The sequence below is a fragment of the Tamandua tetradactyla genome, chromosome 6, assembly GCF_023851605.1.
Source record: "Tamandua tetradactyla isolate mTamTet1 chromosome 6, mTamTet1.pri, whole genome shotgun sequence".
Classification (NCBI taxonomy): Eukaryota; Metazoa; Chordata; class Mammalia; order Pilosa; family Myrmecophagidae; genus Tamandua; species Tamandua tetradactyla.
The window spans coordinates 164,545,116-164,772,676 of NC_135332.1; the positions used below are offsets into that span (position 1 = coordinate 164,545,116).

Sequence of the window (227,561 nt, forward strand, 5' to 3'; positions counted from 1 at the left end):
GAAACAGGAAGACATGCAAAACTGAAAGCAGATCTCTAGCACAGGAAAGAAGTAACAAGCACCTCTGGAATGAAAATTGGTTTTCAGGAGTAAAGGAGAAGAGTTCAGATTGAAGCAACATGACTCAAGAGCCGGGCAAATTGAGTGCTGTCTTCACCACGCCTGATGCTGTTGAACCATCTTTGTAACCACAAGAATCCCCAGGAAAAGCTACTCTACCAAAACAAAGCAAAGAAGAAAACATGATATATGGAAACAGGGATTCTGATCCTGGAGAAAGGCAAAAGAATTCCAAATATGGTGGAAAAAAAAAGGCAGCTACAGCTGAGCAGTAGGCCTAAAGAAAAAACTTCCCCGGAAAAGGTAACAGAGTCCAGCAGGAGTTAGAAACAGGGTAAGATAATGGGTAATTGAAGCTGAAGACTGTGCAACAGGACTAGATACAAAAACTCAAAAATGGACAGCACAATAATACCTAATTGTAAAGTAATCATGTTAAAACACTGAATGAAGCTGCATCTGAGCTATAGGGTTTTTTTTTTTTTTTTACTATTATTACTACTTTTATTTCTTTTCTCTATATTAACATTTTATATCTTTTTCTGTTGTGTTGCTAGTTCCTCTATACTGATGCAAATGTACTAAGAAACGATGATCATGCATCTATGTGATGATGTTAAGAATTACTGAGTGTATATGTAAAATGGTATGATTTCTAAATGTTGTGTTAATTTCTTTTTTTTTTCCGTTAATAAAAAAAAAAAAAAAAGGTACCTGGTATAAGTGACCTTGTGGAAAATTGTACTGAGATGCAATTGGATGTAATAGAAAGATGCAATTGGAAATAACTGAAAGAGGTCTTCGAAAAGTGAAAAGAAAATTCAAAATCAAGGCAATTATTAACTTTGGGAAAAATTAAAAATAAGAAAAGGAACATAATCATAATACACTTTGTTCCTCTTATATGAATAATATTTGCATAGCAGATGAATGTAAGTGCCGAACAGGATTTAACAAAAAATTGCAGTCTAACCTTATTGGAAAGATAGAAGAAGAGAAGAGAAAATGACAGCATTAAGAGGGCTATATCCTCTTCCATGGTAATAGGGAATAGGTGATGTTTAAAATTGATTTAAAAGTCATAGCAAAAATAAAAAAATAAATAAAACAAAAATATAAAAACCCATAGCAGCACATGCATGTTATTTAGAAATATGGAGATTTTTAAATGCCAGGAGTTAAAAAAAAAAAAAAAAAACTGCTAAAAGAGTCACAGTGGGTACTTCTGGAGAACAAGGCAGTGTTTTATTAAACAAGTCTTTGGTATTATTTGATTTTTTTAATTTTATCTATGAATTACTTTAATAAAATGAAAATTTTAAATATTGAAATAACATTCAATATATAGTGAACTCTTCCAGTAGGGTTGGTATGTAAAAGGCTTTCAGTAAAGAATTTTTTTTGTCCTGATGGTATTAGTATTAAAGGAAAGAATCTTGGCTTATGGGTCAGATGATATTGAGTCTATTCATATCGGCCGCTAACACTTTCTGGGTATTTGGACAGGGTGTTTAATTCATTGAATCTCAGTTTCTTCATTTGGGAAGGGAAGGTATTGGTATCTATGTATATATAAATCCTTGGGCCGGCTCCCGCCCTCATATACTATGAATAGAACCTTTTATGCAGCATGCATCCACTGACAGGGAGCTGTCACACATGAAAAACTTGGCTGCTTTTAAAGTCATGACTTTGATCTGGGCCATGGAGTCAGGAAGATGAGGAATGTCTTAATCACTGGTTCAAGTACATGAAAGGGTATTGTGAGAAGGGGGGACTCCAGCACCACACAGGACAGAATACAACAACATGAGTTTAACCTCTGGAATGATCCTTACCTTGCAGAGCTGATATATTAATATAGGCTGATCCACTTGAATGCACTTTGTGAAGGGATCCTATAAAATGCCTGGGAGGAATTGCTAATACTGTTTAGAAAGGAAATGGCTCACTATGGTGGGTAAAGCTCTTAATTCTGGTGTTGATTTTGCTGTTAACAGTCTGGGTAATTTGGACAAGCTCTCTCACATCGTTTGTTCCAGCTTCAGGATTGGCAAATGAAGGTTGATTCTGTTGGGGTTCTTTGGTTAAGTGGGGAAAAAATCAGACCAGGCAAAAACGGAGTAGCTCATGGACCTGGGACAAAAGCTGAATAATCTGGCTTCCAGAAGAACAGGTGCCAGAGAAGATGTGGCTGTCCGGACAAGGTGGATACCCAAGAGATTGAACAACCAGAGTGGCAGAGGCACAGCCCAATGAGAATGGATGCCAGGAGCCTTACCTGAACCCTCGGGCAAGGGTGAATATGTTAGTATTAGATCAAAGGGAGATCTGTGATATGGTCCCAGGAAGGGGGTGGTAGGAATGGAATTTAAGGGGGCATGGGGTTGTAACTATACCAATCGGCATGGAAGCATTTCAATATTTTAACAACCAAAACAATATTTAACAACATTGTTAAATATTGGTGTGTCCTGCCGAGTGTTAGAGCTGGGTTTGTGTATAGGGAGCCTCATTGTTAAGATGAATCAAGATGAAAATTCAGCAAACATTCATTCTGCCCTTGTGTCCCACCACTTAAACTCACATTGGAAGGAGAAGGTAGCTGGTTGGCCTAGTTTAGAGCTTATGCCCATCCTTGGCAATGGAGTAGAGGTAATTTCCTAAAGGAACTCAGAGCTCTGTTATCCCAGGGTTAGATACAAGGCATTTAACAGGTGTTACGGCAGGAACAGCAACTGTTTAGAAGGGACAGTGGCCCTTGACTGTAGCGCAGAGTCCTGAAAGTTCCTTGCTATTGCTGAGAGTGAACTCTGTTAATAACTGGGCTGTTGCAAGGTCGTGGCAAATACTGAATACTGGGAGTCCCAGGAGGCACTGATGGGGTAGTCAGAATGGGGAAGGGGCATGGGGCAGGAAGCTTGGGCCCTGGTTATTGCCCACAAGTATTGCACATTGTTTCCAGCTGGTGTCTGCCTACTGGCTGAGTATGAATCCTCTGCTACTAAGAGAAGGAGAGATGGATGCTAGACTGGGGAAATGACAACCGGCTGTTACGGGGGTCTTGGAGGAGAACCATGAACAACACGTTAAGCTGAAAACCATGGCTTGCTACAGAGTGCATTAAAACATGTGCAATGGAACTTCTGGTTTTCTCCATGGTGAGGGGGTGGGTGGACACTACTGACATGGTCACTGGGGCCAGGAAAGGTAAATACTCTGTAATGTCAAGGCACTCAAGCACGATGAGGGACTGTCCCACCCCAAAGGCCAATAGCACTTCTGTTGAGAAATATTAAAATGAGAATTTTCCAGAAGGGGTAGCTGAAAAGAGCACAGCCACATGTAATGGGAAGAAGGGGGATAGTCCCAGTTGGGGTGGTACATGATTTTAAAACTATATATTTTTATTGACAAATCTTCATACACATGCATTCCATATATGGTGTACAATCATTGGCTCACAATATCATCACATAGTTGTGTATTCATCACCATGATCATTTTTAAGAACATTTGCATCGCTCCAGAAAAAGAAACAAAAAGAGAAAAGAAAAAATTCATACCATACCCCTTATCCCTCTTTCTCATTGACCCCTAGTATTTCCATCTACCCAGTTTATTTTACCCCTTGTCCTCTCTATTATTTATTTATTTTTTTAACTCATCTGTTCATACCCTGGATAAAAGGAGCATCAGACACAAGGTTTTCACAACCACACCGTCACATTGTGGAATTTATATCGTTATACAATCATCTTCAAGAAACAAGGCTACTAGAACACAGCTCAACAGTTTCAGGTACTTCCCTCCAGCCACTCCAATACACCATAAACTAAAAAGGGATATGTATATAATGCATAAAAATAACCTCCAGGATAACCACTGGACTCTGTTTGAAATCTCTAAGCCATTGAAACTTGATTTGATACAAGGAGTTTTAAAGTCTTCCAGGACTGTATCAAAGCACAAGGACTTGAAATAAAGGCTAATTGCGAGCTGTTGTTTATTAATTATTTGCCATGGGTCAGGTCCAGGAATACATTTTTCTCATTTAATCTGTATGACAGCCCTCTGAGATATTGCTAATTACCCCCTTCTTACATACGAGGATATAAATTCAGGGAAGTAAAAGTAATCTCCCCAAAGTTGGGCAGGGCCAGGGGTTCAGCTCGGGTTTATCTAATTACAGAGTCTCCACGTTTTCAGGGGACTGAGGGGAGAGGGAAGCAAAGGCGGGTGTGGTGTTCTTAGAAAGAGATGCTCAACATTGCAGTCCGGTCATTAACTCAGGATGAGATTGGGGGAAGAGCTGTTGAACCCTGGCATCAATTACTGAGGGAATGGAATTTTTGATTATCTTTGGCAAGGCCCCAGATATTCGTATGTTTAGATTGAGAGGAGAGGCCTTTCCTGGGGTCTTCTGGTCTTGTTTCTGTGATCCAGACTCCAAGGGACTGGCTTTAAGATAAATGTTGAATAAACACTCTCTTGGAAGGAATGGAAATTCACACGCAACTTCAATAAAATGGAAAACTGATTGAAACCAGCTATTCTGATTCACCATTTAAAATAAAATGCAGTTCCCGGACCATGCACCAACCGCGCCCCCCTTCCCCACCCCCCCAAAATGAAATGCAAGCGCTCAAAAAATTAAAAGAGATGAGGGAAGGATGAGTTTGACTTTTTCAAAGTAACATTTATTTTATATGATTACAAAAGCAATGTACATTTGTCCTATAAGATTTTTATTGAACAAATATTACGTCTGTCTATAGGCGATGTGTGGATTTTTGTACACATATTTCACATTTAAAAGTCTCTGGGCAAGTCCCCATCTCCGCTCTTCTATAATTCCATCATTAGTGCGTTTTCCTTCCCATGCCTCAAACTTCGTGCTAACGTTCAACTACCTCCCCTAAGGGAAATACAAGAAAAATTTACAGTAGACACCTGTATCATGGTATAAATGAAAGACATTAGAGCACGTTTTATTTCTGAAAACGGAGAGCAGAGTATGAGGACGTAGGAATTTGAATGGAGGACGTAAGGAAGGAGATTTAACCAAACGGTCGGTGTGTTCAGGAATAAACGCTGTATTTCAGGGCTTCTGGTCCCAGCGTGGCAACGTAGGTAGGACAGGGGATTTTTCCAGTTCCAGCCTTATCCCGGACCTCCCGGCGTAAACTCCAGGTGGCGCTCGCATCCTTTTCACTAACTGTCCTGCGATTGCAGCACCAGGGACTTGGGGTTTGTCTCCTAAAAAGCTGCGCTGGTCGCCAGACCCCAGAAAATTGCGCTCAGTGAAGCGGCAAAGCAAAACTCCGTCCTTGCTCCGGCCCTAGGGCTGAGGTGAGGCCAACCCCGAAGGAGACCAATGGACTCAGGATCGCGGTGCGGGGCTGGAGCCCGCGGTTCCCACCGCAGCCGCAGCACCAACCGGGAAGCTCGGTGTATGGGAAAGGAGATGCAAGCACCACGCCAATTGGGAGAAAGCAGAGGAGGTAGCTAACCCCAGTTTTGGACGGTTGCAATGTCGGAAGGACCCCCTTGGAAGCTTTCAAACGTCACGGCCCCTCTTTTTGGATTTTCAGCCGGGCACGATGGAAGCAGGTTCGGGGCCTTCTAAGAGTACCACTTGTCCTGTCCCTTTCCCCCAGTGCTCCTTTGTTGGTGGTGAAATGGCTCCTTCTAATTTATGTATTTTTTAACAGGCTACCCCGTATTTTCTCACAAAAATAGGATCTTGTAACCTCTTGCAAAGTCTGAGCATCGCCGCTTTGGCGTTTTTCAGACGTTGGTTGGGAAGAGATAGGGAGAGGAGGAGCGACCTAAGCAGACCGTTGCAGTGAGCGCCAGCCCGGGGAGCGCAGGGCCCTTGATGCGAGAAGACAAGACCAGCCCTCGGGGATGGGGCACAAGGCACCTGCCCCATCAACGCGGGAGGGCTCGAGACCTCCCCAAACCTGGTTTAGGAACCCCGCGCCAGCCTCGGTCGGAGTGGAGGGGTGAAAGCAGCTGTCTCCTGGCGCTGGACGCAAGGCGGCCGCGTGCACCTGGGGCGGCCGCCAGGTGTGGGAGGGCGCTTGGGCGGCGCCGGGCGGGCTCCTCAGCATCTCCCGTGGGCGGGGGTGGGGGAGAAGGGGAGGAGAGAAAGTGGGGGCCGTTAGAAACTTAGCCCTGCCTCTCAGGCCCCCCCACCCCACCCCCCGCGGCCACCTTCCGCTGTATAATTGGCGGCTCGCGCGCCTTCCTTTCCTCTTATCAGTTCCCGGGCGCTCAGCGGGAGGGAAGCGCTGGGCTGGGAGGCGGCTGCGGGCGGCAGGGAGAAGGAGCAGGAGCCGGAGCGCGGCAGCGGCTAATTAAAAAGGGCAGCTGTAGGGAAGCGTGCAGGAACGATAGGTCGCCAAGAGCCAACTCGCCGCGGAGCTTGGATCTTCCCAAGGCGCCGAGAGTTCCCCGACCTAGGCTGGAACCTGGCCCTGCACAGGTCAGTTCCAGTTTTTCTCTCCCCGGGCTGGGCTTTGTAAAGTCTGTTGGTGAGAAGGGAAAAGTGGAGAGGGTTAGCCACCTGCAGACGCAGTGCATTTCCTCTCACCTTCTCTGTACGGACGCCTGGGAGCGCCGGGGACAGTGGGGTGGGATGGGATGGCGCACCCGGCTGTCTCTTCGCGGAGGTCACCGGACAGGGAGGACGGAAGCGACGCGCGGTAAGAGCACAGGGATAGTGGAGGGCCTTGTGTGGCTCCCCGGCGCATGGGACCTCCCGTTTCCTCGGGGGGCTTGGGCGCTTTGGTCTTGTGGCCGGAAGGAACCGGGTTTAGTTGCGGGACAGTGGCGGCTCCAGCACTTCCAGGCAGAAGGGGCTTGGTAAAGGCGACGATCTGGTGGGAAAGCGGCTTCGGGATTGGTTTTGGTGGGCTGTATATGCATCGAAAACACACTGTTTTTATTCAGATTTTATTGGACTGACTCGCGAGAGCAGTTGATGGAGATCAAGGGGAACAGAATTCACCCAGCAACATCTTGGTACTACCACAGGTGTGGGGAGCTGGGGTCCAGGCCCTGGACGCACAGGGGAGCAACCAGGCAGAGCGCGTTGATGGAGGATGTTGGCCGCAGCCTCTCCTCCACGTCTCTAAGCCAGGAAACCGGGATGCTTGGCGCGTTTTGCTTTGGTATCTGATTTGCAAAGGGAGGTTACGGCCGTGAGCTGCACAATCAAGCTGCAATATTGGAGGGTCCTCTCCGCCCTGATTTTTCTACACCTCACATCCCCACACCGACCCCCTCCGTTATTCCTCTGGACCCTTCTCTGCCTCAAGCCTCCAGGAGCCGGGATGCATCTAGCCCAGCTGGACTTTGGCGCGCAGCGCGCAAAGGCGGGACAGGGTTAGGGCCCGGCCAAGAGGAACCCGCGTGGGGCCGCTGGAGTGGCCTCAATCCCAGGCCAGCGCCTGGACGCCGCCAGCGAGCCCGGGAACACAGGCGCTTGTATTTTGGCTCTGACTTCTTGGATCCTCTGTGGGAAGCGCTCCCCGTGACGTGCCAGCTCAGGGTTGCCTGTGGGTCGCCCCCTCTGATTAGATTTGGGGGGGCCTTGGACTTGTCCTTAGGGGAAACGTCCAAATAGAGCTTCTGCACTCTCTCAGGGGTCCCCGGAAAAATGGTTTCTGGAGCTGCTAGTAGAGAGTCGGGGTGCTGAGAGCCCCATTTCCTCCAGAAGTTTTGGAGAATCTGGTGCTGGCAGTACCTGGAGTGGGTGGGAGAGGGCAAGAAGGAGGAAATATGGCTGTAAGACTTTGGCAGCTCTGTGGGCAGCAGAAATGAAAATGAGTTTTCCTGAAAACTGCCTCTTAAGAACTCTGGAGCCCCTCACCTATTTGGGGAGGGGCACCCCCTGATAGCAGCATTTGATAAAGAGACTCTCTTCAAATCCAGTTGTGGACTCAGAGAACTCACTGGTAAATTTAGAGTGAGTGAATGAATGAACCAGTAGCATTGGAGTTCTTGGTTATTCACAGAGCAACTTGGGGGGATTTCCCCTGAACTTGGCCCCAGGGAGCTTGGTCCCAGGATGGACTTCAGGATACGTTGTTTTTTTTTTTTTTTTTTACTTTTCTAAAATAAAAAAAAATAAATAACAGCTTTATTGAAATATAACCCACGTACCCATTTAAAGTGTACAATTCAACTGGTTTTAGTATATTCAGAAAGTTGCGCAATCATCACTACAATCAAGTTTAGAATATTTTCATCACTCGGAACAGAAACTCTGTACATATTAGTAGTCACACCCTATCCTTCTCCCTAGCCCCAGCAGTCACTGATCTGCGTTCTGTCTCTAAGGGATTTGTCTGTTCTGGACATTTCCTAATTTCCTGTAAATGGAATCATACAGTATGTGGTCATTTGTGCCTGGCTTCTTTCACTTAGCATAATGTTTTCAAGGTTCATCCATGATGTACAAGATACCTTTTTTGTTTGTTTGTTTACCCTCTCGCTTAACACTGGGCATCCTCTCCTTCTGCCTGGGGAGTCCTGAGTCAGGATAAACCCCAACCTCCACTGCAGCCATGGCCTCCTGGGGGGCCCTCTGAGAGGAGGGAGGCATGCTGTGGTGAGGCCTCTTAGTAATTCCCTGGGCAGGATTCATTGGAATTAATCAGAATTCCTGGAGCAGCTTTGGCGAGGTCCCAGGCTTCAGGATTAATGGGAGGAGCCCTTTGGCCCTTCTCCTGCTGCTAAAGGTCCAGCTGAGGATTCCAGACAACTCTCAGGGCCTTCCACGCATGTCTTGGCTTCCAGAATCAGCCAGAGCTGGCCTTAAGAATGGGCCAAGCAAACTGGTGTGATTTCAGGGGCACTGGGGCAAGCCCTCAGCCTACCGAAAAGGACCCCTGGGGGGTGCTTCCTTTGGATCTTAAATACATCCGAGTGTCACCTAGTAAATCCTGAAGACCCTATGCCTATTTTTAGCTGACATTCTCCACAGTTAGTGATTCCAGAGCCACATTTGCAGTCACTTTTATCCCAACTCATCCGGATGACTGCTGCTTTCCTGGCCTGTCAGTGTAATTTAAGATTCCTTTAAAGGAAGAAGGGCCTTCCTGAATTGCTGCAGGCTAGAATGGTGTTGTTTGAGTATCACTGAACTAACAAATGATCTGGGGTTATGATACTTTGTTGAGGACAAGGTCCTTGGTAAATGAGACAGATATTTGGGGGTTGGGGGTTGGGGTAGAAGGAGGAGAACAGGAAGATTGGGCTGGGGGTGAGGGAAAAAGAAAGTTTAAAGAAAATTGACAAAAGCAAACTTCCTGGTTGGCAGAATTTGCCCTGGATGTCAGGAAAACAATCGTTCTCCTCTTGCTTCTTGTATAAGTCCATGAAAAGTGGCAGGGTTCCAGTTATTCTTCTATATACAGTAAGCTTTGATTGTGAACCCAGCCTCACCCTGTTCCGGTGGGAAGGATGGCTGTGGGTGGGTGTGGCAGGGGTGCTGCCATGTATTTTTTAGAACCTATGGGGGACCTGCCCTTTTTCATTTCAGAATCGCATTTAAGTCTCCCCATTTCTTGGGGAAGTAAATATTATTCCTTTTTTTAGACATAAAATCTCTAGGCTTCAGAAAAATAAATTATCTTGCTTGGAGTCACAAAGTCAGTGGGTGACAGATGCAGGATTAAGAAAAGTCTACAGTACACTGAGATTTGAGCCCAAATCTCACTGGACACTGTGACCCCCTGCTTCTTTGATGGTGGGGGAGGGGAGTTGATAACCAGGACAGGATGTTGTAAATTGAGGATATGTAATCTCATAGATGAAATAGAGGATGGTTGGCAGACAGATGGTGAAATCTCAGCATGCTTCTTCAGCACCCCGGGACATGTTCCTTAGCTTCTGCATCTCAGTTTTCTCATCTGGAAAATGGGTATGACAATACATATAGGATTGTTTTAAGGTCTAAGATGATTTAGCACATTTAATCATCTTTTATCACGCTGCATCTTCCTTTTTTCTACTTTTTTCTTCTTTCTACCATCCCTCTCCTCCTTTCCCCCTCCTCTTTCTCCCTTGCTCTTTGCTTTTTTAAAGGTGATTGTGTGAGTAGAAATGAAAGTCTAAGGGGAACTCTGACAGGAGTATATATTTAAGTTGGGACTAACTTCCCATCACCTCAAGGTGGTTTTTATATCAGTTGCACATGCCTTTCTGCCAATAGGTCTTTGGTGGTACTACACTGGCAGGAATCCCTAACTTTGAATTTTAGGAAGCAGTGTTTGTTCTCTCTCCTCCCAGCAATTACCTGGGTTGTTTATGAAAATTGGTCTAGAGGGAGGTTGGGCTTTGCTAGACCAGCCAAAATGTCTCAGATATGTCTGTAACTAAGGGCACTCAGGGGACTTCAACAAAGTCACTTCAAGTGTTGAAGGTCACTTCAACAAAGATGTGCATCTAGGTGGCCTCCTCTCTTGGCTTTTACAAAAGGAGGAGCAAACTGAGTGGATGTCTGTCTAAAACCAATATTCTGCTGCAGGTATTTTGCTTCCTTTCCTTCTCTACTCCACAGGCCCGTCCCCTGCCATGCACTGGCACTGAGCTAAGCACTGGGAATACAGAAGTAGGTATGTAGCTAGATAGAAATGCAAATAGCCAGTTACAACACAGTGGTAAGTGCTACAGAGTAGAAAATAAGGATTACTACTGTAGGAATCACAGGAGCATCTGACTCAGGCTTGGAAAATCAGGGAAGCCTTCCTGAAGGAAGAGATGTCTAAGCTGAGACATGCAGCTCCCTTTTTTATTGCTTGTAGATGCAGATTTTAGGTGAAAATAATCCTCCTGTTTTCTTCACAGAGAAGCGCTACATCAGTCCTTAAATGCCAGGTGATGGAACAGTCCTGAGTCAAGTTGCTGTCACCCCAATTTGCCATTTTTGTGAGACGGCAGTGCCTTCTAGCAAATCAAACTTAGAGCATCTAATTTAACACTGTTTGACCAGCTGCAATTCTGAGGCTGATTTCTAGTCACGCCCCTTGCATGTGAGTCATTCACAGGCCTGTCGTTAACCTACACAGGGTCTTTCTTGTGCATCAGAAAAAAAGACCCCCTGAGCCGGCCTTCAGTTTGGTGTATGGGTCATGCCACTGGGAGAGGAGAACAACACCCTTTCCTCTGGATGACACAGCTTTGCATTAGGGTGCACAACTTGGAGAGCAGTGTGCCCGCTGATTTCAAGCCTCACTCATCCCCTAGATAAGCGCAAATAGTGCAGTGCATTAACAGGGCAACTGGGCATCAGCCTCCATCGTTCAGCAGAATTAAATCAATGTATATTTGTTCATTGTCTCTTATACACATTGAACACTATTGATCATGGATTAAACCACCCATCTAGAGGTCTTTTGGTGTCAAGACCCAGAAGATAAAAATGCAGCGTTGTAATGGGATGAGCGGCAGGTGCGATTCTGTTGGAAGGCCTGTTTGCTGGTGGAACTAGGACAGTGCTATTCAAAGTGTGGTCCACTGACTGGTGCCCATCCACAAAATATTTATTACATGTCCCTGATGTTATAGATAAGAAAATTACACCAGGATGTAAATCAATGATGTTACTAAGATGCTCTAGTTTGCTAGCTGTCAGAATGCGATATACTAGAAATGGAATGGCTTTTAAAAGGGGGAATTTTATTAAGTTGCAAGTTCACAGTTCTAAGGCTGTGCAAATCGAGTGTCCAATCTAAGGTATCCAGGGAAAGATACCTTGGTTCAAGAAGACTGATGAACTTCAGGGCACATGGTGAACATGGCGACATCTGCTGGCTTTCTCTCCTGGCTTCTTCTTTCATAAAGCTCCCCTGTACGTTTTCCTTCTTCATCTTCAAAGGTCTCTGGCTGGTGGATTCTCGGTCTCGTGGCTCTGCTGTGGTTCTATGACTCTCTCCTTGTTCTCAAGCTTTCCCCAAAATGCTTCCTCTTCTAAAGGATTCCACTAAACGAATCAAGACCCATCTGGAATGGGCGAGGTCACATCTCTGTGGGGATAATCTAATCACGTTTCCAACATACAGTACTGAATAGGGTTTAAAGAAATGGTTGCTCCCACAAGATTGGATTAAGATTGAGCTATGACTTTTCTGCAGTGAATAAATCCTTTCAAACCAGCACATGTGGACATGGTAAATTCAGCTGCGATAGTTTTTCATAATACTCTTTCCTGATGAAGAAAGTCATGCAATACATTGATTTACATTTTGACATAAGCTCCTTGTCTCCTTGTAGACCAACAGCAAATGGTTCATTGACCAGCTACTTTGAATAGCACCAGTCTAGCAAATTGGCTCACAGCTTGCCAGGGAGGTGATTTTGGATCCTTTCGGCCTTTAATATACTACTTTCTTTTCTCTTTCCCTAATTTTCTATTCCCCTATTTTTTTTGTTTCCTCTGCTTTCTCATCCTTTTCTTTATTATTTTTACTTCTATTCTTGTCTTCTCACAATTTCATTTTTCTTCTTTTCTTTAATATTTATCTTTTGAACAAAAATCATGATGAATTGATGCAATTTTTATCTCTTAAAAAGCAAAATGGGGAGAGCCCAAATTTATATAATAAAAAGGATGGGAAACATTCACAAAAATTAGAGGAAATTAAAAGAATGTATTTATTTAGTACATTAAAATTAGTTTATTAAAAGGATGATGGGCACTTTAAAATACATTTTAAAAATAATTGAATTTGAGCGTGCACCAGTGGTTCAGTGATAGAATGCTCAGCTTCCATGTGGGAGACCTGGGTTTGATTCCCAGACTGTGCACCCAAAAGAAAAAACAATAATTGAATTTGAGAAGAGAAAGGAGAAAATAAATCTAAGCACAATTACTTATAGAAATGAACATCTTTCCATTACTTATTCATTCCATGAATATTTCTTCTATATGCACTATAAGCCAGGTACCAGGCTAGTTCTAGGGATATAAAGGTAAATAAAATCTAGTTTTTGCCTTCAGGGAACTTATAGTCTAGGGAGGAGATACATTTTAGACCTGGACCAGCCAGAGATTTTAATTTTATCAACAGCTCTTCTAGAGTATCCAGATTGGTCCTGCTGATCTTTCTGAAAACCTTAAGGATAATTAGAGATTTGGACTATTTCTGCATTACCTTTTCCATAGATATGTACGTACATGTATATGTGTTTTTCAAGGAATTTTCCCATTTAATCTAAACTGTTGGATTATTGGCATAAAGTTATTAATGGCCTTTTTTATCTTTTCATTTTAAGTCTGTGATTTTTACATTGATTTATTTTCTTTCATTCCTGGTGTGGGTAATTGTGCTTTCCCTTCTTTGTTACTTGATCACTCTTTCTAAGGGCTTTTCATGTTTATTAATACTTTCACAGAAACAAGCTATGGCTTGTTGTTGATTTTTACTCATTAGTTTTTTATTTCTTAGTGTTTTTTCTCTTATTTTTATTAATCCTTTTCTTCAACTTAATTTAGGTTTAATTTTCTTTTATTTTTCTAGCTTCTTTAGGTGGAAAATTGGATTATTGCTTTTAAATATTTTGTTTTTTTTATGTCAACGTTTAAGCCTAAAATTTTCTTTAATCCTTCAGCTGCATCCTGCAAATTATGATATAATGTCATTTTGTTTTCATTCCCTTCCAAGTATTTTCTAATTTCCATTGTGATTCCTTCTTTGACCCATGAATTATTTAGAAGCATGTTGTTTTATTTCCAAATACTTTGAGATTAAAAAGATATTTTGTTATTATTGATTGATAATTAATTTTGTTATTGTCAGAGAACATACTCTAAATTTTTAATCTTTTGAATTTATCTTATTTTATGGCCTATTTTGGTAAGTTTCCGTGCACCCTCAAAAATGTACATTCTGCAGTTGTTGGGTGTAGTGTTAAAAAAATATCAATTGCTTGATAGAGTTGCTTGCATCTTCTATATTCTTCTATCTTCTCTAGTTGTTTGATCAATTTCTAAGAGAGGAGTGTTAAAGATTGCCAACTTCGATTACAGATTTGTCTGTTTCTGCCTTTACTTTTACCAGTTTTCACTTCATGCATTTCGAAGCTCTGTTATTAGTTGCAAACACATAGATATGACTACTAAAATTTCCTCTTTAGTTGACCTTAACATTTTGAAATGTCTAAGATTTGAGGGGAGTTTATATGCAGATTTGGGGGCTGCTCCACGTGGCTGACTCTTGGCTGAGATTTCCCATCTCAATTTTCAGCCTCTCTGGCATCCCTCAGCTCTACCCTCTGACACTTTACACTAATAAGTTGTGACTTTCTGTTTGATTTCTAATCACCATCCCATGCATAGAAGGGAGTTTCCTGGGGGGAAAAAGGTGTGTAAACATGGTTCTCACTCACCTGGTGTGGTTTCCTCGTTTAAACTTTAATGCCTCTCTGGTTTATGCCTGCTGGGTCACTTTATAGTGCCATCAAAAGCTTTTTTTCATAGTATGGGCCTGAGTTTATTACTGTTACCTGTGCTAGGTGAATCCATCATTTCAAAGATGAAGAAACTGAAGGCCCCAGATTTAATGAGTTTTCAAATCTCACAAAGCTGATAGTAATGGAATCAGGATTATGTCTTTATTTTTAATTTAGGGTTGTTTTCTTCTATGCCATGATGCTAATAGACAAGTAATAATCCCCAGTTTCCTCAAGGGTGTGTTTTAAAGTGGATCTCATTAATTAATCTTAAATACCCTTTTTATGATTCTGGATATGAGGAGGGTGGTATTGGTTGTAGATAGAAAAAATAAGAACTATCAAAAATATCAGGTTCACTGGGCTGATATATGAGGCCTGTTTTGGGTCCTGGTTTTTTTGTCTACAAAGTCATATGACTTAGATGTTCAATTGACTCTAAAATTCTCCTTTTTAAATGAATATTAAAATATTAAAAACGTAGAATTGAAGGGATCTTTGAGGTAGTGATTTCAGATCCCCTTTGCCAAATTCAGGACTTCTTTCTATAACATCTCACATAGGTACATCTTGAGAGAGATTTTGTCCCCAAAATGCTATAAAAGAGAAACAGTTTTAATAGTTAGGGAATTCTGTACTCGAGTTCTGTTTTCAGAAGCTGCACTAAAATTAAAAAAAAAAAAATTGTCCTTCATGTGAAAGCTCCTCAAATATTTGAAGATGTGTAGTATGTCCTGATTCTTATTTTTCCTAGGCTAAAGATGGGTTTAAACATCCCCATTTCTTTCAAACTTTCTTTGCATGAACTTGTCAACTAGAATGGCTGAATCTTTTTCTTATGAATTGCTCATAAGTCAAGTTTCTCATGTCTTCATATGGTTATTTTGAACCTCAATAGAGCTATCATCTCGAGAATGATACAAATGGATAGGAATGTATTTTCAAATGTCTAAAGCAGTTCATCCACATACATAATTGTTGACTTTATTATTATCTGGGTTTTCAGTTGTTGCCTAAACCTTTTTCCAAGTTAATCTCACGCTTAAATACGATGGAGATAAAAAGTCTTGATTCTCCTTCCTCTTTTAGCATCTACCAAGTAAAAAATTAGTTCTTTTCATTCTGAAATCTAGTATTTTTTGAGCGCTATCTGTGTTCTAAATACTTTATCTATATAAACATCCTACCAGGTAGATATTATCTTGCCCATTTTATTGATAAAGAAACTGAGTCTTAAAGTCTTTAAGCCAGTTAGTCAAGGACCAAATTCACAGCTGAGCTGTTTTCTTGACTCAAAGTCTTCTATTCATGCCACCACCTGTGCTAACTCTGTTTTATTTTCTACCACATTGAGCTTGGCAATATAGTTGTTTGCAGGCTTCCTCTTCAACTAAATTGTAAGTAAGTGCACTGAGGCCAGGGATCACATGGTGTGAAGTTTGTATCTTTCTTAGTACCAAGAACAACTTTGTTATATTGTAGTATTCTTAAAAAGTGATTGTTGTGATGAAAGTTCCAGTAGTTTAAATACTCTCTCAGAGATGCTGGATATCTGGTATGCCAAATAACAACAATTTTGTTACTTGTTTAAATTTATGATTTTTTCAAAAGTCATCACTGATTGTATAAAACATTGTCCAAGTGTGTATTATCCAACTGCACAAATGTGTGTGTGTGTGTTTGTGTGTGTGTGTGGTTTAGAAAAACTTCAGGATAAACATTTCAAGGAATTTTGATAAACTAGCTGTATGTTAAGGTGGGATTTATGTGGGCACCTATAAGTGCAATTTGGTGCTTGTACTCAGGGCTGTTGTTCCCTGTTGGACTTAATTGTACAAATGAGAGTAAATAGAACAAACAACTGAAGTAGAGGGAGAAAAATTAGCACTCGTGGGGCAAGTTTTAAGTTACTGATTGCAAAATTATGATAGGGTTTTGAGAAAATCTTTACTAAGCATTACCAGCTTTCTCCAGATTTGGTTTATATCTTCTGAACTCAGAGTTAAGAAGCCATTTTTAACATGATGGTTTTCAACCAAAAAGCTGAGGCAGCTCAGCTTTGTTTTGTGCAGGCTTTTGGGCAAAGTTTCAACAAACTGGACTTTGACATTTTGGTAAATGTTAAAATATCTCATGGCACTTTAATTGAAATAAAGATTTTTCTTGCCCCTCTTTTACTGTCCAAAAATTTGGGGACTTGGCAGAAAACCTTGGGAAAACTCTAACTCTACTTCTCCCAAAATGGTATTACTCATTCCAATTTTAAAAAGACAACAAAAAGGAAGAATTAAAGATAGGCTATGGCTACAATTTCTTTTTTCTGAATAAGTCATAGTTTTCAAAAACAGTTGCTGAGACTAGTGTAGCACTGACTGTTTGATTTGAATTAATGTGCATGGAATACAGATTAACTTCTAATGTTATATGGGTTTATTATTGCTTCAAAACATCTAGACACAGGAACTCAGTGTCCTGATTAGAACTGAGAAAGGCTGCATAATTTAATTGTGGCTTATCAAAGAACACTCTTCTCCTTTGCTAAACTAGTATCATGTTATATCTGATGAATGTTTCCTGATCTTGAAGTGCACTCTGAAAAGACAAATGCAGCCTGTTTCCTTATCTCTTCTCCTCCTTGCCTTGTTCTGCTTGTGCTCTATGGTGTTAATATTTGGGAAAGAAAATCTTAGAAAGAATCTTTCATTTCAGGTGATAGAGTGATTCAGTTGCTATATTTTTTCTTTTAGTGTGGTAGACAGGTAACTGGGTGACAGATTTACTGATATCCTGGTTTGTCAGGGTTGAAGCCTGTTCATATCATTTCAAATCCCCTGCATTGTTCCTTTCTGTCCACGCAAAGGTTCCTCATACCTCTTTTGATAATTCACACAATCTTCTTTTACTTGCCTGTGTGGGGGTAGGGTCCTATATATATGCCCTTGGGCTTTTCCTCCTGTATTTCATCAAAATTTACCCACCTCTTGTCCCATTTTCTTTGGGTCCTGATAAATGGTTGGTGTGGTACTCTGTAATAAATTAATCCCCAGGCTAAAGAGCTACATCTAATAGTCACATAATGTATTGCCTGTTCTTTCAGAGAAAGCATTTAATTTTAAGGAGTTTACGGAAGGTGAATGTTGTAATTCAAAGCAAATATTCTGTAACAGTTAGGTTTTACAACTGTGGCAGTCTGGCAAGGGAAGATATTTTTTGTACCCCTAAGCACAGATGAGTACATTGTTTAATTTTTATTTTAGGATCTTAACTTGTTTATATGATTATCAAAGCATATTGATCTCCCCTTAATTCGCAACACAGAAGAGTTGTATTCTATACTGTCATCAGATATAAAAAACCTTGTTGCCAAATTTTTTTAATGAAAAATTGCTTGAAGGATATGCAATCTATTTATTCCTCTGAATATGTTATATTACTCTGGCTTTACAGAGTATCAGAGATTTATGTACATAGATCATATTGCTTGGAAGGCTCATAGAATTTGCTTTGTTATATTCTCAGAAATAATTGTTGGGTTAAAAAGGAAATATAAAACTTATATAATGCTGTCAAAGGATTATCTAAGGCAAATTAATGGCTTTGAATTAAGAATAAAATTACACTGACCTGGGGGTGCAAGGGTAGTTCAGAGGTAGAATTCTCGCCTGCCATGCACGGGGCCTGGGTTTGATTCCTGGCCCATGCACTTCCCACCCAAACAAATAAACAAACAGAAAACTAAAGAAACAGAAATTCAACAAATGGTGCTGCAATAACGGGATATGCACATGGAAAAAGAATGGAATGTGACCCCCGCCTTACAGCATACAAAAAAAAATTACATTGCCTAAGATTCAACAAAGCAAAACAGAAGAGAAAATGTAAGAGAGAAGTAGAAAAGCAAAAGAGAACAAATTCTAATAAGCCTAGACATAAACTAGAAAACAGAAAATAATATTGATAAACACAAAACCTTGTTCTTAAAGAAAGACCTCTACAAACTGGACAAATCTGTAATTCATCTAATCAGGAGGAAGGACAAAAGTTGGGAACATACCAATTTAATACTGATAATGGGGCTGGAACCAGAAAAGAGAAATTTTAAGTTGAGAGATCACTGATGACAACTCTGTGCTAAAATTTTTGAAAATCAAAATTAAATGAATATGGAAGAACATCCAAACTGGAACCAAGAAGGACAAAACCTAAGTAGGTCCATACGCAAGAAAAAAAATTGAACAAATTATACAGGAATTGGTTTCAAAAGGAGAAATAGGCTCATGTGAGTTTCCCACTGAAGTATTTCATAGACTTTCATAGAACAGGTCATTCTCATGCTACTTAAACTATTACAAAACAATGAAAAATATAGAAAGTTTTAAAATTTATTTTATGAATCTAGAATAATCCTGACAAAAACCCTTTAAACAAAACTGTAAGACAGTTTTGGTTATTAATAACTAAATTATTAGCTAATCAAATTCAACAGTATATAAAACAATAATATACCATAAATGTAGGATTTGTTCCTGTACTGCAAGGACTGATTAATACTAGAAACCATCAAACAATTAATTACATTAAAAAGTTAAGAGAGGAATTCTAGAAAGATGGCAGAATAGGATTGGTCAAGTTCACTCCTGCTCCAATGAACAGCTACAGAAGAGACAGGAAGGCCACCAGTATGGTGATTCCAGGGTGTTAAGTGACCTGAGAGGATTTTCTATACCACATAGGAAAGCCCTGCCTACAAAAGCTGAAAAATTAAGATGCAGAAAGCCAGAGACCGTCCAGTTGGTGCAAATAGCCTAATGCAGAGGCCTGGAGCCTCAGGAGTGGATGGATGAGAGACCCAGGACTAGGAAGTAAGCCAAGCCGCATTCCTTGAACGCACTTCCCTCACAGGGGCTGTCCCATGCCCTGCGCCCCGTGATTCTTCCCACACCCCACACACCTGAACCCTGTCACCTGCCCCCCACCATGCTCCCAGAGCCCCCCTCACCCCTCCCGCATATCTCCATGCCCCCACCCAACACATGCACACTCACACCTGCACACCTGTCCCAACCTGACCCACCTCTCCTGGAAAGCCCACAGTCTTGCCCTGCCACCCACAGACCCGGGTACCTACGGTCAACCCCTCAATCCTCATCTCCCCCTCCCTGCACTCTGCAGGCAAGTGCCTGCACATCCTGGCTGCTGGTGCTCCCTTCATGTAGGGCCACATCCGACCCCTGCCCATACAGTCGTGCAACCCTACCTGCCCCCACTGAGCTCTGTGCCGGCATACATCAGCGGCTGCCACCCCTCACCCCCAGATAGGCCATGGCACATGTGCAGCCCTGTTATGCCCCCCAAGCTGGATATGTATGCACATCCCGGCCACACATGCCCCCAGCCCATGCAGCCTCAACCCTGGCCCTCTGCCCCTGAGCTTTGTACACACGCACACCAGGGCCTTGCCCCCTCAAACCTGTGCAGCACTGGAGCCCCTCCCCCCAGACCCTCATATGGGCACAGCCACATCCTCCCTGCTGAGTGCCCACACATCCATGCAATGGCCTCTTGACTCCTGCACCCCATCCCCTACTCTGCACACATGCACACCCTTGCTCCACTCCCCGGCACAAGTGCCCTACTCCCACACCTGGCAGGTGCTCACAGACACTTCTGTGCCACATAGCCACTACCCGACACATATGTCACCCCTGCTCCCTCACCTGTGCACCCATACCAGGGCCCCATCCACCCAACAACACCTACCCTGACCCATGTCCTGCAACCCCCATGACCTGTGCCCTGTACCCCACATCCTGATATCCATGAAGCCCAAACTCCATGTGTCCACCCACATCCTGCCTGCACACCAGCTCCCATGCACTCTATCTCTGTGTCCCTGATGCTGCACCCTGCTCCTGTTCTCCAAGGTCTGCCTGAGCTGCATCTTGCCCCCATAGCCCTCACACTGCACCTACACAACCCTGCATACCACACCCCATGCACACAGGCACCAGCATAGCATCCCATCACCACACTGTGGTGCCCTGCCCCATGCCCTGCATCCTGCTGTACACCTATTCCACAAATACAAAGCTTTAGACTACTGAAGGAAATCAATTTCCAAAGTAACCCTAGCAAGATATTTATATGTTGTGAAGATAACAGAAGATTACAAAGCATATGAAGATGCAGATAGATATAGCCCAGCCTAATGACCAAATTAAAACACTGGAAGAGAAACAGACTTTGCAACAACTAATCAAAGATGTTTATATAACTCTACTAAATAAGGTCAGTGAATGGCTAATGGCATAAAGGAGATCAAGAATACACAAGAAGAGAATAAAGAGGAATTTGAAAGACTAAATAGAAAAACAGCAGATATCACAGAGATTAAAGATGAGGTAGAACAAATAAAAAATATACTAGAGACACACAACAGCATATTTGAAGAGGCAGAAGAAAGCATAAGTGAACTAGAGGACAGGACAACTGATATCGAACACACAGAAAAGCAAATGGAAAAAAAAGATGGAAACATTTGAATTAGATCTCAGGGAAATGATGGACAAAACAAAGTACACAAATAGAATCATCAGTGTCCCAGAAGGAGAAGAGAGAAGTAAAGGGCTAGGAAGATAAGTTGAGGGGATAATGGGGGAAAACTTCCCAACCCTTATAAAGGACATAAACATGCAAATCAACGAAGCCTGATGAACTCTAAATAGAATAAATCCAAATAAGCTTCCCCAAGACATATACTAATCAATCTGTCAAATATTGAAGAGAAGCAGAAAATCCTGAAAGAGACAAGAGAAAAACAATCTGCTACATACAAGGAAACCATATAAGACTGAGTTCAGACTACTCAGCTGACACTATAGTGGTGAGAAGGCAGTAGTATGATATCTTTAAGATCCTGAAAGAGAAAGACTTCCAGCCAAGAATTCTATACCCAGCAAAATTGTCCTTCAAAACTGAGAGAGAGAGATTAAAATTTTCACAGATAAACAAATGCTGAGAGAATTTGTCAACAAGAGACTGGCCCTGTAAGAAAGGAGTTCTGCTGACTGAAAAAAAAAAAAAGACAGGAGAGGGAGGACTGGAGGAAGGCACACAATTGAAGAGTACCGGTAAGGATTATTTAAAGGATAAAAAGAGAAAGAGGGAAAAGAATATATAGATCTGATAAATAAAATCCAAAGGGTAAGATGTTGGATTCAAGAAATGCCTTCACAGTAATAATTTTGAAATTTAGTGGACTACACTTATCAATTACAAGGTACAGATTGGCAGAATGGATTAAGAAATATAATCCAACTGTATACTGCTTACAAAAGACTCATCTTAGACACAAGGCTACATTTTCAAAATGAAAGGATGGAAAAAGATGTTCTATGCAAGCTGTAACCAAAAGAAAGCAGGAGTAGCTATACTGATACTAGACAAAATAGACTTTAAATGTAAAGACAGCATAAAAGACAAAGAAGGACACTATCTATTAATAAAATGTACAATTCACCAAGAAGAAATATCTTCGTGAATGTTTATGCTCCTAATCAAGGATCTCCAAAGTACATGAGACAAATATCAGTAAAACTGAAGGGAGTAATAGATGGTTCAATAATGATAGTAGGAGACTTCAAAACACCACTCTTCACTACAGATAGAACAACCAGACAAAAGATCAACAAGGAAATAGAGAACCTAAAAGTTTGATAAATGAATTAGGCCTAACAGACATACATAGGTCATTATACCCCCAAATACCAGGATATACATTCTTCTCAAGTGCTCATGGAACATTCTCCATGGTAGATCATATGCTGGGGCACAAAACAGGTTTTTATAAATTTAAAAACATTGAAATTATTTACAGCACTCTCTCTGATCACAATAGAATGAAGCTGGAAATCGATGGCCACCAAAAAACGAGTGCTTTCACAAATATATGGTGATTAAATAAAACACTCTTAAACTACTAGTGAGTCAAGAAGAAATTGCTAAAGAAAGCAGTAGCTTTCTGGAGACAAATGAAAATGCAAATACGACATATCAGAACTTATGGGATACCACAAAGGCTGTGCTGAGAGGGAAATGTATGGCCCTAAATGCCTATATTAAAAAACAAGAAAGAGCAAAAATTGAGAATGTGGCTGCTCACTTGGAGGAACTTGAGAAAGATTAGCAAACTAACCCCAAAACAAACAGAAGAAGAGAATTAACGAAGATTAAAGCAGAGTTAAATAAACGGGAGAACAAAGAACAATAAAAAGAATCAATAAAACCAAAAGTTGGTTCTTTGAGAAGATCAATAAAATCAGTGGGCCACTAGCAAGGCTAACAAAATAAAAAGAGAGAGCATGCAAATAAGCAAAATCAGAAATAAGAAGGGGTGTATTATTACAGACCCTGAAGAAATAAAAGAAATCATAAGATGATACTATGAACAACTATAGGCCAACAAAGTAGACAACTCAAGTGCAATGCACAAATTCATGGAAATACATGAACAATCTGCACTGACTCAAGAAGAAATAGAAGAGCTCAACAAACCAATCACAGGTAAAGAGATTCAAACAGTCATCAAAAACCTTCCTACAAAGAAAAGCCCAGGACCAGATGGCTTCACAGGAGAATTGTATCGATCATTCAAAAAAGAACCAACACCAATCCTCTTCAAAGTTTTCCAAAAAATTGAGGAAAAAGAAGTACCATATAACTCATTTTTATGAAGCTAACATCACTTCAGTACCCAAACCGGGTAAAGATGCTGTAAGAAAGGAAAACTATAGGCCAATCTCCCTAATGAACACAGATGCATAAATTCTCAACAAAAGACTAGCAAATCAAATTCAACAACACATTAAAAGAATTATACACTATGATCAAATGGAGTTCATACCAGGAATACAAGGGTGGTTCAACACAAGAAAATCAATTAATAAATACAGCACATTGACAAGTTGAAAGGGAAAAATCACATAATTATCTTGATTGATGCTGAAAAATCGTTTGACAAATTTCAGTATCTTTTCCTGATAAAAACACTTCAAAAATTAGAAATCAAAGCTAACTTCCTTGATATGATAAAGGGTATATATGAAAACCCATCACCAGTATCATACTCGATGGTGAGAGACTGAAAGCTTTCCTCCTAAGATTAGGAGTGAGACAAGTGCCCTCTGTCACCACTATTACTCAACATTGTACTAGAAGTTTCTGGCTAGAGCAGTCAGGCAGGAAAAAGAAATAAAAGGCATCCAAATTGGAAGGGAAGAAGTAAAACTTTCATTATCTGCAGATGACATGATTCTTTACTTGGAAAATATTGAGAGATCTACAACAAAGTTACTTGAGCAAATAAACAAATTCAGCAAGATGGCAGGAAATAAAATTAAAGTGCAAAATCAGTAATGTATCTATACACAAGAAATGACCTAAACGAGGAGTCAATTAAGAAAAAAATTCCATTCAAAATAGTAACTAAAAGAATCAAGTATCTACAAATGAACTTAACTAGGGACATAAAGGACTTGTACACAGAAAACTACATAACATTGCTTAAAGAAATAAAAAAAGATTTAAATAGGTGGAAAGACATTCCCTGCTCATGGATAGGAAGGATAGATGTAGTTAAGATGCCAATTCTATCAAAATTGGTTTACAGATTCAATGCAGTACCAATCAAAATTCCAACAACCTGCTTTGACGACTTGGAAAAGCTAATTACCAAATTCATCCGGAAGGGAAAAAGACCCTGAATAGCTAAAAGCATCCTAAAAAAGAAGATGGAAATGGGAGGATTGACACTTTCTGATTTTAAAGCTTATTTTAAAGCCACAGTGGTCAAAACAGCCTGGTTCTGGCACAAAGATAAAAATATTGACCAGTGGAATCAAATAAAGAGTGCAGAAATAGACCACCAAATCTATGGGCAATTGATCTTCAACAAGGCCCACATGTCCACTGAACTGGGACAAAATAGTCCTTTCAATAAATGGGCAAGGGAAAACTGGATATCAATCATCAAAGAATGAAAGAGGACCCTTATGTTATATCCTATCCAAAAATTAACTCCAAGTGGGTGAAGCACCTAAGTATAAGAACCAGTATCATAAAGCGCCTAGAATAAAATGTAGGGAAACATCTTCAAGACCTAGTAATAGGAGGTAGCTTCCAAACTTTACATCCAAAGCATAAACAGCAAAAGGAAAAATAGATAAAATGGAACTCCTCAAAATCAATTTTTTTTCTACCTCAAAAGACTTTGTCCAAAAGGTGAAAAGGCAGCCACCTCAAGGGGAGAAAATATTTGGAAATCATACATTGGATAAAAATTTGATATTCTTTTTGTATAAAGATGCCATACAACTCAAAAACAAAAGAACAAACAACCCAATTATAAAACAGGCTAAGCATATGACTAGGCATTTTTCTGAAGAGCAAATATAGATGGCTAAAAAGCACCTAAAGAGATGCTTATTTTCATTAGCTATAAGGGAAATACAGATCAAGACTACAATGAGATACCACCTCACACCTATAAGAATAGCTGCTATTAAACAGGAAGCTACAAATATTGGAGAGGATGTGGAGTAATTGAGACACTTATGCACTGCTGGTGGGAATGTATAATGTTATAGCCACTATGGAAGACAGTTTGGTGGTTCCTTAGTAAACCAAATATTGAATTGCCCTATGACCTAGCAATACCACTCCTCAGTATATACCCAGAAGAGCTTAAAGCAGTGTTGGAAACAGACGTTTGCATACCAGTGTTCACAGCAGCATTATTCACAATCGCCAAAAGATGGAAACAATCCAAGTGCCCATCAACGGACGATTAACAAAATGTGGTATATTGTACATATGATAGAATATCATGAAGCGGTAAGGAAATAATGCCCTAAAGCACATGATAGGATGGATGAGCCTTGAGGACTTAGTGCTGAGTGAAATAAGTCAGACACAAAAGGATAGAAACAATCTGATTCCACTTTTATGGCCATGGTAAAGGTAAAATCAGAGACTTGTAATAAAGAGTATAGGGGACCTAGAGATACACGGACAGTTGAGATGACTAATGAGATGGAACATAATTGTAAGGGAATTGATAGAAGTGAAGGCAGTTCGTTAGTAATATTACCATATTGAAGTCGAACATGATTGAAAGCAGCTATATGAACTCATGTGTCTCAACAATTGACACTACAAATGTAAATAAATTCTTGCAGAAACTACTGCAAAGGTATGAATCTTGTACAAAGAGTGTATAATTTGGGGGCACAGGGGAAAATGATATTCATGCTATGGGCTACATTTAACAGGAAAACATCAACAATACTGCAGCAATACCAGGGGTACATAACGGCGGGGGCGGGGAGGGACAAGAGTTAGGGGGAGGTTTGGATTTTCTATTTGGTGAGGGTGTGTTTATTGTTATCTTTCTCTTGGGAACAATGAAATTATCTAAAATTGAGAGTGTTGATGGACTGTTGACTTTGGACATTATACATCAGGACCAGTAGATGGAGGTGGCCGAAAGATACACTGACTGAGAAGTAGATTAGGAAACAATGGTATATAAATATGATTGAATATTGGCTGCTAGAAAAAGAATGAAGTTGTGAGGCATGCAATGATGTGAATGAACCTGTGGGACATTTGGTGAAGCAAAATAAAGTAGAAACAAAAGAGCAAATACTGTATCATCTCATTTAGAAAATACTTACAAGAAAACTGGTGCCTAGATTTGTAAGCTCTTATAGCAGTCACATGTAGTCTGGAGTGGTAGTTGTTATTTCTGGATTTTGTGAGGCTGTTTTATATATGTATAACCTGGCGTTTAGAGATAAGAATGAAGCTGGGGAGGGCCCTGGTGGCTCAGCAGGCAAGAATGCTCTCCTGCCATGCCAGAGGACCCGGGTTCGATTCCCGGTGCCTGCCCATGTATTAAAAAAAAAAAAAAAAAAAAAAAGAATGAAGCTGATCAGGTCGGGATTAAGGTAACACAGGGGTAAGAAAGACGTTGTCTATATTTTAGAACCTCATCTACTCTTTGAGACCAAAGGAAGAGAGGCTTATTTTGTCCAGAACCTGAATTTTATGTAGCATATAATCTAACTCAGCCTCTCTGGATAGACCATTTACACAGTCCAATGACAGGGAGCCCAGAATAAGAATGAGGGCCTTTAATCCTGTATGGCTTAATGTAATGCCTGGATAAATCCCAGGGTATGATAAGCAGATAATCAAAAAGTATTGGCAATGTCCTTTGAGGTATGGGACTCAATATCCCTTGAGGTATGGGAATATGGGACTATTAAACTTTATCACTGGAGAAACCCTGGTACTGTGGCAAACATTAGGGACACCCAAATCAATAGGCCAAGCCCTTGATCTTGAGGCCTGGTCTTGTGAAGCTTATTTGTGTAGCAGAGAAGCTTAGCTTATCTATAGTTATACCTAAGAGTTACTTCTGGAGGACCTCTTTTATTGCTCAGATGGAGCCTCTCTCTCTCTCTAAGCCCAACTCTACAAGTGAAGCTGTGGCTGTCCCCACTATCTGGGACATGACATCTAGGGGTGAAAGTCTCCCTAGGAGCATGAGAGATGACTCCCAGGGATGAGTCTGGTCCTGGCACCATGAGATCAGCAATGCCATCCTGATCAAAAGGGGGGAAAGAAGAGTAACAAATAAGGTATAATTGGTTGAGAGAGTTCAAATAAGTAGAGAGGCTACTCTGGAGACCACTCTTATGCAAGTTTCAGTTAGACATTGCTACCTATCATAGCTTGCCAAATCCCAACCAAAACCATTTCTGCCAATCCTAAAGGACACCTAGGGCAATATTTAAGATTCTATGAAGGTTCCATGCACTAGGGTAACTTTCCAGAAACCTACAGCCTCCAGATGGGTCCCAGGACAAGATAAGTCCTGAAATGCAGAGGGCCCAGCCTCTCCAAAACATCAACTAGTTCCATTCCCCTATTAAATATTATCAACAGCCCCCTTCAACATGAAAAGTTTAGAATGAATGTAGCCCAAATACCCCTAAAGAGTGGGAGAAAGATCAAAGGCGATGGTGGAGTTATATAGAGAAAGACAGGTTTAACAAATGAGTATGAATGCTGAATCATTATATTGATATTTCTTTTAGCACATATGTTTCAAAAACCTTAAAAACATGTATCTTGTTTTACCTAGCAGTTCCACATTTGTGACTTTACCTAAAGGGAATCAAGGTCATATACTCAAAGACATGCAAATAAGGATTAATTTTGGTATTATTTGTTTAGGGAAATTTGGAAGCCATCTAAATTTCAAAATAAGAATAGGAAATAAATTGTGATACTGTCAAACCTATTGAAATCTAAAGTCATATGAAAATGTTCACACTTCAGTAAGTGCAAAATAGATAAAGTTGTGTATATTCTTTGCCATGCTTTCTTGCATTTGTCTGTTTCCATTTTCCAATTAAAATTCATTATTTTTGCAATTAAAACAACAAAAAAGTGTATTTGAAAATGAGAAGAAACTAATAGGAAGTGTGATGTCATGGGACCATTTTTCTGCCAAGCTTGTCATGATGTTTGTAGGTTGCAGTCCTGACTCCTCAACTCTCTAGCTTTGTGACTTGGGCAACTTCTCCATGTCTCATTGTCCTTATTTGTAAATTGGTATATTAATCATGTCTTCTTCAAAGGGTTGATGTGAAGGTTAAATTAGTGTATATGTCAGAAGTTCTTTGAATAGCCTTAACAAATATTAAAGGTTCAATTAATTTTGTTATGAATAGAGTGAACTTTTTTTGGATGAACCATGGAAAAATTCTCCCTTCCACCTTCCTTTTCCTTCTTTCCTTCTCCTGTTTCCATTTCTCTTTCTCTCTTTTTCTTGTAACCCATCTTCATGGACATCTAAAATAAAAACTTGAGAGAGTTTTAGATTTACATATATTAGAAAAAAAGACCCAGGAGAAAAGGTTGAAAGATCAGAGATCATCCAGTCTAGTGAAGAGATAGCAAAGTGATTTAATAGCACAAAATGGTTTTTAAGTTCTCTTTGATCACTAGCAGAAAGGCTCTACATATCTGTACTTTGTAGGAAATATAAGGTAATAGTAGCACTTTTAACTTCATGTGATAAAAATGGAAGAAGATTACTGGCAAGGAAATTTTGATTGACTAATTAAAATGCTTGTTTTTTGGGTAAACTTTTGGAATTTTTGCATTTGGGAATTTATGCCCCAACAAAAGTGTCACAAAGTTTGTTCTGAACTTCTCTCCCAAATATTTCAGAGCATTCTCACTGTTTTCAAAAATCTTTCTTCTATCAGTTTGTATTTTCGAGAATTAATTATTTCCTGATGTTACTAGTACACGTTGGCTTATTTGCCTGTCTGGGTGACTATATACACTGCATTTTCGGCCTTCTGAAAATTTCTTGTGCTTTCTGTTTTCAGGCCTGCTGCTATACTCCATGTAAAAAACAGGAAATATAATCAAGATTTTTCAGTGCAAGATGCAGTACTGGCTGTTTCCAGCTCTTTTGGCCATTGTTTATTTCTGCACCACTGTCCAGGGTCAAGGTAATTGAAAACTTTAAGATAATCATTAGGATCTGGGACGTCAGCTGATGTATTGTTTCTAATTATTATTTTCATTTTATTTATCATAATATGGCTTTATTGGTCAACTGTGTTTCTAGCAAGATTATATATTGGATTTTACCCAGTTTTACTGACTGTTTTGTAGTGTCAAAATGTGCTGCAACTTTGATGTGGGTTACAGCCTCATCAGTGACTGAGTATAGTGATTTCGTGGCAATTGGGTAAATAGCTCTTTCATAACATGCTTCTGAAAAGGCTATGCAAGTTTAATCTGTGAAAATCAAATTTGCATGTTAAAAAATCAGTTCTAATAATAAAGAGCTGTAATACGTTTATGTGCGCATCCTAATCATGCTTTGTCTCTTAAATGTAGTGTCTACAAAATATTTCTGTTACTTCACACCTAGGCCTAATTTTTGCTCCTTTCCTTAAAAATTGAACACGTCGTCTAAAGGTTACTGAGGGTACAACAGAGGCTGGTAATATGCCGCTTTAAGCATTTCTAATGATTCCTAGCTTCATTTTAACTGAACTCAGCTTTTGAAACCTGCTCTTTGTATTTCTGGGATCTGTATACATGTATGTTTTGTAAATTTGTTCAAGTATTGCTTATTTGTTTAAGTATTGTCTGTGGCTGCTTTCCCTCAGCAGAGGCAGACTTCAGTAGCTGTGACAGGGACAGTTCAGTCCACAAAGCCTAAAATATTTATTATCTGCCCCCTTTCCAAAACAGTTCGGTAGTCTTTGGGGTTAGTGCACAGTGTACACATGTGCACAAAGTGACATTACTAGGAAAACAGTAGTCCTGCAGAGACTGAACTGTTGGAGCTGATATAGTCATTCATCAGCTGAGCATGGAATTCTACATGTGGTGAACAAGATGGGTTTAGGAGTGCAATGTCTAATGTTTGAAACTGAGGTTGTACAGAAGTCAACTGCATGAATGCACCAAACCCTGCTTCCTCCAAGTGAGGCACATGTGTTTGGAAAGGAATGTGACTGTCTCTTTTGCATTTTCAAATAGCCTGTATAAGACTTGAAGTTAATGACCATATTTCCAACTACTTCGTGCAACACATGGGGTAGTTTGGTAGACAAATACTGTTATATTTATGTGTCTGAGAGAATGCCATGACAATTAAAGGAGTGATAATGGGAATCCTAGATAGACCCCTCCAAATTCCCGGACATGAATACAGGTCCTTAGGACCAAAGAATAGGCACATTTCTAAACCCTCCAGTGTTGTCATTCATGGAGTAATGGATCATACAGAACTCTCCCAGGATACTTTCAGGGATGCTGGATGCCACCTACCAGATATACATTGTTAACCAATTCCATTTTAAAGTAACACTTACGGGACACACACTATATGTCAGTTCAGGATACAAACCTGAATAAGACTTAATCCTCTGTGTCCAAACAGCTTACCCTCCCCTAGGGAGATGGAACCATAAGCAGATGTATTGGAGGATTGTGGCAAAAAACACAGATGGAAAGATGCTTTGGGACCAGACTATGGAATATCAACTCTGGTTTTAAGAAAGACATGGATAAAAACAATGATGATACTCATATTTGTGATTCATAAGGGTTTGGGGAATAGGGATAAAGAGAAACCATAAAAAGACTATGGCTAAATAGTCCAGGAGATATTTATTGAGGGCCTGAGGAGACAATGGGAACAGAGAGAAGAGAATGAACACGAGAAACAAAAAAGAAGTGGAAGAGATAGGACTTGTTTTCTGATTAAATGCAAATGTGGGTGAAAGAAAAAGAAACTTAGACAGGGTCTGGGATGTCTTGCTGGAGATCTGAATAGATGGGGCCTTTAATTTCAATTCCTTCTCAAGACCTAGCTTCAATTTCACCTTCCAGAGATTTTCCCAACCCTCACCCCCAGCAAAGTTAGTGGCTTCCAAACACTCTGTGTTAACCTTGAATCCGCATCTTTGCATAGAAATAGAAAGCAATGGGTTTTCTATTTAGTGCCTGGGTTTCCAGGACAGAATGATGCCTCAGTCATAGTAGACTTTTAAAAATAGATTAATGAGCAAGACAATAAAGGATGAAGAAGACATTTGAAGCTGAAGAGAATGAGTTCAGTCCTAGAGAAATACATGGGCATCAAGGAGCTTGTGGGACATGCAGGGTCTTTGTCTGGTAAGCATTTGGTGGCCTTGAGCTTAGGAGAAAGATACCAGGGCAGGAGATTACACCTGAATTGTATTATCTTTGGGAATTTGTTTAAAGCAACTTTTGAAGCCGTAGAGGTATTAGGAAGTGAAACCCCCACAGAGAGAAGTGAGGATGAAATCTGGCAAAGCATCAACAGTTAAGAGGCTACTAGAAAGAAAAAGGACCAATTCAGTGTCCGTCAAGGAATTACAAGGAGAGTCAGGGTGTGTAGTGGCTTAGAGGGAAAGGCTGGAGAAACTCTCAAGAAGGAAATTGGTAGCCATATGCTGTAGGAAATCCTAATAAGAAAAGCCCTAAATGTTATTGGCTTTAGTGTTTAGGAAAGTACGTGAGACCTTTGAGAAACCTCATTTTATTTCCATCATGTCACCCCTGTTAGTCACCATTTATCTACATTTGATTTTGAACAAAGAAACAAGAAAGATTATGAATTGCTTTAGTTAACTTGTTTTCTGCTTGCGAAGTAAACATAATTGTTCCTGTGCATTGGCCAATTCTGACACTGATTTGTAAAGCCATGTATTCAGGTGTTTGATATGCAATGATGTTCTTTGCAAATGGCAGGTGTGTTGAATGTTGACTGACATTAATCACTCTCAAACCTTGTGTTCTTGTATATATATATTTAGAGTCATATTTATGAACAAAATGAAAAAAGCACAAAAGGCAGTATATTAGGCAGCATAATGAGCTGCAACGATGTCTACACCCTGACCCCCAGAATCTGATATTGTTAGGTGCCAAAGACGAATTAAGGAAACAGAACATAGGGAGCTTATGCTTGATTTTCTGGTGGGCCAGTGTCCCTAAATATGGAATAGGGAGGCCGAAGAGTCAGCATCAGTGTAATAAGGTGTAGGAAAGACTCACCTGGCCATGGATGCCTTTGGAGATGGAAGGGGGTCATGAGGCAAGGAAAGCAGGCAGCCTTAGAAGCTGGCAAAAGTAAGAAAGTGGATTCTCTTCTACAGCCTCCAGAAAGGAACATATCCCTGCCTCCTTATTTTAGCCCAGTGAGACCTGTGTCAAACTTCTGACCCACAGAACTATAAAATAATTAGTTTGGATTGTTTTAAGCCATTCTGTTTGTGGTGATTTCTTATAGTAGCCATAGGGAGCTAATACAGTAATTAGTAAAGTTCATACAGGTAATTAACTCCCCCCACCTTAAGCTGTTGATCAATTAGAACAAGTGCTTTGCCACTTAGTTTCTCCATGTAATTCTTGATGAAAAACTTTCCCTTGCCAGAGATTTTGAACCCACATTGGTTAAGTAATTGTTTTGTCTTGGATTATTCCAGCATCTTTGTTTCAAGACAAGTTGTTAAAGGAACTGGAACACAGAAAAAGTAATGTCGTGCTGGCTGTGGGGATGAAATGTGTATAGCAATGACAGAAAGATGGCACTAACACTTTCTCAGAATTTCACAGTAAAAATTTATTTGGTTCTAGCAATGCTTGCTTTGGAAGAGTGTAAGAAAGAATCACTGAAGGTAAAGTAACTGTCATTAAAAAACCTCCAAGTATATAAAATTGGAGACTACTTTCCTTGGGGTAGATTTAACTCTATAAAGGTTTCTGTGTGTACACTCTACACAACTTTGCTGTTGTTTTAATCAAACATATTTGGAAGTTGAGAGTATTTTCCTTACTGCTAATTTCAGTATCTCTAGGGTGAATCATGAAATTATAAGGTATTAGGTTCTAAGCGATATAAAAGTAAGTCTGTAGCATATCCGATAGTAAATTTCTCTTAAAGTGTCATTGCTCCTATTCATAGAACATTTGGAAATAGATTTACTAGAAAAATGACTGAGATGACAAGCTAAGTTTTTAAAAAGCATTGGGAAAAATAGGCCAAATGCTTCTCTATTATTTAAAGTTTTTTTTAATTTAATGAATATTATATAGCACTCTATGTTTTGAGCAATATAGTACTATAAACTATGTTTTGCATGACAAATACTCTCAGTATTTGTATCAGTCAGAAATTTGTGGTGCACTAAACAGAAGCTTTGTCAGGCCAACTTGCGCAAAAGAGAATTTAATGCAGTAGCTCAGCTAATCAAAGTAGAAATTAAATTATTAAGCTTTGAAATAGAGATCTGGGAACTCCCCTGGGATACAGTTTGTAGGAACTAATGACCGTTTTCTTCAGGGCATGTCATTGGAACAAGAGCATTGTAGCTATTTTCCATCCTTCCATCATTGGACTCAAATTTCAGATTCTTGGGAGAGTTTGCCTGACCCAGTTTGAGTCATTTTCCCACCTCTCAGCCAGGACGGATGGCTGATTGATTGTGCAGGCAAGCCTCCATGCAGTGAAGCAGGGGGTGTTTTATGGAAAAACAGAGTGAGTGCTGGTACAAATAGAAGGGGGTAGGGAAGAGCAGATATCCACTATAGTGTTCCTGTGTCGAAAGTATCATTTTCAGAAATTAATGAGAATATTTCACTAGAAGTAAATCCTTGCATTGATTGTCTTTGTCATGACAGCAAAATTTCAGTTGACTTGAGTTGAAGTGAAAGAGAGAAAAAGAAATATCTATTACTTTAATAAGTAGTCAGATTATAAAATAGAATTTCTGAAGTACTTGATAACGGTGACTCAATGAAATTACAACAAAATTTGTTTTCTACCTATGTGCTCCTACTGAATAACTGCAGTATAATTGTTTGGGTTTAGAGAAGATCCTCCCTGTAAAAAACACACAACACAGCACAACATAGCAAAATCCTATACTTTATGAAACAAGTTGAGCTCTGCAGTAGAGAAGAGAAAAATTAAACCCTTCTGTGTCTTCATCCTCAATCCCCCTTTGGTATGAAGTTCCTATATTCATAACTGTTATTCTGATTTCACCACGCGAAGGATGAGTATGTTGATTGTTCTGGGTTGTTGGTATGTGTGGAAAGCAAACTTTATGCTTGCATTTTGTCTTTTGGTAAAGATTAAGGTTTGAATAGACACAAATTAGCTTTTATAAACATTAAATGTTTTTTTCCTGAAAACAAGTTTTATTTGAATAAGAGTTTAAATATATTATATATCATTAAAAATGAAGGGAAGGGAAAACCCAAACCTGTTTTATTACTTCACGTGTCATTGGGCAGCTGTTGCAAATAAAATGCAAGCACTACAGCTAGCTCCCTGAATGATATCTCAGTTCGAAATTTGTTCCCTTGTCAAAAGTTCAACTCTGATAGAAGGTTGGCCTCACATTTTTGTGGCTCTTCATTTGGACAGCTCTTACCTAGGATATTATATCTGGTAAAAAAGAACAAAGACTTTGGTGGCAAGCCAGATGTGCTGTCCCCTCACTAGAGAGAAGGGGGCTTCCCTAGTCTGCCCACCTGGAAAGCTTGGAAACACCAGGTGGTCTTTCTTTTGCTTCTGAAAGTCTCTCTTCTTGGGGTACCACAGCTATGGCTCTCTTTCTCAGCTCCATCGAGGGATGGTTAGGTGGTGACATTCTCTCAGGGCAAGGAACTCTGCAGAAGGAGGGCCAAGGAGCTTCTGGCCAAACATAGCATTCTGTGATCTAGGGGCTCTGGGTGTGGCTGAAGCATCACGTTATTGCTTCGTTTCAGACTGGACACTACCAGGCGCCAACTGTTTGACCTCTGTTTCCATGAGGGACTTCAAGACCAGACAGCATGGCTCTTTTTAGTTTATTACACTAGTCCAAGTTTAATGTTGACCCTAAATGGTCATATATGAACTAGGAGGTTTTTAAACTTGTGACAAGGGACAGAAGGGAAATTTTCTACTCATTGTAAGGAAATCCTCCCTTAAGCTTTGGTGAGCCACAAGCACGTAAAGCCCATGAACCTACAGCTGGCCATCCTTGGCCAGTCCAGTCTCCACAAGGAACTGGCCTGAGTACCTTGCTGGTCACCTTGTAGCCGATTGTTTTCTCCATATTCTGGATGCCCAATTACAGCACCATTGCAGGTAAAGTTCTTCTTAAATGCCTTCACTGGTTTATTTTTCTTGTGGTCATGAGCAAACTCTTGGACAGTGATAAGGGTCTTCCTGCTATTCTTTTGTTGAATTCTTACACTGATGGAAGGAAGCAGGTTATCACCCTCACTTCCATCAGCAAAGGGGTCAAAGGAGTGAGTGCAGGTTCTGGATGGCGGACATAGGAATCGAGTCCTTTTCCTTGGTGGAATTGGCCTGGGGAAGGCAGTGGTGGAGGAAGGCGGGCGGGGAGTGGGGATGACAACGATGAGGACACCAGAGTGTCGGGAAGGGAGGGGTCTCCAGAGGGGACCGCCGAGTCCTCGGCGGGTGGCTCAGTGACTGTGGCTCACAAATTAACTTTTGAGTCAAGTTCATACAAGCATTTATGATTATGACTGCAACCTAAGTATATCTATAAAAGCACTTCCTTTGTGCTTGCAAAATGCAGAATCACAAAGTCTGGTAATAAATATACACAGATTTTTCTTCTGTGAGATAAGAACAATCATTTCTGCACTGCACTGAGAGCATTTCTGTCAGTCTTGCTGTCCTTGCTTTGGCACAAGTCCTAGAGTCTTTGGTTTGGGAGGAACTTTGAAGTTCACAACTGTGACCTCGTGCTTCTTTTGATCTTAACTAGCATGTCTTCTTTTCAGTGTTTTCTGTCTAAAGACAACAACCCAAAGGAGACACATCTTGTGTCTAACCAAGATATTCTTTTAACGATTATGAGAATGTTTGTGTTTATGTGGGCAATCGATGTGGTCCATTGATAGAAGGAAATGGTGATATTGCTTTTTGCCAGCAGTTGTAGTGGGGCTGCAGACATACCAATCATTTGTAAATTATTACCAGAATTGCATATTGATGGATTTGACTGTTATATTTCCTTCACTTTGTTTCCCTGAGTAATTCAATGGTAAGAAAGCAAATGCCTCTCTGGCTTCTAGAACATAGCCACTGTTGTCACTATTACTTTCCGCTGGAAGTTTAGAAAGTTAGATATTTACCAAAGAGATATTGACTCAGACAACATTTAAAGGACAGTAGCATGGGCAGGGAAAGCACTAAAGATTTCTAATCTTTAACTTAGGAATCTTGAATATTAATGTCTTTGCTCGTGTTGAGATGGCAACACACATGGGGTGCTAACAGAATTGTTGGATGTTCTTGGAACTGCCTAAACTGCAGCCTCCATCCTGCTGGTCTTACATTTACATTTGATGGTTCCCAGGCATGACAGCTTCCTTTCATCAGAGCACTCATGCCAAGCTCTACAAGCTTGATCAGTGATGTCTTCCAGGCCACTGACTTGGTTTGGCTTAGAAACTTGGACTTATTGTTTAAAAACGTTTAATCGTTATTTTAAATTTTCTCCCATAAGTACTGAGGCCCTGCCTAGAAGTAAAATTTCCTTCTGAGTTGCAGAATAAGCAAAATAGTAAGAAATCGTAGTTTCTCTGTTAATCCAAATGTTAGGTTTGGCCACCTTCCTCTTCTTTTTGAGAAAAGTTGTTCTTACCATAAATCTATATTTTTCCATCGAGTAGAGCAATTCATGTCAAATCGAGAATGGCAAGCTGATATTTTGTTTTGCAAGACTGGCATTTTCTACTGTAAAGAATAACTAGAAAGAGAGTACTACCCTTGAGACTCTGTCCTCCAGTGTTTACTAATTTCAGATAAATGGATAAATTGTAGAGGAGTAAATTAGTTTTTCATCTGCCTCCATGAAGGGTGACTTCTAATATGGATCTTTTCCTAAAGAAGTGGAAGGAAGACATTTCGTTTGGGGTTAGAGATTTGGAATCTGTGTATCTCACCAATATGTGATCTTGGGCACATCCCTTAGCTCTTCCTTGGCTCTATTATCTATAAAATTGGGTTAGTAATGCATTTTCTTGAGGATTGAATCAGCTTTTGCAACCAGTCATTTAATGAAATAAGAGAGAAGGAGCAAACATGCACTGATCCTGACTATAATGTTATATTCATTTTCCTATCTAAAGTTGTCCTCTATCCTGAGCAGAAAATATTGCTGTCATACTGTCAAAAAATAAGGAAGTCAGGCTTTGGGAGAAGCAGTAATTTTCTCCAAATTATTTATCTAATAAGTGGCAGAAATGGGAATCAAACTAATGCTCAAATCCCAGACTATGCTACCTACCTGATTAGGGGAATGTTTGTTCCCACCCCCCACAGTTTCCTGAAGTGAAGAAAGATAGGCATAAAAGTGAATTTTAAGTGTTAACTTTTCTGCTAAAAGCCTTAACTTTTCTGTTTTGATAAACTAATTTAGATATTATATAATAAAAACCTTTTGCTAAGTGTATTGTTTTAAAATTCTTAAGCATTTATTTATTCAAACTTCAAAACAAGAATGTGTTTTGAAGTTTGAATGACTTACAGAAAAGGGTATATGGTACTATCCAGTTTTCAGGAACTCCCAGAAAAGAGTCTGCAATTCTGGGCTGGTTCATGACCATATGTTCTGCATCTTTCTGCCAGGTAGAAATCAGCTAGATTTGAAGAATGGATCAAAGTTTATGAAACATTATTACTTTTTATTTGGTCCTGAATTCTTTTACAAGATCTCTCTTTATATGTTTTCAAATGAAGATCACATTATCATAAGATGTTCCTAATAGTCTTCTCAGATTATCATATCAAAAGATACCGGATCAGCAAAATGAAAAACCTTGAGGCATAAAATAGGTCCCAGTATAATGTAAAAGCTCACATATTAGTAGAAAAATTCGTGCTTGTAACATAAGAAAGTATTTTACAAAGATTGGCTTCAATTATTGAGCTAGAGTATTGAATTCTAACATTAAGTCTTGGTTCTTTGTATAAGGTCAGTACTATTTGATGAATATCTATTGGGTAAGAAACATGCCCTTCAGGTTTGTGTTATTTTGCAAACTTATTGATTTGTTAATGGAACTGTAGAAGTAATATAATTTGAGGCTGATGAGGTCTCCAGTATTTCATTTATAACACTTTGACTTCTTAATTTAAGAAATGTAAGCTTATACCTCAACATAAAAAAATTTGTATATATATATGTATATATTTTTTCCTTTTCAGTGGCTCCACCTACAAGATTAAGATATAATGTGTTATCTCATGACAGTATACAAATTTCATGGAAGGCTCCAAGAGGGAAATTTGGGGGATACAAACTTCTTGTGACTCCAGCTTCAGGTAAAAGCACTCTACTTGTTTCCTAGAGCATTAGCAACTTTTTACACATAGATCATTAAAAATGTGTAGTGTCCAGTATTGCTTTAAAATAAATAGATTTTTTTGTTTTATTTAATCTTTTGAGCTTGAAATCTTGCCCTCTAATCAAGGAAATAACGTTCTGCAAAGTGTGAAGAATAACTCTAGGGCTCGCCATAATTCTCCTCAGGCCACATTTCAAGATTATCAAAAACTCTCACCATCTCTCTTTTGATATAGGGTGAATATTTCTAGTCCATGGACACTTAAAAAATACAATACACCTGGATGTGCAACAGTTGTGATTGGTTAATTGTAAAAGACTGTAAATTATAATTAATTAATGTGATGGAATATTATTCAGTCATCAAACATTAAAATGTTAAAAATAAGTAGACATGGTGAAAATTTGTGATGAATTATTAAGGCTGGCGAAGCGAAAGTTGAACAACTATATTGATTAGGAGGATGAAATTGATATGTTAAAATTTTTAAAATTTATTATACAAGTAAATAAACTAACAATACTGAACATGCAGAGGAATTGCCATTTCTACGTGAGCATCTTGGAGATGAAGACGAGCTCAGCAACTGGACTGCTTGCCTTCAAAAGCTGATGCTGTCAGTCAGCTTTGTGTGACTCAGGCTAGTTATTTAATTGCTCAGGAACTCATTTTTCTCTCCTGTAACATGGAGAAATAATAGTTGTTATGAGTCTCGCAATTCACAGTGTGACCTGTAGACCAGCAGCATCAGCGTCACCTAAGATCTTGGTAGAAATGCAGAATATTCAGCCCTGCCCTGACCCACTGAATCAGCATCTGGATAGTAACAAGACCCCCTGGTGGTCTGTATGCATAGTAAATGTGAGAAACACTGGTTGTGAGGACAAAATGAATCAATGCATGCAAAGCACTTAGAACAGGAACTGCCACATGGTAAGTGTTAAGTACATCTTACCTATGAGTGTTATAAAGATGCTCTTTAGCTCAGGTCTCATTTCTTCTCCAAGGATCCATTTTCACATAGAAGATGGCAAGAAACTTAATAATTGCATATAATTTATAATTTTATAAATGTAATATTTTTCTCTCTGTTGGTAATGAAAATGGATTTATGGGGCTGGACTACTTTCTTCTGTTGGAGATTTTTTCCCAACTCATTTAATGAGGCAGACAGATGCTTTGTTGTCCATAAATGTGGACATTTTACCCAAAAGTGGATTTAAAGTCTCAGAGAAAACAATCTGATAAAACACCTAGCTTCTTGCTCAGTTGCTAAAAAGACATAAATACTTTTTTTTTATATTAACCAATTTAAACATGGTTTCATTAGAATGACATCCTGGTTGAGCAACACTATGCCAAAGTTTCTTGTGGTGTTGTAAGCTAATATGTCTTTATTGCAATAGCCCAAGACAATCGGACATTCTTGATACCTTGGTTTCTGCCTTATCAAATATAGTAAATTATGGGCATTTAACCATGAAATGCTTGTAGACACTCTGGCAATACGAGACATGGTCCAAGCACTGTTTATTCCTTTAATAAAATAATACACCCTATGCTTCTCCTGGAGGGGTTCTAATATACAGAGTTTTCTAAGGAACGTTTTTCTTTTTAGGGAATATAAAACGTATTTAAACGTATACATTTTATACGTCTTTAAATACGTCTCTTTAGAAACGCCACATTATGAAAGGTTTGTTTGCTGTATTTTGTAGTAGATGGGTTTTAAATTATAGGAGTTTGTGAAGCCAGATTTAATATCTTGGACATAAATGCATTTAAGAACAAGTTTTGGCGTGGAAAAGGCTGTTTTTGCCTTCTAGTAGCTGGTGACGAGGATAACAATAGCATCAAATTTCAGACAACATCATCAACTTTATTAGAATATTATGAAATACATTGTAATTGTTGCATTATGTTTAATTTAGTCCATTTCAGACCCTTTTACTGTTACTGCCAGAGGGCCAGAAGTTTTAAATGCATTTTCCTTTTCTCAGACACAGATATGGCTGCCAGAAATTAAAGAAAGATATGTCTGGAATTCTGCATAAAAGTAGAGTTATTTAATCAACAGAGTTTACAGGAAAGCCTTAGATGTCAATCTGATTTGAGGGAGAGATTTTGGGGTTTTGAAATCTTTTCATGAACCAAGCTAACTTTTAAGTAGCCAGGCGATGAATGGCTCCTTCAGCATCATGGTTATATGTAAGATACTTAAATTGCTCAGGTTCCAAAGATGCTTTAGCTCACTTCAGAGAGGCCATAGTTAAAAGTCCAACATGGATAATTATATTCAATCTACTCATATCTTCCACTTCACTTTTAAGTGGAATCCTTTCCTTCAAGGGTATATCCGGCGTCGGCAGCTCATGAATTTCAGTCTTGTACTATGGCTTTCCTTATTATATAAAAACAACAGTGTGTTTTGATGAGAGGTTTTTAATGAATGTGCTTTATTGAATTTTGACAGTTGTTTAAGTTTTCTTAAGTGAGAAGAATACAATTGAAAATGAGCATGAAAAGTATAGTGAAATGAATTGCTATGCTCTTGTGTACCATTATATGTATTTTTAAATGTTTCATCTTTAAAATCTTGATTACCAGTTGATAAAAGTTCTTAACATTTGCAGTTAAGTTAATTTCTTAGAACTAATTTATCTTTCTGTTTTATTATAGGTGGAAAAACCAACCAATTGAATCTCCAGAATACTGCAACTAAAGCCATTATTCAAGGTCTTATACCTGACCAGAATTACACAGTTCAAATTATTGCATACCATAAAGACAAAGAAAGCAAGCCAGCCCAAGGCCAGTTCAGAAGTATGTATTTGCACATCTTAAAGGGGTGTCATGGAACTCTGTCTCAGTATTACATTTGTTCTGCTGTATACATTGTTTAAGGGGCTAAAATCTGAAGACTCTTTAGATCTGAAGCGATCTTAAAAGACATTTGGTCCAACGTTTCATGGGTTTCCTCTATGCCGAATGCTCTCCTCCGCTTTCCCATTAAATTGGACTTCTACTTATCAAATGCTCTCCCTGACCCTGACTCCACACCTTACTCGGACACCTCTCCTAAGAGCCTGCTGAGCGTTAGAACTTTCCCTCTTTCTAACTTATGAAATTGTATTGTAATTGCCCGTTTACTTCTCTGTGTCCCCACAGCCCTCAAAGTTTTTCAGGACAGGGGCTTGTTTATTTAATTCCTTCCTCTCCTGATAATATTTTGTGACTTTTAAAAATTTTAATTAAAAAATCTTAACTTGCTACTTCTCAAAACTTCTGAACAAAGACATTTGGTAAATCCACCTGCCAGCAGAACACACAGATGTTTTAAATGTTACATTCTTTTGAGATTTGCACTGTCTGGAAGCTCTGGAAAAGGTTTCTTGATATTTTCAGTATAAATCAGCCTTCTCTGTCATTATTGTCTCAGTATTGGCTGCACTTCAGTTTCTGGCCTCACTCATTTCTATATGAGTGAGCAAAATAAACTTCTTCAAGTTGGCAAGAAGCAGTAAAAGGGATAAGGAGAAACGATTCATTTTACCTTAGGCTGAAGGTATTGCGGTTGATTATTCCACTGAATGAGAAACTTAAGGAAACAGAGATAGCCTTATAAAGCTTTCCCAATAGCTACTTACCCAAAGCCCTTAAAAGGAACTGCAGTTGTGTTTTGCTTGTTGAGCTCTGCTGAAAATAATCTTCGTGCAACAGTCTAACTGGTTAAATATATTGTATGTAAGCATATTATTTTATTTTTTAGCTATGCTGTTTTTATTGGCAAGATAGAAGGATTAGTTTTGCCCAAATAACTGCTTGTTAAGAATGAAATTAAAATAACTTTGGATGGCTTTCTTTTCCATTCTGCATTTCAGTTACATTTTTGCTCTGTGGGAAATGGAATGGAGCCTGAGCTCTCCTCCCCAGGAAACTTCCATGGTTAAATCCTGGAAAATGTTGATCAAAACAACCCCTGGGCCTATAGGTTTCCAATCAGTGCAGGGATCTAGATTCTCCATGAGCCCATCTTCTGACACTCAGGAGAGTGTAAGCAACAATCTTTGGATTTTGAAGACAGAATGCTATGTGTGGTCTGCTGGGTATGATTCCAGATCTGCCCCTGAGCTATGTGCTTTTGGGCAAACAACTCCACCGATTCCCACCTCAGTTTCCTCATTGATAAATGGCGGTGATGCTATGTGTCTATTATTGGGTGAATGAACTGACTTCAGCACATGGCTGGGGCATGGTAGTTACTATGATGAAAACCATTTCTGCTCCTGCCAGTCTGTTTTCCAACTGATTTTACCCCCTGTGTGATGGGGACAGCAACTTGGTGTAGCATAAGTCTCCTTATCTGAGACCTAAAAGCCCAATCTCTAAAATGACTGTCATTTTTAACCTTGTTTATCTTTACACTGGTGTTATGGTTTGCCTATTTGGGAAATCCTTTTTTTCAGCCATCATTTTTCCTCTTTGGAATGACATTTTATTAATCTCTAGCTGCAAAACCCCACCAATATTTCAAAGCCTGGCTCAGATGTCACCTTTCCAATGAGGTTTCCCCAAGTCCCAACCTCTGGAATTATTCTTTCTCACATCTGTTTCTATCTCTAGCACTGCTTGGCACAATTTTCCTCGCAGCAAAGTGGCAGACTTATCTTTTTTGCAGAATGTTAGCAATTTGAGGGCCACCCTATGTGTGGATGGGGTTGAAATTGTAGATTTTGGAATTATCCATAGAACGGTGAAAATTTAAATGTGGAATGATAAGGTTATAGGTGGGTGTACATAGATGCAAGTCAACTTTTAGTAGGTGATCTTATTTCAGGAGTGGAAGTAGATAAAAGATCCAAAGACTGAGAGTGTAAAGGAGTGGCTATGGGAATAGGAGAAAAAAACAGAATAATACCTTCATAAAAACTGAAAACAAGGAGCATTGAAAGGGAAGGGGGGGAGGGTAGTCCAAAGTGCCCAACACTTATAAAGAAGTTAGGAAATGAGGTCTGAAAAACATGAATTTAGAAAATTAGGAGACCAGTGGGAATAGCAGGATTGGGGCATCTTATATTATTCATGTATTTATTTTTTATCTTGGAATTTAATCTCTGAGTACCAGCAAGCTAAAGAAGGTTTCTCCGTAAAGGAAAATAATAAGATTAGAGGAACACAATCTTGGCAAATGGCAAGTCTCAAACTCTTTCAACAAAAGACTGAAGCCAGTGGAAAGAAAAAGAAAACAGGATGAATAGAGCAATATCCTGGGGAAGGCAAGTGGGTCAGTTCAGAGGGAATCATGGCTTCTCTCATACCCACCCTCCAATAAATTTGCTGATTTGCATGAAGTGGGTGTAACAATTAAATGAAATATGTTACCATAGAATCACTTCTGTATCTTCACAAGCTATTTTTTTTTTGTGCAGAAACCAATGCCAGTTGGCAGAGGTCTCCACTGCCTCAGACAACTGAAGGTGCCAAGCAATGGTAGGAAAAGTGCTGTAGAGTTTTCAGTGGAAAATGCAGTGGAAAGTTAAGCTAGCGGTGTAGGTTGATATGAGTGTATTTAAGGACCAAAGGTATTTTTGATCCGTGGATATTTCCTAATGAAAGTCACAAAGCAACAATATCATTTATTAAGAGAGAAAAATTTTTGGAAGTATGAAAGGAAATCATGATGGGATTCTCTGCCTTCTATCAAAGATATAGGAGATCCTAATAAGGACATTTATGGGCAAGATCTTTCTAAAACAGGATCAAACTCATAGGTTAGATCTGAGGGATATGAAGATCTGACTCAAAGCCTGTCCGAAATGTATTGGTTTTGTGATACAAGCTTTTGATACTCAACGTTCTGGTCCTTGATTCCCTCATATATGAATGCCAACTTTATAGCAGTTATGAAGGATTAAATCTGTGTGATGTGTGTGCCCACAGTGAGTACGGGACAAAGTAATTCCTTAAGTGCTTTCCATGCTTTCCCATAACAGGAATGAAAATAAAAGCAGTGCCAGTCTTTGGAAAAGAAACCCTACGACAGAGCTAATTTCTACTTAATACTTTCAGGACTTTCGAGGGTTTTATTGAAACTCATTGAATATTTTCTTTTAGACTTTAATGTATCATGTTGCTTTATTTCTATTTTTTCTTCCAGTTCAAGATTTAGAAAGAAGAAAGGATCCAAAGCCCAGAGTCAAGGTTGTGGACAGAGGAAATGGGAGTAAACCAACTTCACCAGAAGAAGGTCAGATTTTCTCACAGATCAGGTTTTTTCGGGAGGTTGGGTTGTTTTAATCACACAGGCAATACAGGCATACATGGCTTCCAGTCCTGTCATGACTGCAGAGCTGATGTGAAGGTCTCCTTCAGCCCCCTTTCCTTTCTTCCTTCCTCGCATGTGATAACTGTCAGCACTTCGGCATGTGACCTTCCAGGCATCTTCTTGTAAATATGCAGACATATATGCACAGCCTGCCGTACTATGTGAGAACTTCCCATGTCACCCGTATAGATAGGCTGGGGTAAATTGCATGAACTCTCCCATTTGCCTGCCTGAATTTGAAGGCTGCCTTTGCCATTTTCAAACTTGGGTGATCTTATACCAATTATCCAAATTTCTGTGTTTCTCTTTCCTCATCCATAAAATGTGGGTAATAGGATTCACTTCATAGAGATCTTTGGAATTAAATGTGTTGACATGTCAAGTACTTAGACTACCGGATACTATTCAGTAATGCTAACTATTGTTAGTCTACCTTATTCCTTCTTTTAATCCTCAGATAGCTAGAATCCTATGATAGAGACTATCATAATTTGTTAACTATTCCCCTGTTGATGCACATTTAGTTGTTTTCACTATTGTGAACATGCTGCAACAAATGTATTTATAAGGTGAAATTGCAGCATTTGAACATATGCAAATTTTATAGTTTTGATAGTCTGCCAAATTGGTTTAATTTTTTTCAATAATTATATTTCTGCCAACAATGTGTGACTGTGCTTGTTTCCAGACATTCTTTCCAATATTTGAAGTCCTCAATATCTTAAAAGTCACCCCAATAATATCTAATTACTTTAATTTACATTAGTCTGACTACCAGTGTGGTTGGGCGGTTTTTCATATTTTTGGTGGTCATTTGTATTTTTCCTGTCTTTGGTCCATTCCTTGTTTTTTTTTTCTTCTTTTTTTCTTCTTTTTTCAGTTTCTAAATGTTTCTAAACATTTAGAAACTTAAAATATCTTGGGTATTAAACCCTTTTTTATTTTGTTGTTATATTGTAATAATATAATAAAGATCTTTGGCCAGCTTAAGAAAACAAAATAGAGTTGAAGCTGTGTATGTATTCCCATATATTATCTTCCCTCCCTGCTAGAAGGCTGCCACTAACTTGAATTCAGTGTTTGTCATTCCAATATGCGTCTTTGTCATTTTACTTCAGATACAAAATATATTAATATTCATTTATGCATATATTTATATATGCATTATTAACCATGTATTTATGTATTCATACTTTTACATTTCATTTACATTTTATCACAACATATGTATACTTTTGTAGCTTGCCTTTTAAAATCAGTATTAGATTTTTTTAAATGAAAATGAGCAGCCACCTTTTTTTACCTTTCAGGTAATTGACTTTAGGTGTTCCAGAATTTTTGTTCAAAATTAGAGATGTTGGAGGTTTACAGAAAAAAATCATGCAGATAGCAGAGTTCCCGTATACCTACCATCACACACACAACACACAGTTTTCCCTATTATTAACACTTTGTAATTGCACTAGATGGTACCTTTGTTACAACTGATGAAATAATATTATTATAATTATATCATTAACCATATAGTCCATGGTTTACATTAGGGTTCACTGTTTCTGTTATACAGTTCTTAGTTTTGTTAAAATTTTTATTATATAATATATATAACAATATTAGATTTAAAAAAAAATTTTTATTATTTTTTTATTTTTTTATGTTATAATATTAGATTTTTTTGAGCTATTCATTTTTATTTATGTAGAGTCAATTTATTTCTCTTCTTTGCTGTGCAGAATAGCATTCCATTGGAAAAAATAGCCCAATGTATTTAACCCTTCTGCTCTCCATATTCCCAATATTTTGCTATTACAAATTTGCTCTAAATATCCTTGTTTATGTCTCCTTATGAGCATGTGGTAGCATTTCTCTAGGGCATTTACCAAGGAGCCATGTCTTCAGTTATATATCCATATCTTCAACCTTTGTTGTTGATCCTTTGCATCCTCAACATACGAAGAAGCAGTGAAGTCATTGTGTTCTATTACTTGTGATTTTTAACTGGAGTCATTTGATTAAGATGAAGCCTTTATTTCCCTTTGTAATGAATAAGTAGTTTGTGGGGAGATATTCTGAGACTAAATAAATATTCTATTCCTCATTAAAATTTCATCGCCTTGTTTTAGTATCCATTGATTCTTGTCTTAGTCAGTTACTACTATGATGGTAATTTTAGAGCTCTATCATTCATTCTAACATTTATTGGTTGACATTTTAACATAAGAAAGGTCTTTTCCTTTTGCCACATTTGTCTATTTATGTCAGTACACACTCATGGAGTTTGATTTAATTTGATGGATCATAATCCATTACTATTATTTATTTTGATGCCCAAACTGTCCAAAATTTTCTCAGTGGGAGCCATTTCAATCTGGTTCCTGTGTTCATTTTAATATATCTCATCACTCTTTAAGCCTATTCTTACTTTCTGGCATAAGTCGTACATTCCAGGTTTTGTACTTTTCCTTGCCCCACCCTGAAATCAACCATTTCTTCAAAGAGTCCTGGTTTCTTTATGTGGAGAATGGTATTTAGAAACCAAGCTGTGGATACCAAGTGTGCTTATTGCTATGGGGGGTGTCATTGCTTCTAGGCTCTCTCAACTGAGAGAGAGAGAGAGAGAGAGAGAGAGAGAGAGAGAGAGAGAGAGAGAGAGAGAGAGAGAGAGAGAGAGTGTACGCTAATTACATAATACTTAAATGATAGGGTTCATCCTAGCCTTCTATCTTTCCATTTTATTACTCTCTTTCAAGACAGTGAGAACCTTAGCTCCTAATATCCTCAATTTATCTATTTTTATGTTCAGACACAGAAAGTAGTTTCACAATTGCTTATTTATACAGACAAACTGCAAAAAACAAGTCTATTACCTAAAGTTCAATATTTGCCTTTACTCGGTGAATTTAATCAAGTATCTGTGTTCCAAAGGATCTTGGATTATTTCTTTTCTTCCATTCACTGTGGTCTTTTTATGCATTGAAATAAATTAGGTTAATCTAGGAGTATGTAATATTTGGGGGGTGGTATGTAAAATTTTAATGTGGTTCCAAATGTCAAGAAGTATACAGAAGAGTAATACTCAAAAGAAGGACCGCTTCTCCCCATTCCTTCCACCCAGTTTTACTCACAGTTTCACTGCTTTTAAGTAACCAAACTCACTTGTCTCTGACTTATTTTTCCTATGTTTCTTTCAGTAAAAACAAAGTTTGTTAGTATTTGATAATATTTTTATGGAGGATTTAACGCGTAAGTTCTCAGATGAGTTTGACGTGGCGTTCGTTGAGACGCAGTGCTTTGAGAACGGCGTGAAAGTCCAAATCTACCTTCCACCCATAGATTAGAATTTAGTTCTAGACATTGTGAGTCTTGCTGGCTATTCCTAAAATGTTCCAAAGCTCTTTTCTTTTCTGAGATACATCTCCCTCTTGTCCTCCCAAAACCTAGGATTAAGTGAGACAAATCAGAAAGGACCATGGAAATTTGAGGTTAACAATGCCTGTGTCCTGTTAAACACTAATGTACACATGTGAAGGAGGAACAGCCATTCGGCAAGCCATTTGCTTACTCCCTGAACAGCTTAGCAGAGGCTGGAGTTATCGGAAGGTGTTTCTTGTAGTGGTAAGGAGCTGGGTTAAGGTAACAACTTTCTGGAGGCTTTTGGAAAAAAGGTACAGCTCTCTTTTAGGTGAGGGCTCCCATGAGGTATGGCAGGAGCCATGAGGAGTCTGTGAAGGCAAGTGATTGTGTGGGAGGATTGTCTTAAGAATCAGGCTATAAACAATTGTGCCAATCCAGGCTTCAGTTAGGGTTCTTAGGAGGCTGGGGTGGGGGGTAGGCAATAGTGAAGGCTGCAGCCAAAGGAATTCTATTGTCATTGGGCTCTTTTTGTGACTGGAGACAAAGGGCCCTCCCCACCCAGGACTTAGTGCCTCTCTCCCATGATGTGGTCCCATGATGCACATTGAACTATGCTGCTCTTTGTTTTCCCTACAATCTATACTTTTTTTGTACAAGAGTCTACACTGATCATGGCTCAGCCACCATCAGACATATTTCTCATATTTTAGAATTTTTGTTGAAATACAAAGAGCTGAAATCCTTAACAGAGGCTGCTGTGCAGTTAAATAGTTACTAGTTTTCAATCCAGTGTACATGTTTCTTCAATAATCCAAAACAAACTTGCCAGCAAATGTGGTATTTGCCTTCGAGCATAATATTGGTACATTTGCATCAATGGCTATTTCTCCTTTGTGATCCAGCTTTCTCTAGTTATTTTTGGTGTTTTGCGCAAGAATGCAGAGCCTGATTAAGAAAGATTATGAGATAGAAAAAAGTTGTATTGGGTTTCCTATTTTCACTTAATGATTTTCTTTCAGTTAAGATCATTGACTCTCTTTGCTTTTTTTAAACACGGATTCTTTTTCAGTTTTCTGCAGTGAGCACGTAAGGGCAGGGTCTCAATGATCTCATTTTCTAGGGGTGGGTGGGGTGCAGCGTTGAGGGGAGGAGATGAGCTTAAGTTATTCTTTCCAGGGATTGGCAGACTATAGCCTGCAGACCAAGTCTAGTTCTGTATCTGCTTCTGGTGACAACCATATCATTTATAGTTGCTTTCCCACAATATCAGAGTTGAATGGATGCAACAGAGATTGTATAGTTCACAAAACTAACATATTTACTATCTTGACCTTTTCAGAAAAAGTTAGGCAATTCTTGCTTTAAACTGCTTAAAACTTTTGAATGTGTTGGAACAGGATCTCTCTCTGAACTGAGAACTGAATTGCTCTACTGAGGACAGTTAGTCTATCTTGCTATTTCCAGTGAGAATTGCATAGGGTGTGCTATGCACAGGATCTTACTTGTGTTCCCATATTTGGTTTATTTTTTTCCTAAACATGAGAGCTGCCGAAAAATTAGTTGTGAAGTTGAGTTAATAATATGTGTAAAGTGCTTAAAACATAGTAAGTGCTTCGTAAGTGTTGGCTATTAATATTAGAATATATCGTTTACAAGGTTTAGTATAATGATAGAATAATCTTGTATGCTTTTCATTGAAGAATGAAGGCATAGAAGAGGTTTGGTAATTACTCCCTAGTGCTGGGCCCTGATTTAGGCACTGGGGATTGAATGATGAGTATGGGGAGCAGGACTGTATCCTCTTGAACTCACATAGTCAAGCAGGTTCTTAAAATGTGTTCCCAATATCTTTTTTTGGAGAAGAGACAGTTCTGAATTATGCCTAGTCATTATGTCGAGTGTAGCCGGGAACATGTCTACCCTCAAAGTGGCGTTTCACTAACTGGCTTCACTTATTGCTCATTGGTCTTTTGATGCGCCTTAGTGCTCACATAGTTAAGAGATCAGTTTAGAATTTTACTACCTTTTTGATTAGCTATTCTGTCCTAGGATCATGTCCTAGTCCTAGGATCATATGTCTGGTTAGACAAGAGTGGGGCCAGCAGGGATTTTAATTGAGGCCAGAAGATCAGCTTAAGCGTGGGGGAGTCAGTAGGTATTGTGGTTAATGCTGGCTTGACCCTGACTGTGAGTGAGGGGCAAGGAGTGGGGTCCCCAAACTAGACATCGGGGTTAAGTTGTGGCTGGAACTCATGCCCCAAAGGACTTTTTGGAACGGTGCTTGGCCCCTAGTTAATCCTCTCTAAGTGTTTCCTCTTCTTCTCTTCTTGTTCCTCCTCCTCCTCCTTATTCATGTTATTATTATAATGATCATTTTCTGGACATTTAACATGATTACCCACAGCAACACCAAGCTGGACTAGAAAATCTCTTCCCGTCAGCCCAGGGAGAATACAAGGAAGCCCCTTTGTCAATGCTTGTGTGCTTAGCAGGGAAAAGGTTTCCTTGAGAATTCATGACCATGTGTCTGTGCCATTTGCAGGTTTAACCTTCGTATTTACACTCCTCATGTGCTCTGGGAAACTCCCGTTCAAAAAATTAATATAAAAATTGCTCAGAGCTTGAAGAGAAAGTAGAGTTCCTGGCAGAAAGAAATGTACAGTCACCTTTGAGGCAAACACACTCAGGTCAAATTGTAAGGACTGCCACAGACAAAACTGTGGCAAGGAGGAGCTTACAATCCAAAACTTCAAAACACAGAGGAAAACCATGTGCCATGAGTAAGAATCTGAATACACAATAAACGATGAGCTCAGAGTCCCATGGAGTTCAATTATTGAATGATTATGTAATGATTAAAACATAAACAATTATTATTAAAGTCTTAGAAACATTCAAAACAAGAGAAGTAAAGAAACACAAATAAAAGAATAGGTAGATCTGAAATGAGACCATAGAAGAGAAATAGTTCTCATGTGGCTACATAAAAAGAGCTCCACCCAGAGCATGCTAATGAAACTGTAGAACACCAAAGACTAATGTAAGATTTTAAAAGACAAAAGAGGAACACGCAGGAAGCAAAAGGCTGATAAGCCTGTTTCTAAATGCTGGGGATCTAACTACATGCTGTTGTCTTTTCTTTAATTCTTTAGAGGATTTATTTAAACCAGTTTTTAAAAATGATGTTAATTGACTTAGTTGAAGCATAAGCAGGTACCTTGATAGCAGAGAGAAAAGAAGACATGATTCTTTCCCACAGGGAATAATGCTAGTTCCTAACTTTTTTACATGTTTTCACTTAAATTTTAGAAGAGAATTGATATTTAAAAATTTGGCATTTGCACTGTTTACTTACATGTTCTCTTCAGAGCTAATTGAAATACTGTTTTTAATTCCTGGAATTTGAAAATTTTTTTCATCATTTCTTTTCTTCTGTTGCCTGAGTTTCCTTTAAGTGATCTACTTTTTCTAAAAATAAATTCTAAGGGTGGGCCATGGTGGCTCAGCAGGCAAGAATGCTTGCCTGCCATGCCAGAGGACTCGGGTTTGATTCCCGGTGCCTGCCCATGTAAAAAAAAATAATAATAAATAAATAAATAAATAAATAAATTCTAAGCAGCTTATTAATTAGGAATCTTTTGGCTTTGATTGAAAGAAAGACACTCTAAGTAGTTTAAGCATAAAAGAGAAAGTACTGTCTCATGCATTTACAGCATTGGTGGATCAGCGTCTCAATCCTGTACCAGTTATTCTCTCTCCCCCCTCCATCTCCGAGGTCTGCTTCCTTTGGGATACTGTATTTACAGGTAGGCCTTTCTATGGAAGTAATGAAATAGCCAAGAGGTCCAGAATTACAGGGTAGTAAGTACCCTTATCTCATATGCATAAAATGCTTTTTTAATGTCAATTTCAGAAAAAGCCTCAAAGGGAGTTTTTATTGGCCCAGTGTGATTTTTATGCCTGTTCTGAATCAACTGTTATAAGCAAGGGAATGCAATAATCTGATTGGCCACAACAGGGACTCCATGGGTGGAACTGGTCCTAACTGAAGTGCATGGATTGAGAATGGAATTGGGCAAACATATTAAATCAACTACAAAGAGTTATAAAGTGTTTGTCTGTAGGTTATGTCCAAAATGTGCGCTATTAAGATGGACTTGCTTCTGCCACTGCATGGCAGAATTAATCCAAAGTAAAGTTGCAACTACCTGTTGAACATAAAGTTCACCTTTATAATGATACATTAAGTTGTTCCAGGTTTCAAGAAAAAAAGCAATCTTTTTAAAAACAAAAAATACAATGATTTATCACATGTGTTCTCAGTGGGGCAATATTGTCCCCAAAGGGGCAAAAGTTGGTTCTTGGAGGGGAGGGGATGAGAAACCTTGCTCTTCTTATGTATAAAGCATAGATTTAAATACACCATGTAAAGAGATATATAATATTTCTCAGCATTAATATTTCACGGACTTCCGGAGAAGATGGCGGCTTAGTAAGATGCGCGGGTCTTAGTTCCTCCTCCAGAACAGCTACTAGGGAAGTAGAAACGATACAGAACAGCTCCCGGAGCCACGACAGAGACCAAGAAGACAGCATACCCCATTCTGGAACGGCTGACTGGCTGGGAGAACCCACTCCGGTGAGATCGCCGAGGGGCGCGGACTTCCCCGGGCCGGGGCGGCAGGCGGCCGGAGTCCCTCCCTCCCTCCTTCCCGGGCCGGCTGGGAGAATTGGACAGGCGGTTCCCTCAAGCCGTGGCGGCTGGCGTCTCCCTCCCCACTGTGGCCCCCAGACGAGCTGGGAGAATTGGATCGGAGATCCCCAAGCCGCGGAGAACAGCGACCGGGGTCCCTTCCAAACATGTGGCTTCCCGGTCTGGCTGGGAACGGTGGATAGGCACTCCCCCAAGCCGCGGCGGCTGGCGCCCCCCCCGCCACGCGTGGCGCCCCGGGCCGGCTGGGAAATTTGGACAGGCACTCCCCCAAGCCGCAGAGGCCAGCGCCCCCCCCCCCCACCACACTTGGCGCCCCGGGCCAGCTGGGAAATTTGGAGAGGCGCTCCCCCAAGCCACGGAGGCCAGTGACCATCCCCGTGCGCAGATCCCCGGGCCGGCTGGGAGATTCGGATTGGCAATCCCCCAAGCTGCTTCGGCTGGTGACCCCCCCCTACAGCGAGAATTTTCCAAAGTTAAAGGAGCCACAGCATCTTTTACTGGTGGGACCCGCAGACAGATGAGCGCCACGAGCACCACCTACTGGGCAGGATAAGAAAAACAGAGCCCAGAGATTTCACAGAAAAATCTTTCAACCTGATGGATCCAACACCCAGGGAAATCTGATTAAATGCCCAGACGCCAGCAGAAGATAACGGATCATGCTCAGAAAATTGAAGATATGGCCCAGTCAAAGGAACAAACCAATAGTTCAAATGAGATACAGGAGCTGAGACAACTAATGCTGAATATGCGAACAGAAATGGAAAACCTCTTCAAAAACCAAATCGATAAATTGAGGGAGGACTTGAAGAAGACATGGGCTGAACAAAAAGAAGAAATAGAAAAACTGAAAAAACAAATCACAGAACTTATGGGAGTGAAGGACAAAGTAGAAAAGATGGAAAAAACAATGGATACCTACAATGGTAGATTTAAAGAGACAGAAGCTAGAATTAGTGAATTGGAGGATGGAACATCTGAATTCCAAAAAGAAACAGAAACTATAGGGAAAAGAATGGAAAAATTTGAACAGGGGATCAGGGAACTGAATGACAATATGAAGCGCACAAATATACGTGTTGTGGGTGTCCCAGAAGGAGAAGAGAAGGGAAAAGGAGGAGAAAAACTAATGGAAGAAATTATCACTGAAAATTTCCCAACTCTTATGAAAGACCTAAATTTACAGATCCAAGAAGTGCAGCGCACCCCAAAGAGAATAGACCCAAATAGGCGTTCTCCAAGACACTTACTAGTTAGAATGTCAGAGGTCAAAGAGAAAGAGAGGATCTTGAAAGCAGCAAGAGAAAAACAATCTGTCACATACAAGGGAAACCCAATAAGACTATGTGTAGATTTCTCAGCAGAAACCATGGAAGCTAGAAGACAGTGGGATGATATATTTAAATTACTAAAAGAGAAAAACGGCCAACCAAGACTCCTATATCCAGCAAAATTGTCCTTCAAAAATGAAGGAGAAATTAAAACATTTATAGACAAAAAGTCACTGAAAGAATTTGTGACCAAGAGACCAGCTCTGCAAGAAATACTAAAGGGAGCACTAGAGTCAGATACGAAAAGACAGAAGAGAGAGGTATGGAGAAGAGTGTAGAACGAAGAAAAATCAGATATGATATATATAATACAAAAGGCAAAATGTTAGAGGAAAATATTATCCAAACAGTAATAACACTAAATGTTAATGGACTGAATTCCCCAATCAAAAGACATAGATTTGTAGAATGGATTAAAAAACAGGATCCTTCTATATGCTGTCTACAGGAAACACATCTTAGACCCAAAGATAAACATAGGTTGAAAGTGAAAGGTTGGGAAAAGATATTTCATGCAAATAACAACCAGAAAAGAGCAGGAGTGGCTACACTAATATCCAACAAATTAGACTTCAAATGTAAAGCAGTTAAAAGAGACAAAGAAGGACACTATCTACTAATAAAAGGAACAATTAAACAAGAAGATATAACAATCATAAATATTTATGCACCGAACCAGAATGCCCCAAAATATGTGAGGAATACACTGCAAACACTGAAAAGGGAAATAGACTCATATACTATAATAGTTGGAGACTTCAATTCACCACTCTCATCAATGGACAGAACATCTAGACAGAGGATCAATAAAGAAATAGAGAATCTGAATATTACTATATATGAGCTAGACTTAACAGACATTTATAGGACATTACATCCCACAACAGCAGGATACACCTTTTTCTCAAGTGCTCATGGATCATTCTCAAAGATAGACCATATGCTGGGTCACAAAGCAAGTCTTAACAAATTTAAAAAGATTGAAATCATACACAACACTTTCTCGGATCATAAAGGAATGAAATTGGAAATCAATAATAGGCGGAGTGCCAGAAAATTCACAAATACGTGGAGGCTCAACAACACACTCCTAAACAACGAGTGGGTCAAAGAAGAAATTGCTAGAGAAATTAACAAATACCTTGAGGCGAATGAAAATGAAAACACAACATATCAAAACTTATGGGACGCAGCAAAGGCAGTGCTAAGAGGAAAATTTATAGCCCTAAATGCCTTTATCAGAAAAGAAGAAAAGGCAAAAATTCAGGAATTAACTATCCATTTGGAAGAACTGGAGAAAGAACAGCAAACTAATCCCAAAGCAAGCAAAAGGAAAGAAATAACAAAGATTAGAGCAGAAATAAATGAAATTGAAAACAATAGAGAAAATCAATAAGGCCAGAAGTTGGTTCTGTGAGAAAATCAATAAGATTGATGGGCCCTTAGCAAGATTGACAAAAAGAAGAAGAGAGAGGATGCAAATAAATAAGATCAGAAATGGAAGAGGAGACATAACTACTGACCTCACAGAAATAAAGGAGGTAATAACAGGATACTATGAACAACTTTACGCTAATAAATACAATAATTTAGATGAAATGGACGGGTTCCTGGAAAGACATGAACAACGAACTTTGACTCAAGAAGAAATAGATGACCTCAGCAAACCAATCACAAGTAAAGAAATTGAATCAGTCATTCAAAAGCTTCCCAAAAAGAAAAGTCCAGGACCAGACGGCTTCACATTTGAATTCTATCAAACATTCCAGAAAGAATTAGTACAAACTCTCCTCAAACTCTTCAAAAAAATCGAAGCGGAGGGAAAACTACCTAATTCATTCTATGAAACCAACATCACCCTCATACCAAAACCAGGCAAAGATATTACAAAAAAAGGAAACTACAGGCCAATCTCTCTAATGAATATAGATGCAAAAATCCTCAACAAAATCCTAGCAAATCGAATCCAACAACACATTAAAAGAATTATACATCATGACCAAGTAGGATTCATCCCAGGTATGCAAGGATGGTTCAACACGGATGGTTCAACATAAGAAAATCAATTAATGTAATACACCATATCAACAAATCAAAGCAGAAAAATCACATGATCATCTCAATTGATGCAGAGAAGGCATTTGACAAGATTCAACATCCTTTCCTGTTGAAAACACTTCAAAAGATAGGAATACAAGGGAACTTCCTTAAAATGATAGAGGGAATATATGAAAAACCCACAGCTAATATCATCCTCAATGGGGAAAAATTGAAAACTTTCCCCCTAAGATCAGGAACAAGACAAGGATGTCCATTATCACCACTATTATTCAACATCGTGTTGGAGGTTCTAGCCAGAGCAATTAGACAAGAAAAAGAAATACAAGGCATCAAAATTGGAAAGGAAGAAGTAAAACTATCACTGTTTGCAGACGATATGATACTATATGTCGAAAACCCGGAAAAATCCACAACAAAACTACTAGAGCTAATAAATGAGTACAGCAAAGTAGCAGGTTACAAGATCAACATTCAAAAAATCTGTAGCATTTCTATACACTAGCAATGAACAAGCGGAGGGGGAAATCAAGAAACGAATCCCATTTACAATTGCAACTAAAAGAATAAAATACCTAGGAATAAATTTAACTAAAGAGATACAAAAACCTATATAAAGAAAACTACAAAAAACTGCTAAAAGAAATCACAGAAGACCTAAATAGATGGAAGGGCATACCATGTTCATGGATTGGAAGACTAAATATAGTTAAGATGTCAATCCTACCTAAATTGATTTACAGATTCAATGCAATACCAATCAAAATCTCAACAACTTATTTTTCAGAAATAGAAAAACCAATAAGCAAATTTATCTGGAAGGGCAGGGTGCCCCGAATTGCTGAAAGTATCTTGAGGGAAAAAAACGAAGCTGGAGGTCTCACGCTGCCTGACTTTAAGGCATATTATGAAGCCACAGTGGTCAAAACAGCATGGTATTGGCATAAAGATAGATATATCGACCAATGGAATCGAATAGAGTGCTCAGATATAGACCCTCTCAACTATGGACATTTGATCTTTGATAAGGCAGTCAAGCCAACTCACCTGGGACAGAACAGTCTCTTCAATAAATGGTGCCTAGAGAACTGGATATCCATATGCAAAAGAATGAAAGAGGACCCATATCTCACACCCTATACAAAGTTAACTCAAAATGGATCAAAGATCTAAACATTAGGTCTAAGACCATAAAACAGTTAGAGAAAAATGTAGGGAGATATCTTATGAATCTTACAACTGGAGGTGGTTTTATGGACCTTAAACCTAAAACAAGAGCACTGAAGAAAGAAATAAATAAATGGGAGCTCCTCAAAATTAAACACTTTTGTGCATCAAAGAATTTCATCAAGAAAGTAGAAAGACAGCCTACACAATGGGAGACAATATTTGGAAATGACAGATCAGATAAAGGTCTAGTATCCAGAATTTATAAAGAGATTGTCCAACTCAACAACAGAAAGACAGCCAACCCAATTACAAAATGGGAAAAAGACTTGAACAGACACCTCTCAGAAGAGGAAATACAAATGGCCAAAAGGCACATGAAGAGATGCTCAATGTCCCTGGCCATTAGAGAAATGCAAATCAAAACCACAATGAGATATCATCTCACACCCACCAGAATGGCCATTATCAACGAAACAGAAAATGACAAGTGCTGGAGAGGATGCGGAGAAAGAGGCACACTTATCCACTGTTGGTGGGAATGTCAAATGGTGCAACCATTGTGGAAGGCAGTTTGGTGGTTCCTCAAAAAACTGAATATAGAATTGCGATACGACCCAGCAATACCATTGCTAGGTATGTATTCAAAGGACTTAAGGGCAAAGACACAAACGGACATTTGCACACCAATGTGTATAGCAGCGTTATTTACAATTGCAAGAGATGGAAACAGCCAAAATGTCCATCAACAGAGGAGTGGCTAAACAAACTGTGGTATATACATACGATGGAATATTATGCAGCTTTAAGACAGACTAAACTTATGAAGCATGTAATAACATGGATGGACCTAGAGAACATTATGCTGAGTGAGTCTGCCAAAAACTAAAGGACAAATACTGTATGGTCCCACTGATGTGGACCGACATTTGAGAATAAACTTGGAATATGTCATTGGTAACAGAGACCATCAGGAGTTAGAAACAGGGTAAGATAATGGGTAATTGGAGCTGAAGGGATACAGACTGTGCAACAGGACTCGATACAAAAACTCAAAAATGGACAGCACAATAATACCTAATTGTAAAGTAATCATGTTAAAACACTGAATGAAGCTGCATCTGAGCTATAGGTTTTTTTTGTTGTTTGTCTGTTTGTGTCTTTTTTTTTCTTTTTCCTTTTCTTTTTTTTTTACTATTATTATTACTTTTATTTTTTTCTCTATATTAACATTCTATATCTTTTTCTGTTGTTTTGCTAGTTCTTTTCCTAAATCGATGCAAATGTACTAAGAAATGATGATCATGCATCTATGTGATGATGTTAAGAATTACTGATTGCATATGTAGAATGGAATTATTTCTAAAAAAAAAGAAAAAAGAAAAAAATTTCACGGAAAGGGTGATTAAGAAAAAATATCTAGAACAACTCCTTACTGGAGTGATAGAAAAAAAAAAAAAAGGTTGAAAAACACCAATCTAAAACAAGTGGCTAACGGAAAGAAAATGTGTAACGACAAATGTGCCTGATGTAGCATTAGCCCTCTTCCCCCTGCTTCAGTCTTCAGAGCAGCCCATAATACATCATAGCAACTGCAAGGATGGTCTATCAGGCACCAGGCATTACATCCATTTCAGCATCTCTGAGTAACCTTGCCAGGACGAGAAACCAGAAAATAATATGAATGACTTTCCCGACCAAGAATTGAGGATAAACAATAATATTTTAGGAGGATATTTTTGTCTTCCCATAATTTCTTTCTTTCTTTTTCATCTTAACTTATTGAGGTCAGTTTGTCTCGTATTCGGCACACAAGCTGTCAAATATCTCTAGGAATAAAATCTTCCTTTGCTTCCTAACTAGCTATGCAATCTCAGACGTATTAACCTCTCTCAGCCTCAGTTTCCTCATTTCCAAAATGGGCCTAAGAGTCGCAGTGACCATGCAGGACCGTTGCGAGAATTGAATTCTATAATGTATATACCACAACTGGTACAGAGCAGGCACTTAAGCAATATCAGTTTCATCCCTTTTCCCTTTCCTTTGTTTATGTTTTCTTTTCTAAGAGGAAGCATTAGCATACGGAACCTAGCAAAGTATCTTATATTATATATCCTTGATAGCTACTTGTTGAATATTTGGATTTGTTTGTCTTCAGACCTACAGAGAGAGGTTCAGTATCTCTTGGAGAAGATTAAGATTGCCCTTATTGAAGAATATGTATGTATATATTAAAAGGCACAAAGAAAGTTGATTTCTGTATTTTCCTTCATGACAAGCATTATAATTTATGTTTGCATAAACTGTTTTTGTTTTCAAAAGAAAGTGGACAGAATCAGACATTCAGAAAATAATCATTGAACACTTGCAAAGTAAAAATACCTTCACTTAAAACTATGAGGTTTCCTTTAGGGTAGGTGTAAGGGATTCTCCTAGCAATAAGCTCCTGTTTTTTTGCTAATCCCCTTCCCACCCTTGGTATGACATTTTTAAAGAATTCCAATACCTTTTCGTATGACTTTGAGCAAATTTTATCATTCTCAACTTGTGATTCCCCAGTGGTAAGAAATATGTGAAATGTTTTCAAGCATCCTTGGTTTGAAAATAATTTATAAGATTTTTCTTATATTGCTTTATATTTATGATCACCACTCTAGATTTTGGCCAAGTCTGTGTCTTGTGTCAAGTATTTGTTCGATTTGTATCTTCCTTCTTGTCTGCAGATTGCCTCTTAACAATTAATCTCTATGCCTGCAGAGCTGCCTATTGGTATCAAATTGAGCTGGGCTTTCTGTCTTAGAAGTTGCAAGATATCAGGATCTATTTATTATTGATGAGTTGAGGTAATGAGGAAGATTGAGTTGTTGCATTTTGCCAAAAATAATCTTGAACAACCAGAGTAAACATGTAGTCAAAGCATGTAGTACTGTATTCAGAACTAAAAAAAAAAATGTGAATGTGACTCATTGGGGTGGTCCTGAAGGTGAGCAAAATTTCTTTTTTAAATAGAGGTGATCAGGTCAAATCACCTTATTTTAGATGATTTTCAACTTCTGAAAATAAAGAAATAACCTGGTAATTATACAAATAGAATTTTAAAGCAAACCTTATCTGCAGTTATCTAAGAAGAACACTTACATTTTTAAAGCAAGTAAAGCCTGTTTTAAATATCTGGCACTGTGGTAAGTATAGTTTGGAGAGGATTGACAAGAGCAGAGAAGGGGGACAAAAATGAGTCTCAGAGATGGGAATGATGTTTCAAGAAGCAAGAATTGCTGGATTTGTGTTGGGAGGAAGTGAGGAATAAATACAGGCAGGTCAAACGGAGTTGAATTGTGGAGGACTTTGAAAAGCATAATGAATGGTTTAGGCTTAATTGGGGGTGCGGGGGGTGGGGGGGAGAACCTTAAAACCTAGAGTTGAAAGACATTTTGAAGGCTATACAATTCAGTCCCTTGAAAGGATGATTGAGTCACCTCGGCCATCCCATCAAGAGTTGACTAACATCTGCTTTCATGATGGAGATCTAACTACTTTCAAGGCAGCGGTCTCCAGACCACTGAAAGTGCTTTCTTAAAATGAGATTGAATCTGTCTCGTTGTACACTCTTCCCACCAGCTGGTTCTTGTGGGCAAACAGAACATTCCAAATCCCCCCTTCTGCATGGCAGCCCTTTAAATGTTGGAAGACAGCTGTCCTGTTTCCCCTAGTTCCTGATGGTTTATGAGAGGAACAGAAGTGTCATGAATGTGGTGTTTACAAGATTGTCGGTTACTGTTAAGATGCAGGACTCTGAGTGACAGCTGAACTGTACTTTTGGATATTGTGCAGGGATTAGGTTTCATGTGCCTGAAATTGCATTATTCATCCTAAGTTGAATATAGGACAAGTGAGTAAAATTTAAAATATGCTAACTATCTTTTTGCTAATTGTGAAAAATAACATATATACAAAAAAGCAATAAATTTCAAAGCACACTACAATTAGTTATAGAATAGATTTCAGAGTTTGTTTTGGGTTACAGTTCAACAGTTTTAGGTTTTCCCTTCTAGTTGCTCCAAGACACTGGAGACTAAAAGACATATCAATATACTGATTTAGCAGACATGCTCATTTGTTAAATCCTACCTTCTCTGTACAACTCCACCTTCTCCTTTGACCTTCCTCCCAATCTTTAGGGGCATCTGGGCTATGACCGTTCTAACTTTTTCATGTTGGAAGGGGCTGTCAATAATATGGGTTAGGTGGATGGAACTAGTTGATGTTCTGGAGAGGCTGGTCCCTCTGTGTTTCAGGACTTACCTGTCTTAGAAACTCACATAAAGCCCTAGGAGTTCTTTAGGGTTGGCAGGAGTGGTTTTGGTTGGGGTTTGGCAAACCATGATAAATAGCAACATCTAGCTGAAGCTTGGGGAAGAGTAGCCTCCAGAGTAGCTCTCAACTCTATTTGAACTCTCTCAGCCACTGATACCTTATTTGTTACAATTCTTCTCCCCTTTTTGGTCAGGAAGGCATTGTCAATCCCAGGATGCCAGGTTCAGGCTCATCCCTGGGAGTCATATCCCACTTTGCCGAGGAGATTTTACCCCTGGATGTCATGTCACATGTAGGGGTATGCCAACTATTCCAGCAGTTCCCTTCCCTTCCTGTCCTCTCTCCCTTCCTTTCTTCCTTCCTTCCTTTCTTCCTTCTTTCCTCCCTCCCTCCTTCCTTTTCTTCCTTACTTCCTTTTTTTGTTGGTGTTTTCCTTCGTCTCTTTGAGCATATTTAAGATCACTAAAAAAAATTCTTTGTCTGGTATGCCCCAGGTCTGATCCTCTTCACTGATTATTTCTAATGCATAAATCTTCTTTGCATAGGTGCTTCTTTTATGTTTTGCAATCTTTTGTTGCATAAAGGGCATTTTGGTATTTTAATGTGCTACCATTGGAATTTAGACTCTGAGGCATTTACTCCTTAAGCTTGTATCTAGCTCGTGTTTCTTGACACAGCTTTCCTTGAATGATAAGAACTTACTAAAAAAGAACAGAAAACACCTTTCCCAGTCTTTGCAGATCAGCCCATGGGCATGCTCTCCTTCAATATAGCCGCATCAGGAGATGAGAGAACACCCTGAGGCAAAATGTAGGGACTCTCAGGTCTTTTTGGCTCATGCCTCTCATCCCAGTCATGCAGGGGGCTCTAGGATACAAATTTCCTCAATTCCCAAGGAAACAGTGTTTCCTTGTGGTCCACACAGCACTGTATCTCCTACAGCTGGCCCACCATTGCCTAGGATGCTGCAATTTGACTATTCTACAGAATTCTCTGGAAGAGCTCTGTGAGCCACCTCCAGGCACAGGACAAGTTCTGAGAGGGCAAACCTGTGACAGCATGTCCCTGGTTCAGTCTTTCAAGCTACCCACAGACAGACTGACATAGACATACATGCTCCTAGTATGTACACTAATGTTACCCTGCTCCCTCCAGAACCCAGACCAGGGACCTGCCCTGGGAGTGTGGGCTAGCTCTGCGCAGAGGTGAGGGGGTGTGGGGAGGGGCCAGCAAGGGTGCAGGAGAGATGACTGTTTTTCAGGTTGCCCTTATTTTTGGCATTCGCCCTGTTACTGAGATCCTTTTCCTGTTTTCTGGAACTTTGAGACAGATGTTTCTGCCAGTTTTACTTGATGTTCAAAGCTTCTGTGGGAGGAGGGAACCCTAGAGTATTTTACCCCGCCATCTTGAATTGACTCTACCATCATGAAGAGGCAGGCTTCTTCCCTTCCTTTCTTGGTAACACACAAGCCAGTCTCTGCTTGGTAACACGTTCTTTCTCTTCTGTCAGGTCGAATAGCATAATAGAGGAACCACTCAGGCATTGGAGTCAGTCTTGGATTTGAGTTTCAGCTTTACCACTTGCTCAGTGTGAGATGCTGGACAAGTTATTTAGCCTTAAATAGACATTCTTTTTTTATGAAGTGAGAAGAATACCTACCTTATAGAATTGTTATTAAGCATAGAGGGAAAAGATATGTGCAAAGCATCTGAAGAAAGCAGTCACTAAGGGGTAGGTCTTTTTATTATTCTGAAAAGGAAGCAATGAAAAGTGTCTGCCACCAGCAGTGGAAAAATAACCATATAGTATATTGCTGAGAAATAAAAAGTTCTATGAAGAAAAATAAAGCAGATTAGGAAGAGAGAGTGATGGGGAGTTCTGTTTTAGATAGGGTGGTTAGTCATATGTCAGAGATGTTTTGGAAGTTGCATCTCCACCGATACTGGGCTAAATGAGAACTACACATTTTTAAACACTAAATTCTTTAGTTAATGTGAACTCCAAATGCAGCTGAAATTGAGGCCCTGCTCCACATCTGCTGGATTGACAGCTTCTGACATTGTCTCCGAGGACAGGAGACCAGGGACTGTCTGTGTGCTGTGTGAGAACATCTTTAGTAATATGATGATGATAGCACAGACAGGCACACTGGATCAGATGTTTAGAAGACCTGGCATCCAGTTCTGGCTCTGTCAATCACCACTAAGCCAGCCCCCTGCCCTCTCTGGACATCAATTTCATTTTCTGCAAAAAACAGGGATAATAATGGCACCTCAAGGGAATGTTGTGCGGATCAGAATATGCCAATATATTGAAAAATCCTTTTGGAACCATTGAGCTTTTGGTGAATGTAAGATGATGTTAACTGAAACAAAAAAATCTCTTCAGCCATGCAGTTAAAGCCAGTCTCTGCTTGATAGTAGCAAGTTTCTGAGCGTTCTACTGCACCAGATTTTTAGGAATTTTCTTTTGCTCTTGGTTTGGAAACTTGAACTTAACCTCACAGAAGACTTAAGTGAAAAATTGTTCTATGACCACAGTTTTCCTTCAAATGTCTTAGCTAGTGAATGACCTAGCTGGCTATTTTGCAAAAAATACTTCAAAGCCACTAGATAAATATTCAGCCAGTTGTGGTGAAAATATCATAGTGAGGTTTTCTGACTATATATAAAGACAGCATGGGAGTAGAAATAATACACGGTCCCCTTTCATTCAGCCTAGCCTACAGTGCTAAGAAAATATCAATGCAGACAGCCCTCTCCCTGATCCCTAAATGACTACAATTCTCTTTCCCAGAGTGGTTGTGTGGCCGGGTGGAGGGAGAGACTGCATCTAACTGAGCCATAATTGCTTATTGTTCTAATGCCCAGTTGGAGGTATCAATTGTGAAAAAAAAGAAATGTTTTTTTTAACAATATAATTTAATTTAGTCCACATTTATGGATGTACTGTATGCCAGGAGTTGAGCCAAAGAGGCTAAAACAGTAAGATATGAAATTCCCCACCCTTCAAGGAGCTCACAGTCTAGTTGGGAAGACAGAATAGAAGCGCATCATAATAGTCCAATATGATGAGTACAAAAAACCATGCATAAATGCAGAGGCAGTAAAGAGGGACCTGTAGTTCCCATCTGAGGGCTACAGGAAAAGTTTCGTGGAGTGGGGGAAGTATGACATGGGTTTTGAAGACTGACTAGGAGTTTACCTGTCAGAAAAAAGCTTCTTCTGTCTGTCCTCCCGTTTCCACTTGCATTAACTATGTTGGTGAACACCTTTCTCCATAAATACATTGTAAGCATTTGCACTTTTGCACAATGCATGAGTGACCCTATTCCTATGCTTCCTCGCCAGCATTTAGGGTTGTCATTTGTTATTTTAGCCATCCTGATAGATGTGTAGCGATATCACATCGTGGTTTTAAATTGTACTTCCTGATGGTTAATGATGTTGAACATCTTTTTATGTACTCATTTGCCATTCGTATATCCTCTTTGATGAAATGTCTATTCGTGTCTTTTGCCCATTTTCTGATTGTTAGTTATTTTTTTAGCTACTAAATTTTGAGTTCTTATGCATTCTACATATGAATCCTTTGTTAGATATATGGTTTGCAAATATTTTCTCCAAGTCTGTAGTTTGTCTTTTCAATCTCCTCATGTGAGCTTTGCCGAGCAAAAGCTTTAAATCTAATAAGGTACAATTTTTTGCTTTTCCTTTTATGGGTTGTACTAAGAACTCTTTGCCTAACTCTATATTCCAAAGATTTTCTCCTTTTATCCCTAAAGTTTTATATCGTATCATTTTACATTTAAGTCCCTGATCTATTTTAAATTGGTTTTGGTATAGGTAAGGTTTAGGTAAAGATTCATTTTTTGTTTTGGTCCATGTATGTACAATTGTTCCAGCAACACTTGTTGAAAAGTCCACCGTTCCTCCATTGAATTGCTTTTGGATATTTGTCTGAAATCAGTTGAGCATATTTGTGTGGGTCTATTTTTGGGTTTTCAGTTCTATTCCATCAGTCTATGTATCTATCCCTCCAACAGTACCACACTGTATTGATTACGGTAGCTCTATAGTAGTCCTTAATATCGGATAGGATGATTCCTCTCACTTCTGTTTGTCTTCGTTGTTTTAGCTATTCTAGGGTCTATACCTTTACATATAAATTTTAGATTAAGCTTGTTTTTTTTTTTTTTACAAAAAGCTCTTTCTTGGATTTTGATAGAGATTACATTAGACAATCAATTTGGGGATAATTAGCATCTTTACTATGTTGAATCTTCCAATATCATGAAAACTGTATGTCTTTCCATTTATTTAGGTCTTCTTTGATTTCTTTCATCCATATTGTAAGTTTTAGCACGCAGAACCTCTACATGTTTTGTTAATCTTATACCAATGTATTTCATTATCTTTGGGGCAATTGTAAATGGTTTTAGACATTAATTTTTGCCAATTGAATGAGTACAAATTGTTTATCTCATTGTTATTTTGATTTTTATTTCCATAATCACCAAGATATTAAATATTTCTTCATTCATTTGTTGACCAAATATATTTCCTCTTCTCTGAAATGTCTAGTCATGGTTCATTATATATTCTTGTTACTACTTTATTTTTAGTTTTTTTTGTATTGTGCATATCTTCCCTCAGTTGTGTTAACCTTTTATTTTCCTTAAGGGTGCCTTTTTTGATGATTAATTTAAAAATCTTAGTATCACTAAATTGATCAGTATTTTCATTTATAGTCAATTAATTTTGTATCTTACTTCAGGACTGTATAGAATTTATATGTCCAACTCCCAATGACTTGAATGTGCTAAATAAATAGAACATTTTTCTTTGGAAATCAATTTAAAAATGAAATATACTGGTTTCCATATTCCCCTTCTAACTAAGCAGAGAGAAATTGTTCCCATTCTAAGACCCTGTCTAATTGTGTTCAGATAATTAATTAAAAAGCAAAATATCCCCAACAATTTTGGAAGAGAAAGGAAACTACTCTCCCTTTGCAGTGTCTCCTGCAAACTCCCCCCCACCCCCCAAAAACCAAAACAACTGAGAAATGGGTTCTTGAAGCCATATGAGACTTCGCTTTGCCCTGGTTATGTCCAAAAAGCAAATTAAATTCTATTCCAGGCTCCTTGCAGTATTGTTTTAGAAATTTTTTAGTGTGGCTCAGTAGGACTGCCTCTTAAGTTGAAGCTGGCTTTGTGTTTGGTTATTAAAGAAAGACGGTTTAGTTTCCAAAAATATATAATATATAAACATTGAATTGAGCTGTACCATTTTGCTTCCATAACGAGGAGCTGAGTATTTCATTGGCAAATACATTTTTCCCCATCTGGTAAAAGGATCTAGGTGTTCCATGCATATTATGTCTGGAAAAAATCAAGATCCTTTAGGAAAATATGGCTTGGGAGGTGCAGAAACACATATATTAAATTGTCTATCTTAACCTTAGGATTAAATTGCCTACCTTAACCTTAGGAATTCAGCTATTTTTTTCAGACAAAATATTTTCAATTTACTTATACACCCTTCTGTATTTAGGTTTTCGTTACATGGAATATATTTCGGATATTGTTTTATTGTCATTTTAATATTAAAATAAACTAAACAGGTATATTCTGGGCCAGCAAGAAGTTGAAGTGGACACAAAGAAATGCACGCATGCACACACACACACAACACACGCACACACACACTTCATGATCTTCGGCCCTGCTATTAAAGCTCAGCAATGTTAACAGTCCTTTTGGAAGCTTGAACCAGAGGGTGAAGCAGTAATACTAAAAGTGCTGATAATACCATGTAAAATTTAAGAGTTCTTGAAACACTTCAAGAAGATTGCTATGTCTTGGCATTATGTGAATGGAAGTGGTGGTTTTTACCTGATCAGCCCAGAAGCTGTCCTATATCAGACAAGCCCCTACTTTCTTGCAGACTCTGCCAGTTGCCCTTTGCTTGTTTCTTAGCATCACTGTGAGTGCAGAAAGCTTAGGGCAGTTCCACTCTAGCCACTGGGCACCTTTTTTGGGTCCTCATCCTAAGACCTAAGCCAATCATTAAAAAAGTCAATTGCTGAAATGACTTTAAAGGAAATCCTATTGTTATATAGATGTGATATATAAAAAAACTTGAATTTGGAGAAACTCTTGGGCCCTTTTTCAATTTTCATGTTGCAAAGACCCTTCCTCCTTTAGCAAAGTTCTGTGTACCTTTCTTGATTAACTGCATGGATCTGACTTTTCCTTGATTTGGGAAGCACATATTTCTCTTCTTCAATCATTTTCTCCAGCATAGAGTTATCGGAAAATGAGAGGCACCTCTCTGCTTCGTGGAAATCTTTCTAACTCCACATCTAACCTCTATTGGTGCTGCAAAGACCTTCCCTGGAAAGAAACTGCAGGCTAAACCCGAAGATGGAGGATTTTGCAGTGAGACTACTTTGTAAACTACGCAGGTGGCTTGAGTTACCAGTATGATGCGGACCTGCCAGTATTTTGCTAACTATTTCCAGAACACTGGCTCTGTTACCCACTGTTACCACAATTTTCTCCCAGTAAAAATGTGTTCAGGGGAAGGGTTGTAAAAATATGGCTGCTTTAATGGGGACTTTATTGTATTCTTAGCACCAAGCTATCTGAAAGACATTAAATAGATTTACTTTTTTAAAAAATGCAAACAATAACTCTGCTTTTCGGGTTTGTGCTTTTGCAGAAGTGAAATTTGTCTGTAAAACTCCAGCGATTGCCGATATTGTAATCCTTGTCGATGGTTCATGGAGCATTGGAAGATTCAACTTCAGACTGGTTCGACTTTTCTTGGAAAATCTGGTGACAGCCTTCAATGTGGGCTCAGAGAAGACACGAATTGGTATGTATTCTGTTATTAATAACAGCCACCAGCTTTCAGTGGAGAACTGCTCAGAAGCTTTTAAAGAAATTTTTAAAACTTTTTACAAAATGACTTTTGGAACTGCAGAATCAACTGAACTTGATGGTCCCAAAAGCACATGCTTTGATCAATAAATATTTATTCCTACTAATTTTTGCTATGACAGTGTCATTTACTTAATTATTGGACAAATTTTAATTTTCTGAAGTCAAAATCTCCATTACCTAATATTAATAAACATTAGAACTTTTACAATTACAGTTGGTTTAAGAAATTATCCTTTGCTACATCCAGCAAAACGCTGAACTAGGAAAATTGGAAATAGGTTTGTAGTACAAAATAATCTTTCACAAATTAATTTTAGCCAAGATAAAAAGCAAAAAATGAGTTGTATCTTTCAGAAATGTATTCACTTTATTATATAACATCCATAGATTAACTTAAAAAAATTTCTCCCTTTAAAAAAATTATTGTAGTGCTATATTTTTATGTATATATACAATTCAAAATTTCCAATCTTAACCACTTTCAAGTGAATAATTCGGTGTTATTAATTACATTCACAATATTATGTTGCCGTCACCAACATCCAATACGCAAACTTTTCATCACCTGAGATAGAAGCTGTGCATCCATTAAGCAGTAAGTCCTCATTCCCCTCATCCCTGGGCCCCTGATAACCTATAATTAACTATGCCTGCGTGAATTTTCTTATAAGCTAGGTAAACAATATTTGTCGTTTTGTGTCTGGCTTGTGTCACTCAATATGATATCATCAAGGTTCAGCCATGCTGTAGCATGTATCAGAGCTTCATTCCTTCTTACAGCTGAATAATATGCCATTATGTATACACACTACATTTTATTTATCCATTCATCCACTGGTAGACACTTGAATTGCATCCACCTTTTGGTAATTGAGAAAATGCTGCCAAGAACATTGCTGTGCTACTATCTGTTCGAATCCCTGCTTTCAGTTCTTTTGAAATCCCACCTAGAAGTGGGATTGCTGCATCATATGGTAATTCTATGTACAGCTTTCTGAGGAACCGCCAAACTTTTATCCACAGTAACTGCACCCATTTTATAATCCCATCAACAATGCATAAGAGTTCCAATTTCTCTGCATCCTTCCCACCCCTTTGCTTGTTTTCTTTAGTAATAGCCATCCTAGTGGATGAGATGTGGTATCTCATTGCGATTTTAATTGTATTTCTCTGATGTTGCGCATCTTGTCATGTGTTTAGTCATAACTTAACCTTTAAGCAGCCATTAAGGAAAATAATTTCTTTGAGGAGTAAATGAATAAATCTGGATCTTTTATCTACAAGCACAATTAGTCTTTTATTTTAAATGCCAAATACCTAATTGAGTGTTCATTTGTAGATGGCTAGAAAACATGTATCTCTCCTGCCCCCACAAGTGTCCAAAGTAATTCCCTCTATTTGTGTCAGGAATTCTTTCTGAAAGCACATAGCCAGGCAGAGAAAAATATATTTTGAAGAAATATTCTCATGCGCTTCATGAGTCTGGTTTCTTGACTAGTTCTCTAGATTTCTGAGTAACCCATCACTTCTGGGTGGGTGCTCTTGTCTTTCTTTTCCAGGTCTTGCACAGTATAGTGGTGACCCCAGGATAGAGTGGCATTTGAATGCCTTTAGCACGAAAGCAGAGGTGATTGAAGCTGTCCGAAACTTACCGTACAAGGGGGGAAACACGCTAACAGGTATGCTCTGCTCAGTCCACATTCTTAACAATATATCTTGCTGGAGAATGTTTTTTATTATTTTTCTGTACTGTAATATAATATTTTAAAAATAAACTAGCACTTAAAAATTTTATATTTCTCTTTTCTCAAAACTCAGAATTAAAGTTAAAGCCAAATGTCTCTTTCCCTCTGTAATACGAGTGTAGTGTTCCAGGCAGAGCTTGGTTGGCTGAGAAGTCAATCCTTGAGGCTGCAACCTCCAGCAGCTGTCTTAACCTTTGTCAGTTCATTTTCCTCTCTTTTCTTCTCTAGCCATTCTGACCTTTAAATAAAAACAAATTTGTACCTTATTTTCAAAGAAAGGGTTTTCTATTATTCTGACTCATGAAAATATTTAAGGACGTTTGGCTAACCAGTTTTTTAATGAGCAAGGAGTGTGAGAACAGTTAGATTTTAACTTTCCAGGGCACACACCACAAAGGGGTTTAACCTTAGTAAATGCTATTTCCTTTCAAAAGCACACAGTGTTCAGGCTAAGTAATACAGATGCTGTCATTGATTTTTAAGAAAACCATTAAAATACTGATAACTGTGTTGCCAATTTGAGGCATAATCTAGTAGATATTTTTGGTAATATGGTAAAAATTTACTGAGCACAAAATGACAATATTTCTTATTTTTACTGGATAGAAACTGTTACACTTAAAAGGCAGGAGTTCAATTATCACTTTAGATCTTACCCCACTCACTCTAAAAAAAATAGGGAGAGAACATTGTTGCTTCTTTATCATGAACAAAGTTAAAATTGTAGTGATAATATTCTAGGACAGTATGGGCTATTCTAGCTTCATTCCAAATGATAAAGTTTTAGGCTTTCTTGTTCATAGTAAGTTCTATAATGTCTGTTGGATATGAATTCAATCTTATTTATAAATGCTAGTTTCTGAGATGATGTGATATTAAATCATTTTTTATTACTTCTATTATTTCATCAAATCTGTCAAGGAAAAACTCATAAAAAATGGAGGTTCACATCTAATGAAAGCTCTTTTAGCTCAAGAAGTTGCCCTTCTATGGTTACGTCTTACAGAACCTGGTAGGCTTTTATTAGAGATGATTGGCTTGTGTTTATTTTTCTTTTTTGCCTCTCAGGTCTTGCCTTGAACTACATTTTGGAAAATAGCTTTAAACCAGAAGCAGGAGCAAGGTCTGGAGTATCCAAAATTGGCATTTTAATCACAGATGGAAAATCCCAAGATGATATTATTCCACCATCCAGAAACCTTCGTGAGTCTGGCATCGAACTGTTTGCCATAGGTATGTGTCATTTATGGCCTTTTCTCAACAAGGGGCATAGATGTACAATCACTTAAAAGAGTACGTAATGCAAAGAGCACTTCACTGGAAACCAGGAGATACACGCACAGCGCTACCACCCTAGCCATGGGATCTTCCCTACATATAAAATGCAAGTGATCACAACTATTCCATCATGTGACACACTTACATAAAATGTTGTGAAAAGCATAAAGCGGCATGCAAAGGTTAAATATATGTTTTCTTAACTTTTAATTACTCAGAACTATTTCTTTAGGATCACCCTACAGCTGTCTAATATAAGCAGTTTAGAGAGTCTCTGGTATTTGTGAGAGAAACCAACTTAATATTTTCAATGAATTAACATCTTGCAGCTATTTAAAGAAAACACAAAGTTCTAGATATGCAGTACTGTTTCTTTGAAATAAACTCTTTGTAAGGTATCATTCCTGTGCAGAGGGATATATGTGGCATACATTCAGGATAACTGAAAAATATTCAGATGATGAGATTTTGTACTTGTTTAAATGTTTACATTTTCTTTGGCAGTAAGAAAGTCTTCTATGTAATAGAAGCCAACAGGCTTTCACAGTGGGAAAAAAACCTGATTCCCAAGCAACACTGAAATACAAATTAAAATGTCACAGCAAATTTTGCAAAAGACTTTTAAAATTGATGATTATTAATGGTCCATTTCATTATGCTATGCATATTTAACTCCCCATGTTATCAGTCTTCAATACTATTAAAATGCACCCCTCTCTATGAATTTACCAAAAATATGATTTTATCTTCTATTTGCAAACTGTCCTTGAGATGTTTCTTCTATCAGAAGAGAATATGCTCTACCATGGAGTTATGTACCAATTAGGAGACATATACCAGGTATCAATATAAAAAGATGCAGGTGTCAGAATCCACCTGCCATGCCTTGTTCTAGTTTCACTAAATTGTAATATCCTAAGAAGAGGAGCCTATGAATCTGTATATTAAAAATGTACCCAGATGACTTTGCAGTCCAGGTTGAAAACTACTGGTAAACCCACTGGAATATCTCCTCGTGTATGTTGTGCAAATTTCTCTCCTTATTAGAGAAAGTGCCCCCAAATTTTCCAGTTTGTGCATTTTATTTCATAAGAGCAAGTTTCAATCAGTCATTTTATTGGAATTTATTCTCTGCTGGTTTCTACCCAAGTACTGTATGAGAATAGCTACAGAAGCATGGAGAGGTGGCTGTAGAAATAATATTTTTCCCTCTCTTTCCTTTTCCTTACCCCTGCAGCATCTCTAGATAGTGGATTCTTGGATGGCAAGTGTGTGTCTTCATTTTTCATTCCCAGAATCTAACTCAGTGCTTGACACTTAATAAGTGTCCAATAGTTGGTTGTTTAATGAACATTTATTAAGGGTTATAATATATTTTTATTTTAAAAGGTTATGGAACACAGCATGAAAAATCAAAATGCTTATAAAAGATATACGTAAGAGAGAGATATTATTATTATTATTCAAATAAATGAAGTGTATTATGCTATAGTAAAAGCCATTTTAAAATACTGACTAGTAAAGGTTATTTGTTCTATTCACAGAGGAAAGAACAAAAGAAATTCAGGAAAAAAAAATTAAGAATATGTTGTCGTGTGGGTTGGGTGGTATATCTTGGACATATGCTGGAGCCTGCTCATACCAGTTCTCAAGAACCATTCTATGAAATCTCTTCCAAGCCCGTATTCTGTGACCTCACAATTGGTAGTTTGAAAACAGCCATAGTGGAGTTATTTATACCAAGGGAATTGGCAGACACTACAAATCAAAGCAGAAAGCTGATTGCTAAGCATTTACCAGCATATCACAGAAGACCTATAGGCAATAAAGTAAAGATTTTAACCATATGGCAACTTCAGTCCCAGAGATAAATGTCGAGGTGGTCCTAGGAACTGATTCAAATTTGCTTGGTATTACTATTTCTCACCCTGAAACTTAAAGAGAGAGAAAAGATCCTCTGAGCCACTCCTAGATTTGATACTCAGAATGTGCTTTATAGAAAGTCTCATTCTAGGAGCATTTCAGTATTTGCTGTGTGCCATGTATTGTGCTGGGACAGAAAAATGAGCAAGGCAAAATCTTTGTAAAACAAATACCTTCTAATTCACAGTGACTATTTTCTCTCTTTTTCATGCAGTTTGCAACAGTAAAATTATTTTATTTGGCAAGGAGGAGAGAGATTTGGCAAGGGGGAGAGAGACAGACTATTTCCTAGAATAGTCTCATGTGAATCCAAATTTATGACTGGTTTTAACCAGATGCTGTGAAAAGTATCATTGCTTCTAGCTTCAGCACACACTCAATGTTATATTGTTAGTGTGGGCACAGATCAAAATGAACACTTTAGAAGCTATTGTAAAAGTCCTTTAGGCAAGAAATGTCATAGGTACATAATGTCTTTGTCCAACAAAGGAAATCCCTGCAGAGGATTTAAACTGATGAAATAATTTACGTGTGCACTTTTTAAAAATGTGAACTAATTTATTTCAGTTTAGTTCTATTTATATTTCCAATTTCTTGATTTTGCTTTATGTAAGACATATATAAACATACATCTTTGTTGACTAAAAGACTAAGTTAAAAGAAAAAATGAGTTTTCTAAAGTATTTACTTGTTTTCTAAGCCTCTGATACATTTTATTCTTGCCTAAGATCAGTGCAGAAATTTATCATTTAGGTGCATATTTATTAAGCTTTAGTATAAAATTTAAGATATTAAATGATTAATTTATTGAAAACAGAATATGTCTTTCAGATGCCTGAACCACCTTCTTAATTTATGTGTTCACCCTTCATTCATTGGTCTTGTTAATAATTAATAGATAAGTTTTTATGAAAAACTTTGAAAGTGCACCTAGATGAGATCTGAACTTTTTCTGTAGAAATTACCTGAGAATCGGCAGGATTTCTGATTTTATAATCACATAATAACAAAGCCAGTGCTTTGTTATTCAGTATTTTGGAGGTTGGAAGATAAATTAATCCGCATAGCCAAGCATCTAAGAAGTAACTCTGCCCTAAGTAATTGCTTTTCCTTGCTTCAGTAGTTCATCTTTTAACACCCTTGGGTGATTGAAATGACAGGGATTAACAAAGAAATCCTCCTTATTTGGTGAAGCCTGGGAAAAGAAATCTAAATTCACACCTGTGTACCCCAGCCCTATGCTTCCCCTTTTGTATCTCTCATTTCCCTGATAAACGTTCACTCATTTTAGTGCCCTCCTTCTGAGAGGCAGTAAAAGCATAGGACTTTGGATAGGGTCCCAGGGTAGAATTCCATCTGTCAACTAACTGGCTGTGTATCCCTGAGCAAGTTAATTAACCTTCCTCTGCATCCATTTTCTCACCTGTAAAATGGGGGAAACATTACTGCAAACATATAAGATCTGTTGGGCAGAATAAGTATGCTAATACATGCAGAACACTGAGACTGGAGTGTTAGCTCCCCTGCTGTGAGAGTCATCAAGTTGCCTAGAGGGCCAAAGCTTTTCTGTCTTTATTCCCTACTATATTCCAGACACCCAATGTTGTCCTTGACCTGCAGTGCACTTCAATGAAGACTATGAAAACCAAGGAGCTTCCTTGTTTGTGTTAGCAAAATTGCAGTGGATACTTGCTGGGAAATTGTATTTGACTGTGTCCCCTAATTCTTTCCCCCTGTTTTTTCTTCGGCTTAATGCTAGAAACACACACACACTCACACACCTTCTCAGCTTATTTTTGTAGAAATTTAAATCTGAACCTTTGGCAATTTAGAACACTGGTTTAATTACTGTTGCTCCTGCAATACTCATGCAAGACAGAAATTAGTTTCATCAAGTCATCTTCCTCTCGAGAGGTACTGAACAAAATTAAGATCTTATCACTTTAAAGTGATTGTGATGGTGACTTTTAAAACTTAATCCAACCTGATGTTGCCTCTTTAGAGTAGGTGTTTTGATTTGCAGTGGAGGCTGACTGGTTCAGGTCAGGCTCGCTGCAGTTGCTCTTTTAAGTGGGGCATAAATGACACGGGATCCCTCCTGTTGTCCTCAACGCAAGGGGTGAAGAATGCGGATGTGAATGAGCTGCGGGAGATCGCGTCCGAGCCCGACAGCACTCACGTGTACAATGTCGCCGAATTTGACCTGATGCACACTGTTGTGGAGAGTCTGACAAGGACCGTCTGCTCCAGGGTGGAAGAACAGGACAAGGAAATCAAAGGTAAAACCAAAAACAGAGAGCAGTGGGTCTGTGGATGGTCACGTTACTGGACACAGAAGTCTGTCGTCGATTATGAAGATTCTTGGTGTTTGCATGTTGACTTCTAAATAGAGTCCTTTAACCCCAAGCCCTGTTATACCAAAGTAGAAAAGGGAGTATATTAGCAGGTTTTGTGGGGGCGAGGAGGGGATACATTGACCTTAGATGATTGTCTCCATGTTGTTACATTTAGCACATCATGGTCTGTTATCTCCGTGTTGCTCCAATTGGGTAATTGGGAATTTCTGTTGTTCTGTCTTCACCTTCACCAACTCTTTCCTCTGTCCTCTCCATTCTGCTTTTGAACCTATCAGATGATTTTTTAATTTCAATTATTGTATTTTTCATTTCTAAGATTTCCATTTGGCTCTCCTTTACAGGTTCTACTTCTTTTCTGAGACTTTTATTTCTTTCTGATACTGTCTATTTCTCTCTTTTGTCTTCAACTGTGTTTGCAATTGCTCATCGAAGCATTTTTATGATGGCTGTGCCTTCTGATTTAGCTGGCTTCCTTTGAAACCACTCTGTCAGGGGAAGGGGATATGATGCGTCATTACTGCCAGTTGGGGGCAGAAGTCCAATTTTCCCATTTGGTCTCCTTTGACACCCCTGGGTAGGGGATCCTCATTACTGCAGGGTGGAGGTGGGAGTTTGGATACTCAGTAAACCTCCAGTGATACCATCCTATTGGAAAGGCAGGAATGCCTCATTACTACTCCCTGTGCGGCCTCCACTGATGCTGCTTTGAGGAAGTGAAGGTCCTGACTCTCCACTAGGCCTCCTGTGACACTACATCAGGGGGAAGGGGAAAGGGTATCTCATTAATACTACTGAGATTGGAGATCCAGGCTGTTCATGAGGTCTCCACTGATATCATGGAGGGGGGAGGGGAAGAGGAGGGATTTATTACCATCTAGCAGGATTGAAAGTCTCTTCTCCCTATTTGGCCTTCTCTCATACCACTCTGGCCAAGGTGGGGAGATGGTGGGTGTTGAGGCACCTTGTTATAGTCAGACAAAGAGGAAAGTGTTGGCTCTCCATTCATCCTGTGGTGACATGGGTGGGGGTGGGGCCATAAGTTTTTCTGCAATGTTTTGCCAGAGTAGAACAGTTACTGCCTTTAAATTTTCTGTATTGCTAATTGCCCCTTTCCTGGTCCTTTTTGGCTAGAGAAAGCAGACATTTGCTGGGACTTCCTTTGTCTGCATTTGTTGGTGTTTCCAAGTTGCAGACTTCTTCAGCTCCACAGCTGGGATATATGAAGCAAAAAGAACACCCAAGGAACTCATCATCATTTTGTCCCTTGGGTCTTGATGTCCTTAGTCCATCTGCCTTCTTCTCTTCACTTTTTGGTATCTTTTAATATATATTCCAGAGTTTTTAGTTGCATATAGTGGTAGGGATAGGGAAAAATACATCTACTTCATCTTCCTGGAACTGGAAGCCATCATGGAATTTTAACCCTTCCTCACTTTGCCTCTCATTATACCATTGATCTCCAGATGGGTTGTGACTAATAGGAATGTAAACTGAGACCAAAGTAGTATCTCGGTGACCTCCTTTTAGAGTCTGATTTTATTACCTGCCTCTGTTGTATCCAGGAGCATTAAGTGGTTCTGTTTGCCTACATTTCCTTGTCTCTTCCATTGTTATCCTTTCCTTGAACCAGATCTCTTGGGATTGGGTTGACAGCCAAGCAGTAAATTCTTAAACAAGTTTTCCTGAGCTTTAGAGTTAGAAGTCTTTAGAACTTAGCTTTCTCCAGAGAAAACTTTGCATGTGGTTGATGGTAATGTACATCTGTCCCAAATCTTTATAGAATAATTTACTTCGACATGTATATAGTGCAATAAAGTGTTTAGTGTCTAACTCATAGTGAGCCTTCAGTATATGATCATTATTGTCCATCTTTTCTCACTTTTAGATACTGACTGTTGCATCAAAGTCCTCAGTATAGAGGTTGTGTCCTATGATGCTTAAAAATACTGGTTTTGGTGGCATTGTGCCTGAATATCAGCCTCAGCTTTACTACTTACTAATCATGAGACCCTGACCAACAAAGATATTAACTTCATTGTGTTTTGTTTTTTTCACGTATAAAATGGGAAAAGTAATAGTCATTACTGAGAATTAAATGAGGTAATATTCTCTAGAACTTGGAAGAGTACCTTTAGATACACACATGCTCAGTTAATGTTGGTTTTTTATTATAGCAATGTCTTTAACATAAGAAGTTCCTTGAAGTCAGGGTCTATGCCTTATTTACGTCTGTATCCTCAACTTAATGGAGTTCCTGGTAGCTAATAGATACTTAAATGTTTGAATGGACAGATTCAGGCATGAATAATTAAACCAACTTATCTAGAGATGGCAACCTTAGGAGCAGCACAATATCAATAGTTATTTCTGAATAATGAAATTTCCTAGATTCATAAGAAATATCTTAGGGAAAGAGGTTTATTTTGTGTTTCTTTAATTCAGCCTCAGCTCTTACCACCATTGGGCCACCTACTGAGTTGATTACTTCTGAAGTCACTGCCAGAAGCTTTATGGTTAACTGGACTCATGCTCCAGGGGAAGTGGAAAACTATAGAGTCGTGTTTTATCCTACCAGGGGTGGAAAACCAGACGAGGTAATAAGATTTTCAAACCATTCTTTAGGTTCTCTCAAGGCTCTAGAGTAGTGAGAACAAGACAGAAATCACACACACACACATATATATATATATAATAAAGACCTTATTCTTCCACAAATATTGTGATGATTTGATGGAAATACCTTTCCATGTGTCCTTATTGTTCTCCCATCTCTCTGGGCTAGGTTATTTACACCTCTTCTCACGCCTCCATCAAATGCCCTGAAACCTGGTCAGGGTCTCCGTTTCTAATACAACTTGTTTTGCCTTTTTTTTCCTTTTTACCATTAACGAGCTCTAAATTAAGGACATTTAGGCCAGAGTCCCCTTTTACTATTCATACATCCTTCTACTTTGGAAAAAAGGTTTGAACTTTCTACCTGAATGAAATCTGTATGTTCCAAGTTCTGGGGTCTTATAATTTAGTTCTCTAGGGCTTGGAGTTTTTCCTGGACATTTGTGGAGAAGAGTGCAATGGAGAAGTCATAGTAAAGCAGTTGTGGCCAGCCTTTTTCACAGCTTGGCCAATAGAGGAGAGAGCACCTACTGTCAGATGATTGGATCCCTCTCCTTTCCTACTTTGGCAAAGAGCTTCACAGAGACTGATAGAATGTGATGGAATATCCCTTTCTTTTTGTTCCTCTAACCTCTGATTGACCTCAGCATGCTTCACAGTTTTCTCCTGTATGAGTTAGAGAAGTGGTTAGAGTTTTGGTTAGAGAAGTAGATCATAGACTTTTATATCATCTGGACTTAAAAAAAAAAGAAAAAAATCAGAGTGCTTCCAATGGTTCTAACTTTTTCATGACTAGTAAGTCTTTAAAATGATTTCCAAAGCTTCATGAAAACATATTACATGCCTTCTATTATTAAAGGGGTAGAACTAGAATAATAATTAGCTCGGGGTTGACAAAGTTTCCATTAGCTATTAAGTAAGAGACGTTCGGACACATTCCATAACAGCACATAGCTTCAAGGAGAATTGATGCCATGGTGGAAAAGAGGTTGGGGCACAAGAAAATATTTGATGAAATATTCTTGCTTGAGATGTTTTTGCTTCTTGTTTTAAATTTTTCATATGTAATATTCCATACTGTCATTCCTTGAACTATTCTTTAAACAGGTGGTGGTGGATGGAAGTGTATCTTCTACAGTGCTGAAAAACTTGATGTCTTTAACTGAATATCAGATAGCAGTCTTTGCAATATATGCCCACACTGCTAGCGAAGGCCTCCGGGGAACCGAAACTACACGTATGTGTTTAATTCTACTCAATTCTGATGCTGTGCGGCCTTATCTAGAGGCCTTTCCTAAGTTGAGTTGTATGTAAGTTGCAGTGTTACACACATTGAATCACATTCAGAGGAAATAGTTGCCGTGCTGTGCGTAGTAGAGTTCCATGTTATCACTGGAGTTTTTCAGGTGCTATGTATGGGGAGAGATGTTATAGAATTCTGGTTTGCTTGGAAGAGAGCAGTCTCTATGGTAAAGAATGCAGAAAGCATTCATTTGTTTATTAAGCAAATAATTAGTGAATGCCTTTGATGAACCAAACCCTGAGCTTGTGTTTGTCCGCATAAGCAATGCAGTAGTTCCATAGGTCTTCTGCCCAGTAGAATACCAATTTGTGCAAAATATGTTTGATCTATCTTCAAGATTCACATCATTGTAGTTAAAACGAGTTTTTAAAATACAAATAATTCCGTAGAGAGACCCAGATTTATGATATTCTGGTTACAAAAGTAGGCAGGGTCAGATTACAGAGGACCTTGGATTATATCTAGAAAATGTAATGCTTTATGTTTTTCACTGGCATCCTTTAAGCCAGGAATTTACAATTTATCCTTAATCCCTTCCTCCCTACTATCTAAATCTGGCCAGTCTTATTTCCAGTCCACTCTCCCATGCCTTATTGCCACTGATTTAGTCATTTCTCACAAATGTCTCTGATTGACTGTGTCAATAAGCATTTGTTCATTCAGTCACCCATTCTCCCATTTATTAAATGACCCAACAACCATTTTTTAAATGGCTGCTACCTGCCAGACTCTGTGCTTAGCAGTGGACATAAAATGATGTATAGAATAGCCTCCTTGCCCTTGAACAGCTACCAGACAAATGTGTCTGTCTTTACAGTGGGATGTAAGAAAACTAGATGTTCTTTCTTACCAGACATGCACTGTGTCTGCCCTCCAGAAGGGGCTTACATGGTTCATGTACACAGATTTAAGGATACAAATTATCTGAAAAAATCCCATGTTCACTTTATAGCTACTAACGCATAGATACTCTGAAAGCTGTGAGCATGTTTATACATGGCTTAAAAAAATCTTCTTTTGCAGTTGCTTTACCCATAGCTTCCAACCTTGAACTTTATGATGTAACTGAGAACAGTCTGCGTGTCAAGTGGAATGCAGTGGCTGGGGCGTCGGGGTACCTGGTCCTCTATGCCCCTCTCACAGAAGGTCTGGCTGGGGACGAGAAAGAGGTAAGCTGCCCTCCCTGCCAGAGTCCTAGAACCCTGGACTTCCTTAAAATGTACTCCCTATAAATAATTATGGTATAAAATCGTCAACTTGAAAAGATATTGCAAACTCTTCCCCCAAGTGGCTATTCCAGTTTACATGCTTCCCAGTAGAATATGATTGATTCTTTCCCCACATGCTCATAATACGTGGTATTTTCAGACTTTTGAAACGTTTGGCTAGTCTGTTGGATGTGCTCCATCGTTTCTTTCTTTTTAAATTTTCTGTTTCTTAGTGAGATTGAGCGTCTTTCTAGCGTCATTTGGAAGTCTCTTTTTTTGCCAAACTAGTTCAGGTCAACAACAAAATCCAAATGGGCAAAAGCTGTTTTAATCTTGATTTTTTTTTCCTTTTTTGCTTTTCTGAACTTTAAAATTTTTAAACTAATTTGAGAGGCAGAAAAGTACATCTCATTGTTTTGACTTTTTTTTACATTTACTTAATTCAAACAATAAATCTTTGCCCTTTTAAGTGATTTGTTTTAGTTCTCAGTTTTTAATTTCTAGGGGCAATTGGTATAATGCAGACATCCTAGAAATAAATAGAAATGGCCCATAACTTGTGAATCCTGAGTTCCAAAGCAAACAAGGTGGAAGGGATATGTAAGGTAGTCCCAGCCGAGAATTCAGTTTTCCCATATTGTAAAAAACCTGCCTTTTAATGACAGAAATCTTTAGACCCCCAAATATGGTGAATCTGAGCGTTAAAACAGAGTGTTGGCAGTATGTGGTCCTTCTATTTCCAAGGTTAAAAAATTAATGTCAGTTCTGCCTTTGTGTATGAACATGGATAAATCTGGACATATAGCATTGAAAGAAAAATCAAATTGTAAAAAGTTTGCACTGATAAGGTCCATTTATATACAGTGCTAAAGCATATGGAGCATAACTTTATATTGTTTGCAGATACATCTATGTGTATGTACAAGTACAAAAAAATGGATCCACACTTATTAACATCAGAGTAGAAGTGGTGAACAGTAAGAATGAGAAAGAGCATTTGTAGTATCTGAATATATTACTTATTTTTAAAAAACTGATCTGAAGTCAATCAGGCAAAATGTTGCTATTTATTAAATCTGACTAGTGGATACACCAGGGTGTGTTAGATTCTTTTATATGCACTTGCATATGTTGAGCTATTTTAAAGGTAAACATTTTAAATTGAAATATGTCAACTGTGTGATTGGCAACTGTGGAGGTTTGTTACTTTCTTCCTAAAACGTAAATAGAACTAATCTGTGACTTGTCATGCAACTGAGAAGATGTTGGCTAGTTTGAGCGATTCCAAAGGTCAGAAAGTTATCCCAGAATAAAAAAAACACATTGCCAAGCTGGGCCTCAAATTGGTTTGTCTCTTCTGAATCCTGGAAGGGACTTGCCATCCAACTGGACAGACCTCCTTGTTGAATGGGACAGCAAAACTGGCTCAACTCCATCGGGCGTGCTGTGGCAACCGGGCGTCCGGCCAGGTGGCTGGCTAGAACCAGCCTAGTGTGACAGATGCACGTGTGGCCCTGCCTCCAGCCTCCTGCCCTGAAGCTGGCACCCCTTCTAGAATACATTTCTGATTTAGTTCCACCCCCACAGTTCTGGGGACCATATACTTGACACTGTTATTCTGGTGTCATTTGCTGTTTGTCCAGCTGTAAGGAGTTATCCTAAGATAGCGTGCAAGGGTTGATTCAGTTTTATACGGTTCCATGGTATCTGTTCTTAATATAAAATGACACGAGACAATGAAATTAATATGACTCAAGCCATTTGATGAAAGGGCCATGAGGGTACATGGTGTCTCACCTGCCACCTTTATTCAGTTCCACTCTGTGCAGCATCAGTCATACACCTTGGCAAATGATCTGACAACAGTGTGTTCTTTTCAGATGAAAATTGGAGATACCCACACAGATATTGAATTGGGTGGATTGTTACCCAATACGGAATACACAGTGACGGTTTATGCCATGTTTGGAGAAGAGGCCAGTGATCCAGTTACAGGACAAGAAACAACCTGTGAGCAGATGCCGTCACTCAGATGAAATGCTGTCATAATACAAATGTTGGGTTGTTTATTGGAAATACTGGTTTAGGTTGTAACTTAAGAAAATGTAAATTTTATTTAGGGGATATAAATGTACATCTTCTAGGCCTGAATTATGAGAGATAGGCAGTATAAGCAACTTCTGGATAATTCCATCAGTGTCTTTGCCTAAATCTAAATGGTAGGATGGACTGTAGAGGAAAGAGCATGGGCTTTGGAGTCAGAGCAGCCAAGATTGGAATCCCAGCTCAATCATATCTTCACTAAGTGATAATAGGTGAGTTATGTAACTTTAAAAAGTCAATAAAAGGAGAAACAGTAATCTTACATCATAGAGTGGGTGTAAGATTAAATGCAGTAGTACATGTGAAAGCACTTAGCACCTCATCAGTATTTGCTGCTTCCTACTTTTAATATCAACATTTACAAATTTTTAAAAAAATCTTTGCTGTCCTTCATATCAGAGGCCATTATTACTATAATTAGTTTTTTAAAAATTGAGTGAAAATTTTATTGGCAAGTCTATGTAGGAAATTCATACTATCTTTATGAAATATAAATGCTTTATCTATTTTTTTTTAATAAATGGGTACCATACCACCATGGCATACTAATAAGGCTTGCCATGTACCATTGCAAGTATGGCTCTACTTGTGGCTTTTTAAAATATAAAAAGGTGCAGGGAGACTTGGAGTTCTGCCTGGCCTCTTTACCACCCTAAGCCTTGTGGGGAGATGAGTAGTACAATTTCTGCAGTGTCTTTGCCTCTAAGACTACTTGGGAAATACACATAGAAGGTGAGAGATAAGGGAAAAGTTCTCCCCACGTCCACCTTTTATTACTCCAAGCTGTGTTACTATCACTGTTCAGAGAAAGACCAAGGTAATACAAACAACAAACAAACAAAAAACTGAGAAAGCCTCAGGCCAAAGAAGAAAATGCATAAATAATGCCTGTAAGCATGTAACATCCACTTGGCTTAGTGAACTGTGGGACCCTGTCAGTTTGAAAGAAGTCTTATTTTTCAACTTCTCATCTCTCTTTGACTGAGTTTGCTCACTGCTTTATTATTATTATTTTTAAATGTACATGACCTTTCCCCAGCATTAGCAGTTGATTAAAAAAAGATGTCCTGGGTACCTCTTCCCGAGGTTGGCATTTTTATGCATGGAGGAAACTCAACAATGTTCTTCCAACACTGCCAAATTTAAATTCAGAAAAGTCAGAGCTAAGTGTGTAGAAGACAAAAACAATTATTTTTCTTTTTTCTCTCTAGCCCTTTATATTAGGAGGGTCACGAAGTCCTACAGGCCCGTTGTTGTCAAGGAATTAGCGTATTTTGAACTAATGAAAAAATTGGCCTTTGGTTAATGACAAGAAGTGGCCATCGTGCTTTGTGGTTATGGCTGTCACCTGTAATGATTTAACTTCAAGATTTTTGCTCTTCTGGCTCTACCAGAACTACTTGAGTTCATGTTTTATGTATGGAGAGAGAGAGAGAAGGAGAGAGAGAGCAAAGGAGAGAAACAGGGACAGAGAGAGAAGACTCATACTAGTTACATCACAGACTCTGAAATAAATTGCCTGGGTTAAATTCTAACTGTTCTTCTGTTCCAACTAACTGTGTGACCTTGGCCAAGATACCTAATCTCTCTGAGCCTCAATTTCCTCATCTATATATTGGGAATAGTAATTTTAAACTCGAAGTCTGATGTAAGGATTTATTGAGTTAATGTATGTCAGACTCAGGGAAAGTACTCGATGTTAACAGATGTTATTACCCTTAATGTGCAAAAGCTTATGTTGCTTTTAGAGTATTGATAATTTTCAATCTGTTGAATCAGAAGGGGGTCCTTGAAGAATTGTTCAAAGACTCTAGTATTGATGGTTAGAAATCTGCAGAGATACCAATTCTTTGACTAAGTTTAAATCAGTGATAAAATGTTTATTTAATCTCACAAAACCATTATGATTTAAGTGACAAATATTTACTGAGTTCTCACTGTGTTGGGGATAAAGCTGGGAACAAAATTAACCCAAATTCCACCAATCCGCTGAGATTGTAATATGCTGGGGGAAAGAGTCAGTAAACCAATAAAGGTGCAATAAAAAAAAGCAAGGAAAAGAGATAGTTTTGGCATGGGAGAATTATTTTAAATTAGATGATCATGGAGAGCCTCACTAAGTAGATCATATATGTTTGGAAGTCTTAAAAAGGTGAGGAGACCAACCAATCAGATATCTGGGGGAAAGAGTATTCAAGGCTGGCGGGATAGCAAATGCAATGACCTTATATTTGAACATGCTTGGCCAGTTCCAGCACCAGAAAGGATGCCAGCAAATGACATGAGCAAAGAAGAAAGGGCTAGAAGATGGGGTTAGTGAGATGGCAGAGGACCAGGTATGTGGAGACTTGCACACTATTGTAAGACTGTGGGTTGACTCTGAGGGAGTCGGGAAGCCAGTTGGAGGGTTTTGCACAGAGGAGTGAAATGATCTGATGTACATTTTTAAAGGATCACTCTAACTGCTCACTTGAGAAGAGCTGTAGTGAGGGGGAAAGGGAAGCAGAGCTATCAGCTGGGAAATTATTGCAAAAATCCAGGCCAAGAGGTGATATGCCTTTTCCCAAAATGGTAGCAGTGGGGAGTGAAGAGAAGTGGGCAGATTCTGGATATATGGTGAAGGAATTGATGATAGATTGGAACTGGGCTGTGAGAGAAAAAGGAAGCCAGGTTGACTCCAAGTTTTTTGGTCTGATTGATGGAAAGAATAGAATTTCCATTTACTCAAAGGAAAAAGTGAAAGGAGAGAGGTTAAGAGGGAGATGGTTAACCTCTCTCCTTTGTAGGTGTCCTGGCTTTTGATCCAATGGTTTTGTTATTTACATCAGACTGTGATAATAGCACTTCTGAGAGAAAATAGACTTAGAGAATTAACCTACATCTTATTTATTTCAAAGCATGGGTAACATTACTATTTACACTCAAAAAGGGACTATTTTTTCTTAAATGAGAGCACATTATTGAATTTTTGTGAGACAATTCAATTCACTGGTTATTTTAGGGTTAGAAGTTATTTTCTGGATGATTATTTTTCATGTGTTAGTTCAGAAGTTAAGATATTGTTTCTTGACTTTTTACATTTATGTTATTTACATTTTTTTTCCTATTCCATTACTGCAAAGTGCCTTTAAGTCCACCAGAAAATCTGAGAATCTCCAATGTTGGCTCGAACAGTGCTCGATTAACCTGGGACCCGACTTCAATGAAGGTTGTTGGTTACCGAATTTTATATAACAGTGACGATGAGACCGAAATCAATGAGGCAAGTTGTGGAAAGTGAACTATATTATCTGGGTTGTTGTATATTAGTCATCTACTGCTACATCCCAAAACACAGTGGCTTAAAACTGTGATAATCCTTTGTTATCTCTCACAATTACTGTGCGTCAGGACTTGGGGACAGTGTTGGAAGAACAGTTCTGGCTTTGGGTCTCTCATAGGGTTGTAGCCAGATGGTGGCAAGAGCGGGAGCCATCTGTTCGGGTTTTTTTGGTAGCAGATATTTATTTTTTATTGTGAATAATAACATATATACAAGAAAAGCAATGAATTTCAAAGCACACTGCAACAATTAGTTATACAACAGATTTCAGAGTTTGCTATGGGTTAGAGTGTCACAGTTTTAGGCTTTTCCTTCTAATGGAGCCATCTTGAAGGGCGTTTTACTCACATATCCGGTGTCTGGTCTGGGAAGACTGAAATGGCTCGGAGCAGAAACCGCTTGTTGTATCCTTAGGAAGACTCTTTGTTTACATGATCTCTCCAGTATGGCAGCTTCAGGGAAGTTGAGCTTTTTACGTGTTGGCCCAGCAGTCCCAAAACATGTGTCCAAACAGAGAGAGCCACATGGAAGACATATCACCTCTAATGATCTAGAATCGGAAGCCACTGTGACCTTGACCATTGTCCATTGGTAGGGGAGGACAGGAGAGATTATAAGGTGGGGAGGAGCTTAGGTCCCTGCGTGCTGGGAGGCTTGTTAGTCATATTTTAAGAGGGGCATGTGGGATGGGAAATATATATATATATATATATATATTAATATGACTGTCTTTGGAAAATACAAGCTGCCACAGTGGTGGGAGGATGTATCTATAGAAATATTAAACTGAAGTAATGTCAGTGTTATCTAGATTGTATCTCTGTTTTGGGCAAGTTGGCATCTGAAAGACCTAAGTGAGCTAGTTGAGTTTAAACTGAGAAATATGTGGTTCCAGTTTTGTGTAGGAAAATATTTTCAAATCATAGAAATTATGAAAACCAATGAAGACATAGGACCTTGCACACAGTGACAGATATTTTTGATTCTATTTCCTTGGTAGTATGTTTTTGTAGGATAGATAGTAAAAATATTTTAATTTTTTATCTTATTTTGGTCCAAGAAGCTAGCACAGAGGGAAGTCTGCGGGATTACATCATTTCTATTTTCTGATCAAATGAAGTAAATATTTTCTTATACAAAGACATACTTTTTCCTACAACTACATTCAAGCTGTATTTTACTGGATACTCTCTCATACTGGACATTGGACAACAGGTGGACAATATCTGCATGTTTGCTAATGTCCCAGAAATACTGTTCAAATAGATACATCTTTCGTTAGCCTTTACAAATCCTGAGAGCAACTATTTTTGATGAGTGTGGGATAATTTTAGACTAGATGCTCTGTTTTTGAAGATAGGAGCCTGGAGTAGGAAAAGATTGAGATGAAAAAACAAACAATGAGCTATAGGTTTTTATTTGTCACTGTCTTGGTCTGCCAGAGCTGCGGCGACAAATAACCACTCACTAGTGTTGTTTAAGCAGATAGAATTTATTGGCACATGGTTTTAGAAGTCAGAGTCTTAAATCAAGAACTTGGCAAGACCATCTTTGTCTTGGAGTCTGTAGCATGCTGGTGATGGTTTGCCACCATCTTTGGGGTTCCCTGAATTTCACCTCTGCCTTCATCACACGGCAATGTCTTTGATTTCCTGTGGCTTTCTTTGACTTCTAGCTTCTGTGTCTTCTGACTTCTTCCAGTTTCTGGTTTCTACCGAGTGACTATTTCTGAATTTCCTCTCTTTATAAGGCCTTCAGTTGTATGGATTAAGACCCATCCTGATTCAATCTGGCCATAGCTTAACTCATAAAAACATCTTCAAAAGGTCCTGTTTACAAATGGGTTCGCACCCACAGGAATGATGATTAAGATTATGAACATGTCTTTTGTTGGATTACCTGAGTCATTCTACCACAGTCACCAACAATAGATTGACTGCTCTCCTAAGAGTTGCAAATCCAACTGGTGGATAATGTAAATGAGTGAGATGGGTTATTCCACATGTAGAAAAAGTCACATCTGCAAAGAAATACACTCTCTCCTGTTTTTCTTGAAGCATGAGTCTCATTTAAGCTATATTTTGTATTCTCACTTTTGGGACATGGATATAGAAGTTATCCTCTACTCTAAGACAGTCAACAATTCAAGACTGATAATGACAGTGGACACTTGTCTTCTGTGGCAGGCATGCTAAGGCATGGTGGGGACTGATGTGCTGGGGAGCGCATGTCCATCTGAAAGGCAGCCAGAATCAGTGCCTGCAGATGGCTGCCTTACAGAACTTAATGCTGTCAAAGCATAACTTGCCGAACTAAGGACAGGAGCCATCTCAGATAGCCTACACTGTGAGAGGGTCTGGAAGAAATGCGTAAACATGATGGCAAATTAACTGCTGCCATGTGAGCTTTATAAATGCAAAGACTGCAATTCTGAACTCCAAGACACAAGCCCAGTTCCTGACAGCGATGACTCAGCCACAGAGCTGAGAGCAGAGCCCAAGTCCCTCATTCCTCAGCAGGGACACTTTCCTTGCCCCCCCCAAATTATGCTGTAGTTTAGCTAGATGGTTTCAGTAATTATTCTCAAGATAGTTGCATAACCATGAGATCATGGTTATTTTTAATCATTTCCCCAAATTCCTCTCTTGTGTTAAAAATGCTACCAAACAAAATCAATTCCAGAACTATTTTTAAACATGATTATAATTTTGATATAAACATGTGATACCCAAAGGTTTTCATTTGATGAAATAAAATAATCAATGCTGAAATAATGTAAAATATAGTTTGATGAGTGCCAAATAGGAATGCTTTAATAAATAAACTGGATCGTGGGTTGAAGCACTATGTAGCCCTGAAAAACATGTTCTTAAATATAAGCCAATTCTGTATGTGTGACTCCATTGTAAGTAGGACCTTTTGATGAGGCTACTTCAGTTAAGGTGTGATCCGTGGCAGTGGGTCTTAATCCCATTACTAGAGGCCTTATAAGTGGAATGACATTCAGACACACAGAGAGAAAACCATAGAAAGCAAGCAGCTGAAACAGAGCCCAGAAGAGAAGGGAGAGACCAGAAGGCGCTACCATGTGCCTTGTCATGTGACAGAAGAGCCAGGGATCACCAGCAGCCAGCCCCAGAACAGCACAGTATTCTTGGAGGAAAACATCACCTTGATGATGTCTTGATTTATATATTTTCCTAGCTTCAAAACCATGAATGAATAAATTCCTATTGTTTAACCCAACCCATTGCATGATATTTGCTTGCACAGTCTAGAAAACTAAAACAGGTTATATAATAAATATATATATATATATATTTCCACTTTTAGTGTCTGGGCGTACCTACAAAATATTGATTTTAACAGTTTATGTATTAAAATTTTTACCTCTTTGCAAATTCTCATTTGTCACAGATTTGAGATTTAGAAATGAAGTCAAGGCCTAACTATATGTTGCAGGCTAATTAGTTAAGCTTTTGGGTCTCAGTTTCCTAATTTGTAAAATGGATTTAGGATGGGGTGGGGCACTAAATTAGGCAAGGTATATCAAGTCCCTGACATATTGTAGTGCTTAATAAATCTTAGCCCTTTTTTTTTTTTGCATGGGTAGGCACCAGGAACTGAACCTGGGTTTCTGGCATGGCAGGCAAAAACTCTGCCTGCTGAGCCACCGTCTCAGTACCCAATAAATCTTAGCTCTTACAACTCAACACAGATAGCAATATACAAATACAGTTTTGTAGAACATGTTTTGACATGTTCATATTGTATATTTCAAATATGAATTTGTCTTTTCTCTGAGTTTAAATAAAGAAGCTGTACAGTAAATAGTGTTTAAATTCTAGGTATTAAATGATTTTCCTTGGGTGAGTTCCTTAAGTTTTTGGAGTCTCATTATTTCTATCTTCAAATCGGGAGTTGTATTAGTTTCCTGGCTGCTAAAACAAATACCATACAATGGGTTGGCATAACAGCCAAAAGTTACTGGCTCGTAGTTTTAGAAGCTGGAAGGTTTGCTTTCTCCTGGGGTTGGTGTCTTCTGGCTGAATGGCAATCTTTAGGGTCCCTTGTCTTTTTCATCACATGGCAATGCAGATGATGGTGTTTTCTTTCTCCTATGGGTTAGTTGACTTCCTGCTTCAGGCTCCCTGGAGCTTCCTTTTCATGCCCAATTTCTTTTTTTTAAACTTTTTTTTATTAATTAAAAAAAATTAACAAACAAAATATTTAGATATCATTCCATTCTACATATACAATCAGTAATTCTTAATATCATCACATAGTTGCATATTGATCATTTCTTAGTACATTTGCATCGATTTAGAAAAAGAAATAAAAAGACAACAGAAAAAGAAATAAAATGATAATAGAGAAAAAAAAAGACTATGCATACCATATCCCTTATCCCTCACTTTCATTTACCACTATTCCAAACTGAATTTATTTTAACATTTGTTCCCCCTATTATTTATTTTTATTCCATATGTTCTACTCTTCTGTTGATATAGTAGCTAAAAGGAGCATCAGACATAAGGTTTTCACATTCACAGAGTCTCATTATGAAAGCTATATCATTGTTCAATCATCATCAAGAAACATGGCTACTGGAACACAGCACTACATTTTCAGGCAATTCCCTCCAGCCTCTCCACTACATCTTGAACAACAAGGTGATATCTACTTAATGTGTTAAGAATAACCTCCAGGATAACCTCTCGACTCTGGAATCTCTCAGCCATTGACACTTTGTCTCATTTTACTCTTCCCCCTTTTGGTCGAGAAATTTCTCTCAATCCCTTGATGTTAATTCTCAGTTCATTCTAGGGTTTTTCTCAGTCCCTTGATGCTGAATCTCAGCTCATTCCAGGATCTCTGTCCCACGTTGCCAAGAAGGTCCACACCCCTGGGAGTCATGTCCCACGCAGAGAGGGGGAGGATTGTGAGACTGCTTGTCATGTTGCACGCCCAATTTCTTTTGCTTCTAAGAACTTTGGCTATATTGGATTAAGGCCTGCCATCCCTCAGTTTGGGCACACCTTAGCTAATAACGTCTTTGAATGTCCTATTTACAAATGAATTTACACCCACAGGATCAGGGTTTGGGACCTTAACATGCCTTTTGTGGGGGACATGACTCAGTTCCCAACAGGGGTAGTATTAGCTGCACATACAGAACCATGGTAAAGAATGGATTAAGGCATGTAAAGCAATCATAGTGTCCCAGCCAGAGTAAACACTAAGTGCTAAGAATTATCTGTAAAATTGTTAGGCCCTGATTTCGAAAAAGATAATAAATTATTTCAGTGTAATCAACACCCCAAAACACAGTAGCTTAAAATAACGGTCCATGGTTATGCAACTTGGACAGGAGTTGGTGCAGATAATTCATCTCTGCTCTATGAGGTATCAGCTGCAGAGATGCTTGTAACCATCTGGGAGCTTGACTGGGCTGGAACTTCTTAGATGACTTCACATCCATGTCTGGCACCTTAGCTGGAGCCGCTGGAAAGGCTGTGCCTCTCTCTCCAGCAGTACCAGTCCGGGTGCCAAAGGGGTAAAAATGGAAGCTTCTCTGCAGGATTCGCACTTGCATTTTGACCGGCAATTGGACAGATTTATAAATGGTCCTGGGGCTGGCCCTTACTTTTTATTTATTATTATTATTTTTTTACATGGGCAGCCCTGGGAAACAAACCTGGGTCTCTGGCATGGAAAGTGAGAATTCTGCCACTGAGCCACTGTCTCACTGTCCTAGCCCTTATTTTATTTTTTTAAATTTTTTGTTTTAAACATAACAACATTAAAACACGAATATTTTTACCATATGATCATTCCATTCTTGGTATATAAACAATAGCTCACAATATTATCACATAGTTGTATATTCATCACCATGATCACCTCTCAGAACATTTGCATCAATCCAGAAAAAGAAATAAAAAGAAAAAAGAAAAAAATTTGTACATACTGTACCCCCTACCCCTTCCCCTCACCAATCACCAGCATTTCAATCTACTAAATTTATTTTAACATTTTTCCCCCTATTATTTATTTTTAACCCATATGTTTTACTTATCTGTCCATAAGGTAGATAAAAGGAGCATCAAACACAAAGTTCTCACAATCACACAATCACATTGTGAAAGCTGTGTCCTTATACAATTATCTTCAAGAAACATGGCTATTGGAACACAGCTCTACATTTTCAGGCAATTCCCTCCAGCCTCTCCATTATACCTTAACTAAAAAGATGATATCTATATTATGTGTAAGAATAATCTCCAGGATAACTTCTCAACTCTATTTGAAATCTCTAAGCCATTGACACTTTATTTTGTCTCATTTCACTCTTCCCCCTTTTGGTCGAGAAGATTTTCTCAGTCCCTTGATGCTGAGTCCCAGCTCATTATAGGATTTCTGTCCCACGTTGCCAAAATGGGTCCACACCCCTGGAAGTCATGTCCCACATAGACAGGGGGAGGGCAGTGAGTTTGCTTGTTGTGTTGGCTGAGAGAGAGATAGGCTACATCTAAGCAACAAAAGAGGTTCTCTTGGGGGTGACTCTTAGACCTAATTTTAAGTAGCTTTATCCTATCCTTTGTGAGGTTGTTTCATATGAATGAACCCCAAGATTGAAGGCTCAGCCTATTGCTTTGGTTGTCCCCACTGCTTGTGAGAATATCAAGAATTCTCCACTTGGGAAAGTTGAATTTCCCCCCTTTCTCACCATTCCCCCAAGGGGACTTTGTAAATACTCTTTTATTCACTGTTGAAATCATTCTGGGATTTATGTGGGCATCACTGTGGACAAACCTACACAATCTCATGCCCTAATCAAGGCTCTATGTACTTATGGTGTTCAATTAAGTTGTGCACATAGGTTATATTATGAAATGCACTAGTCAAAATATAAATTTTGTACCAAATAAACATTTTTTGCTTTAATCTCACACATAAATTAAAATTTTAAAATATGAATTACTATCTATTTTCAGCACCCTACAATATTGACATTTCTTTGTTCTACCTCATGCAAAAACATCTTTTAATTTGTACTTTAGTCACCATCCATATATACTCTAGGATTCCTAGATCATACCATCTCAGTCTTTATTGTCTATCTTTCCTTCTGACTTCATTTGTTTCCCCAGCAGTCCTCCCTCTATCATTCTCACATTCAGCTTCATTCAGTGTTCTAACATTATTGTATTACAGTTAGGTAGTATTGTGCTATCTATTTCTGAATTTTTACAGTCAATCCTGTTGTACAATCTGTATCCCTTCAGTTCCAATTACCCAGTATCTACCTTATTCCTATCTCTTGATGGCCTTTGTTCTTAACTGAAGTTCTCCAAGTTCATTCATTAATGTTATTTCATATCAGTGAAACCATACAGCATTTGTCCTTTTGTTTCTGGCTAATCTCACTCAGCATAATGTCCTCAAGGTCCATATATATTGTTACATACTTCATAACTTTATTCTGTCTTACAACTGCATAATATTCCATCTTATGTATATACCACAGCTTGTTTAGTCACTCGTCTGTTGATGGACATTTTGGCTGTTTCCATCTCTTCAAATTGTAAATAATGCATCTATAAACATAGATGTGCAAATGTCCTTTGTCCTCTGGGTAAATACCTAGCAATGGTATTGCTGGGTCATATGGCAAATCTATACTTAGCTTCCTAAGAAACCACCAAACTGCCTTCCACAGCGATTGCCCGTTTGACATTTCCACCAACAGTGGATAAGTGTGCCTCTTTCTCCACATCTTCTCCAGCACTTGTTGTCTTCTGTTTTATTGATAATGGCCATTCTGGTGGATGTGAGATAATATCTCATTGAGGTGTTGATTTGCATTTCCCGAATAGCCAGGGAAGTTGAACATCTTTTCATGTGCCTTTTGGCCATTTGTATTTCCTCTTCTGAGAAGTGTTTGTTCATGTCTTTTGCCCATTTTGTAATTGGGTTGTCTGTCTTTTTGTTGTTGAGTTGAACAATCTTTTTATATATTCTGGATACTAGACCTTTGTCTGATATATCATTTCCAAATATTGTCTCCTGTTGTGTAGGCTGTCTTTGTACTTTCTTGATGAAGTTCTTTGATGCACAAAAGTGTTTAATTTTGAGGAATTCCCACTTCTTTCTTTCTTCAATGCTCATGCTTTGGGTATAAGGTCTAGGAAGCTGCTTCCTATTTTAAGATTTATAAGATATTTCCCTACATTTTCTTCTAAAAGTTTATGATCTTCTAAAAGTTTTAATTTTTGGGTCTTTGATCCATTTTGAGTTATTTTTTTTTGTATGGGGTGTGAGATATGGATCCTCTTTCATTCTTTTGCATGTGGCTATCCAGTTCTCTAGGCACCATTTATTGAAGAGACTGTTTTGTCCCAGGTGAGTTGGCTTGACTGCCTTATCAAAGATCAATTGTCTATAGATGAGAGGGTCTATATCTGAACACTCTGTTTGATTCCATTGGTCACTGTATCTATCTTTATGCCTGGTCCTTATTTTAGATTGAGCCATTTCTTATTCCTTTTAAAATGGCTCTTCATTTTCATTTTCTTATTCTACTCACTTAAAAAAAATTACAATCCACCATACAGCATTGAATAAGCTAAAGGTTCTGCCCTTGAAGGGCTCTAGGCAGATGATAGACATTAAACAAGTACACAAAGAAATAAATAATTTCAGGCTGTGGTTGGTGCTAGGGAGGAAACGAACAAGGAGTATTTTGGAGGCATAACCCTATTAAACTTGGTGGAGAGAGAAAATTTCTCTGAGGTTTTGAAAAGAATTAGGGAATGAGAATCCTAGACAGAATGAATAGCATGTGCAAAGGCCCTGCAGTGGGAAAGATGTGGTCCTGATTGAAGCCAGCTTGTCTCAAGAATGGTGTGTCATTAAGAGTGACATGGAAGAGGGACAGTGTCCAGATTGTTCAAGTCTAAGGGATCATGGCAGGGAGCTTGTTTTTGATTTGGAGGGCAATGGCAAGCCAATGAAGATTTTAAGAAGGGAAGGGAGGCATTTTATATTTTATCAAGATTACCTTGACTGCCATGAGCAAACATGTAGAGTGGGCTTAGTCACCTTCCCTATAACCTCAGGTTTCATTGAGATTAGTCATCGCTAGTAATTGTAAGCTCATCTCATTGATATTGCTGCAAAATGTCCCTTGAAAACATTTCAAGCAGGACCCTTCATGGTGACCTTCTCTCAGGTAAACTCATTCACTTCTTCAGTTCCCCAGACTATCACTAGAGCTAGGTCCTAGTGTACCTACCACATAGGTTTTTGTGAAGACTAAAGGAGTGGATGTGTGCAAAATGTCTTAGGTGGGGATAGCATTTATTTAGACTACAATATGCTCCAACCCCAGACTATGCAGCCCCAAACTGGACTTCTCAATTATTTTCTAAGCTAACAAAGCTATGTCTAATCTTTCCCTGGCCCTGAGGATGACTTTGTCTTCTCAAAGCCTGCCCTCATTTATAGTTTCTTTCCCAAGATCTGTGGCTTAGTTGTCAAGTTCTTTTTCTTGTCTTTCCTCTTATCCTCAAGAGTTATCCCTTATGTGCCCTAAAGAGGTTAGTATGTATTTTTTCCCCAAAATGTCTTTCCATGGAAGATAAAGGGATATTTCAGATATTTTCTATATTCTGTAATACTCATATTTCCTGATTCTCCCCTTTCCTGCTTGCTCACCTGTTGGAGCGACTCTTATCAGAGTTATTAGCTTAGCAGTGAAGCTGCAAATTGGATGTTCCTAGAAGATCAGTCCAGAAACATTCTATTTATTTACATCAGCCCCATTACCTTCACTTAATTTGTCTGCACTTTAGTTTCTCTTTCTTTAAATGAGTGAAAATAATGTTGATTGCCAAATTCTCCTGAGAATTAACTAACAGCATATAAGATTAGAAACGTGTATATAGAAAGTCGGCTAGTTTCATAATTGGCTGATTTCTTTTTGCAGTATTTCTAACTCTGCTGCTTGCCAAGTGAGTTCTAGATGATAGTATAGTTATTTCTGTTTCCAGTATTTTGAACGTAGCTCTCACGCGTTCTCTGTTTGCAGGTTGAAGTCGATCCTATCACTACATTCCCTCTGAAGGGCTTGACCCCCCTCACAGAGTATAATGTTGCCATATTCTCTCTCTATGATGAAGGACAGTCGGAGCCTCTAACTGGAACGTTTATCACAGGTAAGCCTTAGCAAGGTTTTGAAAAGTTTTCAAGAACAACTGTATAGAAACCAGAACATGGAGCAGCTTCTTCAATTGTGATTTTGAAGAGATTGCATTTTAATTACTTTTTTATATTCTTATAATTAGAAAAGAAAAATTAGGTGACCAATATGGCTTATTATTTTCTATTAAAGCAAAGGAAAGAAAAAATACCATCTAAATTCAAAAGGTCTCAGTTAAAATTGAGCACTGTTTCCTTCTTAATCTCACATCTGTTTCTTTTATTCTATCTATATAAAATTTTCTCATACTTTTGCCATTTATTTGAGTGTGTATATTACATCAACCTTTCAAAATTGCCAGTACCCTATGGTTTTTGACTCATACAAATGATAATTTCATATTACTTAACCTATTATATCAGCCTGTAACCAATATTGATTTTAATGGAGATGGAAAAATTAATGAACAATATGGATTTTTAAAAATACTAAAATTTAATAGGAAGTTTGAATGCATTTATTGTCACTTTTTATGTACCTTATAGTGACCCAATAAATATAGTTTTTTTTGCCTCTTGGCGGCAACAATTCTGTGGTTGCTTGCTGAACTCATTTTGATGCCGTGTTGAGGAGAAGAGAAGGTAATTTGGAGAGAGACAAGAAAGAAGCTGGACTGAGAAATAATCTTCACAGTAAAAAAGTTCAGTAATTCAGATAATCTCCCAAAGGCTAACTCTAGTAGCAGTTCTCATGGAATCTTGTCAAAAAAATGTAAAACTGTTGATTTTAGAAAAAAAAAAGATCAAATGATGATTCTTTCTAGGTGTAGTTGGATGCTATATGCATGTCATCCTTCTTTTGTACATCTCAGAAGTGTGTCAACTGTGAAAGAGTAGAAGTTATGATAAATTATGTTCAACTTCTGATGGCAGCCATTTGCACAAATTAAAGGGACAAATGTTCTTTTCTAAGGCTTAATTTATTACCAGGGTGTCATTTAGACACTAAAACACATACAGCACAAAGGAAATATTTTGCAGGCTTCTAGGACATCATTTTGTTAATTTCATCAACATACCTGCAAGATTGTTTTTGAAAGGGAATGAATATAGTACACTTATTTTTCATGGTTAATGAAAAGAGTTAAATAGAGACTCTAAGGGCTCTGTAAAGTCCTGGAAAACTTTAAAAATCAGTTATTTCCACAGTTTTCCTAACGTGTGCAATTGGTGTCGATGCTGGAATCAGAAATGTAAGGTCACATTCCACTGAGTGGCCTTGCTTTCACTTCCTCCACGTGCTTTCCTAAAACAAACAGTTCCTGAGAGAGTCTTCTCTCCAGATGGCTCCCAGGGGCTGCTTGGGTTTTGGCTCCCTTGCCTTCTCATTTCCCTCACAAAATCCCCTTCGTTGGTTTGCAGAGGAAGTTCCAGCCCAGCAATACTTGGAAATTGATGAGGTGACGACAGAAAGTTTTAGAGTGACCTGGCATCCCCTCTCGGCTGATGATGGGCAACACAAGTTGATGTGGATTCCAGTCTATGGTGGGAAGACCGAAGAGGTGAGTTGCCTGAAACATCAGCATTTAATCCAGAGTATTTTATCTGGAGGTGAATATTGTGCTGCTACATTTGAGTTGGTCTTCACTTAAACATAGACTGAGAATCCTAACATTAATGAATGTTTTGCATAGCCTGGAGATTTTAGAAATGTCAAATCATGCTATTTTTTTCCAAGATTAAAATGTGTTACTGCTAGAACTTAAGTTATGTATCTTATATATTTTCAGATTCTTTGACTTTCATAGGTGACATTTAATAAAACTTCAAATTGCCACTTTGGCAAGTAAATGTCCCGTTTACTTTGGGAATTGAAGGGACAACGTCTCTGGTTTGACTTTAAACATGAACTCAACAGCTCTGGAGTTCTTCACTTGATCTTAGCCAAATGTGATCCCCCCTGGAGATGTTTATGTGTGGTTGTTTCTTGTTTACAGTCAGGATGACCTCTTTCTTTCTCTCTCTCTCTCTCTCTCTCTCTCTCTCTCTCTCTCTCTCTCTCTCTCTCCTTCCTTCCTGCTTTCTTTCCTTCTTTGTTTCCTTCTTTCTCTCTCTCTCTCTCTCTCTCTCTTTTCTCCCTCATTTCTTTCCTTCCTTCTTTCTTTCTTTTATTTTTTATTTATTTGTATCCCCTGTTATTCAAGAAAACCTAGTTACTAATCACCAAGTATTTTTCAGGTTTTCCTAAAAGAAGAGCAAGACTCATATGTTATTGAAGGCCTGGATCCCGGCACTGAGTATGAAGTTTCACTGCTGGCTGTACTTGATGATGGAAGTGAGACTGAGGTGGTTACTGCTGTCGGGAACACACGTAAGTTTTGTTCTGGCCAAAATCAACTTCAGTAGCTCCCACCATCCATTCTGACACCGTTTACTCTCCATCAGTTCTTTCCCCACCAATCTTATTCCTAGCTAAGGAGGCTTCAATTTCTCTTTGTCCCCCACCATAATTCCACCTTCAATAAACAGATCTATCAAGCACTTAAGCATCCTAGACTAGTAAGTCACATATGAAGGCAGGGACCACATCTGTCTTGTTCACCATTATGTCTTTAGCTCTTAGCACTGTACCTAGCACATTTTAACTGAATAATAAATACTTTGATGAATGGATGGCTAGATGGATGAAATAATTCATAAACAAATAAATGAGCACACCAAAATAAACCTAGGCTAACGTGTCCAAGAATTTCTGGAATGTGCTGAGTTGATTTTGGTTCCAAGAATCTTGTGCAAAATCCATTCACTGATTCATTCATCCCTTCATTTTTAAAATATGAGGTATTAACCACATATTCAGTTGTCTTAGATTGGGATCCCTGGAATCAGATTCTGAGACAGAAAATTGCATCCAGATGGTTTTTTGAAGAGTGCAGTCAGGAGATACATCTGTGAGGAAGTGAGAGCTGTGGGGAGGAGCAGGGAGAAGCTGACCCATGCTGGAACTGCAGCTGAGCCCTGAGCTAACCCTTTTAGGAGCTCTGTAGCTGGGAAGGCCCTTCTGAATTGTCCCAAATTTAGGCAGAGGGGCTGGACCATTGGTCGCCGCATTGGAAGTGGCTGATGCCCTGACAGAGCATGTGAGCTCAAGTGAGGGAAGTAGTTGGGAGGCATTGGCAGCCGAATTCAGGTACCTGGGGCATGGGTGTATCAGCCCCCACCTCAAGAACCCCCACCCACATCCATAAATGTTCAACATTCTGTTTGATGCCTGGAGTAGACACAAGGACTGGAAGATGGACTTCTTGCCTGAGCATGTGGCCCTCCTTGGCCACCTTGTTTGGCAGACCTTTTGAAAATTGGTCCAGAGCAACATTTCATTCTTGTTAATTATCATGGTAATATCCCCATTGCAAAGTAACTGGGAGGTTTCATGTTTTTGTGGTTGTAATTCACATGTTTTTATGAAGTCAGTGTCTGTGGACTAGAACTTGAACTTCTTTGGGTTTCAGTTTCCTTTCCTATAGAATAGAGTTTCCTTTACAACTTACCTCTTTGGTCTTCACACAGTGGAGATAAAAGTGAGATAATTTGGGTAAAATTTTCTTTGAAAACCACAAAATGCTATACATGAATGCATAGTGTTGTTATCATTACAGAATTTTAAGTAATGCCTATTTTTAGTTGACAGCATTTGGACAGAACCAGCCACAACCATAATCCCTACCACACCTGTGACTTCAGGTAAGGACAAATGGGAACCCTATTTACCTGTAAGAAATGTTTGATTGAAACAGAAGTGCTGTTTCAGTTTCATCTATTTTGCATTATTAATTAGGAAAAGAGATGTCCCTCCTTCCCATCTCTGGCATGCTGGCTTGAATTTTACTTCTCTCCCAACCTTCCAGCATGATCTTTAATCCTAAATGCCAATTAGTCTTCTAGTCCATTGATCTCATTTTGACAGGCTCTCTAGCTTTCTTCCATCTTCACCCTGGCTCCCATTGAACTCTTCTGAGTTATATTAGCACAGCAAACTCTCCTCTTTATCTCAGTGGTTTCTCCTGTTGAGAATTACTCATGCCATGGTTTCCTTGCATTTCTGTGGGTTGCTGAGATTTGGCTGCTATGTTGTTTCTTCCTCTATCTGCTATATTCTCTTTCAGCTTCTCTCTCCTCTCCACTGTAATACACATCCGAATTTGCAGTCAGATTCAACTAGGTGGATAAATCTCACAATATCATTTAAAATCCTTCAGTGGTTCTCTACTACCCATTCATTCATTCACTCACTCACCCACTACTCAGTTAATCTTTATTGACCTCTTCTTTGTGCCCCAAATCTTTTTATCATAACAACCAAGACCCTTCTTGGTTGGGCTGTAGCTTGCCTCCTGGCCTCACTGTATTTCCTATGCTTCTCTCACTCCCTCTTGCCATCTAGAACTCCTAGCTCTGAATGTGAGTAGTTCCCTCTTGTTCACACTGCCTGTATCTCTCCCAGTTTGCCTGGTGAATGTCAGTCTCCTACCTCTTCTGTGACAATGGCTTTTTTGTCAAGTGTTAGTCAAGCCATAGTTCTAAGGCCTAAAGTACACTGACATACACTAAAATCTCAATGAATGTTTGCTGAATGAATGGATGAACAGATGAAGAGAAGGAAGAGCCAGTAGAGATGACAGAATGAAAGACAGTCAGGGCAGCAGAGAGAGAGAGAGAGAGAGAGAGAGAGAAGGAAATGGGACAAAAGAAGGAGCAGGCACCTTAGGAAATGAGGTGAAGGAGTTTGAATAGGTAGCAGAGAACACAGGTGAAGGGGTTTGGATGGATAGTAGAGGAAGGATGAGGCTGTGTGGGCTGAATGGATAGAGGCAGCCATGGTGAGAGATTAGTTTTGAAAGATAAGTATTAAACAGAAATGGGGTGACAAGCGGATGGCATGTGTGTTGGATTCTAGATTGCAAACTCAGGCTGACCACTCTGGTCTTCTGTGTCCACTACTCCAACAGAACGCCAGCGTGAAGTTCTCTTGAGCTTCACATGCTCCCCTTTGGGTGCAATTGCCTGGTTTCCCATATCCAGCGGTTTCTCCCCAGTTCTCTTCTGCGGCCTATACACAGAGGTGATGACTTTGAGAGGTCCATGGTCTCACTTTATAAGAATCTCTTAACCCCTTTCTGTCTGTCACTAGTCAGCATCAAAGCTCCCCATTAACTACTCAAACTGAGTTGTTCTTGTTTCATGTGGTCCTACACAATAGACAAAAGGCCATTGAATGATTCATGTTGCCATGGCTACATATAGTCTCTTTGGCTCATTTTGGAACGTGATGGGTGAAGATTCTTTAATCCTTGTTTATTCCAGTTTTCCGGACAGGAATCAGAAATCTGGTTGTAAATGATGAAACCACTTCTAGCCTGCGGGTAAAATGGGACATTTCAGACAGCAATGTGCAGCAGTTCAGGGTGACCTATCTGACTGCTCCAGGGGAGACTGCGGAAGAAGTGGTAGCAACGGTCTGTATAAACATGGCTGACTGGAAATTCTGCGGGTTCATGACTAACAGAGCTAACTAACAAGGCTATCTCCAAATGCAAGCTATACTGCTGCTTTCTTGGTGACTACCAGAAACTTATGTTCTTGGTTAATTCAAACTTTGCTACTGGTCTCCTGGTGACCTTTCTATGTCCCAAACTTTTTCCATAACTTGCTACTTCCAGTTGATGAAGCTCCTGTACCTGGTACCCTACCTTGCCTCCGTGGCTTTGCTTGCCTGTCAGAGCCCCAAAGATGGGTCTTAAAAAGTGTGTTATATACTTGTATTGGTATAAATGAATATAAATATATAAGTATATGTAAAAATCCCTTTTTGCTCTTGGGAATCTGATAAAGGTTTTTCAGAAAAAGCACATATGAAAGGTCTTCTTTATGTAGTTGAAAAGTTCCTAATAAAATGCCATCCATTGACAAGTAGTTATGTATTTTACTGACAAGTTTATAATAATTATGGATGTCTCCCCCAGGGGTTTAGATTTTAATAGGTTGAGTTTTCTTTAAGTTATTTATCTATATTTATTTTTCTAAATGGTAAACCTAAGTAAACTTTTAATCATGACCTTTCTATGTCATCTTAATTTTTACCATATCACTTTTCAGTCTGGACCTGAAAATTGTTTTCTTATACATACTTCCAGTCAGACCAGTTAACTCCAGTTTGCATCCACAAGGCATTTTTTCTTCTTGCCTGGGAACATGCATTTTTAGCCTCACTGATTGCATCTTTCTGCCCTTGGCTGCATTATTTTTGAAGACACGCTAGGGAAAAAAGTCTCCAAAATTCATTAAGAATAATGGGAAATCCTTTGGTGGGAAATTATTTTTATTTATCTGTTTACAATGAATGTTTGATCTCAATATTCTTTCAGGAAAGTACTTTATGTAAAACTGATAGAGGAAATCATTATAGAACCTAGTGTAAGCCACACCCACTGTGGATAGCCACACCCACTGAGAATAGCCACACCCACTGTGAATATCTTAAAAGGGCCATGAATTTGGTTTGGGAGTACTTTAGAAAATTAATGGACATCTATTAAATTATAAACTCACTTGAGCCATACATTTCAAATAATTCATGATTGGTGAATTTAAAAACATTGAAATCATGTCTAAGCATGGTAGTTAAAGATATAATTTGGATGTCCCATTTTCCTTATGTTCTTTATATTGTAACTTTGTTTCTAAAAATGAGGTTCCTGAACACTCCCCAGAGTGAAAATTTTTTTTCTGTTTTTACTCTTTCCAAGAAACACATTGAGCTTCTTGGTGAATTATTCCTGCTAATTTGGAAAGAAAGTAACAATTTAATCTCATGCATGCACTTGTAAACTATGCAAGGAAAAATAATAATAATATTTACTTTGGGTTGTCTCTAGATAATTTTCCCTTTGCTAGTTGCTTTCATTTCACACTGTTGAGTTTTGAAGTACTTGGGCACCTAGATGAAGGAAAAAAAGATCAAAAGTCTTAACTACACATGTGTCCAAATTAAACCCTTAACTAAATTTTAAAATATTGATAAATTTGATTGTTATTATTTCAGTACAGAGTGGGTTTTTTTCTATATATAAGAAAATACTGTAGAATTCCTTTAATATCAAGCTCCTTTAATGTTTTCAATTAAATTGAATTTGAACACACTGTAATTATAGGCATCTTTCAGGAGCTCACCTGAGGATTAGATGGGAATTTTATGTCTCAGTGTTTTCATGAAGTATTATTGCCATACACATTTAATATATTATTATTAGAGATGTAAAGTGGGGTGCATCTAAATTTAGGCTAGAAAACCAAGTTAAGGGCAGTTGAAGACTTAAAGTCCATCAGTCTTGAAATCCAGCTGATCAAATGGATATCTTGAAGATGGATGGTAAAGAGAGACAGCTAAAACTTTTTTTTTTTTTTTGCATGGGCAAGCACTGGGAATCGAACCTGGGTCTCCACTGGCAGGCGAGAATTCTCCCTGCTGCGCCACCATGGCCTGCCCCTAAAACATTTTTAGAATGTGAGAAAAGAAAAATATCTGAATAAGAGAAATGCCTCCCTTACTAACTTTCCAATTTTTCCTTAACCATAAAAGCTGATAAATTTATATGATGAAATGATAAAATAGAGTCTTAAAATTGTAGAATAGTGTATGTTTAACATTGTACCCAAAGTTTGGCTTTAATAAATGTAAACCAAGCAGAACTGAATTTACTTTTCTCATTGAGGTAGGTGAAGTATATATGCATTTTAACTACAATCAGAATCTACCAAATATTTCCAATAAAAAAACCTTTTGAACTTTTAGAAAGGAAAACCACACGTCAGATATTTCATAAGGATTGACTGTCATCTCTGCTCTGAAATAGGCAGGCCAGGCAACGACATTGCCCTGAATTTTGTCCCCAGAGTAAAAAGGTTTTGCACAAAGATTCCAGACTTTTCTAGAGTATAGATGTCAAAATTCATAACCATGGTTTGAATTCTACATTGCCAGAAACTTTCTAGAACAGTACTACTCAAAGTATGACTCAGTTTACCAAAAGATAAGTACAGATAATAAGAAATTTTAAAAGTATTTATAGCAGTTTGACATTGCTGCACTATCCAAGCACATAATCATTTCTCTAGAAATTTATTTTTCATTGTATTTTATAAAAATATTGGTCTGCAATGGATTAGAACACCACCTGGTCTTTTACCACAAATAGTTTGAGAAGCCCTGCCTAGTAAACAGAACTTTATGAGATGGGAACCCAATGAAATGCAGGGAATCCTCTTTTTGCCTCAAGAAACAGCTTGCTTGCTGGCTATGGTCCAGGCTGCTTTGAAGAGCTTTGGGCGGTAATGGAGCCAGACATGAAGTTACAGTTCTGAAAAAATTAAAAACTTAAATTGAGCTGGTTAGATTTTCATCCCACTTGGCTATGAGTATATTATATAGAATTGTTTTGTAAACAAAACCACCATCTGCTGTTAAGCAGGAACCAGTCTTTCCTCTGTATTGTTCAAACAAGAAGAGGGCAAGCAGGAAGAATTTGGAGAACCCATAAGAGGAGATTTATGCTTTACTCTGGGGAATGAGCACCATTAGGGTAAAAATATGTGAGCAATGCAGTCATGTAGGGTAGGGCATAGTGGTTACAACAATGCCCAGAGCCAGATTTCAGTCTTGGCTCCTTCACTCATCAGCTCTCAGTTTCCCCATCTGTAAAGTGAGTGTCAGTATCCCCATCTGTTAAATGAGGGAAATGATACTCCTTACCTTAAAGGGATGCTGTGAAGATTAATTGAATTACTATATTAAGCTATTTAGAGAAGCACCTACCACCTAATAATAATTACTTAAGTGATGGCGATTGTTACAGACCTTAGCAACCACTGCCTAGAAAACTAAAACTAAATGCGCCTTCCAGAATACTCGTCCTGCTCTCCTGGGCTCTGGGCACTAACCCTGATGGCCTCCACGGCCATGCCCTTCTCAGGCTGAGAGATGACCATGTTTGAGGAACATTAACATGGGTGGCTGGCTAGACAGACTGCTTGGGATGAACGCCTAGGCTCTGTGTGCTCCAGAGGAGTCATATTTAAGGCAAACACCCTGAAGGAAGGGGCGTCAGTGCAGTCCTCCAAGTCAGAGCAACCGCAGTTCCTCCTTTGCATGCCCTCCAAGCCCAGGCTGTCTAACTCATTCCAATGCCTTTCGGTAAATCTCCCTCCCAGGCCCCTGAGCCCACCTGTTATTGCAATCCTGTACATTTCAGTGCCCTTTTACTATGAAGAGCAAAAAATCATATTTATCTAATATAAAATCACCCAACTCAGATTTTCTTTTTTCGTATTAAAATAGCACATTACTTTAAGGGTTTAACAATGTCTTAGCCACAGCTGCTGCTGGGTTCAACTGGAGGCTTTCTCTGGCTTATTCCATGAGTGATTGGTTCCTGTCTCAGCCAGAGTAGAGTGCAGCTCTTTGCCCGCTGGCATTTTATCCTGAAAAGCACCTCCAGCTGTCCTGGTCTTGTGATTCCTTTAAACCTGCTTGGGTCAGTTCTTACTCTTAGCATTTGTTTAGCCTTAAGTTCCTAAATGACCCAGACATGTGCCAGTATCTAACTGCTGGAGCACAGGCAGAACATTCTGTGGTTCCAAAATTGAGAACATGTGGCTGTCCTGGTCCGTTCTTTCAGGGATGTCAGAGTTTGCACTGCTGTGCCACACGGCATGTTGCACTCACCCTTGTGCAATGTTGACCCTACAGCTACATTGCATTTTTTGTAATCTTTTGAAGACAGTGATGGTAATTTTTTTTTCAATTGAAATTTTTGAAATTAAGGAAGACATCTTTTTTTTTCGGGAATAAAAAGCTGCAACCTGTTTTAGTGCTACTGATAACTTTGTTCCAACTGAAATCTTGGATTTAATATGTAGTTCTTTGCTCTTGGTTAACGTCCATTCTTCTTCAAGTGAAAGGAAGAAATGCTGGGGTCAGATTATCTCTGAAGGAATAGAGAATGGAGGACTAAATTTTCAAGGTGATTAGTAGAATAAAAAATGATAAGCAGGCTGGGTTATAGAATGAATACTCCTAAGTGATCAACACCTGCTTTCCAAACAGATCATTATTCTCTTCTTCTGGATACTTTAGAAATGGTGAGAAAATGTTGAGAGATCAATATTCTTCAGAGCCTCAGACCTTCAAATTTAAGCGCTCTGTATTGGTGCTTATAAACTAAGGGTTACTGCGAGGGAGGATTTCAGAGCGACATGGTTTTGCATGGATCCCCTTACTTTTCTTTCACTCTCAAAGCGCATCTCCTTGCTTCTGATTATTTCAAAGTGCCCGAAGTCCTGCTTATCAGTGGATTAATAGGAACAGAAGTTTTACTAAGACTATGGGTTCTTTGTTTTTCTGCTCAGGTTATGGTGCCTGGAGGCCAGAATGATCTCCTTCTGAAGCCTCTGCTTCCTGATACCGAATACAAAGTCACAGTGACTCCTATCTACACTGATGGAGAAGGCGTCAGTGTCTCTGCTCCTGGAAAAACCTGTGAGTGAAATGTTCTCCTTTTGGTTACTACCTGACTAATCGGAAACTGTCATGCCTATAATATGCACTAAAAGAGACAATAATGGAGTGAGAAGAGCAAAAGAGAAATGGAGACAGAAAATCTGTGTTTGAATCTAGTCTTTACACATAGAAGCTGTGTGACTTTAGGCAAGTTGCTTGACTACTCTGGGCTTTAGTTTTCTCATCTGTAAATGTGAAGACTGAAAAAAAAAAGGTCTTTCTCCTAAAAATCTATTTTACTACAAGTTTTGTTGATTATCCAAAATGCATTCTGAATGTCTGCTCACTGCTTTCCATGGAATGCCTCCATCCCAATTCAAGCCACCATCCCCTATCACTGAGGTTTATGCACTAACTTCCTACTTCCACTCTTGCCATCCTTTATGTACATCACAGGAGCCTGAAGATCTCTTTAAATATAAATAATCTCAAGTCTCTTTTCTAGCTTTAAGCCTCTCAATGGCTTCCCACTAACTCAGGAGAGCTCCCAACTCCCTTCTCATAGCCTACGAGGGCCATATGGCCTGTTCCTGCCCACCTCTTCGATCTCACCTCCTAACAATTCTCACAGCCACACCTCCCTTTCCTGCTCTTCACTGGACACATTAAGCTTATTCCTGCCTTAGTGACTTTGTGCAAGTTATCCCTTCCACATGGATTATGGATGTTTGCTTGTCTGACTTTTTCTTTTCATTTTGTCTTACCCGCTCAGTAGCTGCAATGTAACTCCACTCTCTATGATATCATCCTGCTTTGTTTCTTTGTCATGTCATGGCCCTGTTTACTATCTGAGCGTTTCCTTCCTGTTTAATCATATATGTGTTCATTGTCTCCCACCACTTGGAAAGTAAACATCATGTGAGCCAGAGGCCTCATCTGTACTGTTCACTGCAGTGCATGTAGGGGATATCAATAAATGTTTGTTTAAAATTAATCAGCCAAAATGATCAGTGAGGGAGTATGCATGAAAATTCTTGGTTACATATCTACACAAGCTTTCGTTGTCTTCATTACTGTTATAATTATCTGTATTGCATGGAAAACTGCCCCCAGATAGCAGTGTAGGTCATAGAGATGAAAAGCACACTGAACTCCTGTTTTTCCTTTCCCTTCCTGCTCAGTGCCACTGTCTGGTCCCCAAAACTTACGGGTCTCAGAGGAGTGGTATAACCGATTGCGCATTACGTGGGATCCCCCATCTTCCCCTGTGAAAGGCTACAGGATTGTCTACAAACCCGTTAGCCGTAAGTAATGATTTAAAGATATATTGTAGGCCGGGCAATGGTGGTGCAGTGGCAGAGTTCTCACCTGCCATGCCGGAGACTCGGGTTCGATTCCCGGTGGCTGCACATGCAAAAAAAAAAAAAATATATATATATATATATATATGGTAACCATGATAAGGGATCTAAAATGCAAATTAGCACAGTCTGAGGCCTAAAGCAAAGAAGCTGAAAATTAGTGGTGGGGGAGGGAGAAGGAGTAAATCTTGAGCAGACTAGTGGATCCCTAAGGCTACTCCTGCTGTTTCATTTTCATGGTTCAGTGGGATTTTTGTTTAGAGAAGTTGGAGATGGAGGTCTTTTAGTTGCATCAGCCTAGAGACGTAAGTGCCCAGATTATTGGACACAACAGAAATGGCTGAAAATGATTATAGAGGCAAGAGCAACATCTCAGATTACAGATTGAGACCAATGAAGTTTTTGCAGGCAGAGCACATTTTTTTTAAATGGTGCAAAGAACATTTTTAAAACTTTCCTGCCAACTTAACAGAAAGAATTTCACAACTTCTTCCTGCTGAACCACCAGAGTGTCAGAGGCCTGGGTCTAGAAAACTGAGAAGACTGTTATAATATCTATTTCTAGTCTCCTGTTTGAATTTCATGAAGGTGCTAAGGGTAAGAGATGATACTCCAGTAGCTGCTGGGTGCACACGGCCTCCTCTCCACGGGCATATGGATGAAGGCTACAACTGGCCTCCTATGTGAATCATTCCCTGCATTCAAGATACAGCGATGTGGGCAGGTGGAAGAGAAAGGGGTCTCCTTATGAAGCTGGCCAAAATGCTGATAAAAGCCTTTCATTACCACAACCTGAGGGCTGTGATGAGTTGTATGCCCCATCATAGTTTCCAAAATGAGGAGAGGTTTGTAAGTGGAATTTTCCACCTAATCCAAGAAGTAAGAGAAAAAGAATGAGAAGTTGCAGATTCCCAATGTTTAGAGCTTTCATCTCCATCTAGCCACAAAGCTTCCTATTCCTGTAAAGTCAAGGTGTCCTTAGGTCACTTGTATGACAGGGTGGGTCAAGTACATGCCAATTATATATTCTGCTCGTTCATTTACCCATAGGTTTTCTACGTGAGATAATAAATTCATCACCCTGACAATGTATATCCTAACTGATAATATTAGATAGACTTGCTGAATTTGCTCTTTGGGCCATTTTGCAAATATTTATTGGGTCTTCTGGAAGCAGAAAGCTTTGTTTTAGGCCAGTAGTTGTCAAGTGAGCAATTTTGCCCCCCAACGGACATTTGGCAATGTCTGGAGATACTTTTAATTGTAAAGTCTTTGGTGGGGGTTGCTACTGGCATCTGGTGGGAGCCACTAAACATCCTCCAATTCACAGGATAGCCCCCAAACCAAGAATTATCCAGTCCAAATTGTCACCAGTGCCAAGGTTGAGGAACCCTGTTCAAGGCCAAATGGGAGGCTCATATGTGGTCATTTGCCACACATTAACGGTCTGTGTTGGGTCCCAGGAAACTTGCTATTGAGATAATACATGAGTAAAATATATATATATATATATATATATAAATGGACTGTTGGAAAGGGGTTCCTGGTATAGTCCTTGAAGAATGAAGGACTGTGTATGGAAAGTAGGAGGAGGTAGATAAATTTGTATAGGATCTGGCAAGGATTGTTTTTAATGCTTTATCGAAGACCCCACTTAGCTGAAGCAGAGGTGGCTATGCAAAGGCACAAAAAGCCAGCTAGCTGGTCAAGTGCCTTGGAACAAAAATTTCATCTGTCTGGTATTAGACATCATAAGAAGAGTGGATAGAACTATAGTGGTAACAGGCATGCTGGCTCCCGTGTGACAAGGTATGGCATGGTGTCATGACAAATTTGGATGCTTGCCTACTGGGGACCAAGCAGGGTATCTAATTAGGGGCAACTGGAGAATGATTTCTTCAATGTGACAAGTTTTCCAGCTGCCTCTAACAACAGAGCATTTATACTCTGAAGGCCTCACAATATAGTAGATGGGTAGATTGTAAGATGGACCAGCATCTTTGAAAACATCCCAGGAAAGGAGCTTTTGGGAAGAGGACTAGGTTCCTAAAAAACCCTGTGCCCTGTGGCCAGTTTGTAGGTTTGAGAGCTAGATAAGAGTGGTTTCAAGTGCTGCTGTTTGCTTGCTGTGTCATCCTGGGAAACCTAAAACCAGTTGAGAATGCTTTCATTTTTGCACATTCTGTTGTAACTGAAATATACTCTTTGCCCCTTTTAAGTTCCCGGCCCGACCCTGGAAACTTTTGTGGGCGCTGACATCAATACCATTCTTATCACAAACCTCCTCAGCGGGATGGACTACAACGTGAAAATATTTGCCTCCCAGGGTTCCAGCTATAGCGATGCTCTGACAGGCGTGGTGCAAACATGTAAGATCCACGTCCCGCCCCCTTGGTCCCTGCATGTGGTTTTGCTGCTTTGTTTTCACTGTAACTCAGCCGCTGCTGCAATTTGGCAGTTGGTTTTCCTTTTCCTCAGCATCGTATTGTCTGGATGTTGTTTCATGGAAAGCGAGGTGTGTTCTTTATTCAGGGCTGTAGGTCAGATTCCTGGTTGGCAGGTGGAATGTCAGCACCTGGCATTTTGATATTCTTGATGGTTGTGGTTAGGATTTCCTTCTGGAGAGTCTTTGCTGGAATCTTCCAAGTTAGGTGAAATTTTCCAACCATCCTGTGGCCTGACGCAGCCAAACTCCCCCCCTTGACCAAGGAGGGCAGTTTGCCTTCTCACCAAGCCTTCGCCCCACCCCTTACACACCCGTTCACATACACACATACACTCATCCTCCATAAAAAGTACCTGCAACACTCTAAGGAAACCCCCTCTCCTCTTTCGTGTGTTTTCATGCAGTCTGTCCACCAGCTGGGATTTCTCACTGGCATACACCATTCCCAGATGCCACAGCACAATGCAGTGTTTTCCAAACTCCAGCCTGTGTGTTCCATATCCCTGATGTTGATCACACTTCCCACACACCTATTTATTTCTTTAAATCGACTTAATTTTTTTAATTAAATATTTTATATAACCTATATAATTACCTGTGTTAGTTTGCTTGCTGCTAGAATGTGATACACCAGAACTGAAACGGCTATAAAAAAGGAAAATTTAATAAGTGACAAGTTTACAGTTCCAAGGAAGTAAAAGTGTCCAAATTAAGGCACCAACAAGAGGTTACCTTTGCTCAAGAAAGGCCGATGGGTCTAGAACCCCTCTGTCAGCTGGGTAGTCACGTGACTGACATCTGCTGGTCCCTTGCTCCTGGGCTCCATTGCCTTCAGCCTGTGGGGGTCCCTCACTTTGCTTCTCCAGGGCTGGCTTTCATCTCTTGGCTTCCTTTGGCTCTTTCCAGGTTCTGACTTGCTTAACATCTCATGGCAATGTCTGTTGGGCTCCAAGCATCTCCAAACATCCATGTTTCTGTTCTCCACATGTCCACATCTGTGTCAGCTCCACTGTGAAGTTTCTGTCAACTCTGAGGCTTCTGTAGTTTCTGTTGGCTCCTGTAGTTTCTGTGAGCTCTGAATCTCTCCAAAATGTTTCCTCTTTTAAAGGATTCCAGTAAACTAATCAATACCCACATGGAATGGGTGGAGTCACATCTTCATGTAATCAAAAGGCCACACCCACAGTTGGGCATGCCACATCACTATGGAGAGAATATAATCAAAAGTTTCCAACCTACAGTGTTGAATCAGGATTAAAAGAAGCAGTCGCTCCCATAAGATTAGATCAGGATTAAAACATGGCTTTTCTAGGGTACATAATATTTTCAAACCAGCATATTACCTTCAACAGAAAATCACTCCTTTAATACACATTAAAAATAATGCATAAATTACCAAAATAACGTTTCAGCCATGTATCTGTTCAGATCATCCTAAGTGCTATCAAAAATGTTTGCCCCAAACTGGACAATGGTAGACATGGTGATAGTAAGAGAATAAGCCTTAAAAAAAAAAGTTAAAAAAAGAAAAAGAATAAGGCTTGAATCTGCTACTTATTAGGTATGATTTTGAGCAAATTACTTCTTTGAGCCCCAATTTTTTAAACTCTAAAATAAAGAGAATACTGACCAGTTTATGGCTGATTGTGAGGAATAAAGACATAATATTTGTAGACTGACTATTGTATAGCAAGCACTTAATCAATAACCACTATTATTATTGTAATAGTTATTCTTTATGTACTTGGTCCCACATTTCACCCTCACCCCTAACCACATAATTAATCTGATAAATATTTTCAGACAAGAATGGGGGCATCTCTTATACTTGACACCAAAAACAGCCTGGATTTCATAGAGGGCCAATCCCTTTCTTTAGAAGTAGCTTCCTGAATTTCTCTTTCATGGAATCCCTTGAGACCTTAAAGCCAGACACTTGAAAAAAAAATTAATCTCAAAGGACATAGTCTGTGACTTCAACAGATCTTGGAAACCTTCAGCCTGTGGCTCTGACCTGGCTGTTGAAGTTTGGGGTACCAACGTATCCTCGAAGGACCTTCTCCTTGCTGTGTTATCATAGCAGTCCTCCAGTGCTCCTTACCAACACCGTAGAGTGCTCTGTGCAGTTCTCCCGTTCTCTTCTTCTCTCTCCTGCTCTATTTCATTTTATTTTCCACTCTATATTACCCTTTCTGTCTGTACCGCTTTTTCTGCCTGTTGGATTCTTTATTGGTCTCTTTTTCCCCTGTAACTTCTTTTTTTTTTTTTGCCTGGGCAGGCGCTGGGAATTGAACCCGGGTCTCTAGCATGGCAGGTGAGAACTCTGCCACTGAACCACCATGGCCTGCCCTCCCCTATAACTTCTTAATTCATCCTTTCTATCCTCTTTTCTCTGCTTCCCTCTTCTTCCTTTCCCATCCTTTTCTCTCCCTTAGTAAATATGTGGAGTATTGCAAACATATTTTAAAAGAATTGAATTCTTGAATTCTTTTATATTCTTTTATTCTATTTTATTATATTTAAAAGAATATAAATTATTTTATATTCTTGTCCTTAAAGTAAACTAGATGAGTTTCTTATTTGTGATTTTTTTCTCCCAAGCAATAACCCCCACAGATACCACCATCTCAAATAAGTTAAACGAAGGTTTGTTTCTTTTTAAATTTATTATGGTCATATTAGTCGTTATGAGGAATTAATTGGACACAGTAAAAAAGGTCTTCCTTTCCAATCTAAGAATGCAACAGTGTAAAGGTATATGTTGAGATCAGACAAGATCATTTTGCCATCTTGAAAAAATAATTTTAAGCAATTTTTATTTTATGAGGTAGCTAAGAGAGAGATGGAGAACTAAGAAAAAATTATATGGAAGGAAGTCAGATATCGTTAGGAAAAGTGAATGTTAATTTTCTCCTTTTTCTGCTTGGATCTAAAATAGTAAACACCCCATGGTTACTTCTCTTTTGTATTGGAGAAATAGTATATTTACCATTTCCCAAAATAAACATTTTGTGAGTCATTCTTGCATGTCACAATGTTCTAAGCTAAATAAGCACATATGTATATATTTTTAGTTATGTATGTAAACTTTTTCAATCTTATGTGTCTAAATTTTTTCGTTCTCATCCGATCATGTTTTGAAGGCCAGCCCCTGCAAAGCTGCTCCCCAGTCCCACTTCCATGCTGTCTACTCTGCTCTTCCCTTTTGCTTCAGCCATGGCTCTCTTTCAATAGCTAATATGTACATATTATATTTCATTTTTACTAAAAAATTATATATTCATTATGAAGTTGTAGAAAACACAAATAAAGAAGATTACAAATCACCCAGAGTTTCCCTATCCAGTGTACCTGATATTTTTCTTGCTAATATCTGTTTCTTTTTCCTTTACAAATATCAGTCCATACCATATATCATATTTTTGAACCTGCTTTTTTAAAATCACAAAATAATGTCTTTAATATACTAATCTGTTGTGAGTTGATGAAGTTCCCATCTCTAAGTCTGGAGCATTGAATGGGAATTTTGTCATGTTTTAGTTCATGCCAGACTTGGGGACATGAGGTGGCATCATCTGATGTGTGATGTAATTATATCTGCATTTCATTACAGTGTTCTTGGGCGTGACCAATCTCCAGGCAGACAACATTCAGATGACCAGCCTGTGTGCTCGGTGGCAGGTGCAGCGTCATGCCTCTGCCTACAGGATAGTCATAGAATCCCTCCAGGGTAAGTGCAATCCATAAAGCACCAGCCTCTTTAGTTCTCTGCAAATCACTGTGGAGAATGCATGAGCAACGTCAGACGAGAGCCCTCTTCCTGGGGTAACAATATGGCTTAATGGCTAATCATGTAGGACTTGGAATCAGACGGGCTGTTTAAGCCAATTATTTAATCTCTCCAAACCTCCGTTTACCCATCTGTTGACGGGTATGACCGTAGTATCTGGTACCCCCACAGTACACATAGTATAACCCTGTAAATTTCTGGAATATTTAATGGAAATAATTGTATACGTCACTTGCAACAATGTTTTGCACACAGTAAACACGATCGGCTGCTTTTGTAGTTGGAGCAGAATAGCCAGAACTAACATACACTAAAAAAATGATGATACCCTAATGTTGGCATTCACTTGTGGGGATGAAAGTTTAAAGGTAAAGTTTTCCTTAGTGTTTCTTTTATTCTTGTGATGATGGTTGGAGAAGAACAAATTCTCATTCAGGAGATAGAATAATATATTTCTGTGAGGCTCTTCAGCATTACAGTTCTTGAGTACATCTAAGATTTGGGACTTTGTTGCAAAATTGAAACACAAAAAATGTCTTCTTATTGTCATTAATAATATCAGGAATAACAAAATACTGATAGCAGGAAAGGGAGTTTCTAGGCCCTATTAACCCCCCTTTCACATTATCAGCGTGAATAATATTCCAAAGATGAGATCAAATAATGAAAATGATTTTAATGGGATTTGTATGCACAGTAGAAAAAATATGTCATATTTGTGGGGGAGGGGATTTAAAAATTTTTTTTCAAATTTGGTAGTTACAATGTTTGTTACTTTCTGGACAAATGATCGTTGGTTTCCTCATTTAAAAAAGCAGAAAGAGCTGCCATTTTGGGTTCGGATTGGACTGGATTTAGTACCTCCCATCCTAGCTATAACTACATTCAAAATCCATAAATACCACTTTTGCACTAATCCCTAAAGTAGAATGCACAGTTTAGTAGAGTGCTGAGAGCAAATATGAATATGAAGTCAGAATATGAGCTGATGTAGGAACGTCCGCTCATCCCAGCTGATGCGTTGTTTTGATAGTCACACTAAGCCGCAACTTCCTTCCCTGATTCCCTGTATTTAATGCATGGGTCCCTTCAGCATGACATTGACTAAACATAAGGGAGTGGCTTTAATCCAGAATAAATATTTAGGAAGAGAAAGTTAGGTCAAGTCATGTGGATTTTGTGATTGTATGAGTATGATTTATGGGATACTTTAGTGGAAGTAGATGAAAGAAATGCAACTATTCAAGAAACAAATAGAAAATCTTAAAGAATTATACTTCATTTATCTTTATAAGAATGGCTAAATCATACTTTTTCATAGTTTGCCTTTAATACAAAACTTAATATAAGTAGCACAGTCCTAAATTACCCCACAATAATTTTTATCCTTTTATATGATTTAAGAAGTTGCAATGTAAGGACAGAAGGCCCTGTGAATATCTATTGTCTTTCACAAAAATTATTATTATATAGAATGACATAAAGATGTTTCAAAACTGGTTTTATCATTGGAATTAGTGAAAACCATAAGTGTTTTTAAACTAACATGCTTTTAATTTAGCATATATGTGAAACAGCATTTGAATTCTTAACATAGGATATTGTTGATGTGCCTGAAAACATTGGTCTGGTAATCTAAAATCTCAATGTACTCTCTTTGGAGCCAATACCTGTGCTGGCAAAAATGAGTCCACATTTTCTTATCTTCAAGTTAAGCTCACTTTTACTCCCTCAGTTTTACATGCAGGCTACCAGAAACCTCTTTGACTGAGCTGCAATAGTCTCAATTAAACACGAATGAACAGAAGTGCCATTCAGTTTATTCTCACTGACATTTATAGCTAAGGAAGTTATGAGCCTAATTAGCCTCTATCTCATTCACTCACTTGTCTCACTTAATATTATTAATCACTGGACATCAACAGATTCTAGCTGATAAAAAGGAGTGTTTAGGGGGAGGAGTATAGAGGTGAAAGTGGAGAAGGTTAGATATTTTTTGAGTTATAGAACTTGGATCATGGAAGAGTCTACCATTGAGTGGAGAAAGTTGAGTTGTTTTATCTTGAAAAGAAATGTGGTCACCATCCTTTGCAGGACTTGTGGTGAGATGACCACTCCTCCACGGTCAGGTAGTCCCACAGCCCAACTGTTTACACTGGGCAGTATTTTCCATTAGTTACCTGGGCTGCCTCTGCAGAAATTTCAGTCCTTCCATCCCAATCAGAAGAGGTAGTAAGGATGAATGGAATCCAATTTCTCCATGTTTGGGAAAAAGCTTTACTCTGGAGTGGCCTATTTTTGCCTGCCTCTGCCAAATTCCTACCGTAGGTTGTTTTTTCCGTTTTTTAAAAACATTTCCAACCGTAGGTTGTTTTTTCCGTTTTTTAAAAACATTTCCATGGCCTTGTTATGTGCACCTTTGAGATGAAAGAGTTACTCTGAGATGAAGTCAGTGAAGAGACCTTTGTTATAACCACAATTGCTGGTCTGCTTTCTTCTCTGAGCTTCAGTTTCTCTAAAATAACTTCTTTTGAGGCTATTAACTGAGGTAATATCTACAAATTTCCAAAGATCTTGTGAATAAAGTAGCCAGGGTCTATCACTCAGGATTTTTGGTTTATTAGTGAATGGCTGAAACCCAGTTGAAGATGAGTTAAGCAATGGGTCAATCAATTGACTGATATGTTAAGAAGTCCAGGAGTACTGTGTGGTTTCAGGCACATCAGGATTGAGGTGTTTAATATCATCCAGATTAAGTCTTGCTCCATTGCTCTGCTTTGGCACTATGAGCTGGCCCCAGAACTGCATCCTCCAACCTTAACAGTCTTCATGAAAAGACAGCTTCTTTCTCAATAGTCCCAACTAAAGTCCAGGAACTGAGTGACATTGGTCTGGATCGGGTCATATGCCCCTAAACCTGTCATTGAGTCCCAGGTCATGCAATAAACCAACGGGTCAGACTTTGTTGCCTCCTACACATGAATCTGGCGGGAGGATATTTAGTCCTCTCCAAACCTTAAAGATCAAGAATGGGGGGAGAAATGGGTCTAAAAAAGAGGGACTAGATACAGGCCAAAACAACAGATGTCCTCTACCCATGTAAATATTATGGCATTTTTATAGCCAAGAAAGAAAAAGAAATAAAGATTGCCAGAAGAACAAGATCATCTCAGGAGAGACAGAAATAGAATCTGCTTTTGAGTCAGTCATCCGCACTTGCCAAATTAAATTGTAGATTTTTGGTTAATTCCAGGACAGTCCAAAGTGAGAGACTTTTGGTTGGTCTTGAGTAACTCAGTGCTATAACAGCTTCCATTAGTTCTGAGGATGCTCTGAATCCTCAGATGTTCCTCTTTCCAGCATTTTTTAAATTGATTCAGCAACTGAGGTTAGGCAAATAGTTTTCCTTTAAGTTCAAGTATTTACGTGACCCATGGCCCCAAATACTGTATTCCCTCTCTAATTCTCATAAATTGATGAATTTCTTTCTAGCATCCTAGAAAAGGGTTCAAAGTATGCTACACATGTCTTCAATCTGTAAATGTTGAAATGTCAATTTTGTGGTATCAGTCATTCCCTAGGACAGAGAATTGCACCATAGTGGTGCAGTTCCCCTTACTGGGGACCAGAATCTGGAAAAAAAAGATGATATGAAGGGAAATCTATTCTCAAGATTAAGAAATTGGAGATCAGAGTATTTGAGAGACCTATATTTATGTCAAAAAATTCCAGCAGAGTAGTTTCCTGGATCTTGAGTATCCTTCACTTATGGATCTCATTATTCATAGGACACCTTGTGAGTCAAGTTGGTGGCATGATTATTACTCTGATAATAATCTAGAGAAAATATTTAGCCTTGCTTCATGACAGCAAATGCATAAATAAAGACAGAAGTTCCTACCCCCCCCCCTTCCAAAAAAATAAACTAACTGCTTTTGGCACAAGGAGTTGAGGAAATTAGTCATCATTTGACTAGTTCAGATGTTTTCCTTTAAGGCCAAACCATTAGACCTGACTCATACATGCCAAAAGCAACATGGGTGCACCCCCAAATCATGGAACCCCTCTTTGTTGGTATTGGTAACCAAACCGATACTGCTTCCCATTAATTTTACTGTCTGTTCCAGTTTTCCAATGGTTTAGTAGATTTTCCACTTATATTCTACTTACAAGGGTGTGTAAAGTGCATGAGCATCCACGAAAAATAGAGGAAGTAAGAGAAAACCACATTTCTAGAATTGATTCCTGGAGAGTCCTTGAAAACTTTTGTGATGATACACAACTATAATCCATGTATAGGGTTTAGGAAATGTTTGTATTGCACGGGGCTCACAGAAGCTTCCAGGAGACTGCTGAGGTGGTTAGGGACCAGAAAGAAGCAGTTTTAACCACAGACTGAACTTGAACATCAGCAAAGCAGAGCACAGGGTCTAACCAACTTTATTTTTCTTTTCTTTTAAGATTTTTAGTTTGAAATAATTTCAAGCTTACAGGGCAGTTGCAAAAATAATACTAACCTCATAGGGAGAACTCTAATAACCCATTTACCCAGATCCACCAATTTTAACATTTTGCCACCTTTCACTCTATCATCTCCCCCCCACCCCACCTCTCTCTCTCTCTCTATCTACCTGTCATCTATCTATCGTTTTCTGAACATTTGAGAGCAGGTTGCATGTATTGTATTCCTACAACACATAATACGCCCATATACATTTCATGTGGACAAGAAATTCACTTATGTAATCACCTTAAGTGCAGTTTTCAAGCTCATGAAATTTGACATAGATCTAAAGCTTGAATTTTATATTCCATTTTTTCCTCGTGGTCCAGCAATGCTCTTTGGAGCCTTTGCTCCTCCATTCTTAGATCCCATCCAGTATCACATTTTACATTTAATTGTTATTGTATCTTTAGCTTCCCTTTCTTTTCTTATTTTTTAATTGAGGAAACATAGATAAAACATAAATATTCCCATCCCAATCTCCCCCAAGTATCCCAATCATTGGGATGATTCACATTCAGTGTTGCAGTGCCCTATGGTCACCCATTACTAGAATTTTCCTTTCACACCAACAGAAACACTATACTCATCATGCATGAACTCCCCATGGCCTCTTCTCCCCACTCCTGCTTGTACTCCACTTTCTGAGTCTGTAAGTTTGCATATTCTCTGATATTTTCTTTGTGGTTACCACGGGGCTTAAATTGAACATCTTAAAACTATAATAATGCCGTTTGATTTGATACCAGCTTAACTTCAATAGCACACATAAATTATGTTCCTATACAGCCCCCAAGCCCAAACCTTTATGGAGTTCTTTGCCGCAAAGTACAGTTTTATACCATATGAGTCCAAAACCATTGGTTTTTCATTACGTGTTGTGCATTTTCCTTTTAGATGCTGTAGGACGTCAAAAGTGAGTTACACACCATAAGTACATGGAACCTTGGGTAGGACATGAGATTTTGTTGGTTTGTCCAGGTTGATGCCCCGATGAATCCCAGAGTGATTTGATCAGTGAGTGGAAAAGTATTTGCAAAGTCCTCTTCAGGGAATGGTGAGAACAGGGGAAAATTCAACCTCCCCAAGTTGAATTCTTGATATTCTCACAAGCAGTGTGGACAACCAAAGCTATAGGCTGAGCCCACAATCTTGGGGTTTGTTCATATGAAACGTAACTGCACAAAGGATAGGTCAAGCCTACTTAAAATTAGGCCTAAGAGTCACCCCCAAGAGAGCCTCTTTTGTTGCTCAGATGTGGCCTCTCTGTCCAGCCAACACAACAAGCAAACTCACCACCCTCCCCCTGTCTACATGGGACATGACTCCCAAGGGTGTGGACCTTCCTGGCAACATGGGACAGAAGTCCTAGAATGAGCTGAGACTCAGCATCAAGGGATTGGAAAAGACCCTAGAGTGAGCTGAGACTCAGCATCAAGGGATTGAGAAAACCTTCTTGACCAAAAGGGGAAAGAGTGAAATGAGACAATGTGTCAATGGCTGAGAGATTCCAAACAGAGTCGAGAGGTTATCCTGGAGGTTATTCTTACGCATTAAGTAGATATCACCTTGTTATTCAAGATGTAATGGAAAGGCTGGAGGGAACTGCCTAAAAGTGTAGAGCTGTGTTCCAATGGCCATGTTTTTTGATGATGATTATATAAGGATATAGCTTTCACAATGTGACTGTGTGATTGTGAAAACCTTGTGTCTGATGCTCCTTTTATCCACCTTGTCAACAGACAAGTAGAACATATGGAATAAAAATAAATAATAGGGGGAACAAAAGTTAAAATAAATTTAGTTTGAAATGCTACTGATCAATGAAAGAGAGGGGTAAGGGGTATGGGATGTACAAATTTTTTTCCTGTTTTTGTTTTATTTCTTTTCCTGAATAGATGCAAATGTTCCAAGAAATGATCATGATGATGAATATGCAACTATGTGATGATATTGTGAATTACTGATTATATTTGTAGAACGGAATGATCAAAAGAGGAATGTTTGCGTTTGTTACATGTTTTTTGGTATTTAAAAAAATAAAATTAAAACAATTTTTAAAAAAGGTGAGTTACAAATAAAAAGGTATAATAGTACTAATTATTTTAGTTTGAAAGCTGCTGGAACGTGATACACCAGAAACAGAGCAGCTTCTAAAAAGCCAGAATTTATTAAGTTGCAAGTTTACAGTTCTAAGGCCATGAAAATGTCCAAATTAAGGCACCGAAAGAGGTTATCTTCACTCAAGAAAGGCAAATGAAGTTCGGGATTTCTCTGTCAGCTGGAGGGCACATGGAGATGTCTTCTAGCTTTCTCTCCTGGCTTTTTGTTTCATGAAGCTCCCTAGGGGGTGTTTTCCTTCTTCATATTCAAAGGTCTCTGGTTGCATGGGCAATGTTGGTTCTGGTGGCTCTAAAGCTTTTTCCAAAATGATTCCCTCTTTAAGGGTTCCTGTGAGCAACCCCACCTTGAATACGTGGAGACATATCTTCAGGAAAACCGTCTAATCAAAAGTTATCACCCACATTGAGTGGGTCACATCTCCATGGAAATGATAAAAAAGGTTTCACCCAGCAGTATTGAATGAGGGTTAAAGGACATGACTTTTCTTGGGTACATAATAGTTTCAAATGGGTACATTCCACCCTTTGGACCCCCAAAAGACATGTTCATTCCAAATGTAAAGTACATTCATTCCATCACAATATCACAAAGCCTTGAACCATTTCAGTAACAATACAAATACAGTACAAAATCAGAAACACTACATAATCTTATCAAAGTCAACTATCAGCATGATCTATCTTAATGCAAAATTCTCCTCTGGCTCTGGACCTGTAAAACTCATAGCAAGTTATCTGCTGCTAATATACAAAGAAGGTGCAATCATGGGATACATATCCTCATTTCCATAGAGAAGAATTGGAAGGAACACAGGAGTCACTGGACCCATACAGTTCTGGAGACCTGCAGGGCAAACTCCATTAGATTTTAAAGTCTGAGAGTTATTATCTTCAGGGCTTTAGAAAACAACAGTCCCACCCTTTCCAAGGGCCAGTGCAGTGGCCTACCTCTCTCCGAACGCAACCTTGGGGAACATTGGGGAGACAGCTTTTTTCTTGACTCTACCCTCTCCAAGCATTGGGACCACACCCAGGCTCTCTGCCGTCTCTGGGGCACAGGTTCACCCACTGCAGAACGATGGGATAGCAACCAGGCTCTCCCCAATCCCTAAGGAATGTGCTCCACCCTCTCCAAGCCTTGAGGTGGCACAACTCTTCTACTACAGCGAGATGGAAGGCCTACCCTCTGCCTTCAGGGCAAACTCACTCTCTCCAAGTGCTTGGGTGGGTCCACTGTCCTGGCCAGTGTTTTCTTGACTTCAGACCTTAGCTTCCATAATTCTGTCTCTGATGTTATTTTTCCTTCAGAGTGTCCCTTTTTTGCCTCTCTTAGTCCAGGCTGACAGTGGTTATGTTTATATAGATCCCACCATACTCTTGTTGGTTTCCCATGCAATAGGCTGGTATTATGCCTATCAGACAAAAGGACTTTCCACAAATCCTTCCTGGATAACTCCATCTCCAATCCTGGCTTTTTCAGAAATGGCTGACTGGTTCCATGTTTGGTTAAATCCTCATGTGGGGCACTATTCTCTAAGGTCTCCATTTCTGGAAGCCTAGAATTTTCCAGACCATCAATTTCTGGTTTCTTTATACCCAAGAGTTCAATTTTCAGCTTATCTCTTTCCTGTCACATTTCACTATAAGCTGCAGGGAGAAGCCAGGCTGCACTTTCCACATTGGTTTGGACATTTCTTCTGCTAACTATCCAAGTTCTTGGCTTTTAATATCTGCTTTTCAGCCAAAACCACTTGCCACTTTAAAGCAAGAATCACTTTCCTTCCAGTTTGCAATAACACATGCCGCATTTCTGTCTAGAGCCATGTCAGAGATATCTTTCAAGTCCACATTTCTACCAACAGTCTCTTTAAAGCATTCTAGGCATTCTCTATCAGGCTCCTCATCACTCTTCCAGAATCTTCCCTTTATCCATTTAAGAAACCATTCCATTTCTGGTATATTGCATTTTGGCATCTTACTAACTAGAACACTAGTATTCATATTTATCCGTGTGATTATCTTTACCAGAGATCTTTATTTATTCAGGTGGCTTTAGTCCATTGTCTAATATCCTTTCCTTTCAAGCTACAGAACTCTATTTAGCATTTCCTACAGGGCTGGTTGTGGTGCTGTTGTACCTCAGCTTTTGCTTATCTGGGAATGTCTTAACCCTTCTGTCATTTTTAAGGAACAATTTGTCAAGATATAGAATACCTGGTTGGGAATATTTTGCTTTCAACACTTTAAATATATCTTCCCAATGTTTTCTTGGCTCCATGGTTTCCAGTAAAAATAGGTACTTAATTTTATTAAGTCTCCCTTGGATGTGACACATTGCTTTTCTCTTGCAGCTTTTAGAATTCTCTATCTTTGGCATTTGATAGTTTGATTATAACAAGGTATTACGTGGGTCTACTTAGGACTATCCTGTTAAGAGTTTGTGGGGCATCTTGGATATTTATATTCATGTCTTTCATTAAATTTGGCAAGTTTTTAGCCATAATTTCTTTGACTAGTCTCTCTGCCCCATTCTCTCCTCCCCATTTGTGACTTCCACAATGCATATATGGGGATATTTGATGGTGTCCCACACACCAGGCCCTGTTCATTTTTCTTCCTTCTTTTTTCTTTCTGCTCCTCAGACTGGATGATTTCAGTGGTCTTAGCTTCAAATTCACTGATTCATTCTTCTGCAGCTTCAATCTGATGTTGAACCTCAGTAGGGAATTATTAATTTCTGTTCCTATGGTCTTCAGCTCCATTTGGTTTATTTTCATAATTCCCATATGTCTATTGATAGTCTCTTTGTGTTCACCTCTTATTTTCCGGATTTTCTTTAGTTCTTTGTCCATGTTTTCCTTTAACTCTTCATTTTTTTAAACATCTCTATCTGGAATCCCAATTCTCATCCTCCTCATTGATTGTGTCTAATGCTTTAATTTTCTCCTTTGCCTGGGTCATCAGTTTGTTTCTTTATATGTTATGTAATCTTTTGTTGAAAGCTGTTCATTTTTGTATTTTAATGTATCATCACTGAAATTTAGACTCTAAGGTATCTGTTCTTTGAGCTTTTATCCAGCTAGCTTTATGACAGAGATTTTCTTGAATGCCTGGAGTTAAAAAAAAGAAAAAGAAGAAGGGAAAAAAAAGCTTTCCTTAGTCTTTGCTGATTAACTTGGGTGAATGACAAGTCAGAGCTTATTTCAGTGGGTTTAGAGCATGTCTTGGGGCCAAAGCTTAGAGACCTCTCTGATTCTTTCTGTGAATGCATCTTGTCTTGGGACTATTTATATTGTCTAAGAATTCCTGTGTTTACATGTATACAGATGGCCCCTCTTCCCTAGAAAATAGTTTCCTATGTCTTATAGTCAACAGTCCCTTGCCTGTTAGCATGACTTGACTGATCTCCCAGAGCATTCTATTGGAGAGCTCTCTGTGTTCTTTGAGCTGTCTTCTACATGCAGAACAAGTTCTGGGGTGCTGAATTCCTCAGGCCACCACCAGAAAGATTGGGACAGATATATATGTTCCCTATATGTACACAAAAGTTACTCTGCTCCCCCTGTAACCGAGACCAGGGGTCCATGCACAGTTGGCGCAGATTGACTGGTGAGTGTTGGAGGAGAGGACAACCAAGGTGTCACAAGATCCTACTGCTTTTACTTGGTTTGATGTGCTCCGTATTATGCATTTCTTTTAATTGTTCTCTGATGCTTTGAGAAAGATGTTTCTGTCAGTTCTTACTGGTTGTTTAAATTCCGTGGGTGGATGGGAATGGACCTTGAAGCTTCTCACCCTGCCATCTTGATCAGGCCAGGGCCTTAACCAAACTCTTTTTACTGGACGACTCTTTCACTGTAATATATAATTTCCCAATAACTTAAAACTTTTATTTCATCATTTTTGCGTGGTATATGACAGAGAAATTCAAAATAGTATTTTGTTCTTGACAAATATATTTTAAAGATTATGAAGTTCACTCTTGAAACTCTTTAATAATAATCACAATATGTAAAAATATATTTCACATTCCATATAACAAATGGCTTTAACTTAATTATGCTTTTTTTAAATTAATTAACGGAAAAAAAGAAATTAACCCAACATTTAGAAATCATACCATTCTACATATGCAATCAGTAATTCTTAACATCATCACATAGATGCATGATCATCGTTTCTTAGTACATTTGCATCGGTTTAGAAGAACTAGCAACACAACCGAAAAAGATATAGAATGTTAATATAGAGAAAAAAATAAAAGTAATAATAGTAAAAACAAAACAAAACAAAAACCTATAGCTCGGATGCAGCTTCATTCAGTGTTTTAACATGATTACTTTACAATTAGTTATTATTGTGCTGTCCATTTTTGAGTTTTTGTATCTAGTCCTGTTGCACAGTCTGTATCCCATCAGCTCCAATTACCCATTATCTTACCCTGTTTCTAACTCCTGCTGGACTCTGTTACCAATGACATATTCCAAGTTTATTCTCGAATGTCGATTCACATCATTGGGACCATACAGTATTTGTCTTTTAGTTTTTGGCTAGACTCACTCAGCATAATGTTCTCTAGGTCCATCCATGTTATTACATGCTTCATAAGTTTATCCTGTCTTAAAGCTGCATAATATTCCATTGTATGTATATACCACAGTTTGTTTAGCCACTCGTCTGTTGATGGACATTTTGGCTGTTTTCATCTCTTTGCAATTGTAAATAACGCTGCTATAAACATTGTGTGCAAATGTCCGTTTGAGTTTTTGCCCTTAATTCCTTTGAGTAGATTCCCAGCAATGGTATTGCTGGGTCGTATGGCAATTCTATATTCAGCTTTTTGAGGAACTGCCAAACTGCCTTCCACAGTGGTTGCACCATTTGACATTCCCACCAACAGTGGATAAGTGTGCCTCTTTCACCGCATCCTCTCCAGCACTTGTCATTTTCTGTTTTGTTGATAATGGCCATTCTAGTGGGTGTGAGATGATATCTCATTGTGGTTTTGATTTGCATTTCTCTAATGGCCAGGGACATTGAGCATCTCTTCATGTGCCTTTTGGCCATTTGTATTTCCTCTTCTGATAGGTGTCTGTTCAAGTCTTTTTCCCATTTTGTAATTGGGTTGGCTGTCTTTTTGTTGTTGAGTTGGACAATCTCTTTATAAATTCTGGATACTGGACCTTTATCTGATGTGTCGTTTCCAAATATTGTCTCCCATTGTGTAGGCTGTCTTTCTACTTTCTTGATGAAGTTCTTTGATGCAAATTATGCTTTTTTAATAATTAGGATTTTTCCATAAACAAAATTTAGCATGACATATATCACTTTTATTCTGATGTTTGACAGACATATATTATGTTCTGACATGTGCATATTAAGATATATATTGAAATTTAACCAAGTGTTGTAGTTTCTAAATGGGCAAAAAATGGTACTTGATTTTTACATTTTGCCCTGAAAAATCATCTAGTCTGTTTTTATATTTTATTTATTTTTAAAAAGCTCAGCGAGTGACATTTTGCAGGAGTAGATAGTACTTTTTAACCAATAAAATCTGTGTTTAAAGTATTAACCAATGCAATGTTTAACATTTGTTTTTAAATTCCTAAAATGAAGGCTTTATAAGACTTTGGTCCAATGGATGCAATTTATGGATCAAATCAATCTTGACTCAAATTTGCCTAATTGGTCTTTTCAAGGTAGCAGTGATTCTTCCTTTTAACCTACTATCCAATGTGGTAAAAAATAAACTCTACAACCTATGAAGGAAGACCTATTTGAAAATGTCCAGTAATTGTAGCTACCAAAGTAGACAGCTCTGTGTCCAGTGGAGACTAAAACACCAAGTCAGCAGGAATTCTCAGCTGATCTCCTCTAGTCCACATGTTTGCTATTGTAATAGGCACTTAGCAGATCTCAAATTGTTTCATTTTGAAAGGCTATGTATTTCATTTACTTTATTTCAATATTTTAATGCAAACTAAAACAACATATTCTGAGACTTGGGATTTAGAGTTCTCCATTTAATTCTTAGTTCTTCTACTTACTGTTATGAACTTGGGCAAATTACTAATTTTTCTGGCCCTCGGATTCTTGGCTTTAGATTGGAGATGATTATAAATGTTATGAGGAGCAAATGGTTATTACATATAAAATCCTTAGAGTAGTGTCTGACACATAGTACATACTCATTAAATGTTGGCTATTATTATCACTGTTCTTGCTTTTTATTGTTAAGTATCAAGCATAGGATCCGGTAAATAGTAATCCCTAAGGAAATGATTAATATAATGAATCTAGCTTCCCAGGCTCCAGACCCAAGGGCCAGCACTAATACCTCTAGGAGGGACAGAGCAATTTTGCTATGGATGTGAGAATGAATAAAGGCAGCAGTTTCACAGGCCTCCAAAGTTCTTTGTGCCTTCTGCCATGATGGAGAAGACAGAGAAGATGCCACCTGGATTTCTCTCTATGTAAGATGGCTCCTGAGTAGAACAGAAAGAACGTGGAACTAAGAAGTCTGGAATCTGTATCCCATGGCATATATGGTGTTAGCACCCTGATTATTTCCTCCTTTGTGCATCATGTCAAGTTGCACATAGTGGTTGAAACTTGCTCCCTCTTTCAAGTGAAAATAACATGTGAATGGACATATATAGGAAAATGTTTCTCTATGAAAGTAATGTTCTGTTATTTCAAATTGCACTTGAAAAACATGGTGACTGCAGAAAGCCAGAAATTCTACCCTTAGCTTTGTCAGGAGTTATGATTTTAAGAGAAAAAGGATTACCAAAGTAGATCCAGGGAATTTGGGGTGACTCCTCAGAGGTCCCTAAGGATCTCCTTTGCAGTTGCAATTGAAAGAAATTGTGGTGTCAGTTAAAAGTCACAACTGGCAGAGAGGAAATCAGGCAGTCTGTCGGCTCCCTGGCTTCTTGGCTGCCAGTCCTGCTCCAAGTTCTTGTCTGAATTTGTAGGAGCTTTTTAAATCATCCTGGATATATAGGATGAAGCTTCTGAGCTTCTAAAAGCCTACCTCCTGTCCACAAGACATGGGGATTACCTAGACTCTATAATTTCTAACTCCATGCTTGGTCTTTAGAAATTGTCTAGAAAAGAATCCCCTGAGCTTCCTGTAGAGTGGTAATAGGTTGTACAGAGGCTAAAGGCTGTTTCCTTTTTTGACAATTGTTAATCATTTGGTTAGAAACATGGAGACTCAGGTTGAATAAAAGGCATTTCTGATTTTAAAAAAATAAATACAATCATGTCCTTATCTGTCCAACATATCAGTTAAAATCTATGCATTTAGTTATGTACATTAATAATTCTCCATTCAATAGAGCAATGACTCAGTTATTTTTTAATAGTAAGTTTCTTTTATTGTACCTTTAAAAATGTGATTTTCAATGTTAAAAAATCAGTGGATATATTAACTCTTTAGAAACAGATACATTACCTCAAACAAATATAATTCTTTCTGGACTTATCTGATATAGGCCATGCATATTAAGCATTTTAGAAGCAAATCATTTAGTGTTGGCTATTCTTTAAAAACTATCATACATGTGCGTTTTATTTTGTATTCGATGCAGATACGAAGAATCAAGAAGCCACTGTGGGTGGAGGAACAAACAGGCATTGCTTTTATGGACTTCAGCCTGATTCAGAATATAAAATCAGTGTCTATACAAAGCACCAAGAGATTGAGGGACCCGCTGTGAGCATAATGGAGAAAACACGTAAGTGAAGCATATTCTCTCCTGGCCCCATGAACAAACAGTATTTTAGGGAACCTGTTGGTTTTGAGAACCTTATTCATTTAGAGAATTATAAGCTATTTGCTGCCCAGGACTAGATGTAATACAAGTTTTCCTCTTCTTATCCAGCCTCAGAATTCATAGCATGTGTCCATTGATGTCATTGGCATGCTTTTTTCCGTCCTCCATGTATGTTTCACAGTGGATTCTAAGGCCATAGGATGCAAAGTGCTGGAAACAATGACTTATATTATGATCTATATTCACAAAGAGCATTTGTGGTGTGTGGAGTGTAAAATGGAGTTTAAGGACTAGGTCCTGACATTAAAACAATGGCACATTACCATGGCACTGAGGGTGGGAATGGAGCCAAGAGGTTTGGACTCGCTGACCCTAGAGTTATCGCCTGCTTAAGAGAGTCTTATGCTTCTTCCAAATTGGCTGCAGATCTGATGCACGGAAGGGAAAGGCAAAATATAAAATTAAAACAGAGCACTTTTTACATGTTTTAAAGAGCAAGGAGGGTGCCAACCTCTTGGAATGGCTTTTAATCAGGTGTTCCTGACCTAAAGGTCACAAACATTAGAATGGTTTGCACTGTTGTGAATTCTTGGAGACATTTGTGTGTGGAACTAAGGATCTTGAACTTAAACTTGAAAACCTTGAGGATTCACATCTGAATAGGTGGTGCGTGGTGAGCCTCCTAGTAGCCCCCCTTTATTTTGTATATAACATTTGGAAAGTTCGATCTGGCTCTGGATAGGACTTTTAGCCTCTCTTCCTCATGCAGAGAGAAGTCATCATTGATGTGTGACCTTCGAAAGCAGAGTCTGAAAGCTTAATAAGTTGAATCATGTAATTTTTCCAATATAAAAGTTTTATTTCATAACACTGGGCTAATCATCATTTCATGTTAGACATGTCTCTCTGAGCTATAGTTTTACTGAGGTAGAATTTACATACCATAAGATTCATCTAAGTGTATAAGTCAGTGATTTTTTAGTAAATTAAGAGTTTGGCTACCATCACTACAATCCAGTTTTAAACATTTCCGTCACCCCCGATAGCTCCTTTGTGTCCATTTGTAGTCAATCCCTAGTCCCATCTCCAGCTCCAGGCAATCTGTGCTCTCTCACCATACATTTGCCTTTTCTGGACATTTTGTATAAATGGAAGTTTGCAATAGTAGTCTTTTGTAACTGGCATCTCCCCCTTAGCATGTTTTTGTGGTTCATCCATGTTGTAGAGTGTATCAGTTGTTTGTTCCTCTCTATTGCTAATTAAAATTCCATCTATTCCATGGATATAGGACCTTTCATTTTGATTAAGAATATGGTAGGGCAGAAGATTTGTAGTCAAACAAACTAGGTTGGGGCTTTTGTTGTGCCATTTACTAGCATTGTGGTTTCTTTTGGCTCATTGGTAAAATTAACTATTTACCTTCTTAACCCCAATGATGGTGGTAAAGATTCATAAAAGAATGCCTGATAAAGAACTTTCCAACCTGTATCTCACTGAACAAGCTTGTCATCACCATTATTATTTTTCTTGGAAGTCACACAGTCATAGCCGTGAGACTAGATCTCACCAGCAGACATATTTTCTTTGGGCCATGCTCTGTTTTGTTTTGTCTTAAATGTTAAATTTTTTTTTTTTTTTTTTGAAATTAAGAAGATCTGGCAACACAGGGCCCACATATTTCCATGGTGCCAATCAGCTGGAACCAAGTAACTGCTGCCTCTTTAGACACTGCATGTGATTCTCAAATTTGCTGTCATTCCTTTCAGATTTGCTCATATTCGTTCCTTGCCTGACGTCTGCAAGCATATACATTTGGGATCCCTAGTCTGCCTTTACTCCCTTCAACTCTAACCCCACAACCGTTTGTTACCCAGGGCTGTCCAATATGAAGCAAATGTTTTCCTTATGTTGGGAACATCTGTCTTCTTGTAGCTTCTACCCATTGGCATTACCCCAACCTTCTGAAGCAATGCGGATTAAGACCCTTGTGTGGCCTACGTGACAGCCCTAACATATTTAAAGACCGCCACCATCTGTATGCCACGTGCAGAATATAAACATTCATCACCGCTTCCCTGTGGCTCTTCTTTCCTAAGAGATTCTTTGACCGGATATTTCATTCAATTGTATTGATCTGGCTGTCCTAGACTCTCATTGGTTTGCTTCTTGATTTATTGACCGACTTGGTATATGCCTTAATTTTAAAGAAGGTGCACAATCATAAAAAGGACCCATTATTCCCACATATTTTAAGATAAATAAATCCAGCCTGAGCCGTGTTTGAAGAAATTTGCACAATCCTGACTTTAGTGCTAGAATTTCTCAGATTTTCCTACTTTTAAAACTTTTTAAGTTCAAAACGTTCCCTTAAAAAAGTAATACATGTCTATAATAATGTAATAGAAAAGTATGAAGTAGAATGTCAACTTTCCTCCTTTCTGGAAATACCCATTTTTACCATTTTGGTCTCATTCAAGAAATTTTATCTGTGGTATGTAAATATATATATTTATAGAGAGAGACGATACATATCTTCTATTTTTTGTCAAATGGAAGCATACCATGGCATACTGTCACTTGCTTTAGTACTCAGTAGTGCGTCTTAGAAATATTTCCATATCAGTAATAGAGAGTTACTTCATTCTTTTAAATGTTGAATCATTTTAGTCAAATCACTTTCTTTTATTGGATCTTAGAATTGGAAGAGACCTGAAAATTTCTCTCTTCTGACCTCCCTGCCAATGAAGGAATTCCCTTTACCACATTCCAAGAAATTGGTCAGTCTGCCTGAGATCAAATCCTTCCAGCTCTTTGGTACTTACCATCTCCTCAGGCTGAACATCCCCTTGTGGATAGCTGTGGTTAGTGAAGGGTTGCCCCATATATTAAACTGAAATATACCCTCCTTAATTTCATGCACTGGTCCTAATTCTGTTCTCTATGGTGGCCCTTAATTTTCTTTTACTTGATGCAATAATTCTCAACCTATGCTGTAGGTATTTATTATTAAAGAAAACCAAAGTAAAAATATTTTCTCACTTTGCAGGGAGCAAAATGGGATAATGAAACTTTTCTTACTTTTTTTCTTAAATCTTTAGTGTCAGATAGGAAAAAGAAATGAATATCTCATAAAATAATATGTTATGATGTTTACCTAATGATACCATAACTTCTTAGGGCTTTGTCACATGAACTGTTATGAGAAACACTGCTGTGAGCTAATAATTCCCAGATCCTTTAATCAAACCATCTTCTACATACCGCATGGATTCCAGGTTGACCCAACTGGACCCACTTGCCAATGTTTTCATTTGGTTCTCAGAACTGAAAGAAATTTTCCAGATACAATCTGAGCTGCATTGAGAGTGAATAAAATTCCACTGGTGAACAACTTTAAATCATCCTGGAGATGCAGGATGCGAAGGGGGAAAGTGCTACTGAACAAGGATTAATGGTCAATCTTTGGTTAGACAGAATGGAAATGAAGTTTATTGTATGTGTGAAAGCAGCCAGAGAAGAGATCTGAAAAAGGCTGGCAGGATTTCTGCCTTAAATCAACATTAGAGCCACTTTGCAGTTGACAGTTTGATTGCACTGACTCCTGCTGGGTGAATGGAATTGTGGCAAAATGGCATTTCAAGCCTGAGGATGAGGGGATAGAAACAGCTGTTTTCGCAGGCAGTGTCTGATTTATAGTAGTCACTAAATTCTTGAAAAGGTCAGTTGTCAAAATCATTGACTCCTCCGAGGAGTTACTGCACCATGACCGTCCTCTCTTCCCTGCAGATGAGGTGGCTAATTGACGTTCTTTCTCCCTCTCCTGTACAGAACCTCCACCTACACAACCACCAACTTTCCCGCCAACCATTCCACCAGCAAAAGAAGGTAAAAGAATAATACAGCAATGAAATGATTTTACGTTTAGAGTTTGTGCTGGTTTTGTTTGTTCATTTTTAAACCCAGGTATTAATATTTAGTGTGCTACTTCTTTTTCCCTTTGATAGGAATGCTTATCAAACTCTGAAAATATCCATTTGGTAATAGACTCTGTACACAGAGAATAGATTTTCTAACAGAATGGCTTTATATTTAGTTCGTTGAAAATATCAGAGTAGTAAATGTGCATCAAGGAAGAACAGTTAGCTAATTTGTGAGTGGGAACCCAATTTATAATTCTATAGACAAAGGTTTAGGTTCCCTAGCTTTTATCTAAACTATCTCCTCCAGTTGTCTCTTTCTGTCCTCAACACAACCATTCCTCACCACCTCTTATCTGTGCAATTGGAGTAACTTTCTTACCAGCCTGCCAACAGAGACCTGATCGTTGTTTTTTTTTTAATTCAAGTAATGAACATTTATCAATTCTACTATTGTTCTCAAAGCCACTATACTAGACTCTGGAATGCCATAGTACATGATTTCTGCTCTCTGCTTGCTCTCAGTATTGCAAAAGAGATGGTGCTTGCCTAGATAATTACCAATCAAGGATATGAATTATAGCATGGATATTGTACAAATACTGTGGCAGCCCAGAAATGAGACAGTTAATGCCACTGTAGGTTAATTGTTCATGAAGTAGAAAGGAGAATTTGATCTGCATTTTGAAGAGTGTGTCTTACAGCTTTACAGGTAAATAACGGGAAAGACTAGAAGTGCCTTAGTGTGGCACAGGGAAAAAGGTGGTGATAGATTTCTGAAGTTGTTTGTGTAGCAGATTAAGGAGTTTTCGCTTTATCCTGTAAGAAGTGGCATGTCATGGAAAGTTTGAAAGAAAGGAGGGGGAGCAACTGAAATCTATGTTGGAGAAAGGTAACTTCGGTAGAGTGGGGAGGATGGATTAAGGAAGGGTGTATTGGAAGAAGAGTTTGTCCATTCATCTTTTTTTGTCTGGGCAGGCACCGGGAATCGAACCCGGGTCTCTGGCTTGGCAGGTGAGAACTCTGCCTGCTGAGCCACCGTGGCCTGCCCCCATCACGCATTTTTAAGTGGCTGTTTCATATCACAGCTGCAAAAAAAATTAAGTTGTTCCTACCATATAGGGGCATAAAGTCGATGGGATTAGCTACTGCCAAGAATGGAAGGGTCAAGGAAAAGAAGAGGCAGTAAGGAATTCTAATAAAATTAAACCTTCTTCCTAGTCTAGCATGTGAAGTCTTCAGTGATCAACTACTTGCCAACAGCCTTTCCCAGACCATCTTACACAACAGCAACACTGTACAACTCAGTATGCATGTACAACCCCATGCATACCTTATGTGATCTGCATTTTTTTTTATTGCTGTTCACTCTACTTGGAATGCTAAACTCTTTGATCTTTCAACCATGCATTTTGCCTTCCTCATCCTCAATAGCTGTCATTATTCTCACCAATGGAACTGAAAATTTAATCCTAATCGATGAATTTACTAATCAGGCTTTTCTGATGCAGGTACTATAGAATACTTTCAGGTTAGAATATTTTTATTTACAGCTGAACAGTGAAGACTCACCTATGCTCGTGGAAGAAAACTTACATGATTTGGAAGGGTCTATGAGAGTAAGGATCGACAAAGTAAAATATCGGCCCTGAGGTCTTCTTCATGATAGCTTTTTGGAGTGTGGTGCATTTGTAACTTGAATGCTTGTTCATTTTAGGTTCTATTTGTCCTAGATGTATTTTAAATTTTCATCTATAAATTTTTATTATTAAAGTAATTCCTAATAGTTGTTATACAAATATTGAAAAATAAAGTACAAGAAGAAAATTTAAAACACTCATGATTTCACATCCTAGAGGTAATTCCTTCATGTATGTTTATGTATTATCTTCTTTTTCTTTTATTTATTAGGTACATTTTCCTAGTATATTTTTAAATAGCTTTTGCTATCATTTTGAAGGTAGAACCTAAACTTCACTTTATCTTTTCTTGGAAACAGAAGTCAGAGTTTTCTTTGATAAGCTAATTAATAGATCTTGTGATCTTTTTCAAGTTTGAATTCAACCATAAATTTGTAAAATTTTATAAATCACAGATTTCATGAAAATAAGCGTACCAGAGTTTGAGGTGCCTAGAGTATTATCTCACTTGAAGATTGCTTATTTCGCATTATAAATAGATTCCAGAAAATGAAAGTACACTTAATAAAATAAAAACCAAGTGAGTTTTTTCTTATTAGAGAAGTTATAGGTTTACAGAAAAAAAATGCATAAAATACAGAGTTCCCATATACCACTCTGCATTAGTGTGGTACATTTGTTTTAATTCATGAATGTTTTACTAATTCTACTATTAGCTATTGTCTATTGGGTACAATAGGGTTCACTGTCTGTACTGCACAGTCCCACTTCTGTATTTTTAAATTTGTATTTAGTAACATATACACAACCTGAAATTTTCCCTTTTAACCACATTCAAATATATAATTCAGTGCTGATAAAGTGAGCTCTTTGTTGTGTTTTTTAAAGAAAGGAGAAAGGCACGTTATCTCATGGAACATTTGCAAGCAATTGCCCTAAGATGAAACGATTCAGATTATTGAAGAGTAAATTGTTTGCTTCATCATAAAACAGAGTTAACTGCAGTGATCTACACTAAAGAAGAAAAAGAGAGGCATGGTAATCTGAAACAGCTCAGGATGTGAAAAAAAAAAGACTTTAAAATGCTTTTTATGGAGTAGGGTTTTGTGGGTGTGGTCTTTGTTTTTTGTTTGAGATCAGTAATACCTATTAATGATAGTTTTTCTGGACTAACAGTGCACGTTTCTTGAACACAGATCAGTGGGTGGCAGAAGGACATAGATACAATTATTGGGCAAGGCTGGAGTTAAAGATTGCTTATGGCTTCAGCTTCTTATTCATGAACAGAATCTTGGGTCTAGGAGAGAAAAGATGGTCAAGAAGTATCATGAGCAAGAGCTTGGAATATAAAACTTATGATTTTACCTTCTCTTTGGGAAAGAGTTTTAGTTACCAGAGGAAATCACCATCTCTGATTCTCTGTTGGTTCAATAACTATCATAGTTTTCCCTTTTATCTCTGATTCTTAATTTATTCTTGGTCTTCAGTGTGTAAAGCTGCCAAGGCAGACCTGGTGTTCATGGTGGATGGATCCTGGAGTATTGGAGACGACAATTTCAATAAGATCATTAACTTTCTATACAGCACTGTTGGAGCCCTGGACAGGATTGGTGCAGATGGAACTCAAGTAAGGCTACTAGATCCATCATTCATTCATTCATTCCATACATTAACAAATATTTATTTATTAATTGTATTTTATTTTGTTCTTAAACTCTTATACTGGCTGCTTGTTAAGGGAGATGGGTAAACAACTATTATGATTAGATCCAACCTCATATGAGGGAGTAGACAAATCTAGATTTGGAAATAACTTCCTAGTTCTTGGTAGAACTTGAAAGGATGTTAACCCCTAGCAGCAGTCCAGTTCAGCAAACTAAGGATAAAATGGCCATGTCAGCTGATGTGTCTTTTATGTACTTTTATATACTTATCTTCCTTTAAAGATAAAATATTTTCCCTGCCCTCAAGGATACTACAATCTTAAAAGTAAGAGAGTTATGGCCACAAGTTATTAAAGTTCAAGTAGAATATGAAACAAATGTATTTATTCAACAAATATTTACTGAGACTCTCTTGTAGCCAGACATCATACTAGGTCGGGATATACACATGACAGGCAGTATCTTCTGATTTCATGAACCTGACATTCTTAAAGGCAAGTGGAGGGAAAAAGAGGGAGACATGTATAAACAAGCAAACAAATAAATTCACAAGATAGGGACATGGACTATGAAAGAAGAGTGATGTGGCTTAATGTCACACTTTCTAAGGAGGTATGTTTTGCACCATTATGTGAATGATGCACGTAAGATCTGAGAGGAGAACTTCCAGGTAGAAAATAGTACATTCCAAGGACCTAAGACGAGCATGAGCTTGGAAGGTTCAGAACCAACACTTATTTTAGAGTATAGTAGGCAAGAGGGTGGGGGTAGGAAAAGAGGTAGAGGGAGTAAGCAAATGCCAAGTTATCTTTGGTCCTGTGGACCACTGAAGGTGTTGGAATGTCATGGGAAGCCGCTGGAAAGTTTTAAGGAGAGGAAAGATAAGATCTAATTTCCTTTTTTAAACACTCTTTCTGACTGCTCTGAAAAGTATGGATAATAGGGCTAAGAGTAGAAGTGGAGAGACCAGTTAGGAGGCTGTTCTGGTCTGGTCAGGTGGGTGGCTTGGACTAAGGTGATAGTTATAAAAGAGCTGAAGTACTGAGACATGGTACAGTGTAGATGAGCTTCACATTAGGCTGAATAAAGGAAGTCAGACACAAAAGGTCATGTGTTGTTGTTCCGCTGATATGAAATATCCTGAGTAGGTAAATCCATAAAGACAGAATACAGATTAACAGTTGTATGGGGGTGGGGGAAAGAGGGTTTCTTATAGGAGCAATGAAAGTATTTTGAAACTAGATTAAGGTGGTGGCGGCATATTGTTGTGAAAGTAGTAAATGCCAATGAATTGTTCACTTAAAAATGGTTACTTTGATGTTATGTGAATCTCACCTCAATTAAGAAACAAAAGCAAAAACAAAAAAAACCTAACATACCTTCTCTCTCCAGGTGGCAATGGTTCAGTTCACTGATGACCCCAGAACAGAATTTAAACTAGATGCTTACAAAACCAAAGAGTCTCTTCTTAATGCAATTAAACATATTTCATACAAAGGAGGAAATACAAAAACGGGTAAGATCAAAAAGAGTTTCCTAGCAAAAGCCTAAAGTAATTAATTATTAGTGATTACTGAAATGACCTCTTTTTGAGTAAATAGTAATTTCTGTTTTTCATTTTTTAGATTTTTTACTGATTTTAGAACCATATTCCTAATCTCCCCTTCCCAGCAAAGCAACCAAGAAGGGAGTAAAATTGAACCACTGATTTCCTTTATTTCAGGAAAAGCAATTACATATGTTCGAGACGCCTTGTTTACTGTAGACTCAGGTACAAGAAGAGGCATCCCAAAGGTTATAGTGGTTATAACGGATGGGCGGTCACAAGATGATGTGACCAAAATTTCCAAGGAGATGCAATTAGATGGTAAGTTTTACAGATAGAAACAATAGTGGTGGACAGTGCAACAGTGGCTCAGTGGCAGAACTCTTGCCTGCCATGCTGGAGACCCCGGTTCGATTCCCAGTGCCTGCCCATGCAAAACAAAAAAAGCAGGAAAAAAACAATAGCACTAACCAATAATAATGTTAGCACTGGTGTTTTCTAAATCCAAATTTGTGGGCTGCATAAGGCATACTTAAGTGTTTCTAAATCATTCTCAATATTAAATGGGTAATGTGATTTTTAGACTGCCTTCCAGTTTACAGATCTATCATTTTACTGTATTTCCTCTAATATGTCTGTTTTGCATCAGAAGCCCTGTATAAGGACTATGAAAAGGTCCATAATGCAGGCCCAGGAGGAGGACCTGAAACATAGAAACTTCTCATCCCTCTTACCTGTAAAAGGGAGAGTCTCCTAAGACTATTGTGAAAATCAAATTATATAAGACAAGACGTGTGTGGCAAATAGTAGTTTCCTATTGATCACCAGCGTTGAATGGTAATCTACCTCAGGGTGTTAAGCCCACTAGTATCTCAGTTTCCATTTCTGAGTAAAACAGCATAACTGAGTTAAACTCAATTTCTTTGTTTCAACGACACTTCATCCCATAAGTCTTAATATAACTATTAAAATACACAAACATAAAGATGTCATTCAAGTGGAAACTATTTTGTCCCCAGCGCTAATTGGGGCATTGAGCTTCTTGAGTTTCTTTAAAATGGAAAACTTCTTTGGGCAGTTGATGGACTACTTATCATATAGTGAAATATGTGCTTGCAGAATTCTGATGAATTGTAAAGAATTAATTTTCCACTCCCACCAATGCTGCTAAACATTTGGACTTGACGTACATTGCATTATTTGTATTTGTGCGATTTAAAGTAATCAGAAATCTTCTCCCCTTCTGCCACAGGTTTCAGCATTTTCGCAATCGGAGTGGCAGATGCAGATTACTCAGAGTTGGTTAGCATTGGCAGTAAGCCCAGCGCCCGCCATGTCTTCTTTGTGGATGACTTTGACGCCTTTAAGAAAATTGAAGATGAGTTGATTACTTTTGTCTGTGAAACTGCATCAGCAAGTTAGTTCTTTGTACTTACTCATGTTACTTAAAGGTTGAATGGTTAATTCTGGTCGAATAATGAGCCCCATCATGATCTGAGGAAGGGATATTGAATTGCAGAGTTGCTTGTTTTGCAGACATTAAGTTTTATAGTTTTGAGCATATGGAAATGATGTAATCCTCCCTCCCCCGACTTTAGAGTTTTAGGTTGGTAAAGAATTTCCCTAGTGAAATGAGTGTCTAAAAGCAACTGTGCTTGGCTAGATGAAACAAATAGCTTTCAGAAATGAATTAAGAGTGGTCATCATGGCAACACACTAGAAGTGAGACTTCTCCCAACACAGATGCTCAAGAAATTGATTGCCGGCAATTTTAATGGACCCAGAAGATGAGAGAGGTTTTGTGGCCCTTTGGTTTTAATAGAGGCAGTTCGAGCATTTCAATCTTTGGGAAACCACAGAAAACCATTGCCCCATTTGGTATGGATTCCCTCAGCAATTGATGTCCAGAAAGATTATGTTATCTACCTGTTCTCAGACTGGGAAAAGAGATGTTTGGAAACATGTCTGAATTAGGGCTGTGTTTTGTTTTGTTTTCTAGCTTGCCCACCAGTGCACAAGGATGGCATTGATCTTGCAGGTATATAGTTTCACAATTTTTCCAGATATAAATATAGTAAATCCATTTGGGGTGCAGTGTTTTTTTATCCTTAATAGAATAAACTTGATATTAAAAATCCTAAAATGAACGTATATTCTTTTTCTGTACTTTCTGTTTACTTAGGATTTAAGATGATGGAAATGTTTGGTTTGGTTGAAAAGGATTTTTCATCCGTGCAAGGGGTTTCTATGGAGCCTGGTACATTCAATGTGTATCCATGTTACCAACTTCATAAAGATGCCTTGGTTTCCCAGCCAACCAGGTATGTTTCCTTTGTACAATTTTAAAGCCAATCATTTGTTTATTATATCTCAACATGGAAATTATGTCAACTCAGAGTGTGCTGTTTAGTTCTTGGTGGGATTTTCCATCATGTTTAGAGCAGATGATGTCTAGATTCCTTGCCTTAAAAACATCAGCCTCACGGATAATATAGGTTGAACTGGGGTTTTCCAGAGACACAGACCCACAGAACCAACAGAATATATGAGATTTATTATAGAAATTGGCTCATGTGACCATGGGGATGAGCAAGTTCAAATTCCATAGGGCAGGCCACAAGTTGGAGACTCTGATGGAAGGTGAGGTTGAATTCTCCAGGAGAAGCTGGCTGGCTGAAGTAGAGGCAGGAATTCTTGTTTCTGACATCTGAAATCCTCAGTTCTGGTTTTAAGACCTCTACCTGCCTCATTGCTGAAGGCAGTCTCCTTTGTTGATTTCTGTTGCAATCTGCCATAGATGCGGTCAACTGACTATAGATCCATCTACGAAATAGCTTTACAGTAGTAGTCCAGTGCTTGCCTGACCAAACAACTGGACACCATAACCTAGCCAAGTTGACACATGAAATTAACCATCATGCTGTTGATTGGAGAAAATATATAATTATAAGTTAATATGTATACAATACTGTTATATGCCAGGCATTGTTCTAAGTGTTTTCTGTATATGAACTCACTCCGACCTCCAGACAACTCTATGAAGTAGATTCAGTTATCATCTCAATTTTATCAACAATGAAACTGAAGCACAAAGGAGTTAAAGGATTTGAGTGAGATCACCTGGTTTGTTCAGTGGCAGTGCTGGGATTTGCTCCCCTGCAATGAGGCTCCAGAGCCCACACCCTGAACTGACACTAGTGTCATGAATGCAAATGTTTTTTTTTTTTAATCTGTGAGAAGTCACAACAGCATCTCCATATAGTTAAAGAGTAGTAGCAGGTTTATATAAAAATTGCGTTAGCTGGTTTACTGACAGTCTGGTGAATTTAGAGACTCATGAGGCCATTTGGAGTCATTCTGTAAACTCTGGGTTTCTTGAGATTGCAGGTAGATAATTCCTAGGTTACAGTGTGATCTTTCAAGATGTCATCTGCTACTTTATGTTCCAATTCAATGTTTGTTTTTGTCTCCAAATGCCTTGAGTGTTTTATGTGACTCATCTCAGAGTGTTCAAATTTTGATGTGCTATAAGCATGGACGGGAAAAGTTGGGAGAGATCATATGTGTATTAAATTCATCTTTCCAGTGTATAGCAAGTTACTTTTCTATTTTCTTCCAAAATTTTGTTTATTAAATTCTAACAGACTACAGTACTATCCTCTTCTTTTGTTTTGCTGTATTATGGGGAAACATATTTAAAATAAATAGACCTTTTCTAATAATCTAAAATATTTGTTGTTTAAGTCAAGCTTAATTTTCTAGAAAACTGTAATAAATGCCTCTGACCTTCAGAATAGATGTGGTTTTAGTTTAAAACCAAAATCTGATGTTCCTTTTTGGCAGTTTTTTTCCTCTCTGTCTATTTAAATGTATTAAAATGTTTATTTGGATAATCATTCCTGGATGCCTAGCCCAAAAGAAGAGTTGCCAAAGGGAAAATCCTCTACTGTTCCACTGATATTCCATCAGGTCTGTAATGCCCGCTATTATGGAACCTATGTGTCCATTCCCAGCCTTCACTTGACTTGACCTACACCAGCACTTGAAACAGCTGATTGCTCTTTCCTCTTGGGTTCGCTTTCCTCAGTTGGCCTCTGGGACAGCACACTCTCCAGAGTTTCTTCCTGCATTTCTGGCTGTTCCTTTGCAGTGCTGGTTCCTTTTCTCCTTCACTTCTTCTTGTGAGAGCCAATCTCTTTGCTCTTCAATCTGTTTGCTTTTATCTACACCTACTTCTTAGTGATCTTTTCAGTCTTGTGGCTCTAAGCAGCCTCTAGATGCTGATGTATGTCTAGTCCATACCTATTTACCAAAGCCTATACCTGCATATACAACTGCCTACGAGGCATCTCTTCTTTTTTTTTTTTTTTATTATTTTTTTAGAAATATTTTTATTGACAAATCTGCACATCATATATTCCATGCATGGTGTACAATCGGTGGCTCACAATATGATCACATAGTTGTGTATTCATCACCATAATCATTTTTAGAACATTTGCATCACTCCAGAGAAAGAAATTTAAAAAAAGAAAAAAAATCATACATCCCATACCCTTTACCCCTTCCTCTCACTGACCACTAGTATTTCAATCTACCAATTTATTTTACCCTTTTTCCTCCCTATTATTTATTTATTTATTATCCATGTTTTATTTTTTTTACCTCATCGTCCATACCCTGGATAAAAAGAGCATCAGACACAAGGTTTTCACAATTACGTCGTCACATTGTAAAAGTTATATCATTATACAATCATCTTCAAGAATCAAGGTCACTGGAACACAGCTCAACAATTTCAGGTACTTCCCTCCAGCCACTCCAATACACCATTAACTAAAAAGGAATATCTATATAATGCATAAGAATAACCTCCAAGATAACCTCTCCACTCTGTTTGAAATCTCTTAGCCACTGACACTTTATTTTGTCTCATTTCTCTCTTCTCCATTTTGGTCAAGAAGCCTTTTTCAATCCCATGATAGACATTTCTTTTTGAATGGCTGGTGGGCATTTCAAAACTTCATATGTTCAAAACCATATCCCAGATTCTCCCTCCAGAACCAGCTTCACCCGTAACTTTTCTGTCTCAGTTAATGATAACTATATCATACATCTGACTTCTCTTCTCTTGCCCCACATCCAGTCTATCACAAAATGCTATTGTGTGTACCTTCTCACCACCTCCACTGCCAACACCCCTATCTGGGCCACCATCATTTTTTCCCAAGACCGTTTCAACAGTCTCCTAATCGACCTTACTGCTCTGCCCTTACCCTCTTAGAGTCAATTTTCCATATGTCATCAGAGTCATTCTTTTAAAATATCAAGCCAGATGATGTCGTTCCAGAAACTACAATTCCCTATTTCCCTCAGAATAAGTCAAAGTTCTCAGAATGGCCTCCAGGGCCCTTTATTACCTGAATACCTGTTACCTTTCTTCACCTCCTGTCTCTTTCCATCTGCTCCAGCCACAATGGCCTCCTGGCCATTCCCAAACACACCAGCTTTATGCTGCCTTGGTGTCTTTACACTGGATATCCCCTCAGCTTGACATACTCTTTTCTCTAACACCCTTCAATCAAAAGGCTTATTTCTTTGCCTCCTTCAAGTTTTTGGTCAAATGTGAACTTCTCAAAGAACCTTTGCTCATGCGGAAGTTTCTCAATGCACCTTCTAATCGAAGCCAACCCTGGTGACTTCAAGTAAAATTGCAGCGCGATCCCCTCTAACCATCCAGGTCCTCATCATGCTGTTTGACTGTTTTTGCCTTTCCTGGCTAACATACCTTTTAACATGATGTATAATTTACCCTGCTAGAATTTAAGGGTCAGGGATCTTTGTCAGGGTCAGGGATCCTTGTCAGTTTTATTCACTGATGGATCTTAAATGCCAATAACAATGTCTGTCACTTTTATTAGGCACTTAAATATTTGTTGGATGAAGGAATGAATTAACTGATAAATGAATGAATGAAAGTTATCTTATCTATGGAAATAAAACAGTTCATTTTCAAATTCATGCCAAGTTCTCACATTCACAAATGTATTCATTTAATTAATAATTATTTATGAAGTTCCTACCATATGTAAAGGGATCTCTATTTGTTGCTTGAAAGAAGATTTAAAAAGTAAACAAGGGATTGGCTTCGTTGTTAGAAAGAGAGATAGGGTGGTCTAGCAGGTTGGGTCCCCCGGGCAGCAGATATGGAGGTGGAGATTCAAGTACAGGAGCTTGAGGAAGGATGCCTTTGTGGAAAAGAAGAGAAGGAAGCAGGATAGGGCAAAGGGGAGAAGTCGGGCTGTGATGCAGTGAAATGAAAGCTTCAGCTGACCATACAGGGAGTTCTGAAAATAACCCTGAATAACTGGTTTGTCCCCTATTGGGATGAGAGATCCTGGTCCTTATACCCCCTAAAAGGTAAGTCATTAGAAGGAGGTGCCCTAGAAAGGTGGTGTGATCTTGAAAGAGGCAATTTTCTCAGCTGGGACAGTTTCTGAAGGGGGCAGGTAGCTGAGAGCTTTGTGTGGACAGCACTGCCAGCAGTGGGGTGATATGTTTTTAATTCTTGAGGGATGATCTGAACAGTACATCTGGCGCCCTCAAAACAGGAATGCAATTAGTTACAATGTGGGGTAGAAAGTGACAATGTCATACATTTTCAAAAAAGGTTACAACTAAGCATGATTTATAACATTAAATAATTTGAAACTACTTAAATGTGCCACGAGAAGGGACTGGTTGGATGGCTTATGGAATAGCCAAACAAGAGAAGAATGTGCAGCCATTAAAGATACTCTTAAAAATATCTTAAGATTCATTTCCCAGTGCCTGCCCATGAAAACAAAAATCTTAAGAAAATGAGAAATGCTTATAATGTTCCTAAGAAAAGTTAGAGACAAGATGACATAAATTGTACAAACACACGCCTTTAAAGATTAGAGGGAGATGTGTTACAGCAGAAGAAGAAAACTTTTGATGGCATTAATATTTTTCCTTGTTTTCTGTGCTTCTAAATCTTATGAAATGAACATGTATTTGTTTTATAGTCATATAAATAACTTTTTGAGGAGGGATACAATAAAATCTGATTTTCTTTCCACCTGCAGGTATTTGCATCCAGACGGATTGCCCTCTGACTACACAATCAGCTTTCTCTTCCGGATTCTTTCTGATACTCCTGAGGAACCATTTGCTCTTTGGGAAATTTTAAATAAAAATTCGGACCCATTGGTTGGGGTCATTTTGGATAGTAAGTATATTCATTTACATAACATTTTTCGTTTTCTCTTTGTCGTAAATACATTTCAAAACACTGAATGTGTCATTTTCAGTCTTGAGAAGTTGAATCTTAGAAAAATTACTTACCAATTTTAATTCCTTCTACAATGTTTTTATTTTTCTTTGTTTGAACAGATGGTGGGAAAACCCTGACATATTTCAACTATGACCACAGAGGAGATTTTCAAACTGTTACTTTTGAAGGACCTGAAATTAGGAAAATTTTCTATGGAAGTTTCCATAAGGTTAGTAGTGCCTTCTATAAATATGTTTATAATACTTTATTCTGTTTACTATTGGGTAAAGAAAAATAGGAGTTTGTTTGTGTCAGTGCTCAAACTTTGATGTAAAAATATTCCATAGAGCTTTGGATCTCAAATGCCAGGAGGATAAGAATTACCTGTGGGGTTTAACAGTGCTCAGAGATCCTGATTTGGTAATTCTGGAATGGGACCTTACAAGGTTCCCACTTTGAGAAACAGCACAGTGGAGAGTGCTATATTATTAAGAAGACAAATGTAACTGCATTGCATTTGCTGCGTTGTGTCTGATGTAGAAAAAATTATTGGTCTACCTGGTCGCAGCTGCAGCCACAAATGAACGTACAATAGGCAGTATCATTTTAAAATATAAGTGTAAAATGAATCATCTTTAAATGATTACATTTGTGCAAGTCTACCCTATTACTGCCCTAATAAAAGAGTTATTCTGCAGGAAAATATATAAAATCTGACTTCAGTTCTTCTCATTTTAATAACTTAACACTTGTGATTCCACATTTCAAAAATGTGCCCTGGTGACTGGGGTGGAAATGCTTTCTTCCAACATTTACTGTTTCCTTCGTGCTCAGTTAGTATCCCCATCTTGATCTCTGAAATGTTGAGGTCTATGGCACCAAGACTGTCCAGCATTTGCTAGGTGGTGCTAGAAAAAGCCTTGCCTCTTCACCAGGCCCTTCCCACCATGTTAGAATGGAAAAAAGGGATATTACATAGCTTTCTTCATCCTGGCTTCTGTCTGCTCTCCTCCAAGGTGATGAGAGCGATCTCATTTTCACAATTTTGCTCCTTTTGGAATCTTGAATACCATAATTGCATAACAGAAACGTTATTAATTTATTTTTGGTTTAGTAATACTCTACTACGAGAAGTACAAGGTATTTGAAAAGCACTTTTGAGACACATGCAGATTTATTAGTTTGTGGTTCAAAATGGTCCAGTTAGCAGACCTTTGGACTTACTGTCATTTATTCACCGTGTTCCTTTTTTTTTTAATTGTATTTTTTAAATGCTACAAACAAGTCCTTTCCCTTTCCACATCCTTCTGTCCCTAGCTGCTTTCCATGTCTTCAAATTTGTTATTCCTAGTTTTCTCTTACAGATGATATCATACAATATTTGGGTTTATGTACCTTGCTTATTTGAGCACAGTGTTTTCAAAGTTCTTCCATGCTGCACCATCCCTCATAACTTCGTCCTTTATTATGGCCAAATAATATTCCATCATGTATATTTACCACATCTGTTGATCCATTCCTTTATTGGTGGCTACTTGGGTTGTTTCCCCCTTTTGGTTATTGTAAACAGTGCTATGTAAACATTGTGTACATGTTTCTGTTTGTATCCCTGTTTTCATTCTTTTGGGGTATATACCTAGAAGTGGGATGGCAGGGCCAAATGGTAATCTTATCATTTAACTTTTGGAGAAACTGCAATATCACATCCCCCAATGATTGCACCATTTTATATTCCCCGCAACAAGGTACAACTGCTCCAATTTCTCCCCATATTCTCCAACAATGCTATTTTATCCACTTTTAAAATAATAGCTATCTTTGTGGACATGAAATAGTAGCTTATTATTGTTTTGATTTGCATTTCTCTAATGGCTAATGATGCTGAGCATCTTTTCATGTGCTTATTGGCCATTTGTATATTTTCTTTGGAGAAATGCCTATTCAAGTCCTTTGCCCATTTTTAAATTGGGTTGTCTGTCTTTTTTTGTCATTGGATTGTAAATATTTTTTCTATATTCTGGATATTAATCCTTTATCCAACATATGATTTGAAATGATTTTCTCCAGTTCTGTAAGTTGTTTTTTTTTCACTTTCTTGATAATTTCCTTCAATGCAAAGAAGTTTTTTAATTTTGATGAAATAAAATTTATCTGTTGTTTTGGGTTGGTTTTTGTTTTCATTTTGCTTATGTGTTTGGTGCCATGTCTAAGAATCCATTGCCAGTTCTCAGTTCATGAAAATTTGTCCCTATATTATTTTCTAAGAGTTTTATAGTTTTAGCTCTTTTTTTTTTTAGGACTTTAATCCATTTTGAGTTGATTTTTGTATATGGTATGAGGTGGAGCTCTGACTTCATTCTTCTGCCTGTGTATATCCAGTTTCCCCAGCACCATTTGTTGGAGACACTATCCTTTTTCCACTGCATGTACTTAGCATCCTTATAAAAAATCAGTTGGTCATAGTTATGCCAAGTTCCTCTTGATATGATTCTTTTTTTGGTTCTCAGAGTATATTGCAAAGAAATCAAGAAAAATTATAGGGAAGATGCAAAATATTTGATATTTTATGAGTATTAAAAAAATATTGCCTTCTTACAAGTGGTATAGGTATGAACTTGTCTTTCTCATTCCCAAGAATCCTTTATGAGTTTTAGGTCAATGTTAACCTTCAACTCACCTTACCAGAAGTGTTCAAAGACGGAGGAGGAAAATTCACTAAAAATTCATTTCAAATTTATAAACCTCCCAAGTATTTTTTTGAAGTTATATGAAGAAAACTTTCCTCCACCTGCTTAAGTATTAATAAAACCAAAAGCCAGAAGAAAAGACTTATCATGTAACAAACTACATGAAATGGATCTCTTAATGGAAAATTTCAGTACAAGTTCCGTTTATAGAGATGAAGTTCTCTTTGTTCATAGACTCTTATTATCATTTATTAAATACTTTACCTTAATTTCTCATGGATTTTCAGTAGGCTTTATATTTTACGTTTTGGATATGAAGTGTGGCCTCAAGGTCTATTTCAAAAAGTTAATAATTATAAAAATGGACCAAAGAGGCAAAATGTTTTTGAAAATTTTTCAATATTTCCTTTTGTAAAGGGAAAGTTTTCTTTTAATATGAATAATCATGTCACAAGTTAAGTTCTTAAAGTATGGTTGTTACACGTGAGATTTTCTTAGCGCTCAACATGACAATTTCTGTAATGTTAATAATTAAAAGTATTTCAAGGCTGAAACACACACAAAAGTTAAGTTATACCTTTCTAAATGACCATAAAAGTTTTTAATAGAAAGTGAAGAATGTGGGGGCATTTGCTCCAGGAGTGTTTCTTTTCTTGGCTATTAAAAATAACTCCTTTTGAAGAAAAAGAAATGCTCAAGAGCCCCCACATTTGATTTAAATTATTTTAATCATGATGTAACAAATAAATAAAGCATTAAATAAAAAATCAGTATAAATGCATGCTTTCTGCTCTTATGCAACAATGAAACAAATATAAGGATTGAGCAAAACCAATAAAATTAAAAGCAACATTTGAATGGCACATGACAGTATTCCACTGAAATTCAATCTCTGCTCACAATGTGAATATAGTACTTCCTGCTGTAACTCTCCTATAGTGATTCATATAGTCCAGTACTTTTCTCTTTGAATTACCTTAGACAGCTATTTATAATTTCTCTTGGCAAGTAATGGGAAAACATTATTTAACTATTAATTACACCTCTTTTAGCTCACTAGCCTGACACAAAAATGTAGTACTCATGGGAAAAACCCAGTAATAAACCAACATGCATAAGCATTGAAATTTCATGGTGGAACTTGGTCACTATATGACTACCCAGCATCTGGAAAATACTTATCTTTGATTATCATGTAAATAACACAAATTTTTACAAATTTTCAATAAGAATGTGAAGACTTCTGAAAATATGGCCATGGACATCCAGATTCTAAAGATATTACTTTGAGAAAACAGCATTATGCATTAAGCCAAAGTTCTCTGTTTCATTTAGGCCTGGAACCTCTAGAAAACATTCTCTTTCCCCTCTGATTCTAGATCTTGTTGTCTCACACTGAGCAAGTATTACCAAAGTGTGGTTTGCCAATAATGGGGGCGACCTTAAGATGATTTTTGGTGTTAACTTGATGTGCATTTTAAAAATTTAATTTATTTGGTGTTATCAAACCAAATCAACATACAAACATGAACATTCTTAACATACAAACATTCTGTGTATGGTGTACAATCAATGGCTCACAATGTCATCACATAGTAGTATATTCATCATGTACATTTTTTAGAACATTTGCATCACTCCAGAAAAAGAAATAAAAAGAAAAAAGAAAAACTCACACATACCATACTCCTTACCCTCCATCTCATTAACCACTAGTATTTCCATCTACTCAATAGATTCTAACCTTTGTTCCCCTATTTTTTTTCTATACCCCTTACCAGTCTCTTTCTTTGTTCACTGGTATTTCAATCTACTCAATTTATTTTAACATTTGTTCCCCTATTATTTATTTATTTTTAATCCATATTTTTTACTCATCTGTCAATATTGTAGATAAAAGGAGCATCAGACACAAAGTTTTCACAATCACATAGTCACATTGCAGAAGCTATATCTTTATACATTCATCTTTGAGAAACATGGCTACTGGAACACAGCTCTACAGTTTCAGGTACTTCCCTCTAGCCTCTCTAATACACCTTAAACAGAAAAGGAGACATGTATAAAATGCATAAGAATAACCTCCAGGATAACCTCTTGACTCTGAAATCTCTCAGCCACTGACACTTTATTTTGTCTCATTTCTCTCTTCCCCCTTTTTGTTGAGAAGGTTTTCTCAATCCTTTCATGCTGAGTCACAGCTCATTCTAGGATTTCTGTCCCACGTTGCCAGGGAGGTTTACACCCCTGGGAGTCATGTCCCACATGGAGAGAGGGAGGGCAGTGAGTTTGCTTGCCATGTTGGCTGAGAGAGAGATAGGCCACATCTGAGCAACGAAAGAGGTTCTCTGGAGGGTGACTCTTAGGCCTAATTTTAAGTAAGCTTAGCCTATCCTTTGTGGGATTAAGTTTCATATGAACAAACCCCAAGACTGGAAGCTTGGCCTATTGCTTTGGCTGTCCCCACTGCCTGTGAGAATATCAATAATTCTCCACTTGGGGAAGTTGAATTTTCCCCTTTTCTCACCATTCCCCCTAGGGAACTCTGCAAATACTTCCCTATTCACTGTTCAAATCACTCTGGGATTTATCTGGGCATCACTCTGGACAAACCTACAAAATCTCATGCCCTATGCAAGGTTCCAAGTACTATGGTGTTTGATTAAACTGCCTGTATAAGTTATATTAGGAAATGTACTAGTCAAAATATAAATTTTGTACCATATAAACATTTTTTTGCTTTAGTCTCACACATAAAGTTTTAAAATATGATTCACCATCTATTTTCAACACAATGCAATATTGACATTCCTTTGTTCTTCCTCATACAAAAACATTTTTTAATTTGTACATTTAATCACTATCATTTTACATTCCAGGGATTCCTAGGTCATACCATCTCAGTCTTTATTGTCTATCTTTCCTTCTGACTTCATTTGTGCCCCCTGGCCTCCTCCCTCTATCATTCTCACATTCAGCTTCATTTAGTATACTAACATTATTGTGCTACAATTAGGTAGTATTGTGCTATCTACTTCTGAATTTTTACAATCAGTCCTCTTGTACAATCTGTATCCCTTCAGCTCCAATTACCCCAAATCTACCCTATTTCTATCTCTTGATGGCCTCTGTTCTTAACTGAAGTTCTCTAGTTCATTCATTAATGTTAGTTCATACCAGTGAGACCATGCAGTATTTATCCTTTTGTTTCTGGCTAATTTCACTCAGCATAATGAATGGTCCTCAAGGTCCATCCATGTTGTTACATGTTTCATGACTATATTCAATCTTACATCTGTGTAGTATTCCATCATATATATACACCACAGCTTTTTTAGCCACTCATCTATTGATGGACATTTGGGCTGTTTCCATCTCTTGGCAATTGTAAATAATGCTGCTATAAACATTGATGTGAAAATGTCCATTTGTGTCCTTGCCCTCATGTCCTCTGAGTAGATACCTAGCAATGATATTGCTGGATCCTATGGCAATTCTATACTTAGCTTCCTGAGGAATGGCCAAACTGCGTTCCACAGTGGTTGTACCATTTGACATTCCCACCAACAGTGGATAAGTGTGCCTCTTTCTCCACATCCTTTCCAGCACTTGTCATTTTCTGTTTTATTGATAATGACCATTCTGGTGGGTGTGAGATGATATCTCATTGTGGTTTTGATTTGCACTGCCCTAGTAGCCAGGGAAGTTGAGCATCTTTTTCATGTGCCTTTTAGCCATTTGTATTTCTTCTTCTAAGAAGTGTCTGTTCATGTCTTTTGCCCATTTTGTAATTGGGTTGTCTTTTTGTTGTTGAGTTGAACAATCTCTTTATATATTCTGGATACTAGACCCTTATCTGATATATTGTTTCCAAATATTGTCTCCCATTGTGTAGGCTGCCTTTTTACTTTCTTGACTAAGTTCTTTGATGCACCAAAGTGTTTAATTTTGAGGAGTTCCCATTTATCTATTTCTTCAGTGCTCATGCTTTGGGTGTAAGATCTAGGAATCTGCCTCCTATTATGAGATTTGTAAGATATTTCCCTACATTTTCTTCTAAAAGTTTTATGGTCTCAGATCTATGTTTAGGTCTTTGACCCACTTGAGTTAAATTTTGTATAAGGTGTGAAATATGGATCCTCTTTCATTCTTTTGCATGTGGCTATCCAGTTCCCTAGGCACCATTTATTGAAGAGACTGGTTCTGTCGCAGGTGAATTGGCTTGACTGCCTTATCAAAGATAATTGTCCATAGATGAGAGGGTCTGTATCTGAACACGCTATTCGATTCCATTGGTCAGTATATCTATCTTTATGCCAGTATCATGCTGTTTTGACCACTGTAGCTTTGTAATATGCCTTAAAGTAGTGTGAGACCTCTGATTTCATTTTTTTTCCTCAGGATATTTTTAGCTATTTAGCACACACTACCCTCCCAGATAAATTTGGTTATTGATTTTTCTATTTCTGAAAACTAAGTTTTGGGGATTTTAATTGGTATTGCATTGAATCTATGAATCAATTTAGGTAGAATTGACATCTTAACTATACTTAGTCTTTTAATCCATGAACAAGGTATGCCCTTCCATTTATTTAGTCTTCTGTGATTTCTTTTAGCGATTTCTTGTGGTTTTCTTTGTATAGGTCTTTTGTATCCTTAGTTAAGTTTATTCCTAAATATTTTATTCTTTTAGTTGCAATTATAAATGGATTTTTTTCTTGATTTCTCCCTCAGATTGCTCATTACTAGTGTATAGAAACACTACAGATTTTTGAGTGTTCACCTTGTAACCTGCCACTTTGCTTCACTCATTTATTAGCTCTAGTGGTTTTGCTGTGGATTTTTTGGGGTTTTCAACATATAGTATCATATCATCTGCAAACAGTGGGAGTTTTATTTCTTCCTTTTCAATTTTGATGCCTTCTATTTCTTTTTCTCATCCAATTACTCTGGCTAGAACTTCCAACACAATGTTGAATAATAATGGGACAGTGGACATCCTTGTCTTGTTCCTGATCTTAGTGGGAAAGTTTTCAGTTTTTCCCCATTGAAGATGATGTTAGCTGTGGGTTTTTCATATATTCCCTTTATCATGTTGAGGAATTCCCCTTCTATTCCTATCCTTTGAAGTGTTTTCAACAAGAAACTATGTTGAATTTTGTCAGATGCTTTTTCTGCATCAATAGAGATGATCATGTGATGTTTCTGCTTTGTTTCATTGATATGGTGTATTACATTAATTGATTTTCTTATGTTGAACCATCCTTGCATACCTGGGATGAATCCTACTTGGTCATGGTGTATAATTCCTCCAATGTGCTGCTGAATTCGATTTGCAAGAATTTTGTTGAGGATTTTTTATCTATATTCATTAGAGAGATTGGTCTGTAATTTTCTTCTCTTGTAGTATCTTTGTCTTAGCTTTGTTATGAGGATGATGTTGGCGTCATAGAATGAGTTAGATAGCCTTCCCTCCACTTCAGTTTTTTTGAAGAGTTTGAGCTGGATTGGTACTAATTCTTTCCTGAATGTTTGGTAGAATTCACATATGAAACCATCTGGTCCTGGACTTTTCTTTTTTGGGAGCCTCTGAATGGCTAATTCAGTTTCTTTTCTTGTGATTGGTTTGTTGAGGTCATCTATTTCTACTTGAGTCAGTATTGGTTATTCATGCCTTTCTAGGAAGTTGTCCATTTCATCTACATTGTCTAGTTTATTAGCATAAAGTTGTTCATAGTGTCCTCTCATTACCTCTTTTATTTCTGTGGAGTCAGTGGTTATGTCTTTTTTTCCATTTTTTATTTAATTTATTTGCATCCTCTCTCTTCTTTATGTCAACCTTGCTAAGGGTCCATCAAGCTGATTGATTTTCTCATAGAACCAACTTCTGGTTTTGCTGATTTTCTTGATTTCATGTTCTCAATTTCGTTTATTTCTGCTCAAATCTTCATTATTTCTTGACTTTTTTTTGTTTTGGAGTTAGTTTGCTATTCTTTCTCTAGTTCTTCTAAGTGAACAGTTAATTCCTTGACTTTTGCTCTTTCTTCTTTTTTGATATAGACATTTAGCACAATAAATTTCCCTCTTAGCATTGCCTTTGCTGCATCCAGTAAATTTTGATATGTTGTGTTTTCATTTTCATTTGCCTTGAGATATTTACTGATTTCTCTTGTAATTTCTTCCTTGACCCACTGGTTGTTTAAGAGTGTGTTGTTAAGCCTCCATATATTTGTGAATTTTCTGGCCCTCTACCTATTATTGATTTCCAACTTCATTCCTTTATGATCTGGGACAGTGTTTTGTATGATTTCAGTCTTTTTAAATTTATTGAGACTTGCTTTGTGACCCAGCATATGGTCTATCCTTGAGAATGATCCATGAGCACTTGAGAAAAAGGTATATCCTGCTGTTGTGGGGTGTCATGTTCTGTAAATGCCTGTTAAGTCTAGTTCATTTATTATTTATTCAAATTTTCTTTTTCTTTATTGATCCTCCATCTAGATGTTCTGTCCATTGATGAGAATGGGGAATTGAAGTCTCCAACTATTATGGTAGAAGTGTCTATTTCTCTTTTCAGTGTTTGCCTCATGTATTTTGGAGCACTCTAGCTTGGTGCATAAATATATATGATTGTTATGTCCTCTTGTTGAATTGTTCCTTTTATTAACACACAGTGTTCTTCTTTGTCTCTTTTAATTGTTTTACATTTGAGGTCTAATTTGTTGGATATTAGTATATCTAATCCTACTCTTTTCTGATTGTTGTTTGCATGAAATATCTTTTCCCAACCTTTCACTTTCAATCTATGTTTAACCTTGGGTCTAAAATTAATCTCCTGTAGACAACATATAGATGGGTCCTGTTTTTTAATCCATTCTGCCAGTCTATGTCTTTTGATTGGGGAGTTTAATCCATTAACATTTAGTGTTATTACTGTAAAGGCAGTATTTTCTTCTCTCATTTTGCCTTTTGGATTTTATATATCATATCTAATTTTTCTTCTTTTTACCTTTATGATAGTTTTCATTTCTCACTCTTCTTCACACCTCTCTCTGCTGTCTTTTCCTATCTGTCTCTAGTGCTCCCTTCAATATTTCTTGCAGAGTCAGTCTCTTGGTTACAAATAATCTCAGTGATTTTTTGTCTGAAAATGTTTGAAGTTCCCCCTCATTTCTGGAGAACAGTTTTGCTGGATGTAGGATTCTTGGTTGGCAGTTTTTCTCTTTTAGGATCTTAAATATATCATACCACTGTCTTCTCACCTCCATGGTTTCTTCTGAGAAATCTATGCATAGTCTTGTTGGGCTTACCTTGAATGTAATAGATTGCTTTTCTCTTGCTGCTTTCAAAATTCTCTCTTTCTGTTTGACATCTGATATTCTGATTAGTAAGTGTCTTGGAGTACATCTATTTGGATCTAGTCTGTTTGGGGTATGCTGCACTTCTTGGATCTATAATTTTAAGTCTTTCATAAGAGTTGGGAAATTTTCAGTGATAGCTTCCTTCATTACTTTTTTGCCTCCTTTTCCCTTTTCTTCTCCTTCCTGGACATCCACAACATGTGTATTCCTACACTTATGTTGTCATTCAGTTCCCTGAATCCCTGCTCATATTTTTCCATTCTTTTCCCTATATTTTCTTTTGCTTGTTGGATTTCAGATGTCCTGTCCCCCAGTTCACTAATCCTATCTTCTGCCCCTTGAAATCTAACATTGTAGGTTACAGTTGTTTTTTCATCTCTTCTACTTTGCCTTTCATTCCCATAAGTTCTGTGATTTTTTTTTCAGACTTTCGATTTCTCCTTTTTCTTCATGCCTTGCCTTCTTTCCATCATTCCTGAATTCATTGATTTGATTTTTGATGAGATTTTCCATGTCTGTCTGAACATCCTGAATTAATTGTTTCAACTCCTGTATCTCATTTGAATTGTTGGTTTATTCCTTTGAGTGGGCCATATCTTCAATTTTCCTAGTACGACTCATTATTTTTTGCTGGCATCTAGACATTTAATTTCCTTAATTAGTTTATTCTGGAGATTTTTTTCAGTTTTTTACCTACAATTTTCTTGCTAGATGACTTTGTTATCTATCTGTTCTTTGACATTCAGTTCAACTTATTCTTTGACCTCTACCTTGGGTTTTGTTTAACACATCAGAATTTTTCAGTTCTTGTTTCTTGTTTCTTGCCCTTCCTGTATGGTCCCTTTTTCTCCCCCGTAGGAAGGTCTGTTTAGGTATTATAGACCCCAGTCAGATTTTCCCAGACCAGACTGTCCTCTCAGGAGGAAACAGTCACCTACCTCAGTTTTCCCTGAGGGTAAGACCAGGCAGGTTGACAGACTTTCCTATGAAACCTCTGGACTCTGCGTTTTACCTGCCCAGTACGTGGTGCTTGTCTGCCTGCAGGTCCCCCCAGCATAAAGTGATGCGGAACCTTTAACTTCAGCAGACTCTCCCTTCTAGGGCCATGGTTGAGTCAGAGGAAAGGTTGTAAGCTTTCTTTAATTGCTTCAGTTTTCCAGACCCTGGGGACTGAATTCCTTGAGGGAAAAATTCCACCTGAGCTGAGCCCCATCCTTCTCCTGCGGAAGGCACAGCCTCCAGGGAATTAATTCCTTTTATCTGACCAGCTTCTTTGTCTCTCAGACAAGCTTAATTCTGCCTCTGCCTGGGGCAGCTGGAGCCTGAGAAGCCTTGCAGTTGTATGCAAAGAACAGTCAAGCCATTTAAACACAGCCACAGAACAGAAAAGAAAAAAAGTCCTTTTCAGTGCAGGACCCTGGTTCCTTGGGTTTGTCAATCAAGAGCTTAAGTTGATATGTTGCTCTGTGTATCTCCAGGTCCTAGGTGCCCCTTCCTTTCTTTCAGGGACCAGACTTTTTCAAGTATTTTGTGCTGTCCAATCCTTTTTTTTTTTTTTTAATTTTTCTGTCAGCCCTGCACCCTCTTGATGTGCATTTTTTCCCAATATTTTTTGTTTGTTTTAATGTGCATTAAGAAAAGACATAACTAGCACATCAACCCTCTCATTTCACAGATATCGTTACTTGAGTGTACAACTAGATTTTAAGAAGTGAATCCTTTTAAAGTTGTTTAAATGAAAATCTTAAGTAAATGAAAATAGTGATGGTACTTGAAAATGGGAAATTCATGGAGTTGTAAGAGTGGAGCCCTTCTCTTCTAGCAAAATATATGGCGACAGAATTCCTTCTCTCTTTCATTCTTTATAGTGATGTCACACAATTATTCCAATCTGGCTATTTCCTCCTGCTTCTTACTCCTCAAACATCTTTACTTGTACCCAGCTACACATTGTCGTCAGCAAGACTTTGGCTAAACTGGTTATTGACTGCAAGCAAGTGGACGAGAAGGCAGTCAATGCATCAGCTAACGTCACATCAGATGGTGTAGAAGTTCTGGGAAGAATGGTTCGATCAAGGGGACCAAATGGAAACTCTGCACCGGTAAGTGGATAAATAGGTGAAACTCTACTAACATTACAGAAAAAATCATTTAAAACTATATTTAGCTATTTTTTGAGGGAAACATTTGGTACAGAGATGAAGGGATAGATTATTGGATGGATGGGTGGATGGGTGCATAAATAGATAATGTCCTCTTTAAATGCACTAAAACACGTGGTTCAAAGCTCTTGGCAGTATGCTTCTGCTTTATTATTAGGAGGAAGCTTCAGGAATTGGGCTAGTTTATTTCCTAAACACATTTCTAAATTAAAATAGTAATGTATTAATCACATGATGGTTTGTGACATAAATGGTTTGTAAATGAGCATCAAAAACTGTAAACTAATCTCAATACATAAACCAATAAAATACATGCAAAATATGTGGCTATTATACATTGGAAATTGAAATAAGTCATTCGAGTTAGAGTTGGGTATTTTAATACTAACTTCTTGATTTTTCTGAAGTGAAGCTCACTGTTCAATCATTGGTATAAAGTAACAAATTATTGTAGGATAATATATTTTTCATCATACAAACTGAGCTGTAAGTCTGGGCAACTTCCATTTGGCCAAAGAATCACATTCCTCTTACTCACTACCCAGAGAAAAGAATACTGTACACAGGTTTCTGTTCTAACACCATGCATTCATAGCTAATGAGCAACATTTCCTAATATGAGTCATTCTCTAATTAGAACCAATTAGTCCTCAAGGCATTTTATTCTTGTAAACAATTCCAACTGTTCTAATTTACATTTCCCTTCTACAGAACAGAATCCAGTTAATTATGAATCACTACTGCTTTTATCCACTTTGATAAATCTAGAATTGACCATATGGAACTTTAGAAAGATAGGTGGTTCTCAAATTTTTTAAAGTGAAAAATCCCTTTGTACAAATGAAATCTCATACTACGTCAAATAACTAAATAGATAAATAGATAAGATTAAGACAAACTTATGGTGATTGAATGGGGAAGGGAACATGGGTGGTAGGTACCCCCACTCTTTGTGGCCCCGAAGGCATCTTCAAGGAGCATTAGTCTAATAATTCCTCTGTTCTGGTCTAACCTGTTCACTTCACACTCCAGAAAACAGTCTCAGAGAGGTAAAATGACTTACCTTGGGGCATGTTGCTTTTCAGTGCCATTTCTCTCTGTAGTAGAAATAGAAGTGAAACCTTTGTGTATATAGGGGACACTGATGCTTTCAGACCTTGAGAGAGGTGGGCTATTTACTTTAAGCTTTGGTGTGTGTATATATATATTTATTTATTTATTTAACATTGGCAGGCACCAGGAATTGAACCCGGGTCTCTGGCATGGCAAGCGAGAATTCTGCCTGCTGAGCCACTGTGGCCTGCCCTTTTTTTTTTTTTCTTTCTCTTTTTTTTTTTTTTTGATGTATATTTAAAAGTATTTTGTTTCTTCTTTGGTTTGAAAATCTATGGATTAGATGTTTGAAAAAAGAATATGAAAAGTTGTGGAAAACTCTCTTTTACGATACTAAGAAGCTCTGAAGAATATTACGTGATATTAAGGAGTTGTCTTCCCTTGATATGTAGCATTTTATGGTGATTAAGAAACATCTGCCTAATGGAAGATAATTCTGGGATAGCACACTCAGGAACCTATAAGAATCCAGAATTAGTAAACTAAGGATAATCTTGTATGGATAAATGGATTAATTGATGGATACTTGGATGGATAAATTAATGGACTCTAATTTAGGAAAGAAAAATAATTCTAGGTGTATGAGATTCTGAGCCCCAATCATTTGGTACTGTTATTCTTTTTACCTTAGAAATACTGCATATAAAATGCCTGATACTTAGTAGGCATTCAGTAAATAGCAGTTCTTATTGAAGGAGGTCAATAATAACTTCTCCAATCCCCTTTTGCTCTTTACCTTCTCTACAACCCTAGCACTGTTAAAACTCTTAATTTTTGGCTTCAGATATTATTTTCTTACTCTTTCAGACATTTACATCTCACCTCTCTAGCCAGAGTATAAATTCCTCCCAAATAGAAACCATGTCATAGTCATTATTTGCAGCCACTGCCTTCTGTCCCACACTTCAGTGTCTAATTAATTTCACATGAAACACTTGATAGAAATTAAATAGGATATTGCCCATTTAAATTGCATTCTCTTTTCTTAAAATTTTGTTTTACACGTATTGTATTCCATATATGATATTGACAACATTCTTGTAAAATATCACACCCTCTCCTAATTGCAATTTATACTTCAAAATTATACTTTTATAATTACATTTTAATTGAATAAAATTTTATAATTTTATTCAAAATTACAGAGTGTATGTAAAAATTATACTCTAAATAGCTGACCAATTAAATATCAAATAATTTATTTCCAAAAGCCTAACTGCCTGTATGTTTCATGCCTACCGGCAACAAATCTTCACTTCTGGCCATGAAAGAAAAGCAATTAAACAGAGCACCCTCTGTGGTAAGTTCCAACCAATAGTAGACAAAGGAGAATTTATAGAAGTCAATAATTAAGGAGTTCTTTGTAAAGCTAGCAGGGGAAAAGTGGTGCCTTTTGTCAGAATCTAGAAGTCAACAAAGTATTATTAAATAGACATTCAGTCTGCCCACTTATAGAAGAATTCGATTATGTTGAAATGGATAATAATAGTTTAGACCTCAAGAATGGAATTGGAAACTCAGATGTGCCCTTTGAGTTACTGCTAATTGTTTCAATATAAGGCAAAAGAGAACAGTCTTCCATTTTCAATTTAGAAATCAGATTGCTGACACAGTCTTAATATACACCTGCATGCCAATTCCCCACTCAAGCAGCAAAAGGAGCTCGGTAACGTACAAAGGTAAGATTATTTCAGGAGGAGCAGTTATATAAAAGGGATTAGTACTTTATAGACCAGTAGTCACTGGCAAATTCAGAAATGACTCAAAAAAAATGCCAGATGACAGAAGACGCTAAAGATTCAGACTTTCAATGAAATATATTCTTTTTAAATCAAAGTTGAGTGGAGGATAGATGAATGGCTTTAGGAATATAGACTCTACTTACTGAAATTGCTGGTATTTGAAATAAAAACGACTTGTGCAATGCAAGATTTTATGGTAACAACAGTCTCTAGTGGGACTAAACTAATAAGCAGACATCATTTAGCTGTCTAAACACATAAGGGAAGAAACTTAACAACTGTGCTTCTCTTTTCCGATCTTTTATTCCCCAAAGAAGTTTCTTCTATCTTATTCTGATCCCTAATAAAATTATATTGCTTCCAGTCGGGAATGATTCTAGAACATTTTTTAGTTTCTGGCATAGGATCTTGTTCCTTAGTGTGTTTCTTACATCTTTTCAAATCTAACACTTGTCTAATTATCCCATTGATATTTATTTAGACCTCTGCTGTGCAAAACAAAACAAAATATAAGTTATTCCCTGGAGTTGGTCTATAGTCTCATTGACCCTAATGGAGTTTTATGTAAGAATCAACAGTAGACTGGTTCTGATACTATATAAGTAAGTGCTGTTAAATTACAAGGTAATGATTGTGTTGTTTCACATGAAGTATCTCTTTTAATTCTTAAACTAATAATAGTCACTAATATTTATTGAGTGCTTACCATCAGCAGGCAGGGTGCAGTTTTCTGAGATGATATAATCTGATCCTCTTGGAGGAAAGACATATTAATCTCACTTTACTGAGAGAGAAACTGAGAACAAAGAAGTTAGGGAGGGACTCTCCCCCTCCCCGCTTCAAAGAATGAGGAAAATGAGATAGGAGTCTGATCTGACTTACCGAACGCTACCCACCTTCTATTCCAGTACTTTCTTCTACTGCTTCAGGCTCCGATTACTGTATGAGTTAAAGCAGAGGAGGGAGTCTCCTATGTTCTAGTCACCTTCTGCCCTGAGTCGTCATTGATGGACTCAGAGACTCACTATTATGTGAATTACGGCCTTGAAAGTATATGATGAAATCTTTCCACCCAAAGTCTGTCTATATGTAAATATCCTAATTGCTACCAACAAGTACAACAGCTCTTGATGTTCATTTCCTAATCCTAATGGTGTCTTCATAGTTTTCCTTAAATTCACTAAACTGATGGAGAACATGTGGAATGCCTTAGTTCAATACCTGGCAAGTGGTGTTTACTCAATAAATCTTGATTTTGAGACAGAGTCAATAAAAGTTAAGCACCACGTGACAGGCAGAGCGTGGCCTAATTCCCCTGTCTACTGATACTGACTCTTAAGTCCAATACTCTTTCTACAGTATTCTTGTGCAGTATATGGCTCTCTAAATATTTGTATAAGTTCAGGTATGGCTTGATTTCAAATAAAAAACTTAATTGTGTTATGCTAGAAAAAAATTCAAACAATATAATCTTGTCCTAAGTGGAAATTGGAGCCAAGGAGAAGTTTTAATTCTCATTCACAGACCATAGTGACTCAGCATAGTGACTTGACTCAACTGCCGAGAAATATTTTCATGCTAACATTTGACCTCAAATGACTTGTATTTTGTGCTACACCAAGACAAAAATGTTCAATAATGAAAAAAGTGAGCATTTGTAATTTGCTGAATATTCCCTTTAAAGATATAAAAAGTAAAAGTAGAAGGCTATTTTCTACTTTTCTTTTTTGCACAGATGTCTTTTATAATGTTCAGTTAGTTGCAAAGGAAAAAAGTTGCAAAAATAAAAAGGAGTTCCTTTTTGCATTAGTTGCCTAAAGTGCAATTTATTTTGAGCTACACTGTCTTATAACTTAAGGCACCCAGATAAAAGATCTTTTGACAGTACAAAAAAATTTGTATCATCTCCTACATAATTTGTATAAATATGTGTGTGATTTTGGAGGGGGGGAATAAAAGCTGGAGGCAATTTGGTTTTGTTTTGAATCAGTCCCTGGAAATGAAACTTGGTAAAGAAATTCCTAAATAAAGGCTGAGGAATCCAAATGGAAACAGCAATGAATAAATATGTTGTACTCAGAAAAAAGGCTGCTGACTTCATCTAACTTGAAAAAGAAAAGACAGCCCACGTAGCATTCCTCAAATGATAGCACTGCCTCATTAAGCACTTAGTAGGCATTCAGCCCCTTGAATAGATGAAATAAGCTCATAAGAATTCCAGTAATTCAACAGAGCAGAAGTCTAGCCAATGTCTTGAATGTAGACATTATAGTGTTATAGGTTATTAGTTGGTGAATGTTTAAATGAAAAAGTTTGAGAAAGCCTGGTAGATATTGTGGCCAGTGAAAGGCCTTGCTTTAAGTAAATCTTTCCATTCACAAAAATGTTTTTTACATTGAGGGCTATATTCAGAAATGGAAAATTTCCTAGTGGATGAATAGTTCACATACTTAACTGAATCTGTCTAATGCTGTCATAATGGACCTCATTTACTAGATGTCTCCAGAAAAAAGACATCATAAGGTTAGGCTAGCTTCCTACATTTCAAACATTAGACTAAAGATTCCTTTATTGAAAAATAAACCCGAGAAAATGGGATGTGCTTTTCAAATCTCAACCACAGTTAAGCTTTCAGCATGTGGCTAAATTCTTAAACTCTGTCATCCCATGTCATTTACAGAATGGAATTGGTAAGGCTATTATCATACCTTATAGAGGTTGTCTGAGGATGAAATGATACAAGCAAAGTGTTTAGGATAACACTTGCACAAAGTAGGTTTTCAACAAATGTTGGCTGCTATTTGTTATTTGCTAAGATTTTCTCAACCAAAATTTTAAACAGATGCTATGATTTTTGTGGGAACAAACTGCTGTTACATTTCTGCCCCCAATACTGTAATATTTTCCCTTGAATTCCACTTTTTTTGCCTCTGTATTATGTACTCTTGTACCTTGAAGAATTCAACTATGAAAGGGCTGTGCATAGAATTTTAAGATAATATTTATTTGTAATAACTATGTCCAAGGTACTCTAAGTATTTTCCAATATTAATTAATTTCATCTTCATAATAACCGTATGAATAACTACTGCTATTATATTAACTCTACAAATGAGGAAACTGAGACTCCAAGACCTGAAATAATTTGTTTAAAATAATTCAGCTTGTAAGTAAAGGAGTCAGGTCTTACAACCAGGCAGAACAGCTCCATGGCCCTTCCAAGCCCTGTGCATCTTGAAATATTTTTATTGCTATTGTGGTTCATGGAAATCAAGCACAGTGATCTTTTAGTAAGTGTTTTAATTTTAAAAAACTAACTTTTTAAAGGTCATCATTTTGTTGTGTGGCTGTCTTACATAGGCTCAGATATGACAGCCTTTGGGGGAAAAAACATTTAAATGATCTAGGAAAAAAAGATCAGCAAGCTGTACACCTATTCTCTCAATGATCACAGTAGATGTACAGTATATAGAAGCAAGAAAGCATGATGCTTTGACTCACAGATCTGCTTCGAAAACTCAAGGGTTATTTTATTGATCTTGCAAAACTCAGTTGGCATGGACATTTTCAGCAAGGCACAATTCTTCTTGAGTATAACAAGAGAAAACCCAATTTCATTCCCTTTATTGTCAGATAGGACAGGCTCTTTTGTGATACTGTGTGCATTTTTAGTGACATATGTCAGTAGGACTAACTATGTGGGAACTCTCATTTCTATCCAGAGGGCCCTCTAGTTTGACAGGGGATGAATAGTATTTGTTGGGAAGAAAGAAGGCACCCAGGATTTCCAGCCCTTGCTGAAAGTAATGCAAAAGAAAGCCTGCAGACCTAAAAGAAAAGGACGCATTCCTTTCCCCAGATCTGTAACTGATCACACTTCTAAAATTTCAAAATAACACAGGAAGAAATGGATTAGAAATAGTTGGCTCATTAAACTAGTTTTAGCCCTTAATGATATTTTTGTATATGTCGAGCTGTACTTGAAGTTGTTGCCAATATGCAAGAGTGGAGCAAAACTCTAAATATTTGGCAGGAACAATGACGTAAGTAAAAATATGCTTAGCATGAGTTCTCACGACACCTTATGTGAATCTGTCATGACATTTGTTTACAGTAAGTTTAGGTGTCTCTCTCTCCAAAATGTGTGAGTTCCTCCAAGGCAGGACTGTTGTTTTTGTTTTCACATCCTAGCATCCTCATAGTATCTGCCTTACATTCTGCCCAGAAGAAAAATGTGCTGAATGTATGCATAAATGAATGAAGTCAGAATTAATTCAACAAGATTTCGTGAATGCCTGTTGTATGCCCCCTATCATGACAGGGAACACACAGATGAATAAATGGTTCCCTGTCCCTTGAAGAGTTCACATAAAAGGAAATAATATACATAATTTTATTGTCTGGTGGGGGTGTACTAGAAAAGAGAATATGCAGCACTGTTTGATTATAGAAGCAGCACGGTTGTGCATTCTTAATGGAGGAGCTAAGCTTATGCTTTAGGTAGAGATGGAAGAGAGTGAGTTGTGATAAGAGGGTTTGGATGGTAGACAGTGTAATTATAGACAAAAATCTTAGATCACTGTGTCTGAGGAATGATATTAGTTTGGTGTTGTTGGAATTACTTTTTTACTTAATTACTGTAATGTTATAAAGTTATCGGTATTCCATTTTGTAATCTATAATATAAAAGCAATGTAATCATAAACACAGTCTAGTCATATGTTCAATGGGAGTTTTCTTTTTAAATTACAGTTCCAGTTACAGATGTTTGACATTGTTTGTTCCACGTCATGGGCTAATCAAGACAAATGCTGTGAACTTCCAGGCCTGGTAAGAATTGTTCTTTCAGTATTTGGTCTGTTCATTATTGAAATTTTCTAAAATTGTTTAATTTTCTCTGAAGATGGAATTCTATTTCTCAACACTCATTTGATAATTCATTGTCATGAGAGTTAAAATTAGCAAGAGGCTAAGAAGGAGGCATGCCTGAAATCATCAGGACCAATGCAAATAATCACACATGGTGTGAACTGCAGAAATCCAGGGAGCACCATTAATAAAAGGCCCAGGTGTTCCCAAATTTCTGGGTTCACAAAGCCCTTCATGTCTCAATACTTTTTTCATGCTACCCCCAATCGAAAGAAATACATAGTAGTTCTATTTATTAAGTAATGAGGTCTAACCAACAACAATATGTATTTATTTCCTAACAATGTAGTAGCCTTATGAAAAAATAATACACATAAATTAAAGAAAAAACATTTTAATTTTATTCTTAAATGACCACAGTTATTTATTGAGAGGATTGTGTGCCTATTGGGTCCTCTAAAATTCCTCATATCTTGGAATCATATTGGACGTCACCACCCTTACTTCTTGTTCCGCAGTGATTTTTCCCATGATACTTGCTTTTCATCACTGCAACAGCTGAGAAACCAGCTTTGCAGAGACATGACATGACTGAAAAGAGGTAATCAAATATTGCTGTTTCCCTTAATATTTTAAAACATACCATAGTACTCCTGTGAGTTTGCTATAGCGACCTAAGGCATTTTGGCACACAGTTTTGGAATCTTAGTCAAAATCTATATAACTTATGCAAAGCTACTAGGACATTAAACTTTTTCTCATCATTAACACCAAGTGGAATTTGCGGCATATAGCTGAATATGTAAAACCAGAAAAACAGATTCATATCTTAGGAATCTTAGAAGCTAGTAAGCTGAAATGGATGAAAATGTCATAGTGGACAGTGTTCATATCCTAATAACTAAAACCCAGAGAACGAGCACGGAGAAGCGTTCATTAAGTCTTAAGAGATTTGACTTTTTAAGACCTTATATCAGAATCAGAATATCTATTGCAGGTACTAAATTTATGGTGATTGCTTCAGAAGGAAGTAACTTACTCTTCCTTTATCAAAATAAGTTTCTAGTAAACTCTAGCGAGGTATTAAATCATAGACACTGCGATGCCATTTTTCCATGCAGGTAAATTGGAAATTGGAAGGGGGGTGGGGAGGACACAGAATCCTATGTTGTGTCAAGCAAAAGGTGACCATGACTTCTCCTAGGAAATTGCTGAGCCCTTCCCAATGCTTTTCTTTTCATTTCTACCACTGAGATGTATAAATTCCATGATAAGAAGACATGGGTGAGGATGTAGTTGTTAGCAATGGTAAAAAACATTACTGAAGCCATTCAGCAGGTAGCCTGCTGGTTGTCACAGATCCCCTTACTTTGGGAACCTTTCAGGATGCTTAAGTTTGTATTTCACTTTAGCTGGCCAGAAACCAGACCATATGTATTAGCAGAGAATTTCCCTATAACATGTCGTGTCCTTTGACTGTTGTCCAAACTTAGACACAAATTTCTGTAAAGCAGACCATTTGCTCAATATTTGGGGGTTTCTATTGTAGATATTTCAGAGACTTAGATAATTTTGAACTTGGTAATTTAGTGATCATTTGTACTCTTATGAGTTCTAACCTTACTTTTCCCCCAAAGTCTTCAGTAATAAAGCTCATGTTCTCTCTGTCCAAAGGGAACTGATGAACCTTATGAAGTTCTATAGTTCTTAACCCAATGCTGAGTTATTTCTGGCTGCTGTTCCATATGAGATATTTCCAAATTGTTCACTAGCTTTTTTTTTTTTTTGGCATGGACAGGCTCCAGGAATTGAACCCGGGTAAACCAAGACTCAATTTGTGTGTGTGTGTCTGTGTTCACTAGCTTTGAACAGGTGTTCTGACTTCCTCTACAATCCAGTAACTCTATTCAGATAGAGTCTGACATTCTTAATCTGTCTTGCAATGTCACATGAAAACAAAATTCTCCAAGAGAGGAGAAAAATGGCCTCCTATCTCAAAGTTTTGTATTGCTGCTGTGATACTTTCCTATTTTAAACTATAGAGTGTGAGCAGTTACTGAAATTGTTACAGGAAATTGATGATGTGTTGAACTACTGGTTTTGGTTTAGTATAGATGCAATTGTTCTGTTTGGCCTTTCCAACAAGTTTTCTTTTAACCTTTGAAAATGAAAACTATTATAAAGACATTTTTCAGAACCTTTAGTTCATAGTATACTATTACTCCAAGTGGATTAAAATGTAACTAGGATTTTTTTTTTTTGCATCCACTCCTAACTTTCTGTTCTTACCTGAATACCCAAGTTGGCTTTATCCCTATCTTTTCCATGTGGTGAATATCAGTGATTCATTGGACACCCATCCATTTTTCTTTAAAATTAAGATTTCATAATTAGGAAAGGGTACTCGCTGACTTTCCACATTAATTCTCACTAAGAGTTTTTGTTTTTTTAAAAGTCTTAAATCAAAGTGCTTTATTTGAATAGGAAATTCTTTTGTATAGGTCTTCTCGTTAACAGTTGTGCTTTTTTTTTTTTCTTTTCAGAGGAATGACGAGACCTGCCCAGAACTTCCTCATTCCTGCTCCTGTTCTGAAACCATGAAAGGGGCTCTGGGACCAGCAGGCCCACCAGTAAGTCTTGCCTGGTTTGGACTCCTACAGGTCAAATGTTCTTTAATAGTGTTAATATCTATTGTGTGTCTGTTATATGCTGGCCACTATGCTAAATACTATGCCTCTTACTTGGTCCTTTGAATAAACTGAGCATAGAGATATGAAGTAAGTTGCCTAAAGAACACAGCTCTATGGAGCTGGCATTCAAACCCAGGCTTCCTGACTCTTACAGATGATACTTTTAACCTCAATGCCATGCTCTCTCTCATATGGCTGTGTATTCAAAATCTTCCCTTTAAACTACTATTACTTATTTTCAGTTTGGCTATTACCCACCTTGGCTTTCTACTTTTTTACCTGTAAGATTTTCATACCCTCTATTTTCCCATTTTGTATCAAAATTAACATGGTGGAGGGAACATTTTGAATTCATTAGGAAAAGTGCTCCATCTGAGCCTGAAGTTCTCCACAACTGGCTGGGGTTTCCTAAGGAAAAAGAGAAAGAAGGGAAAGGAAGAAAGGCGCATAATAGGAAGGAATACATGGAAGGAAAGGAGGGAGGGAGGGAGGAAAGGAAGGAGGGAGAAAGAAGGAAGGAAAGTAATTACATCATCCGGGTCTTTGAATTTACCATGAAAAAAAATTCCGTTATATGTTCAAATGTTCTTTTTATGTTATTTCTAACCTGCTAAGCTGGAATTATAAGTGTTTCTTTGAGTTAAATATGATTGAAGTAGCTGATCTGGGAGTGGGAAAAAATATCAAGGCAGAAAGACAAAACAGGGAGAGGATGCACAAACAAGCAAAGAAAACTGAACTTCACAGGAGGAGTATTTTCCTGCCCCCATACTTAAACGGGGACTTACCAGCTGCAACTCAACACAGCCAGCACTCAAGTATCAGTAAGCCACACGGGCAGCTGGCTTGTTTCATGAACAGTCACTCCAGGTTGACCCCACAACCGTAATTTTCTTTTATTTATCTACCGTATTTCTTCAACTGAACAAAAAAAGGAAGAGGACCTGCTGAATATATCTGAAATATATCCCAGCAGTTTTTCCTTTATCTCTGGAAAATAGAATATTCTGTCGAACTCTGGTATAAAATGCTAATCCTTGAAATTGAAAACAAAGATTTATTGCCAACTATGTGCCAAATTTTCCTTTTGGGCTGCAGAATAATAAAATGCAATGTTATGGGCTGCAGTTCATCAAACTGTATTAGAATCACCTGGGATACTTATTAAACATTCAATATCCCAAATCTCTGTATCTCTGAGATGTTGGAGTAAGAATCAACAATTATTAGCCACTCAGAGATGTAAAAAGTGCTAGTGATTTTCCTTGGAGAATGTTAGTAGTTCTCTCATTTCTGGCCAGAATTTACTCACTACCATATAAATGTATATGTCAGTGAAATCACATGTATTATCAAGAAAAAGCCTTCCAGCCTAGTGGAGGGCAATAATTATTTCTTGGATTCTGGAGATGCTCACAAGGGTCTTTTTTTTTTTAACTTCAGGATGTGGAGTTTTCTTTTTTTTTTTAAATGCAATTTTATTGAGATACTTTCACTTACCATACAGTCATCCAAAGGTACGATCAATGGTTCATTGTATCATTGTATAATTGTGCATTCATCATCATAATCAATTTTTTAACATTTTCATTACCCAAAACAATACTTACAAAAATAAAAATGAAAATGAAAAAGAACACCCAAAGCTTTCCATATTCCTTATCCCCCTATTATTTATTTATTTATTTATTTATTATCCTTATGTTTTAACTCATCTATCCATACACTGATAATAGGGAGTGTCAGCCACAAGGTTTTCACAATCACATGGTCACACTGTAAAAACTATACAAATATACAATCTTCTTCAAGAATCAAGACTCCTGGAATACAATTCAGCAGTTTCAGGACTTTCTTTCTAGCTCTTCTAATACACCAAAAATAAAAAGAGTTATCTGTATACTGCCTAAGTATAACCTCCAGAATGACTTCTCAACTCTATTTGAAATCTCTTAGCCACTGATACTTTATTTTGTTTCATTTATCTTTCCCCTTTTGGTCAAGAAGTTTTTCCTAATCTGACAGTGTCAGGGCCAGGCTCATCCCTGGGAGTCATGTCCCATGTTGCCAGGGAGATTTATACCTCTGGGAATCATGTCGCATGTAGGGAGGAGGGCAGTGAGTTCACCTGTGAAGTTGGCTTAGAGAGAGGGGCCGCATCTGAGCAACAAAAGAGGTTCTCTGGGGATTATGATATCTGTCATGATAATAAGTAGGCTTAGCTTCTCCTCTGCAGGAATAGATTTCATAAGGGTAAGCCCCAGGATCAAGGGTTTGGTTTAAAATTGGTAGTCCCCAATGCTTGCAAATATACCTGGAATCGTCTAGGTGGGGAAGTTTAATATTTCAACATCTTTCCCCATGTCTTGAAGGGGGCTTTGCAAATGCTTTTTATCTCTGCCCAGATTACTCTGGGATATATTGGGGCATCACAGTGACCTGTACAAACCAACAAGATCTCATTCCCTGTTCAGGGTTCTGTGTAATTCACAATGGTCTTTTTGAGGAGGTTTTGGGAGTAGAGCTGAGCTGAACTCTTTTATTCACAGATTATTTTATTTCACTAGATTTTTTTTTTTTTGCTAAAATCAAAGCTGCATGCATTTTGTGTATAATTTATACAATGAACTTTCTTTTATAATATTTTAAATACATTTTGGGGGGTGTGTGCATGGGCCAGGAATTGAACCCGGGTCTCTTGCATGGAAGGCAGGTGTTCTAACCACTGAACTACCCACTCACCCTAATACATTTATTTTTAATTATGAAACATCTAAAACATAGAAAAGATTACAAAAGATAGTATAATAGCCTTTTTTATTTTTTTAACATGGGCAGGCACCAGGAATCGAACCCGGGTCCCCTGGCATCTCAGGCAAGCATTCCTGCCTGCTGAGCCACCATGGCCCGCCCTATAATAGCCATTTTTTGCCCACCATCAAGATTGACCATTTCACTTTATTTATTCAGATTACTCTTTTGTTTTAAGTAATACTAAGTTACTGATACATCTAAACACTCAGTTCCCGTCTCTTCTTCTCTTTTCCCTTTTCCTCTCCTCCCTTGAAGTTGATATGTATCATTACTGTGTATATTCTTTGTACTTCTGCTATATATGTATGCATTCCTAAACAATATAATATACTATGGTATTACGGGTTTGGTATTTACATAAATGCCACCGTGGTGTAAGTATTTTTTGCCACTTACTTTTTCTCATCCCAAAGTATGTCTTTGAATTTATCTAGGTTAATGCACCTTGTTTAGCTCATTTGTTGTAACTTTTGTAAGGCATTTGATTATAGAAACTGTACTCTATTGAACCATTGTTGAAGAATATTTTCCTACTAGAAATATTGCTACAATGGACATCATTTTGGTGTCTCCTTGCAAGTGTGTGTGAGTGCTCTAGGAAGGACACTTAGAATCAGACTTGTAGAAAGAGGAAGTTGCATATTCAATGTCATGAAGACCAAATCTCGTTATTTCAATATTTCTTCCCCTTGTTACTAGTGAGGTTGAGCTATTTGGGGTCTTCCTACACAAATACCACTTTAAAAACTTTGTTTTTCTAGGGTATTGCTTGTCTTTTCCTCATTTATTTGTAGACATTTTTATGTATTGTAGACTCTTATCCTTTAATGATGACATGATTTGCAAATATCTTTTCTATAGTTTGCTTGTTTGTTATTTATAAAAATTTATATTATCTCGATATTTTCATTCTAATTTACCTAAATGTAATAATTTTTCCGTAATCTATTTTGTGTTGTATTGTACTGTTCTAGTTTGCTAGCTGCCAGAATGCAACACACCAGAGATGGATTGGCTTTTAATAAAAGGGATTTATTTTGTTAGTTCTTCAGAGGAAAGGCAGATAACTTTCATCTGAGGTTCTTTCTTACATGGGAAGGCTCAGGGTAATCTCTGCTGGCCTTCTCTCCAGACCTCTGGGTTCCAACTACTTTCCCCAAGGTGATTCCTTTCTGCATCTCCAAAGGCCTGGCTGAGCTGTGAGTGCTGAGATGAGGTATGCCGAGCTGCTTGGGCTGTGCTACGTTGCGCTCTCTCATTTAAGCACCAGCCAATTAAGTCAAATGTCATTCATTGCAGTAGGCACACCTACTAGCCGACTGCAGATGTAATCAGCAACAGATGAGTTTCACATACCATTGGCTCATGTCCACAGCAACAGAACTAAGTGCCTTCACCTGGCCATGTTGATCATTGACTCTAACTACCACATGTACCTTATCCTTTCCCTTACCCATGATTTATTTAGAAGTGTCTTCATATTTCCAGTCAAATGTGGGATTTTTATCTTTTTCTTATTGCCTTATTAATTCTGATCAGTGATGATATTGTGCGTTATACTAATTCTCCTTCGTTGCTTTCAAGATCTCCTTGTTTGTTTTTTCCCCATGTAGGGAAAAAAAAGATCTACTTCTCTTTGGTGTTCTGAAGTTTCACTAAAATGTGTCTTGGTATAGATTTTTGTTGTTGTTGTTTTACCTATTTGGAATTTGGGGGTGCTTTATGAATTTGAGTCTCAATGTTTCTCATTAAATCTGGAGTATTCCCTATTATTATTTCTTTGTTTATTGCTTCTCTCCTAAAATTTCTATTCTGGAACTCTTACTAGATGTATATTATAACTTCTAATTTTTTCCTCCATGTCTCTGTTGTTTTCTACTTGTCTCTCTGGATTTTGTTCTGTGTAATTTCTTCAAATTTATCTTCCAGTATTCTCTCTTTAGCTATGTTTAATATGTTGTTTAAACTATCCATTGGGTTTCTGTTTTCAATTATTTTATTTTACCTATCTAGCAGTTATGTTTGGTTCCTTTTCTTATCTTCCTAGTTATTTGTATAGTGTCTTTTTCTTATACCTTCAGTACCATTTTCCCTTTAAATATATAACATTTATATTCTTTATCAGAAAATCTCAATATTTACAGTGTATGTGGTTCTGATTCTACCATTTTGTTTTTTCTGTTGATTTTATTCATGGTATCTTTTTCAACATGAATTTTGTGATATTTTGGTGTGTATTTGGATTCATATTAATTGACACTTCACCTCTTGGAATACTTTGAAGTTGAGTTTGAACCATATTCCTTCAGAGACAGGTATATCTGCATTTATTTCTGCTAAAGCCCATAATGTACAACCAACTAAACACCACTTTAAAAGTTTAACTTTGAAATTTTGCTTTGATCTTCATAGGAAGAGTGGGTTCTGGTCCCTTGATTGTATGAGAATCACTTGTAGGTAATATTTATTAGGGGTTATATTTTCTCCTCCTCCCATAGCTGAAGTGGAGACATTTTTTTCCTAGCTCACTGAGAAGCAACCTTTCCAGTTTCTCAGCTTTAAAGAATGTTTCAGATTCAACCCTTTCCCCATCTATTATAGGTACAAGTTCATATTTTTTTGCCTTTTGTGGGCTCTAAATTGCAAGCTTTCCGGCAAGTCTACCACCATAATCCCCAAGGGCAGGTTCAGTGCACATGTTTGTTACTCTAGTTTTTTGTTCCTTCTTCATTCCTGATACTTAAGTATTCAGCTCTTATTACAATAATGTTTATTTTCTTTTATCTGGCATTAATGTGCCGGTAGCTGGAAGGTTATGCACTGGTAGTCACACTGAGATAAAATGAAAATGGACAAAAATTATGAAAAGATACTCAGTCTTAGTAGTTTACAGGGAAATGAAAATTAAAAAAAGAATAAAGTAGTTTTTACCTATCAGGTTGATAATAAAGTAAAATTTGATGATATCAAGTATTGACTAAATTTTAGGGAAATGGGGACCATCTTAAACTATTGGTAGATTATAAAAAAACCTTGGAGTGCAGTTGACAATAAAGCTCTATATCCATCAGATTTCATTCATAATTCTACCTTCTTCTTAGTCTTCTTCTGATAAATATTTAGCACTTAAGGGATGCATAAGGATGTTAATTGCAATATTGTTTAAACAGCAAAATAACTGTAGAAAAAACCCTAAATGCCTAATAATACTAGAATGGTATTATTGTTATACCATTGTAACCATTGTTAACAATGGTATAATTGTTAAACAAACAATTATATAATTGAGATTTGGTCTACTAGGCAGCAATAACGAAGAATGAGTTAAATCAATATGCAATAGCATAAGAAAACATCTGGAACATGATAAGTTAATTTCAGAACTATATTAAAAAAGTAATGTCATATTGTAAACTTTGCATATAAAATAATACCACAAAAATACTGTAGGTAATATTTCCTATATGCAATTTTATAATTGTATTTAAAAGATCTGGAGATAAGCAACCAAATGATATTGCCAGTATTGGGTCAATTTAAATGGCTAAAATAAAAAAGCTGGAAGAAGCCTTTAAGAGTGCCTGTATCAGGGTTCTCTAGGGAAAGAGAACCAACAAGAGATATCTGTAAATATGAGATTTTACAAAAGTGTCTCACACAATGGTTGGGATGTACAAGTCCAAATTCTATAGGGCAGGCTGCAAGCTGACAGCTCCAATGAAGGTCTTCAATGAATGCCCCAGAAGAGGCTGGTTGACTGGAGTGGAAAGTGAGATTCTTTCTTCTAACTTCTCCTTTAAAGCCTTCGGCTGATTAGATTAAATATCACCAATTGTGGTGGACACTCCCCTTGGCCAACATAGATGTAGTCATCCATAGATGCAATCAATATACTGATGATATAATAACCAGCCTTCTGGTTTATTTAACCAGCCACATAATGTCCTTGTAGTAACAGGCCAGTACTTTCTTGACCAGACAACTGGGCACCATCTGCTGGCCAAGTTGACACATGAACCTAACCACAACATTGCCTGATCCAGTACTTTCCCAAGTTGTGTAAGTATCTTGCTGTTGGTGTACAAAATGATTTTCAGTAGTCATGGTCCTAGTGTGAAATAAATTGCAATCATGTAAGGAGAAACTTACTCCAGTTTCAATGGTCTTTCCATCCTTCTGATCAGGTGAGAGAGCAATCCTTAGTCTGATGCACAAATGGCCCTCCTAACACCTGTTTATTTCCCTTTATAATAAAGAGCAAACTTTTGGCCCACAGCTTTCAATAGAAACAAAATCTAGCTAAATGTAATATTATTACTCACAGCATTTTTAAGTTTACCTTCTATTTTTAACAACTGATACTTTCCATTTACTCTAGTGCTATAAAATAGGTTTATTCGGCCGGCCACAGTGGCTCAGCAGGCAGAGTTCTCGCCTGCCATGCCGGAGACCCAAGTTCAATTCCTGGTGCCTGTCCATGCGGGGGGGAGGAAAAAAAAGGTTTATTTAAGCAAACTAGAGGCTCAATTAAAAAATGCAAAAAGTATATATGCACACATATATACAAATGATACACATATATCCAAATATACCTATTATATATATACAATAATGGAAAAGGCTGTAAATGATAGTTTAGTTGGTGTATTGATATGGCAAAAATCTTGAGGAAAATACGAATGACTAAAGTTTCAGAAACACTAATCTAGTTAAGTTCTTTACTGTGTAAGTATAGAAAATTAAATGGTTACTATTCTCATGAATTTTTACAATTGAATAACTTCATCTTTAAATTATGATATATGATGCATAATTTCAGATTAACAGTATATTTTAATATTTTCATCCATTAGGAGAAGTAGTTTTAGATCATCAGTAAACAAATAAATCCTTTAATGTTTAAAATTTTAAAGGGTTTGACATAGAAATCTTTCTCAAACCGTGGAAATCATCTGCAAGGAAAGCTAGGTCTTTGTGGCAAATTTCCAGCTCAGGATCATCTGGAATGAAAACTATTGCACAATGTGCTGGCCTTTATGCAAAATAAGAATGATATAATCCATATCATTAAGTAAAATGTTTTAAGATGGTCTTTGAGCTGATACTTAACATCTGTTTGCCAGGGTGGTCCAGGAGTCCGGGGACCAAAGGGTCAACATGGAGAACCGGGTCCAAAGGTAATGTCTTTCTCTCTCTTTCTCATAATTAGCCATCGTTTTAAAGTTAAGTGCTATTTACTCTTTTCAATGTAAAGCCCCTTATAATTTTATATTTTATGAAAGTTGTGCTAAGCCTTCTTCTTTATTCTTAAAGATGTGCTTTTTAACCAAAAAAGAATATTTAATAAGTTTTCTGGGTCAGAAATAAGAGTGTTAATACTCAAGAAGGTTTAGTCTCCAGAGTAGTATATCCTCTCTCTCTCGTGCACTCTTCTCTTCCTCTCTCTACCACAAAGCTATACCTTTGGGAGAACACTGAATCACAACTGGGCAGCAGCCTCTTCAAGGTGATTTATCAGGTTTTGGACTTCTCCTTCTCTCTTGCCACGATATATAGTCAAACACACAGTTCTGTTTTCATTCCCAGTGTCCAAGACCACCGAGTATGGGGGTTCAGGTTGTACACTATACAAAGGCAGTAGCAAAGGACAAAGCTGCGCCAAGCCATGTCAAGGCTCACATTTTCTTACTTTCCATGAAGGTACCCTGTGGGCTGGCAGGATCCCTGCCACTAATTGAGTCCAGGCCTCACCATCTTGTACACTCAGCCTTCGGCAAATCTTCTAACTGTTCCCATGGTTCCAGTGCCTTGACTTTCCAGTTGATTCTTCACATCTGCCCCAAAATTCATTTCCTTAAAGTCTATGCTAGGTCACATCATCCTCTTCAAAACCCTGCAGTCACATACTGTTATTGCTTTGAGAATTAAAATTATGGTCCTTGGCATGGCATTCAAGGCATAATTTGGCTCTCTGTCTCTTCTTTCACCATGTAGCGCTGCATTATCTCAGCTCCACCCATCTTGCTTTACTTACTGCTTCAATATAGGTACTTATTAAGTTTACATAGTATTTATTCATGAAACAAAGATCATTGCAAGATTTTTTACCATAAAGTTGGAAACAGGAGAAACAAGGCAGAATAAAATGTGAAAAAAATGAGTAAATGAATGGAGGCTGAAGATAATTAGCCCACTCAGAACTCACCTATTTTGTTCTGTATTTTGAGAGTGTGATGTATTCCCTCAGTACAGACTTGATGTATCTCAGTTGGCTCCATTTCTTATTGTACAACAAGAAAGACCAGTAGTTTGGAGGCTTCTTCTTAGGCAGTGTGAAGCACTGGGACGTCCTTGGACCCACCCAATGGCAGTGCTCAATAGCTCCTGTGGATTCTGGCTCCCATCTTCCAACATCTCTATCAGCGTAATCCCATTTATCTTTCTAACATTCTTACTGAATAATGAGTCATACATGAAGCCAAGTTAGAAGTTCAGGTTCCACCCCTTTCCTCCAATTTTCCATTTCCACAGGACTGCTACTGATGTGGTTATTTCTGTCTGATGGTTTTGAAGAATCACAGATACAAGCATGCCATGGTTCAGGAAAAAAGTCTTATTGAATAAACAATGCTCACATGGTCACCAATGTGGACAATTTAGGAATAGATAAAATATCCTTCCGGAAGGAAGACCTTGGGATGTAACTGACAGAGGACAGAAAAAACAGTATGCATTATCTTTTATGTCTGCCCATTTGAATAGCAGGAAATAGATAAGAATTTAAAAGCTCTAAGCAACCCTGTTGCTTCTCTTTCTAGTATTTTTTAAGTGGAACTGCATCCTTTCTGCACTTACTAATACTCCATTCTCAAGTCCACAATAATATGTCATGTATTATTGAACTCCTATAATAGAAATATTAAGTAATATTTATATATTGCCTCCTTGTCTCTTCCATCTTATTTTTAAAATCTAGCTTCTTTCTCTCTTCCCATCTTACACCATGCTTCTTGTAAGAATAGTTTTCATTCAATGCACATCTCTATCTCCCAAATAATTCTAAATATGCATGTTTTCTGTTCCCCTAAAAGTCCAGTGAAAATGTACTCCAATTACTTCCTTGTTACCAAAAATCCATGAGACATGGTTTAATTCTTATCACACTTGCCATCACCATGGCATTTGACATGATTAAACACTCATTTATTTGACATTTTCTCCTCTTGTGCCCTTTCCTACACCACTCCCTCTTCATTATCTTCCTAATTCTTAGGTTTTTCCATTTTGGATTATTTTCAGGCTCTACTTCCTCACCATTCTACCTGATTTTCATCTCATCTTTATCCATTTCTTCTTTCATCTCATCTGTACATTCTTCTGATAATCTCACCCAAAAGCATGGCTTCAGAATTAGACTCCTCCTGATCCCCAGACTACTGGACATTTCTACATGGTTATCCCACACATACCTAAAATTAACAGGTCCCAGGATGAACTCATTATTTATCTGCATTTGACTCTACTGTTTCTTCTGTATTCCTTGCCCTGAAATGATTTCACTAACCACACATTTAAGATGATATCCAGGTGTTGGGTGTCTTAATATGATTTTTAAAAAGTAGCTTAGATGGAGTCGCAGATTGAGAGAAGAAGAAGAAGAAGAGATTGAGTGCAAGGAGGTTTTCTGAGTCTAAGCACGCAGAGGTGGTGTAGTTCTGGCCAAATTATAACAAGGTCCACACTTTCGCTGTAAAAATAAGAGTTCCTACAGTGAAGTGGATGCTTGATCTTATGAAGAGAGGAAATCAAACTTCAAGCCTATGGATGTCATGCAGTGGACACTGAAGAAGCTTAGAAGGATGGCAGGGGTCAAGATGAGGAAACTAAAAAGGACTAGAAGCAAAGGCTCAAAAAATGGAGGAGAGCGTCCCTGGGGTAGGTTGTAGACAGCAGGGAAAATAGAGAATGTTGTTCAACTGGATGGTGTGAACTTTCACAGACCAGGAGGGTGGTCTTTCAGCAGTTGTGCCTTTTGGATTAATTGTGAAATGTGGGGGGTCTAGTTACTTAATTGGCACGGCAGTCTTATTTATGGAAGCTAAAAAAAATGGTTGCAGCAAATTTTATATGTTTACTCTTATGGTTTACTGATGACATTTTGCCTGGGAGGTGAATTATTTGAGGCTTGGTGGCTTGTTATACTATGAGTGTTTCATGTCTTAGGAAATATTATTTGAAGAAATAAATTTTATGTGCCCAAAGCAGACAAATCTTCTGGATGTCAGAGGGACTCACTTCTGGAATGACTATTCTCTCTTGTCTTCCAGGGACCAGAAGGCCCTCGTGGTGAAATAGGTCCTGCAGGACCTCAGGGTCCTCCTGGACCCCAAGGACCAAGTGGTCTGTCCATTCAAGGAATGCCTGTGAGTTACGTACATACATTCAGATGGGTTTTAGTGTTGCCACTTCTCCAGGAGGCTGCAGAGGTTGAAATTCTGTCTTTTGTGCCTTCATAATGAGTCCTAGCCCTTTCCTACCCCTAAACATGTTAATTAAGAAATGAATTTCATAATCCTTATGTAATGATTGACAGTCCATTCATTAGCTGTGTCCTTAGTCAATTTTTTGTCCAATGATGGGGGTCTTTTAACATGCGTGGGCAGTAGGTACACCCACAAGTATTTTCTCTCTAGAAGAAAAACAGGACTTAACCTGTATAATCCATTTTATTGTTGACTAAGTCCTTCATGCATGTGATAAAACCTAGAAAGTAAAAAATGCTATACAAGGGCAGACCACGGTGGCTCAGCAGGCTGAGTTTTTGCCTGCCATGCCAGAGACCTGGGTATGATTCCCCATGCCTGCCCATGCAAAAAAAAAAGAACTATACAAATTTGTTATTCATTATTTATTTGAATATTTATGGTATTTGTGATGCAGATTAATGAATACCATTTATCCATGATTCTTATCTCAATTAGCATCAAAGTGCAGTCCATTGAGTGAGTTTTAAGTTTGCATGGTATATGTTTATACAGCTGCATTTCTCTGTAAAAGCTTCTTGTCCCATTGAAAAGAAATGGAAAACTCACTGGTTTTCATTACTCTTGCTATAGGAATCTGTATTCAAAAGGAAAAAAATACAGTCTTTACAATTATTTGAAATAAGCAGATCCTGTTAAGCACACATTTTAGCCATCTTTTTTGCCTATGATTGTGACTCCCTAGCTGAGAAGTTTTTCTCTATAGGTTTTTCCAAATTATAGAAAACATGCCAATTTGTATAATTGCTACTGCTAATAATGAATATTTTTGAGGTCTTAATCCCTGCCAAGTTCTGTGTTTACTTTTCCATTCTTACATATTTCTAGCCAAAGGAAAAAAAATCTATATTGATACATGATTTGAAAGTGTAAACTCTACATAATATTGAAATATTCAAGTCTTCCCCTCTATATATTTATACTACAGGCTTAGCCATATTGGGCTCTATGTTCTGTGTTTAAACTAATCTGGGTATAAACATTCAGCTCCTTAGGAATGCTTACATAAATAGCATAGCATATGTGAGACGTGAAATTCACTGTATTTGGATGTTCGCTTAAAAGCAATTTAATGCTGAACATGTTAGAACAGTCAGTGGGAGATGAAAAAGACGATGAATTTACCTATGTGAACTTAACCTCGTGCACTTTTGGCTATTCAGGGAACACCCGGTGGAAAAGGAGAGAAAGGAGATACTGGCCTTCCTGGCCCACAGGTAGTATTTTTGTTTTTTAGACCCCTGCTTTCAGCTCTAGAGAGTTGCCAAGGGGGAAAGCAAAAAGGGCTGTGGCTTCTAAAGTCTGCTATAATCTTGGCGACAGTGGTTTCCATGCTCAAGTCTGTTCGTCTTCATTCATTTACCTTAACCCCTTCTGAGAGTCACTGATGTTTCCCCTGGGGGTCCTGGTTGTGGGGAGGGCATTCCTTTCCCATGAATAACTTTAAGGTTTTGAATTTGAAGTCACAAAGGCCAATAGGTTTGTTTGGAGGTCTCAGGGAAGTTGGGTGTGAGAGAGGTTATTCATTTCCGTAAATCTTGCTTTTTTGGTCTTTGTTCTACCTAGGGTGTCCCTGGGGCCATTGGTTCACCAGGACGGGATGGCTCACCAGGCCAGAGGGTAAGAACTTCTCCAAAGGCTGTTAGCGAAGTAGACTTCTCACTAAATTGAGAGTCACCCAGAAAGTCAAGCTGTTTTTAATTTTTTTCTCCTATCTACTTACATTTTATTTTACGATCCTGCCTCTATTTCATTTTACAATTGGTTTCTATTGTCCATTACTTTCATCAAATTGGAAATTTACACCAAACCTTCCCAAATTAGTACCACCCCTTTCTGAACATTCCTATAATCTGAATACAGTTTGTGTTGCTTTGTATGCATGGGTTTAATAGATTTTCCCAGTTCTACAAAATTCTCAAGGCACAGACCTAAAGAAAATCAAGAATCATATAAGTTGAAATTGAAGTTATTATCCTGACTATCTGTAGTATGATTTACATAGAACTCTCTATTCAATATATGTCAATTATCTGTTCTTTTAATTTGTCCAAGTGGAAGGCAGTAAAATAAAGTAGAATGATGGCTAGAGAGTGGTAAGTTCACATCTGGTGTTTGTTTAGTTCTACAAGTCTTTACTGAGCCAAGCATTGAGGTCTTTTCCTCAAAGAGTTTATAGTTTATTGAGTGGAAATATAAAAAAGAAACCATAACATGCTATAATGCGGGCATTTACAGAAACCTACTGGAGCACAAAGAATGGATAGTCAAGTCAGATGTGGCGAGTCAGGGAAGACTTCCCAGAGAAGGTACCATCTAAATTGAGTCTGCATTGAAAGCTAGGAATTAGTCAGGCAAAGGAGGAATGGAAAGCTTTCCAGGCAGAGCTAGTGACACATACAAAGGAGTGAAGAAAGCCTGGGGCATTTCCAATGCTGCATGCAATTCAGTATGGCTGGAGATTAGAGTGGTGTGTGGTGTGTGGTATGTGGGTGTGGATGGCAGGGCGTGGGGAGATTGTTAAAAGATGAAGCTGGAAATGTAAATACAAACCCACTTGAGAATCATTTAACTTTTCAGGATAAGGATTTTAAACTTCAACCAGAAGAAAATGCAACGCCATTATATTTTCAGCAAGGAGAGAGGCCATTCTTTACATTATCACTGATTTAGACATGTGGGCAGCTTCACAGTTTCTCTCAAAGTTGAGTTATATGCAGTAGCAGTCACTTAGACCCAATCCATTGAAGAACAAAACACTTGGCATTCAGTGAAATTGTGAGTGCACCTTACCCATTGGGTTAGCAAATGACTGGCTGGAAGACTCACTTCACTCCCCCAGCAAGGCCTGCCCTTAGCTCAAGGTGAAGAATAGGGCCGTATCTTTTTTCATGAGTGAGGAACCTTAAGTCCCTTCCACTTTTTTTTTTTATTTAACGCCAAACTTTCATTTGCTTAAAATCTCAGTTTAGTCTCTATTCATCAAACGGAATTGCACAGTTTGTAAAACATGTCCAGGTGCATGTATCTGAAGAGGGTTTTCTGTAAAAGTGAGATTTACGTAGGTTTCTTGTTCATGTGGAAGGAGTGTCTAGAAGTATTTATATGTTTTGGCAAAAACCTTAGGCTAGGATCCTGTGTGGTTACACACCTAGATTCCTCTGTGATTCCTGAAGTTCTGAAAATCGCAATTCTAAAGATTCAGTTCAGTGAGTTTATTTGATTTATCTATGAATACAGTTCAGTCCTGGCAAAAAAAAAAGCAAATCAAGCATATTAGATTAGTGTTTAGATCATTTGATTGTGGAATTCTTTCTTTTAAAGTGAGTATACTCACTCAAAATTTTTATAAATACTTTAATGTCCATCCAAGCATATTTCCCCCCTATAGGATTAAAAGTTATAGCACTGTAATAAAGTGATAAGATATCTGTGCTTAGATTTTCTTTTCCTTTTTCCCTCAAAAGAAGCCAAGGTGGAAGTAAAAGGTTCAGGTCATGTCTGATTCCTACTTTGAAAACTTTTTGGATTTTTTTTTTTATTGATTTCCAGGGGATAGTCATTCGTTATAGGACCAATTTAAAAGATTGTTTGAATCCTGTGACAGTTGTTTTAGAAAAAAATATTTAAGGGCAATACTATTGCGGGGGTGTCATTCACGCAGAATCAAACATTGATGGTGGCCCCTAGAATTGAGTAACATGGCAGCCCTGCTTGAGGAAAGGACCATGTATCTTTTTCTAGTCAACCAAATCTCAATTGGGCATATATTGTGTGCCAGGAGAGTGTTGTCCATGACTGTCTCTAGAGGGGAAGGAAACAGAAGAGGAGAGACTTTCCATAGTGAAAGGAGATAATTTGTAAACTGTGTGCCTAGAGCAGATGGAAGAATGAGGTGGGACTAAAAGCACAGGTGTCCCCTTGGGTCAGGAAAATGGAATGGTCTTCTTCAGGGACAGAAGAGAAAGAAGAAAGGATAGGTGAAGACAGAAGTATTGATATGAAGAGGAAAGAAAACAGAGGAGCTCTCTTTAGGTGGCCCTCTCCTGTTTGGTCAAATTGAGCTTTATTCTTAAGGAGAATAAAGGTCTGAAACAATTGGTCAGTTACATGGCAGGGTTATGAAGGAAGGAAGTTGAGGATCAGCTCTGGCAGTGTAGGGACAGATGTAGTACATGAAGTGTTCCAGACAGTGGGGTTTGCTGAAAAGATACTAAGGACACATCACACAATTACCAGATAATAATCATGACAACAGTAAAAACAGTGGCATAGAACAGAAAATGAGAACAAAAACACTAGATGATGAGACTTACTGCCGAAATGACCCAAAGCCACTTTTAGAAAACTACCCAGTTTGGCCTGACTGTGCAGGGAATCAGGAAGGCAGAGTCATTTTTTCCCTCTTTACTTTGGGCACTTATGTCACTTAATGTTACTGTGCCCTCATTTCCCCTCATCCTGAGTGAGTAAAGCCTACTCTGGACCAGGAAAGAAGAAGCTGGAATGAATATTTATGACATCCAGTCAGTGCTTCGAGCTACTTGGAGAAAGTCTTAATGAGTAATGGGTGAGGTGTGCTGAAGGGGGACTGTCCCTCATTGCTCCCCCTTTTTCTCTTCTCTTACTGACAGCCAAGAACTAACAGCTCCAAACCAACACCAGCACCTTGCCTATTGGCCTACAGAAAGGCTAGCACCTTTCCTGGAGCTGGTGCCAATGGTTACCACCTAATTTAGGAAAGAGGGAGTTATCAAATAATAAGAAGAAAATGAAACATCTCCTCTTTAAATAGAGAGCATGTTTTCTAATGTTTCTAGCTTGTTCTGGCTTTCCCAAGGGGAATCTGACTTTTGGAGGCAGCTCGGACTTAACTCTGGGCCTGAGGCCATAAGCAAGTCCAGTGCAAGCTGGACTTCTTCGATGAAAGAGCTTTGGGCTCTGGCTGGGAAGCCAACAGAACACAGTGCAGGACCACATGTAAAAAGCAACAGTGCAAGTTCAGATTGGACGGCTAAATGCATGTGGGCATCCAGTTTTCACAGGGAGCCATCCCAACTGAAAATATTCTGGTCCGGTCTTTTCTCATCTTTCTTTTCAACTGTAAATTTTGCTACCTCCCCATGCCTTTCTTTCTCTTCTTTCCTCTTGCGCATGTGATCCCAGATTCTGTCCTGTGGTCTTTAAGCTCCTCTGATGTGTGCAGGGTTTCTAAGGTCTCACCCTGAATATACTTTAGAGAAACTAGAAAGAGCAGACATAGATGAGTGCTGAATGTAAGAAGTGAGAGAAAGAACTGAAAAAGCCTCCCTTTCCTCATCTGCAAAGTAGAAAAAACAATATTTGACTCCATAGAGTTGTTAAGGGGATTAGTGCATATAAGCCTCTTCTATATAAAATTCCATTTTAGCTAATATTTTTATTATTCACTATTTTCACTGTAAACCTAATGAGCATTATTCACTATTTTCAATGTAAACCTAATGAGCAAGAACCCTATAATATTTTATAATGCCTGTACTTTTAAAGTTTAAAATACACACCAAAAAAAAAGCCTCAAGAAAAAGAAAGTGTATCCTTTTTAAAAAAATTAATAGTTTTAGATTTCGTCTTGCAAGGACACTTGAAGCAGGTTTCCTTATTGTGTGGGTGTGGCATATACATAGGCCATATTTGTGATGAACTTCCTATTTCATCAAAAGTGAGTTGCTCAACAGTTTCAGGCACTTCCCTCTAGCCTCTCTAATATACCTTAGACTAAAAAGGGGATTGCTATATAATGTGTAAGAAAAACCTCCAGGATAACCTCTCTACTCTGAAATCTATAGAGCTGTGTTCCAGTAGCCATATTTCTTGAAGATGATTGTATAATGATATACCTTTTGCAATGTGACTGTGTGATTGTGAAAACCTCGTGTCTGATGCTCCTTTTATCTGTAGTATGGACAGATCAGTGAAAAATATAGATAATAAATAAATAATAGGTGGAACATATGTTAAAATAAATTGGGTAGAGGGGAATGCTAGTGGTCAATGAAAGGGAAGGGTAAGGGGTATGGTATATATAGGTTTCTTCCTTTTTCTTTTTATTTCTTTTTCTGGATTGATGCAAATGTTCTAAGAAATGATCACGGTGATGAATATAGAACTATGTGATGATATTGTGAGTCATTGATTGCACACCAAGTATGGAATGTTCATTTGTTAAGAATGTTCATGTTTGTATGTTGTTTTGTTTTATCAATAAAAATTTTTTGAAAAAAATGAGTTGTACTTAAAATGTACTCTAGAAATTATAACTTGAGTCAACTATCTGGACTTAATTCCTGTCATAAATGATGAGCAGTGATAAGAGATTCATTTAAAGGATATTTTATTAAATGCTAAGTTTCATAATTATCCCCTTGAGATCTTCATCCTTCAGAAGAGGAAATGTAAAATATCATCACAACGCTAATGGAATGATCAGATTTTCTTCTTTGTGGGTCCAGGAAAAATATTCCCATAGCCATGGAGATGATAATATAAATAATGAGACCTGTCCAATTATTTTAATAAAATAGCAGCGTCAGTTACTGAATATGTGGAAATGCTTTACCAATGTTATGTTCTCTAATCCTCAGAATATCCCACCAGTGCTGGGCACTGTTATCCCCATTTTATGGACAAAAAACTTGAGCTCAGAAAGTTGAAGTTAACTCAAACGCTGCAGAGCTAGTAAGTGGTGGAGTCAGGATTTTAACCCACCTTTCTCTGGCTCTGACACCGCACTCTTCCCACAAAATTATGTTCATAGAGGTCACTGTGGGATTTTGGTAATGTGAGAAAGTCTTCCACTAGAGAAGATGTTGAGTAAATAGATTCCATTACTGAAGATGTTTCATCCCATATTCTGGGGCAGTAGGAACACAGTATGTGTTACTTTTGTGGTAAAATAGATATTACTATGTTATGCGTAAGAATAAGGATCCTTATTCACTTTACACCTTTGCTTGGCTAGTACCACATCTGGATGTACCTGGGAAGAGAACAGTTACTGGTGAATTTAGCTTTGTGACATCATTGGCTTTTAAGATACTCCTATTGAGGTCCAGGAATGGTACAAACAGTAACATTTACTCTGCACTCTCCTTCTAATTCTGTCCTTCAGGACCAGGTCAGACATCTTTCTGTTCATAAGCCAGTAGTTCCACACCTAAGAGAGCAGGTTGTTGCTTTCTATTTTGTTTTATTTTTAATATGCAGATCCCTGGGCTCAACCTTAGAGACTCAGATACAAAAGGCCTTAGACATGATGTACGAATGCATAATCTCTTCGAAACCTTTATTATTCTGATGGTCAGCCAGGTTTTGTCATTATTGAGTAGTGTATTGAATTAAGGCTATTTCATGTGAAAGTAATTTTTTAGGTAGAATATTGCTGATATATTTTTGTTTTGATTCACTGCAGTCAACGCTGCAGATTACTATAAATGCACACATGTGTATTTATATAGAGGGACATTAAATATAATGCTATATCCATATGCATACATCTGTATAAATCTATACGTATTAAAATGTATGCACGTCTTTATATACATGCACCCACAACCACGTGCACACACATACATACATTTTTACGTATATGTGTGTGTGTCCTTGAAAATTCCCAGCGAGACCCAACAATCTTTACCACATGGTATCACACCTACAGATTAATCCTGAATCTCTGACCTGAGCCAGTGTTTGCAGGGTCTGTGGCTTTTTGCCGCTTGGCCTCTTAATCTGGTGGTTAGTCTTAATCCTTTGCTCCAAGTAGCGGCCTTATTTCTTGTGGCTGATTGCCACACTGGTCTGTGGCTCCCAGCAGTCCAGAGCCATGCCACAGGGTTTTTCATTGCACATCGGGGGATTCCTCAAGCATTTATTCAGCCCTCACTGTTTGAGTTTGGCTTGTTTCAACGAACTCACCAGATGCCAGCTGCTTACAGATCCCACTATACCTGAGGGTGTAACCTTAGTCGAGGGGCCTTAGCTATTTTCTAGAATCTTATGGTTGAGAGCCATGGCACATCACTGTAGGCTGCAAAGAAGGCACAGGTGATGAAAATTATAATTGAGTCCCTGGTAGTGGGTGCCATTTATGATGGCTGCAAAAATGTAACTATTCTAGCTTCTGGCTTTAATTTCAGTTGCAGCACTATTTGTGAGCACCATCAGGCAAAACAGACACTGGAAACTAGAAACTTTTAAGAACCTACAAAAGATGATTGAGAGCTGAAAAACCATTGTTTTTTCACTAAAATATGAAAACTGCAAAATGGAAATTAATAAATGTATAATTAAGTGTCTATAAAACAATACATTTTCCTGATTTCAGCAATGAGTTCAGTATCCATTCAAATATTGGTGATTTTGAAAGCAGATTTTGGGTTAGAATTTCTTTTGTTGGTAAGTTGAAGCTAATCGTAACTTAGCTCATAGCCAAATGTCTTAAAAAACAAATTATAAAAGTCCTTTCAAGTTTTTTATAGCAAAAATTATTTTTAATGTGGGCTATAAAATACCACATTAAATATAAATACATATGCATGTTAATATTTTGATGGAAATGTCTGGAGCTACTCATGTTATAAAGCATCCCTGTTTGCGAGTGGTTGATTTCATGCACTTTAAAACAATATTTGTAGGCTTAAATGAATTCCTGTATTATGTTTATTGTTTAACCCTCTTTTCTCCATTATTTGATCTTCATTGGGCCTCGCACATAGTAGCCCTGCAAATACTTTTGAATGAAGTGACAAATTCAAAAGTGAATTTACAAGCATGGTTCAAAATTTTCAGAAATAAAATGATTGTCCTAAAAGAAACATATGAACATCTTTTATTTTCTTGGGGTTAAGAAGAAATTATGGAAAAATGACTTTGATTGTGTTTCTAAAATGTTAAGCTGTGCATCTTTTTTACTTATAATAATTTATAACAAGTAAATAACTTGGGATGGTAAAAAAGTGAACTCATGGTAGCCTTAAGGAAACTTTTTGTCTTGAGCTGTTATATCTAAAAATGCTCCGTTGTTTATGACGGTACATGAAAGAAAGTGCTGGAGTAAAATGCGCTGTGGAGGATGTTACTGGTGGCCAGCTCAGATCCCCTTTACCCGGCAGGTGCAGCCACGCCCGCAGCTGCTGTGGATGTTGACTGCTAACAACTCTCAATTGTCACCTTCTCTAGAAAATTACTCTTGGAACTGCCACTTTGGACTTTGGTTAATAACTGCATTAAGGTGTCTAAACTTTTACCATGGGTCATCTCTGAGGTACAGTTCATACTCCAGAGTTCTCAGTGGGATCAGGCTGAGACCAGACTCCAGCTAAACCCAATTCTTCCACTTCCCCCTGCTTTATTCCTACTTCCTCATTACCTCGCAGACTTTTCCCTTGAATATTCCCTCAGTGAAACAATTGCACAAGAATCCTGGTCTACTTCTAGGAAATCATTCCTGAAGCTTCCGGGAATGCCCTTTAGGTCAGACAGGAGTGAGCAAGCCTCCTACCCAGCCTCTTCTTCTGACCTGAGCATCCTAAGGCACTAGCCTCTCCCCTGGACTAAGAGCATATGTAAGAACAATTAAAGGTCTTCCCTTCCAGATGAAACCCATGTGGTGTCTACAAATCAGGTGAATCCAGGACAGTTCGCCAGGTTATCCTAGAAGTACCACGAGAGCTGGGGCCACTGAGAGGTGGTTGGTTTTTTAATCTCCTTTCCACATAATTGGGAGAGGAGAACAGCTATATTTATGTGCTGCTGCTCTTTCTTGGAACAATATAACTTTCACAGTTTTCTTTTGAGGAAATATGCCATGGCTTGCTTCTCTCTGTGAATAAGTTTACCCTGTTGTTTTTGAATTTTATTTTCTCACTGGGCATAGCAGGTAGAAGAACCAGGGAGGACTTCTGCAGCCAGGCTGCAGTTTTGATGTCTGGGCAGGTGTGTTGGTGTGCGTCCCATGTGGGTTTACACATGGGAGAGCTTTGCTTCCCACTCAGTGCTGAGAGAGTTTTAAGGAAGCAAAACATGGCCCTTTTAAAATGTCTTCTTAAATGATTTACTACATGCCCAGAACCCATTTTTTTCTTATGAGAACTTCATCCAGAAAATTTAAGTAGACTAACAAATGTGTTATTATTTTTTAAATGAGAAAGTCTCCTAACCTCTCTTGGCCCCGAGTTTTTTTTACTTATGATTTGAGGGAGTTGGCCGGCTGGAGATCCAAGGCTCCCGTTCATTTCTCACATATTCTGGTCTTGTATGCCCTTCTCCCTAGACGGGCTGTATCTCACGTCCACGGAAAAGAATTTTTTTCAATCTATGTCATTATTAATTTTTGTTGTTTAATTAGCAGCTTCAAGAAGGATGTGTGTGGGTATGTGTGTGTGTGTGTGTGTGTGTGAGAGAGAGAGAGAGAGAGAGAGAGAGAGAGAGTTAATCTGGGCCGAGCCCTATCACTGCAGCTTTCTCAGACTTGATAATATGTTTGATTAGATAACTAAAGGGAGAGAATGTAGATGCGATAAAAGAAACCATGAACTTTGTATACTAGGATAGGTTAATCGCCCTAACAAACAACCCTGGAATCTCCATTATTTAGCACAATAAGAGTTTATGGCTTGTTCACAAGCCTGTGCTGTCAGTAAGGAGAGGGGGAGGGATGGGCAACCTGGTCTCTGCTCCACATGGTTGCCTAGAAACCTCAGGTCCTTTGCCACAGAGGGGAAAATGGAGTGGAAAATCACCCATGGGAAAGTTTTATGAGCCGTGACTGGAAGAGGCTACTTTCCATTGGCTGGAACCCAGGCATGTGGCTCTAGGGTAATTGCAAGTCTCTGGGAAGCATAGCCTAGCAGTATGCATGGGGGGAAGACAGACTGGACTCCTGGTGAGCCCAGCATCCTCTGCTCATCCCCTCTGATCACTTGCAAGCAGTCTGACCTTGAAGTCTGCATGAAAGGCTCTTGCTCACCGAGTGCTTCCTTACACTCTTCCCACACCCTCTGCATCCTCCCTCCCAACTCACAAGCCATTCATTCCCTTTTGTCCTGCTTTTCTTAGCTTTCTCTTGCATTTGATGCTTTGAGATGAGCCAGAATAATGCAAACACGGATGGAAAACCCTGAAAAGATAGGTTTTTATGAGCCAAGCAGGAAGAAATGACAGCTTACCAGAAAAGGGGCATGAGGGTTAGAAGGAAGCTGCGGCAGGCAGCGAAGAAGCTGGGAGAGGTTGGCTTGGGTTGGCTTGAGATGGGAATGGACAGATTCAATAGGAGACACATCCCAACGTGAAAAGTCCACCCCTCCGTGTATTGGAGATGGCATTTTGAATGAAATTTTATGAAGCTATTATACAATTTAGATTGAAGATCCTCTGTCAGGTTTTGAACAGCATTCAGAGGAGCAGCATCCACACATGAGAACTATAACCATTTAGCAGACAGTCATTCCAGCTGTTGTACTTCTTTATCCACTCACCTAAAAATAACACACACATATTCAGTAATTTAAAAAGATATACAGTAATTTAAAAAGATACACTCTTCCAGCACAGAAAACATGAACTCATTTGCAAGCTCATAATGACACACATTCAACAGACATGCCCAGCAGTGAAGACTGAGTCATTGCAGCAGAAAGTTCCTCGTCTCCTTCACCAGGCTGCTCCTGAAGAAGTGCAGAGTTTCAGATTTAGCAGAACTTCTTTGTAGTACAGATCCCTGGAGTAGGGGTTCTCTGCTGGAGATTCTCCTTGGTATGAAAGATGCTAATTCATCTTTCTGTCTGGTCACTAATGACCCAGAACTGGTCCCCTCCTCATTTGTTATGCTTAGTTAATAACACTCTCTGGAAATGAGCTCTTGTGTAAATTTGTAAGTGGCATTTCTTACACCTCAAATTCTTTCAGTGGACAATTTCATGGAGCCAAGGGACACAGAAGTCTTGCCAAGAACAATTCCCTGAAGAGCTTGAAAGCATTGATTCTTTGGGAGTACAGAGCAAGCAGCAGGACTTGCCTTTATTGACCCCAGATATTAAAGAGGATTAGGTGAACCTATTTGCAAGCCATACAAGGCATCTGTGTGACTGATGTACTGTGTTTCTTTTCCCCAGGGCTTTCCTGGGAAGGATGGGTCCTCAGGCCCTCCAGGACCACCGGGGCCAATTGTAAGTATTTTCAGTAACTCCTGGAATGTGCTCTGCTTAAAAGCTTTTAATTTCTCCCGGGAGGGTTTCTTTTGACAGCCCTTCACCTTGGCAGTCACCTTGGTGAAACAGCTTATCCCTTGGTACACATCTCTCCCACATTCTTTAGAAATAATGTATCCCTGTGGCTTGATTTTTCTACCTCTGAGCCACTTGCAGTAACATCACCTCTACTAATACAGTTGTTTATCAGACATTTGAAACTTGGATTCAGAAGAACCACACCTGACCAATCGTGTGGAAGCTTTAAAAAAAAATGTTTTCCCTGCTCTTTTGGAAGGTGGGAACAAGAATGAGCAATGAATGAAGTCTTGGTGCTGAGGGGAGGGAAGCTATCCCTGTGTGTATTTATTACTCCTGCCTCACTGTCAGCTGCCTTTGATGACAATGTGGGGAATCTTCACATTTGCCCCATTTCCTATCTCTCTATTAGGGCATTCCTGGAGCCCCTGGAGTCCCGGGAATCACAGGAAGCATGGGGCCTCAAGGCGCCCTGGGACCACCTGTGAGTATGCGGCAGCAGCCGGTCAGGACATGCCATCACATTTATTTCTGTTTTTACATTTGCCAGCATTCCTGTCAGTCCAAAACAGTTATTCAGCATTGGACTCTGGGAATCCATAAAGGAAATCAGAGCAGCTCCTAAGAGCAAGATTAAACCAGACTGTGAATTTGTTGTGGCTAAAGAATAATGTTGCCAACAGGGAATAATCACTTATGCTTCTGCTTATGTACGTTTCCTTTGTTTGTTATTCTGTATTTGGCTAAGTAAACCCTTCTTACAGGGAATGGATACTATATCTATGTACTAACCAAGTCGGGTTCTCAAGTGTAAACAATCCCAGGCCTGAGAAATTCAAGTTTTAATGAAAGTGGGAACAGATTTTACTTTTCTAAGTTCTACTAGAAAGGCAGACCCTCCCATTATACACACACACACACACACAACACGTTAGCAGATATCGGTGTAAATGAAAGCACGATGAATGGAATTAATCACTTCCCACTTTAGTGCATCTAATCTCTTCGGTTGGTGTTTATATGTGATAGGTGGGAGGGAATTAGGGGTAGGCTGGGGGAAACAAATGAGCTCATCTGGGCCTATTTCCTAATCTTTAAAATGAAGTAATTACATTAAATGGCCTCCAAAGTCACATTTGGCATCTTCTGTGATTTGTGAGTTGCTCCTTCTGTGTGTAGCTATTAGTCACCATTCTGATATTATAAGCAATATACTAGGCCACATAGATTCATAAATTCATGAATTCATGTGATGATGGGGTGGGAGAGGTGAATGAATTATATTCTTTTGGTTTCTGTTAACAAATTGCCACAGTCTTTGCAGCTTAAAACTGCACAGATTTATTGTCTTACGGTCCTTTAGGTCAGAAGCCTGACCCAAGTCTTGCTGGATTAAAATCAAGATGTTGGTATTTCTTTTCTGGAGGGTCTTGGAGAGAATCCGTTTCCTAGCCTTTTCCAGCTTCTAAGAAGCTGCTGCATTCCTTGGTTATGGTCCTCTTCTCGGTTTTCAAGGTCAATAATGTTGGCTCTCTCCGACCTTTTCTCCATTGTCACAGTGCTTTCTGACACAGCTGGGAATGTTCTCTGGGGGGACCCATGTGATTAGATTTGTGTCGTCAGGATAATCCTACACTATATCACATTTGCAAAGTCCCTCTTGCCAGGTAAGGTAACATATTCATAGATTCCAAGGACCAGCGCGTGAACATTTTGGGGAGCTCTGTTCCTGCCTTCCTCTGTGACCAGGACATAACGGAGCCTATTGGCTCTCATTCGGAGAGACACCTGTCTTCTCTCGCTACCCAAATAATCTTATCTTTATTCCTGAAATCATTTCAATAAAATTTTTCATGCTCAGCATTCTTTTCCTAGGCTGTGATTCACACAGGGCAGATATGCAGTTACACAAACCTGCCTAAGGTATTAACACAAATATTTTAGTGAACACTTCCTAATTTACACATCCAAAAGGTTGTGTATGCTAAATCCAGCTACACTGTCATTGTCCAAAACACCTTTAAATCCTCTCTTTTCAGGTCAAACTACTGAAAATTTAATTGCTTTACTTTCATACAGCTTATTGTTGAGCCAAAATGATGATGCTCACATGTGTGAGCACATGCATACTCATGCACATATGCACACACAATACACACTCACACATATACACCATCCACACAAATATGTGCATCTACTCACATGCATGCGTGTGCGTGCACAGTCACACAATTTCACTGTCTTCATTGTAAACTCTGTCCATTCAATTCCAAGCAATTCCTCACTAGCAGAGAGACAGGGAAACACATTCTCTCGGCAATTAGGTTTCAGGCTGTTTCCCAAAATGTGCTCATGGGAACGAGAGTTCCAGAATATACTCAGAGAGTAGGAGGGTGGGGTTTCTAGTCAAAGAAGTGGCAGAGACAGTACATGCTAAATGCGTTTCCCAGAAAGTCATGGGAGATGTTAGGACATTAAACACTTTGAGACATCCTAAGGTAAAACTAAACAAAATGAAAAACTCATTTAATTTGGTTAGACAATAAAGGCATTTGTGCGTGAGGTGATCTTTTTGTTCTTTGCACTCTTGCTAATGCCTCCTCGAACTAGTTTCCCTTCACCTCCGCTTGGAAAGAACAAGCCATGGGTGGATCCTCATCCAAGAGCAGTGGAATGGGAAAGACTTAAGGAAAGGGCAGGTTCTGGGGGCCTTGGGAGAGGAAGATGAATGTGGGAGCAGTTGAGTGAGTGCATCAAGTAAGTAGAACCCTCCCACTCCCCTTTGATCAAACTGGTCTTTTGCAGTTCTGGATTAGACTCTAAATATAGGGTATTCAGAAACCAATCCATTTATTGCCAGAAATAAAACATATTTTAAACATAATATTTTTGATCATTAGAGAGCAGCTTAAAAGGGCCCTTGGGGGTGGCATAAGAAATAAGTTCAGCACGCAGAGGCCGCCGAACCATGGGCTCTTTTATCAGAGGCAGAAGCCATGTGGTCCATAGGCAGTGGGGGCAATGCCACAGCAGCTTTGGGTGTTCCTCCTCTCAAGCCTGTCGAGCCAAGATTTCTCCTGTACTTTGGGCCATGAGCTGCCAGGTGCCTGCTGGCGGCCAGACGGGTGTGATCGGTAAAGCAGGCTCATTGTCATGGCATTAGGGCCTTGATTTATTTCCCATGGATGCCTGTCTAGGAAGGCAGGAGGGAAAGAAACCAAGAAAGACAGACTGCCCCGCTGAAAATAGCAACATATTTCCTATAGCAGGTGCCAGAAACCCTTGCATTCATGCGCTCTGCCTTCAGCCCCTGACTTTCCAGGGCGAATGTCCATTGCTGCTGCTATGGTCATGGTTTCTACTGAGTTTGAAGGCTTGGCTTAAATATGGTGCCTCCCCTCATTTGGGCAGATAGTGGTGAAGCACAGGAAGGAAGGGGCTGCTTACTGCTGGGGAAAATGTGCTCGGCTTGAAATCAATATAGATAGGTCCAGGGTGCTGTCATGTAAAGAGCCCTGCATTGGAGATCAGGACACCTGGGTCGTAGGTCTGGTCCTGACAAGGCCCTGGCTTTGCTTATGCAATTCATTTAATCTTTCTGGACACCAGCTTCCTATTTAAAAATATTTACTGAGCAGCTGCAGCGTGTACCAGGTTACACAGGGGATGTGGTGAGGTGTACAAAGATGATCAAGATGTTTTCCCACATTCTAGAGAAATCCGCAGGAATGATGCTTTTATATAAGTAGGAATAATAAAAGGAAGAAAGTAAAAATGCGTTAAGGCAATGCCAAAGAAGTTGCTATGAAAGTACCAAGGACAAAGATAAAAAAAGAGCTCCCACTGAGCTGGGTGAGAAAAATTCCTAAAGGTGGCAGTGTTTCAGTTCCATCTTGAAAGATGGTTGGAATTCCCACCCATAAAGAGAAGAAGATGGCATTTCAGTGGTACTAAAAAATAGGGCTCTTTCTCTTATTCCATTGCAATGGTCACCATTTTATTTCAGGCCCTCCTTGTGTCTCAAGACCATTACAAGAAGCTCTAATATACCCCCTCCCTTCTGTTCTAGCCCTAGTCTAATCCATTCCCAGCTGCCCAGAAGAACTGTCTAGTACAATCTAGATGTCTCATTCTCTGGCCTGCATCTCCTCATGGCTCATTGTCACTAGAAGATAGGTCCCAAATGTCCTGTGAGGCATACTTGTCCCTTCATGACATGGCCCTTGTTTTCCTCTCCAACCTAATTGTGCACCATACCTTCACTTGGAGATCAGGTTATTTACAGCTCCCTGAATGTACACCATACTGGCTCAGTCTTTTTTTTTTTAACCTTTGAGATGCAGTTCCATCTGTCTGGGCTCCTTTCTCCTCCTGTTCTCACCTGGTGTGCTCCTGGCTAGTCTTTCTTAAGATGGTACACCTTACCCTGCAGGCTGGTTTAGGTGCCTCATTTTGACTGTTGATGTCCATCTCTGTACTAAAATGATAGTTCCTTGGGGGCAGAATTTTTTTCATGCTGATGTTTACATTCCTAGACCCAACTCAGTAACTGACCCATAGAAGATACTTGATAAATATTTGTGGGGAGAAGGAAAGAATGATGATGTTTGCATTCTAATTAGGCTGATGGTCTGAGGAGTATTTGGAAATCATTCTTATAGATTGGGGGCTAGTTCATGGAAGACCTTTTTGCCAGGCTAGGATGTTTGATTTTGTTTAACAGGCATTTTAATATGTGGGATTTGGACCACAAGACCATTCCTCTTCCTTTCAGCACTAAAGTTCTGTGAATCTATGAATGTAACTACTGTATTTTCTTTTCCTTACATTTCAAGTGTTCCTGAAGGTTAAAGGAAAATGTGCCACTTTTTCCTGCGTGCATCTACAGGGACTAAGTGTTTTCCCTCAAAGCATACTTTGGTGGAGTTATGTGCCTTAACTTACTCAGGAATTTTTATTTTGTTTTACTTTTCAGAAATCAAAGAAAAGATGTCAGAGAAGGTGGAATAAAAATTAATGCCTTGCTATTCAGATATTTCACTGAATAGATCGTTCATTAGCCTTGTCCCTTAGCTACTTCATAACAAGCATCACAAGCCTGAGTTTGAGGAATTTCAGGCCCAATTAAACACATCCATCTCTACATACCAGAAGGTGCCAACAGCTAATGCTCTCCAATTAGTGTATCAATCCAGTTTGCGCTGTAATTACTTTCTAAATTTCAAACATTTCAAATGAGCTAGTTTAGCACACAGCAGCAATGGAATTGTTAAAAAAAAAAAAAAAGTATATTTACCCAGAAATTAAAATACTCAAGATAAATGGATTTTTTAAAAGTAACTCAAGTTAAAATCTAACCTCAAATTACTAGAGTTAGGCTTTGAGGATGTATGTTGGTTTGTTTTGCTTTATTTTAATTAGGAAAAATGTTATCTTCACTGGAATAGAAGATACTGGTAGCAAGTTTGCTAAGCAGTGCTCTCTGTCAAAGGGAATGGCAGAGTGTAGGGGAGAAGTCCAGGATTCTGGAACCCGACTGTTTGGGTTCAGGTCCCAGCTTTGCCCTTCAGTGATTGTATGATCGTGAGCAAATTATTTAGCCTCTAGTGCCTCCATACAATGGAAACAATATCTCATAGAGATATTGGATTAAAGGATTAAATGAGTTAATCTTATTGGCCTGTTAGAAGGATTAAATGAATGCTAGAAACTGGAATAAGAGCCTGGGACGTGGTAAAAGTTGTGCAAGTGTTAAGTGCTAATAGTTTCTCAATGTATTAAAAATGTGGAATATTTACTTCTGTTTTCATTTTGCAGCTAATGCTTGTAAAGCTGCTTCCCTGAAGGATTTATAGAGTGGTAACATAAATAGTTCTTTTCTCCACTTGGACAGACCAGTGGCCACTGCTGCTTCATTAGGGACTTGACCATTTACATAGCCTAAGGAATCAGGGAGGAGGACATGACCGGCACTTTTATTTCCAAGAAGCAGGGGGATGAGAGAGTGTTTTGTGAATCTTACTTTTGCAAAAAGTTTCTAACCTGGAAATTGGTTATCTTTTAATTGGAATCAATTATGTTACTAATGCTCTAGAAGCCTACTGCCTGAGGATGTTTTAAATATTTTTCTTCTTTTCTTTTTTTTTTCAATCAAGACAGTTACAATGAAGCACAAATTGACTTGTCATTCAGAGTTGAAGTGGAATTCATTCATTCATTCAGATATACATATGTATTGAGCAAAGGAGCAGGGCATACAGCAATCCACAAGCTAGGTACAGACCCTGCCTTGGAGCCTACATGCTGAGAGATGTCACACATTGTGAGAATCTGCTGTCTGTGTAGGATTTGGGATCCTCCCCTTACAGGATCCCAAATCTTTGCATTTTTCCCCTAAGTATGTTTCATCGGGCTCTGTCCCTTGTTCTCCCTAGTTCTAAATAATGACCAAATCATGAGATTTTAGAAGGTTAACCTTGTATGGGGACCCAGAGATCATTTCATTTAATGGCCTCCTTTGAAAACAAATGGAGAGCTTATGTGGCTTGTAGATCCCATGTCTTATATATTTTTCCCCTAAAATTTTAGTATGAAAATTTTCAGAAACACAAAAAAATGGAAAGAGTTTGAACATGAAATCCACATACCCATCTCCAGGATTCTACCATTGTGTGTGTGTATGTATTAAATATGGTTGTGCTTAGTTGATTGCTGATCTCAACTTGCAATCTTGAAAAAGGATAGCACACTAAAGGGTGGACTTATACTTTTAATTAAAGTTGGTTTCTGTTCATTTTCTTAACAAAAGTAAAGGAAAGTCAAGGTCAGAAAAAAATAGACAACAGTCCTAGATTTATAATAAACCTTTCAATTTAACATTGGGCCTAGTTGAATGTTTGAGTCACTTTTTAATGCAAGAAACTGGCTAGGTGGTTTTGGAAATATAAAGTAATATTGGAATGGTCCTTAGTCTTAGAGATCTTATCATCTACACAGAGAGAAGAGAAATCCATGCATTAACTTGTAGTTAAATATATACAATATTAAATACTTAGTGTCAAGTAACTGAAACTCAAACTAAGTAATGCATTAGAATTTGTTCCTACTGGGATACTTATTTTATGCAATTTATGTTTAATCCATTTCTAAGTTTGATTATTTACATACATGAGTAGACTGGGTCTGTGGGAATGAGAAATTGTAATTTTGAGAAGTAGGAGATAGTGAGGTTGGGGCTAAATTACAAAACACTTTGAATTTCAGGAGTTTCCACTTTGTCACATCTGGGAAATACTGAGTGATCCTGAGCAAAGAAAAAGCTGCCATCAACCAATAGTCTCTGAGTTTTCTAGCTTGTATACAGGTGGTATCTGAACTAGAAGGAAGATCTTTAGTTAGGGAAGTCAGAGAGAAAGATATTGAAAATGTTATGGCATGAGATGGTAAGGGTACCACCTAGGTGATGGAATAGAAGGGATGGATATGAAAGGAGTTGCAATTCAAAAATGCATTTACCTATATGAATAGATTGATGAATAAATGGATATAAAAAGGTATAGTTAGATACAGGTAGAGATAGAGATAGGTAATAAATTAGATGGATAGATAAGTAGGTAGTTAGGTAGGTGGATGGATGGATGGATGGATGGATGGATGGATGGATGGATGGATGGATGGATGGGTGGATGGATGGGTGGATAGATGGATGGATGAATAGATAGATGGATAGATAGATGCATAGATAGATAGACAGACTGAATAGTCATGGGAAGGACAAGAGCAAAGAGGGAAAAAAGTAGAACCAGTGATGGACTCCAGCTGACCTGCATCTTCTCTGGACAGCCATCTGTGCATTTCCTTTTCCAAGTCCATCATCAGTGACAGGGCATTTGTGGCTTGAAATTAGCCATGGTAGAAGTATTTATACCACAGATATCAGTAAACACTACAACTTAGTGCATTCTACTTTTCCAGAGAGCCATTTTAGTTGCACACTATGGGATGATCCAGAATTTAGAGTATGGATTATAGTTAACTGAGTAGAGACTTTGGAGAAGATACTGAGATTTGTTTGGGAACTGTGGAGTTTGAAATAACTGCTGGGAACAGTTCTGACATGACAAATACCATCTAGAAAAGGCATTCACTATCCTTTTAGTAAAATCTATAAAAACGGTTTTCAATGAACCCATCACATTGCTTCAGAGTTGAAAGGAAAATATGAAGCCCTTCTAAAGACACGTGTTTTGCATTATAAGTCTCATGTTATTGCAGAAACACTGAAAACACAATTTTTTTTTCATTAAAATTCTTTACAGTAATTGTAAAGTTCCTTCTGAGTCAGAAAAAGTTAAGCCATGAAACAAAATTTAATTCAGCTGAGAGTTTGTATTAGTATGAGCTCCTGTCCTGTATTGACAGGAGGATGTATCAGGAATAATTGTGTGCTATCACACTCGACTGAAAGCAGAGTGAGGCTATGGTACTTTACACATCTCATCTCTGCTTGAACTCTTAGGTGGGAGATCTTTTCCTTTCATTTAGAGATGTTCCTAAGAATATTGAAACAACTATTTTTTCAGCAGAAATGTGTGGAATAAATTATGAAGCATCAGTGGAGTACAGTACATAGAGTGGCATTTAACATGGAAAGATGTGCATGATGTATTTATTCAGTGAAAATCTGTCTTATAAAACAGTATTGCCAAACAAAAAAAAAACAGTACTGCTGTGATCAGATCCTAAGTTTTCACCCCAAAGTGTTATACCCATGCATTAAAAGGCTGGAGGAGTAAAATATTTAAAAGGGCTATTTTTGCTAGGTGGGATTACAGATTGCTGTTTGTCTTATTGTTCCTGTTGTGTACCTATTTTTTTGGGCAGAATTACTACAGCTAAGAAAAAAGTCTTAAATAAGAAATGAGACACTACCGCAATGCTCAGCTGAGCACAGTGTTACAAGTAACGTGACATTTTAAAAATTTTTACAGGGTGTCCCTGGAGCAAAGGGAGAACGAGGAGAACGAGTAAGTATTGTCTGGCTCTGTTTACTGGATCCTTCTCTGGATAAGCATCCTCAAAGATTATGGGCATTTACTACCCTGTTTTTTCAGTGCTTTTATATCATTCCCTCTTTCTTTCCCAGCTTAATATTTTCAAGGAAGAAACCCTGTGGACTAGAAGTCAGGTGGCCTAGTTTCTAGTTGTATATCTGGTGCTATCCACCTAAATGACCTTGGGCCCATTTCTTTAAGGATAAGATTTGGAGACTCAAACTCATCTGACTCACAAAGTGGATTTGATGAGGAAATTATATAAAGGATGTGAAAGGGCTTCAGAAAAATGAAAGTTCTATACAAAAGCCAAAGTCCCCCAAACTTAAATTGGTTTACTTCAGGGGTCTTCTCTCTCCTTTCAGAAATAGTGCAGCTGCTAATCTGATTATGCTATGGGCAACAGTAGAAAAAGCATTGGCCTTGGAATCCAAAGACCCCGGTCCCAGCTCATCTAATTCCCTCTGTGAAACTTTGGGCAAGTTATTTGTCTCCGTTCAGCTGTGAAGTAGATTTACCATCTTTCCTCTGAGCTGTTATTGGTATTAAATGAGCCACTGCTAGAGAAAGTGTGGTATTTTATAAGCTCTAAGGAGCTATAAACAAAACATTAAATATATAGAGATTTATTTCAAACCTATACATTTGTTTTTTTTTAGGAGCTGGGACTAGAAATACTTACTTGCACTTTTCACTTTAATAAAGGCTCTCTGGAACCTTTAACCAAGAGTGTGAAATTTCTTAGTGCTTCTCTGCAGGCGCTATGTTGGTCAGTCCCACCTGCTATGTCACCCCTGATAGGGATGATGGGTCAAGGCAGAGCCACATTCTAGCAGTCCTGGTCGGGGGCTGTGGCTGGAAGTCAAGAGTTTGCTTTGCTTCATCCCCGCCCCATCCCCTGCAGGGTGACCTGCAGTCTCAAGCCATGGTGAGGACAGTGGCACGGCAGGTGTGCGAACAGCTCATCCAGAGTAAGTGTTCTCACAGCGAGGATGCTGGTGTCTATTTCCCTTACACGTGTGGGTTGACCTTTCTCCTGAGCGTAATGACTAAGCAAAACTCTAAAGCGTCGTCTTGCTGCAGACACATAAGTTTTACAGATGTTCCTCATTGTTCCCTGTGAGAGAACATCACAGAGGACCCTAGAATCCTCCATCCATAGCACGTGGTCGAGTTCCTCTGTGTCACCAGCCCAGGAACTGTCTGTTTTGCCTTTGTAGATTTAATTGGACCACTCAGATCAAATCCACTAGTCCTTCCTCATCTCTCCAAATGGATAGTTTTGTTTTTAACTTTTTATTTCTCTAGTGCTCAGCATTTGAAAGCTGCCAGGCTACATCATCAGAAACTACTTCCAAAAGATGATTCATGGTGTTTATTTCCACTAACTCGCTAGATTTAAATCAGTACCTCCTTACAAATTTCACATGTTATCTTTCCCATAGCCTGTGGGGAAAAACCCTGATTCCATAGGCTTTATGATGAATGCACACACACACTCACACACACACACACACACAGAACGCATACTAGGACAGCCTGGATGTGACATTTGATTTGATACTTGGACTTCGTACCAAAAATCACACCAGGAAACATTTAATATGACATATATCCCTTTCTAGTTTCCCTAATTTATACCTGAACCTTCCCTCAGCACAGTATTTTGATCACTGAGTCCTGCCTGTTTGTTTATTTACTCACCCATTTTGCATTCCGCCCCCGCCCCGCTCACCGACGATGGACTTTGTTTTCATGATCTCTCCAGATTGTCCCTTCTCTGTGCCAGTAATCTTCTTCTGTTCCAGAAACATCTCAGGCCAAGAAGAGATGAAATATTCCTCTCAAACTCACCCGGTTCTGGCCTAACCCTGCGGTCAAGGCCCCCATCCGACTGTGCCCTCTGCTTCCAGGGTCAATATGACCTTATTGGCTTTGGGGTTATTTTACTTTAGCCGAGGGAAGTTTGGAAGTTATACCCGGGGAGGCCTGCAAGTCTCTAAGAATGCCGGTTGGCCTGGTGAAGAATTCCACCTGCAGTTCAGAGAGAAACACAAAGCTTATCCCAGAGGAGGCGTGGACTGAGGGTCTGTGTGGGCTAAGAAAGGTTTTCAGTGAAAACAAGCATCTCAGGGCAAACCGAGCACGAAGCTACTGTCTTCAGACTTAATAGTAACACTTCCTACATCTTGCTTTCGTTTATATCACATTGCCCAGCAGTATGGGTGTTTGTGAGTGTGTGTCTTTAGGTGCGTGTGAGATAGAGAGAATTCACTCATTAAATGAAAGTATCCAAATGTAATGCTAAAATAGGATCTTTAAAAACATAAACTATAAAAGGTAAATTGAACATTAGTCACTTTTGAGTAGAATACTTGCAAGGCTAACTGGTTATTTTGTAGGTGTCTCATTTTGAGGATAAATGTAAATGAGTAGTTAATTATTTTAAGGAAACCTGAGGGTTAAATCCTAATATGACTCATTGCCCACAAATATGAGGAAGATTTCACAATATTTAATGTCTTATTCCACTGCAGAATAAAATTTTGCATAAGTGTATCATTATGAAAAACATGCTCTAAAAATTGAGGGTTCAAAATTGAATATTTCCCCTTGGGATTTCTCAAATTCTTGTGAATGATTTGTAGGAAGGAATTAGACAAGAAAGCGGAGACAAGTCTGTAAAATAGTGAGGTCCTGCCTGTTGATGCAATTGTGAGGGAAAGCAACAGGAGAGCTGCTATCCAAACTTTATAAGTGATACCCAACCTACTCAGAGGCTGTATTTCTGACATCTCAACCATTTTCCCAAACTCTACTTCACGTTTCTCTGGCTCCTTATTTTATACCTTAGATTCCCGTTCAGAATTTGATTTGTGGCTTAACATCTACTTCCTAACCAACTCAATGATCTGGTTTTTAGCCCACAACCGATCAGAATAATTATGCTAGCAAGGGTTACAGGGGAGATCTGCAAGGCCAACATGAAGACATCTGGAGAAGTGATAACAGTCAGCCAGGGATGAAGCCTAAAAAGCAGATGCAGAAATGTCTTACCCTGCCCAGACAATAATGGACATGCGCAGTCATAGCGCTTGGATCATCAGAAGGCCATGCCTCGTTGCAGTCACAGTCAGATCCTGAAGGAAAGAATGTGTCAAATGTATCTTTAAAATAATTCCTTTTAAAAACATGACTACTTTTTTATTTAGGCTTGAATGTTTGACAAGGGAAAATGAAAAGTCATCTAGAAAATGCACTTATGTGGGAAAATCTCATTCTCTGATGCTAGAAAAATGAGGCATATGGTATCAAGTATTTTATAAATCTTTACTTATACTTATTAAACTGATTATTTCAGATATAACTGAGTTAAGGAGTTAGAGGAGAGGGAGCCAGCTTCTTTTTTTAAAAGCTAGTGGGAGTTTCTGCAGCTTTTAAGTGAGACCCAAGGAAAGGTTGCTGCAGAAAGGCTTGGCAGTGGAGGGATGAGTTGAGACAGACCAGTTGCTTGGGGATTTGTGAGCAAGAGGGTGGAGCAGTCTTTGCGGGTTGGATAAAAACACAAATAACTTGGAGGGAACTTTCTGAGAAAAAGGCAGCTGAAGAAAGGTTTCGGGGTCAGATAAATGTTGGGGATAAAGATAAAATTTATGACTTCTACTCCGTTGACGTTTATTGAGATGCTGATGTGAGAGAGGGAATTACAGATACACGAGGTAGGACTTGAATGGAACCCAAACGTTAATATTACCCAAACTAAAAGATAAAATTTTTTAAGTTGGAAATCAGCATATTTCAGAGGGGTGCTATTTTTCTTGGTGGGTGTTTAACAGAATCTTTAGAAGCCTTAATGAATAATGCTCCTGTCCTCCCTTCCTTTGTTGTGACACTCCACTCCACTGAAGAATGTCTTTGTGCTATCTGGTCTCAGGTCACATGGCCAGGTACACGGCCATTCTCAACCAGATTCCCAGCCACTCGTCATCAATCCGGACCATCCAGGGGCCTCCTGGAGAGCCTGGGAGACCAGGTTCTCCTGGAACCCCTGGTGAACAAGGACCTCCAGGTACACCAGGCTTCCCAGGAAATGCAGGCGAGCCAGGGGCCCCAGGAGAACGAGGTAAGCTGGACCACTCCCTCTCGGGAACTCCTCTAGAAGGGTGCGACGAAGCAGACTACAGCAGTGTCTATACGATGATAAAACCTGAAATAATGGACCTGAATTGATTCTGCCCTATCTCTCCTTCAGCCCCTTGTTTGTTTGTCCTAGAGATTGACAAAATCAAGCAATCTACAAAGTATTTATCAAGAGCCACATCTGCTTATGTGAAAGAGGAAAGTTAGGGTCCCTAATTCATCAATAAGAGGACTTACAGTGAATGAGAGAAAGGAGCCCTCTCTAGCTGAATGAGTTAAGAAAAGGTGCCCTTTACAGGTAGAAGAATTAGAAAATAACATCCCCCTCTGGGCAGATGCAGCATCAGACACGTGGCTTGCAAACAGGCAGCCTAACCCTTGTTTCTGGTGTGTGTGTGTGTGTGTGTGTGTGTGTGTGTGTGTGTACAGTGCACAGACTGGGCAACAGTCAGTGGCAGTCCTAAGAAGAGACGTGTCATATCGACATATGGTCCAAATATGTGTATGTAGACTGTGCCAGCTCTAAACTTCAAAATAAAGTACTGTTCGTAGAACATTTCCTAAAATATGAGGCAACACTCTATTTAATAGTTTCACATGCCTGTGTTTGTCTTTCCTACTAAAGCTTCTTTAAAATAGAGATCTTACTTAGCCTCTTCTTCTACCCACTACAGATCTTAGAAATTCTGTGTATATACAATAAGACCCCTTTGATTGAATTTTACCCAGTTTCTATAATTGGCCAAGGTCTTCCACTCCAGAAGCAGATAAAAGAGATGTGGAAAATTGGGATTTGTATATTAACTACAAAGAAAGTGATAGGAAAAGGAGACAACTGAACAAAAGTATTTTCTGGGCACAATTTTTAGAATGTTGATCTGGGAAAGCTAGCTATTATCTATCTGCTTAATGAGTCATACTACTTTTCTTTTTTTGCATGGGCAGGCACCGGGAAACGAACCCGGGTCTCTGGCATGGCAGGCTAAACTCTGCCACTGAGCCACTGTGGCCCGCCTGAGTCATATTACTTTTTGAGATGGGCGGGATATTTCTCCTTTACAAAGTTTGGGCTATAAAGTACAGATTGCAAAGCTAGTGTTTCATATTCCTTCTCGATCCATGCCAATAGGCCATGTGCTTTTTTCACCTCTGCATTTCTGTACACACTGACCTTCCCTGTTTGAAATGTCCTTTCCTTCCTGTCTTACATGCATTTTAATCTTCTCTCAAAGCCCATTTTAACCCCAGTCTCATTCCTGAAATTTTGTTGCTCACCCGAGAATACAAATGTCTCCAGCCCCTTGACATTGGATGCATTTACTGCCTGCCACACGCCTTTTAGTACTCATCACATGTTAGCAGGATTGCCAAGAGTCTGAATCGCTTTGCGCTGTGCTTTACATATAATGAGTACTTACTAACTAGTTATTCTCTGATGGTGACCCACCTCTGGTTTTCATTTCTGAAGGATGTGCCCTGTGCCAGGGTGCTGGATCAGGCATAGAGAAGGGTTTATTTCCTTAGCAGTACACTGAACATCTGGCAGCCGGGAAGGAGGCCAGTCTTCACCTATCTTCTCTTCCCACCCTCTCATTTTATATGAAAGGAAGCACATGCTGATACTGAGGCCCAGAGAAGCTCGAAGTTAGACAACATCAGACCTGGAACGAAGATCCAGCAACTGTTCTTTCTGCTGAATAAAATATGATTATCATTATGCTTTATAAAAAATACAGAAAAGATGCTAAAAAGCAACAAATAAAAATAAGCAAGAGGGCAGGCAATGGTTGCTCAGTGGCAGAATTCTCTCCTGCCATGCCAAAGACCCGGGTTCATTTCCCAGTGCCTGCCCATGCAAAAAAATAAATAAATAAAATAAACAAGAATTATTACTAGGCAGTGAATTTAAACAAATTAATTTTTAATGAAGATTAAAAGAAAAATGGCTATTGAGTACTCTGGCATAACACTTAAATGAACCCACTTTCTGCAGAGGCTTCACAAGCCTCATATGACTCTTCTTAAAAAAAATAATAAAACCTGTGACCGCATTGACTTTGGTTAACTTTGCATCCATGATTCTCCATCTGATTTCTCTATTGTAGTAATTGTTCAGGCTTCTTTGAACATGATCCACAGTAGGAAATACATTTTATAGCATGACCCAGTACGCATATGCATATACATGTGTGCACATCACTTAGGTGAGGCAAAAGAAATAATACTTTCCCTTAACATCATTTTCTGTTGCTCTTTGTTAAAAATTGAGGAACAACCTATTAAACTGACTTCATGACCTCAGTTTGCAATATACCATTTCAGGGCGTGCAAGGGTAGTTCAGTGACAGAATTCTCGCCTGCCACGGGGAGACCTGGGTTCAATTCCTGGTCTATGCACTTCCCAAAACACAAACAAACAAGCAAAAACAAACAAACAAAAATTCAACAAATGGTGCTGCAAAAAGGGGTTACTCACATGGAAAAAGAATGAAATATGATCCTCGCTATACAGCATACAAAAAGAAAAAAAATTTCTAATGGCAAATAATGCAAAATCTTTAATTAACCCCTTTGTTACCAGAGAGATAGCAATGAAGATGCATTTTTAGAGCGTGGGAAATAATTACAAATATTCCCTCTGAAGTTGCTAAGTATTTCTGGGTCTGGGACTGCTGGCTGCACATGCTCTAGCCCCTGTCTTCTTGAATAAACTTTGTCTAGCATCTCCATATTAGCAGTGTGATGTACATGACTTTTTGTGATGTTTCTCTCATTACCTAATTGAAGATTATATTTTTGCTCCATTTGGTGTCTGCTTTCTTTCCTCATTAACCCTTTGTCTCCTTTAACTTAAACCAAGTCTTTTTCATATGTTTGTAACAGTCATCTTTTAGCTATCATCTCACATGGATTGTAATTATATAGAAAATCTCTTAGAATTTGAGGATTTAAAGCAATCCTAGAGCTCTTGAGGTTTCAGTCTTCCATCTAAGGCTTGGACCCCAACTTAGATACGTCTAACTGTTGACTCCCAGAGGTGAAGGGGTTCTGTCATCATAGCATCGTGCTTATGTTACATTGTTAGGTTATATCGCTTTTTTTTTTTTTTCTGGGTGGGGGATCATTTACTCTACGCTGTCAGTTTATGGCAAAGAAAAAAGCTGTTCTTGAATGAGCTATTATTTGGTGACCTCTCCCCCATTAAATCCTGCAACTGTCTGCTGGCTGCTCACTATTCCAAAATTCAGAAAAGAGGATCAGCTCTAGCATTCTTCCTCTGTTCCTTTTGCTGTGACTGTGAAGTGCTGCCTATTCTGACCTTAATTCGCTCCCCAGTCATGGCCTTGTGTGATTCCATCTAGATCCCCTTAGTAAGAGACCCATTTCCAATTCTGATTTCTGTGTATCATTCCAGGATGACTAATCTTTTTATTTCCTTACTCCATTCAAATCTTCACTGTCTACACTAGTATCTTGAATTATATATTAACCCAGTTAGCAGCAAATTTGTTGGTTCATAGTTGACAAGATTAAATTTCCTTGTTCAATTAAAAAAGAACTGGGGAATTTGCCTGATTTCAGTCTTCAGGCAACTCCTTCCAGTTCCGTGCTTATCTGAAAATTATTGGATCAGAGGAACCATCCTACTAAAATTTCCATGTTTAAGTTATATATCCATAACAGCTGGAGTTCATATCTGGTATTTTTTGTACAATAAATCAACAAATATTTTGAATGCAGGGTTTATGTAAGGCTTTTGGCCTGGCTGTGTGTGAGATAATCCTGTTATTTATGACTTTCACTTATTAGCCACCAAATGCATCTGCAAATTATTATGCTCGATCCTATACACGCACCATCTCATTGGGATAAAATAGGAGGTGTGGTTTGGATAGGAAAGGGATATGAACACATTACTGAATGTACAAGCTGGCAACTGTTAAATGCTGATTGATTGATGTAGAAAGTAAATTATGTTGGAATATAGAGGAAGACCTCACTTTGGTCTTTGATAAGAAAGAGTGCAAGTGTTTATTAAGTCACTACTATGTATCAGTTGCTAAACATGTTATTTAATGCTCCTAAAAATCTTGCAAGATCAGTATTAGTTCCATTTTTTTTTTTTTGGTAAGGAAACTAAAGCTCAGCGAAATTGTCACTTGCCCAAGTTTACACAGATGAACAATAAGAGGATCAGAATTCAAATCCAGATCTGTATGATACCCAAATATCTGTGTTTGTCCCACTCTACCTTGTTGCCTTGGATTGTTTGCTAGGAATAGGCACAGAGGGGAGGCCAGGAAGGAGCGGGATCTGGCAAACCCTGTTCCATGATGACTCCAAATAGATTTATAGCATGTGAACTGCTGTATTGGCCAGAATTCCTGGGTGTACTCTGGTTGTATTATTCGCAGGCTCCTTGTGCACTATGTTTTGTTTTATTTGGCTAGGTTTGGGACATCCATGTCACAGCAGATTATCAGCTTTGATATAAAGCTGGGTATCTCATTAAGTAAATTTGAGTGTGATAACAACATTTTCTCATGCCTATACATTTTGGCACCTGACAATTCTAGAATATTAGCATGTACCCCAGAATTAATAGTCCAGGTGGGGGAATTACCTATAGGGAAACTGCTCACGGATCTGGCCATTTAGGGTGCAGACAGAAGTTATACATACCTTACAGTATCTCACCGGGAGGCAGATAAGTTCTAGTACAGCCCAACATCTCACCTGGGACAGAAACCCAAAACAATACAATTCAGTCCTGTTTTATTTCTGATGTTTAGAAGGAAAATCATTTTCACCTCCAAGATTGGCGTATAATAGTGGGTAAACAGATATTAATCTAAAAATTATATGAATAGTTTAATATCAGTTGTGTTAAAAGCTATGAAAAAATACAGTATACTATGTATGCACAGAAGAAGAGAATCTGACTTAGTCTAGAGAGTCAGTGACATTTTAGCCAAGATCTGAAAATTGAGAAGGAGTTTGGCATATCACTAAGAGGGTGAGAGTAGGGCATTCTAGACAGAGCAAGTAACACCATGTACAAAGGTCCTGGTGTGAGAAGGTGTTTCAAGCCTTTAAAGCAGCAATTTTCAAGACTGGCAGAGACATATCACCCTCATTTTTTTTTTTTACCACCCTCTTTTTATAACAAATAATTTGTGACACTTCTTTTTCTGTCCTAAAATGAAATTCATAGATAATAAATATAGCCTATCTTCACACATAGTTTTTAAATAAACAAGAGCTAAATGGAATGCCCTCTTGTTTTAATATAAATGAGAGCTAAAAGAAAAGGAATTAATAGTCAAATAATTTTTATTCAAATGTGCAAATTCTCACAAAAAACACTAAAAATATGATGAAGTCAATATGTAAGAATCACTGAGAATGCAACATGTTCAAATGCAGACTGATGTAGTTGAGCTTCATTCTACAAGGGATATTGTCATCAGTGATGTAATTTGCCAAAATCGAGCCATTTTTGATTAGGGTCAGAAGAACATATGCTTTCTTTCATTTGCATGGGAGTTGTACTTCTAGAAAATTCCCTATATATTAAAACTTTACAGAGCTGGATTTCTAGTGTGAATGAAATTCTGTTCTAGGCTGAGATAAGCAGGTGGAAATCCAGCAGGGCTTAGGACAATTCCTTGTTTTCCAGGACAGTTGGCATCCCTGGTCCTGCCCGCTACGTGCCAGGACACTCCCTAATCATTTCAGCAACCAAAAATCCCCCTACAGATATCTAGAACACCTCCTAGGCACAGTAATGTCCCTATTGAGAGCCACTGCTTTGAACAGCAGGAAAAAAGAGCATAGGAAGAATGCCGAAGAGAACCACAAGCTGGAGGAGAGAGGGGTAGGCAGAGGCCTTGTGATGCATGACTTTGTGGGTTAGGATTTGAGCTTAAACCTAAGAGCAGTGAAAACTGAGGACAATTTTGACCTCAGGATGTCATTATAAAGACCTATGTCAGTCTGCACAGTCTCTATTGGGGTAACAGTGAAGATCTCTTCAGATAGCAGATATGTGATTGGTATTATGCAAATGTAAATACCTTTTCCGTGTTTTAGTTTTCCATGTCCTTCTTTTCACTTCTAAGGCCTTCTCTAGGGGAATCTTAAAATACTGGTTACCCTCTCCCATCCACCGGTGGTGACAACGTCCTTCCCCACACTAGTGGCTGGAAAAGGTTGAGTGGAAATGACTGTGAATTAACCTTCTGAAGGATTTCCCTACTGATTTCTGTACATTTCATTCTATATTATAAATGTGGGATCTTTCAAACATTTTGGATGCTAGCAGCTCTAGTTACTTCAATATTATCACCAAGGACCAAAGACTAATTTTAATGTTGGCATGATATATTCTGGTCAGAAGAAAATATGTTTTTCTTTAAGAGCTTGGTACAAAGTCAGTCTCCCCTCTTTGCTACCCAGATTCCAGGTGCCCAATTTAAAACCCTTGCCCTTTAACTACATATCTGCACCTGGGAAGAGGGAACCCTCAAAGGACTGCAGCGGGTTGATATGTATGGATGCGTTGTCTGCCTCATCGTCTTTCTTCCTCTCTCCTGCCTTTTCAACTTCTAACCCCTCCTTCACTCACCTCCCCTCTGCTCCACTTCTTCCTTTCTCTCACTGCCCAAATTTAAGTTTGTCTCATTTAAAAGTCTGTGGTCAAAAGACCAAAGAACCTCCTGGCTCAATTGCCTTGTCTCTTAGTAACTGATTAAAAGAAACCTGAGATGCTGAATATGCCGTCTTAATCTTGATCCAGTTCGTGGGTTTCTGGCCTCTGGCTGGCCCGATGTGATGGTTCAACATGTTCCTCTATGTGGCCCTTGCCCAGTGTTTATTGGTGGGTTGAGATCTGCAGGGCTCCTGTATGCCTCGATTAATCCAGGTACAGGGGGACCTGTCGGTTAAACGGTGCAGGGTCCTTCTTTAAGAAAAGAAGTACAGAATTAAAAACACAAAATTAGGTGGCAGGATATAGAAAGAGGCCTGTGCAAGTGAGGGACCACATCCAAATGCCTTGGCAAGCAAAACTGGTCATGACCTGGCCGAGACTAGCCTCACACTTTCCTGCTTTCCACCCTCAGCCTCCCAGCGTCAGAACAAACCACTTCTGGTCCCCAAGGCACGCTCTGTTCTCTCTTGATCCAAGCCTTTGCCCACGGACTTCCCTCTGCTCGCATGCCTGACTGCCTCTTCTCTTTGTGGCTAATGCCTGCCCTTTAAGAGTTAACTTCAGGGGGTTGGTTGGATTGGAAATTGTTCTGAGATTCCCCACAGATGCCTCAATTTTGTGCTGTCTGTCATGTTCTGTCATAGCTGTTCTTACACTGCATTGTAACTATTGGTTTGTTCGTCTATTTTCTTTACTGTCCAGTGACCCACTCCAAGGTAGGAAGTGCGTTTTTGCTTTGGGATTCTCAGTACCTGGTCTTGGGACTGGTCTAGTCTGCTTGCTCTCGGATCCCAAACCTGGACTCACCCAGTTACAGGGATCTAAGTTTGAAGGCTCCTATGCCCTCTGCTTCCTGAACAGATTCAGCCCGTGGCGGGTAGGGGTGGGCACTGGAAAAGAATGGAGGGTAGGAAGAGGGGAGAAGCCAAGGTATTTGTCTCCTTATTTCATCCTGTCTCCTCTGGTAACTCTGGTTGTAGCGGCAACCCCTCTATGGCTCCAGCATCCACTGGATAACTTCTCTTCTGCTTCTAGATCCTTCTGGTTCTAATCACATCATTTCTTCCCACTGTACCTATACTCCTGAGGGTGACAGTGGCTTCCTTCTGTTGCTAATTTATGATCTGCCTCATCATCTTTTACTTCTCAGCCCTTGCATCAGCTGTAAAACCAAGGTCCCATATTAAATTTCCTCTGCCTGAAATATCCGGAGTAGTTTATCTTTCCCTGGCTGAGCCCTGTATTACAGGCATAGTGGATGCCCAATTGTTATAGGAAAGAAGGCAATAGGAAGAAAAACCCTTAGCAATTGTCTGCAAAGTCTTGTTTTGTTTTTTACTTTTAAAACAACCATCTATTTCCAACTTTGGCTACCTAAGCCCAAGGCATGGATTTCCATTTGCTGGTACTAGACCCACAGGCCCACCATACAGAAGCTGCAGAGCCTGGCAGAGTATACACATTGCTTGTTGAATTGAGTTCAATTAACATACCACCCTGTGGCTGCCCGTTACCTTGTACCTAGAAGGCAGTCAAGCAAGTTGAATGAAAAACAGATCTTAGTTGCAATTCATCGCCAGCATTTCCCAGGAAACCGACAATACAATAACACAGCTGAAGACTTCCCTTGCAGTCTCTGTGACTTTTTGGTAAGATTTTGATGAAAGCATTACCTAGGCTTGTGTTTCCGCCCGGGCATGGATCCTGGGAGTTCCTCAGAATGTCTTAGATCAAGGAGTGACCCGGCTCCATGGAGTAGCATTAGAGTCCGGCCAGCAATGCTGACTGTGGTGAAGGAGCCGTAGACAGGAATAAAGTATCCCCGCTTAGAGGCTCACAGTGAGGAATAAAGAAAATAGGAAACAGACAGCCACCATTGTTGGTGGACACAAACAATGCGAGCAGGATAAATCCTTTTAAACATCAACCCCGTTGATATGAGCCAGTGTGCAAACCAAGGGAAGGGAGCTGAGGACATGTGACGATGTCCGCAGGGCTGACTGCTCAGTGCGAAAGAATGTGAGAGACCCTGCAGGATAATTTTGCAGGCAGGTTAGGGCATCAGTGACTATAGCAAACAAGGCAAAATAAATAAATAAAAACAGTTTAGGATGGAGAGGCAGGGAGCGCAGAGGTTTAAGTATATGGCTTCAGTGCCAACCTGCTCAGGTTCAAACCTTGGCTCTGCTATTTACTCATGTGGGACAAGTTACTTAACCTCACTCTATAACAGACCTCTCTTAGGATTCGTAGAGGTACCTGCCTCCTCAGTACTTGCAAAGACTAGGTGAGCTTCTAGCCATTAAGTATCTGGCATTTAAACCTAGTGAGGTAATAGTAGGCATAGCTGATGTGCTACAAGACGCACTTGAGGTATGTCCTTTGTCAAAGTCTGCAATCTGATTTGGACTTTCATTCATTCATCGATTTGTTTGACAGGCATTTCTTGAGTTCTTTTTTTTTTTTTTTTTTTTTTTTTTTTTTTTTTTTTAAAGGAAAGACAGAGAGAAGGAAGGAAGGATAGAAGGAAGAAAGGGAAACATTTTTAAACATTTTCTTGTTTTATTGTATTCTGTTTCTCCGTTTTTTGTTACATGGGCTGGGGCCGGGAATCGAACCGAGGTCCTCCGGCATAGCAGGCAAGCACTTTGCCCGCTGAGCCACCGCGGCCTGCCCATTTCTTGAGTTCTTAATATGCTCCTGGCACTGGGAAAATCACTGAAGAACTAAAACAGACATACCCCTGCCTTTGTGGCCCAGAAAAAGAAACTATTGGCTGGTCAGTGTTAGATCAGCAGTGAAGCTTACGCAAGTTTGTACAACTACGTAGGCTTGGAAGGACTGTCTTCTGTTCTTTGAGCTGAGTGCTCCATTTGATACTTCTCACTGACAGCTTTATTTATATCTAACTTATTCCCATCCTATCTCTCACTGGACTGTATATTCCTAGGAAAGTGGATCTCAAGCTTTGACCATCATAGATTAAAAACTGTTCCCAAGCTGAGCTGATTCCCTACAGGCTCCCGATAGGATGCAAAAAATTTGTATCTACTTGAGACTGACTAACACACTGCCCACTTTCTGTTCCAACCTTTGTTTCCTGCTGCCTCTGGCCTCTTTGTAGTCCTTACATTGCTCAGCACAGCAGCTTTCACATGGTCCAATTCGGTATGTGTGGTGGGAAACAAAGACAAAGCTTTGGAGCTGCACCTGATTCAGATGTCAGCTCCATCTCTCACTAGATGCATGATAGTTGGGCAAAGTATGGAATCTGAGACGTGATTTCTTGATCTGTCAAACAGGAGCAATATTTTCCCTACCTTCGTTGTGAGGATAAAATTATATAGACCTCACCTTCGGTCCTCACAAAAAGGATTTATGAAAACCAAAGATTTGTTTTATTTTCATAAGCAGAATTGAGAAAAAATGTCTTATTTTCAGAAGCACTTCATTAAAGGCTTAGGTTTCAACAGATGTTCAGATAATCACTGAAGAACTAGTTCCTACTAGTGAAAAATCTGGGAAATAAAATACTTAGAAATACTTTATTGACATGAATTTTGCTAGTGAATGCAAATACATTGCTTCAAATAAGGTCATGTATGAATGAACTTGAAAGGAATTTATAATTATATTTTGCATACATGCAAATCAGTTCCAAAGTTCTTAAAAATAATTTGGGGACTCCCTGAAGTTTTATTTAGTACTTTCCTGACTTTTATCTTCATTCTGTTTCTAAAGGTACATTGGCTAGCCCATGTTTAGTTATCAAATTTCTAATCAGTGGATCCTGATCAATAGTTTTTGTTCTGAATTATCTTAGTTATTTTAGACACTGCTTCCATTTGGTTTTTAATTATTAATTTAATTATAAATTGAATATGGTTTGTTGGTTGTTGCTTTTTAAATGATTGTTATTTTTACTATGTCCCATCTTAACATTTTGGGTTATAAATAAAATAATATACATAGTGTACTATTTATGTAAAGAAAAAGAGTTTTATGAAGGAAAGCATCAAGAAGCCCTTATTATGGGTGGTGTTTTACCTGTAGAGAAGACTTTATGCTCAGGTTCCACTGCCCTCTGGCCTCTCATGGAAAGTTAAGAATGATATTTTAGGACACCTGGATTTTCCCCCTTTTAATCAGGTTTATCAAAAATACACCCAATCTGTTGAACTGTGTTCCAGTAACCTTGATTCTTGAAGAAGACTGTATAACTATATAGCTTTTACAGCATGACTGTGTGATTGTGAACACCTTGTGGCTGAGGCTCCTTTTATCCAGAGTATGGACAGATGAGTTAAAAAAAAAAAAGAGGGATAAAAATAAATAGGGGGAGAGAAGGGGTAAAAATTGAGTAACTTTAAATACTCTAGGCTGTGGGCCAATGAAAGGGACGGGTAAGGGGTATGCGATGTATGAGTTTTTTTTTTTTTCTTTTTATTTCTTTATCTGGAGTGATGCAAATAATCACAGAATGATCATGGTGAAGCATAAACAACTATATGATGATATTGTGAGCCATTGATTGTATAATATGGTTAGACTGCATATGGGTGGATATTTCTCAATAAAAGTACATCCAGATCTATTTTTAGAGGTCTTACATCTCTAGGCTTACCCTCGAATTCCAACCTTCATCTTAGGTACTTAAATACTGGTTTTTAACTTGATTTTTCCATTCATTCTGAAAAAAAAATCTGTAACAGAATTCCATTGACACAGCCATGAATATGCCTTCAGTCTGAGAACAGGAGCACAGGAACAAATATTTATTACTATATTAATAGCTTACATATAGTTTAGAACATATAATAACTTAAAGGATAATACAATCTAAAATATCCTATTGATATAAATTGTATCTTTAAAATTTTTCTCTTCTTTCCTCCTTAGATATTTTGAAGAGGCTGGAATATTTTTATTAGAACCTAACTCTCTAACCTTGACTTTTCCCTCTACATAACTAGAAAATTTAAACAACCAGATTCTGTACTGCCCCCTCCAATCTTTTCCATTCTGCTCTCTTTATGAATAAACAAAAGTTAAGTAAAGAAATGATTACCAGGGGGGTGATTCCAGAATATACATTCCTGGAAGTGGTGTTCAGCCTGAAGTCCTGCATCGCTGCTGGTGGAGACTCACACCCAGGTTGTAGGGTCCTTGGTCCTGTGTGGTCCTGAGGGCCTCTGGGACCACACAGTTAATCATGAGCAGCCTGGTTTAGTCACCAGGGTATTTTATTGTGTAATAACTGTTTAAAAATTAGTGGTTCCCAATAGGGAAAGTGACTCCAATCCTAGCTGGAGAGAAGACATTTTCCATTAAATTTGCAGACCCACGCTAAGGCACAAGCATCAGCAAGTGAGGCTTTGATCAGCTAAATAGCACTGACTCCCAGCTACTTAACTGGAACCCAATAAATAGAATTTCTCATGCTAAGTCTCTGTACCCTGGTTTTCTATATTAACCCCTTGGTGAACAATTGAGCGTTAAATGTCAAGTCCTCTGAGTTAGTCACATGCTTTAACACAAAAGGGATGATTCTATTTTTACTTTTGAGAACTCCCTGTCTTCAGTTCCTAGAAGAAGAGTAGAGCCCTAAACAGGCAGTCATGGGCACCCCTGTGCCTTCTAGTCGTGGTACTGGCCATTGGTGAGCTCATATAGTAGTACCATGTCCACGGAGATAGGCATGGGTGTTTGGAAGCATAGCAGTGGGCAGGCCAGCCTGGAGGTCCTCTATCCTTGTAGCCCTCGCCAATTCATACGTAATTTCTCAGTAGCTGTAATTAAACAGAGATACAGTTCTGTGTTCTATTTTAAAGCATTGTTGCACATGAAAAATGAAGAGACCTGCTATTATGTGAGTCATGGTAACCCAGGCCCCAGGCTGATACAATTCTGTCTCAGAGTGAATGGGTCCCCAAATAGCATGCTCCCACCTGTCAAGTCATCTTGTGATAGGACCTGTTTGGACAATGAGGTGTCAGAGTATGCGTTCCTTTGTTTTTTTGGCCCATGGAAATGTATAGTTTGCTAATAGCACTGTAAATTACTTGGAATAAGAGGTCTGCTCAATGGAAAAGAAACATGAATAGGTTTGAATTTTTATGGGACTGAATCAGCCAAATCAAACACAGGCTTTCCTGAAGCATCCAAGTTTTTAATGGAAACTCATGCTCTTCAGAACATTGCTGCCTAATTATAATTCATGCCTTTTGCAGATACATTACAGGGTGGACCAAAAGGAAAATGTTAGACGTGTTCACTTGTGATTTCTATTGTGTTACGCGTGGAGTGCCAACTGCATACGTTGAACAGCCTGGTGCATGCAAAGACACAAGCTGTAACCTGGCAGGCTGAACGACTTCAGTAGAAAAGAGAAAGGAAAACTTGCAATATAGCAAGTACAGATTACATTCTCAATTATACAACCAGTCTTCTACACATGATTTTGCATAATCCACCAGTGTCTGAATTTAATTTAAAAGTCCCATGGTAACCATAACCCTACACCAACCCACTTCATTGTCTTCATAAGAGGGGGACTCTTGAACCAAGAAAAATGGCACTATTCAAATTTCATTCTAAAGGTAGCTTCACTATTACTCTCTTAAACAGGTCTAACCGGTGTCAAGGGAGAAAAAGGAAACCCAGGGGTTGGAACCCAAGGTCCAAGAGGTCCCCCTGGACCAGCAGGTAAATTATCCTACCTTACAAAAGAACTGTAAGATGTAAATCCTAAATCTTTACATTTGCTGACATTTCAGGTAAGAAAAATGGCCATATTTTTGCATCTTCTGGAATGATCGTTTTTTTTCTCATTCATTTTGTTGGGAAGCCAATTTGTTAGTAACAATCCTCTCAAAATACAACTCAAAAGGTTGCAGCACACCCCGGGGTCTTATTCATTGTATGATTTAGGATCAGATGGGCAATGCTCTAGTAAGATATCAGTCTAGACTTCTTAGTGAGTTGATGCAATGAAGGTTTATTTGGCACTCACGTGGAGGTGGTGTGGGTAAAGCAGCTCTCCTCCATTTTGGAACATGTGGCCTCTAAGAGGAAGGTGAAAGAGGCACATCAATTCTTCACTTCCTCAACCCCTACTGATGTACATCGCTTCCACTCACATTTCTCTGGCTGGAACTAGTTACACAGCCCCAACTGCACTACAGAGAGGTTGGGAAATCTAGGGGACACATGGACATTTGGTAACACAAATAGTTCTTGCCCAGTGGTCTTACTGAGTGAGTTCTGTATAAGTTTGGGGCTTTTTGGTTTTACTTTATTATGCTTTCAGAATGGTCTCCAAATGATCAGACTTGTCACTCGAATTGTTAAGTTTGCAATTCTGTTATTTGATCTACAATTCCAACCTTAGCCTCACTGAATCAAATGTTTCCCACACTTTTTTTCCCAACTTACTAAAAGTTTTGGGAACTATTTCTTAAAGAAGATACTCCTAGTGCAATAAACTGGGGAGATTCATTTTTGAATGCAAATGCTCTTGTTATTAGAGAAAAAAGGAACTGATCTGACATCATGTATTAAGTAGAATAGGTAGTTGGTGAGTGTTGTTTGAGTGGAAGTGAATGTTCCTGAAAGTCACAAAACTACTCAAATATAAGATGATACTTGCTTCTACTTTTCATTTGTGCTTTCACTGAAGAATTTCATTCTAGTTGAAGAACAGTCTTTTAAATGCTGTTGGAATTCAAGCCTGAAAAGAGGCAAGCCTACAAACCCAAACAACCCAACCTGACAAACTTCTTACATTTTAATTCCCTTCCCATATTCACTCAATCTAGTTTCTCAATTGTTGTATCTGACAATAATAAGCTCGCCTAAAATTTTTTTGCATTAGTATATGGGATCTGATTTTAGACCTTTTGTTTTCTCCTCCAGGATAATTTCTTTTAGATTCAGACTAAGTATTTTAATTATGTGGGTCCATAAGCCAGTGCTGATTTGTATGACTATTCTAACTAGATTATGAGGGTGAGGTTTGGCTTTGTGCGTGAGTGTTTGTGTCTGTGTGTCCATGCATTGGATTCATAAGGAACTCACAAAAGCTCCAGAAAGAAAACTAGGGTGAGAATAACAGCCTTGTTTCCCTTTGATATTTAAGAGATAATAGAAAAGAATACATTTTACTTTCCAGTTTCATGAACTAATTAAAAGCATTGATTTCCAAGGTGTGTATGATTGCAGGATGAGCCTCTGCCAGGAATTCTGGTTGAGGAAAAAGAGTTCAATGAATAGAGAAAGGCAGGTCATTTTAATTATTAAGTTGGGCAAGTAAATTTTACTCTTAGTTATTAGTTTAGTTGCAGTGAAAGACCAACTGTTTTCATCTGTGGGTGCTTCTTAGGACCTTCAGGGGAGAGTCGGCCTGGCAGCCCTGGGCCCCCTGGCTCTCCTGGACCAAGGGGTCCTCCAGGGCACCTGGGGGTGCCTGGACCACAAGGACCCACTGGCCAGCCCGGATACTGTGATCCCTCTTCATGTTCTACTTTCGTGGGAGGTGAGTACCTGCCTTCTCGTGAGCTTTGAGAGCTGTTTTACTATGGTTAGTACCATAGTGGGAAGAGGGTGCTATGAAAAGAAGATGGGTATGGAAAAGAAGCAGAGCTTGAATTCCTTGCCACCTTAAATTATTCATATGCATCTTCTATAACGTCCAAATTACTACAGAGGCTTTCCCTTCAAACAGTCTCACAAGAAATTCTAAATAACAGCATGTATATGTGTCCCTTGATTAAAAATGATACTCCTGGGCCTCTGACCTTACATTTGATCATTGGGAGACACGGTTGAGCAATCTATGGGAACCCATTCTGTTACTGCTGTGGTGTGGCCATTATTTCCCATTAATTTTGCTCTTGTTTGGGGGAGACCTCAAACCTAGCTGTTCCCCCATGGGGGGGAGGGCCCTTAGATTCTTTTGGGTGACATCCTGCCTACCGCATGCATTTTAGGTGATGGAGAATAGTTTTAAGAAGAAATGAGAGGGGCCATGCTGTCCTTGCCTCATCACTAACTTCTTCTGGACTGAAATTCAAAATGATCATGCTTCCTAAAAATATCTGCAGTCTGCATGCTGTTACAAGGCTGGCATGCTGTGCATTGGGACATTTTCTGACATCATCACTCTTGGAAGCATCAAGAGAGAGGCTCAGAGACTGCTATGGGGCAATGAACTAATTAGAATTTAAATTTTCTGCTTCAGGAGAAATATTACCTTAGTTGGTAGAGGAACTGGTCAAAGTTTTGCTGACATGTTTTTCTCTGTTCATCTTTTCCCTCCCTGTTCTCTCAACTCCCCTTGTCCTGTGATAAGAGCTGATCCCTTACAATGATTACCAGCAGTGAAGTGGAGACCCTCCACTCTGATACTGTTGGCCTGGGTATTTGGCTATGGATACAGAACTGTCGTGTTGACCACCACCACCAAGCCCCTGCCCCTAACGCTGGGCACTCCACTTCCCCGCCTCACTTGCTTCCCTGCCTGCCCACTTTCACAGCTCTTGCCCTCCCCGCTCCAACCAGGGTGATAATATTGGCACTTAACCAAATGGGATGTGTCAGTTGTAATGGCAACTGACTATCCAGTCTGCATATTGGTATACGGTTGTGTACCAAGAATTTATTCCAAACTCCCCCATCTGAAGGCTCAATAATAAAGTTACTTAAACATGACTTTTCTTCTTTCTCGTGCCCGCACATGGCTGATGGGCCCACTCTTTCCTGAGCACCCCACACTCGTTCCTCCCCGAGCACCCCCCTTCCCCACACTCTCCCGGTGATGGACTTCTAACATCAGACCTGTTTATAAAGGTTCTTTTTCTTTCATAATTCTGCTGAGTTTTCAGGTTGTTTTGTAAATAAAAGATATACTATTTAATCAGTTCGCTGTGATTCTAGTTTTCTAACAATTTCTGCAGCATAGCTGTCCCTGCCACCTTCTACTAACAGTCTGAAAGCACGAGGAAGGCGGAAGCGGCGGCGTGGTGGGTTAGGTAATGGCTTTCTACCCCAGCAGGATATCTCCGTCTCTAAGGACGCATAAGAGGGGAAAATGCCAATTTGCAGTTCCTGGGTCCCATCAAGTCCCCACCCCCACTCTTCCTCTCTAGCTCCCCGTCCTGATCAGCCGGAATTCACCCCTGTCCGAGATGAGCTGGAAGCAATGGAACTGTGGGGCCCTGGGAACTGATGGCCTTAGGAGAAATTTGAAGATCGTCTACAAGAACTCTTGGAATTGAAGCATTCAAGATGAATGTAGTTGTGTGGTTTGTATGCTACCTTTGGGGCCTCACTTAGGAGCCCAGATCTCTTCCTTGGAAATGCTTATAATATGGTAACTGTTAAAAAAAATTTCCCCTTAATCAATGACAACACAGAATTTATTTCCCTTTGCTGTTTTAATGGCATGCCAGAGAAGAGGGATTGGAAATAAAAAAATTGAACCCTGAAATCTTTTTTCTGTTCAGTGAAGTCAAGACTTAAAGTGCAGCATCATAGATAGGATTGTATATGGGGGGAATCAGGTCTCAGTGGAAAAGAGAGTCAGAGGGATTCAAAGATTATGCCTGGCCCCTGTGGGAATGAACTTGCTGAGAAAAAGGGATGTTATTGCAGAAACTACCTCTTGCTTAACCATCTGTCCAACTCTGAAATCTCTTGGTAACTGGTTTCACCCATATCCAAGAATAAGCATCACAATATAACCTCTGTGATTGGTGATTTAAAAAATAGGTTTGGTTTTTAAGTGCTTTGGGCTCTTGCAAAATAGTGGCTTTCCACAGGCTTCTGATGCAAAAAGAGATAAAGTTTTGAAGACCATTTTATCCTGGGGAATGTTCTAGGGCTTGCCTGTTCTTATCTACATGGATTATTTGTTCATGCAGATAAGTTATTGCAAGCCTGTCTCCATTCTGTTTCAAATGCAAATAAAACTTTAAAACAACATATTGGATTCTTTTTACTGTATTTCTAAATGTCACCTTAAACCTGAGTAGACTTGGCTGAGACCCAATCAGAAAAGCAAACTGACTTCTTTTAGGCAAACATTCAAAGGATGCTTAACAAAAAAAGCAGTTTGCTTGGGCCTAAGAGCCTGGAAGAATTTTAACATTTCTTTATATCCTACCAGTGCAAACACATGACTGTTGCTGAAAAAAATGTTTACTGATGGCTGCCCAAACAGTCCATCTGTCAGGGATATGGAGGAAAGCCAGAGAAATTCTGACCGCAGAAAGGAAGTGACATAGGACTGGAGCAGCTAGACTCTTATTCCTAAACTGTAATTTATCTTTTGCTCACAAAGGTAAAATCTAGACATTTGATAAAGCTTTGGACTCTACTATTTATTTGCTGAAAATAGAAATGAAAGTAAACCATAAACTTAGAATATGCTACTTTTCCTCTGTCACATCTCCCCAGTAATAGCTAATTAAAAGAAAAACAAAATAGCGATGGGATCATTTACAACCAGAAGCTGGATTCTTCCCAGATCAGAACAGGATAATTAGAAGGATGGTGTCTGTCTGATAAGGATGTTCTCTGACCCACTGACCTCCAGAGGCCTTCTGACTTTTTTCGTTCCCTCCACATAAATCCCTATCTGAAAGATTCAAATAGTACATTCTACCTGTGTGCCTTTGGACTTCCAGTCAAATGGTTTTTTGGTGCCTTTACAAGAAATAAGAGAAGACAGTGAGCAGACAACCAGCTACATTCCCTCTTGGTTATGGCTTACAATTCTCCATGTAGAAAGCACAGGAGGAGAGCAGGCAGAAGGCTGACCAAGGTGGCCTGACCTGGGAGTCACCTCGGAGAACTCCTGTCCCTTAAATGACCAGGTGTGAGGCTGGTGACGCCATGACCAAATGTTTGATATTTCTGTCTAGGACATTTAGGGAGTATGGAGAAGGATATTCTGCATGTTTTCATGTTTGGCCCTTGAAAACACACACTTTACCACCTTGTCACTCAAAAGACCTTCAAAATTTGTTGTAAATGGTGAGATATAAACTGCTTGAGGTGCTAATCTATTGACATCTTAAGTTGTGCAAATACACTTGGCTTTGATTTTACTTGGTGATCAACATGTGTTTATTTAAACTACAGAACGGTTATACTAGTTTGGAATGTGTCATCACCTGGACCCAGAACATCAGACTTTTCTTAAGTGAAATGTTCCAAATAAAAGGTGTAACTCAGACTCAGGATTTTTGTGTTTACAATATGTTACCTTGTAATAAAAGCTGGTTTTGAATTGCAGTTTTAGTGGCTTAGCTATTTGGGCAGGGAATATTATCTTAATTTACGTAATACAAATGATATCAATTTATAGTATACACTGTTTCTGCAAATAGTAAAGCACTATTCCATTTAAAATACATAACTTCAGAATTTTCATCAATTTTCTTAGAAACTCAATTTCTTTTGGGAACAGACATTCTAGGGTAGTAGAAAGGAAAATAAGGCTTTTCAGTCAAAAGTTCTCATTTAATTCCAGAACAACCCTCCCTCCCTTCTTTTTTTCACCTCCCCTGATCCCTGTCCTTTCAGAGTCCATATTGTGTGCTTGCTGTGTTCTAGGAACTGTTATAGTTCTGCGGCTAAAATCTTGACCAAGAGAGATGTCGTTTCTGTTCTCGTGGAGCTGCTTCTCTAGTGCTAGAGCAAGACAGGAGACTACAGAACCAATAAGCAATATTAATACAAATTGTGATGAATAATGTCAGAGACGCAGAAAAAGGTGCTGAGATGGGGAATAATGACAGGGCTGTAAAGGTGCACCTGCTTCAAGTAGGGCCGACAGAGATGGCCTGTCTCTGAGGGGATGGCATTTAAGTTGGGACTTGGAGAGGAGGAACCGTGTGGGAGAAGAATTCCAAGCCCAGGCTTGTCATGTACAAAGGCCCTTTGTTGGGAAGATGCCTGCCTTGTTCAGGCAAGGCCAGTGTGGCCAGAGAGTAAGGGCAGAGTGAACAAGATAAGGCTGAAGATAAAAGCCATCGAGGCTGTGTGCACAGAGTTAGTCATTTGCATTTTATTTTTAATTCAGTGAGAAACAATTGAGGGCTTTTCAGCAGAGGAATGACAGGATCTGGTGTATATTATAAGTTAGTGAGGGGAAAATCGCTCATCCTTTGAGCCACCTTGATGAACTTTTGTTCTGAAGCTGTCACTGAGCACTTACTAAAGGCCAGGCCTACTCCAAGTGCTTAACGTTGTACTGGCTAGGCTGGTACAGGCTGTGCTATAGTAACAATAATCCCTAACATCTCAGGAGTTTAGAGAATATAAATCTGTTTCTCACTCACACAAGTGAACAGGGCAGTTGTCCTCCGTGGAGGGCTGAATGAAGCTAGTGGAATTGACAGGACCTTGTTGAACAAGGAACTGGAACGAGACTAGCCCAAGTTTCTAGCAAAGACTGGTAGGTAGATGGAAATTCCTTTATCGCTCTGCTGAATTACAGATTTAGGTCCAGGAAGCTCACAAGTTTAATTTAGGAGCTAGAAAGTGTGAGATGTTATGTAGACAAGTCAGAGCTCAGGAGAGAAATCACGACTAGAGGTATAAATTTGGAAGCCATCAACATGCAGAGAGAATTTTAAGGTCACAGGAATAAATGTGATCATGTAGGGAGTGTTTCACCTTCTGCTATCTCTTTTTCTTCTTCTTTTTTTTTTCAGATGGATAGGAACTGGGAATCAAACCCAGATCTCCGGCATGGCAGGCGAGAATTCACCTGCTGAGCCATCATGCCCCCCCCTTTTTATTTTTGCTTATAACAAATTCTATTTTCCTTTTTGATTAACTATGTTTAGCTGTATCTCTCAACCAAACATTCTCCAAACCACTAATTATAAAATCCCTAATTCATGCTCTTTCATGTTTCTATACCTTTGGCATACTTTTGCTTCCACGCGGGAAACCCTTCTTCTCTGGTCTACCCCTGGTTAAGTCACCTACTTGAACTCATACTCAACCTTCAAGACTCAACTTAGGTTCCTGTGGGAAGCCATCCTTGGGCCCCATCACGACTTTCTGGACAACCATGACACCAAAATCCCCTTTTCTAGTTAATTCTCTGCTCTGTGCTCCCATACTAGCTGTGTGCATTCTGTAAGTGGTCTCAGAATGCCCACAGTGTGCTGACACTTAGCTGCTCAATAAACGTTTGTAGACTACTATGAAGAAGTATGGTATCCTAGCATGAGTTTTATTTTTATTCTGAGCCAAATCATACATCCCAAGGCAGACAATTTTGGGCACAGGACCGATGCCTAGAAGCAAATGATCAGCTTCTATAGGAGCCTACAAATTCCAATCTATTAGGTGTTCCAGAATGTGATAGAGGTGTTTAAATCTTTTCAGCCTGCAACTTACTGTTCATATGTTCATATATTCATCCATCATTCCTTATTTCCATCTATCCATTCATCAAATTTTCATTAGTGTCTGCCACATTTTCAGCCATGTATTGGAGTAGTGGAAAGGCATAGGTGACTATGATGATATTGCAGCCTCTAAGATGCTCCCTACTCTCTGCTCTCAGTTGAAGCAGGGAAGGTAGTTTGGAATAGATTGTGGAAGATCTTCTGTGCCACACTACAAAGTTCAGATTTCTGCCTAAGGGCAACAGGAAGTCAGTGAATATTTTAAGTAGATGAGTGATCTGGTCAGGCTATGACCTCAGGGTACAATTAGTATAGTGTAAAAGATGGACTTGTTTGGGTAAAGAAGGAAGGATGTGGGGAAAGATTGAGGAAGGAATTAGACATTTATTGAAGACCTTCTATGTGCTGGCTTCCGTTCTGAGTATTTTATATTAAGGTGGATTGCATAACAAGATAGCTATTCCCTTTAAAGATGATGGAACAAGTAAGGAAATTAACATGTCCGGTGTTACACATATACATAGAAGAGTCAAAGCAGGGATTCTAACTCTGACTGGTTTGCTCCCATAGCTTGTGAACCCTTACTTTATAGATCGGGCTGTGTGGTGCATAGTTCACATGGTGAGGGCTGGGATCACAGCAGAGCAGTGGGGAAGATGAGAAAGAGCCAGATTTGAGGACTGTGAACAAGTATTACGGACAGAACTTGATGAAGAATGGGATATAGGATAGTGACATGTGGAAGGTAAAGATGGCTCGAAGCCTTCCAGCTTTGGAGATCGGGTGAATGATAGTCTTACTAACTGGTAGAGAAACTTGGAGAGAGAATGATTTTAGAATGACAGAGGTTTGAGGTTCTTCTGGGTTTTTTGAAGACTAAATACAGTATTGGTAGCAGATAGGGACTTAAAAAGGATAAAATAGGGTGAAATGATTTGGGATGACTAATTTAGACTGAGCAACTGGGTAGAGTTTGATTCCTTTGGATTGCCCCCAACAAGAACGGCTGTTCAAATGCAGAATGGAGGTTTCCAAGGTAAGAACCAAAATATTTGGTTTTTGAAAAGTCATAACTTTTCATTCTGATTTGATGTGGCACTGGAAACACTGATGTAAAAGGTTCATTTGTGCTAGACAAGCTTAGAGTACAATGAATACTTTTGCCACAAACTCCTGGTTATACTATACTCTTTAGAAAAACTTTTATCATTAACAGAAATCAAATATATGAACATACAGTAGCTGGTTCAAGAATTTGATTAGAAATTTGGCTCACAGGATATTCAAGTATACTGTTAAGTGAAAAAGAAAAACAACTTGCAGAACAGCGTATATGTCTGATTATTTGATTAGCATAAATGCCTATTATTCTGCTTGTCTGTACTTATTGAAAAATTGGGGAGAATAAATTGCTGACAGTTAACTGTGATTACTTCCTGGTTATAGTATTGTGTGTGTGTGGAGGTGTCTTCCATTTTTTAAAGTGAAATGTTAGTTTCACTTAGATGTAAATGATTAACATTTCTGCATTGTCTGAAAAATATTTTACAACAGATGTGCTC

General features: G+C 38.5%; 1 protein-coding gene across 5 annotated transcripts; it reads left to right on the forward strand.

Annotated features, from left to right (window-relative positions):
- The first annotated feature begins 6,288 nt into the window (after positions 1 to 6,288).
- On the forward strand, positions 6,289 to 225,354 carry COL14A1 (collagen type XIV alpha 1 chain). Of its 5 annotated transcripts, XM_077167558.1 has the most exons (49): positions 6,289 to 6,550; positions 28,989 to 29,114; positions 38,390 to 38,506; positions 41,209 to 41,352; positions 44,687 to 44,776; positions 68,519 to 68,674; positions 70,302 to 70,421; positions 71,556 to 71,720; positions 75,806 to 75,967; positions 78,488 to 78,639; positions 79,766 to 79,895; positions 80,985 to 81,130; positions 83,050 to 83,179; positions 86,395 to 86,534; positions 96,688 to 96,814; positions 98,220 to 98,359; positions 99,036 to 99,168; positions 100,482 to 100,541; positions 102,162 to 102,313; positions 107,262 to 107,391; positions 108,534 to 108,656; positions 110,933 to 111,082; positions 114,773 to 114,889; positions 129,175 to 129,321; positions 133,189 to 133,245; positions 136,405 to 136,544; positions 137,974 to 138,097; positions 138,305 to 138,448; positions 139,380 to 139,544; positions 140,127 to 140,165; positions 140,310 to 140,448; positions 145,237 to 145,379; positions 145,544 to 145,653; positions 157,416 to 157,574; positions 165,242 to 165,319; positions 167,902 to 167,988; positions 175,986 to 176,039; positions 179,190 to 179,285; positions 180,569 to 180,622; positions 180,972 to 181,025; positions 191,555 to 191,608; positions 192,081 to 192,152; positions 200,659 to 200,694; positions 201,626 to 201,692; positions 204,656 to 204,844; positions 218,201 to 218,278; positions 219,954 to 220,106; positions 220,923 to 220,989; positions 221,719 to 221,808. In XM_077167558.1, the coding sequence occupies exons 2-48, from the start codon at positions 29,048 to 29,050 to the stop codon at positions 220,952 to 220,954; spliced, it is 5,322 nt and encodes a 1,773-aa protein (XP_077023673.1). In that variant the 5' UTR covers positions 6,289 to 6,550; positions 28,989 to 29,047; the 3' UTR covers positions 220,955 to 220,989; positions 221,719 to 221,808. The 5 variants fall into 5 exon arrangements, with proteins under 5 accessions (XP_077023673.1, XP_077023671.1, XP_077023672.1 ...); XM_077167556.1 differs by lacking the exon at positions 220,923 to 220,989 and having other exon boundaries at positions 221,719 to 223,980; XM_077167557.1 differs by lacking the exon at positions 221,719 to 221,808 and having other exon boundaries at positions 220,923 to 221,489.
- Positions 225,355 to 227,561: the final 2,207 nt, after the last annotated feature.

What these genes read in the sequence shown, in the direction of transcription:
- COL14A1 (XM_077167556.1), top strand. Translation starts at nt 29,048, where the DNA reads ATGCAGTACTGGCTGTTTCCAGCTCTTTTGGCCATTGTTTATTTCTGC. An exon ending in CCGGGGAACCGAAACTACAC is followed by an intron (nt 79,896 to 80,984) that starts GTATGTGTTTAA and finishes CTTCTTTTGCAG; the next exon opens with TTGCTTTACCCATAGCTTCC. An exon ending in GCTGTGAACTTCCAGGCCTG is followed by an intron (nt 165,320 to 167,901) that starts GTAAGAATTGTT and finishes TTTTCTTTTCAG; the next exon opens with AGGAATGACGAGACCTGCCC.